At 33.4% G+C, this 288,358-nt stretch overlaps 4 protein-coding genes across 6 annotated transcripts in view; 1 reads left to right on the forward strand and 3 right to left on the reverse strand.

Moving 5' to 3' along the window:
* The first annotated feature begins 7,646 nt into the window (after positions 1–7,646).
* RhoGEF64C (Rho guanine nucleotide exchange factor at 64C) lies at positions 7,647–179,556 on the forward strand. The gene is made up of 11 exons (XM_076122406.1): positions 7,647–8,017; positions 44,642–44,681; positions 109,393–109,505; positions 168,753–170,622; positions 170,702–172,804; positions 172,888–173,165; positions 173,492–173,698; positions 173,889–174,178; positions 177,078–177,189; positions 177,797–178,060; positions 178,353–179,556. Exons 3-11 carry the CDS (start codon positions 109,434–109,436, stop codon positions 178,482–178,484), a joined length of 5,328 nt encoding a protein of 1,775 aa, XP_075978521.1. The 5' UTR covers positions 7,647–8,017; positions 44,642–44,681; positions 109,393–109,433; the 3' UTR covers positions 178,485–179,556.
* A 20,653-nt stretch (positions 179,557–200,209) lies between these two features.
* LOC142978336 (uncharacterized) lies at positions 200,210–203,893 on the reverse strand. Its single transcript, XM_076122735.1, has 5 exons — positions 203,791–203,893; positions 202,882–202,952; positions 202,080–202,597; positions 201,438–201,503; positions 200,210–200,700 (listed from the first exon to the last, which is right to left on the reverse strand). The coding sequence occupies exons 1-5, from the start codon at positions 203,802–203,804 to the stop codon at positions 200,461–200,463; spliced, it is 909 nt and encodes a 302-aa protein (XP_075978850.1). The 5' UTR covers positions 203,805–203,893; the 3' UTR covers positions 200,210–200,460.
* Positions 203,894–204,918: 1,025 nt separating this feature from the next.
* LOC142978360 (uncharacterized) lies at positions 204,919–208,170 on the reverse strand. Its single transcript, XM_076122781.1, has 5 exons — positions 208,024–208,170; positions 207,107–207,162; positions 206,158–206,669; positions 205,708–205,773; positions 204,919–205,306 (listed from the first exon to the last, which is right to left on the reverse strand). Exons 1-5 carry the CDS (start codon positions 208,035–208,037, stop codon positions 204,989–204,991), a joined length of 966 nt encoding a protein of 321 aa, XP_075978896.1. The 5' UTR covers positions 208,038–208,170; the 3' UTR covers positions 204,919–204,988.
* A 7,095-nt stretch (positions 208,171–215,265) lies between these two features.
* Positions 215,266–288,358, reverse strand: part of LOC142978431 (uncharacterized) — an 88,512-nt gene continuing 15,419 nt past the window's right edge. The window contains exons 2-25 of one of the 3 annotated variants that reach the window (XM_076122885.1): positions 252,344–252,393; positions 250,355–250,875; positions 227,877–227,945; positions 227,769–227,795; positions 226,497–226,538; positions 225,411–225,521; positions 224,804–225,007; positions 224,378–224,536; positions 223,727–223,790; positions 223,351–223,431; positions 222,400–222,461; positions 221,673–221,870; positions 221,097–221,231; positions 220,943–221,020; positions 220,522–220,759; positions 220,370–220,443; positions 220,145–220,240; positions 219,736–219,825; positions 219,129–219,458; positions 218,525–218,664; positions 217,957–218,130; positions 217,436–217,576; positions 217,140–217,241; positions 215,266–216,777 (exon numbers count right to left, since the gene is read on the reverse strand). In XM_076122885.1, the coding sequence (XP_075979000.1) occupies positions 216,723–216,777; positions 217,140–217,241; positions 217,436–217,576; positions 217,957–218,130; positions 218,525–218,664; positions 219,129–219,458; positions 219,736–219,825; positions 220,145–220,240; positions 220,370–220,443; positions 220,522–220,759; positions 220,943–221,020; positions 221,097–221,231; positions 221,673–221,870; positions 222,400–222,461; positions 223,351–223,431; positions 223,727–223,790; positions 224,378–224,536; positions 224,804–225,007; positions 225,411–225,521; positions 226,497–226,538; positions 227,769–227,795; positions 227,877–227,945; positions 250,355–250,875; positions 252,344–252,393 (3,241 nt within the window). In that variant the 3' untranslated portion in view covers positions 215,266–216,722. The remainder of the gene's footprint in view (positions 216,778–217,139; positions 217,242–217,435; positions 217,577–217,956; positions 218,131–218,524; positions 218,665–219,128; positions 219,459–219,735; positions 219,826–220,144; positions 220,241–220,369; positions 220,444–220,521; positions 220,760–220,942; positions 221,021–221,096; positions 221,232–221,672; positions 221,871–222,399; positions 222,462–223,350; positions 223,432–223,726; positions 223,791–224,377; positions 224,537–224,803; positions 225,008–225,410; positions 225,522–226,496; positions 226,539–227,768; positions 227,796–227,876; positions 227,946–250,354; positions 250,876–252,343; positions 252,394–288,358) is intronic. The other 2 variants (XM_076122886.1, XM_076122887.1) reach the window with 2 other exon arrangements.

The following is a 288,358-nucleotide window of genomic DNA, read 5'->3' on the forward strand; positions in this document are numbered from 1 at the left end:
TGCAAAGAATAATTTAGTCAATCTCAATTTTGTTCTCAGTTGAAATAAAATTTCGTGCACAGAAGGAAGATTGAAACCTAGATTTTATCATCATATCTAATTAACCCTAAATTGCTTTGACACTGCAACAAATTGTGCACGACTTGCTTTAGTTTACAGCCTTGGCCAAAAGTATTAGGCACCCTATAAATTACTGCATATTTCAAGATTACAGAGAAATAAAAGTAATTGTAATGATTAAAGTACTTTATTTCCATTAGAACATTATAAAAACACCAATACTTTGTTGAGTCACCCTTTGATTTTATGACAGCAGCATCTCTGTGGTCATACTACGTACAAGTTTCGTACAATCCCCTGTTGAAAATGCATCCCATTTTTGCACTAACGCGTTTTTTGAAGCAGTTTTTGATGTTTTCGAGTGTTCTGTTATTTTTTCTTTTTAAAATACATCACAAATGCTTAATAGGGCTTAGGTCCAGGGACTGGACAAGCCATTCCAACGGATCAATACAATTATCAGTAAACCAGCGCAATGTGGTGGCTGACTTGTGACACAAAGCATTGCCTTGATGGAATTTCACCATTTAGGTTACTGTCACAAAAAAAAAACACGAAAACGAAGGTACGAGAGCAGTTTCCAGGACATTAATGTACTTTTCACTTTTTATGCGAGTTTTGCAATTGAACATTTGGCCGACTCCATCAGCAGCCATTCAACCCCAAATCATTACACTGTCTGCGCCGTGTTTTATGCGTGGGACTACGCAATCTAGGTGATAATCTTCACCTCTGCGTTGCCTCACGAACGCCACACCTGGTGTTTAAAATACCTGTAAATTAGAAAAAAAATCACACATTACAAACCCTTATAACATTTAAGATTGCAGACTAGCATAACATTGATCGTTGTTATTGTGTTATAGACTGAATTAGTAAAACTAACCTCAAGTTGGAATTCATCACACCACAGCACATTAGACCAATCCTCCTCCGTGAAATGTTGGTCTCTCAGAGCCCACTCAAGTCGTTTTCTTTTGTCGCCTCCTGAAAGCCACGGCTGCTTCCTGGCTTTGCAACCTTTTAAGCCTTCTTCTACCAGCTTCTGTCTTGCCGTTCGAGCGCTTATCGGGTTTCCAATCTCTTCAGTAAAAGCGGCAGCGAGCTTCAAAGAAGTTATTTTTCTATATTTTACACACCCACAGATAAGTTTCCTATTCTGACGGCTAGTAGGCACTCGTTTTCTGCCTGTTCTTGGTTTATTTGTGTGAATGCTAGTCTCAGCGAATCGTTTAATAGCTGATTGCACTGAACACCACGAACATTTCACCAACTGCGCGATATCTTTCTGATTCTTACCTTGCTCATGGAAAAGTTCGAAATTAACACGATTTTTAAAACTAATTTCGTTTGTTTTTGGAATTTTCAAATAGATTTCTTCTCGCTTTAATCACAAAACCACAAATGTTCTAGCTTTAAGCTTAGACTTTCAAATGCAGACTGACAAAACATCAAAAACAAAGTTGTAAGAAATTATGATATTTGGTCATTGTTGCACCAGTTGTTAATCGACCACTAAAATTTGCCACTCCTTGTTTTTAATAGTGATTTAAGACACCAAGATCAATTTTCAATAGAATATTTATTCATTATTCAAATAGCACAAGTGTGTAGTAACTTTATTGGGGGTGCCTAATACTTCTGGCCAAGGCTGTATATGTCGGCCGGAAAATTATGTTATTTTTTGTACTTAGGGGCGATTTCTTACTACTATTGACTATTAACAATTGGCAATCTATAAAATAATATGAAAATTTGATTAGCTTCTAGTGAGTATCGTAGGAACTATTTATTCAGTACATTTTAACTGTCAAACTTTAGATTTATGATAGAACAAACTAGAGAATCGCGTTACTTTTTATACACATTTCGGATGGTAACTAACAATGTATTGTGACAAAGAAATTCTGTGTTTAGAAATCATCTTGTGTACATTATGCTGCCCCTCCGTTAGGAAAAATGCTCTGCTTCTATGTTCATTAATGCTTTTTAATAGGATCTAATTTAACAAAAATTACTTCTTTTTATGATTACGAATTTACTTTGCTTCGCTTGCTATATTACTCCGAAATTATATTTTAAAGACACGCTAAGATTGCAATAAACACGCGTCTTTAAAATCAGCCTACTTAACCGCGGCACAAAAACCGTCTCATAAATCATGGTAGATTAAAAAGTATAGTGAAAACACATCGTGAAACATTTTGTCTTCATAATTGAGCAGTAACGAGATATGTTTGAATAGGTTCGCGTGACTAGTGCCACGGCGTGGTATCGCCTTGTTATCGTCATGTTTATTATTTCATCACGTTTTCGATTCTAATGTCTCAATAATTGTGACTCATTTAACTATCATTTTTGTACGTTTTCTAAGGCTCAGCAATCAGTATGATTTCTAAAGGGAAATGACTAAATAAATACCTTTGCATAACGTATACGGTTTATGTTTTTACTCAAATTATTATGACGATATTTATGTTGGTGTAATCTTGTAAAAGTTTAGGAGATGGGTGTCGTAGATTTCTTTCATAATCTTTCATAAAATGGCTTAATGTTTCTTTGGATTTTCACAATTTCGCTATCATGAAACTTGATCTTCGTTTAGATCTATTTCTCCAATAACTTAAGAGTCGATAGTTTTGAGGAGACTGACACAATATTTAGATTTGACTTTCAGCCACTAAACTTCGATATCACTTTAATGTGTATATTAACAATAATCTCCAAATTTGTTTTTCATCAATTACATAAAGGATAATCTTTTCCTCAAACACAAATACAAGCAAGAAATGCTTCAACAAACAAATCTATAATAAAAACTAGAAAGGCAACGGTTAACCGAACTTCTGTCAACTGTCATCAAACAGTCTCTACTAAAAAGTGTTTCAGTGTTGATAAAAACACGATACGACCTATGACTCTTACTGTAACGGATTACAACAAACGTTTCACAACGGACTGCAATTGAAAAGGTTTTAACATTTTACTAGCGCAATCTAGACGTTTGCGTATAGAAATTAATTAAAACTTATTCCTATTAAAAGTTATTCTCTCCTGCTTTCAATAAGTTACTTATTTATGATTACAAAAGTCTTTGCAATGCTTTTAATATAGTTTTGAGAAGTTTTAAGATATTTTCAGATTCCCTTGATAGAGTACACCCTACGTAACTTAATATTACCCAATAATTCATATCTATGCGTATAGTAACCTCTCAATCGATGAAAGGATTTAGAAATCAGTTCAATACAGTAAATTGGACACCCCCTACTAACAAGCAAATAAATGAACAAAGTTTATTTCTTTCAAAGTATAAACAAATTTAACACTTAAATTTTGATATTTCGGATGTAGCCCGTTAAAATGGCGCGGCGAACGAACGAAAATTAGGTTTATTTTATCATCAAGTTAATAATGTCGAAAGCTAATGAAATGGCTGTGCGAATTGCCGATAAATTGTTTTTATCTTTTTGGTGTTAAAATGTACGGTTACTCTTATTAATATCGTATTGCTACTTAGTAGGTCGATGTTTCGATTCAATGTTGTAAAGTTGCACTGATTAATTTTAGATTGCATTACCTAGTTTCACAAAATAATAAAACTTTGAACCAGTAAGTCTTTCAGACTGTATTTTATTACAATCTATCAATCACCATTTCATTCACGAACAAGTTGCAATGGCAAATGTCTAAACAGTTCGTGTAGAAAACAACAGAAATAAATTACCTAATTTCATACAAGACCTTGACATTCGTTTCTCCGAAAATGGCAACATTTCATAAAAATGTCTCGTGGAACGATAGCGTTTACAAGGTCAAACTACCGTTACTGACATTACTCTTACAAATCTACATTAAATGGGTATTTATGAGTTGTCTGTTACTTTTGTATGGTGGTCAACATAGTGTCAAATATTTCAAGCTATCCAAAAATCTTAGTTGTTGCTGCTATAGTTACAAACATAATATCACGGCTGTTGTACCCGAAGATTTAGGCGATAGAGGTGTGTGAAATACACTCACGTTTAGTCATTAGCTATGTTAGTCCCGAATAATACGGGCAAGACTAGTGCTTTTTACCGGGCGCGTTACCAAACTCCGGGCCACTATTTAAAGATTCTGATATAAGTTGGAAACCCGAAGCCAAGGGAATTGAAGCCGAAAGCTCAGCAGTCAGGTACCTACACTATAGACCACGCTACAGAGGCAGTCAAAATAATACTCATTACCATCTACATTTTCTTAAGCACAAAAATATCTCAGCATGGGTTCTAATACCAGGAATGCTAACAATCTGTCATTGCAGCAAGCACCCCTTATCTCAGATAGTTTACCGACAAATAAGTTCAACTATGCACAAGCACTTTAAGAACTAGATCCTAATATCCCAGTAAAGCGACATCATCATCGCCTCCCACCGCAAAGTAGCTCTAACCACGGCTCTTTCTATAGCCACAAGAATATACATATTATATAAAATAGCTATTTAAATAGCAGAAGGCTGTAATTTTGCACTCGAACTGCGTAACATCCGCTCTAAGGTCCAGTGAGTTAAACTTATGTAGGTACAGTACTTAATGAAAGTTATGAGCTAGATGACAAGTTGTTTTAGTTGTTTTAGCTATTTATTTATGTAACGCACAGTGTCGTTTTGTTGTTTATAAAGTGACACAGGTTTCCGGTGATATGTTGGTGCAATATCTTTTTGAAGAATAATGGAGAGTTCATTTTTATTTTAACCCATTACTGTCCCACTGCAGGGCAAGGGTCTTCTCACAAACGAGGGGAAGGGGTTAGTCCTTGAGTCCAGCACGCTGGCCAAGTGCGAGTCAGTGCATGCCCTCAATAAAGAGAGTTCATTATATTATTTAAATGTGAAAGTATTGCACATACCTAGAATAATACAACTGTTAGCAATGTTAAATCCTTAGACTCTACGTATGTATGTATTCTTACAAAAATTGATGTCAATCAGTGGGACATATGTATTCTTTAAGAACTAGAACTTTGAAAAGCTTTTTGCTTTTCTCGCGTGCCATTCAAAATTGATGCAACTGAAGTGTTTCTGTATCCGCTAGTTAATTTAGTTTATTTATAAGAACGTATAAGACGGAGTGAAACAACACTGTAAGTTTGGTCGAACATAAAACTGGAAAATGTATATACATATTTACTAATAAGAATGCGATTTTACCGAAAAATTACTATGTTTATTACGCCTTTACAGTTAAATTACTAAACCAATATAGATGAGAATTGGTAGAGCAATTATATTAAAGAATACAGGCCAATTCCTATACTCAATATTTCCATGTGACCGAAGTCACTTGCTGAATGTTTCTTCACATTATTTTCCTCTCGTTGGAACATTCATTAAGGCTATATTAGCACCTGGGTGACGTAGCGGGAGTGAGTCACAAGCTAACTGTAGGCAAAACAAGTCGCAACTAGTTTAAGACCAATTGTCATGGAATTAGGACACCGGCGCGCCACAGATGATATGACATATACATAAATATGTTTAAATAAGTGTATTGAAACAGAACGATACTCTACATAATAATATATTCTTTTAAGAATGATAATAACGAATGTGTAGGATGTCTCAATCATACGCACATAAATATGTTCAAATGAGTATTTTGTAATAAAACGGTAGTCTATATTCTTACAAGAAATGAAAATATATATGATATTTTAATAAAACGGATATCGAAGATTATTATGGCGAAATATTGCCGATAATTGCGAAAGATGCATGTAGGTTCTAAATATTATCAAGTCATTTAGTAGGTACATTAAGGAATATTACTCACCCTGCAAAGGTTGGTCTGTAAGGATATATCTTTATATAGCCAAAAGATGGATGGTAGGTATATGTATCAAGATTTAAACTACACGCAAAAACAGTTGTAGATTATCTTACGATGTTTATCTTTATAGTCAAACTCACACAGTACATATAGTAGCTGTTATAGGTCAAAGGTGCCTTGGTTTTGAACCCAATCGTCTTGCGTGGGCGGGCAATGGTATACAAGTAGGTTGACTACTTGGCAATCAGTGCTCAAAAACTATCATTAGGATCGAAACCATAGAAATATCATGTAGATGTTAGGCAGTGTTACTTAGTCAAATAACTTGTAAGTTATTAATTACCAGAGGTAGGTACATACATAGATAGATAAGATAGTCATCTCATCTCAGCGATTAATTTCTAAGAGTCTATAGCCAGTTGCGCTCACCGGTCGGTAAACAACCTGTGGGTTAAGCAAACCTTAGCGCGGTCATTCCATAGATGGGTGACCGCTCAGTGGTATTTAAACTAGGCGTCTCCGTGCTTCGGAGGGCACGTAAAATGTCGGTCCCGGGTGTTGTCAATTAAGATAACAGTCGTTCAGCCACATCAAAGTGCTTCGGCTTGAACTGCTTAGGTGCTAAGTTGAACACTAAATTATACGACAAGAAGAAGAAGCGTTTCATGAGGAAAAAATATAATATTTAACACTACTTCTGGAAATTGTTACAGCTTCATTAGTTGGTAGACATTTCACCGAAACTTATTTAAATACGCATATTCTAGTTAATTACCTTGTTAACAAGAATAACTGATGTTAAACTTAGTTTAAACTTCAACACACAATGAATAAGCTCTTTTCTTTTAAGTAAAACATATTTGGGGTTTTTTGTCATGTTGATTGACTCATGCGTATGAATGCTTAAGTAAGAAATAAGTATAACTTAGAAAGTTGGCACATGCCAGCTTATCTACACTACGATAGGAGTTTGATAAATGTTAGTGAGCATTTTGATTGATTCATTTCCCACTACGGTTAGTTATCGCAACAAAAGACATCAACGCCCATAGGCTTAAACTCTACAATCAATTCAATAGAGTCATACGTCATATTGTGACACCCCAATGTAGATTGTCAATGTTCACTCGATTTCATCAGCGTTTCACCACATATCGATATGTGCTGTTTCATAGAATTATGACAATAATCGATTTGTTATCGATAGAAAGTTCACGTTCAATCGTTCGGTCACGTTCGCTTGTAAAATGTTATCATCAATGCTATTATTAGGTTCAATACTAGTTTTGAAAGCCTAGCCTTTGTTCAGATCAAGAGCAATACAACCAGTTTGACTTGGTTTTGCGACCTGCTGTGCATCTGTCTGCAGTTCCGGGTTCGACTCTTAATCCCAACATTTTATGATACCACCACTATTATATGTCTCTTTTGTTCCCAAATTAGTTATTTGTAAAATAATGTGTCACACGTGAACGTTACAGTTAATTAGAGTGTGCGATTCAGTTGTACAAATGTTTGTTGAATGAGACTCCGTTTGTTTACATTCGTTTAGCGAGACATGCGTGCAAAACTTCGGGGCAACTCTCGACGAAGCTCATAAAGAATGATTGGTACAAAAATCGACATAGTAAAGTAAATGGGTTTGTTATTGCGGCGTCACATCGTTTTCAACAGTTGCCATGCAACAAGATATCTGCAAGGAAACCACTGAGGTTGCGAAACGCGCGGCCCGCGGCGCGAAGGTGAAGGAGGCGCGCCAGTCGCTATCGCGAGAGAGTGGCGGGCGCACGACTTACTGCGTGTGCGCCAGCGACACACGGCCCCCGCACGCCGCGCCGCACCGCGCCACACCGCACCGCACGCGCAACAGTGCACACCCTGCACCAACAACATCTACAGAAATACCCACATTACAGTGATATTGTGAATTAAACTTTTGTGCTAGTGTTTGTGTTCGACTGTTCACTACGGATTTCCAGTGAGTGCCGACGGAGATTGTGAGAATTTTTCTCGTTATTTGACACACATATGACGTGAATAACGGTGCGGGGATCCGACGCTCGATCGACTCGCTAAAATCGAATAAGTGTTAGTGTATCTTAAAAGCAGTGTGCCGGAATTTTAACGGACTTGCCTAAGCAGAGGTAAGAACGGATGTTTACAGTTATGCTTATTGTATAACTTTAACGGTGGCGGAGAAAGCTATCTTATAAGATTCATGTTCATTAAAAAATTAAAAATCATCTTTAGCCAATCATTAGGCATCAAGCTTCGCTGTCACCGATGCGATGATGGAAAGTTGTTTAACGTAAATAAATATTCGATTGATTGCCAGCCGGCTTCGGTTTTATGACTATTTAACGAATTTGAGAATTCTAAATTTGCTTCAAATAAAATATTCATACATAATGAGAACAAGTTTCTATACAAGACAAGTCACACCTCGAGTAAAAAGTAGCATTATAAATTCAAAAACATTCATAATTCATAGAAGTTATGAATATTCAAACGTAACATTTGGACTTTTTTGAAGGCAACGAAAATGTGAGGGAAACTTGTAGGAGCGTTTGCGTCCAGAATAAACAATGGTTTACCGGGTGAAAAGGTATCTGACTCATCTTACGTGCGACACTGTGTCCGGGCCTTCTGTTTAGAATAAATTTACCTTCGAAACGAGCTTTGTACTGCTCTTTAGTAAACAGTCGAGGTGAAGTGATTTGTTTATATCTGTTTAATTATTCTTTGCGTAAGTCGTCTGATTGATGTGTGGACGTATGTTTTGACGGCACTTTCGCGCAATATGATGTTTTGATTTGTGGAGGTCCGTTTGTCAAAAAAATACTTGTGAAATAGGCTGTTTCTTTGAAACACGGCAATTCATATTAAGTGACGGGTAATTATTTGTAGCAAAATCTTTAAATACGCTAGGAAGCAAATAATAGGACTGGAAGATGTTAAGTCTAAATTCACCAATTCAAAAGCAACGATTCAAATCCGTAGCTCCAAATCTAGCCTAGATAATAAAATAAGATCACAAAACAATAAAAATATAACAATTTTTATGATATTATGACCGTATGACCAAAAGCTTGCAAAAGTGCGCAATACCTGTGGTAAATGACGACATCGGAATCACGAAACGAGTTGCAACCGAGTATTACTTATCGCTAAGATCACTTAACTTGACGAAACAACAAAAATATCAGTATTTATAACAAAATATCACAATAACATGTATTTATTGCTTTTGTTTCCATCGGAGTGTAATAAAAATAATATTTAACGTTTAGAATGTAGAACGCTTGCTGTAAATTATAGAAACTCATTCAACCATTAAGATACATGGCGGTGCAAACTTTCTAAAGATATATTTGCTAACGTTTACGAATGTCTAACATTGATAGTTTTATAGACTAGATGTATATCTTTCTTATCTAATCTTAACATTATTCAAGCTTTCTGAAAGCCTATAAGATGGTTCCTTTAATGACAAAATTAGGAACGGTTAGGGTCAGTTTTACAGTTGGAAAATAGATCTAGTAACTAAATGACAGCAAATGTATGAAAAATCTGTCATAATTCCATCTTATAAGTTATCTGATATTAATATATAAGTGTCAAAGCCGGGTGTTAGGATAGTATGTTTACGTTAGACTTGCGTTTTTATTTTTCGAGAGTAATATTTAGAGTTATAAAGAAAACAATTATAAACAATCGTGTTTACAACTTTTTACTCTTCACTATCCAAAAAGGATCTTAAAAAAAAAGGTTCTATTTGGATTAGCTACGCGTCTTTCCCCGTATCACTTTAAAAAACAACATTGAACATTCTTATCTATGGCTATAAACAAGCAACACTATCATAACACGGCTGCATGTTTATGAAAGTGCAAACATAGGACGGTTGTAAAGCTACCCACTGATAAGGCTTCGTGTCTTGAACGTATACTTGAGCTTGTCTGACCTTGGTTTTAGACTTTTTTTAACCTTTGTTTAAAGTAAACTTCAAGCTTTATATCTGAAGTATTTTTATGAACTGTTGATATTCACAATCTTTGAAATATTTGGTATGTGTTCGTGTTAAAAATGTGTTGTTTGGTAAGTTGTCTATCTTTTAGATTTTAGATGAAATCTAGTGACCTCTAAAATATGATTAGAATACTAACGACTTGCATATAAAGGTAATAAAGTACGGTCTATGCAGAACAAGTTTGCAAATAATAAACTATAAAAATATTTAATTAAAATCCTTTTATGTTTCATAAACAACCTCGCGATTTATTTCAACGAATGTAACCTTTTAACTTATGATCGCAAAAGGTCAAGAGCATCCGTCTATGAGATTTAACAAGACCGATTTAAAATGCCAAATACACTTGAAATAATAAGCTTTGAATTACATTTAGCACGATAAAAAAATCTTATTAGTAATCAGTATTTTAAATATACATGTACCAGTGTTTCACATTATAAATTCAAAACTGTTTCGGACCAAAAACCTGTAAAGACCGGTCTAAACCAGATTACATTTTGTTTTGAAATAGTTGCTAAAATGTGTCTCTAAAAGGTTATTTGAAAGCTATTTCATATGTGGCATTTATTGCTACAAAAGAAAAAAGTGTAGTTCTTAACGAAGCCATTTTGAAAAAAGATAAACGCTTGTCTGGGTCACCTTTTTATATGTTAGTCACTAGCATCATTTCGCAACTTTACACGTTGAAAGATTTTCAGTAATATAAGGAGAAAAAGATTTTCAGTTGTGTCAATATGCTAAACTTTCTTTCGCCCGCGACCTCGTCCGGGTTTCCCGGGGTAAAAATAATACTATGTATTCATATTATTTATTGTAAAATTATTGGTAAACCTATCGTCAAAGTTGTTCAAGTCGCTTGAAGGTTTTTGACGCGGCTTGGCGATAACATATTACCCTTTTTATAAATTCTGGTTATAAACTACCTAAGTGCAAAATGTTATCATCATCCAAATTCATTCAATAGTTTTTGCATGAAAGAGTAACGTATATAATTATACATCTACTCATAAAAACATCAGGATATTAACGTTTTTTCTATTTACCTAAATACATAATGCTTTAAACAACATGCGTTGCATGCTAACCAATCAATTAGTCCAACATTTCATGTCACTAAGTTCAGTAGCATGTTCGCTACTTCACATGTCCGTATGTCACTGTCTTAATAGTTTCCGTTTCCCGTTTTCCGCTATTGTACCTACATAACTTCACATCTGTTGTACTCGAAGGCGTAGGCAGAGGTGTATGGAATACACCCACGGTTTATTATTGGTTCTATGAAATAGGGGTCGACTATTGTGATAGGGGGCGAGACTATAGCCATAAACCGGGCACGTTACTAAACCTTAGGCTACATGTAAGAGTAGTCACTGTCTATTGTAAAATAAAAATCCCTTGCCGCTTCTGTTTGTATTTCGCCATAAACTCTAAATCTTTTAAACAAATTAGATGAGTAATTTGCTCGACCCCGGAAAAGAACTTGAAACCTCACGATCAACAGACATATACTGTGCTTTACAGAACACACATATAGACTAATAATAATACTTTCCGGTTTTATTGGAACGCAATTTATTAAGTTAATAGGTAAATTATTAGCTCTCGTGAATAGTGATATATTGTCTTCAGTATTGCGAGCGATAGTTTCGTTCTACTTGTGACATTTGCATGTTAGTTACATGTTATTGTGTTATTTAAATACATACGTGTTGGCTGTCGGTGGACGATTGATTTCTTTTTGCGTTGTTCGAAATTGTGTTTGTTTAATGTCATTGAAATTGCTTTTACGTTGAAAAAATAAGCGGTTTGTTTGATTTACATGCATATAAATGTCAAGCCTCGTTATACCTGAAGATGTAGGCACAAGTGTATGGAATATTGCTTCTGAAAACTAAAAAATCGTATGAATTTCAGAAAAGTATGATTATGGAATAGTTTTTTGGTTTTAAAACTAAGAAGTTTAGGATTTTGGTAATGTTATACATTGCTCAAAATACAGCAAGAGATACAGAAGAAAAGTATGAAAAATCAATAAGTACGTATACAATATTTAGAGAGATTCAAGGTCTAATTCCTTCTTCGATCGTGTTCCCTTGTTCCAGTACGATAAAATAAGTTCATAAGAATCGAAGTGAAACAGACTTCAATTCAATAGTTTTGTAATCCACTTTTACTGTTATCTCGTAAACGTTTCAATACTTTCGCAACGAATTTTATAGTTTTTTTCTTGAAATATCAGTGGCACATTGAAAACTCGTAGTGAGGGAAAGTAGACTCAGTTTGGGCATTTACTCACAACCAGTCTGTATAGACCTTATATAATGTTCAATTATGTTTTTAGCACCTATACTTTATACGTACATATTATAATGCCATCAAAAACATTCTGTAAAAACTTCAAGTCTCGCCGTAAAAAGTTGTGAGATCTATATAATACCAAGTCGATTAATCTATTTAGTCTCTACTTAAAGGACCTTCTGTCTTAAGTTATTACGTATGTTATTATCATGCCAATTTAAAAAAAATACCTTTAAAACAAATAGATCGACTTGGGCATCTCACTTCTTTTTGTAGAGCGAACATAAGTCCAATTTGTATGGAAAGACGTTTTTTTTCATAATTCAACATATTTTCCTATGGGAATGTTGTTAAGTTTCATGGGCTAAACACCCTAACCCACCCTTTACCCCCTCCTGTTATGCCTTATATAGTAGGTACCTATTTACACCTATTTATTTTATTTTCTACAGTAATAATAATTCATTAACTGCAAATGTAACCTTGTAATCTTATACATTTATATGGGATTACAAAGTTATTGTTGCAGTTGCTGTATTTAGAAAACTGGACCGAAATTAGAAAATATTAAATTTTTCCCATGATTAAGACACTAAACCCTATTTGTGTTCTAAATTTTAAGCTTCTAAGTCTGCTAGAAGTACCTTAGACTTTTGATGATCGGTGAGTCAGTGAGTCAGTGAGTCAGTGAATCAGTGAGTGACAAAATTCAAAATTTCAACAAGTTGTCATTCTTAAACGACTGGTTCAAATTGACTGAAATTTTAAATATACCGTGTTTATACAATGACTGATTAGTTGCTGAAAATCCAGGCTTCTTGTTTTATCCACAACGAAATTATAGGGGTGTCAAAAATAGCCCGAATTGCTTCGAGAAAAGGATGTTACGGCCATGCCGCTTTTTTTTGCTCGACTTGCGGGGGCACTTCCGTGCCCCCAGATATATACGTATGTATATATAGGTATGATGTATTTTACTTCTTACAAATATTATAAATGCGAAAGTTTGGATGCACGATTTACTCAATCTCGTGAAAACTACTGAACGGATTTTGATGATATTTGGAACACGAGTAGTTTTTGACCTAGATATGTACAGCATGTATAATGGAACAAAACGTGTAAGGTACTTTGTTCCCCGGGAAATCTTTTCACACGGGTGAACTCGCGGAAAAACTAGTTGGTATGTATTTTTAAGTATATTTCGATGATCTCATAATGCAATTATTTCAACAAAATAAGACACATGAGGTCATCAAAAGAGATTCACGTGCATGGAAAATAAATAATCGTTAAGTCACGATCTTAAGATTACATATACCTAATACGGTCTGAAAATCACGGATACATTATCTCGTTTGAGATGTCAACTAATTCTACAAAATAAAAGTATTTAAGTTTTAAAAAGATAAAACAAAAGAATGTTATTTGCCAAATTTAAACCGAATAGATAGAAGAAAGATAGAAGATGAATTATTTAAAACTAGAATGATTTCCTTTTCTTTTTCTTAAAAGGAGCTCTTGTTACGGGGATTAAAAAATAAATGAAATAAAATTTTAAAAATTAGTTGATAATATGTTTTGTATTAATATTATTTAAATGTTGTTAATTTCTGTTATTCTCAATACATTTAGCAAAAGCGCAAATCTGAGTAGGTATATAATCTGTTTCGGACGTGAAAAGAAATCAACGTAGGAATAAAAAAGGTCGGCTTTTTAAAACCTTCGCATATCAACGTGACAAGAAAATGCAAAACAATGAAAAGTTGCCTTGTGCCAATTACCCCGCCCTTACGCACAGTGGGCGGCTGACCAGACCGCCTTGCAGCCTGCTCTAGATACGAACATCACAACAACCACTTAGCTTTATTGATATTCTTAAACGATATGCAACTGGACATGAACATTTGAATTTAACTGCATTTTTAAACATATTTTTAATAGGTTTCCAATAATACTGTGATGCGAGGTACACTTCTTTTTAAATTATATTGATTATTTCACTTGCCATCTTGTAATCAAATCTTGCAATGTAGAAAACAGAGCCTAATTATTTATATTATGCTGGCGCCTGGAATTTGACGTTGACAGGTGCAAAGCTAAAATTATGCAGTTACACTTTTCTAACATCGATATGGCGTAATCTCTGTTTACGCTTAGTTAAACAAAGACGTGATAAATTTACTACGAAAACTAATTAACATTAAAGTTTCATTAACACTGATTATCCTCTATATCGCGATCATTTCTAGTTTAGCGCTATCATAAATCAATCAGACCCACTTTTCAACCCAATTAATTGTACGCTACAGTAAACAGTGAGTAATATGGACGTCTACTTAGCGCAGTCAAGGTCCCGAGACAACAGGACCTGACAAGTCGTGAGCTCTATAAAAGTTAAAAATCCGTTCGGTGCGGGCAGCGGCCGTCGTGCCGACCTCGTCACAACCTCGCCGACACCGCATTCACCGCTCCCATTGGCGCGAATGCAGCAATCGCCTCCAAATATAGATTTTTTTATATTCCGTGTCACGATAGTTTCGGCACTACTTTTTAAAATATCGAATAAAACGAAACGGGTCTTAAGTAGTGCAATGCGAATCTAAAATTGCTGGCCGATGGAACAAATGGTTCGATTGTTTCGGTTATCTTAAGCGTTCCGTTTACAAAATTTGAATTTAAATGAAGAATATTTCCAAACGAATGAGTTTTTCGGTTCCATTTAATTTTGAATGTTAAACGGTTTGTAGAAACAGTAATGGTGGCTCTTAGTAGGTTATCTGTGGAATAGCTTTGCAACTGTGAAAATATTTGACCGCATACCGCGTTATCTAAACATAGCTTAAGTTAAACAATACGTTTATGTTGAATACGTGCACACGAATTGTGATTGCAAGTTGTATGCAAGTTGCAAGATGTAACACTTACATAATTCAAGTCCATAGATAATAGAGACGTAATGATAGAGCTGCTAAATTGTCATTGTGTCTATGATCGTTAAAAATATACTCTATTGTTTGTTTTGACAAAGGCCCTAAACATGTGAATCGCCTTGAGCTCAGCTGTTATCAGCATAATTACATCGAATTGTTATAATAAATGAACAGTTTTAATGTCAAGACATTTAAGTTGGTAAACAACGCTTCATAGAAATTGATTGTAATAACAGTTGATGGTCTTGTTTGTATGAGTTACAAGCGTAATAAAATCTATGTTTATGATCTTTCTCAATCATATCTCTGTGTTATTCTACCTCGGGTTTTTCTTTAGAATAAGTGATGTCGAGCTTTCATGTACGAGTATATTGCATCTCAAGTTTTCCTTGAAAATAATTTGAAAACCTTAAAGCGGCCGTGTATTTGGATATTCTTAATGTATGTTGTTTTACCAAGAAGGTTCGCACTTAATTAAAGTCTAATTTAATACATTTGATGGAATATTTATCTCGCATAAAGTTTCAATCAAAAGGCTGTTGTGGTCAACTTTGAGGAAAATCCAGCGTGTTAGTTGTTTTATTGCGATTGCGCATCGAGGAAAGTCCAATGGCCTTGCTGTTTTTATACATTTACCATTGTGATGTAAAACTGTATATTTCTTTATTTTTTGTTTTACTGTCAGATAGTATGATAACGTGATTGTGACGTGTTATTCATGATCTTGACTATATGTATTTTTATATGACGATATTTTAAAAGATTAACTTTAGCGCAACTATAAAAAGACATTGGTAACTAATACATAGAAGAAGTGATTTAATATTTCGTTTTGAGAATAAGAAAATTTAATTTGCATGATAGAGACAGTGACTGATAGAAAAAATCGGCGTTTATTAAGAAACTCATAATATATACAAATATTTAAGTAAACATGCCCCAGTTGTTTTCAATTTCACATTTAACTAGTTAACAGATTAGCTAGAATCGACAGAATTGGTAATCAATGTAGGCGTATAATTTATTTGAAAATAACTTCACGAGTTAGTCAACTCACTTATTATAATATAAAACCTTGGAAATTATATAAGAACTTCCAAATATGTATTTCATTTTAATAAAATTTCGATAAAAATAACAAAGACACAATGTCGCAGTGTAGTATTGAATATGTATGTCTCCTTCATTCAAGGAGTTTGGTAAAAGCCCTTCGTATAATGCAAGCTCTTCTTTAGGATTGATTGATATAATATAGGATTGAAAAATACCACATGTTGATAGTCTTTTAGTAGGAGTGTATAACATAATAAGCTCTTTTTTACTGCCTCTGTGGCGCCTTCTCGTCGTATGTGCCTGCCAAGTGAGAGATCTTGGTCTATTCTGTGTTTTTTGGTTAAGAATTTCTCTCTTTTAAAATTGTTTTGAGAATTGTACATAACACGCTGACATGGTTTATCGTTGCCACCACTTTCTTGCACAAATCTGCACCAACATAAACATTGCATAACAATTTCCATTAAAAATCGATAACAGCTTTTCCTGTAGATAATTACAATATAAAATAACAAGATGATTGAGGTTTAATTTGAACATAAGACGAGAATTTCAATCGTTCAAAACCGGAATGCGTTTGACGGGACATTTCCTATATGTTACTCGTATAGGCCCGAGATTGGTTTGCTGTTTTTCCTAATGAACTTGTCAATCTATTTAACTGCCTGACTAGAGACTGGTTTATGCAATAATGACGTGTACAGTTTTGTTTAATATAATCAATGTATTGGCCGTTTTGTGCTGTTTACCTTGAGTTTTAAAAAGAAAATGCATTTCTTGTCGTTTTACAAACGTATATAAGGAGGGTAACTTCATCGTGAAAATTATTTGTGATGCCATATAAAAATTTAATAATTATCTATCATTACTACTAAAAATTACAATTAAAACATATATGAATATAAATTATGATAAAATTATTATACAATAGACGATCAATAGAATAAAGAGAACTACAGTTTGATTCTTAACTTCAATTATTAACATCAATAAATCATAAAATAACCATTGATCACGGAAACAATAAACTTACAATCATAATCCTTTGTTCTTCTTTTATTCAAGAAACCTTTCTTTCCTTTGTCTAAGAAAACAATTGAATTAATAGTTATCATCTCAAAATGACAGCGACTCAATCAAAAGGAATTTTCTTGCGTCGCCGCGTCGTTTTTAAATTGCGTATGGTCGCGTCGGGTCCGTATAAGATTCACACGATCAATCACTTTCTTACTCTCTCTTACTTGAGTTTTCTAGTGAAAATCTCCAAGTTTATATGCTTTTATGTACGAGCTATTTAAATGTTTTATTGTGATTCGATTGAAACGTGTACTTGACAATAAAATTTAATTTTAGAGAGGTATTTCTTATTTTGTACAAGTAAAGAGGTATTGTAAGATTAATCGAAAGTTGTAAACTCTACTCACAATTTAGTAGAAAGAACGACTATATTAAAAAAAACTAACATAGGTACATTCAGCATATTCAAGGCCTTACCCCTTTCTCAATTTAGAAGGATATCTTTATCCAACAGTTGGACACTGATGGATTGAAAAACATCTGGAAGAAGTTATAAGTATAAAAATGGCGACGCAAAATTTTAAAGGAAGTTTCGACAAATAATAATGTAACTAATATGTGGTATTTAATGCGTCCGTTTTTTGTTCACCTTGTACACTTCCTAGGTATAGTTTTGACGTTTGCCACTAATTAAAATTGGCTTCTATTGACTCAAATTATATTTTTATAACCTAAATGTTTTTGCAGCCATTATGCGTGAGCATCTTATAAACTTTTTGCAGTCCTTTATTATGGCTTAAATACATAAAAGCCCTATTATAGTCATTACATTTTTTTACCATGCGTATTGTGGATCTCAATTGACATTTAGTATACGTCAAATTGATAGTCACTTTTTAGTACATTACTGCTTTGACATAACGTGTTAATCACTATAATCTAAGAAAGTAAACAATGTATATCATAGTGGCTTTCAAATAGTTATCAACTGAGATACACAATAGTCACCATCTGTTTCTTTTATTGCAACATATTTCTAGTTTATTTGTGCTATTATGTTATCAATACAAGGTAGCAGTTTGTCCGACTTTTTGTTTAACAAGAAACTAAGGTCGGCAAACATTCTCACTTGAACTTTATAGAAATTACCACTTCTTTAGCGTCAGTCAAGTCAGAGGTTAAGTTTGTCACTGTCAGGCTTTCAATGGCCTTAGAACAAACTTCAATAACTGTTTACTTTAAACAAAGACATTTCATAATCCTTATACAATTTTAGTCTTTTATACACCTATCCTTGACTTTTGATCGGTCAGTCAGGTTGCCATTAATATTCTACCTACGTTATACCCCGCATGAAGACTTTTCGAACATGTTCTTTCTCGATAAATGTCTTATGTCACGTGACGTCATGTGCTCCAAATTGACCTTTTCTGAGGTTTAAAGGCTTTACAGTGATGTCATTTAGGCTAACGGAGTGAGGCTTTACTGTGCATACGAAATGTATAATAATAATAGTGAGTCATGGTTTGTTTTGAAGGTTTAATGTTGATGTTGTCGCCGAGATCACTTCTACGTACGTTTTAAGGGTAATTGTACCTTAATTGTAACATAATTTGGTTGAATTTAGGTTGTAATGTACTTAGTAATTACAAAGTGTGTCGCTAAACTGCTCCCATTTTACAATTGCTTAGCAAGAGAGCTTTCAACTTTGTGAATTTATCTTTTTACTTGTTTCGTTAAGAAGAAAAATGTAAAATGTAAACATGTTCACAAAATTGAGATTTTCATCATTTATTGAAAATAACATCTGATAAGTTTTATGCTGCGACATTTCATGAACCATAAGTATAATTTTCATGGATTCCAGACTATTCTGATTACATTATAACGCGATATATGGCCGCATTATTTTGTTAAATTTATAGTTGACATAAATCGAATAACTGTTTCCCTTTTATATTGGGCGTTCCGCAGACTATTTAGTATAAAACTTTATGTCAAAACCGGCTTGCGGTTTGTTCGTCAACATAATTCCATATTAATGCAAGTAAATGGCAACATTGGTCGTGACTAAACGAACGTGATGCAACGACAATGTTTTATTATATTTATCTTATTATATTCAGTTTTGTAATAAAATAACGTGTTACGGCGACAATCGAAGAAATTGAGTAAGAGTTATGTCGTCTGAAGTTTTGCAAGAGATAAGCATTTTTCGAATTGCATTTTTAAGTTACGAAAGGTAACACATTTAACCCTAAATCCTAAAATGCGTGTTCGCGTTAATCCCGTATCCTATTATATAATGCAACGTGAAGGTCTAAAATTTATGAACTCTATATCCTGCTATTGGGTACGTCTATTCAGTCTACCACGTTACCGTTTGCTAGCTTCTAGCTTCGATTATTTATCGGAACATTTAAATCTCTTCTTAATCTGATTAAAAATGTTTATGCGGAGGTTTCCATAATATATGTTTTACTTATATCCAATAAAACACAGAATAAAACTCATACAGGTATAATAAAAACCATTATGTGCTCACAAACGTACCGCCGAAGAATGTATAATTCCATTCTTACAATACTCATCGCTCTGTCTGAACTCACTTTAGCACTACGTCTAACAACTTCAAAGAAACCAAACAATGGTGTTTTAAGCCGTGTCGCCGAATTTCAATGCACAATTTCGAAAGTGACCGTAATTTGTATGGAAATTTGTCGCCTTACGTGATGTCCCAAAGACCTTGTTACAAGTATTAACATTTGTGTTTTAAAATGTACTTGGGGAGAAGTTTTTGCGAAGTTTTATCCCTTAATTGATTATCACCGGTTAATTTTGCATGTAATGTTTTCATGGGTTTTGCCTACTTTCTCCTTATAAGTTGTCTCGTCATGTCTGTAATCTTTAAGCAGGCGATAGACGTGCCTACGTAGATTGTTCTACTAATAACGATGTTGGTACTGGCAACTTGACTGCCTCTTTCCGTTGTGTTATCAATATTATACGCATGTTTAGAGTGAGGTTTAGAATAAGGCAATACTACAATTTGGCATGCATAACACTATTTCGTCTATCTTAATCCATTTAGATTAGTCACATCTAGATATTGGGACTCTTTCTCTAATTAATGATAGACGGTTGTCTATGTAGCCTAGTTAATATCGTCGTTTAAAACATCCCTTATATGGTAAGAAGGAGTTCATGCGTTAGTCCATCTTTCCCTTCGTTAGCATACAAACTGTGTACAGAAGACATGGGAAACAATAGTAGCTAACATGCAAGTATTCAAAGCTGAGAACTTTTCATGGTATAGAGTTTTTTCTTCATAAGATTGACGAGCTTCCTAGACAATGAAGTATCAATAATGGCTAATCTTCTAAAATGTACTAGTGTGCCTTATGTTTATAGGCTAATAACATTGTAAAGTTAGCGACTACTTATCTGTTTTTTAACGCATTACTGTCCCACTGCTGGACAAGGCTCCTCCCAAACTAGGGTGGGATAAGGCCTTGAGTCCACCACGCTGGCCAAGTGCGGGTTGCGGACTTTGCATTCCTTCAAGAAATGTGTTTAAAAATGTTGTCTTAATAATGCTTTCCTTCACCGTTAGAGCAAGTGGTCATTATTTAAACTACTTTTTGATATTTTAATGGTCAAATAAAAAGTCTTTCATACGATTTTCCATTCGAATCTGACCTATAAATGTCGGTCATTAAATAACAACAAAAGCAAGCGTTTCAAGGTAATGAGAACAAATGTGTACTTAATGTATTCAGTTGTTAGTCAAAGTGGTACATGCACGTTTGTCACTCAGTCAACGATTTAAAGTGCCACTTCGAAAGTAAAAGCGACTATTTGCCGAGTGTTTTCATTTCGTTACGTTTTTAGTTCAGATTGGTTTACTTTCGAGAGGAATATAAGTTGCAATGGAGTGTTTACTTCAACAGCAGTTTTCGATACGTTATATCGTACTAGCATATTAATCTGATTTTGGTCCTTCTAAAAGACAGTTAATTATTATTGTTACTCAGATAAGCTTTTGTAATTAAAAATATTTTATGAAGTCTAGTGACTCAACATTCACAGTTAAGTTCAGTTCGTTTTCGAGTATAACTTGAACGATACACGTAGTTTTATTTAGTTTGGTAGCAAGTTTGTCGACTAATTATATTGTCTGCCAATAAACACAGTAAGACATTATCTTTAAACATTTATGAAACTGTCAATAATGATAACGCAAAGGAAGAAAAAGACGTGACCAAAACTTCACTTCGGCACCGCACGCATAATTAGAAACACGCACGCATTCACGTCGCGTTTTGTTTCAATCGTAACGCGAATTTCCATTTAATATTCTGTTTGCATACACCGTCCCAAAACCTATCGTGAAGCCGGAACGAATAATGAGCATTTTTCTTTTACTTGCTGTCTTTGGCCGCTTTGATTTGAAGTTTCTTAGGATACCGCTAATATGATTATTTAGATTCGGAGAATCCTGAACATCGACTTGTCATCTTTTTAGATAACTAATTTTATCATAGCAATCAGAATTCTCTGTACGATGCTACGATACTCTAAAATATTTTTTCTTTGGTCACTAACGTAAGTAATTTTTAAATATGTGTGAAGTTTAAGTTATTAAATCATGCTTTTTTTCCATAGGGTTAGGCAGAAATGGGTACCAAAGAACGCCTCTTGGTACGATCCTTACAAATCTAACTTGCCTCATTCACATCCATACATCATGAGAAGTACCTATTGATAAATCGAAATTAATTCTGCAAAATTTTCTTTACAAGAAAGATTCAAAACAAAATAATCAACAATTTCTAATACAAACATTTCAAGTTCAAATCCAAAGTAATTTGCTTAAGCACCGCCTACACTATAAACTCGGTACATTCATCATAAAGAATGACATTTTTGGTCATACCCTGACCTAGTACGAAATAAGAGCAACCGGTTTTATTCAAAGTGACATGTGCACACTCTGATTTAATTTTAAACTCAAGTTAAGGACTTTATTGTTTAAGTAGGTAAGTAGGTTAAGTCCTATAATGCAATTTTCATAACTGTTCTTTGTTGCTTATGGTATACGGTTCAAGTGTTCGATAGTTGAAAGGAATCTTATGATATCCGGTATATAATGATACAATAAAATTACGCCTTTTTTCCAGGGATAAGGCAGTGACCAAAATGCGACATTTGCTACGATCCCTACAAATTTTCCTTGCTTCTTTCTCATCAATATCACTGCCAGTTATAAGTACTTATTGCCGTATGACAATGTGTCGTTTTTTTAAATTTAAGTCATCAATGAACAAAAGTGTCCCAATGTAGAATACATTTTGCCGACCAAATTTTATGATTTCTACCTCACTTAGTCGCCGAGAAAACATTCTAAGTCTCCAGTTGTCTCGTTTCTCTGGTAAGACGAGGCAAAAGTACTCATACACATTTCACAGTTATCTAGCTAATGCAATGACTTGGCCCTTTGCCTGTGACTTCTAAACAGATAACCTATTTCCCTGGTTGAGTGTACACATCACCTACTTTCACAGATTGCACCTGCGGCATTAATCCTCATTTTCTGACACAACTGTTTAGATAAACTACATTCGTACTACGCAATTTGTATAGGGAGATATTAGAATATAGTTTGGTATACCGAGTCCTTTTAGGTGTATGTAATTGCTGAATTCACAAATCACATTGCATACAAAGTACTGACTAGCCTTTGCTTTCCGCTCTTGCTACAAAGTCTACTACTAGACTACTACTAAGAATTTAAAGAAAAGAACTCGAGTTCTTTCGATTATTACGTACACAGATTATTAAATAAAATAATTATGAATGACAAACATATTAACTCAACCAATGTAATAAGTAATTCCGAGTCATGCAGTAAGAATAATATTCCTATTGTATCACATTGTTTTCCGTTCCCAGGCCGTAATTAATTGTTATTATACCTTTGAACTTTTGACTAACCAGAGAAACCACGCAGTCTCGTTCTTTACGAAAATCTCATAATCAGACAAGTTTTCATTCAAATTAATATACGTATAATAAATCTTTTGAAGAAAGTTACTAAACCAATATTCCACGCCCATTCATTTCACTTTTTGACACCGAAATTACATAAACGAAAAATTCCCATATCGAAACATTTTGCTAATAGTCACAAAAATTATAGTGTGGTTCGTACATAATTGGTTGTAATCGTCAAAAAACATGTATCGTAGAAAGCCATATTCAATTATTACTTGCCTTTCGACTTTTACTGTGTCGTAACTGTCGTTGTGGTATCGCGATAAATCGCCTATCGGCATATTGAATAGGACATAATACTGACCCGTGCGGTTATATCGTTTTTAAGTCTGTCTATACGTGTAATCTAAAATAGAAAAGCAGGCAATAACTCAAACGTCACGCTACATTAAGTGATGCTCTCTATATTTATTTCTGCAGCAAACTTTGGGACACAGTCGGTATGGAGTTCAAAACTTACTTATTATGAGAAGGTATCATCGATCATATTTCGATCTTATACTACAAGAAGGATGTTGCTTTTTAATGGTGATAGGTTTTTAAATTAAACCGGTTCCTTTTATATAAACAATCTCCTCAGCTAAATAAAAATAGTACAGGTTATTATGCAATGTATGAATTGTTTTTTTTCACGGAACTAAAATCTAGACTAACTGTGTGGTAGTGGCCACGCCCACTGTCAAATGTGAGAAATAAATTGCAAGTGTAGACTATGTACGTTGTATCATTCGTTATGTATTTATTATGTAGTGTTACTTTCATTACATTACGTTATTGTTTGTAAAGTGACGGTACCACAATAAATCTTTAATGATTCATTTCTCTTTGTTTCCTGAAGTAAATCAATTTACTATTATATACCTGTTACATGATAAACAAACAAAATTTCGATGTTCCCTAGCTTGATCGTGCTCTACCGAATTGATTTGTTGAATGCTTTTTCCGAAAAGGGTGTAATTATTTTCTTATATGTATATTTTTCTCCTTTAGTGATTATCCCGTCATGTGATTGGGTCTGCTTTCTTACCTTTTATTTTCTCTATCATGTACATAGTCATATCTATACTAATATTATAAAGCTGAAGAGTTTGTTTGTTTGTTTATTTGTTTGTTTGTTTGTTTAAACGCGCTAATCTCAGGAACTACTGGTCCGATTTGAAAAAATATTTCACTGTTAGATAGTCCATTTATCGAGGAAGGCTATAGGCTATATATCATCACGTTACGACCATTAGGAGCGGAGTAGTAACGAAAAATGTTACAAAAACGGGGAAAATTATGACCCATTCTCTCTTACATGACGCAAGCGAAGTTGCGCGGGTCAGCTAGTTATGTTATATAGCAAAAAAAGGATGAATCAGGCAGAAGTAAATGTTAATTTGCTATACTACAATGTATCTAAGGGTTTGTTTTTATACTGTTTCATGGGCATCGGGCAACCCTCAGTAAAAAGACAATTAATAAATTGTAATTATTGCTTGTACATGTACCATGTTGAATAATGTAAGTCTCCCTCGGAAAATGGTCAGAATAAGAAACCATGACTTATTTTTTATAGTACTGGCTAGTTCGTATTTGTAATTTAATTGTAATTAAATCTTCTTGCTTTAGAAAAAGTTCCCCTTACACATTTGTTGTGAAATGTAAAGTAAAGAAAAAAATACATTGCAATGAAATTTTACTGTGGTTTCACCACAAAAAAGGGTTTGAAAGCTAATCTCAAATTATACCTAAAGCATATTTTCATCAATGAATGTCAGTAGGTACCTAATTACAAAGTAGCCAGTCATACGTATATCCTTTATAATTAAACCATTCAAATATAATCAAATCAAATACAATTCAATTTAAATAATTTTAATTTATAACTAGATTAATTACATAAAAAACCTACTTGGAACAGTTATTATGCTTGTACTAGGTTTAATACTAGTTACATACGTACAATAAATCGGTCACAAATTCAATAACAACACTAACCTATTGTATTGTCTGCCTACAGATTCATATCCCGATTCCAAACAATTTGATTGTACGGTGCGGTACAACAAAAACTGGTATCTGGTACACTAACTAGTGTATTGTATTGTACAAAACACTTGTGCAACTGTTTGATTGATATATTTGAACAGGTTGTTGGTTAAATTGAACCTTATGACGTTGGAATACGAGTTAAGAGATAGCGTGAATAAGAGCGATGGAAATTGGTGTGGTGATAGGGCTGTGAAATTTAGGATTGTTTTGTTAAAGGTTTTAGGGAGTGTTAAATAAATTTAAGTTTTTTTTGGTTCATTTGCTAACTGATGCTTGTAAAATATGTTTAAGATGCGGTTATAGAGATAATACAATGTGTAGTGTATGTGACGGGGATTTTGAAAGGTAAATAGTGCAATAATTCAATGGAGTCCAATCTAATAGGCGAAATAAATAAATTTAATCAAATTTCCTATAAAGTTTTGACACAGCTTAAGTTAATTTAATAAATAAAAACAAAAAGTGTAGCTGTATACCAAGACGATTTTCAATTACCTTTTTCTTTAAGTTAACATTTTTATTGGATAATATTTCACAAGTAGTGAACCCTGAATCGTAGTGTACTTGTCAATCACAATGACACGTATTGTTCGAAGTAGGCTGACCTAAGGGTGACAAATCAACATTGGGCTATGCTGCGCTATGGCTGCGCTGTGCTATGTTTGGTCAACTCGCTTGTCTAATATTTTAATGAGGATACAAACAAACCAAGCTGTGCTACGCTGTGTGAGGCTGCGCTCTGTTTAATACAACCTCAAGCACAAACATAGCACAGCGCAGCATAGCTCGATGTTGATTTGTCACCCTTACTGTCATGTATTTTTGTATTTGGCTTGTCAATTAAACCAATATAAGAGGCAGTGGATACAGGTTCTTTGGTGAATAAGAGATTTGGGTAGTACAGTAGTCATGGATTTATTTCTTTTTATATATTCCGAGTTTTCGGTTTCTCATTCTTAGCGTAAGTTAAACAGTTGGAGAATCTTCTCTTCTTTTTGAGTGTTTTGAGCGGTTTCTTCTTCTAAGCACAAAAAACAGATACATCAAAGAGGTTTTAAGCACTTTTGGCATAGCTTAAGAAAATAAAAGAGTAACGGGACTTAAAAACAGAGAAAACTAAAAAAACTGTGATGTGATTTGACTACAGCTTGATTTGTTACCTGTGTTAAAATAAATACCGTGGCCACAATCACAACTCCGTAATAATTGCTCCAGTTTTGTCATTAACGACAGTTTTAACAGCAGTTTAAAATAACTACCGCGTTATAACTACAACATATCAAACTATTTATCGCTCTATAAACCTGTGATTTACGGCCACGTAAATGACATGTAATCAGTATGTAGGTTAACTAGTGTAAAAAAACGTGTACCACTTTTAATACACGAATACATAGTGACAAGTCGAAACCATACATCATAAGAGAAATGTTTTCTACTGTTACAGGAAGACATAATCATACTCATTCATCTATTCGTAAATACGCATGTACTTATTCACCTACATACGTACTCGAGAAAACGTCGCGTGCACACAGCAGATTTCTTCGAACATTCAAGGAGAGACATTCGCGCCAAGAAACCAATGCCCATTGGATATGCCTGACGTATATGGTTTTTGCCAAGTGCCAGTAATTCAGCTAATGTGGTGTCTACTTTAATGACTTTAGGAAATGCGTTTACGGCAAATAAGATGCGTTTGGCTGAGGAAAATGAAGTTTTTGCGATTGACACCCTTTTTTAATTAACTGATACGAAAGTGGTCGCTAATTAAGGAATTCTAACTTGTTTTTCTATAGTTCGAGACAGTGATGTTTGTTCCACAGACAATCCGTTTAGCTTTTCGAAATGAAAGCGCGCTGTACAAGTAGTTAAAACCTGTCATGAAAATATCAGTTTATTGTTATGAAGTATCAACTCCTCAAACAGAGTGAAAAGGTTACACGATCATGCAACCAAAGCGGTTCACTTCGCAAACTCTAGCTAATAGCGCAATTAAACTATCCAAAACTCGAACGAAATTGCATTCTCGAAAACTAAAAAGCGAATATAACCGTTCTGGGTGTTAGACAATTAACTTTATAATGGTTGTTCAGCCCATGGGAACAGCAGAGACATTAGAAGTCGTTGTTTGTATTGCGCAAGCGATAATCACCATGACACAATTCCAGATTGTTATCACCATTACACCACTGTACACTGAACTTTGCGAATGGCAGTTTCGCAAACATGTTTTCAAAGTGTTCATAGGTCAAGTTATACTGGTAGTTGTTTTGATATCGCTGCCTTTATTACACTTTACAGCTAACTTGGCGTTATTTTCTTGTAAATTGTTGTGATTGAGTCGTAGTGACAAAGTGGGCGGTACTCTGTAGCTGTTGTTTTTACTTCAGTTTGCTTTAAACTTTGTCGTCAATTCTTATGAAAGCAAAACAAGAGATATTTATAGATACGGAAAACCGGTAATAAGCAAAATATATTACGTACGTATTTAATTCATCCGCCCGAGAAATATGGTGCCGTTACACTCCGTGTTAAACGTGTATTTTTTCTCTCAGGCAATAATAGAGGTTAATTACCAAAAATAAAAACAAGTCCGGATATAAATACTGGTCAAAAACATAAGCCATCATAAAATGAAACAGATTGTAGTGACCTACAAAGTGTGGTAACAGTTCTCATAATGAGTTACTTTATGGTCCCTGCAGGAATGTACTGAGAAATTCGTTAATATGGAAAACTAGTTTCATATGTACCGTAGGACGAGAAAAACCGGTATAACGGATTACATCGCGGTATCATTACTATGTATTAAAGTATTTTAAGGATGACATCAGGTTTCTGAACATAATTAAATGTTTTTTACTATTAATGAATGCTAAGTTGAACATAAATAAAAAGAAGTGAAGATAATGACAAAATTGTTACAATTTATCTAAAATACGTTGTTTATATAAAAGATAGAATGGAATAACACATTATACATTTAGAGGCAATTTGGAAATCACAGATGATACCTTGTTTATTTTTAGTCACACATCATTTCAGAAGCCGTGTCAATTTATAATGTTGTATAATATCGCGAAATTGATCTACGTCATCCAAAAAACTATAATATATGCATAGAGGTTACAGGTCACTACAATCATGAGACACGATGTTCTTGAACTAATTATGTATCAAAGTTTCAACAATATCAGCCAGCATGCAAATCAGTTATCGTTTTCCTACCAACCGTTGTGCAAAATTCACCTAATGACTTTTAAACTTGCGAAACAGATCTCAATACAGCAACACAACAGTATTGCAGCAAGCGTTGATAGATTTCGCTAGATAATTTTCATATGAACAAATACTGGTTTTGCATATGCCAACATACAAGGAAATATAGAAAATGAAGACGAGTATCACGATTTTGAGTGATGATATCATATTAAGTTCTTCAACAAGGACATAAGACTTGTGTATTAAATGGCAAAATCATTAAGATTGACGAAATTCTTATTTATAAACTGTTAAATTGTACTCAGAGTCTAGAAAATGAAGAATTCCAAGTGTTGCTTAAGTAATTTTATTGTAAAACATTTTGGCGCTCGAATGAACAGCGAGTTACAACGTCGTTGTTTATTTTGATTTCGTTTTTGCTATTGAAATTTTCTTACAGAGAATGTGAACATTGATCGTTATCGCTGTGTAGTTGCGCAACGCGTGCATTGTCACACAACTTTATGAAAATTTCTTTTTTATTGCGTATTATGCAGTTGGTAACTGAAATAAAGCTAGAAGAATAGATTCATGAACAAAAGAGAAGGTACAATAATACCAACCTCAAAAGCAAATGATACAGAAAATTTAATTAAGAAAGCATCGCAGTAATCAGAAACAAATACGGACCGAACAAAGTTGTGGATGTAGCGAGCCAAGGAAATAGATGCTTAATTAACTGAAGCATAAAGACCATTAATAATGCAGCTAAAAGAGAAACTATAGTAAAAAAGTATCGAGGTCTCCCCGTGATGGAATCTAGACCTGCTGGTCGCTCATTCAGATGTGACTGATTATACCGTTAGCTCTCCATCTACGACTGTATATTGATGGACAAAACGTTTAAACGTCATGGTTACTTGAGAAATTACATACATATTGTGTATTTGACACTGCTGACATGAATTCAGTGTTTGGAAAGTCAACGATGGTGATCTATGATTTTGGATGTAGTACGGTTCGGTGGAGTTGAAAATTTGATTCGTAAGATATAAATTAGGGGCATGTCAATGCTGGGTAAGCGAAGTCACAAAATAAACTATCAGAAAAATAATAAATTGAATCCGCGATAAATTACTAAATGAACACATTCAACATCTTTGTCCTACTTTAAAAAATGACAGCAATATCACACATAAATTGATTATTTAAAAAAATAGGTTTCTAGTCCAAAATAAATTAGTTTTCAAAAGCTTAGCTTGGTTACCTGTTGTTGCAATTAAATTAAACAAATACATTACCAAGAACGATGAAACACCAATTTATATTGTAATTGAAGATAAAAAAGTGTCAAAGCGAATAACAAAAGCAGCAGAAAGTCCAGCGGTATTAAACAATTTCGTTATACAAACGTTTTAACGAATCAGCGAACCAGAGATAGCTTTTTCCAAACTTTGTATCACATTTAAATATTTAAAAACGAGCCTTATTCTTTTCGCCATAAAGTCCATGACAAATGCAAATCTATGTTTTTTCTCGGACTGGACGCCAGATGTTTTCGAAATGCCTCTCGGAGTGGAAAATTGTTAGATTTCGTGTTAGGTCGTTGCCCGTTCGGTGTGACCGATCAGTGATTACTTTGATATCCAAGTGCAATCTTAAACTGAAACTGTAAATGCCGTTAGTTACGTTAAACCGAAGTCATTATTCATAATAATGTTAAACCACGGTAGTTGTCCGTAAAAGTGGAGTTGTACTCGGGGTAATTAAAATTATCTTTGTAGCGTGCTATGACGCAAGCGCTTTGTCTAAACTTGTTGCAAAGTCAAGGATTTGGTTATGTTTAGTTAAATCGGTCACTTCCATATTCTCGAAATGTTTGCGGAATTACTCTTTTCCTTCAGATTGTATCTCATCCGGTGTGATTTACAGATTTCATAACGCGTTAAGCCTGAGTTATATCCATGCTTGGCCTAGTTTTAAGCGATAAAACTCGGATTTCTGTTTGCTTTATTTTCCTCTTGGCAGTATGTTAGAGCAATGTCACTCGTTTATTGTTAGGCTGTCGGGGTCGTATTGATATCGCCCGCATTGTGCGACGTAGTGCCTGTAACGATCACTGCAAAAATACATAGTTCTGCTATCTTGTTACACGTGCCATGGTAATACATAACAACACATTTTTCATACTATTTTTTCTGCAACTGCAACAACATTAACCTACATTTCAGTCTATGATCATTGGATTTCAAATTTTGGTTTCGACATTTGTGTCAATTCATCAACTATACTAAAAGTAGTCCTCGTTCGAACTCATATCGTTTCCATCTATAGTCAAAATGGAAGACGATTACCTTTTTAATATTCATTCGTTACTGTTATGAGTTTTTATGGCGTTTCCGAACGGCCACTGAACGGTTCTCTGGTATGATGGCCAAGATTTAAGAATGATTCACATTTTGCCGTGCATATTGGACTGGACCGGTAAAATCTATGCCTCTATTTTATACAAAATATGAAATAGAATGATATCATTCGTTTGAATAATGCATTTATCCGGAACGTAAGAGCCTAATAGTTTACGTGATGTCATGTTTAAAGGAAGAGGAAGTTCATGTTTCGTTATGAAGCAAAGTCAAGGTAAATAAGAACTTGACATTTTGGAAACGGATTTTAAAAACATATTATCTCAAATATCAAAAAGAGGTAAAGATATTTAAGAAAAACGTATACAAGGATGGCCCGCAGCAAATAAACCTTTTTAAGTTATTTATAATAAGAACATATTGATCCTGATTATTTTTCTAAGAATGTTCAAATGCAATGGAAAGCTGAATCTATGTTTAGACAATATAGAAACTATAGAAAGCCGTTTGATTGATATCTAGTGTTAAAAAAGCAAGCTTTCTAGCATAGCTGTAAGGCAAGGCCTACGGGTTTAGCTGCCTAGGCAGGGCACAATAAGATCATGTGATAATGCCTTAGATCCGGTGTCAATGTCAGCTGTTGTTTATCTATGCACGATTGTTTTTTTTTTTATTGATTGCTAATGCAAAATTATAAATAGATTGCTTTTGAATGTTCGATGTTAGAAACTGCATGTTGGTAACTCTATACTTACTTAGTTGTTATATACAAGTTACGTTTAATATAAATACTGTTGTAGTTGTTAGCTTATTTTTATTGGTAGTGACATTTCGTTTTTTGTTGAAATGTCATCAAACTGTCGTAAAAATTATATGAAACAGAGAGGACAAATTGAGGTTGACTTCAATAATATTCTTCTTTTTAGCCTTTTATAGTTACCTACTTATTTATTTACCTGATTCTGTACCAGTTGTTTTTATTTTGTTCACTCATTTATATTCGAATATATTATACCCAGTTTTAATTTAAATTCACGAATCTACAAAGGCTCAGTTACAAGAAACCAATTTATTTTCGAATTTAAATTGGCTTAAAAGATTTAAGTGGCATTTAATTAAGTAAATGTGTTTTTAAATTAACGGCCGTTAGTTCCAAAAAATTAAACCTGTTCACTGTTAGTGTTTGTCCTAGACAGTTTTTGTTATAAATGACAATGTTATCCAACTGTAATCTCTTTTTACGATATCCTAATCCCGTTCAGCCTGACCTCTCAAGACCTTAAACGTGATGTTGAACTAACGATTCCTTTTTATACAAACCGTTTGAATTTCGTATTTACTCAAATTCTAGTTTTAAAATTAAACCCGCTTTTGCAAGTACTCAACACCGTCACGCCTCAGCGAATACCATAACGAGATCTCGGTAAACTCGGCTCGATAGAAATTGTCTCGGTGATATCGAGTCTAGAATCGAGATGACGCTCATTACCGCGATGTCCCTGCGCTTATCTGCGTATGTGCTCATTTGCATGTGCATTTGCATAAATGTCTTATGTTTATGTAATAGTGACATCGCTTCATTAGATTTTCTTATTCTTACAATGTGTTGCGTTTCATTTGTAACTTTTTGTCGTGATAGCACGAATGACTTCATTCCAGTAATGAGGCTAATCATAGTTAATAATTATTTTTATAATCGTACCCTCGCATTTCTTGTGTGTATGTATGAATTTGTGTTTGAACACGCAACCTGACATGCGGTTAAACATAGTATCATTGCTTACATCCTGCTTAATGCCTACTTTAAAGTTTAGTAAATACTTGATAATTGTGAATGATCTATCTGAGTGTGCGTGTTTCGTACTATTGAATATTGATATACAATCAAGGAGTCGATTCCATTTTAATGGCAACACTTATCTGTTTTAGGTGAATTTAATTTTAGAATCAAGTTTCGTATTTCAACGATATGCAAATGTTTAGAAGTCGGCTGCAGCCTGCAGTAAGGTTGCCATATGGTGTCGATTAATTTAGCAATGCTTTCTAGAATTATACTAATAAAATACGCTCTAGTTCTGTGTGATTTTTTAAACAGCCTTGACATGAAAATTTAGATATAATAAAATTCTTGTAGAAAAAGCATCCAAACTTCAAGACCTTCAAAGCATTATACTCAGTACCATTACTTTGTTACAAAACAAGTAGGTAATGTAAGATAGCGTACACTACCATTAAGTTAAACTTACAGAAACCTTGTCTTATTTTGCAATATTAAAATATTGTCTCCACGTAACGTTGGATCGAGATCAACACGTTTGTAATTTTGTCGCAACGGTTTTGGCTTGGCGCCGCCATCGCGTAATTTGCGAAGGCCATTCTACGATGCCTTGCGATTAACATTTTGTAATACAAGGAGTATTATAAAATAATTTAGCTGAAGATTGGGTCAGTAGCATCAATTATGATGTTAAGAAATGTGAGAGGATTTCTCGTGTTATGCGATAAGACTGAATATTTCGATGTTTTTTTATCGTTTGCGCATTAGTTTATCCTATCCAATATCGCTTAAAACCAAATGTTTAGGCCTGCTTTGTTTCGCCGTAAATTCGATGTTCGATAACTATCATGTGTCTAAATCAATATTGGGTTTCATACTTTCACGAATTATAGTAGGCCTGGAGTTGAAAATAGAAAATAAAAACTATTTTCTCGAAATGTCTTGCTGCATAGAGCCTTCTTTCGAAAACAGATTACATTTAAGCACCCACTTACGATATAAGGGAACTCCTACACGATTGAAATCAAATACTAATGAGCTACATTGTTTATCCAACATCTAAACACGTGTTTCCTCCGATCAACGGTCTGAGAATAGGAAGACTCGACTTTCTCCACCATTTGCGTTTTGTTTGACTTTTTCATGTTAAATGCTTTCTTGTTAGAATATGGTCTTTGTTTCGAAGCCTTTTATGGCGGTGAAAAGGTTTATGTTACCTATTTGTGTTTGACTAGAGAGTACAAGCACTAATTTTAAAAGAGGCATTTAGAACTAAATCAGTGCCTTTGTTTTACTTTCGAACTGCAAACTGATTTTCAAATATGGTGTTCATTCGCAATTTATAAATTGAAATTGGCTTTTAAATACCAATTTTGTTTTTTTATGTGTGTAATCTAACCTCTTTTTAGATTTGCTGCATAAATGTCATGTTATGAACCAGTATTTATGATGCAAAGTGCAACAAAATTGTCACAGTTAAATATTAATTTCGCGCGTTTGATTTGACCCACATAAAAAGTTTCTTATTTTATATTTCAATTTTATATTTATGTAACGGTGACATTTGACCAATTTGACCCCTATTACTGACATTTTAGACACTCAATGTCAGTCACTTTCAAATCACCTTACATTAAAAGCCGTTTTCGGTGAGTATATTATGCTAGTATTTTTGGATCAGATAATTTCAGGTTATTTGCTTTATTACTATTAGTGTTAAGCAATATTCCTAAGAGTAAAACAAAAGGTTTTATATTTATTGTTATCTTAGAATTGATTGGGTTTTACACAATCGGTGTCAACAAAAGAATTTATAACGTGGTTCGCCTACGTCCCGTATGGGTCAAGTTATGTTGACATACTAATATATCAACGATTACATATTATGACAAATAAGTTGGGCATAATTGGCTATTGTGTAGCCCGCTTTATATTCATAGTTCTGTGGCGAGGTTCTGTAAAACTGTCGAGTATCGACTACAGGCTAGCCATCGAGTAATTTTGTATGAACATTGGATCAGCGCCTCTGACGGCGGCCGTATGAATTATTTTGCAGTACATTTTAAATGTTAAACTCTCGTTACACGATAATACCGACTGTAGAGAATCGCGCTACTGAGCTAACTACATATTTTATTAATGCTACCGTTAAAAAACCTCAAAAAGGTATTCCAAATTTTAATAATCTATGCATGAGTGATTGCTTTTAAATCATTAGATACAAAAAATGGTGGTTATAATTTGCGTATTAATAACAGTGATGTATGTTAGTTACACAACATACTTTCAATATGTAAGTACGAGGTTATGGCAATTAATAATTTTCACCTGAACCCTGACATGCGGGCGTTAATGATCGCACTAGCGTATGGGAAACTGAATGATTCGGCGAAATGCATCTTTGAGTTTCTTCTACACAACTTACTGTACAAGTTTCTATAAAGTGTTTCGAAGATCCGTTTGGAGATGGTGCGCAATATTTTCACTTAATTTTCTGATTTTACTGCGAATTTAAGAATTACTTGATGACAATGAATGACATATACTTTATCTAGCATATGCTCGTTAATGTTTATCAATTGTAAAACAGACCTCTTAAGAATCATAAAATCACGATTTATATATAAGTTTCTCGGATGCAAGAAACGCTTAAGATTATTTTAATGATAAATACGAGTAAAGTAGCACGTCTTATGTAAAATAATAAACAAAATTACATTTATTTCGCAGTGCCCTTACTTCCTCGTTAGTAGTGTCACTACAAAACTTTTAACAAGCAACATAACGAGTTGTTTGAAAGTGAAAATATGCAAGAACCTAATGATCTGTATAGTGGAGCCACTGATCACTGAGTTGACTGAGTTCCGGGGTGTCATTATATGTCAAACTAACAATTTAAGTAAAAAATACAAGTGATATAATTCATATTCGCATTTGATCGTAACTTTTTTTTTATTTGCTATTTCAGAACGTTATTTTTTTCATTCCAGCTGTCAGATGTGGTAACACTTTTAAATTTGGATTTGAATTTTCTTGTTTTTTTTTTTGGGAATTCAAATGTCAAGGTGGAACTAGTTTTGAATTAGGAATCAACACTTTTTTTAATGCTTTACAATGAATTTAGTTAATAAGTAAACTATGCCGATGCGATGCTAATTGTTTTCTCTTTCCTAAAGTTTCTAGATTTTATTTAAAAATAGCTAAAAGTTTTTTTGTAATTTAACACTGATTTTATGCGCATCAAAAACTCATTTTCTAATCTGTTAGCTACATTACTTTAAAGTTTTCTACTACGAAGACAATATAAGGCCATAAAAGATATGCAAAAGATATCGTATCATGTGGAACACCTGTTGAGCGTTAACTTAACCGCTGTATGCATATGCGCACATGCGCGCCGAACATAGTGCCACTAGAATAGAAAGCACGTGAAAACGACAACGCGGATTAAATTTGGTTAAACAGCCAATGAAAGTTGTTTCCTATTGATATTTTATTTAGAAACTTTTATTTTATTGCAGGCTATGTACGGATTTAACTAAATGGGAATTCGTTCTTTAGTAGCCATGAACAAATAAAGCCGTATTTGAAGAATAAAAAAAATCTTAAATTAAAATTTAGTCACACTTAATACCATATAAAAACAGTACATAAGTACCTACATATGTTTCTTTTTTAATATTCGTTTGCCTAAGTATGACAACGATTGCTAGATTTTATCGTTAATTTTATTTTTTTTATCAGACTTTTCGTATGGGCAGAAGATTACACAACAGAAAAAGAATGAAAACATCGTCTAATAATATAAAACAAAAATGTCATACCGTAGTAGAACATTGGCTTACTCATTTTGAGCTAAAATGTATGATTCAGTGGAAATAAAACTCAATAGCGTCTCAAATTTTACTTAAACAAATAAATTGGCCTCTACCTCTGCAAGAATGAAGACTTGACATTACTTCAAAAGCTATACAATGAAAAATAACCTCTCCAATTACATAAGAATGTGTTGCTATATTATTATTTTTAATAAATATGCTTGTATATACAGATGCGTTGAAGATAAACAAATAATACTAATTAAGCGTCCCGTCAGTCTTTGTGATTCGAAGGTGATTGCCGAAGACGTGTAAAGATGACATCCAAGGTTTCTTGTGTACTGTGTTACATTCATTATTGGCCGTCGTTAATGATATACAGTATTAAAACAAGTTTGTTAGTTCGTTTGTTTAGGATTATTGCAGATATTACTTAATCTAAATTGACTAAAATGTAGTTTATTAAAAACATGCTGCTGCCTGCGACTACGTATAGAAAGAATTTGCTGGAAAAAAGTATTTTTATTGTTAATCCAGGTTATATAAGTTATCTGTGAACCAAATGTCATTAAAATCTATTCAGCAGTTTTGGTGTACTGACAAACAACCATTCAAACATCCAAACTTTTGCATGTATAGGTATTGTAAGTAACAGAAAAAAATTCAATTAAGATCAACCATCAAACCTTCTCTGTTTGGGTTATTTTATGCACAAGCTCGAATTTATTGTCAGTTTCTAACCAAGTTGAAGTTATACGACTTTTACATTTTCACAAAAATAATTCCCAAAGCATCTTCTCAGCGAAGTGAAACCAAAACAAATCCGACTGCACCCAAGTAATTACATTAATTCGCGAGTCAATGACTACGCGTGTTATAACAATGGCCAATTATACACACGATTGTATTTCTTTACCTTATAATTAACATGACCGCCATCACAAAGATTCTTTGGGATTTTATTGATTTCCCTAATTCATTTTTTAATAATTTCCTATACATAATTGCGAAATAATGCTCAATAATTTGTCATAACGAAAACCCATAGGTACCAGTTGGCCGCTAAAAATATTGTTCAAAGTTTAAAAAAGAAAAATATTATTGATTCTTTTTTTTATGTGCCAGTGTTATATGTTTTTATTTGGCTGTGACTTTTTTATAAAACTTGTTTTTATTTAAATTAACTCACGTTCGAACTTTGAAACTAGTTTTACAGATTTTGCGGTTTGTTTATTTGGCAATGCTAAATGTGTCCTTACTTTTTTTGATATTGTTTTAAAACATATCTTTGGTAAAATTTTTATTCACTTATTTAGATGTTTTATCCACAAATAATTACTATTATAGAGCTTCAATATTTTTATTATAGCTGTATACAGTACCTACCATGTACTTATACTTTTCTCATGGCTTATTATAAGACATCTAGTGATTTTTTCCTCATCATTAAGTCTCAAGCCCGCTTCAATGAACATCAGGGTAGAATTAAAAAATGTCTGGGAAACTTTACAATCACATAGTCTATCGGACGATGACTTCAGCCATCTTGGATCTTGCTAAGGTATGATTATCCTGATTCAACGTTTAATTGTGCTTATAGCATTGGTCTCGCATGCCATCACGTGAGCTGCGATATTTTGTATGAGTATCCGAACTGAGAAGACCGCCATATTGGATTATACGTGATCTAATGTCAATAATGGCGGGAGATGAGAATGATTGAATTCTGATCTAGGATGTTGACATAGATTAAACATGTTATGATAAGAATTGCATTTGTACACGTTTGTTTGAAGACAATATTGAACTTTGAAACAAAATGTAATAGAAAACGTTTTTCTGTATGTATTTTTTGGCATCGTTGTTATACTTTATTAAACATCGTTAAACATAACTATTCTGATTTAAAGATTTGTTAGAAATATGAGACTTTGTAAAAATTGTCTTTTGTGATATTTTATATACCTACTTTAGACAAGAGTATTTTATCGACTTCTTGTCACCTTTTTAGATCAAAACCTGGCGAATTTTGTTTCAATTTACAATTTGGTTTTTAGTAGTAAACAAAAATAATTCGATTCGTTTATACTACATAAACGAATCGAATTATTTTTGTTTACTTTTTGCTATCAGTGTCTGATTGATTGAACTGAGCTCATCTTTATAAATTGATCTAACCACTGACATCACTTTAACATGTAACTATATGTATGATGCTTATTTGTGAAGTTTATGTGGTATTTTCCTTCGTAGTATCACGTTTTCAAATGAAAAAATATCTTTAAGAAACTTTGCAGATACGATATATTGTTAAAAGAGTTCATTGATTTATATTTTAATAGTATTGTCAGTAAAGAGACATTTTGAAAAGGTTGAGATATGTGCCTTTTTCAAACTAGCGTGCTCAAGTTATTTTAATCACAAAAGACTTCACTGACATAAGACTATGTTTTAAGTAAAGAGTGTCAATGAAATGGAAGGTTTTCGATACATATTAAATTTTTGATATAGAACTCCACTAATAAATTCCTAAATTGTCGCAACATCTAACCCGTGTACAATTAGAATATTTGTCACAAGTGTGTACAGGTGTTTCCCAATTCTGTTTGACATGTTGATAGTAACATGTTTTACTTACACAATACAGGTTAAGTTGGCTCTATGAATTTTAAGGAGTATTTTTTTAAGTAACGTTTTGAATTTTTGATACCAAAGTATTTTACCACTCATTGCCTTGTAGGAAGGGATTGGTAACAAAATAGTGTATGAATTATGAACTACTCTCTACTCTTACTAATATAAATGCGAAAGTTTGGATATTTGTCAGTTAATCACGCGATTGGTGAATTTTTAGATAGTCAGATCTGATAGATCAGGATTAACACATAGTATAAATATTTTCTCCCTCGAGAAATCTTTTATGCGTTGAAATACGAACTACTACTACCATTTTTTGCTCTGGAAAAAAATCTTATTGTTGAAGTCTGCAAGCTAATTAAAGAAAGACAGATTAATTAGTTGATCAGTGAAAGAGTGCATTACTTTTTTTATTTTAGGCTTAATTTACCATTTTATTACTAATTATGCTGACATTTACTACGCATAAACCACGTTGTTTGTTGCACGTGCCAACGTGCACGCATGTTTTGGAATTCTCTAGTCATCAAATGCGTGCACGCAGTTTCTATCTAAACAAATATTATTGATTGCTAGACATTGCTTGGCTGCTTAAAGCATTACAGGCTCGAATCAAATAGAAGAATCCAATTACCTGTCAACAGTAATGGATAATGCTGTTATATTTTAATTACGAAGCAACATCTGTGAATCGAGACAATTACACTGTAATGTACCTACCAACCGTTTCGTACCAACTATTGGTTATTGAGAGCAGACATTTTTTTGAGTAGCAGTATTCTTAACACATATCTCAATTGACAACTTGTGTACGTCACATCGATGGTCATTATTTCATACATTGCTGCTTTGACGTAACGTGTCAATTACTAAGATATAAGTGAAAAAAGCAATGTTCATCATAGTGGCTTTCAAATATTTTCAACTGAGATACATTGACATGATAACCCCTCAGATTTTAGTACAAGGCATGCATGAATGCTCATGAATTCTCCCTTTGCAAATTAATAAATAAGAAAATTCTTAAATTTCCCTAACACCCATTGGCTCCATGATCCAGTCATCTCTCTCTCTTCCTTACTATTCGTCCGATATGGTAGTGGGGTCAGCCTTCCTTACACTCTTCTTCCACTGTGCCCTATCCTTGACGTTATTTACCTCAACTTCATCCAGTCATCGAGTTTTTACATAGTTGCGTAGAAAGCTCTCGTTCCCATGTCACAATGGGTAGAGAGAACCGCGTTCACAGGCTTACGTAATGGCGGGGGCCTATCTACCATATAATTCTTACAATGTTAAGAAAGTGATTATATACTTGTAAAAAATGTACCTATTGATCTGTCAATCTGTTTGTTTTTTAGCGTGCGATATGATGGACCTTTTGTGTTCATAATGTTACTTGCGACTGTATTGTTTGAGGTGAATTAAGTGAACAGTATGTTATTAAGTCGTTATATTTTGCTTTGTATTCAACCATTAAGTTGTTTTACGATCTATTCAGACTTTTTAGAATCTAGTAATTGTCTTAGAATTTCTATTTTTTTTACTATATGAATATTTCTACATACATAATATCCCGCCTGTTATATCAGAAGATTTAGATAACATACACTTCTATAAAATACACCGACGTTTAACCATTAACAATATTCGTCCTATTTAATAAAGGCCGAACCTATTGCCATTTACCGGGCATGTTTACAAACTCCGGTCTGCTATCGAAAAATAATATAATATAATTTAGAAAAGACCTATACCACTTAGTCTGATCTGTGAATTGAAATCGGGACCGCATGAAAAGCAGTCGGATACACTACAGACCGAGCAACAGAAGCAATCTAAATAGTTTCTCTAAATAAGTCGACACAAAAATTTGTCAGCAACAAATACAAGCAATAATACCTGTCTTTACAAACCGAACTCGCTACTCTCTTTTTTTTAACTATCTTTACACATACTTTCTCGTTTCACGTCAAAGAACAACCGCTACAACAAAACAATACACAACTGTTGGCCGTAGGTTAACACTGTCTGACGCCAATACTAATGAGACAGATTATAAACGCATACAACGCATTGTGTGGCACATGCTTTATACTGGTTTTTAAATTTACCTCCAATTTTAAATAGTGACATTCTTATGTCTTGTTTGACAGTTGAGTTTTTTAAATATATATTTTATATTTTTTTATGTTAATGGCTGTTGAACACATTTTTAAATAAATATTAATTGATAAAATGTCAAACTCGATTTGTTTTTACACAAATGTTGTTACATACAAAATAATTATTAATATTTCCTATAAAAATGATTGATATCTTTTCTGTACAAAATTAATGATCATAGAGAAGAAGAATCTTCCTAAAAAGTAACTATTACAACGTTAATTCAAAAATGAACTTTAGTAACCTGTTACTAAAGTATTAAATAGCTTCATCATTTAGGAGTCAATATGTTCAATACAAATTGTCAAATCACCATTCCGCGTTACATCACAGCTAATTACAGAGAAATAACTGCTAAAACGCTTTTAATAGCAATAACATGTTGCGCCCATAACATTACTACAACGTGAAATTTTCAACATTAATCTTGTATAAGCGTTGCTTTAGAATTCAGCTATTTGTAAGCAATTGAAATATAATCATCGTGTTGAGACATCGTTAATGTGATTTTGACGAATGAGACTGTCATTATGATAGGGAACTCTTGATGGAGGTCTGTGACCTAGATACAAGTGGTCTTCAAAAGGGCATGTGTGGTACATCTTAATATTTTCTTCATTTCATATAACGTGAATTTTTATCGTTCTAATATTATAAATGCGAAAGATTGTGACTATGGATGTATGTTTGTTACTTTTTCACAAAGAAAACCATTTAAAGGATTTTTATAAAATTTGATAATAATAATATAACCTAGATTAACAGAAAATACTCTTTACCTCGGAAATCTGAAAATCAAAGTCGGGGCTGGAAGCTAGTAATATGAATATTTAATAATGTTATATACTTTTTGCTTCTTAAAACTTCAAACGATAAAGAATAATAGTTCTCATCAATAAATAGGTAACGAAGTTAGTACGTATAGATATTATGGCAATTACATCAAAACTAGCTATCTAGACTATAAGTACTACATATATTAATATCCCACTTACAAAAACAGTACTGTTATATTTCATGCTAATAAACCAATTATCGTTATTTTTAATTATCACCTATTAATTTTTACAACACATACATCGTTCTAATAATTAAGTATATGACAGCGTAAAGCGATAAATGCGATCTAAGATTTTTTTAATCGTGTAACAAGTTTCATAAAAAACGTATAGAGATGTTTTCCACTTATTCTGTTTGTCTTCATAATTATTGTATTGCCTCCGATTTGGCAGTTGTGTTCACAACTGCAGATCTTTTATCTTTATAGTACTGAAATATAGGCTGTAAATCACGGCTGACCGCAAAATTTCAGTGGTAAGTTTCTGACACTATATACGCGGAATTTACTTCAACGATTATTATCATGGTGATCTCAATGTGTCATGAACAACGCGATTTATATCATTTGGCGATTGAAAAGAGTGGTCAAGAGTTTCTTGCTAGCTTTTCTCCTTGGCCCTACATTCCGAACTTTCGGTAAATTCACTTTCTGTATCATTGACTTATCATAAGTGTCAGCGTTTGACTTAATTTAAAAATGAATTTGATTTAAATATTTATATCTTTACGTCAATCAGGTGATTTATCAGTTTTCTCTCAGTAAGAAGCTATATCAACAATCTAGTGCACTCGACAATTCATTACGGAGTGCGGCACTTATTAGAATTCAATAATGGCGCCCGAGTTCATTGCCGCCATACCTACGTGTCGATCAACGCCCATCCATCTGTGGCTGAACGCGTAATACCATCGCCTATTTATAAACATAATTTGAAAATACAACCTCTTGTCGCAGATTAATGACCAGCCATTTAAAAGTAAAATTTGGAACATTTGAATTTTCTTATTGGCAGAATGGATTGATTTAAATCGTCTTAATGGTATGATTTAAATAAAATATGAATTTAAATGTAGATTAATTACGATGGTGGTGAATTTGCATGAACTTTTCATTACAATTTATAATTTTAATATAATTTACATTACTCGTTGAACATTTTCTAGCTTTGGCTAAAGATAATTGTTTTTTATTTGGTACTTAAAAGTGGCCCATTATTAATATTAGAGTATAGGATTTATTAGAAACATGAGTAACTGTAGTAAAGTACTTTCCTTTAACTCAATTACAAGTTATTTTCCATAAATTAAACTGGTAAATGGTTCTTTCATCAGATTGAATCTAATTAAAAATATCTATTAAAATTATATCCTGTTCAAAAAGATAACGTTTACGATTATTGGAAATGAAACTTGTTAAGATTTCATTTTGTAAGTTCCAGAACGAAATTTAAAAATCAAGTTTGTTGTTGCGCAACTTAACCATATGTTGTGTACCAAGAGTACCAACATAGCGATACCATCTGTCATAGTCATGTTGGCAGCACGCAAGCTAAAGGAATGATTATCGCATGTTCTTTGAAACGTCAGGTATTTAACTCGATAGTTTAGTACCTATTCAAGATTATTAGATAAGTAAACTGATTGTCAGTTTCGATATGTTTTCTACAGCTTATTTTAAAACTATCCCGTTATATACTGTTCGTTTATGGTCCCATTTAGCAGTTCAAAAACCTCAGAATACCAAATAAAAAATTTTCCTTAAAAGGCAAAAATCCTCAATGAGTGGACCACTAGATGTTAAGCTCCCACGACATTCAATTGCATCACTGCGACAGCTCAAGATTATCTAGACAGATTTGTGGATACACAACTTAATGTTCACCTGATGCTTGACCAGTTTTATTTATTACATAGCGGTATTTCAACACAATGAGGACCTACACCAAAATGTTCTACGTGACTAGATTCCAAACGTCCGTTATTATATTTTTTCGGGCTTTTCTACAACTAATCTTTGCTAGATATGAAGATCACGAATTTAAAATATATCTTGTTTTGCAAACAACGTCCCACGAGGACATTCTTTATTCTTGTTTAAAGTAAGTGCTCTTTTGAGTCCATTAAATCACGAATGACACTAAAATAGGAGAAATAAAAGCGAAGGTGTAATGTAGAGCAAATAAGAACAAAACAATCTTGACAGATGGGATGACCGGGCAAAAACTAAAGTGTCAAGGCGCGTCTAGTAAAGACGCAAGTCTGGTATCATTTTATTGCTGCATTCGTGTGCCACACCCACACATAGGAACAGGTTCGACAAATACGCGCGCATCATTTGTTTCGTCAACATGGCCGCCGGACCTCTTACTTTCGTTATTTTCACTTTCGTTCGAAGTAATACGTTGTATAGATAATGTTATTATTAAGTTACTTAATCTCGTTTTAAACTTCCGTATGTGGGCGGGTTTGTTTGTCTTACTAATTGCCGTTTAAACTTTTTATTGGAATGTTTTCTAAAAGCTTTTGTTTTATTTGCAGATTGTCGTGCGCGGGGAGAGGAGTTTGACACTTATTTCAGGTAACATTTTACATTATGGTCCTAAATATGACTCAGACCATTTATCATGGTTATTTACGTTACTATATTATAACAAAAAAATATTGATTTTATCCTCACGATTAGTAATTAAGCATAAAATTGTATTTAAATGTTGGAGGTCCTTATTTGTTTGTTCAACCGGTTGTACCTAAATTTAGCAAAGAAACCGAGAATAAGATACGCCTGAGGAATCAATTCTTCATATTGACGTAGCGAATAAGTATCCGAGTATACGTGTATCTGCAAAAAACTATAAACTGTTTGCGATTTCATCGAAATGTCAAGAGCATTAATATTCATAAAAAGCGAAGCGAATGGACGTCGCATTAGCGATACCGAAGTCTAACGTTGCTTAAAATGCAAAATTAATTTCTTGAAAGGTCACAACTGTACGACCATTGATGTGGAAAATTTCCGCAAATGAAATACGTAAAGTTCTTGCCTGTTTACAACTAATATGGTGTTTTTTGCACTAAGTAGTATTAATTAATCAATGTAATTATAAGTAGCTGTTTTGTAAAATATTATTTAATCGTTCGTCTTTAACACGGCTGCTTGAGTTTGTTTTTCAATGTTTTTTACAAACAAAAAAATACAGGTCTAGTAATTTGGGTTAACTTTTGTTTGATAAACTTAAGAGTGTTTGAATTTCATTAAAATCTGTGCTACATTAGGCCAGTTACCATGGAATTATGCACTCTGCATAAGCTAATACACTCGCACCGAACAATACCTTTTTGTAGGAAAATGGGTATAAAACCCGAATTTTATGTAAAAATAATATTTGACATTCATTTCGGTTCTATTTTTGGACGTATGTGGGTAAGTAGAATAAAACGAGGTGTTAATTTACTAATAATATAATTCATGAATAATTCAAGACGCGTTTTTGACATCGCATTATTAATAGAAAGTTTATTTATCCCAAATTATCTACATACTAATTAGTAAGAAAAACATTAATAGAAAATGGGAAAACCAAGTAAAAATCATGTAAAAAATAATGTTACAATAAATATTAGCTACTTATTTTCCAATAAAAAAGAGTGAGTCCCTTACAAGCCGGATTTTTACAAGCCAGAATTAATTAATTTTCGACAATCAGAAGGTGCGGTGACTCTACTTGCTAAAAAGTCGGAAAATTAATTAATCATACCTTAGACCGTGCCGTGGAGTGTCACTATTTAACCTAATAGACAAAGTTAGATACAATTTTGTTGTTAAAGTATACAACACAACATAATGCGCTCATATTCTTTGAAGTATCATATGGTTCAGGTATACAGAGCTCATTATCAATATTATACTACTAACAAATGCAATCTGAGAAAAAAGTGCATTGACCCCGATTGTTACCATATAATACTGTTACTTACTGTACAAACGTTTTCTTGTGACTAGTACCTATATCAAGCTGTTTGTGTAACTGGGTGGTAGGATGATAGGTTAAGTTTTATAAAAGGTTAAAGTTTTCTAGGATAGTGAGCGAGCGCCAACAATAATCTCTACGATTATTTCCTTGTTTCTAAAAAGGATTCATTAAAAAAATAACTTCAAATATATAGTGTTGCATGAATATTGAAAGAGACCTAATGCGTTATTTGTATCAGAAGCGTTCATTTCTCTTTTATTCCATCCATAAAAGTAATATTATCCCCTAGAACAGCTTATACATCAATCATTTTCGTCTTCGCTGTATTAAAGTTCTAACTAGTCTTGTTATCAGATAGAGCTGCTAGCATACCTATTATTACCTATAGTGTTTAATTCGACCGAACATTCTAATCCAAAACCTCATAGCACGTATAAGAACTATCATCTCTTAGAACCAAAGCACATAACAATCAGTAATCTCTATCACAATAGGCACCCAAACCGCTTCAAACCGGTTCACCAGTGAAATTGGAAATGTACAGCCATATACCACCTGGCACTTTCGCCAACATAACAATAACACCTGATAACGTGTTATAAATGTTATACAACACAAGTTCTCGGTCATATGACGACCCTGTTGAGAGAAATTCGATGATTTACATAACACTGGGTGTGTGGAATAAATTAAATCATTTCGTACGATACGACGGCTGTTTCTCTTGAAGGGATTGACAGTCTTAAAGTGTTAAGTGTTAGGCCTTTCGTACGATGATCGGCGCGACGCGTGTACCAGTCTCAATGGATTTGTATGATGATAGTCGCTTGAACACTAAACTCATTGACTTGTGTAGATTTGTGTGTAGGTACGAAAGGCCTTATGCGTAGAGGCTATCCTTTTTTCTTTAGTGGGTATTTTTTTAGACTAAAAGCTTCTGTTGAGAATGCCTTAAATACATACTTTAGTTGATGGTTTAGACTCTTCAAAGGTTTATCGGTTGGCGATTTGCAAATTAAACTTGAAAGTTTGTTATCTGATCAACTAAAAAAAGGGTATAAATATCCTACACTTTGATCGCATATATTAATTATCTCTTATCTAGTTTTATGTTCTATCTAAAAGAAGTATCTAATACGTGAAAGTAAAGCTAAGATAACTTGCGAGGTGGTTATTATGTTAGTAGTACTGCACTGAACAAGCTTTTAGTACTCAACATCGAATAATGCAACCCGGTTGCTAAACGGCTATCAATTTCCTACTTGTTGATTTGTTACTTGCTTATAGTACCGACATCGAAAATAGATTTTAATGAGTCATCATTTTTAACTTGTACGTTGACTCTTGTTTTATATTATACAAAAATTACCTTATGAATTAAGTTACCTTTTGAGTATCATTCTGAATGAAACACACCATTATGATTCAAGCTATTTCATTTGTATTATCGGTTTCCGTACAACAACTACTAAAGTCTATTTAGTTAAAAATAGAATTCGAGTTCAATACAACCAGCTACCACAGATTTTCTTTCTCTTTTCTCCCAATAACAAAATGTAATAACAACCTGTTGATCTCGTTAACCTAAATAGCACTTTATCCAATTGACATAAAGTATATTATTCAATACTAATTCGACTCGTAAGGTTGTGTAATCCGACGTGTGGTTCGGAGGTATGCCGTTGATTCTGTTCTCGGTTTTCATACAACTGTACCTACTGTATTTATTGATTGCTTTTATTCAATGTGTTTTTAATATGTCAGTTACGAAACAGTCGTAATGTTAGTCATGAATTTTGTTTTTTAAAAAGAAGCTTCGGACTTATCGATGTTCTTTTTTAAAATTACGCAACCGATTGAAGTGTTTTCTTCTTTTTGCTTATAAGGTTTTTATACAGCCAGTAACATGCGTAAAAATATTAATTTATTCGCTGAGGAATCTGTCAAATTGACATTTGACGTGTGGATAAACGTCAGTTTCTTTATAATCTCGCAATGGGAAAGCACTTATAAGTAAAAAAACATGTTGCCCATTAATAAACTCCCACGCATATCCTGGAAGGATAAAAGAGTATTATGTAAATCCAAATATCAAATCATTGCTTACCGGTTGTTTTTGTTTCCCGGAACAATACAGTAATACAAATAGTAAAATAATATATATTATCTGCATAATTAAAGCGTCATAAGTTATTTGTCTCATCCGTTGTTTGACAGGTATTGAGGAAATAAGAGTCTGCATTCTTTCTTTCGTTACATAACACTTTCTCACGATGCACGGCGGTATCGTCATGCAAAGAATATATTAATACACGAACGCCCTCTGTAGTGTTAATTATATCATAGAGATCGCGTATGCCATTCTAATTAGGCTTATTATAAACAGGAACGGTAATAGCTGGTGCCGTTTTAGGCTCGGAAGTGGTATTGTTTCCTATTATGATTGTGATTTAAATTTATTTTGTAACAATTATAATAACATTATACAAACTATAAATGTATGTTTTATGTTGACTAAGTACAGCCAAAAAATTGCTTAAGGTCTTAATATTATTGTCAAAACCTTTATGATTATTTTTTATAAATGCCTAAACATAAATGTTGCAAAATAGCAATGCGAATAAGTAGGTACAAATTTTGTAGCTATTTACATACCCACTTACTTAATCTAGACGCAAAAAAATGTATAAAAAAGCACATTTAGTTGAATTATGCCTAAAAAGACAAAGAGGTTGTATAACAGGTTTGACAATTGATAAAAACGTTGTTTTTTGTTACCCTGGTGGCATTGGCATGGTTTTTTCAGAGCTGGTTGGTTACATGAGAAAAGGTCTGAGGTCAATGCTGTGCAGGTTTCACTCAACGTATTAAACACCATATAATGACGGCTGTCCAAAACCAAAACCTAGCAAGGGACATTTTTACTCAAACACCTTTTCTTTAACCAATATTTCTAAAATTTTTTGCTGCGTCTTTTCCAAAAACACCTGTATTTCTATCTTATATAGAATCAAAGTTATGAACATGCTTAAACCTAGCAAGTGCCATTCGTACTCGGAGGTTACAAAATCAAAAAGCTAGTAAGTAACATTTCCAAGTTCAAAATCCTATCAAGTACTATACATGCTAGGTTTTTGAATTTGCGAATTGAACTTACTAGGCTTTTGAATTTGGAATTGGTATTTTACTAGGTTTTTAATCTTGGAAACGTCCCGTACTTTGTTTAAAAAACTACTGAGGTATATAGCAATAGTAAAAGCAAAAAAATAGTAAGTCACCATGCGGACCGGTGCGAATGTAAATAATGTTGTTTATTTTATTCTTAAATACAATACAAAATATTTGTTTGTCTGTCTGTTTGTCTGTCTGTCTGTCTGTCGGTCTATCTGTCTGCATATTCTTTATAGCTGACCCGTGCAACTTCGCTTGCGTCACATAAGAGAGAATGGGTCATGATTTTCCCCGTTTTTGTAACATTTTTGACTGGTACTCTGCTCCTATTGGTCGTAGCGTAATGATATATAGCCTATAACCTTTCTGGATATATGGGCTATCTAACACTGAAAGAATTTGTCAAATCGGACCAGTAGTTCCTGAGATTAGCACGTTCAAACATACAGACAACAAACTCTTCAGCTTTATAATATTAGTATAGATAGTATTATAGTATAGATAGAAACAAAAACTACTCGACGGATTTTAACGAAACTTGCTACAGTTATACTTCATACTCCTGGGCACGTCAAAATATACTATTCATCGCGCTAAATTCAGTAGGAGTAGAGAAGTGAAAGGAAATGTTGAGAAAACGGGAGAAGTTACTTGATTTTTTAAGTTTCTGTCGCGTGTGCAGCCTCAATGGTTAATGTTACAGCGAAACCAGGTATAACGGACATTTCCGACTAATAAATATAAATGCGAAATGTTTGTGAGTATGTTTGTGTGTATATATGTTTGTTACTCTTTCACACAAATACTACTGATCCGATTACGATGAAATTTGGTATGTAGGTAGCTGAAGACCCAGAATAACATATAAGCTACTTTTTATCCCGGAGTTTCCCAGGGATCGGGATTTACACGGGAATGGTTCCAAGCGGACGTTTATAGAAACCAATTGAAAAACCTAGGTAGAGATGTTACTAGGTTTTTGCTATTGGATAAACATCATACATATTTTGAAGTATCTAAAATAGTCATTAGTAAGGCACATAAAAATTGTCTAAATGCACTTGTGTTAAATTTGACTATTCCACAAAGTAAAACAATTTATAATTATTCATTAGGAAACAAGACAGGTATAAAAAAGTAATTCTAATCCAAATGGCAATAGAAAATCTTTCAGGTCTTCTCCTGTATAATTAGGTCAGATGCACTTGCTAGGTTTTGGTTTTGGACAGCCGATGAATAAAAAAGTAAAACCACGTGATATCTTCTATCTTGAAGTAGAATTAGCATTTATGATTGCCGTCACTTTTACACTTGCTTTATAAATATTTATTCAGATTATGCGTGTTAAATCAATGAATACCACCTGACAGCGTTCATTTTAAACCTCCCGTGAGAGTCAGCCTTTTATTAAAATTATTTATCGACTTAAAATGAAATCGTAAATGCTAATAACCGTTTATGAAAACATAAAGTTCGTATAGCTAATGACAAAAAATGTGATGGACTGGCCTCGAATAATAGCTCAATAAAATAAAAAAGTAACATGTGTCAGAATTTACATTTCAAAATAAGAACACTCGGCTACTTACATCTCAAACAATGGATGGAAGAAACAACAAAACAGTTTTGTAATCGGATGCGCAATCCATCATTATAATCGGCATTATTAAAATCGATGTGAGTTATCTTCTGGACCATGAGTTTAAAAACAAATTTTGGACCTTAACACTTTTGATATAAAAACCAAATTAGATGTTCTACAAAATGCATTACTGCATCTGTGTGGACTCGCAATTTGGCGAGGCGCTTAAGATGATGAAAACACGATACGTGAGTTCGCTGAGAAGCGAGGCCTGAATAATTTCCTCATTATTAACTTAATGGTGGATCTTGAAATTGGCCCGAGTTTCGCGCCCCGAGTAATAGCAGGTCTTCTACTGGCTTTAATAGAATAACCGAGGTTGATAGTTTGAAAGCTAAATGACGTGCAAGTTGCACGCAATCGGAACGAGTTTTATGATTTGTGTGCCGTGTTCGTAAGGGGCTAATTACGTGATCTATTTTTATTGAATTGCCTGCAAAACACATGAGAATGTTTAAAGAAACTTTTAAAAACGTGAGTAAAATGCTTTTTATGAGAATTCCTAATTACATCATCGAAAAATTTATATACTTTTTGCTGTAACGTTAAATAATGATAAGTCATAACATGGTCTGGCAAATAAAACCTGTGTTTTATTTATTACATAGATATTGCTAGTAGTTATTTATGTACGAAGCTCAACTTTACGAGTGCTTTGAACGAATATTGAATATAAACTTGAACATAAAAGGTTCACTAATCTATTGTAAATCTACATGTAAACATATATTTTATGATCTATCCAGAAGTTTGAACATAATGTTTTTCATACAGTACGAAGACTCTACACTTTCTCGATTTTCGTTATTCTCTGCAAATTGCCAATGAATTCATCAACATTCGATTCAACTATACTTTTAAACCACTTATTACGATGTAGAGTCGACCCGTAGCAATTTGCCCATTATCTATCATATTTTTTATAGTAAGACTAGCGGACCCGACAGACGTTGTCCTGTCTATACGTTACTAATAAATTAAAAATTAATTAAAAAACATTGTCCAGCGGACAAAATTGTGAATCTAAACCATTCTCAGATCCCCTTGAACACACACAAAAAATTTCATCAAAATCGGTCCAGTCGTCTAAGAGAAGTTCAGTGACATACACACTTACAGAGGATTATATTATTATATATAAAGATAATTATCATCTTACTATGAGAGATGTGACTTCTCACGTTTACTCCATTCATTCTTGCTATGTGCAACCCTTGTTGGTTGTTCAAGTCTTCTCTGAACATACTTAGTAAAAAAAACAATTTCTAATCAACACATATCCATTTATACTAACAGGATACTACAAACACGTATCACATTAGCTCTCTCAAAAGCCACAAAAAACAAATATCCCAACTAAAAATAACCAAACAATGGCACGTAACACAAAAACATCGGTACAGGTGTTAAGTGCTTACGTGATTCGCGACAGACCTTCTACCTGTTTATCGCAACACTATTAATTACTACTGTATTTGGTAGGATCAAATAGGCCCGGTAGGACGTGAAATGTACTATTTATAACATTGTACGCTGTGGGAAAGTCCAGGCTTTATAGCATCGGTAGGCTTCAATGCATCTAAGATAGGTATGCGATTTTGTTACTATATTATAATGTCAGTCATTGTTAAATTAATAGTAATTTTTATATTTTATGAAAGCCGGCCTATGAAAGCCGGAACATTTTTTATTTTTTCTTATTTTTGCAAACAAAGTGTGAATAGCTAGAAATGGAATGGCACGTAAGTAAAGTTCTACATGAAAAATGATTCTTATGATAAGTAAAGTTTTACTTGCCAAAACAAGCCCTTTTTGTTCCCTTTACATCAGTTTGCAGTCTAGTAAACTAGAAACTAAATTTCTATATCTGAGTTTCCCGCGTACTATCTACTGTTCTCATTTACAGAAATAACTTTAGTAAGCGCTTCTAATAGACCCACAACCCTAAAGCAATGACTCAATAGAACAGGCCACAGGCAGTTCATTACCCTATCAGCCATTAAATAGAATAAGGAGATAATACATCTAGGAAGTTGCTAATAACTCCGTGGGAGGCTATTCCCAAGCCGGTACGAGTCTTCGCTTAAAGCCGGTATAAGTCTGTATAAGTTATCATTACAGGGAGAGGTCCCAAGATGCTCTGGTCTATGTAACTGTATTGCTACCAGTTGCGGAGGTCAAACGGAAATTGTTGGTAATAATCTTCTGATCTGTCGCATCGGGTTGATTCAGTTTTACCGTAATTAGAATGCCGCGCGGTAGTTAATGGTATATCAGAAGTGCATTTCTGCTTACGCTTATCTTAGCTGTTGTACGTGTTAGTTTACAACTTCCTTTCAACTGTACTTTTACTTAGTGTTTCGAAGTGTTACTGCGAGATAAAAACAACAAATCGAAAAAGTAAACATGGTTATAAAGAATATGGTTTTTTTTACACACCTTTGAAAACATACCAGTCACACTGATTATAAAAGAAGTGACCTTAATACAACATTAGGATGTACATAAAAGAACAGTACAATACCAAGGACGGAAAATCTGACAAGATGAAAAAGGCCGCTTCAGAAGAGACTACCCATTGCCCATTAAAACGTTACTTAATGGGCAATGTTATGATCAGATATTGAAGTAGCGGACGGAAATCCTTGTGTCCAGCCGACCGTGGTTCCTCACCATTGTCCACAAGCTACTATACATAGCATTGTTAGACTTTTCGTACAGAGAAATTGAAATAAAAGCGAAATCATACGTTTCGTAAAGATTGATTGTAAGCCGTAAATGGTTTGAGATCTTCCATTGTACGAAAGAAAAACCTAGAAAGCGTCAGCTGTTTCTCAAAGCCGTAAAAACTTAAGAGAGAGTTGTTGCACATGTGTTGTATACAAGTAGATAAGGCTGTCGCTTTTCTGTGGTACCTTCGTTAGATATTCTATACGAACTAAGGCCATCAACTATAAAAAATATATTTCTGCGATTAATTGCGAAACGCGTATAAAAAACCACTATATATCACTTTTATTAACCTTTCGTGCGGCCGCTACACATAAAACATAACTCATTAAGATTCTTAAAAACGAAATACGATTCAAGGATACACGTCTATTACGAACATCGGAATTATATAAGAATGGCTTAATTGCTTTCGCCAAATCACGAGTGATATAATTAATAGGTTCATACTATTTCAACTGTTACTCAACAACTATATTAGTGCTTTAGTGTATAATTTCATCGTAAGCAATGGCGTTTCAATCACGGCATAATAAAATTTCTCTTGCAAAGTAACAGTGAACTTTTTAAATTAATTTTGGTCTATCAATTTTCTAGACCGAATCGTTGATCCAGACCATTGATAATCGGAATTAAATATAATTTGCCACGATATTAGTGTTTTAGATTTTTTGGTTTTTGCTAAATCTATTTTGCAAAAACTGGTAAATCACTTTAATCTTTGCATTATGGAAAGTATTGGATCTAGAATGGTTACTTTTTTTATAGATTTGTTACAGAATCGCGCGTCACTCAAGAGCGCATAGAAAGCGTTTTGCTTCGCTCCAGTGGCTGCTCAATCGTCGTCTTAATAAATCGTTAGGACGTCGACGTGGCGACTATTTGTCACCAACATTTGAGCCAAATACCAAATATCTTCCAGTCAAATAACTTCAATAACATTTGAAACCGGATACATTATTAACTTATTGATTTATATCAGTATTGTCATATCGATTAATTTGATATTCAGAATTCACAAACAATATAGTCTGTTGACTTATTTTTTGCCAATAAACCCAAATTTATTGTTTCGATTGTGATTGTGGTTATAAAACGACTTTGTAAATCAATCGTTAAAAGAATTATTGTACCTGATATTGCTGATAAGGAACATAAAGTACCCAAGTCTTTGATAAATTAAGTTAATAGGTTTTTTAAAAGCGGCCGCTCAAAAATAAGATTCTATTCGATTTTCGTCAGCACGAACTGGCAATTTCGAGTTATCGGTATTAAGTTAAGTGTTGCTATTATCGAAACGAAGGTAAAAGCCGTTGAACATGTCGAGAAAATCAAAAAGGTTGAGAAAGTAGCGTGAAATGTGAGGCAGTTTCGCGATACGAAAATGGTAGTGATCTATCGTGACGAGATTTTCATTAATATCGACACGAAATAGACTGGGCGATATGAGAACCACTGTTTACGACAAAAGTTCTTTAAATGGACGATCAACTTGACTTGTAAGGACAAAATCTGTATTAATAAAAACGAAAGCATTTAAAATGTTCGTTAATACCTTAGCCAACTAAGTTCATGGTAAAAAACTTTGCAGATTGCTTATAAATATCATAAACGTGCAAAAACTACGAATAAAAGTAATATATGAGTTCTTTAACGACATAACAGTTCTAACTTTTAAAACTTTAGACGATACACTGAAAACAAATATGACATCACAAGATTTATAGTCATGGAAATTATCTAAACAATTTTATGGGACAATTTAGTAGACATTCGTTCAAAAATAAACGATATCAAGGTTAAATATAACATTAAAAGAAATAAAACCTTTTTGTTCGTGACTCGGGAGTTTAGGACAAATCGGTCGCAACATTTTTATCCCCGCGTTAAGAACATGCTAATAGATATCGGTAAAATTCAAGGATATATGAAAAACAAACAAACGGGAAAAAAGTAAACTGAACGGCCGTCTGCCTGGGACCACGGCGAGTGCAACCTGCGCCGAAACGTTAGGCATTTTAAGGTAAAATGCGTGTTCGCGTTAATTCCCGTATTCTATTATACATTAAACGGAACGGTTTTGGGGATTTTTGCGGTTTCTGTAAATGTAATGACTCATGTAAATACCCAATATCGGGTTATTAAGTTGGAAATAAATACAAAAAATAAAGGTATCATCACTCAAAACGATACAAAAATTAACAAATTAACTAGATGCATCTACGAAAGGATGATTGGTGGTATCTATATTTATAATTCAATTCAAACTGCAAAGTTTAAAAAACCTCTTTATAAGTTCTACTTAATAATGTTATTATAACAAGCTATAAATAGTACCGAAACTAATTGTCTATCGATAAGATCTCTGCCCTTAATATGATGCTTTCAATGCTATTGTTTTTCATACATTTGGAGGTTAAGATGAGAACAAACGATGACATTGTTACGAAGTAGATAAGAGAGAGGATTGCAACAGTTTGCGTGACCGAGCTATTTGCGACAACAACTCTAAACATTTTGTTTATAACACGGCAACGGATCGACGCTTACCGAAAAAACATTTTAAGGTGCATACCGTTATGCTTGCAGAAATTTGTTTTTTCCCCTTACTCTCAATCTGGAAAAAGGTATTTTTGCAATGTTTATTTTTCGTAAATTGTTCAAATATATACGAACGAAAAGTACTTCGTAAACGAACAACGAAAACAAACTTTAAAACGCGTAAAAAGATTTAATTTCAAAAACAATTACGCCGAATGACACTGAGACAGTCGTGACAGATAAGATGTAATTTACCTTCGAATTCCATCATAAGAAATAGGATGAAGTAAATGGAGCAAAAAATGTTATCGGACCACTGATCGATAGCAATGAAACAAAAGAAGTAATTTGACTCTGTTACCTTTCTTCCGCAAAGCGAGGTCAGGCGTGACCGATGCGAATTCCTTAAACTAAATATTCACGACCGTTGTAACTAGACCCTTATCTAGCGAAACATTATTCCACTCTGGAGATCACAAAGATTGGACATTACAACGTCCGTTTGTAAGGCACCAGTTTCCAAACCCATTATTTCAGAAGACGCTACGTTTATGAATGGTTATGAGACCATGAAGAAGTTAAACGCGTTAAATTGAGGCATCCGATGTTTCTATTGAACATTACAGCGCTTTTCCATGTTATCATACAATTATAGTTTTCCACGGTTCGGATTTCAATCAGAGTTTATGAATTATACAACGTGCTACTTAAATTATGACAGATTTGTTGTAACGATTTTATTATCCAACTATTTTTCGCAATGTACGCGTTTCGCTATTTCAAAAATTTCGTTCTAGATTTTGTTTGTCTTATCTTGTTTTGAATTTGATTAAATACATGATCTGTACCAAAATGATTGTAATGATTGTATCATTTATTTTACTGCTTTGTGCAACATTTTTGTCCTTTCCTTTTATTTTGTTGTTCGTGTGTTAGTTTAACATAATCAACCTTCATCTAATGTAATTAAGTACAGTAATTATATCAATACATACTTTTAAATGGCAACCTTGCAATATACCATTGGACATACACAATACTACACACAACGTTTACCAACAAATTCCATCTTATTTTAATAACGTTTTTTTTCTAATAATATACATATATTTAATGACAATGTTAAACAATTTGTAGAGCATTATTCGTGATCTAATAAATAAATAAAATGAAGCGGCCGCACAAGTTGCATAAATTTAAGGCCAAAAGATCCCCTAAAACATTAAAAATATACCAAAATTAATACAGCCCTCGAACACCCATAAATCAGCTCACATCCTCATTATTATTAAATTCAGTTATTCTATCTTCATGTCTCATAGGCTGCCTACTTTCCCTCGGCACATAATGGCACTATGGTCCCATTATAACCGCATTAGTCAGATACTCTACCCCAGCTAATGTCGCCTACATCGCGAAGCAAAATTAACATGGCCATTGAACATTATTTTATAGAATTGTCGGTAACTTGTGAATAATTTGTTTGAATGACTATTTTCTATGTTATAAAGTTTACGGTGTTTATTTTAATAAAATGATTGTCCCTGTTACTTCTATAGGTTTAATATTTAATTTCTTATTATATTTATTAAGGCTGACTTCTGGGTTTCATATTGGGTATTCCATTAGAGACTATTCAAGTAATGTCCATTATTTTTGTAATTATTCTGTGAGAAACCTTTAAGTTAAAAAAAATGTTCAAGTAGTTTTAGTTTTTTGCCTTAGAGAGACACACATCAAAACGATAGTGTCTTGCAAAAAGGTGAGGCGCTTAATACTTACCGGCTGTACTATATGACAAGATGTATGGATGTGAATGAAGCAAGAGAATTTGTAAGGACCGCAGAAAATGGCGTTGTTTGGTCTCCCAGCCCTGTGGGAAAAATACCCAATTTTATGTATGTGTCTATATCTGTATCTTTTAGTTGATAAATCGACCTGGGAATCGAACCTATTACCTCTTAATCACCAATAGCATACCTACACTATCATTGGAACAATCAAGTCTGAATTTATTAGATCAGTTACATACATATTAAACAGTGTTAGGCGTAAAGGCCGTGAGAAACTAATAGTTTACATTTAATATTCATACTCGTATTTAGCTAAAGGCTTAGTTTTCATTTACCATTGAAACTGGTTGGTTTTGATATTCCCATCGATTTGAGTCGCCATTGAGGTTACCATTTAAAACCCTATTATAATGCGTGTGGTAATTAAATTATGAATGACATTGAATAACAATTAATTAAGAAATGCTTTTGTTTCAGGTAATTTGAAAGGCGTTTAGCCACAAAGCGAAGAATAAACATATAATTGAAGGTATTTTTCACTGTCTTTGAAATTGGATACCAGAGTGTCTGTTCACTTAGCCTTAGCGTAGGCATTATTTTTAGTATGTTTTTAGTGTTATATCTTAATGAAAATCCTTAGTAAGGCGTCGTAGTTGGAGCGGAGAGTTAGAAAAATAAAAACATTGTAAAAATCCATTATCATGTAACCAATAACTTACTAGATATAGCTCGGAACACTAAGTATGCATCTGTCTAAAATTGATCTTGAAATAGTAGTAGGCGATCAAAAAGCCCGAAGCGTACTAGTCCTATATTAAATGACTCATAATAGAAGCACCATATAACGAAACGTTTGCGAAATATTTCTCAGCGAAAAATCACGATTCTGACATTTCAAATATCGTTACGGGCGGAGTGGAGCGTGGCATTTGCCCAGGCGCATACCGCCCGAGCCTTGCGAGGATATCTACACTAATTTAGATTCTACCTCATTTAAAACATAATATAAACCTTATCTTTAACAGTATAGACACGAATTTCAATTGGCATATTTTGTTAATAGTGACGTAGTTATGTATTTTGATTCCAATTTTATTACTACAATTTCAACAAAGTAGGCTTCAAATTGATTAATTTGATCGTGTTTGATGCGTTCAGACATGATTTAATACTTAGTTGCCGTAATTGGTGCCCAAATTCTATAGTCCGACTTAGTAGAGAGCCTTGAATGTGAGACTCGCGGCTCGCGGATTTTAAGATTTAGAGTATCAGTGACCCGCAAGCTTATTCAGCTATCGTTAGCCTATCTGAAACGGCTACCTTATTTTGAAATTACGCAAAATTCTTAGAAATAGAGATAGATAAATCGCGCACACCAAGGCTCTTTACTGAGTTGCCGGACCATGATATTTTGGATTCCATGTTTGTCAAGTCTTACACGAAACGTCTAATATCACAAGAACATTAATTTAGGCCAGGTTACTATTGTATTCACAGAAAATACCGACAACAATATGACGCATAGCAATCAAGCTTATCGTTGCAAAATCTTCGCCTAAAAGGGTACACATTCATCAGTACATTGCCTTTTAAGACTAACGAAATGTCAATCTCAACTGGACTTCAAACCAAGATATGTTTGAAGGTTTGAACGTACACTTGGTCATGTCAAATGTCAGTATGCAACGTGTTTGCATATAATCGTGATGGGTCGAAAGTTGTTTTCGAAATTCGCAAGAAATATAAAATACCTTGAAATGAAAACTATTACTTAGTTAACGACGTTGTAGCTAATTACTTTAATGTTCGACGATGAGTATTATACGTTAGAAAATTGTAGACAGCGGTCTTCTACCGTCGGTACTATCGAGTATCGAGAGATTGACATTTGAAATGTACTACATAAATAGTTCCTACGGCTCCCACTACAGGCGCTGATCAGATTTTCATACAAAATTTATCCATAGCTAGCCGGTTGTCGATGGTCGATAGTGGTAGAGAATCGCGCTACTGATTGGTATGTCACAATTTTATATTAACTTCGAAACTGTCAATGCGTCGTGACATTTTGTAAGTCATTTAAAATTGCTTTCAAGATACAAATCGAAGTAATAAAACTTTTATGATTACAAAAGTCTTGTTCGACTTGTTATTGAATAAATATAACATTATAATGTCTAGACCACAATAGATAGATATATTATGTGGGACAAGACAAAAGCAATATAATATTCTCTTAACAGCGAAGGTCACGCGATCGCTTTGAGAAAAAAACATCGCTAGTGGCGTTTTTCCCTTTCGATATCAATTAGTATAATGAGGGTACATGAACAATGTTCGGAGGTCAAACGTCATGTTGAAATCGAAACTGTAATTATAACTGTTTTAGTTCAATACATGATCAACGAGACACGCTTTGCTATGTTATTAATTTTACGAGGTTATTAATTTGTAGTGTAAAATTAAACAAACAACTGTACTGGTTAGGCAGTGATCAGTTAATGAAAAGGTTCGGATTTAATGAGATGTAATTGTAATGAGCTTAGTGTCTTAATGTTTACTAGAGAGGCAAGTTCGCAAGACGACATAAAATACCTATGGCTTTTTATATAGATCTATACATTAACCACCATGTAGCTCAATCCTAATAAAGCCAATAAATATTGTTATATATTTGAAATTTGCAACTGTATAGTTCCATCCTGATAGAATCAGAGCTTGCAACCTCTAAATAATGTTTGCATTAAATAATGTTATTACTTACTAAAATATAGGTGTACTTTAGCAAACGTATGTATGTAACGAAACCGCAAAAATAAGTCAATTTGACACCTAGCCACCTAAAATATTACATCAAATAAATAACAGTCAAATTACCAATGTAATTGTCAAAACAACAAATGTTATTTCTCCACATCTGTCAGTCGAATACTTCATTAGCGGCCACAATTAGTTTATTATTTCATTAATCATATTTCGATTGTAACCATAGATTATAAACATTGTTCCATAGAGCGCGTGCCCAATGTCACAAGTCACTATGACAAGGCGAAAGTCTAACACTTTGTTTATGGTCCTTCGAAGTTTGAATCACTTTTTGTCGTAAACTGTGAATTGTATTATCAATTGCCTGTCGCCTGCCTATTTTGTTTCGCTAATTGGGTTTGTTCATAGAAGATTATATTTTTTATTCGAATAAAAACTTTAAGCTTGATTGACTGTATTTTAAAATAGAAATATGGTTATGTGTTATGTGCAAAGTAAAAAATGTGATAGGGAACTTGGCACGTAGTTTAATAAAAGAGCTGTTGCAATTACTTAGCGATTACATAAAATTTTCGGTATATTTTTCGTAAGCTTACGTCTTAACTCAATAGTTTACAGGCGTGACTTAATATAATATTTTTCTATTATAATCTATTCACAAATGACATAATGAAATCATCCGTCAGTTTTTACTATAAAATCGAAAAACTATCAACACCTTTATCTCAAAATGACTCAATCTCAAGGCTTGTATCTAGAGATCTGACGCAAAATGAAAGTAGTAGGGCTACTTTATCATTCATCTTCTTGTCCCGCGATATTAAATGAAGATTTATAACGTTGCAACTTAATTGAATATAAACTACAAGCTCAAGTGGGAATAAAAGATGTTACTTTCGATGAAAAGCTGTTTTGAAAAGGCTCTATCAGGTTAAAGATTTATTTATCTACTATGTAATCTATCTTATCCTTCGCAATTGCTTGCTTATTTTGTTTTTCTTAATAAAAGCTGGGAAAAAATTTCTGATGCTCATTTTATGTACGTGTCATGTATTTTCCGCAGTAAAGGTTGCTGACCCCGAACAGTAATCAGCTAGGCTTTAATGATGTATCGAATTGCTGTTATATTAAAACATGTAATGTAATAATCTAATCATTGGCGTGATTACACTCTTTACTGTAATTACAGCTCAGTATTAATTCCCCCTTTCATGAATAAATGTTAACATGAATCTCGCAACGATTTCCCTCACCTTTATGCCAGATGACAACCTTTACGCACCTATGACGAAACGCTCCCACAATTAATGTCACACAATGAGTACAACATAAACCGTCGTGCCTTACTCCTATAGTTTCATCACGATCTCACGCAAAAGCGAAAGCTTACACCTAATTAATTGCTCGTCGAATAATTCGGATCTATGCTGTAACACTTTCATTCGCTTACGTTTGACAATTACGAGTCATAATCTCGTATACAAACGCTCATTGTGATCGCGGGAAAATTCTAAATCGACTTTTGTTCTCGTAAAAAATCTGTGCGCGCTTTCATCTTTTTTCACTTTTGTTTTTCCCATGGTTGTTGAATTTACGTTTTGTGTTTGTTTGTTTCTTTGTATTATCTCTGTAATAGGTTGTGCGATAATTGAGAGATATTAGTGAGAAGTCGTGTGCGATATATTATATTCTTACGTCTTTACTTATTACGCAGAGTTACTGCTGAATGGATAATTGTTGGGTCAAAAGGCAAACAAACTTACCGATCATTAAGCGAGGTAAGTGACCTCTGTTGTGAAAACGTTTACGTATTGTTGTTCATCTTTGTTGACCAATTTTGATATCACAGCACTTGTGTCGCAAAGTGTCTGGTATAATAACTGTAAACTATTGACAATATGGCCATATCTCATAGCACATAACTTTGTTTGAACAGTGGGTTTTATGTAACTATGTCTAAAGAGACCTAGACCGTTCTGTCGTAAAATATTTAGTGTCGAAGCAATGATGTTCCGTGACTAGTCATAAATAACGATAGTATAACAATACACCGATACAAATGGGCGGAATAGTTCAACAATCAATTGCAAACTAGCCCTTGAGGATTATTTTACACTAGCTGACCCGCGCAACTTCGCTTGCGTCACATAAGAGAATCATAATTTTCCCCGTTTTTGTAACATTTTTCACTGGTGCTCTGCTCCTATTGGTCGTAGCGTGATGATGTATAGCCTATAGCCTTCCTCGATAAATGGGCTATCTAACACCGAAAAAATTTTTCAAATCGGACCAGTAGTTCCCGAGATTAGCGCGTTCAAACAAACAAACAAACTCTTCAGCTTTATAATATTAGTATAGATTGTGTTATGAAGGTTTTATATTGCTATGTAACTAAAAAAAACAGTATACTAAAAAGAGACAGACACGTAATACAGATAAAAACGAAATGGACACGATTAACTAAAATGATATAATTTCGGATATTTTAATTATACATTTAATTACTGGCCTTTATGATTCTTTTTAAATTTTTAGCGCTGTACATATCATTAACATGTAATTCTATTACTATTCCCATATTCCTTCGTACGTTCGGAAACTATTGTCCAGCAGTGGGAAAGAAATGGGTTAAAATAACGTTTAGCATTTATTTTGTTGGAAAATAAAATTAGATAATCTTCTCAATTATTGGACGAATATGTTTAAAAGGTTAACTAAATACGCCTTTAATGCAATGTCACTTATTGTAAAAACTGAATATGACATTGTCCAAGGCAACAAATTCGCGTTTACTTTACCACACGTGACATACTTTATTGTCAAACGACATTGGTTTAAGCAACATTAATTATGGCTATTGTTGTTTGTGTTTAAGCGACGTAATTTCCTTACAAGCTGTTACAACATTACGTGATTTGTTGGTATCGTTAGTGTAACGTTATAGAATGTAACTATGTGTATAAGTATATGCGGTTCCTGTTGTCATGTTGGATAGGATGTAATAAACTAGCCGATTTTAAATACATGGTTTAGTCTAATTCTTGTAGTCTCATGATATCAAGTTTAGACTCGTTCTCTTAATTAGTTTTGAGAGTTAGATTTCATTTTTGATACTATTTTTATCATTTATTATACCGTTACTGTCCTACAGGATATCCTCCCGGAAAGAGGAAGGAGTTTGGCCTTCGATACACTCTACTATCTCAGGCAGTCTTTTGAAACGATACTTTAACATACAGTCTGTCAATTGTGCATTACTGTAAAAAACTAAACAATTTATAAAAAAATACATAGTAGAATAGTATGACGACAACCAAAAGTTTTATATCTATCGATCGACTATTCCAAGAAACCAAGTACCTTACTACCTACCCAACATTTATGGCTCGACTGTCCTATAGTTACTCTCTGATTCTCAAATCAATTACCACCTATAATCTTCTACAAAGCAATTACATACAAGTATGTAAGCTTCATTATAGCACAGTGCAGTAGCTTTTTGTCGTATCGTGTGTCGGTGTCGCGCTACTGACTGACAAGCTATGTCCTCATACCGAAGAGTAGAGGGAATATGCTGTGAGGAATTTAGAGACTGAGGAATAAAAGATATGTTACGTAAAACTTTATCTGTTGTTTTACTGGGCTCCGGTATATGAGAGGGGCCTTAAGTCTACTAATGGAGTGTACGCACCAAAGTTGTCTATGACTTGTTAACTTGAAGTTTGCGAGTCTTTATTTTAAAAGACTCATGTCGATGACTTGTAGACATCTTTTGAAACAAGGTCACCGAATGAAACATGTCTCAGCGGGTCAGCAATTTTAGAGTGTAAGCTCCACAAGCTAAACAAATGTAATTTCTTCCCGGTTACTGTTTAAACATTGTTTTCTTTTACCATTATATATATTTTACCATATATCTAATAGATTTTTATTTAACTTTCAGTCTAGTTTCAGTAGCCCTTCAAACCTTGTTAAGTTAAAATACAATGAATTTCGTTTATCTCCTTATTGATTCGGCCTTTAACATAATCAGGTAGTCAAAATAAAGATAATAGACTATATATCAAGTGATACAGACGCGAAAATTATGCGCATTAAACAATCAACCATTGTTTCAAGCAAGGAAACATGTGGCTCCGATAATGACTTCCGAATATTTCCGAAGGTTGCCGAAGTCTGTAATTATACCTTACTAACGACTTTACTATTACATACATACATTAACCGCGCCTGTAGCGCAATTCTATACGGTAATATCAAGTATCGAGACTTTGACATTTAAAATGTACCGCCAAAATAGTTTTTACGAATCCCGCTAGAGGCGTTGATCAGATTTTCGTGCAAAATTTCTCGATAACTAGCCGGTTGTTGGTAGTCGATAGTGGTAGAGAATCGAGCTGCTGTTATACCTGATGTGTAGCCAAAGGTATATGACATAAACCTGCATTTCACCAGCTACAATACCTTTAGCAGCTTTATACCATGCACGTTGATTGCGAGCCTAATAATAACAAAAAAAGACCCATAGAACTTTGCTCGTCCTGGGAATCTTAGCTTACCCGAGACCTCGGGATTAGCAGTCGTATACATTGTCTCCCAAACTGCAGAGGCATTTATTATAGAATTCTCAATAGAACAGTCGAGTATAAAATATATCATAACAGCTTATTCATAGTGACAGACTCTTACAACGCCTACGTGCACTGTTAAATCACTTTCCACTGTCGGCTGCTATTAACTCTAAAGCTAAAACGAGAATAACGGCTATATTAAAATGGCAGCTTACGTAACGCGATGAACGTGATCGTTTAATTATGATTAGAAAACCGAATAATTATGTTAAGCTTAATTGTTCAAGTTTTTACTGTCGTTAAGCACATTTATTGCATACAAATAAGATCAAAGAAATTCGCGAAACTGGAAATCTTCTGTATATTATTTATTGTTTCTTTGCTTACTCCTATGGGTAATTTGTATGTAATGTATGAATATATTGTGTAGAACTTAAACTATTGCACATTTCTTATTATTTTGGAAATATTATTAAGCATATATAATTGACTATTTAGTCATTACAAATAAAATGCATATACTTAATAACCATTTATAATATTAACCTATTTAACCGAATGCATACATGTATCTACAACTTAAATACATGCATGTTTTTCGAATGCAACTTTGCATTAACTAATCGTAAAAAAACCCGCTACGCCAATGTGCCATGGATATGCAATATATGACGTAATCTTAAGGTCGGAGAGAAACTGCATGTTACGTTATTTAAAAACGTTTTTTTGTTCGTCTAAAAATTGCATAAAACGCTGACAAGCAATTTGTGACATGCACGCACCGTTACACGATACTTTTAGTTGTTTGGTTTTCTCGTTAAGTGGGTTACTGTGTTGTCTTACTAGCGTGTTAATTCATGTTTCGATTAAATGGTGGTAAAAAATGTGTTCACATTATGACTTCGATTCGCTATTTCTACACGAAAACACACCGTTTTCAGGAAGGTGGACCGAGACCATAATTCCACTGGCTACAGGCGTTTGCTTAATTCATCTAGTAGTTCATTTCGTTTCCGTATTTATTTATTTTATCCCTTCTTTTTTGTAAACACCAACGGCATTTCTTTTACTGTAAAAAATAGAAAGCTGATTATTGTGCCTACATTGATAAATGAAATTCGATATAAACAAATACATAAAAAAACACGCCTTTTCCCTATAGATAGGTTGTCAGAGATTAAATAAATGTATCAGTATAAGCTAGTATCATGGTGTCTCTACATAAAGTCGGCTTAAAAATTCTATAACCGCGAATGCTGGGCTAATTGCGACGGATTCTGGCCACTGTGTCAGGCCGCTGGCGAAAGTACACGATCGGCTTAATTAACATCACTTCGGTTAATAAGAAGTTGACGGATATGAGCTTGAAAAGAAAATAATTTGTCTTTCGCTGCATTGATTGGGTTATGTAAGTGATGAAGTTTTTTGATTCGTTATAAAGTGAGTTTTACAGTTAGTAACAAGATTGGTAGTGAACTTATAGTGAAAATTAAATAAGTAGTAACAATATTAGTAGTATTTGTTAAATTGTTAGACTCTAGTTTAGTCAAAAAAAAGTTGATGTTTTAAAGCCTAGTTGCTAAATATCAAATTAGATTTTTATGAATTGCATTGTTTATTCTAGGTACTTTCAAGCCTTTTTTTTAGACTTTTTGCTGTAAGGGTAGATGGTAATTAGGTGTTATGTTTCTTACGTAATATGTTACTACTGAATATGTTCAAATCGTTTATAGTTTTTAATTAAGAGTAAAGTTACGTTGCGTAGTTTATGGCAATTTAAATAAAAATGTAATTGATTGACGATTATTAATCACAACCATACATCATTCTAATCTATCAGGAAACTGACAAATTAGCATACTAACTTTAAAACATTCCGCACATCGAAAATTTGCGACAAAAAGCTAAACAAAAACCGGTGCGAACCGCAATTGACTTGTATAATTACAGGAATGAATTCAAGAGCGATTATTTCAATCACTTATCTATGCAATGGAGTAAAACTCATTGTAATAGAACATCTATAATTGGTACAACCTTGCCGCCTCTGAGAAAATTGAACAAAGACCCGGAGGTGAAAACTGAACGGCCTTATGTACTAAATTATAACTATCATATTATATACTAACGTGTATAAAAGTAGCTTTGCATGAAAATGATCTGCGTCAGTGGATGTTCGTAGTATTGCTGATTGCGAGCTTTTGCGTTCGATTTCACAGTTTAGCAAAGTGCTGGGATTCTAATTCATATTGTAGTGTTTTCAATTTGGTAACGTGTCACATATTGTACAACCATTTGTTTATTACATGCGCCTGGCATTGTGACTGTCTTCACATGCATTACAGGCATGAAATCATATAGTGTGTACTATACTTGAATAATAATATAGGCAAATTATACTTAAATTGAAAAGCTTAAAGAAAAGGTAATGGTAATGAAAAACAACGAAAAATATAGACGATCTTATTTGTCGTTTTTATTTACGAAATTATTTTAATCAATCAATTTTACTAAAACAGTCAACTTCTATAAAAAAAGTAACAGATTTCTATATTCGCAATTATAAGCCTTACAAATAATAATTATGAATTAATTCTCATCGAACTCTATCCACACAAAGAAACTTGCATTAATTTATCAATATTCAAGCGATAAGCTCGTTCGAGTTAATCGCACGTTTTTACACATACCGTATTGATATAACATACATTCCGTACACATACTGATCTAAGATAACAGACATGATCCGTGAGAGATGATTATGAGAAGATAATTTTATGCTATTTAATAAAAGTTGTAAAGAAGGTATTGCATAGAAATCTGTCTGTCTAAGTAGGTATATTGTAAACCGTTGAATGTATTAGGTATATGTACGAGCAGCGTTGCATGCGATTGAGAGTTCGAACTTGAGGCAACACTCCAATGACTTTTAGAAGTTATGTGTGTCTTAAAGTGTTTTAACAGTGCTTCAAGGAAAACTAACTCCCCATGCATTTGGCCGTCGTGGTGCCTCATGGCCAAACCTTTACTCAATTCCGGAGGAGACCCTTGCCTAGTAAGATTAGATTTACAATCTCACTAAAGAGGTTGATTATTACTTCCAGTGTTAAATGCAGTTTAGTAGTTTTGCGTAATGTGCCAACAAATAAACGGGCGAACAATGACAAAATAATAAATACTACAAAGTAACATTGAGATATCGTTTACATAAGAATTGTCTAATAAATACCAGACGTTACTACTTCTCCGTACATTGTATAATGATCAGGAAACTAAAAATAACACGTATATTGTAAGATAATCTTTCACTGTTATTTTGCTTGAATACAACAATAAATGTTAAAGTCACTGCTTAACGAGGTCGTAAGTTCGAGACCCGGCTACAACCTACAATAAAACTTGCTAAAGATATTTTTAATTTGTTATCCTTTAATTTGTATGTTTTTGTAAATTAAAAAAGTGTTCACATTCGCTTTTGTTCTCTATCACTATTGACTGTGAACGATCGGCGAATTATCCACAAATTTGTATGAAAACATGATCTTCGGATTTGTCTGTCGTAAGACCTAATTTGAAAGAACATTATAATAATTGTCAATTACTAACTGTAGAAAATCGCAATACAGTATTTTTAAGGTATTAACAAATTCAAAAGCAACATAAAAACAGCTATTACCAAAATCCAAAGTTCTAAAGTCAAGAACAAACGAAATACACGCTTACATTCAACATAATTACTTTTAAATTTTACGTTCATTACGTTACGACCATTGAATTTGGCCTTGCATTGTATAATAAAGCCGATTTTGATGAGTACGTTAAACTGTTACGAACAAAACTACTAATTACGAATTGCTGAGGTGAAAAATCTCATTAATTCACGTTCATGGCAGTTCCTTGTATGAAAAATAGTTTATTGTGTACTTGTCTAGTTATTTTTTACTATCTAATAACTGCATTTCGTATTGTAGGGTGATAGAACCTGTTATTGTCCACAGTAAATAAATTATTCGTATAATGCTTATGCAAATATAATGATTATTACGATTAGAAATGATTAAGTAAGCATTAAAACAGAATATGATAATACTGGCTTTTATGTACGTCGCTTCGTCTACGTCACATTGTCTGTAAAAACCGGTAGCCTATGTTCTTCCAAGATACAATGGATTATTAGAATATTATGTAAATGTATCTCAACGGGCACTACCTATTTAATGTGAACGAGAAATAAACAAACATAGTCATTACCACATTATATCTATGAATTTACGAAACAGAACAGTAGCGCGATTTACTACTATTTGGTACTATCAACTAGAAAGCATTTGACATTTAAAATAACAAATAGGCATGCTAGAACTGTTGAATGTTGGTCGATATTCTGTTGTGGTAGTTAATCGGTCAAAAGTTTCCTCACTGAGCAATTATAGGTAAGCCATGTAATAAAACATTGGCATTATTGACGCACTTTATTAAGATCCAATAACAAAATTGGTACTATATTTCGCGCTATACTATTATTACGGAATAATATAGAACTATATTTACCCAAAGTGGCGCTTACACGAAAGGAGCAACAAGTCTATAAACAGAATAACTCTGTCATTAGAATAATTCGCGCTTTTACATCAATTCTATACAGTTTACTAGTTGTAGCGCGATTTCTTAGACGAGTTTCAATCGTGTAGTTTACATATAGAGAGTTAGACGTCTATAAATCTACATATAAAATTGGTTCTTTCGGAATACGCTAGGGGCGCTGCTCGAGGATTTTTTATGCCGCTCGATAGTCGATAATAGTAGAATACCTCCCTTTTGGTTTAGATTTAACATATAATTAAGCTATTATTTTGTTGCACAAATACGAAATTCATCATTATAATTTTTCATTTTGTCTAATGTAAAGATGTTTGTCTGTTTGAAGATATATATCTGTCTTTCTGTCTCTGCCCATCTGTCTAATCTATACATATTTAGCAATCACTGAATCCAACAGGCTGTAGTCTAAATGCCTTTGTTTCTTGGTCCAATTGAATTTAATATATTTATAGCTGCGCAATAGTCGATTCTTATGCTGACAATAGTTTCTCCACCCGACTTTTAACAACTAATACTAGGAAGTTAGTTGAAAAGGTGCACATGCACAAGGTTGACAGGTCCACTCTATCGAGTGCGCCGGCGCACCCAATGCAGGTATTTCTAAGAAAATCATCTTTATTAATATAGTCTTGCAAAGCTTTTTATGTAAGTACTTGTAAGGTTTAATGAGTGTATTGATAATGCTTACTTGTAATAAAATTATTTTCTGTAGTTTTTTCTTTGTTGTCGCGTTTTGGTGGTCCCGAAGACTAGTTTTGCTGTTTATAAATCTATTTCATGGTGGTAATTGATATTGATCTTTAAGTTCTTTGTTCCATTTGCAAATCGAAATGTTTTTATAATTATTAAGTTACTCTCACCAAAATGATAAAAAAAATGAATGTTTGAGACATCGAGTGTCCTTATTAGTATTTAAAAACTCTATACATAGAAAGAAGATTTAATTGAAGCTAGATTTAAAAAAAAAATTGTGCTTACAACAACATTTGTAAGAACGACTGTAAGCTAATCAACATCACTCTAATAAGTCTCTAAGACTTTTGGGAGTGAAGTAATCTTCAAAGACTAGACTAGTATGCTCAACTCAAACAGCTGAACAGGTAGTTACATTAAAAACCATTTATTAAATAAAAACATAATACAAACATTGTTCTAAATTACAAACAATAATATTTTATCCATGACCTGCGTATTTCAGGCGAGCATTAGAACAAAGACAGCTAGATTAATATCCATTTATTGTTGCTAAGCAGATTACGATCTGTCATTGTCACCTCCTTCCTCAGGCCGGAATATAGTTTATACCGGACAATGTCCTGCTTTCGAATAATGAAGAAAGTGGTCACAATTTATAGTATCGTTGTGTTATAAATATAATAATAGTCTGACTGTTTTATTGGATACTAGCTGACCCGGACTCCCGGTTTAGAAATTATTCATTGTCTTATTCTGATTTATAAACGCTTCTGTTAAGTCTTGGCGTAATTTGTGCAACTATTTTAATGTGGAAGTGCACGGAATATCATGCTTTCTTCTGTATATGAATGGATTCTCTCTAATTTTCGCGTAACTGCTCAAAATAGGTATTTTTTCTTGGATAATCATCGAAACCTATCGTTGAAAACTGAAACGTTTAACGGCTGTTTGCTTTTGATGATGATTCACAAGTATCGGTTAGTCTATTTTTCTGTCTGCCTCTTCCATGAGCAAGATCTTTTGTATAATATACTTGTATGAAAGCTTTCGGACCGTTCTAAGACCACAATAGCTAATAATCGAAGCGTTTCTAATCAAAACAATATTTTACCAAAGGTTAGACAGTCGATAAATTCAAAGTCACGGACATCGAACGAGACGCATTAGTCCAGTATTGTCTCATTAGCCACTCTCACCTTGACGATACGACACTAAGTCTAGACATGTCCGAATAAAGCTCCTTTCACACAAACAAACACGGTGAACTAACTTAGAATTTTCATTTATTTTAGTACAAAACTCAACGTGAGGTGAGCTAAAGGCAAGGGTAAGGAGTACACAAAACTAGTGTACACACTACTTTTCCACTGCCAAACTCTACCTAAGTCGGTACAGCCGTTTGGCTATGTAAGCGTAACAATCAGGCAAACACTTTTTATTAAAGTTAATACTAACAATTCCGATATATCTTATTCATAACCCTCGTTGGGAGGAGACCCTTGCCCAGTGGCACATTAACGGCTTAAAAATCTTGTTAATAAAGTATGCTACACATTAAACACATCAGCTACTTTTTCATGTGCGTGTCTAATCTGGTGAATATTTCTTCCGGTAGCTTGACTATGCAAAAAACAAGCTCTTTATTCTCTCAACTCGGCTCTATGTGAACGGCCGCTAATCAGTCGACGCTGTAAGATCTCTCACTCTATTGATATGTTAAATCTCCCGAACTGGGTCGTTCCACAGTGCATTTAGTGCGAGTAACGGAGCCATGATTGTGTAGGGCTTTCAAATTTGTTCCAAGTGATCTACTCGTGCAGTGGTTTTTACTTATATATATATATATGTGGTTTGTTGACAAGTTGCTTTTTCTAATTTGAAGAAATGAAGACAGTTGTTGCAATTGGCAAGTATGTTTTGTTTGGCCGTGAGAATAGGGTTTCGTAGGTACGATCATAAAATACAGCAAACTTGAAAATGTGTTTTGACATTTAAAAAAATTGGTTAACATGAAATAAACATTTGGCTATGTATCCGATAAGATCATATTATGGATTCGTGTGTATACAATTTAGCAAGTAGGTTTCATGGATATATGAAGATCTACTCACAGATCTTATTTGTTTAAGTAGACAATACTAATTAGTACCAATGACATTCACACCTCTGAATAATCTAGAGTAAATTATAATGATGTACAAAATGAGGCATTGTATGAAGTTTTATTTAACTTGTCAATGTCGTTCTTGATATCTTGGGAATCGAACCTAAGATATTATGATCAGTAGTCGTATACGCTACCACACGCGAAGCAGAGGTAGTCATTTATTATATTTTTAACATTTATAAACATTGAATTTATGTGCTGTTAAAATATATGATTATTATCGTAAATCTATCAGTAATTTTATAAGTGGTTTAAAATTAAACCAATTAAATCATTAGCGGTAGATTTATATACTGATATTTGAATTAACGATTGTCGTGTGCGAAAGCAATAAAGTAGGCTTTGTTTAGTTTATATAATGTGCTATCCCACTAATATTATAAATGCGAAAGTTTGTAAAAATGGATGGATGTACTCTACGTTTGGATGTACTACTCTATGTTTGTTACTCATTTGCGAAAAAACTACTGATCGGATTTGACTGGAATTTGGTACACAGACAGTTTATAATCTAGATTAACACACAGGACACTATTAACCCCGGGGAAATCTTTTGACGCGGGCGAAGTCGCGGGTATAAGCTACAAGATAAATAATACTAAAAACTATGACTTGAAAACTAACGTGTTATTTAGTAATAAATAATAATATTAAGAAACAATTTAAGCTAAATAAATATTTCAACAATGTAATATTTTTATTGCAAATTTGTAACACGCAAAAGCAATAGTACACATCAATGTTGAAAGCAAATTTAAAGTCTTTTATTTTCAGTTTAACATGATGTTTGATCACGCTGTTTGAAATAATACATTGAGCCTAAACACGACATAGTTTATAAAACTGTATCAAAGTTTGACGGTATGCATACTATTTTGCAACACTGTTACTGACAAAGTTCCATACAAGGACGGGTTATTATAAACTTTAGAACATTTGTTGGCAAGGGACCGTGATAATTAATTATACATTTTCTTTTAAACTTTATGACTTACATTTCTTGTATTTTCATTGCATTTTTTCATCGAGCTTATGATATTGATAGAGCAAAAGTCTTACGTTCGTTTCTTATTCATGAGTGCCATCCACTGGTGTCCCATAACTGAACAAAAGTGGATAATGTATCCCAATAACTAATAGATAAGGCATTATCTCTTAATTGAATATCCAACACATTATTTTGATTCAATCGGCCTTCGTTAAGAAAAAAAAAATGTAGCTTTTCACACTCTTAATTATGACACTAGGAGGTAAAGTTATAAAGCTTAGTATAACTTAGACATATCATAACATACAAAGAACGCGTGTCACCTACATACACCACTTCCTCATTCACTCAACTTATTGATATACGATAGTAATTGCATGTATTAATACATGCAATTACTATCGTATATCAATAAGTTTCTAAGAAACTGAACTTTGCAGCTTCTTGTACCGAGTGGAAGTGTTAATTGGATGAACTAGATCCAACCCGTCATGGTTTTTGTGTGCCTTCAACGCTTTCCTGTTTCGTACCGACCGTTTTAGATCCTGAAGTTTTCTGTGTTAATAATACGCAAACTGGATTTATTTAGAACAACTGAAAAAGTGGGTGACATTGTGAGTGCTTTGTTTTAATGTTAGCTACTTTTTTGTAGTTTGTTTTGACTTTATTCTACTGATCATTTAAGGCTTTTTTAATAATTTTGCGGGATAGCAAAACTGAATAAATGTTGTATTAGGAACAATATTTCTTTAGAATCTATTCGTTATACCAGGAGAGCCTTAAAAACAAAGTTTAAAGTAATATACTTAAACAAAAAAAGTAGATATACTTAGTCATAAATTGATTGTTTATATCATCAATTTTATTGATTGTTTGGCGACCTGAAAGCTAAAGAAAAGAAACAAACTCAGTTTTAAGGTCAGAAGTTCTCGAACATTGTTAACAAAATATTGGGTGAAATCAAGCAACAATGAGTTCCGTTGTAAAGGGAACCAGTGCAGTTTATTGAACCGCAGCAGTATTGTGCTTCACATTGCCACTTCCTTGCTTTCTATGGGTTACTGCCGCGGGAGATGGCCCATAGATCTTTGTGAAGTGTGGTACAAGAACGGAACATGGGCGACACTTTGTAGACAGTATAGTGTACGATTTATTGGCCTTTTCTTCGTATTAGTACTGTGGTCTTAGCTCACAGCTTTCGTTAATAACGCGCCATGTGGGATATTTCCATTAGATTTCTTTGAATGTATAATTCGTTCCCATATGGTCAGTAAAAAGCCAAAGAAAAAGTCATGATGTTATGTATGTATGTATAATTCTTGTAACATTAGGATATTGTATTTATTAGTGACTGGATAATAAAGCAGCAAGAGGTACGTTATGAATATCACGTAATATTACCTCTAAGCTAGGGAGTGCTCGTGGAATGAGAGAGAGTTCACACCATGAGTTAATTATACTTGTTAAGAGGTAAGTAACATAAACAATATTCTCAAGGATATGCCACTGTCCATGCATTTGTATTTATGTCATTTCCGATACAAAGAAAGTCAAGGTATCGATATAAAACTGGATTAGTCATCATCAGCCCAGACAGTATAATGACTTTTAGGTCGTAGCCCACTCGTCTGCTGACTAAGTGATTTAATTGGGTGCATGCGTCACATGGTTTGTGACACAAAAGTCCCTTCTTTTAAATGACAGTCCAGTATATATGTACATTGTACATACCTACACGTAAAGCTTAGGACAAAATTTTAACAGATATTTTCTAAGGTTTAGGATAGTGAAAAGTACACAGTAATAAATAAGACTAAGTTAAAGTTTGTTTTAGTAAGGCAGCAATCGAAAGACCGCATCGAAGCTCTCGCGTTAATCATACGATATAGGTAGGTATAGCGTGTGTATAAGACAATTTCTTCATTACAAATTCTCCATCAAATCTCACAATCAAAGGTAACAGTCAAAATTACCTTCATTTTGATTACAACTTCATTGTTATTCCATCACTGTTCTATTATTTCCTCCATTTGGACCACTGTTCACAAAACAAGTAATGCCCGTTATTGTACCGTACATTTAGCTTTGAGCGTTTAGAAACTGCGCCAGATCGCATGATTGCAAATAATAGCAATAGCCCTAATATTAGATGCGGTAAGATGATAACGTAGCAGTTTATTGATATTAATGTTTTCAATGGAGTTATAAATGGTGGTTCTGAATGGCCAATGTACGTTGTAATTGAATTTGCTTCGAGTTGTTAACTTTGTGGTTATGGTTTAATGGATGTTGGTATTGTGTAGAGCAGAGATATACGTAGTTGTAACTTAGTCCGAGTGTCGTCACTTTTCTAAAAGTTACAGTGTATTTTACGGTTTTAGAATAAACATGAGACTCAGCCGAAGTTCGTTTAGATGTATCGTCTTGCTAGCCTATGATCAGCATTGTACAGATGTAGGCGATGCTTTCCTCGCGTACATATTTATGTTCTTTGGTTATAACCAGAAGACTAATTTGAATGCATGCTATGTTGTATTTTTATGAGGTAAATAATAAAATTAATCTCCCTATCGATCTAATGTCTGTAAAATAAATCTAGTTTGGGATTCTGAAATGTTAAGGTAAAGCTTTCTATTCAATTTCGCGAAGATTCATGCATTCACCAAACTCAATTAGACGCTAAGACTCCTTCATCAAAATAAATTATACAAAATTACAAGTCTCTAAATATTTATACTACACTCACCGTTCACCGCAAACAAAATCTATGTAGGTGTAGTTAATCAAGCTTTAACAAAAGAAAGTGTTGTCTTGTCGGTTATTTCTTAATTTTTTACGTTAATGCCCGCTATTACTTTTACTTTCTTTGTTTTCTTTTGAGATGTTAGCGGTCAATCAACTTTTTTGGATTAGGAAAATATCACTCGCTATCTCATAAATATAGAAAAAACGTATACAGAGTACAATCAGACTCACTGTTACTGTAACTGAGTATCGTAAAGATAACATTTTAAAAGTTGTTAAGTTAAAGTTACTTTTAAAATGTTATTTTAAAAGAATTGCAAGAATTGTTCCTACGTCGCCCAAACATTCATACAAAATTTGTCGAGAGCTAGCCGGGTGTCAATAGTCTATAATACTTAGCGTAATCGCCCCTAAGTCCGTGAATCCAAACAGTCTCACAAAAGTTGTGCCATTAAAAAAATATTTATAAGGTATTCCTCTCGTTACGTGTATTTTAAAGCATCTTTGTTATGACGTCAAAGATTACTTATCTTATTGATCAGTGACTGTAACAAACTATAAATATCTCAATAAAAACTTTTACTTAACAATTTTAGAACAACAAAAACATTGTTTTAATTAAACGTTAGATAAGCGATCGATTCTTACCTTTCTTTTTACACAATTGCGTAAAAATTGTTTCTTTGTGACTAAGTGAAAGTAATTTGTCGCTAATAGCATCCGTTAAGATAATCTAGCGTTGGTTATTGAACTGATACTTTTGTATTAATAACTAAACTAAAATGATACTATAGAAACAATTGTTTTGACTTGAAAGTTGCAGTTTACCTAAAATCTGTTTGTTTTTTGATAGTCATTAGTTTTGTTAAGACGGTTTCATCTCATTGGTTATAATATAAAATATTAGCTTTTGTCCGAGTCGTCATCGTTTGCATGGGAAGATTATCCGGGATAAAGAGTACTTACCTATGTGTTAGGACAGTTGAATTAAAATATATTGAGTAATTTTGTATGAAAGAATATGTAACATCCATTTGAAGTATTGGTAAGATAGCTTCGGTCAATATCATCAATTCTTGTGCTCAATTCATTGAAGTAGCTCAATGTACTATTTACAACAAAACCTCATGTACCTAAATAAACTATCAATTACAATTTAAGTGTCAATTACAATCGATCTACTATATATTACATCTAATTACATGAAGGTAATATAATAATACCGCTAGTCGTATCCGGTGAGAAGTCATTTATACATCTATTACACGATGTAAGTACTCAATGTGACGGGATGTTCGTCGTTTAGATTACTTCTGATCATTTACTGTAGGAAATAATATCGGTTATTGATATACGATGGCCCAGTGTTCAGATGTAGGTCGATGCTTGCGATCCATGATCAATAAATGTAGTGATTTTAAAACGTAACTAGACAGCGAATGTTTCCTATTGACTATCAATAACTGACTATCGACTATCGAACAGCTATCGACAAATTTTGTACGAAAACTAGATTTGTGTCTCTAGCGAGTGCTGTAGGCATAATTTTTATGAACATTTTAAATGTTAAGCTCTCGATACTTGATAGAAGGCTGGCTGAAGAAACTCACGCTTTAGAATCATGCGCGAGAATAGAATGTGCCTTAAAGCACAATATAGCTTGTCTCATGCTTTGAATATTTCGCGCTCCAGAATCATAAGCGATGATAAAATGAACCTGACAATAAATTACACATAGACTTCAAGCTTTATATAATCTGGACTAATTTACTTGAAAGATATCGTTTTGCGATGTTATACTTTTGACAAATAGAACGCCTACTCGTATTTGTGTTAGTTTGTTCCGTGTCGAATATTACAGCGTAAGCCTTAGGCGATCTTGCATTAAGTATTTATCTAGTTTGTTAATCATTTCAACCAAATGGCATTTACTGTGGGCTGAAATTATTTCAACAACAAAATTTCAAACTTCAAAGAGCAAGATATAATAACCAAGTGTCAAAATGCCGCCATAATTTTTCAATTAACTCAAATACATTTGATTGACAACTAGACTAAAACAGCACCAATTCAATTAGACCATAATTGAGCTCGATTTCATTCATTCACTCCTACGCACTGGCACAAAAGAACGAATGAACAGAACAGCACAATGGGATACTTTCGGCAATTTGTAACTTGTCATTATGTGAATGAATGAATGAATGGGAGGTACTTTCGTTTCGTAAACGTTTCCGCTTTTTTGGTACATGTTTACAAATTGTATATGGCTGTTTTAGAGGCGTGGCAGTTCTACTTTTGATGGGTTTTTGACGATACTATTTTTAAATATTTGAAATTTTATGGCTTCTTTGAATATTTATTTTGTACCAGAAGCAGTTTTTGTAGTCACTTTGTAGTTCAAAACACATATTACGAATAGATGTATTTACGACAGCTATAGTAGTTGTCTTCATGTCATACACAAACTTATCACCACGAATAATCTAGGTTCAAGTCACTATGTTGAGATTTTAAAACTTGTTAGAGTCTTAAGTCCGCAATTTGATTGTAAAGCAACTGTATTCGTACATACAGAAGCACTCTTAGAGCAGAAATAGTTCTATAAGAGGCTTAATCCGAATTTCCAGTACTATTTCTGTCTCATAAAGTTGAACAACTATCTAACTGTAATAACCAGAGAAAACAGCGGTCAGAAACAAAGCCTTACTCTATAACAGTTGCAAATGAGTACCTAATAGTGTTGCGTTGTTTGGTCCATTATACAGATGTGGTTGCGCAAGCCTTCGTGCCGCAGCCAACAAATAAATGCTATAATTTTATAGGTACAATAGCCCCTTGCGATTTCTTATACTGTACACTATAAAAATATACATAAACTAAACTAAAGCTGTCTATTGTTTGGAAACTTTATTGATTTGTTGTCAATAGTAATGTTTCAATACACGTTTTTGTCTTTTATTCTGTTTTCTTCTTAATTTGTAGAAACTAAAAATAATTATTGTTGTCACTACTTGTTTAGTGTTGTAAAGATTGCACTTGATTTTCGACAAATCTTTCGTGATCGTCTCATGACGACTCCAGTTTTATAGTAAAAGTGCTTTTGAAATTTTACCAAACATTAAATTCTAAGTCTTACTTAGTCGTGAGTAAGTCATAGTACTTATATTCAAATACTGCAGATAGTCATGTCACATTATCGATAGAAAGTACAAAACATTCGACAGATTCCACTTATGCCTTCTCCATTGAAGGAGCTCAGGAAAAACATTATACAATGCAGGCGCAAATTTTTGTGCAAATTCTCACGCAACATCTTACGAAACACCTATTAATATTCAATACACTTCTCCTTTCCTAAAACAAACTTGCCTAAAGCGAGACCCATAGCCATATCGGCTGTACATCCCATTGAATTCTTACCATATTCTTCCCTATACGCAATCTGTGCTTGTTTTTTCCATACATCGACTTGTACATAGAACAATGGTGTAAGGTGCAAATAGCTGGTAAACAGTGAACGAGTGTTCGGTGAAAGCAATGGGAACTTAGAAATCGTTTTGTGATATCTGCGTGTAGGGTTGGCGAGCGAAAAGAAATCGAGCTACAGAATGAGTTAAGTGGTGCTGTTTTAGTTTCGTGTTATGACTTTTTGGATGTGTGCGATGTTTAAATATGTACACTGTTCTATGGATGAAAACCATAAACTAATTATAACACTGATCTGTTAGTTTTAAAGGTTATTAGATTCATACTGATTAACATTCAGAACGAAATCAAGTCGATATACGTTTTTTTTCCTGCAATTTTGGGTTCGTATAAATTTAAATTAAAAGGTAGGGATTGGCAATTCTATTTCAATATTGTGAAATTCTTACTAGTTCTACTATTGTAAGACTTGCCAAATACTTGGTCACGAATAGTCCGAATATAATTGTCAAAATTAGATATGTCATCATTGAATACAATACAAATTAGCGAAGAGTGTGCTAGATTCGTTTGGCAAATTTTCCATTGAGCAATAATCTAAAAACCTGAGCATCATTGAATATCGATTGTGATTTTATCAAGATTGCGGTCTTACTTCAGATAACCTTGTAGATATTGTTCAAGATCAATCATTAATTTGGAATAAGTTTTCGAAATATCAGTCTATGAATCTTTGCCGTTGGGTGTAGGTTATGGTTGTAAACGTAAAGAATCATTGCATGATGAGTACCATTTATACTTGGCTCTAATTTTGGCTAATATTTGCCCACAGTGTTTCTTCTATTATTTTCCTAGCACTTCTTATGACATTCGGCGTTTTAAATTACTTTACAGTTCATTAAAAAAACCCGTAAGCGACTAACTAATTAATGGCTGAATATAAATTACTTGTTCAATGTTTATTAATAAATGATTTGGTCCGAATGTGTTCGAACTCTTACACGAACTGCACTGCACTGTAATTTCCACTGTTGAGTATAAACCTCCCCCTCAGTACGCCATTTTTAAGATCCTATACTTGTCTCATACATTGCAGTCCCATACAATTCACTATGTCGTGGGGCCATCTAGTTGTAGGCTCATCTTGCGAACTTCTCCCATTCCATTAGTAATTTATTTAATTAAATCAGTGAAATACTTATTCCAATTGAAGAGACAACCCTGTATTAACAAATTCTGCTTCAACAGTTCAAAGATTGGAAATGAAGTCAGAATTTATCAAGTTCAGTGGGGCATGAAATTTCGTTAGTGTATTAGTGAGAACTCTCGGAAGAATCGTTCGACACAAATTGTAAAACGTTTGTTAATCGCTACAGTAACTACCTAGTTCGTTTGGTTAATTGAGTTTGTTTACAAAAAATATACCGTAGATACGTTTATTTACTATCATTCTGTCTTACTAACAAACGTCGTTATAGTTCTAAATAGTTACATGCTGTGTTTTGTCACTTTCAATCAATTTTGAAACTTTTTATGAGTGGAAAAGACAAATTCTGTTCTCAGAGTCAGAGTTTTTCAGTCACTCAGAGATAACCCGATGTTTATAAGTAACACAGCAAGAGGTTTTAATTCTAGAATAAAAGCGTGTAAATGTAAAATGTTGCCACTTTATTTGCGAAGATAATTTCATTTAGGTTTTTCATTTCACAACAATGAACTGAGCAGCAAGTAATAATTTGCATAAACATCTCAGCCTACATAAACTTGGACACTTAAATTTAATAGCAAAGCAAACAATAATAGAAAATGTATACTTTTTGCTATCAATATCATTGTCTATATAAGTAAATAATGCCCCATTGTCTAAAGTACTAAAATCACCGCAAAAATCACATCACATGCTCATAAATCAAGCCACAATTTCAATACAGATTCATAAAATCTGTAGCGATATAATTTTCTATGGCTTTAACACAGTTTCATAAATGACTGAGTGCACAACGGGAACTTAACGACATATTTCTAGCTCCGGTGTATATCGGTCAAGTAGCAGTACCGTGTTGACCCCTTATTCATAAACGCTTAAGTAGTGCTTGAGATAGGCAGTGTTGTCTCGTTTTGTTCTATTAAAATTAAGTGTGATTGTAGGGGACAAGATATCGAAGAAAAATAATGATGGTACCATTTATTAAACTTAATTTTAGGCGGATAGAAGTTTTTTTATAAATATGGTTAAAGCGTTAATAATTAACCTGCAGTTTTCTAAATTGTCTATTTATATTGGTATTTTAAGAAAATAAAAATTGTACTCAAAAATTATAAGCTCTGGCACTCTTTCCCTAAACCTAAATTATCAGGACATCGATGTTTGTCAAGGGTACCTTCCCCTATCACATTAAACTTTGTCTGTTAACAGCTGTTTCCTCTAACGGTATATGATAATTATCAATACACACCGGAAGCTCACATGCCCCTCCATATAAAAACTATAGTCCGACTACTTAAAATAGAGACTTGTATGCTAGGTTCGTGTCAGGCTGAGGTATACAAATTCAAAATTCTGAACATCAATGATTTGCTGCTTACGGTGGCTTGTCTGATACTGCTACTTTTTTTTGGAAATACATAGAAATATATTATTCTTTATCTAGATGAATCGTGCAATCCAAGGCTCTCTACTAAGTTGTCGGACTATATAGATACAATCTAAACCTAAACTCAGACCCTTCTTCCTTGCGTATTACTACAAACCGGTAACAAACGGTAACACTTTCTCCATTATGTTTATGATTGTGGAAACTTAACCTGAAACCAAATCCGCTTTTACGTTCATAACTTTCAGTAGAATACTTGAAGCAACCACAATATAGTATTTACATAATATTCATCCAGTTGGTTTGGTGAGCACAAACATCGTACCTAAGTAATTTCTTTCGATTCATTTTGTAAGAAAAACACTGTCGTAATTAAACTATTCAATCAACAGTTCAGTTGTTTTGAAACTTATTATCAATGTGCCAGATTCATCGAACTTAATTTCGATACTAAACCCCACTATTCAGTCATGTAGTTATTATAAGTCTGGGTAATTTTACGGTCCAGAAACTGCACTTACGTATCTTAATTTCTAACGATTAAAATATTTTTTTGGGAAAATATTAAAGAAAGAATAAATATTCAAATTGATAATTAGAACTAAACTTTTGTGAGTCTCAATCAATACTAAAAAGTTTAAAATTCGTGCCAATATCCATTCTAGTACTCGTACCTTTTTTACTTTCAATTTTACTTCGCTATAAAAATATCCGCGGTTTGCTTTCTCTTCAAGTTATGATAACGTTATCTTAGCCAGTTTATTGGCAGCTCGGTATAATGGAATATATTAGACTTGAATGTTATCTGTTAATTAGAGCCAGTTTCCTTGTGCTATTGCTACATTTTGTATTTGTAATTTAGTATGAAGTTGTGGGTGGCTTTTTGAATAAAGATTAAGGAAAATTGGTACTTTTTTTATAATTTGCTTTCGTATTTGGACCTGGTTTTTCCGTTGTGTGTGATTTCCCTAATAAAATTATTTGAAAGTTTAAAATTTGATGACCATATTGTAACTAATTTAATAATTGCCTAAAAGAGCTGTTTTTCTCCTGATGACTTTGCCTCCACAAAAGAATATTAAAACAACCAGTGCTATCATTAGACAAGAAATTTCTTTATCCAGTAGAGGGACATAGGTATAGAGGACAGAAAAAAGGAACGTACCTAAAACTCTTTTCTACCGATATCGGCAACGTTCTATAGTCTAAAACATTTTTGTCACTCATATTTGCGAGTCATAAAATTTTCCTACGGTAAAAAGAATATCTAGCATACAAATCTATCATTCGTCATAAAAAATTGCGTGCGAAAGAATAAAGAACAAAAAGACGGTACTTGTAGTAATATTATGTTAACATATCGTGAAGTGAACACATGTAACACTTAACCTTGGTAAAAGGGGATTTATATGAAGCATTATGTGCTATGGCTTTTCACATACAGGGTGGTAAAATAACTTTGTATGTACAGAGTGGATGAAAAATGGTGTTGTTTTTTTTTTGTTTGTTTTATATTTAATTTTACCTGTATTTTTGGGAAGATTTAAATTTTATATGAAATCAGCAAGTTTTTGGAAAAAAAACAAATGTTAAACTGATGAAAAAATATTCAGCGCGTTCATTCGATTGAAGCGAAGGAAATTACTGAACTTTGTGTACATGTGTACATCGATGGATAAGTATTCGATATTGTCGTATAGAATATTCGCAATTAAAAGGAACCTTTAATTGCAAGTCTCCTTCAACATACGCGATTACTATCAAAATCACAATCAACGCAATAAAATCATTCACTTAACAGTCGACCTTAGAAACCGAAAGCACATCCATCCATTGATCATCAGTTTTATCACACATCTTAAAGATCACTATCTTTGGATTCAACACGAACAGTTTAAGATGCACATAAAGTACAGTTAGTGTACATTACTAAAGGCTCATACACACCGGGCAGCCAGCTTTACCGGCCGGTTATGCCTGCAAAATGTGCGGCTTGCAGTAACAATTGGCTCAATGCTATTGTTGTGCCTAGTTGTAAGAGTCGGAACTCGGAACACATCTTATAGAAAATGCGTAGCGTACCGCTACAATCAGAATAGAGAAACATATAAAAACGTTAAAACTTTTCTGTTTCAAATCAATTAACTAATTTGCTCAAGTATGGTAGACACATATACACATTTGATGAGGGGTACGTTGATGCAAAGACCATACAAAATACTTTACGCCTGACGGATCTTCCGTCAGATTTCTGACGCTAAGAATTCGATCACTTCTAAAATGATGTTCGACGGCTTTGTGTAAGTTTTCTATTGTGAATATTCTTGGCAAAAGCCGGTTGTCCGTGACGCCAGTGCTGTGTATAGGCGCCTTAAGATCGAGATAACGTTGCTCCGGGCGGCGCGGGCGCACCGACCTACATAAGGCTTGCATAAGCGAGAGCAATGCACGCAGCATGCGCCAATATTCAAATTTTTTTGAACATTGTACCAGATTTGTATGATTTATTATCTGCAGTTTTGTTGGGTAGTTATAAAAGATTTTGTGTGAAATATATGTAGAGATAACGTTTTCTTTGTGAATTTATTTATTACATTTTCAGCACATACATACAATTATTAATACACTAGAAAGAATGCAGTGGAGTGAATTCCAATAGCCGCCAGAAATTAACGTATTTCGCAAAAAAATAAGAGTAATGTTATAGTATATGTATATTACAGCTTATAATGCTCGGTAGTCGATAGTGCCGATTGTAGGAAATCACCAGATCAATATTAAAACTGTAGTATAAAGCTACTGTAACTTTTGCAAAGAGATCAGTAATAGCTCTCAAAAAAACAGAATCTAGAATGTATTGCTATGTTCTGTGCAGACGAACTGTGATTAATTTATAGTAATCAAATCCAGACTCCAGACTACAAAACTTAATAAACTCGGAATACATCGGAAACTTATTTCAAGTATTTAATTAGCTACGTGCCCCGTTGCAGAAAGCTCGCAACCTATTACATGGGACTAACATTGTATAGGGTAAAACGAAGGCGTATCTCTTACACCTCTACCTTCACGTTAGGGGATAACAGGCGTGATGATATTAATGTAAGTATTCAAGTATGCTGTTTATTGCTGTCATGTCGAATGTAAACAAGCATAGCGAAAAGAAAATTGCTAGTTGGAATTCGGTCGTGTCGGGTGTCGATGTGCCAAATGCCAAAAGTTCAAAGTGTTTAGACGGCATTTGTACTACTTACAACGATATATGCATGTGGCATTAAATACGAGAGTTTGAGTCTATTATTTTCTTGTCTTTTTATACAAATTACTTTTTATTACAAATATAATGTAAATATTGCATTTTTATCAATTGAATTAGCTACCTTGTGATGTCTTTTTGGTTTGAAAGATAGGGTATGCGACTCCTGCACGAAGTACGGGTAGCGCAAAGTCCTATCTTATTAATAGTAGCCCGGAGTTTGGTAACACGTTTTCTAGTGCAATAAGCTCGCTCCTCAATTACATAGGACTAATATTGTAAAAGGCAAACGTATTTCATACACTGCTGCTTTAATTTTTAGGTAAAACAGGCGTAATATATAAAAATATAGCCATTGAACAGCTAGAGAACTTTTATGCCTAATTACTGTCTGCTTAACCCGTTTACAAACATTAACTACATACTGTGTGTCAATACATGAGCTACTACTTATTTACCAAATGATTTATATTTAACGGGATACTAAAAGGTAGCAAAACCGTATCTTATTGATTAATAGTCATATCTAATGCGATAAACACCTTGTTTGTACAGTTATGTATGTCTGTTTGTTTGTAACCGATATAACTATTAAACATTGATTAATGGTGAGAATTTTACCGTTTTATCTGCGCTACATCTCTTTGTAAACATTTGGTAAAGGATATGAGATATGATTTATTATTTCCTTCCATATTCGCATATATATCGTTTAGTGGAATATACTTATTACTTAATCCTGTTTATTATAAAATATGATTTTTGATTTCGGTAAATCTCTAAAGGTATGTTGTATTTGTTTCTTTAGCCTGTTTTAGAGTCCCACCGCTGAACAAAGGTCTCGTCTCTTTCTTTCCAAATCACCCTATCAGCGACAAGTTATAAGGCAACGTATAATTATACCTATACTATGTAATGTCTTAACTTTCATAGCAGAGACAGAAAACTAATAAGCAAAAATATTTGTTAATGTGTCTTGATTGGAAAGTCTATTTCGTAGAAAGATTTACAATATCCTTCCTGTAGACATCGTTTTATTAAAGTTAATTTCCAACGCATCTCACATTTTGATTTATGACCTTCGATAGTTATGTAGGCTTGTTCAGACTTTTATAGTGCAATATTACAGTCATATCGGCGCCACACTGCAGCCTACAGACACGACACATAAATCATGACAAGTATGTCACAACGATATAAAAAGAAAATATTTTTATTCAACCGAATATATTCCTCTTGTATTTTATATCTCCCTCATTGCGTGGATCCCCACAGTTATAAAACGTACTATTTTTGTATTGACATCGCGTGAGAGACAGTGTGTCGTTAGCATATTATTATCTCGAATTTTCTTTTTTAGACAATGCAATTGTGAAAACTCCGACAAACCTTATTTACATGACAATAAGAAACATAATCGTTCAACATTAGAATTTCCAACGGGAACAGTCTTTTGTTATGTACTTGTCAATGGTAATAAGGTCTTCGTGTTTTTTTTAGACGTTGTAAGTATTCGGTAAACAGCCGTTGAGACCGCGGGGACATTAAAACGAAGTACTCGAATGTTTTGCACAAATGTTTTGTTTTTTATCAATTTGTTAACCGATATACAAGTCAATGTACTTAAGGAAGTCGTTGAACTGTTTCGGGTCGTGTTTTGATAACAAATGCGGAATAAATTACCATAATGTTATGTGTATCTTATATTGGGTACTTATGTTAAGACACCGCACCTCCGTCGTAAATGTGGGTAAACGGATCGTGCCTAAAGTTCAGGTATACAGTGCCGGCAGGCTAAATTGTAGGTATGTATGATTAACTTATAGTAGATACTAGTTTTAAAGCCTGGAAGTACGACAATTCTATCAATTCTGTTACCTAATATAAATAAACTCTTATTGCATTGTTATGGTTTAATTTAGTAGTCGATTCAGTAAGTACGTTTAGATCTTAAAACAAGACAGTAAAGCTACTAAGTTATAGTGTAATTTTGATAATGTTACATAGCCTTCCTTACTAAATAGGCTATTTAACACAAATTATTTCTTCAATATGGAACTAATAGGTCTTGAGATTAGCGCGTTCAAAACAAATAAACTCTTCACTCTTCAGCTTATAGAGAGAAAAAAATAGTAAAAACCGTATTGGTTGATCCGTGAGCGTTGCATAAGCAAATTTAATAGTAGTTGTAAATTTATTCAGGAGTTGTAATAGACGATAAAAACATGTTATTGCGATAAGATTTAGCGATTGAATTATCGTTGATGTAAGAGTTTACTGGGTGTAAACTGTTATGGCTGCTTGATTGAAAGCAGTTTATCATCAATAGTCACCTGTTATTGCACTTTACTGAGTAATTTTCTGGAATATTTACTTATTTTGTATCGAATGACATTAAAATCTTAGTTAGTAATGCATTTAAAATACGCATGGGCACTGATTACGGGGATTATAAGCGTTAAAATCTTGCTAGTCAGTAGCAGCTTTGCTGTCGATAGTGTTAGAAAATCGCCACTTACAAATAACTGTGTTCAAAAAAGCTTTTTTTTTGTAAAATGTGTTTACATAGTGTTTTCTTAAAGGCCTTTGTTATCGAACTTAAATTCTCTCCACAACTAAATTCCCAATTTGGCAATCGAACTTAGGACATCACTACCATCTTCATCACTCGAGTCAAACGACATGATTACATCAAATCCTTTCGCTATAATCCCACACTATAATCAGTTACTACAGACGAACATCTGTCCAAAAGAAAAAGTTGCACATCACGTAACACATATAATAATGGGTATTGTCTACATTGTGATATAAACGTACAATTATGTATTTGTTTAGTTGAATGACAGCCTGATGCTGACGGCGGTGTACGAATTTGAACGATTACTGTAATAGACGGTGATTGAACTCTGATTTGTAAGCTATAGGTATGGTAGCATAGGATTTAGTATTAGAGATTTTCTTGAATGGATTTAATGTGTTGCGTTTTATAAAATACTGGTATTAATGTGTATTATTTTATTGTTGCAGGTAAATATACGATACCTTATTAGAAGTGGAATTGAAGTTGGAAGAGGAGGGATGCTGCAAGGATAACAGGTTACTTTCTATTTTAACGAGTAGCTTAGTTAACATTTTTTGAGATCTGCTCGTTGAAATAAATAAATAATGCTTTATTAGACTATTAAAAGTAATATAAAAATATTTAGTGTAGTACATACTCAACTAAATATGTATTTAAAAATTGTCATATAATTCTTTGACAACTTTCTCTCTTATTTTGAGAGGAGACCTCTAACCAGCAGCAGATATCAATTACTTAAATATATTTAGTTTTTAGTTTAACATTTTATCCGCAACACAATAAACTCAGCGTAAACTAGCTAAATGCACACAAACCACAATTCGCATTAAATTAAATACAAATGTAAACAAGACGTCTGCCGTGCTCCAATTGGCAAGTGGGGTGAGGAACAATACGGACACATACAGACACATTCAAAATGTTGGCCATTATACTTGGCCATCCACTGCATCGTATGCAGAAATGTGTTAAAACATTACAAGCATTCGCTTTGTTAACTAATTAAATAATTTTAGGTTTGTTTAAATGCTTTTGTGTGGGGAAATATTGAAAAGTAATTGTAAACAAGGTCTTTAAGTGTGAAATTTTTATTACGTTTTGCAAACTCTGGTCACAACAAGTGATATGTAACCTATGTACTTATTAATTGTATATGTTGATTGAACTACTGAAATTAATTTTATTGTGTACTTTAGTTTTACTCTATAGTAATGCCTTTTTTAATGAGGTGTGTATTTGTATATTTTCCGTTCTCATTATTTTCGTATCTATTAAACTCAACGAAATTTAGCGCAATGACTTATGTACCTCGCAAATTACATTGGTATATAAGTGTAAAATTGTGTTAAATATACAAACATACATAAAATCACGCCTTTTCGTCAATAGGAGTAGTCAAAGACCAAAGAAATATTAAATATAAAGCATCAAGATCTGTTTTGCTCTCGACATTTTGTTCAAAAATACGTTTTCACTGCAAAAAAGTTATATCTCTACAAAAAATATACCAAAATAGTGTTTTTAAAATCCAGGAAACGCCACCGTAGTTAATTCTTGATCAATAACAATAACAATGTTATGCTTCAGTTTTTTGTTTTTAATTCGAGAACAACCGTTTACGTCGTTGTAAAAACTAGACAAACAGTTCCTAGTATTATTAACAACCTTCATGGATCAAGTCGTTTTGGACGCATCGGTTCGTTGGTCACGGGCTATAAAGTTATTAAATAGATTTTAATTATCGTAACATGTTTACTCCTATTTAATAATGTTATTTTTAGTCATACAAACTTACATTTGGTTGGGAGAATATCGTGTTAATGAATTACTTACTAGTTAGTGATTGCATGAAAAATTAAAATGTCTTTTGGTTTAATCAACTCTTAATAGGAGGCAGTAAATGACCAAATAATACAATAGATTTTTATTTGAAACTGAAGTATTAGATGTGAATTTAAAAAAAATATCGGAAATAAATGAAACAGTGTCTTTACGTTCAAACATAATTATAGTTTCAGCAGGTTTACAGTAAAAAAAAACTGTTGTAAGTAATCAATTGTACAAAATTACGTTTGCAATTCAAATTTCCTGTACACTTTTTTAACATAAAACGTACGTGTTTGTGTGTATCTGTATGTATAATTATGCAAATGTATGTTAGTGATACTGTTAGGGCAATCTATTTGAAGGCTTATCGTATAAGGAACGTAACGACGTTACTTCAGACGGGCACATTAATTACAAACGGTGGAGTACTAAGTATTGAGCTATTTAAGCTTGGGATATAAGTTGTAAGATATTAGCGAATGTTCTTTGAAGTTGTATTGGGGACTGTAAAAGCATGGTAGTGAGAGTTATTTTGACTAACAAACGAATTACGAAGGCTGAAGAATTGCACTACAAAATGTAATTTTATTATTTTTAATTTCATAAACGATGTTTTTAATACTGTAAGTAATCATCAAGTTTAAAACTTTAGGATATTATTAGACTTTAACTTTTTATATATTGTTCCATTTCTGCACGTTTGTTTATGATTGAAGAGATTATGTAATAGTTAACAGCTTGACAGCTGATGTAAATACATTCGTAATGCCGGCTATTACACCCACTATATAATAAATTTATATACAAATCGTCATATCAAATCCCCCTATTCGCTTTTAACTTGTACCACATGAGCGTTTTTGCGTGGCACCACCACTCGCGTACAGTTACCCGCCGCTAATGGTCCCGCTTTGCGTCTATGGATTACGAACACTAACCTATTACCGTTTAGAAGAAACACCTCGTGTTCTACGTAAGAAATATCGGTTCTTATAGAGAAACTAGGGCACTGAGATTATGATTACTTAGATTAAAGGGCCGCATTACAAACCTAAATCATTTAGGCATGTATAAATTGTAGTTGTGAAACTTACGGAATAATAAACGAGTTCGTGAAAAACAATTAAAAATTGGACACCGCCTCTAGTAAGTAAAAGAAGTAACTAATTTACTGAGGATGTTTAAATGTTCTGACATTTACTTTTGACTCTATCGAATATTTGACATGTCGACAAAACGCTGTCGATAATAATACAGCGAAAGTTCATGATCGCTACTGGTAAAATGAGAGTGACATTCAAAATGTGAAAATGATGATCCGAAATTCGAAAAGCTATGTACGATAAAATAATTGCGAAGAAACATTTTGTATCCAATTGTGCTCTTCTGAAATATTTTTAAAATGTCGTTTTATTGCCCGCTTATCTCTGTAAGTGTAGCCTGAGGCTATGGCCAGTGGAAAGTGTTCGAAAAAAGATGATTACTACGAAATATTTTGTTGCATTCATGATTTTGAATGTAATACTTCAAGATATGGAATGAAAGGTGAAAAACGAGTTTTTTTAATAGTTGAGGTGTGGCTGTTATGCCGTTATTATGTTACGATGACTCAATTTATTACAGTGTTTTGAACTCTAATCATATTTCTATTAAGAGAAAGACGTAAGCAGCATTTTACAATTTAAAAGAAATTTTAATTAAATTACTTACGTCAAGCAAAATTGAGTACAAAACCATAATTTCCTTTTTATCTCTCAATTAATTTACGACGCGTAACATTTTTATTTCGTCCAAAAAATAATATTAATGTGGAATAAATTAATAATTATTGGTCCGAGTATTTTAATGGCGGAGAAAGGATTCGGGTTAATGTTTGGACCCGTTATTACTGGTTAATCGCTGATCGATTGAAGTCTGATATTCGAATAAAAAACGTAACGATGTTAATAAATAATCGATGTGCTATTGTTTATCGATTTAGGCTGTGTGTTTGATTGATTGTAGTTGAAACGAGAGCGAAGTTTTTATGTGCTACTTGCATATAATTAATGGTTTGGTTTTGTTCTAGTATTGTCTAACATTTCTATGAGTGGGGTTTCCCTTACAAGCTGCTTTTCTATATTGTGTATCGAGATAAATAAGTGCCCAACCTTTTCGACAGAAAAAAAAACCCTGTGCAAATGAAAGCCTTCATTTTTCATTTCTTAATCTGATTGAAATTAGTGTCAAATTTAGTAATACCCCAAGATATTTCTTACACAGATGGATGGTTGACTTTTTCAATACTTTTGTTTCTTATATGTTTGTTAAAATTAATGCTCGTTAAGCCGCGTCCACACTAAGCGAGCAGCCTCGCGAGGCGATATCTCGGTCTTGTTCATTTCGATTTTAAAGAAAAGAGACTGAGATATTGCCTCGCGAGGCTGCACGCTTAGTCTGGACGCGGCTTTATAGTTTTAGTATGAAGCCTGCACAATGCGTAAAATCATTAGTCATTTTCATGACTATTTTAAATGATCATTACAAAATAGTATTCATAGTGTAATTATTTTGACTTACGCTCTTCGTACTGTAATTATTTTTACTTGCGTATTTAGACGTAGGGCGTATTTAGTATATTAGTATGCAATATTCGAATATTCTCTTTCAATTTTACCACAAAAATAACTCAGATTATGATAGCAATATCAGACATTTACACCCAACTAAACGGTTTTTACCAACGCGTCAGGAAGTCGTGGATTCTATTCCTACAGCCAACAAATTGTGCGAATAATTAAAGAAGTTACTAGAAGAAATCTTTCCAAAAAGTTCTCTGTACATTTTCTTGGTATCCCAAACTTTACATAATTAGTTGTAGACGTAAAAGCACCGTGTGTGAACGTTTCACTCTACTTACGACAAGAATTAATAGTTGCGTCACTCATTGTGTCAGGTTGCGTAAATTTACGCATCCGATTTGAATGAACACTTTGATGTACGGCGTAATTTATTAGAGTTAGGATACTTTTATGAGTCGCGATTATCTGTGTGGAGTAGTGGTTGCAGTTTGTGATTATTGTTTGTATGTTTGTAAAAGACTTTGCGGTTCAATTTTTTTTTTAATGCGGGCGTTGTCATAAAATAAGCAGAAAATTAAGACAGATTAAGTGATTAGTTACTGTCACAAAATGCCGCATAGATTGCTCGTCGATAATAATAAAAAATGGTTTTTATAATTTTACGACATAAAGACAAAATAAAGCTCGTGCCTAATTAACGATTCTCTACCGCTATCGACTTTAGTCACCCTGCTAGCTATAATTTTGTATGAAAATCTGATCAGCGCCTCTAGCGGGCGCCGTTGAAACTATTTTTGTAATACATTTTAAATGTCAAACTCTCGATACTTGATAGTACCGACTGTAAAAAATCGCGCTACAGATCTAACACTTTTCTATTCCGAGTTGAACTTATGAAACACATTGTAAACTTGTACATAACTAATGTAATAAATAATTCTGCACAGTTATGTGCTAACTACAATAAAATCTGTTGCATCGCGATCGTTATTCCGGTTGCTCATCTACACTATCGTATACGATTGCTTCCTTTAACTCGTTGCAAAATAGAGTGATGTAGATGTTTCCTGTATTATTTTGCTTTTGAAATTAGACTGTTACAGATTAGAATTCATTTGCTAATTAATTCCTACTTGTGAAATACGTAGCAATGTATAATAAGTACATACATTCTAGTTCAGAATAATCTTTTGTCTGTCTATATGTGTGAAAGTGTAGAGTAATAAATTAATGTATTGGTAAATGTAAAAAAAAACTGAATATATTTAAGAAATTTCGCTTACATGTGGTTGATAACAAGGGTTAATACATGATATTTACTACATAATTTTTAAATCAAGGAATCGTTTTAGTTCCTTTCAGCGATATCGCGGGCAAAATAATCTATTAAAATAATGTTTTGAAGAGTAGGATATTTACAACTAACTAAATTACTTTCGGTTAACACAAATTAATATTTTTAAAAAGCTTCATAAATAAAGAAGCTCTTACAACAAATATATCCACGTAATATAAACCTATTAAATACCGAAATAAATGTGGGAAACACGGCCTAATGTCGTAAAAGTTGTTCAAAATACGTGATTATAATAACATATGTGTTTGTTACGGTGCGCGTGCGCAGTGCTTGCGTAAAATGGGAACATGTCTCTATTAGCACGTCGGATTTTGACATGCTATTTCAAAACGCTATCTTTGACATCGGAGATTCGTATTCGTACTGTAGATACAAATTTAAGGTTTGTGAGTACTTGAAAACAACACGTGAGATGCAATTGATATATTTTTTCTTAAAATTGTTACGTGTTTTATTTTTATGATAAATATGGTTAATTTGTATCAGAAAATCGTTTATTTGAATGCTATTAACACCTCAAGCTATCTACTGTACTTTTCTGTATACCATAGATAGATTCCGTTTCCTAGACTTAAATACTTTTGTATTTTTCTAGGTTTATTATCTATACTAATATTATAAAGCTGAAGAGTTTGTTTGTTTGTTTGATTGTTTGTTTGAACGCGCTAATCTCGGAAACTACTGGTCCGATTTGAAAAATTATTTCATTGTTAGATAGCCCATTTATCGAGAAAGGCTATAGGCTACATATTATCACGCTACGACCAATAGGAGCAGAGTACCAGTGAAAAATGTTACAAAAACGGGGAAAACTATGATTCCCTTATGTGACGCAAACGAAGTTGCGCGGGTCAGCTAGTGTAATTATAATTTAACTTACACATTTCGATAAAATAATCGAACAGTTCTTATATTTTCTTAATTTATGTCAACTGACGAAGGTACATTTACATTTTGATTTCTTGTATGATTGAGGCAATTAAACTCCGACAATGAACGACATCATTGACAAAATTGTATTGACATTGACAATATTATATTGACATGAATTCGTGATAAACAGGTCAATTGCGGCTCTCGGCGATTGCTTTAACCATGAATGATTTCGAGTAATGATATTGTAACCGATAATTTCAACTTATAATATCATATCTGATGGTCAAGCGAATCTATAACATTAACTCACGCTTCGCTGTTTTATAATGACTCTATGTTATTAAACTCTGTGCTACTAAAATAAACATTCCCACAAAGATATATTGACGGCTTCCGTGGCGCAGTGGTTAAGGTGGTCGCCACGTAACTACCAGCCCGCCTAGAGGTTCGATTCACATACGGGACAAATATTTGTGCTATCCACAAATAGTTCTTTCGGGTCTGGTTGTACCAAGTGTCCGTTGTTTTTACTTTTGTAAAAGTTCCCGCGAAACAAGAGCAATAATTTAAACAGCGAGAGTTGTATTTTAAGAAAATATGAATATTAGACAAAGTTAAATGCTTTTTACCCGACCCGGCAATCGAACCCGAGACGTTGTGAGTTGAGCAATAGGCGCAGATAACTGCATTTTAAATATCTTTTCACTGCCAGACGGAGGTTCGTCTCCAGTCAGCCAGTCGCCTAAAAACTGGACAAGCGTTCTAAATTTAAACTACCAGTATTACCACTATGAAGTTCCATGGTTAAGTTACGGTTAAATTCTATTTTTAAATGAGTCAACATTATTACTGGCTGTCACTATGATTGCTATTATTAATAGTTATCGATTGCCAGTTTATTTCTGATCTGTCGCTACTTGCCTTTAAAAAGAATAAATAATTCTTTTTTTCGTATTGGCGGTATCTTTATACGCTCTTAAAAGCATTATTTGATTTTGAAATATTAATGATTAGTTTTTCGAAGCTGATTTAAGCCATAGTCCATAAAAGACTATTTATAAATGGAGCAGAATAAGTTTGTAAGGATCGTACAAGTGGCGTTCTTTGGTGTGTGCCACCCCCCTATGAGAAAAGGCTATGATATTGTGTTTGTATGTATGTAAGTTCGTAGCAATCCGAGCAAGTTGTATTCTTTGGCCTCAGTCTAACGTTTTAGTAACAAGGGTTAATTATATATGTAAATATTTATTTAAATTGAATAGATAATGTTCTAGACGCTAGATAACACTTTAGATTCTTATCACAAATGTCCTAGATTCGTACCTGATTTTATGTCCATATGTTCATGCAAAAATGTTGGTTGCCTACTCATAAAAAGTTATAGGTTACATTGCTCGTAAACCCATATACGGATTTTATATTTCGTGTTTTCACCCGCATGAAAGTGAATGGAATATAAACTAGCAACTTTGAACACTGATTTTAAATTCTTGGCTTGTGACGTAAATACCAAGTTTCTGGATGGAATGTTGGTTTATTTTAAAATTGCAAAAGTCTAGCGACTTAACAGATATGCCCTAAAATTAAATAGGACTCGGCTTGTATTTCTCATAAATCTGAGTGCAGTTCTTTTCAGCAGTTTGGATTAGTTGTAGAAGATTATCTTCTTCTTACTTTTTATCTTATAATCTACTAGAGGCCGGCCTCGAATTAAAAGGCTGATTTACGAAGATAAAATGCAATTTCTGCACTTAAACCTTCCTATTGAACTAACCTATGTCTCATAGTTTTAAAGATTTTAGCATACATAGAGACAAAGTGCGAAAAGCGACTTTGTTTTGTGAATGTGATTGGCTTTTGCCAGTTACACTACTGTACAATACTTAGAAAACGTTCCATTATCTTCTAGACTAGTACAATGAGTATCGATACGGTACATATTTCACTTTAGACTAGCCAAGCAAACAACAAAAGGTTTCGGGTCGTGGTCGGCACGACTGTTTATTTTTTTCACAAACACGATCAACCTCGAAACGGCTGTATTTAAATTAACCAGTTTGCGCAACTGAAAGGCGCTTTTTGACAAACATTCGTGGCGTGAAATTGTTTAACATAATAATATTTTCATACGTTTTCCAATACACGTCATGGAATAGAATCTTTTGAGGAAAATTGACGTGTAATATGTGTGGAAAATGTATAGAATAGATGTTTTTTAGGTTTTTTTCCGATTTGAAACGAATTGGATCGGTTGCTATGATATATTTTAGTCATGATTGTTCTTCTACGTCACACTTTGAAGCTTACCTAAAACATAAAATCGCGTTGGTCTTGTCTGAGAATATAATTTAGTATGTACTACTAGCTTGAAGTAGCGTTAAGACTAAAGACTACTAATTATTTACAACTTCTTTTAAGCGGCAACTCTAAGCAGAGTTAAAGTAGTTAGAGTTCTTTTATGTGTCCGGATGCTTGTCATACATAGTTATATATAATAGACAGAACCACGCAGATCTTCGCGAAAAAAGCCTTAAAGTTGAATGGGACATAAAAAGATAAAAAACTGTCTCAGCATGAATGAAGCACAGATATTATCTAGATTGTCACGAAAACATAATCTAATGATAATCAGTACATTCACATCGCTTCCCACTAACTTGGTGAAACGTTACGCACGAACATGTCGCGGTGCTGGTGGGAGTTTCCGGAATTAAATAGAAATTGATTCTGTATCTGCACAGTTTCCATCTATGCGTTTATGTGAGTACGTACATGGATGCGCCTTGTTGTGGGGCTTGGTCTATGTTAAAAGCTTCAATCCTACTATCCTAATAATATTATATTTTGCGAAATTTGTCAGAATGTACGTGTGTATATTTTTGACGCCATACCTATTTAACAGATTTTGATGAAATTTTGCATAGTAGTAGCGATTTTAATGTTTACCTCACAAGATATTAGTAGAGCAAGAGTTAGTAGTGTATTCATATTTTTCTTTTCAACACTGTTCTTTCAGGATACTTGTAAACCGTGTCCTACCACGGTATATATGAATGCAGACCTATTGAATTAGTGTAACTATTCTATCCTATCTAACTTGCTGTTTATTTATTTATAACATTACTGTAACTTCACGTATAGTATATACCCGATAACGATGAAATCACGGACACATTCAATAATTCAATCATCTAATAAAATGACTGCACCTCATAATTTTCAATCACAACTTCACACGGGTGAAAAGAGTCTCACCCATTACTTACTAATATAAAAACGGTATCTTATAACGCTTTTCGCTTACTGCAAAACTTTGCAACGACAAACCACATATCAATTGCAAGCGATACAATCGCAGCATCTCTTGATAGAAATAAATCATTAATATAAAATTATATACTGATACCTTTTATTTATGGTCAAATTGAATCTGTACATTCAATCGGCGATAGCATCTCGTTGGATATTAATTTGTGGAAGGATTAAATGAAGGAAGTAGATGTTTGTTTATCTTTCGCTCGCTTGAAATGATTTATATTATTTTCTGGGTACCGGTTGTTTAAACTATTGGTATACGGAATTTATTATATGGACTTTAATAGAACGGTTTTGTATTACTTATACGATAATTTGTTCGTCAAATTCAATTCAAAGCAAATATGCCTCAGTTCGGCCGTGAAAGGAGATATACATTGTTATAAGAACGGATTTTCGAAGTATCAAAGTAAAAAACATGATTACAAACCAATAGTCTTCGGTGAAATCTTGACAATAGTGAAATGAAATGAATATATGTATTAGTCAAAAAATAATCAACATAAAAATATGAGACAATGAAATAAAAGAAAAATATACTTTAGTATCCACAGGATTACGTAAACCAAATAACGTTATGAAATTGAATACATTCTTGTTATTGAACTCCGAAAGCCTTGCAATTTTTTCAACTTACGTAAAGAGATTTTTATCAGAATACGTATATGTATTGTTTATTTTACGACGCAAAACATACGACCCTTAAAATATGAACGAAAAAAATACTAGTATTATCGTAAACCGATCTTATCATAGGCCGACAGTAAAATATGCTTAGTGCCTATATCATGAGATAGGGTTAAGCTAGGAGAAGGATATCATCCCGATAGTACTTATTAAAGGGATACGCATTTTAGGTTTTAATCTGATATGTTGTAATTTTGGTTTGATATTGAAATTTTTATAGTGAATACTTGTTCATAATTTGAAGTATTTTGATGAGGCGACTTCTATTAAAAAAAATCGAGCCTTTTAATATACATTGTCTTATACTTTTAATTCTACTATTGCATGATAATTTGCTCGGTCTAGAAAATTTTTCATACGACTTAATCGATCATAATTAATATCTACCAAAAGAAGAACCAAATAGTCTTGTATAATAGTGTTTCTAACAAAACTGATCAATTTAAATTCATCGAAACTACGTGTCCCGCTTTATAAAGTCGACAGTGTACCTGTCCAAGACTTCCCTATGATAAACGAGTAGCTCTAATCACATAAAAACGTTAATATTCTTTGATGTCTTTTGCAGTAGTTAGCCGCTGTCTCTCCATGGGACAAATGTCTTTCATTTAGCGAAAAAAGTAATTGACGATCAAGCTGTCCCTTACTTGGGTTCGTTCACCTCGTTTAGATGTTGTCACAGATATGTCTGGTTGATTGACTATCGGCTGCTTGATTATGGTGTACATTATACGATGGTTCATTATAGGGAAGTGCAGTAAGCTACTTCGTTCGACCATGTTCTTATATCTTATAGTATTATAAAATTTTAATATCTTAAATTCTCTATTTCACGAGTTGTTTAATGTTGTCAATGAATTTCTTTTTTAACAATTTACAGAGTTAAAAAAAATACAAATATTGCTATAGTATTGATCCCTGAAAGCGTACCCTGCCTTACATTAGAAATAAATATGCCAAAAATATTTAGGACTCATTACAAAAAAATAATTATTATATTTAATTAGATAGTTTATCATAAATAAAAACATTTCTTTGACAACTAACTAACAATAAATAATTTTAACCAATGTTACAATAAATCGTTCATTCAAGTTCACTTCCCTGGCGGACTACAAATATTGCCTAATACGTAATGCGTCAACACGTCAAACGCATTACCATGTTCCACGCCCGTTTCTATAGAAAGCGGCACCTGTTGTACGTAGACTATTAATGCAGTATTTAGAAAATTATCTCTACACCCTTCTGACCTAGTCGAGTACGGAATATTGATAGTTTATTGAGTTTTGTATGGATTTGAATTGTAAGTGACAGGTTTAGTAGGTTTTGATGTTTGATGAAAGTTTCTTGTATCCGTGTATTTTTTTAGGATGTACTATTTTTGTCTTTATATCGTCCAGTAAAAATATGATATTAGCGTAATTTATTATTTTGATTTAATTAATTTTGTGCATTATTAGTTGTATTTTTGTTATCGGGTTTCTTTGGGTTTATGTTGTTCGTATTAATAAACGGTTGTCAGCTGGGGATCACGATTATAAGAACCTATTTGAAACATCGACTTATTGACTTCTTGGAGCGGTTAAGTGAATTTAATTTAAATCAAGTTGATTGGCTTGAATTGCTTTGCTTTTCTGTTCCGTTTCTAGTTATGGTTAGTTTGTGTAGGTGCTAACAACATTACGAGTTACAAAATAGGGCATTTCGCTGCTCTCTCGTATTATTCCTATGACACAATCAGATGTTGATAATTCTGTCATTTTGTTTGAACTCCTCCGTGGCGCAGTGGTTTAGGTCGCCACGCCGATACCACTGCAACGGGAGGTCGTGGGTTCGATTCCCACACGGAGCAATTATTTGTGCGATCCACAAATAATTGTTTCGGGTCTGGTTGTGCTTTGTGTCCGTTGTTTGTATGTTTGTAAAAGTCCCCGCGACACAAGAGCAATTCTTAGTGCGGGAGTTGTCTTTAAAAAAAAAAAAAAAAAACTTTATTCGATTTCTAGGTCCGGTAGTAGTTAAATGTTTAAACAAAGTGCGGGTCAATATTTGTTTGCCGCGTTCGTCCACTACTTGATGTGTTTGTTTTACTTTCGTTCACTTCATACTTCCTGCATTCTTGATTTCTTTGTAAATGTTAATTTTGAAACGAATTTTTGTTTATAAGAACTTTTGATTAGTCATTTTTGATTGGGCAATTTGTAACTTCAGATACAAAGTTTCTGTTTAAAGGCTCCATGTATGTAACTAAAAGACTAAACAGCAAATTGAGTGTTGTACGAGTATATTTAAAGAAAGTAGTACAAAATATAAAATGATTCAATAAATTGTAAAAGATATTTAAAGGACAACAGTAAAAATTTTACGATTTTACATTGAAACTGTACCTTTATAAAGTTCTCTACATACTTTATTCAGATCGTGCGGAATAAATTTATATTCTTTGAGTTAGCCGACATTTTATTGAAAACTTTCATGTAATGATATAAAGTATAATTTTAAATGAACATGTGCCAACGGCGTCGGCGATAAGGCTGTAAAAGTTTTGCAAAACATATGTTTCAATTTACGACGCTATTATGTTTTAAATTAACCTACCATAAGATTATTTTATGTTAGAATAGAAGCCAGTTTAAGGAGTAATAATGTCTACAAATTGTCGTTTACAGATCATTTGCAATTAGTCGCAGTTTTCCAATGGCTTTCATATAAGGGTACGGTCACACACTGTTAACAGGATTACTACTCAGCTAAGTCATTTCTACGGAATACTGGCGAATTACGACCCACATTATGTCAATGTTATTAAGTATTATGACTTTCTTTAGACATATAAGTGATGCCTTACCTATTGCCTACCTTAAATTGTTAGTACTTTTGTCAGATTAATGAAAGTTTGTATTAAAATCCTAAAGTGGTAATACTAAAAACCATGACACCATGACCATATGTCCTCAAATCAGAATTATCTCGATCATTTATATTGGGCTCATATTTATTTCTAACTGAATAAGGTGTTGAGAAACTAATATAGCGTGCAAGTATTGGCGTATATTGGCCCAACATGCTCCCACACCTAATTCTAAGGTAGGAGAAATCGTGAATGATCATCTTCGTGTAGTCAATGTAAGCTTAGTACCTTATATTTTAGCAGTCACGAACACCGAGAGGTTAAGTTATTAGTATATTGGAGCTTCATGTTTAACGAGCATGACTTTCTATCTGAGTTTGTTTGAACTGCAATTTAGTAAAGGGATGAGATTTGTTCTCATTCATGACGGACTTGCCATGTAAATGTAGTTTATATGTATTTTGATGAGAAAAAAATAGTAAATTGTTTTTTTTTCTATTCTTCGGGTCAAACTCGTCAATCCGCTACTGCGATTTTTCTATTACATGACTAGATTCCGAGACTGTAGAGATACATTTTCTTTTCGATCTTTTTTTTTCACTGTAGACTAGTTGACACTATCTAATCAATAACTTGTACTTTGAGTAGAGAGTGAATTTACCGTCAGTTGGAAAGGTAGGGCCAAAGAGTGGCCAGGAGTTTCTTGCCAGCTTTTCTGACAAGAAACCCCTGGCCACTCTTTTTAATCGCCAAATTTCACTATAAATATGACGTCACAAACACAATAAACGATGTCCATTGAATCGCTCGCTTGTGCACTATAAACTTAATACCGCATGTTAGGCGCGATCTTTTGTGCATTTCACTGGTGGGCGCGCCCCCTCTGATTGGCCAACATCGACCATAATAGGACATACGGATGGGTAATTTGTCTAACTTGTTGTCCGATACGAATTAAAGTATCGATGACCTGGCGTGTTGTGACGCAATATTTAGAACTTTAGTTAAGTGACTAACTTTTATAAGCATTGTTTAACTATTTAAAATCCTTTCCATCCATTATTCTATTTTGAGTCTCCCTAATTTTTATTGCCTTTACTATTCTATAAGCCTTCTGTGCATTGTATAATAGAAACTTTGCAATTGTGTTGTGAGTACTCATAAGTTAGCAACTTTTTAGCTCTGAAAGAAATATCTATAAAAAATACCATTGTCAAAACGACCACTAATAAAATTATTACACACGTTCGTGAAACATCTGGCGTCACGCACTACCAGGCTGTATATTTTAACGAATTGGCCGTGTTCGGTGCGCGTGCGCCGATACCGCACGATAAAACAATGTAGGCTGCAAGAAAGTACGCTCTTGTTAGCAGACCTACGCATGTCACACTTTTAGCTATTTTATACATTTTATTGGTACTACAACCTTTTAAGAGTTCCGTATCGAAAAAGTAAAAACGGAACCTGATTATAGAAGCTACGCCGTCTGTTTGTCACAGGCTGCATCTCATGAACCGTGACAGTCAGGTAGTTAAAATTTTCATTGATGATGTATTTCTGATGCCACTTTAACGTAACTTTATACTGTTTGTTTACTTAAATAACTATCTAATGGGTCTCCCATACAACAAACATGGAATTTCCGTCTTTACCCATGTTACCCACGTTAGTACCCATAATAAGATCAGACATAACCTAAATTAATTCCGAATTTTATTCACGAAATAATCACTAAAATCAGCATAAAAATGCAATTATAACCCAGCATTTATTCAAAGGTTAAATAACTGAGAGTTCAAAACCTGTTGAACACTATTGTCCACATAATTGAGTAAAACATGCCTGACTGCATAAAGGTCTAGGAAGCTATTCAAACGTTTACGAGCGCCTACCAAAGGCTTCAGTGAAGCATGTCTATCACAAAACATTGTGCTACAAGTTCACGCATAACTTAACACGATTCTATTCAAGTTTAGGTCACTACGTAATATAGTCCGGCAACTAAGCCTTGAGCCTTGACGAGATAGAGGCAAACCAAAAATTACGCCTTTTTCCCTTAAGTTTAGGCAGAAACCATGCAGAGCATGAGAGGCAGAGAGAGGCAGAGACATTTGGATCATCACTTGGAACATCCTAAATGAATTTCCTTATCCTGTTCTCCTTCATACATCTTGTCATACAGGATAGATGCGCAATTTATCTAGATATATATTAATGGCTGTGTTGTTCCAAAATAATGTAATTTTATTTTAAACTGGACCAAAGCAACATAAGATTGCGTGATACTGATGTTTTGAATTCTAATGTCTCCGTTATCCGCGAACTAAGCGAACAAGGCTCTCTACTAAGTTTTAGGACTATTGCTTCGACTATTCAATAGTTTAGGTCAACACATAATAGTACCTCGTCAATTCGATAAGGTCATGTTCTACAAAACAGTCATTTTGCAATACTTGCAGTTAATAGGAATATGGATTCTGTTTTGATATTGTAAACGCCTACTGGTGACCGTGTATGGAATATGAAGCTGGTAGTGGGATTCCCAAATGTGTGGTGGTGATCTCAGTGTGAACGAAATTGAATCGTTTAATGGTTTTATGGTACTGTAAAATATCAGTAAATGTCACAATTCAACTTGAACCTACAGTTTTTATATTTCAAGTGTGCTTTGAAGAAACATATTGGTATAAAAGCAACATTGGATTGGACAGGCAGTTAGTCTTTGTTATGTAAATGTGTGGTATCTGTGGTATTATGAATTATTATTTTGAAGTTCTGAAACTGAAATATGTTTTTGCAACAGATTTTGATTAAATACGTTTTTAATAGTTACTAGGTAAATACCAAACTTGTCTTATGCATACACTTAATAAACTCTAATATCGGAATTAGGTACTTAAACTACTACAAAAAACTGCCAGCCTACAAAATGGTGTTAAACGGCAAAATTACGGTGTTCCCATTGACACGATCTTCTGTGTACCGTGAACAAAACAATAAATGTAAAACTTATGTTTGAATGTGTATTTTTTGCGAGAATTTCCCATAATTTACGACGACAATCATGTTGAGTTTGTTTTGATTTGCGTGGATAAGCTAGGGCTACTACTTACTACGTGCTTTGGCACAGAATGTAGCAAATATAAAGCTTAAACATTAGTTGTGAACTTTCGAAAAGCAACACAATATCTATATTTACTTTCTGGAGCAATACTAAATTACAAGATTAATCACGTCATGTTTACCGAAATTTATATACAAACTGTATTACTTATTAAATCTTTATCAATTAGTAACTTATTTTTATCGGTTTGTGGAAAATATTATATTTAAATATGAAGCAATAAATTATGATTGTTGTTGTTGTTTCATAATCATTTTTATCATTTTTACTTCATGTTTTGTCCCAAGCACTAATTGTTCCGCTTCAACCCGTTTGTTCCGTCGCCCTAATTTTTATTATAATATCTGCTTCCCAAGGAAAATATTACCTACGCGTTTACACATTCTTGACCATTTTATGTATCAGCCCTACACCGAACCCATTACCAAGTGTGTCACCAGTCCGACAATTTTCTCCTCTGTGTTATGATTGTGCTAAAATTGTACACTTTTGGTTTCTTGATAATGACTCATATTAGTGCTTTCACTGCTCATCTTTATGTCATTGGGCCAATGCTTTGAGGTCAAAATTATATCATTATCGTCCAATTGCGGTGAGTGCTCTATTGTTGACTCTTTCCTTCGTTTTAAATTCAATAGGGAAACATAGTTTATTTGTGTTTTCTCACGGTAAGAGATTAGTAGAAAACATGTGTATGTACCGATTTGATACTCATAAGTCATGAAAGAAAAAAAATTTACAGTTTTCCATTCTTTTGAGATCACAAGCTCTTGTAGAAAAATATCGTAAAGGATTTTAATACTTAAGTTAAAATTATAAGAGTTAGTTTCCTAGCTAATAGATAGGTGTTTGATAACCTACCTTATTTATAAAAAACGAATTAAAATGTTCTGAACATTCCATTTGATTAGCAAGTTTATATTAATTTTGAAGTGACAAAAGTAGGTCTCAATCTACTGATTTAAAATTGTCTCTTGTCTTAAAAAATAAACAAAAAAAACCTGACTATATGGTATTAACAGGAAATAAAAATAAAGCTGTAATGTCAAAATGATACATCAAAGTAAACAATAACAGTTTATTACGTGTTTATTAATAATAATATGTTATTATAACATCCTTCGAAGTACAGGGAAGAAATTACAAGTCAGGTAGCCTTTAATTATTGTAAAAAAGTCAAGCGAGTTCAGCCAAGTGTAAACGTTGGGCTTAAGGTTCCGTGGTAAGGTTTTTTACATTAGTACAAAGTACATAGTACTACTGAGCAGTGATAGCCGAGTGGTATAAGTTGACACCTCCCACGCTAGTGGTCGCAGGTTCGAACCCGAGGCAACACACCAATGACTTTTCGAAGTTATGTGTGTATTAGAAATAATTATCAGATGCTCCAACGGTGAAAGAAAACATCGTGAGGAAACCTTGCATGCCTAAAAATTTGTATAAAACATTTATTGAGGGCATGCAAAGTCCCCAACCCGCACTTGGCCAGCGTGGTGGACTCAAGGCCTAACCCCTCCCTCATTACGGGAGGAGACCCTTGCCCAGCAGTGGGACATTAATGGGTTAAATTTATTAAATTTATTACATAGTACTACATAGTCAATACTTAAAATATTTTTTGATGTATGTAAATAGTGTCTTTCACTACATTTCTTAAAAAAATATCAGCTCGTTTTTTACAATACATCGTGCCTGACAAACCACTTGGTGTAGCATGGCAGAGGTATTTGACATACACCATACATAAATTTTGCGTTGATTTGAGATTGATTATATTATTATATTTTTACTCGTTTCTTAATTTATTGTGTGTACGAATTTGATGTGCCAATTATAAATGGCTATCTTGAAAATCAAGCAAGTATTTAATAAACTAATTTTTTTTAAGTGCTTACGTATCTCTAACAGTATAATAACAGTCTAGAAAGGCAGTCGCAAGGTGAATTCTAACACTCGGAAGCAGACAGCCTGATTATTTCTGACCTTTAACAAATTATGTCATGACTTCATGAGGTGTATTAAATAGATGCATTTTTGCACGCTCTATCGAACGTTGCTATGTAATCTTAATAGTATATTTGATTAGAAGAATGTAGTTATTATTGGTCGTGTTAGAAATTTGTTTTATTTGAAGGTTGGTTTGAAACAAGTAATGATTGTTTTATGTTGAACGTATTTATTACTCAAATCGAGTGACATTTTTATGGATACAAAACACTTAGAAGCTACTAGGGCACTTAATAGTGATTGACAGGGAATACATGAAGATAGAGGATGGACCTACGGATTTGAATTTGGTAGAGACCCTTGACAAACAATATGATATACTACAGGTTCAAAAGTTTTGGTTAATGCATCCATTAATCTAATAAAATCATAAATAGGCCATAGCATTTAGCCTTCGTCCCTTTACCTGTCTTCAATGAATTATTTGCATTTATTGGTATATAGGTACCTTTACCCGCACGTATTTAGCTGAACTTACATATTAAACAATGTGCCTCTGCGTCCAGCTAAATATGTAGTACTAAAATATACCACTAGTAATAAATCCATCTAGTTACTGTCTACATTTTCATACAGCATCATAAACAAAGGGATAACTGTTCCACAGTAGGCTGTACTAATTCTTAGTGTAATACGGACATGGTGTAGTGTTGTGTTTACGACTACGGTTTCCGGGACTTTCTCTTGTATACGCTTTAGTATCTGTTTAAATTGTTAAGTACAGTGGTATTATTTCTTTGTTTTGTTTGTATATTTGCACTTGGGTTGAGAAAATGTTCCCATAGGTCATCTTAATAGAGTTTGAACACTAAAGTTATTATTATACTAATGCTCGAGGCTTTACTAGAGCAATGACCAAGAGAGTCGAAAAGTCGCTAAGATTTTGGCATAAGTTAAAGTTTCTAATTTAGTATACAAGAATCTACCATTGTCATATAATAAAGTACAATTTAAAGGAAAGTCTACAATCCACCCTTGAAATAACATGAAAATCCTCGCACAGTAGAGGAACAGTAAAGTTTAAATTCTATTTAATACATAATCTGGTAACATCTTAACTTATTTCTGATCAGAACCCAAGAACTTGGTCAAAACACACTCCTACATCAATTTTCAAAAGGTTGTTACAATGTATTTAATCTACCAGTAAGTAACAACACTAGTTACTAGTACTCATTACCGCGACCCGTGTGGGAATTGTCTCCGCGAGGTCGTAGACCCCGAGTGCAGTGACGCGCCGTCATACGGATGCGCCTGCGCACTGCACAATCGTGCTCCTACTCTTTTTTGTAGCGCGTTTATTGAACTTTGTAGATCAAAGGTAGCTTTTTAAATGTAAAAAATTAAATCATTTTTTTATTGTTGTTCCTTTGTGACGTTGCGAAGTTGAAATTATATGGAAGTGTCTACTTCATTCGCGGCCGCTGGTATGCTTAAGTCGCTGCTGGGTTAAAAGAAATAGAACAAAACCAATATAGCCCATAAAATAAATTAAGTATACCTACAGATTTGCATAACATTAGTAAATATAATTGTTACAAATTACAATGTTTCGTTATTATTACAATTAACTATTTTTCATTATTCTTCACGCATTTATAAAACCCGTCTTCAAAAGCGAGGAGAATCTGTCAAAAACGTCATAAATTTCCCAAGAACAGACTAGCCCTCTGTCAACAGTTACGAATATCCGAAAAAGATACAATGCCAATGCAATGCAATCAATTGATACAGACCACTTGGCCCATTTCAAGCCTTAAGGTCAATAACACCTACCCATCGTGTTTAATCATGTAGGGACATGACTCACATTTCCTCTTTATAAAGGTAGTGCCAATTTACCGCTGTACACTGCAATACAGGGAATTAAAATGTCTCCTTGAAAACAGGCTTTAGCTCGTAGGTCAAATCTGTTTGCTTTGTTAAATGTACATTAACTGCAGTTTTTCCATCTTTATGTACTCTAGAGGTTAACTCGGAGTAATTCACTTGAATTAAGTTGTAGAGTAGTAACGTTGATGTTTGTATGACCAACTGAATTTGTTTGTAAACAAAGTAAAGGTTAGTTATATGTAACCTAGCCTAGCGCAAGCATGGGAGTTACTAGATAATGGTCTACCTAATTCTATAAAAGAAGGCGTGATTTTATGTATTACTGTCATGAAACCTTATGATTGTTCTGTACATAAATGTGTTGAGATGACAATTATCTTGTCTCACATTAATCTGTGATACTATGCATATAATTAGTTAAAGGTTTATCATAGAGTCTTATTGCTCGTTGTTGTCAATGATCTAATCATTAATAATAATGTACTGTAAAATATGATGAAAGTTGCATAAACAAACAAAGTTTTCAAACAAGTGTCATCTGTCAAGTGGAAAAGAAAAACATTTTCCGAGTTTTCTAAGTAAAGGCTGTGTTGTTACAGAGCGATGTCGCGGTGGAAGGGTATCCTGAGGTAGCCGGCAGATGGCAGCAGTCAGTGCGGCGATGTTCCGACCTGGGGGCGGTCTCGACCCCTCCTGCTATGCTACGCAACGGGTAAGTTACTTAGTAGTTCGACTAGTCATTAACAGATGGCGTTGAAACAATTGGTCTAGTTTTCTTTTGTTTTTGGGCCCGTTTCACTATCTCATTATGAGTACTAGTTCAATTAACAAATGCTATTTTTTCAATCTTTGGCTCACTTAATCCATTAGGAAAGTATAGTTAAGTTCCGCAAAATCAGCACTTCGAAATAGTTATCAGTAAAATTGTATCCCCTTAAAGATTTACCAATGCTATTTTTAGGACCAGCTTCTAAGCAGTCTGATAGTTATCTAGAAGCATTAAATCCAGGCCTTAGTGTCACAGTTAAGTAATCAGTTAATAATGCGGTTTAGTAATAAAAGTCGGATGTTTTTAACCCTGAAGTGTTAAAAGCAATAGTTGTCTTGAAGCATTGACAAGTGAACAGACATAAGTAGAACATCGTTGTACAAGCATGCATTTATAAGTATCTAATAATTGGCATAAACCACTCATACTGCGACTTCTTTGAGTATTGAGAAATAATGTTTCGTTTTCTATAATTGAGGAAGCAAAACCACTTGTATCTTATGTTATACATAATATTCAATAACTTTTCCTAATAGCTTGAGATCGATGCAGTAGGTTTGTGTTCTAGTTTAAGTCTTTTTCCCATAAAATTTCATGTCATCATCCTTTTGTAGATACCTACAAATAAAAGGATAATATATTATCTTCATAATCCAATGATTATTTCTAGTACTTCGGTTAGGAAAATTTAAAATTCTATTTTCATTAAAATATTTTACTGACTTAAATAATTATAAAAGGGAAAAGCTTCAAAATAGCCCATTACTCCTTTTACCACACTCGCATATCTAATTCAAAAAGGTTGTAAAAACACATCCTTATTCGGACATCAAAAAACATTGTCTAATCGTTCATATACGCATATTTTCTTCTACAAACACGTTGCTCCCACGTTTTTGCATACAGTATTGTTTTCACAAGCCATTCCTCGTGGTATTAGCTGACGTAACCGTACAAAAGTCAACATCGCTAAAATGATGCTCCCAACCGTTATTGTGAATACATCCTTTGTTTTTCAAGCGGCCAGCTTCATTAATTTATGAATTTTGAAATTGAAGTCATTCAATGTTTAAACTCTTCATAATTTTTTTGTAACCATAAAGTAACTGCAAAATTTGCGGCCAGTTGGCTATCCGTAAGTGGTAAAACTGGCGCTTAGTTTATACAAACAAGCCAATCAATTTTCGATTATAGACCATAATTTATGGTATACCTATTCGGCCAGACGCTAGGTCGATTGATATTGATCTAGAACAGCGACCGCCCATGACCGAATATTTATATCTCGTGAACAAATTAGACACTTTTTAGGTCAGTCTAGCTATCAAAACAAATCTATTTCTTGTGAAATTGTTACTTAATTGTTTATATTTGAAAATCGTATGATTGCGTCAAATCGTAACAACTAAAGTGAGAGAGAGACTGCCAGCAATTTTGCCATCAATGTCCTTGAACCAGATACCAACCGTTAGAACAACATAAATACATAATTGCTGGTATTTTCTGCAATAAAAACAAATGGAAATTCAAATGGCTCTACGAATTGAGAACGGCGTTTTGATATTCGAAAAATATTTTTGAATTCCAAACGTCAATTGAACGTTAAAATTGTAGAAATTTCGAACGTTTTGCATTCAGAACTTTTACTTTTAAATATCGTGCGATATTTGAAATTGCCCTAGGAAGACATACACAGATCAAATAGGCGATGTCTCGAAAAATATTCAGGTGCGTAGTACTCGTAACCGGCGGTCCAGTATGACAAGATTTATGGCTGTGTATGGAACCAGGGAAGTTTGAAGGGATCGTACCAAGTGGCGTTCTATGGTCTCTGCCTACTGGCTGTATTTATTTGAAATTGTGAACATTTTAGCGTTCCAAGTATATAATTGTTCGTACAGGTTTTGCGTACGCTCAGAGCAGACAAATATGGCGAATGTTTGTCTCTTCATAATGGACATGTAATGAGCTGTTTGAGAAACAAATGCCACCGTTACCTCTCGGTCAAGTACTGTTAACTAGTATCCCTTAACTATTTGCATCTTAAGTATGTGCAAATGTTTAAGGGTCGCCTATTGCTAAAGAAACGTTTACGGTATTTTGTCTTAAGATGACTGTTGTTTCTATATTTGATTTAATAAACAGTTACATTTGCCATTAATTTATTGACTTAGAATTGAAATAATATAACATGAACATAGATTAAAGTCTCAAATCAAATTGAGGCTATTTTAAGATGTTTACAAATGTTTCCGCGTGTAGTTTGATTACATGTAGATATATTAATTTCAATGAAATTAAATAATAATATGTGAAAGTTAACTCGTGCACAAATTCAAAGTCAAAGTTATGTGTTTATATCCTTAAATGTTGTATTATAATTATTTCGAATCCAACACTTATAACATAATATTAATACTGTATGAATAAAGGTTCATATACCTATATATTTAAATAGCGACTATTAGTGGCAAAAATCCTTTCATTGCTGATACCTATAAATTTTGTGTTGAAAGCTGGCTAAATAAAAAGTAACTATCTTGTTCGATTTGCAATTTTCATATTAAACTCCATGACAACAAAATGAAAAGTTTAGAACCCATTACATACATTAATCGTAACATTTTCTTAGGAAAGCATAGTGTTATTATTGTTCATTATTTTGAAAACAGTAACAAAAGCCTTCATTTACTAAGTTCAGTATAAATAGCCTTCGTAGTTAATGAGTATTGAAATTTTCCCTGTAAGTAATAGACTAGTGTTTCTACTTCGGAAGAACATTAGTTCTAGTACATTAGCTTGAAACTGATACGGGGAAGTAAAAGTGAGTAAACTTAGTTCATATTACATGTTAGATATTCTGTAATACCTTAGTTGTGGGCTTTCATATTTTGTTGGAAGTAATAAATGACAAGAAATTGTTTGGTACTGTCCTATTTTTGAGTCACTTTTTTGATTCAAGCATTTCTCGATGGTGTAAAATGTTTTAAGTTTGCTTCTATTTTCACGTTATATAAAAATCTTAATACATGGTCGTACTTATATTAAGTAATACTCAAATAAAATGAGCTTTTATAGTTTACTTGAGGTTTGCTTAATGTGTGAAAGTAACATCTCAATGCGGTCGTAATTGGTAATAAATTGATTTTAGTTTTAGCGTAAAAGCAATTGATTATATTGATTTATTTTATACTTACTATTTTTGTACATACAAGGCTAAAAAATATTGTTCTTACAAAACCAATAGACACCTAGTGAAATTCTTAGCGAAAGTAAAGCAATCCTTTCTACGCAAAGTAACAGTGTCATAAATAAAACAGTTCTTTGACAACTCCATTGTGATCTTACGCAGTTTAGATGAAGATAGATCTAGTTGATACAGAGTTATACCGTGCGAACATCAACTGAGAATTATTGAATGAAAAGTGAAAATGTCGGGTAAAATTGTAAGAAAAACATCTCGTTCACTTTCTTGTCGGATTTAGACTTTTCCTTTCTTTCAAGTGTTGAGCAATTTTTTATTAGGAATGTGCGGATTGGTAGAGCATCATTATGTAATTGACGAAACTAAAATTTACTAACTTTAGAATAGAAAATTCTTTAGGAAGTGTTGTGAAAACTTACTGCAAAATTTATGGACACGTATACGTAATAATATTTAGTAAAACATAAAATAAATAAAGACTTGAAATAAATAGTACTAAAGCAGATAGCTAACATTTCATGCACACTTTCATGCCCGTTACACCCAAGGGCATACACTAAGGTGTAAAAAATTCACCCACGTTTGTCTAGTTCCTACATTCGTATGTGTATGACTACCTAACCCACAAATAGAATGCGAGTCCAATGATTCTATATGGAAAAGTTTTTAATTAAAATCCGAAAAATGCAATCAAAAAATAGTTTTCATTTAAAACGCTGCGTTTGCATTAGAGTTACGTAGTTTTATTTCAGAACGTTTTTTTTTATTAAATATTTGAATTCGTTCGAAATATTTACATTCAAATGAAGCCTGTAGTGTAACGGATATTTTGTGAAGATTAAATTTATTGAAGGATTCGTCAAATGGACAGTGTATTTAATTTTTTTGGCTTTCCTATTAAATAAACGTTTTATTGAAAACTGATACAGTTTATTCGTGAAATTGACAATATTTTTTGTTAATCGGACTAGTCAATTGATTTTTTATTAATACTTTTGAGGACATTGATTTTATTCATAATACGTTTTATTTTATAATTAATTGTAATTTAATTTTCTTCAAATTATATACGTATGTACGCAAACGTATGTTATTCGTTCGTATTTTTGCGAATCATGCGTTTATTGGCATAAGACACGATTGACAGACATTGATCAAGCTTTTGCTATAAGTACTATGAAGCATATTACTGGGAAACAGTATAGTACTACAAAACATTTTATTCTCGACTTTCTTCATCATCACTCAATAAACGTAACAACACTTCTACAGTAAACACTAACGAACTGTTCGCTATCGAACATTATTGGCCACCTAGCTAGGATCAGATGAGTATCTAAGTAAAATAAATACCATAGCCAGTGGTTACGACACGCATGGGAAATGATCGCGGCATCTATCTAATAACTATACTTGTTTATACACTAAATATTATCTGCGATATAAACTTCCAGGTTATAGCGCTATTTATTTAAGAAGACAAACTTTTAAAAGCAGATAAATCAGATAATCATCCGGAAAATGAAAATGGTTTTGAAAACATTTACATAGATAGTTTTCTGCGTCTTATCCTTAATAATTTTTCAAACGTATTCTAAAATAAATGGCATCATAACATGACGAGACTGTGACTGTTGTCTAGTTTTTAAATTCCTGTTTTATTCGGCGACCCGGTAATCATCATGTAACTGACTGATGACAGCGCGAGAAACAATGTGTATTATATCTGAATTACTAACACTCAAATGGTCCTTATTACTCTGGATTGCTAAACTAACAGACTTATTAATTTTCCGTTGAAAATTTGCATAAAGTTTTCAACATAGTATTCGCAATGCGTATCTGGTTATAGCGAGATGCTACCGCATCGAACTCGTTGGAATGTATATCGCCCTACATAACTACATGCAACAAGAATACGATTACCTATACGACCTTACTTTCGATTAGCTCTCAATAACGTTTCTCAAAGCGGTTTATTATACCATCACGACTTGTCTACATCAAAATGAGGTCAGAGGTACAAAGGATTCTCGATTGCCAACCGCTATTACTACACTTCAAATTTAGGAACGTCCCGGATCTTTTGTCCTTTTCTCACGACATAGTAACCCTCGGACCTCTCATTCATTCGTCTAAGAGAGCAATACTCGTATTTATTTGTCATTGAAATTGATTTTTGGAGCGCGAATCAATGTAATATCTTTTGAATTCATTCCTTAATGATAAGTAGGCAGTAATGAAAGATCTTTGCTTTGGTATCTTGATAGGCTTCGGTTGAAATGATTGGATCTTGTATTTTGTATTTAATACTTTTCAAAGAAATTAGGATTGTAATGAATACTTAGAATACGTCCTTCATTAAGTATGGTACTCAATACACGGATGAATTGATGTGAATGAAGCTGTATGAATGGGCACATTGAGTGAAATCACCTACTAAAAAATTGGAGACTGTTAAAATTATTACTAATTAGATGTCTAGACTTTACACTCGTATAATTAATTCGCAATATAGAACGAGATGGATACAAAGTGAGATGTTAAGCGTTCCAAAAAACGTTTATCTACTACAATAATACTTCTTTTAAAAGTAACTAATTTATTAAAAGTACAAAATTGCAGTACTTTTGTTACACGCTTTACTAGTGTGACTTACTCAAATGGATAAAAGTAACCGAAATATACTGTCGACCACTTTTCTAGTTTAAGTCACGTTAAAGGTAGAACGCGGCAATTTTATAGAACTGTTCTATGCAAAAGCGATCCGATCTCACATTCTTTTCACCCGTCGAGTTGAATCAATATGTAAATAGTAGTGGACATAGGTCATTCTGTAAATTAACAGCATACTTGCATAACTAACTGGTATGCAGCGCGGAATCCACTTTCCTGCAGGAATGTAGCTTACAACTACTAAGACACGTTTAACTGAAATCTGATATATCCATTCATTAGTAGCTGCTGTTTTTGATTAACTATCTTTGACAATGGATAGATCAAATATTGCAATTAAATTAATATTTAATAAGTTATTTTTACTTTAATCGGAATGTCAGTGTCTGTGTGCTAGGAATTAATATTTTTAAGGTTCAACGTACTTATGCGGAAATATGTAACTGAGTCAGTCTTCTTTGTACGATTGCTGCAGACAGAGATGTATGAAATCTGCTCGCGTTTTGTCGTTTACATTGGTTCTGCTTGGTTCAAAGGGCCTATTGCCAAAGGACACTTTTCTAAACTCCGAGTTACTTACCAAAACTAGAGCTTTGACCAACCCAGGAATAAAACCCGAGACTGTGAAAGGAGCAGTCATGTAAACTACCGTTAAACTACGGGTATTACTCAGTATTTTGCGCCTTCAAATAGCTAGCATTCACCCAACCGTAAAGGATTATCGCACCCTAAATATCGATTACTTATACCATATGTTACCACTAATTACTTTCAATTATCTAGTTCATTTCATACGTTCACTGTTAAATACTGTGGAACAATTATCTTTAACTAGTGGCTGCCCGTGACTTCGTTCGCGTGGACTTTTATTTACCAATTCTCACATTTTTTTTTATTGCTGCTCTACTCCTATTAATCATAGCGTAATGTTATGTAGCCTTAAAGCTTTTCTCAATAAATGAGCTATTCAACACAAGTTTAATATACAATTCGAATCAGTAGTTCCTGAGATTATTGTGTATGACAAACATATCAGCGTTGTATGATGAAGTGTAGATTGGGCGTTATTTCTAACCGGTCCAGTGACTAACAGTTTAATTGGTATAGTGTTATAACCATTATGTCAGTTGTCAGTTTTTTTGCGGTTCAGTTAGTTGATAGCGATTTAGTTAAAGTTTTATTGCACAGTGGCGCGATTCTGTACAGTCGGTACTGTCGAGTATCGAAAGTTTGACATTTAGAATGTACTGCCAAAATATTTCCTACGACGCCCGTCAGAGGCGCTGATCAGATTTTCATAAAAAAAATTGATGACAGGTCGGTTGTCGGTAGTCGATAGTAGGAGAGAATCGAGCTACTGGTATACCGTGCAAAGGTATTGTTTGAACGTCCGTCAAATTGGGTACCTTATGAAAACGAGTTAATACGACTGTTTGAAACGCCACGCTTAATCTATGTACGTACATGACTGCACAAATTCGCGTCGATTGCCTTCATAAGAAGTGAAGAAATTAAAAAAAATGTTCTGATCATTATCCTTTTTAACTATGTTTTAATAAATAAAAGAAAAAAAAAATATAAATACAAAATTGTGATTCAGAAAATATGTTACGTTACGTTACCCATAAATATATAAGTATTTAAATGCTATACTAAAATAAAAAATATCCTCAGAATTTTCATTCCTATCCGTTATTTTATTACTTGTAAAGCCTTCCAATATTACCAATCGTTGGAATCAATCTTTTAAATGGAAAAATAAAACGGATTCTCCCTAGTCTGCTCTAGCCTTAATAGTTTTTGCAACCAATAGGAAATCGGTTTATTGAATCAAATCACCGGAATATTTTGTGTTCGTTTAGAATTTTAATTGGTGGATGTTGACTGTCGTGTTTGTATTTCTATTCGAGTAAATACATATTTCGAATAACTTCTAATAAAATTTTTGTTTGACACTGTTATTTATTTGGTTGTAATAGATTGAAAATTTTAACTTTCATTTGAATTTCGTTTTTATAGTTCGCTGAGGTAATTTGGATTTTTTTTTTTTTTTTTTTTTTTTTTGTTAGCCCTTTATGTGTCCCACTGCTGGGCAAAGGCCATTTGGATTTGGTATACGAAAATAAAAAAAGGCATGTGTACTGTTTAATATAGGGTAATTTCGTCAAACCGTAGCGCAATACTCTTTAGTCGGTACTGTCGAGTATCATGAGTTTGACATTTAAAATGTACTACCAAAATAGTTCTTACGGAGCCCGCGAGACGCAGTGATCAAATTTTCGTGCAAAATTTCCCGATAGCCTGCTGGTTGTCGGTAGTTGATAGTAGTAGAGAATCGAGTAGTACAGTAGTCTTATAATAACATCATAAATTGTTCAAAATTATAATGATTACTTGTCCCTTACCTTCCTGGAATTACTCCACAAAGCTCCTTAAGATCTACCGCTCCTTACCCGTTCACGTGTTCATTATTATGCTACCGTAGTCATAGCCGGGTGGTATAAGTTGCCACCTCCCACGCAAGTGGTCAACGGTTCGAACCCGAGGCAAAACGTCAATGACTTTAAGAAGTTCTGTGTGTATTAGAAATAATCATCGCTTGCTCTAACGGTAAAGGAAAACCTCGAGGTGAAACCTAAAACCTAGGAGATGTTTAACACATTTATTGAGGGCATACAAAGTTCCCAATCCGCGCATGGTTAGCGTAACAAAAGGCCTAAACCTTCTCTCATTTGGAAGGAGACCCTTGCTTAACAGTTGGCAAAGAAGAGTTAAAAAAAACTTTTTATTCAAAGAAGTTTTGCGAAAACACTTTAAGGACATATAAGACATCTCTTACGTAAAAATACTTAAGTCCATTGCACTTATCACTACAATCTAAATTATAAGGAAACGAGTACTTCCAAAACAAAACACAACGTAACGTACTTAACAACAACCTGTAGATAAACATCAAAATCAACATTATTGATAGTGTGTACACGCCTTACAAATTATGCAGCGTTAAGGTGCGTGTACACATATAAGACATTTACTTGTACGTGAAGATTGAGCGCCGTTATAGTATGTTATTTGATAAGCAGGTTGCGAATTGACTGTAATCATAATTAAAGCTTTATTTAAAAGTAAACCATTTTTCCGAACCTCTGTTCGCATGAAATGCGATGTGATATCGCAACGTGATATGGAAAGCGTGTTACCAACTTGTGAATTTGTGAACTTGTAATTAGTGAACTATGGGTTGAATAAAACGTTAAGCAATCTTGAGAATGTAGATTTCGAAAGATAAAATAAAAAAGTACACTTAAATGTGACAAAAAATTGTAACAAAATTACACCTTACATTGGAGAAATAACACTTTTCTATATCCTATAGTTCACTACGGTTTTGTTAATGAAATATTTGTCGTAAACTGTTAAAACGCAGTGATTAAAGATTGACACAACAGTATGTGTACATTTAAATACAACTACAAAAGCGCGCGCGCATTATGTAACATCGTGAAAGGCAGCAGGTGCGCGATGCCCAATCGCTTTCCAATTTCAAGTGTTGATCACTGTACCGATTGTCGTCCAAACTGGTTCCGAAGGGACGCCACCTGCCGCACTAAACTATGCAAAACACATGTTCTGCATTTGAATTTTAACGTTTTTTTAGAATCTTTTGCTTTGATGTAAAATTTTGATGGCCAGTACATACTTTAAAAAAGTAATATTGTTTCTGTGTTCATAAGTCCCTTCAGAATGCAAGCTGTCCAAGTTCTGTTCGTATTTTTTTATAATTATGACTAATATGCGATGAGCCATTTTAGGCAACGTGCCTGTTATAGCTAGGTTACTAGAACTCTATCAAGGCTTAGATAACGTTTAACTCGAATAAAAAAATATTTGTGAAATACAATTAATATTAGGCATTTGTCCAACTCCGTGCATAGCAAAGCTTCCTATGAAATAAATCAAAATACATAGATATTATAAAAAATAACAATAAATGAGAATTCAATAAAATGTTTGCATCAAAAAGGTCATACTGGGATAGGTCCTAAAATAACCGTTCTTCAAAGAAAATGCTACTCAATGATGTTACTATGAACTATAGTTATAGTGGTAGTTCATAACTTCATTTAGTAACATTTCCTCCATACATCTAGTATCTACACGTCAAATGTACAACATAGCGGTATATATTACGAGCTACCGATAGAAGTGTCAATCATCAAGCTGTGTGGTCTCACACCGTGAGTTATAACCTGATACCAGTTACATGAAGATGAGGTAACGGACAGTACGTTGATTGATCTGTAAGTCCATGAAAGACTTAAGAACTTACTATTAAATATAATACTTTTCCACTGGAAAGAAAGTGCACTAATTCTACCTGACGCCACCTTATACTATGGCCATATATGATGCCACTAGAAAGGTAATTTTCATAGAAAGATTCCAAGTCTAAGGATTGATGTTTCGGGCTAGGCCGTGGGGATTTCTTGTAATGTAATTGCTATTAGCAGCCCAGTTTTAGTGAAATATGTAGAATATCCGTAAAAAACTAAAATCCTACTCAGAAAGGTAGGTAGTTTATGTGTAATAACTTCATCGTTTTGTGAAAGAAATCGTAAAGCCTGAATTATACCACCACAAACCATAAAAAGTCAAACTTAAAGAAACAATCCGACATGCAAAACAACAAACAAAACATACAATCCGTGCCCTCACAACAATAGCTCTAATTTTCTGAAAGATAAACACTAATTACGACGCCCACTTTTTCTGAGACGAATCAATTTAGCCAAGATTAATTACATGGTATGAAACCGGCTCATCCCAAGCTCTTATTATTGTTGATGATAAGTGTGTTCCGTATCTATACTATATACTATTATATTATATTAATATTATAAAGCTGAAGAGTTTGTTTGTTTGTTTGTTAGAACGCGCTAATCTCAGGAACTACCGGTCCGAATCGAAAAATTATTTCAGTGGTAGATAGCCCATTAATTGAGGAAGGCTATAGGCTATATATCATCACGCTACGACCAATAGGAGCAGAGTACCAGTAAAAAAAAATACAAAAACGGGGAAAATTTTGACCCATTATCTCTTATGTGACGCAAGCGAAGTTGCGCGGGTCAGCTAGTCACATAGATAAAGGGAAAATGGATTTCATTTGTGTCTAATTAGTGTGATGAAAGGACAGTTTCCGGAAATGAATGATATTTTCTACGTTTGTTTATTCTTTTGCGTATGAATTTGCGGTAGGGTTGAAGAGTTTTGTTTGTACTTGTATGAAATATGTTGAATCGGTCTGTCTATAGAACTAAGTATTTGTTTTTTACGCCATATATATTTCTGAACCGAAAGGTATCAAGCAGAAAATAAATGTTATCAATTTGTCTAACAATATGTAAACAATATGTCCTAATTATTCAAGGAGAAAAAGTTCTCAGGCTTTTTAAAGCTAATGATATTTTGGTATCGACACAACTCGTAAATTCGATAAACTCTATTCAAAAATCTTTATTATACAATACTACAGTCCCACATAAGAAATCTGGCCTGATGGACTTACACTACTATCATGTCCTAAAGCTTATTTCGGTATTCAACTTAGCTTTAAAGACTCATGATGTAATATTCCTATCTTCTGCAATTAAAATAATATATTACGCAGGATGATATAATTACAAAGCGGTATTTATTTACCCGTCAAGGTACTTTCCAAACAACGTAGACAGACAAGTCTAAGCTTTGAAGCAACACTGGCCACAAACCACTGCCAAAGAAAAAGTAATACACATACTTTCATAAACTAGTTCTAAAGTACGTCACACACGGTAAAGATACTATAATATTATATCTTAAGATTAAATATCGCTCACCATACATTTTATATAAACTGGTCGTGGTCGAGTAGACTCCTGCTCTCTCTGTACGTTTTTCTCGCGATAACTCAAAGATGCTGAAAGAATTTTCTTGCTGTTTCTATCAAAAGACAGAGTGATTCGTGAAATGTATATTTGTGGATTTTATCATGTAAACGGGCTATAGCGTGTTCATGAGTTTGATGATTAATACAAATATCGAAGTTATTCTACACTGTCATCGGCGCCCGCTTTTGAGAAGAACAAATTTCATTCATACAAAAAAATATAAATATATTATAGTATCCTTGTCGTATGTGACGAGCTTTAACACAAATTGACACGGTCCTTTGTTTTCAGTTCATAAGTAAACTTACTAAATATTAACGGAGAAACATTTGGCCAAGTTTGCGTAATAAATACTTCGGCATTTTGTGTGAAAAGCCAATTTTCTTTGAGTCTCTGTGTCATAGTTTCTTCACTGAGTTACTTAACGTTTAAGACAAAAGGTTAAGTCATTATGGCTTTACTTACTTTTTTGAACGTTCGCTATTTGTTTGAACTTTGGAAAAATTGTTTTGTTGGTAAACAAAGTTTTGTTTCGCAATGATTATTATGCAATGAAATCTTCATAACTATATTTGTAAGAGGGTCTTTGTACTTTTAGATACTGTCTTTGTAGCTTATTTTGTACAGTTCAGGGTTGATAATGACTGTATTATAGAGCATTCAATGTTTTCCTCCCACTATATTATATTAGGTGCGTTTGAAAGCGATTGATAACTAAGTTCTGATTATTAAAGCGATTGATATCAAATAATATTTTTAAAAAAATGCAGCAATCCGTTGCGTGATGAACGGAAGTTACGCATCAAATTGTATTAAATCAAATAAAATTCTGCCCCTAACGCTCTTCTTACATAAAGATTATCAAAAAAAGAAAGAAATCAATTTAGGAGATTCAGCGAAAGACTATTAGTAGCTATTCGGTATATTATTTAAATAAACATCGTTAAAGACATAACAGGTGATGTAAGATGAATGTTAGGCCTTAAGGCTTTAAAAGAAACATTCATAATATCACGACTGTTATACCCAAAGGTGCAGGCAATACGTGTATGACATACACCCGCGTTTTGCCAGTTGCTATGTTAGGATATTACATGGATAGGGGGCGAGCCTATTGTCCTATACCAGTATCTTGATTCTCTACCACTATCGACTACCGACAACCGGCTAGCTATCGAATTTTGTCATTTAGATTGTACTGCCAAAAAAGTTTCTACGACGCCCGCCAGAGGCGCTGATCAGATTTTTATACAAAATTTCTCGATGACAAGTCGGTTGTCAATAGTTGATAGTAATTGAGAAATGAGCTACTGGCCCATTAAAAAAGAACAATTATACTTTGCCTAACGAACTCGAGACCTCACGATCACCAGTCAGATACACTACCGACAGCGCTATAGAGACTATTCATTCAGTTTTCATTATTCAGTATATTATTTAAATAAACATCATTATAGACATAACAGGTGATGTTAGATGAATGTTAGGCCTTAAGGCTTTTATAATTGTTTAGTTAAATCTGTGAAGCATTTGCCATCAGGTGGGCTGACCGGTGTATGATAGAGCCTCCAGCGATGTTTCGTATGTAACAGCTGAGAGTGAAATTGTGTTCAGTTATGCCATATGATGACGGTATTGGATTGTTTTGCTTTTATTATTGGTTTTTATTTAATTAACGATTGATTTTTAATTGATATAATGAGCTTGAAAGATTTTTTTAAATTATGTGTCAAAAAAAATAACTTCAAATTTGAAAGTCAAACATCTCGATGTACGTATATCGTGTATAGTTTGTAGGTATTGTAGCAAGCAACGTTCTTTGGTCTCTGCTTATCTCTTTCGGAAAATGGAGTGTTTATGTATATCCATCTAAATTATTTGTCACACATAAGAGCTTAGTTTTATTTCAGAGAACTTTTTAAGTAAAAGTAGAGAATAATCTGTCTAGCTTTAAATAGATGATAGATCGCTGAAAAAGGTGTCAATGCCAAAACGTGATAAGCGTGCGAAATATCATTGTAAGCTAATTTGTACGAAACATTTACGCGGCTAATTATAATCCACTGTAAGGACTTTGTTTAACAGAACTCAAACGAGTTAAGCTTTCTATAGCCGTTAATGCCCGTTATCTGTTCAACAAATCAATGCGTGTTCAATGATACCTATTAAAACCTTCCTAGACCATAACCTTTAACACCTACCACACAAACCAATATCAACCTTAATGAGTAAGACTCAAGGTGGATTTTCGTTTATAAGTGTTTTGGTAAAATGGTAATTTGTATGTGCAAATGGGAATAGCTGTAATGACTTCCGAAACGGCAATTATATTTATAGTACTAGGTAAAGTTAATTCAATATTTACAATTTGTACTGAGACTGTTTAGTTAATAGGACCTTTAGTAATGGTTACGATTTATTATAATAGTTTAATTTATTTGTAGGGCTGTTTGTTGGGAACCTTTGCTAGGTAATATTTTAATTACTGGTGTTCTTGCTTGCGAACGATTAAACTTACGGTAGAAAATCTATTTTCTTTTCTACTTGACGATTCTTTATCCACCCGAAACTTTTCTTTATCTAGAAATGAATTTAGAACGAATAAAAATGACGTTTGTGTTTTACGTGTTGCAATTTATTTTATCTTTTCAACTCCAATTTTTCTTAAGCGTCTAGAGGAGATTCGTGACCATGGGAAATGTAGAAGTTAAATAAAGCAACTGATCTTACTATTCCCATTGACATCAAAATAAAAATAAAAACCTTAAAAACGTATACATTCATAGATTTATTACTCTGTCAGTCACACCTTTAGAAACTCCTTGATCATATCAAAGCACTTTATAACACCGCTACGGTAGTCTATCTGACGTGTTCCAACCTTAGCTTGCGTCAACAGCCACTGTAAGGGTCAGAGAGGTCAGCCGAGGTAGCTCTGTACACATTAGTGAAACTAATAGCCAGACCACCTGAGATGTATGAAAACTGTTCGAACGGTGAAAGTGAATATAACCAATATGAATTTGTTATACAAATGTTTATTGAGGAAATTGTGAAGTTAATAGTCTAAGTGAGAAATGTGGCTATTTTTATTTGGTGATAGACCAAAACAAATGGTAAATGTTTACCAATGTCGTTCAGTTAGCTATCCTTATATCCTCTGATTTAACTTTGTAAAAATAAATTCAAAAATATCTTAAACGTCAAAAATATCAGTCACAAAGTTCATTTAATTGTAGTTATAAATCGTGTAGTGCCAAATCGCGTATTCTTTCTTACTTGGTTTGAGCTGAGCAGAAATTCGTGTAGTTTGGACAGCATTTCAAGCGTTGAACGTAGGACGCTTCTAGAAGAAATTTGCGCGAAGCCCGTGCTCCACTCGTGGTGGGCTTATCTTTATAGTGACTAATACAAGAAGAAAGTGTTGTCGTAGTGACTACATATTACGTATGTTACAAAGTTGACACTCGACACTCATAAACATAAACTATAAAACTACACTCGTAGATGGAATTTTAATTTTACGATCAATGTCAATAAGTAATACAAATTATTTTACACTGCTTTCCCATATTTATTTATTTTGCACAACATCGTAACTCACACAACTGAGTACACACCTATTTTGGACTGTACTGCTTTGTTTTAAGGTTGAAAATTGATTGATTTTGGTTATGTACAAGTTATGAAACCGCAATAAACCGGTTTCGTGATGGATTTAAATACGAAATTGACGATTATAGCATCCGTCATGAGCGAGCGACGAAAGTATAATCATTTCCGGAACAGTATGGTGAAAATAATGAAGTTTGGTTTTGGACAAAATTACCCTATTATTATAGAAATGTGTAGTAAAGCACGCAATGGGTTCAAACCACATTCAGTCCGAATGAAATTAGAAAGGCCGAAGGGCTTTGACAGAAAATGTGGTTTACCGTTGCTTTGTTGTTCTCTCGACATTTTGATTTATAAATAACCAATATAGATTACCAAGTTAATTACTTAACTTTCAAAATAGACCACTTTGTGCAATTTCTATATCTTCAAGGAATTTCTTCCTATATTTAATAGTTAAACGATAATTCTTAAAAAAACACTAGGTGAATTTTGTTAACTTTTAAAAATCCGTCACTTTCCTTTGTATATTGCATGGCTATACATGCCTCAGAATTCGTAAAAAAGCTTAGATTATAAACGATTGCTGATTATCGAAATAACAAAACTTAATCCTTTGACCAGCACATAATACTAAACGTCTATTTACATACGTCAAAACGTAATTTTGTCTGCCGTAGGTTACCTGCCTTATTATTTACATATTAGGCAAGGTTTTATCTTACTTATATGTCCAAGTAATTACATGTTTGACAGCCAACACGTTTCAATAATCGAAATAATTATGATTGACCAATGAGATTAGTAGTAGTCGAACTTGTCATAGAATTTGTCTGTCTGCTCGCGACAAATACAAAAACGACTTAACAGGTTTTGATGCGGATTCTATCAGATGACTGAGTACCTAATTCATGAGGAACGTATATGAATAATGCTTGAAGGTTTAAAATAAACTAAATAATTATGATTATAATATTGTAGCCGTAGAAATAAATTATAACGATGCAATCGTGATATAGTTCAACAACGTCAATGTGAGCACAATGTAGGCTGCATTCACAGGTACATACATAAAACAAAATCATGCCTTATTCCCAAATGAATAGGTAGAGACCTAAGATCGAAGACCGATTATCCCATGAGACAAAGTAACGATCCTACAAGCTCCAGTCTAACTAACTAGTCAACACTAAACTAATAATCTAGATATCCGTTATCAATAGAAACCTAACACTTCAAACCATTAAAACGCAGTTCGTACAGCTTATAATTTCGAAATCACTTTTCTCTGTACCATTCAAGCGAATTTCGACCTTATTCGTATGTACTTCACGTTGGATTGCACTATCGACAATACCCGCATACCTAATGCGAGTAAAAGTTGGTAAGCCTTAGTAAGTATAAGTCATAGCAACTAGATTCTGCTAAGACTAGATTAGTCTACAACTTGGGCGGCTTTAGCGGCTTGGAGTTTTTGCTACAATGTTTGAGTTTAGTATGAGGAATATCGTTTGTTTTCCAAGGATTAGGATAGTAATTTGTATTTGTAGTCCCCATTGGATTAGTTTAGCTATTTTATGGAGATAAACAAGGCTTTACGTGATCTATTACGCTGTAGTTTTGGAGTTAATATAAACATTTTGAAGTTTTGAATTTCTTGAAAAGGTATAATGCACTTAAAAGAGGGTTCTTAAAAACCTGATTGTGAGACCTTAAAAAGCTGGTTAAAGAAGAAGTTAAATAGAGTCTATTTCCCATGACTAGATAGGGAGAACGTTAGAAAAACAAGTTATTATCTATCATACAATATTCGGTCACGACTCTTGCCCACCTATCTGGATGCATCTGAATGCCCATATTTCATTTTAGCCGAGTGCTCTCTTATTTTGGTCTAAACTATTTATGAACCCAAATCAAATTATTATTATAGCCTGGTTTATCGATAAACCTTTGACCGCTATGAAATATGTCTCCACGAAAAGTCAAATTAAGGTTAACCAATGAAGTGAACCCGATAAATATCTTATGATTTATTGACTTCTGAAATTATTAAAAACACTTCATATAATTACTCTTTCACCTGTCACTTAATGATTGATTATTTTTATCAAAGAGCTGGTAATCAGCCTACATTAAAATTGTAGAGAAAAAGCAAGTAGCGTATTATACAAACACTACACCTTACGTTCGCGGCTCCACGAGCGGACGAAGTTTTAGGGCAGATTTATCAGAAAGCCTATATTTGATATCGGGTGGTCTTGCATTATACGAACGCCTAATTTTATCAACATTGGTACAGTGATTTACTCGTAACAGCGTAACAGACAGATAGACAAACTTTGAGATTAATACTTTTAGACTAGAATGGGTCTATGCAAATGCCCGCGACTCATATTTACAGCTAATCATTTAAATTGTGTTTATGCCGTGAATAATATATTTAATTCTCTATTCTATCTCCGTAATGTGTGTGTTTGTAAAGTTTTCCTCAATTTGTACAGCAATCGCATTTAAATAAATGAACAAGGATACAACTGTAATGAGTTTTTGCATCTCCATTATGTGTATCCACTTGACATTATTACAAGGCGCCAATCATTATAAATAAATAGCAAAATAATATATTATTTTACCACTTTAGCCTTCTGGGTCAGTTGATAGATGATTTGTCCAATGCCACAACTGTCACTAAAGACCTTGTCGAAAAAGTCTATCGGTTCGCGAATTGCACGATTCAGTGACGATTTACGATCCTTAGTACTGGCAATTATCATGATTGCTTTCACCTGACTTAAAGAGGTCTAGGACATTATAGGTACTTAATATTCCGGGAAATGAAATGCAGATGCTTGTATATTATACAAAGTTACGTTATGTTCAGATGAGAAAAACTTGGCGAGCCGTTAAAATGCTCAGTGAACTCATTCCAGCGATATGCTAAAGAGTTGTCGTTAGTAGTGTCCCGTTGCGACACCGCAATGCATTTTACACCTTCACCGCAAGTCTGCTTTCAGTACAACGCCATCTATCGATCAACGACGTCATTACTTATACTTAGAAAATAAATAGCAGCCAAAGAAGGCTTGATTTATTATCGTGAAGCTAAATTAAACAATTTTTATGTAAATATTATTAGTTTTTAGGCCTGTTATTTTAATAATATTATATGCGAGACGGTTATTTAAAATTATAATTAAAGTGTTCGCTTATCAGGGACATATCTCTACGATTATCTACAAAAAATATGACTCCCGTGGCATCACGTAAGCTTGTAGAATTTTAATTATTCGGCTTGTAGGCCAAAGTCATGTAAGGTTTATTTTTTGCATCAAAATATACATTTTAACAATGTTTTAAATACGTTTGTCTGGATTTCAGTCTACATTTAACCGCTTAAGGATGTATTTTTAAAACGTGTAAATGTCAAAATAAATGTAGCTGAAGTTTTTCTTTGTATACAATTTAAAGTGGGTCACACCTTTACGTTAATGAGGTAGGGTGTATGTCTAAAGTTTAAATTGTCGAGAGCCGCCAATTAAGGTGGGCAGGTCGGCTAAAAAAAGATAAATGTTTTACATACAAGTTTGTTATTATCAACTATAATCGTAAAATAAAGTGTAGGCTTGTGAATTTTGATTGCTGGGATAAGTGGTAAATAATATCTCTATAGACTGGTTGGCTCGTTAGTAAAGTGAACTACAGGGCAGCTTCATCAACTACTTACATTCTGTGATAGACTTTTAGCTAGAACAGATCATCAACTAGTTCTAAAAGCCTCATATAAAATGCCTATGTGTGTATAAAGTGTCTATCACCGAAGACAACAGTCGTTTAGTTCATAATATGGCACACAATCAACTTAAAAATGATTTCTGGTTGACTATTAATAATAAAAATAAATTATAAACAACATGTACAATGTAGGAACATGTAGGAATGAGACTTAAATTGTAAGATTAGGACTAGCTATAACATCAGGAATCGTGTTCAAGAAGAAATGATTCAGTGCAGCAGTAGAGCGATTTTCTACCGCTATCAACAATCAACCATCTGATCGTAAAAAAAATATCAGTGTCTTCTGCTAGAACTGTTTTTTAAGTAAGTAATTTAAAATTATAGCAAACGCTCGTTAATCAATGGACTGTAGAAAACAATGCTACTGTAAAACAAAACAATAAATAAAAACTAACAAGCAGGAATACAAAATCATAAACCAAATTACGACTGCGGAACTAAAACCTAATTGCTTTATTACTCGTGGTACTCACATTGCAGTTGTTTTGAACATATAGTAGCAATACTTATTAGTTATCACATTACATATGACTGAGCAAAAAATATACATTTTAATGCCACAGAATGCGGATAAAAAGATCGTGACCAAAGTGTTATTTGAAATTTCTATGCGATTCAACATATGAGGAAGTTGTTTTTATAGACTGTAATTATAACTATTTGGTTATTTGTTTTATTGAAGTATAAAAATGATCATTACTGTTAAATTATAGTGGTAATGGGACATTACATGTTCAATATGGTATATTGAAGATCCTTGTTGTTTGATTTGTAAACATGAAAACGATTGTCTGGTTTGCACATATAATTGGCTTTGCAACTAGATAATTCTGAAACCAACTCTAAGTCCGAAAAATTGGTCAAGATTTTTACTACAGATAGGTACTAAAGACAATGCTAAATACTACATATATGGTAATACGTTTAAAAATTACGAATTGATTGTTATTTTTATATGAAATAATGTTATAGGGAAGAAAGCATTTTAATTAAGACTATTAGCTAATTTAAATATTAAACTTCAAGGCTTTCTGACTTTTAATAATAAATTAAAAGTATAATAATATTGTCTTGGACAAAAAGAAACGATATTCAGGCCTTACAACAAAGCCTTATTATACAAAATATCAAGGTAACAGATTGGCGACAAATAAACATTGAACAGAGACATTCGACGATAATATTTTATCAATTGGTACAAAGTTTAGCCATTAATTAATACAACAGCTGACTGGACAAGCGTGGTAGGTATTTGTACTATTTATAGGAGACTAGAAACAGTGAAACTGACTTCGAAAGCGAATGGGTGAAGCCTAGAACTGATGTTAAGTGATAGTACTGTGTTTCTATGTAATGATTTGGATTGTGCAACTGCGGTATGATGTATGATGTAGAGGTCTAGGTTTTGATGACGGGTTAGGTAGCGTATTTAATTTGGAAATTCTCAAAAGTATCCCGGTGTCCCGTACTCGGTATATTACAATAGATTTGCTATATAGAGCTGCCCTTGTGACGCGGTCGGTAGAGAGTGCTACTGCCGCATAAGAGGTCTTGGGTTCCAAATCCGGGTCAGACCAAAGAGTCTTTTCTGAGATTTTCTGTTTATTTCTGAGAGCATGTCTGTCGTATTTCTCATCAATCATATTTCAAAATTTTTTTTCTCATATATTTCGTTATGTATTTACTCTTTACTACTTATTCCAACACAAAAAAAACTAAAACAACACAATTATTAGGTACCCAGGTTAACGGAATTCCATTAATTGAAACGTTTTAATTCAATTAGCCCTTTTAATTAGATTGTAACAATTGGAATTCGTCGTGTCCATTGTTTTTGGAAACTTTTGGGGAAGTCGGAATGATTCGATTGGAGGCTGATAACTTAATAATGACGAACAGTTGCCTTGTCCTATGAATCTTTGATTGTGTTTCTTTTGTACATACTGTTTAAAATGTAATTTGAACAATTCTAGATATAACGATGAAGTAACTATTAGAAAGGTATTCTTATTTTATGTAACAAAACGTTGTAAAAAGTTCCATTCCCTAAACAAGGCACACGGGGTTTGAGTTTTGAACAAAATAGGTTTGTTTGGTTTTAAACTATCTTCCTGTTAAATTTCATCTAAATCGGTTCAGTGGTAAAAGGCCTGAAACTTATGAGACAGACGGGTTTTTACATTTGTAAGATGTTATATAATATGTCTGTGTTTAGTTTCTGCAATAAGATAAATTATAATGAATAAATATAAGTCAATGACTATGAACTACCTAATAGTTCAACTGAAAGTTACATAGAAACACCAATAATTTTAATAATGCAAAGATTATAGAAAACTCATCATAAACTTTCACTGCATAATAAAACCTCCTTGACTAGAACAAACGTAATTAGCCAGTATTAAATGGTTGTTAACTAGAGATTATACTACGCAGTGTTGCTATGTTAATATTGCAATTACCGCGAAAGGCTTTCTTTTTATTTATTGAATTTCTGTATGATTATAGAAATCAGTAATTAAGTATAATTAAACTTCTTCATAATTGGTTATGGATAGACATATATGTATTCTGAGATACGATTACTTTAATGTACTATAATTCAACGTCTGGTATAAGCATGTTTTATTAAGCAGTCGAATGCGTAAAAATTTTAAAAGAAATAAAAGAAAAATAGCATCTATAAAGTAAAACAAAGGCAGACAGACGGCTAGTTTTAAAAACATAACGTAAGCGAGGTTAAAAGCCATATAATGCACTTCAGACTAGCCAGTTAAGACATTAACATGGACCACAAAATACAGAAACATTCACAGACTCACGTATATCAATGGAATTGCCGTCACAAATCCTCATTACTCCGCAAGCAACTGTCTAATACTCTCGAATAATAAAGAAAAATATACTTAATATTCAACCACCCTACCTCTCATATCAGCGCTCGCTTCAAACAAAAGAACTCCAGCGAGTCAGTCTGTTTATTTAATCTTATCTCGAAAACCACTTCACCAATTTCGATGGGGATTCCACTATTCAAAGCCATGTCCCCTGAATAAAGATTGGCTGCAATAAAACTCTACGCTATATCTTCCAGATATTTTGGTGGAACGTAAAATTGAGGGAAGTCAGATCGCTGTCGCGATAATTCTCCCGACCAACCCGGGTTGCTTCGCTAAAGGAGTATAAAAATCCACGGACAATCTCAGTGGAAAATTTATGGGAACAATAAAATGCGGGATGTTTCCGCGCTACAAGTAAGAACCGACGGAATTGTTTGAGCCACCGTTCTTGTAGTTCTTCACAAATATATCTTCTATTACAATGCCTTAGTGTTGAACTTTGTTGAGATTAAAACGTTCCATTTCAATGCTTCCTCCTGTCAAAATTGGTGCAACTTTGTACGTGATTTCATCAGCCGGACTGTGAGGTTTTCATGGCACACTTTATTAAAAAATGTTGCTTTACGAGATGGTTTTGTTATACTCGGGTGCTTCAAGTAGCTTTTAATATTTGTTGAAATAAAAATATTTTTAATGTCAGAGATGAAACTACACTAATACTTAATATCTTTACCGCAGGTAGGTACGATAAATTAATTCTGTTTTATTTATTTTTATATTCTGACTCTGACGTTCGCTAATGTGCCATTGTGGCAAATGCATAATTTTAATGCGCAATGAACTTTTTAACCTTAACATAAATAATAACAAAAATAATAAGACGAAGTTATTTTAAAGTAAAAGAATTATGTATGAAAACATTAATTAACGTTCCATTATATTAAAATTACTTTAATTTAAAACAAAAAGTAGAAGTCTTTTTTCTTCAAATCTATGGCTACAGTGTTACAACATGTCAAAAATAATGACTTGTCTAATGAGATACAATGTTAGACAGTTTTCCTTGAATGTTAAGTCGCAGTTTTATTATAAATGCTAATGTTGGTGTCAGGGTCTCACTGAGACGTACACTGCTTTTATATGGCAGATTTTATTATATCATTTTAATAATTATTGTCTTTGTTGATAACATTTTGTTGAAAACGTGGAGATTATATTTATGGAACTATACATACATTGCAAAGCTTGGTCTCATTTAGAGTGTCTCAATGGTTTACCATCGCGATATTTATGGCAGTGCCTTAGTTAAATAGACAAAAGAACACCCACTGAATGAATGATATAATAGCAAATCAAAAGCTACTTTAGATATATTACAAATTATTAAAAATTGCCCAAAAGTCTCGCAAAGTAAACACATTTATAATAATCACACCTATAATAACATCGATTCGTCCATATTTTCTAATCTTATCCCTCCTAAGCAAAAGAGATGCAATATTTATTCATGCATAAACAATTAAACAAATACTACAACACACGTACGTTTATTGCACGCGTTAATTATTGTCAAATCTGCAACACCTGGTTCCTTCGCACGGCGGAATTTCCTCGCTCGCCATTTTACTTCCTCTGTTGAATTGTTTTCTTTAGAATTAATAATGTCAACGTTTTTGTAAGACATTTTCTCCTCATTTAATTATACAGATTAAGATCTGGCAACACTTTTTTTTACTATGCTATAGACTTAAAGTTAAGAAGAAGGTTTTATGTTTTTATTTTTTTTATTTAAAATCAATTCGTAAATTCGCAATTTGAAAATATAATTATATTTTTTTTATTAATTTATAAGTAGGTCTTGATCATTGTCATCCGATACGGGATTAACGTATTCCATTTTCGGACGTAAAATTTTTAATTACACAGTTCCACGTAAATTGAAATGTAATGTAACGTTAAAATTACAATGAGGGTCTTTATTTGGCAAATAAAGGCTCGCTGTCCAACTGCAGGTGATGACAGGCGGGCAACAGAAAATAGTTGAAATTTCAGCTAAATTTTTCGAGATAAAATTGTTTGTACGAAGCTTAACCGGTGGCTGTCCTTTAGCCGCTTATTTGCGTTTTGGAACATTCTCAGTGCCCGAATTATATTCGTGAAAATATCATTGTGTGTTCAACTAATACGGTGGGTTTTTCGCTTGACAGTTTACACTTTTCGCTCCTACAAACAGTAGCTCCATTTTCTACTACTATCGACAACCGGCTAGCTATTGAGAAACTTTACATGAAAATCTGTTAAGCGCCTCTACCGGGCTCTGTAAGAACTATTTTGGCAGTACATATTTTGAAATGTCAAACTTGCGACACTCGACAGTACCGACTGTAGAGAATTGCGCTGTTTATAATCTGTACGAATGAAGGTGTGAACGGAAGACGCCATTATGAATGAGACCGGTAGTGAATGTTCAATGTTCATTGATGAAAGATGAGCCGTTTTGTTTTTTACATAAATACTTTGATCGTTAGTATAATAGGTCTGATAGTAATGTAGGAAAGAAAGTTTACGCGCACATTGTCTTACAGTTTCATTTGATTGATGTGGGAATGGATTCTACAAAGTATTTGGTTGAGTACAATAGGTTAAAATACCGAAATAATTTGATCGATGGTTCCGATAATTATACAGATAATTGACGACGCGTGTATCGTAGTAACTTAGTAGTAGACACAAAAACTAAATCCATACATCACCAGCGCGATTTTTTGCAGTCTTTACTGTCGCATATTGAAAGTTTGGCATTTAAAATGTACTGCCAAAACAGTAACTACGGCTCCCGTTAGATGCGCTGATCTGATTTTCATAAACAATTTTTCGATGACCAGACTCTATACTAATAGAGGAAAGGGCTACAGATTGCATCCGTCTGATTTCTCACATGTAAAGTATCGAAACAATTTGATCAGAGTACACAAACATTAAACCGAACAACAATCTCATTGAAACTAAAGATTATCAACTTTGTTCAAATTCCGAACAAGAAGTACGCATTAATCTTTACACACTGATAACGTACTATTCATCCGCTGTGTTGAGCGAAATTTAATAAGTGATGTAGCCAAGTTAAACTTACTTGGTAACTGAGACCGGGTACAACACTAAAGGCGGGCATTATACTACGCTACATTCAGTACATTTTGGTGCAACATAGCATAAAATTAAAAAAAAATAGAACTAGAATGGAATTGTTTTAGAATCAAATCTGTCTGAATTCGAATTTGTAAATTAAATAGTGAATGTGATTATACATTCCTCAAATAAAAGAAAAAAATAACTTTTTTTTCTATTGGCAAGTGATAATGAAGTGGCCAGATTACCATAAAAAAATCTAGGAACGAATTTTTAAAAGTTTTGACGTTTCTTAGAAAAAATAACACTAGCATCAAGCTGTGAAATTAGTTCAAGATAACTACCGTAAAATACCCTTAGTAATCGTAATTTTTGTACAATTTGTATCAAAATAACACAGAAATGCGTCTACTATTACCTAATCAGACAAAGACTGTCAAAATTGCCAGATAGTTGACGTAGACTATTCAGAAAAAAAAAATTGGTAGAGAAATATGTTATACGCGTACATACATTACGGTGAATTATTTTATTTGTTTAGATAGAAATATGTTGTAGCAATATAAAGTTGGTAAGTAGAAACAAGCCGTTATAAAGCCCGTAAACAAGTCTTAATGTAACTTAACTCCTCTTTGTAGGTGAAGACGTGTTAATAATGCTTCTTGTGAAATTGTTCAAGGAATTGTTCTTACAATTTATGAGAGTACTTTTTTATTTTGTTCTTAAAGTACGTTTTATTTGGTGTTGAGTACCTTATGAAATGTATTGTAGAGTTAAATAAGTTTATAATAATATAACACTTCTTGGCTTCTTTATATGAATTAGTTTCTGGTTATGAGGTGATTTAAAAAAGAAGAAGCGTTGCTTACTCGGGTCTGTAACTTATCATGCAATTTTTTTTTTCAAATTAAGTTACGTAGTTTTTTGGTGATGAAAATAGATAGATTTTCGCATGTATAATATTAAAGTATGGAGTGCATCATTTTACTTATTTTTTTTTACATTACATCGTTGCTAGAGATCTGAAATTAGTATAATCTAAGTGAGAAGACAATGAATATCATAGTGGCTTTCAGATAGTCGCCAACTGAGATACATGAAGTCCTCATATCTACTAGTTAATTGGTAAAGATACTCAGATGCTTATTACTATTGATTACAAAACAGTCCAAACATTCTCCCACGTGAGATCGCTCTGCAGTCTGCGTACATTTTTACGATCACAACGAAACTGAGTTTTTATAGCGACTGTGCAATCGTATATGCAGATGTCTTAACGACCGCCCTTAATGCTGGGTCGCTTTAGTGGTTTCTGCCAAAATTGGAAGCTTGGGTAATCAGAGCTATATCCGCGTGTGATATTTTATTGTATTGGTGCCGCATAAGCAAGTTTTACTTGGGGTGTACGTAATGCTAAAATTAAAGTGGATTATATTATAACTGGATTATTGTTTTAAAGAGTAGATACCTTTGTTGTTAATCCATTCTAAATAAAAACCTTGAAATATCTTTTCATCCTTTCAGTCACAAAAAGACTACAGAGTACTTTGTAGAAACGATTAAAATACATTCATGTGTACACTTATCAGTGTTTAATCAAAACATAAACTTGCAAATTGCTGTGAGTTGAAAGGACTTATTAGTACTGATAATTTAAATTCGGGACAGTGCATTGATTAAAAATATTTTTTTAACTTGCAACACTAAAATCACCCTCTATTCCCTTTACAAAATAAAAACACGATTTTATATCAGCAGTTCTCACAAGGATAGCTTTCTTAATGTTAGTGCAATTTCACGAGAGATGGCGCGATAGCAGCGAATAGAAATTAGTAGCGGGATCACGTTGTTGCCAGATAAGCTGCACTGTCCAATGTTATCTCTAATTAAAAATAAACTGTCATTTATAGGTGCACCGTGCGCACTTTGTTCACGATCGTTTGGCTAAGGTATGTACACATTGCTGGCTCGGAAGCGAGATAGTCTTTAGCCGTGCTTTATTTCACTGCAATGTCTGTGCTCTTAATAACTTCAGGCTACGTTTTACGACTTGGTGAAGAACTGGAAATGATCAACATTTAGTTTTTAATCGCTGTCGATATTTTATATTCATAGTTTACTTTTATAATTTCCTCCCTCTTTCCGAGAGACCCTTGCCCAGCTGTAGGACTTTAGTGTGGTACATTTATTTATTTGTTTAATTAAGTAGGCTGTACTACCAAACCGTTGGCTATCTCAAAAACTAAATTAAATGTTAGTTTAAAATCAGTGTATAACTTAAAATGAACTTGCTATTAAGTTCTCGCAAGTCATCGTGATTCCAAAGGCCAAAGATGGATTGTGACATTACCGGTTTTACGCTCAACATATACGAAACTTGATATTATACATATTAGGTAGAATATAATTAGCTACTAAAATTATATTTTGTTAACATAATATATAGCAAAGTGGAACATATTAGTAAAGAAGTTTTTAAAATATGTTTTCAAAACGAGAAAAACTATTATCATATTTTTTTTAACACATGTTCCCCGTCTTTTAAATCTAAGAATTTTGGATAACAAAGTACAAAAACAAGTTAAAGGTCGTAGTTTGAAACTACTAGCTTTAAAGTGTTATTGTTATTTAAAGTTTAGGGATAAGTTTCGATAAAAAATATATCCGGAATGTCTGCTATCTAGAATTACAGTAAACTTATGAAAATCGCTGTCAAAATTCTACCTGGTAAGCTATCTGTTACTTACCCGGAAGTAGTAAAACTGAGCCTAAGTTTGCTTTTACAAATCTCATACAGTCTCTTTTGGTTAATTTTAAACAATTCTTACAAAGTTCATTAACCTTTGTAGTGGACTATGACTACAAATTAATTTGTTCTTTTTTTAAACGTTCACGTGTCGTCTCCCAAGCACGTGTATCTACAGTCTACACCTGGCCTTAAACGAAAGTGCTTTGGGACGGATGCCTTTAAACACGTAGTACATACTCGACCTTTGTTTTAAAAATAAAAAAGTTGCTCGAGTTATTATAATATTATGAGTTTTGTTGAAGTTTCAGTAGTTGCGAAATAAGATGATGAATTATTGAGTAGTTAGATATTTCGTATTAAAAATGATCTGTAGTAATATTACTCAGATTTTCTGTTTGGAAATCCCTGGTAGTAAATTGAGATTAAGTGTCTTCAAGGTAAATTACATACAGTATTGGATATCTGAATCACAATAGACAGAAGAAACTATCAAAATCGACGTCTGTTTCCGATGATACGAAAATTATTGTCAACAAATGTGAAAATGCAAAAAAACACTATTTTGTCGTTCACGTTATGAAAAATATGTTAATTGTGCTAAAACAGTAACAGAAAATCCAAAATCATCAGTTAAACAAAATAAGTACATTAATACGTTCTGTTGTTCAAGTAATAAAAAGTATCTGTATCTGTCTCTTATGCTAAATCAGTAACCTAAAATCATAATTTATAAAGGTAGCAAAATTCTCCATGCATTACCAGATATTAACAAGTTAAGTAAAGTGTTAAAATGGAAAGGGAAAATTGTTATTCTATTGAATGTACATGGGCAAAGTCGTGAGCAGAACATAGAGTGAAATAATATCTTGTTGTATAATATTGTTTCCTATTAAATAATGGTGTAATGTTTCGTAATTGCAGCTGAAGATGGGACTAACCCATTATGTGTTGCTTCCTATCTCTTATACGTGAACGGTAACCGGTCTTGAAGTAAACAAATTGTTACCGGGGTTTACCATTTCAGAATATTGTTTTACATAATTAAGAGTTACACATAATTTATATTATAGTATAATAATAATATTCGATACCAGCTTTTGTTAAAGATATGTTTTGCGGTTAAAAACTATGCTACTATATATTAAAATAGGAGAGGCTGCAAAATACCACTAAATACAATCTCTACTTACATGTAAGTACAAAAAAATAAACAATATCAGTGATTTAGTATGTTTTTTAGAAACAGTTGATGTTCTAGAATAAAAATATTATTTAAATCTACATAACAAATTCAAAACGGAAACTATTCGTCCTTGCGCAAAACGATTTGCGTCAAAAATCCTAAAGCAATTTATTCAGCTATGCACGTTTTGTAAACGCACGATTTTACGCCAAACATGACGTGTGACGTCTTCGATAAGTCGTATTAGTTCCGTTATTGCGACAAATCGTTCCCGTATGGCGTGATTTATTTACATTTTACAGACCTAGATCAGCTACCGTATACACCAGTAGCTCAATTCTCTATTACTATCGACTACCGACAACCGACCTGTCATCGAGAATTTTTTGTATGAAAATCTGATCAGCGCCTCTGACGGGCGTCGTAGAAACTTTTTTGACAGTACATTCTAAATGTCAAAATGTCGATAGCTAGCCGGTTGTCGGTAGTCGATAGTGGTAGAGAATTGAGGTACAGAACCACAGAAGCAGCGTTATATAAAACTAGCTGACTCGCGCAACTTCGCTTGCGTCACATAAGAGAAGATAATTTTCCCCGTTTTTGTAACATTTTTCACTGGTACTCTGCTCCTATTGGTCGTAGCGTGATGATATATAGCCTATAGCCTTCCTCGATAAATGGGCTACCTAACACTGAAAGAATTTTTCAAATCGGACCAGTAGTTCCCGAGATTAGCGCGTTCAAACAAACAAACAAACTCTTCAGCTTTATAATATTAGTATAGATTAGTGAAATAAAGAAATAATGCCATAATACTATTATTAAAACGACAAAACTTCGTATTCAAAGTAATCAAAAAGGTCAACGACCTTCACCTTCAATCGAAGAGCATTATCACTCAATTTAAAAAGGTAATAACCACCTTCCCATGTTAATGACTTAAGTGCTTTTTACATTTAACGTTTGGAAAGAGTTCCGTTTGCAATGAACAATGAAGTTTTGTTTTTATTGCCAATTTCTTTTGGAACAAACGGTGGTAACCGGTTGTAGTGAACCCTAAACAGCGTTAGTTAATTGATGATTAGTGATAAATGTTTTGTTTGAAAGATGTAAGATACTAGATAAATAAATTATATTTTTGTGTGAATAACATAACCATATTGTCAACGAATAATAAATACATTCATTAATTAAAAATAGAGCAAGCCAAGAAGGAATGATACGCCTCGCAGGAACTTTTAGGGCTTTACTGATATAACTACTCCATACTTTAATGCAAATCCGAAAATTGGTATATAGGTTACGCTTTTACAACTCAATCATTGTACTTATTTTGCTAAATTTCAGTATGAAAATAATTGACAACTAATAAACATGGGCATTTTTTTTTTTAAATTATGACTTGTCCCTTTTTTAATACAAATAAATCTCATCACCTTTAGAACAATGATTAGCGTTTTTTAAAGTCACAAGCAAAGGTCTTTATATTAGGTCGGGTGAAAAGTCTTTTCGTAGTATGTATGAACATGTAATAACTTTTTTTCTCTGCACAAAAAAGCTAGATATTTGGATAGCTTACAAGCTCACTGAAAGAAACCTAATGAACCGTGTAATCATTTGTAATTCTTGAAGCCAAAGAGATTTAGCGAAAAGACTTTTTCCCCAACCTAATACAATTTCACTTTTCTCTCAACATCTACATCCGCCTAACACAAGTTAACACAACATAGTTCACACTACACAGTAACAATAAACATAGAATAAATTGTCACCGCGTAGTCGCCCTTAATCTCTTTATAGAAAGCCAGTACTGCACACTCGTTTCACATATAACATGTGAATCCATTCGAAAGCAGAGTAAGAATGTGAACTAGGTTTTTCTTGACCAACTGGTGGCCGCACCTGAGTTGTAATATGACTTAACATTACTTAATAAGATATCTCTTAAGCAATTCGTATTACTTGTGCATTATCTCTATAGTAATATTGTGTGGCAGTCATTTTGTCTGTTTTTATTTAGTGAGACTTTTATGGGTAAACTACTCAACCGATTTTGCTGATAATTGGTTACTCTATAGAAACTTTATTAGGATGCCAAATTCTACCAAGAGTGATGGCGACAGGGGCAAGTTATCGATGTCATACAATTTAACTAACTTAGGGCCTGTAGTGAGGATTTTTGAGCAGACAAGCTTCTGTCTGTTACTTCGTTGGCGAGATAAGATATCTAAGATCCAGTTATTATATTAGATTATATAACAATGTATAACTATCCTACATATGTAGCAAATTTCATTAAAATCCGATCACTAGTTTTGCATTAAATAATTGCAAACGTACAAACATCCAACCTAACTTTTGCATTGATAAAATTTATATGATAAGCGAGATTATCTAATATGGGTAGGCAATTATCTCATAAACCAAAGATCATCAATTAATCAATCAATTTATTGTATATCGTGGCAATTGTATAATCGAAAAGTGAACTTATTACAACTTATTTATTCATACACTCGTAATAAAAGATACATTGACTCGAAGGAGAAAATAAAATGGAAAGTATAGGAAGTCGTTGATGAGATAGTAACGGAAGACTTGCATCTTTGTTTACTCATCTCTTTACTAGTTTATATCGACAAGAATATTGAATTATAAACTTCGATTTCTTAGTTTAGACTCATTTGCACTAGTTTTCGTTATTTAGCTAGACAAAACGGGTAAACTGATTGTCGAGTCTCTTCTCGTAATAAAAGAGACTATGTGCCTTGAGTCGCGGTGCTTGCAATTGCGAAATGTTGATTGGTCGAATCTGGACTGTCGTACTGTGGACGGGATCTTAACACCAGTAATTTAGTTAAAGGGCTTAAACAATCAGTAGATAGCAACGTATGACAAATGTGACCACCAAAAGATGTAACAGATCCTACACCGAGAACTTCTAAAAGAAACGTTTAAGAAGTATTGAATCAAGAATAGAGATGAAATTGGCAATTCTCTTATTGATAAATAGTGTCACAATGTCTTAAGAATATTTAAATATTCGCAAACGTTTAATTTTAAAATTCACAGAAGTTTAAATGTAAATCCTTCATGTTTTATCACAAAGCATTTACTTACTAACATTTTTTATCTTCAATGCATGTTCAACCATAAACGCATACCTTTCACCAACACGAAACCGAAATACTTTTGTTGGGCTGTCGTTGTGAATAAATAAGCGAATAATCTTGGCGTTAACTTGCATGAATAACTTGAATAGTTGTTGCTGGACACGCAAACCTTTGCTTAATATTAATCATAGCGCTATCCGCGATACGTCCACGCGACTGTGTGACGTCATCAAGGCCTTTAACACTACTCAAATCGCCTTGTTATCTTTTCGCTAGTAAATCTTGGGGAGGATTTTGATTTGTTACTTACTAGGCTTGACAGTTGACTTTATTAATGAGTTAACTTGCGTGGAACACGCTATGAGTGTTGTTTAATGTTATTAATTGATTTTTTGTCATCTTTTTATTTTCATGCTTAACGTTAAAAAATAATATTTTGTAACTTAGCATTGCCATCAAATCTTCATGTTTAGCAGCAGTCGGTTACCCTACCAACCGCGCTACAGAGGCAGTCAGTTTAGTTAAAAATAATGTCTAGTAATTACCTAGTGCGATAATCAAACCTGCCAACAGCCACAAAAACATTTCCATGTAAAGTGTACGCACTGTCAAGAGACTTTGACACTTAAAATGTTGAAATTCAATAGGTTCAACGACGACCGCTAGAGGCGCTGCTGATCAGATTTTCATACAAACGGGCTACAAATGTGCTATATCAATTACAAAGTATTCCAAAAGATTGTCTTCTATCAGATAAACGACGAGTATTTCGTAGCGATGCAATGTTATTTGTGTTGTTATTTGTCACGGAAGCAAATTACCGTTTAAGCGTTCATGAATGAAGAATGTTTACACAGAATGCTACTACTTAGATACGCATCGCGTGCAGGAATGTGTTCTGTAAATAAATTGAACGCAATCATTCAGTATGGACGCATTACGTTTCATAAATCACACTACTAGAAATTCTTATGTCAATTGTTTGAAGAATCTTAAAAATGCTTATGGACTATTGAATGACAAATTACACTTCGATAAAAACAATACGATGGCTTCATGTATGTAAATGAGTTTTAAAAACATTTGAGGAATGCTTATGATCAATATAATTTAAGGACTTAATGGAGAAGAAGAAAATTGATCAGTATATGGGAGTTCAATTTTACATATACACTCAGCGGCAGAAAAAGTGGCCCAAAGCAAAACTACGATAAAACTTTTTAGAATATCAATATATGGTTACTATTTTGGCTATAACTATTAGTTAAACAGTTTATACACAAGTTTAGTTACAATTTACACTAAATAGTCGTAATTCTTAATCAAAAATGGGAAAAATTAAAAAATACAGCTTTTGTCGAAATCGCTTACTGAAAGTTTTTGCAAAAACCTAATTCTGCACCAAAGAAAAAATCTAGTTTATACCGCGTGTTAACTTTTCTAGCATTTATGGTGACCTGCATGCATTCTGGCATGCTTTGGAGGATGTTTTAATTACTTCTTGAAGAACTTTATCCCACACTCTGACTAGAGCGGTTCTTCGCTCACCAAGTGATTCTGGTGGGTTGGGCAGTGCGCATACACTGTTTTTTAGCATGAGCCAGACATGTTCTATGGGGTTGATGTCTGGACTGTGAGCAGGCTAAGCCAGTTTTTGAATCCCGATATCAGCAAGGTGCGATTCCACAACTCGGGCGCTATGAGCGCGCGCATTAAACTGCATTAGAGTTAATCCTCCCGACCAATGAAATCCATAAGTGGTACAACATGGTCTTGGAAGATTTCTTCAATGTACCCGGCTGTTGTTAGGCGCTGATCTACGATGACAAGCTCCGTACGTGCCTCCAAACATACACCTCTCCATACCATAACAGTACCTTTGTAACTGACCGTCTGAAGTGTTGTGTTGGGAAAAAACCGTCCTTAATGGCGTCTTTACACTCTCTCACGACCATTTGGTGCTCTTAATGCTACTCAGCACTCATCGGTTAACAAGAACTTGCTCCATTGGTCGATAGCCAATTCACATGTTTACGAGCAAATCGTAATCGCGCAACTCGATGGTGTCTCTCGAGTTCTGGTACTCGGGTTGGTCTTCCTGCCTGTAAATTACGTTCTTTTATCCTTCGCCTCATGTTCCGTTCACTAAGAATGACTCCGCGTGCCGCTTGAAGCCTCTAGTGAATCTCAAACGCTGTCAGAAAGCGGTTTCTCAGCACCTCGAGGTTAACAAATCGGTCATCTCTTGCGGATGTACATCGTGTTCGTCCAATTCCTGGTCGCCGCGTGTAGAGACCAGTCTCACGATACCTCCTAATCGCATACCTTAAAGTGGTACGCGATACATTGAAAAATACAGCCACCTCTCAATGGTAATGGCCCTGATCGGACAACAAGACCACCTAAGCCACTTGTTCAGCAGTAAGTGGCATCTTCAAATCTTTTCTAAAATCTAAATAGACCAGTAATCAATAAAAATCATAAAGAAAATCGTTTCCGTGCAGCAATATTACAAAATACAGAATTCAACTGACCTCTCGAATCAACACTGAATTCAGTTCTAACACACATTGTTAGAAAAAGTCATCCGTCACTTAAATTAATCTGAAATTCAACACTTCATAACACTAAACAGATCACTTTGCAACTACTTACAACAATATATCTTTCATATATTACTTAATTTGTTTACAAATTCACGATAAGCGCTTGGGCCACTTTTTCTGCCGCTGAGTGTATTATCCCCTTACAGAAATTAACGCCGAACGCCAATGATTTTTAAGGAGTGTGTAGAGATTAGGCTGTAATTATTTAGACAGCAATCATCAAGTAAAGAACGGTCATTCGCTGAGTATCTAAGCGACTCTGTCAGAAAAATCTTACGTAACCAAAATCATTAATGAAACTTTCAATAAGAGCAATATTTTCCAAACATCCTAATATCCAATCCCAACACATAAATAAATACGGCTATATTTAATTAAATAGTATTAAATCAATCCGTTTACAGAACACGTTGCGTAAAGAGTTTATATTTTAATTCCTGTTTCAAAGGGCATTTTAAATCACAAATAACGATGTACAAAGGCAGCGAAGTGATCGTATAAAACGTAAGCCCTCGTATTGGCCTCGATGTAATTAAGGGGCCCCCTAGTCCCATGGGAGCACAGATAATTGTGAGCCCTTGATAACCTGTACGGTTCAATTCACCTGATTTAAAAGGGCTTTTGATGATACATGATGGATTTATTTTTTGTCGTTTACTATAAATGGTAAGATTTCGTTTTCTATTTTTGACACATTTGTGCCTTTTGGGACTGAAATAGCTGATTTGCCGTAAATATTAATGTCAGTCAATAGTTCGTCTATTTTCGTCAATAGACCATCTTCCGAATTCCGTGTTTTAAAGACATCAATCTTAAAGACAATGGAGGTTCCAATTCAAGTCTCAGTGCTTATGTGTATGTGAAAAAAATGTTAGATGCATATTCATATTTATCAGATCCGCAAGGAAGTTCCGATTATTGCAAATTCTAAAATATTTTAACAAAGTTTATTTACATCAATTTAATACATATCGTGATATATAGTAATTATTACGTTAGTTAAGCGTTTCGGATATTTAAATAAGTTCTTCAATAATTTCGATCTCATACCAATTATACGGCTTGTTATTTTTATATTCATATTTATCAAATCAACCGAAACGTATTTCCGTAATAAAACAATTTGAATCAACAAATATATTTGATTGATTCATTTGATTCAACTCGTACTACAGGTTATTGATAGTAAAAGTAGAATATCCGTGTAATTAAATTAATAATAAATATGGGTGAGATTAAATTGGGCAATAAAACTTTCTGCTTTTGTAACGTAAATTACAAATCGTTTGGCGTATGATTTCGTTTTGATATAGAATACATTATAATAGTATTTTTCGTTTCGTCATTGATTCTAGTTCATTTGATTTTTTAATTGGACTTAATTTTTTTATTTGTTATTGAAAACGCTAGCTAGCCCCTTTTTATACAACACTATAGTGCTTTTAAATTGCATTATTCAATTAGATAATTCGTCTATAGTGCACAACTCATTAATGAACATTGAACAACAATCGTACATCTAAAACGCTTTGTCACTAGGAAATTGGTAGAACTCTGAGCAAAGGAATTTTCCCAGTCGACCAAACAACAAAAAGCTCCTTTAGTACTACCACTTTAGTACAAACAGCTCCTTGGAGGAAATGTGTGGTCTATTCTTTACTTTAACCATTGTCTAAACGTTTTATTATGCCTATCTGATAAATAAACAGAACAGTCTTACAGTTTCGAATTTCCCCGTGGAACTATTTCCGCGCTCGTATAGTCCTGACACAAAAATACCCCACTGCAATACTTTGAAACTTATTAAATCGAGAACATTCGAGAATATACTTTAAACAATACTTATAGCGGGTAGTTTATGAAAAACGAAGGAACGCGCAGATGTTATTGAGCACAACTTCTATATTGTGAAGTGGAACTTATGAGTTTCCAGCCAGCACTATGATATTGGAAGAATTCATGCTTCTACTTATTATTGTAAATGGAAAAGTAGTTTATTGTTAGCTGTTATTGTTAACTCGTTTACTCAACTTTGTATAAAGTTCTATAAGAAAAAGCAGCATAGTAGAACAAAAACTTTGTTAAATTTAAAAAAAACAATTGTTAAGCATCATTAATAAAATTGTCACCTTGCTTTTCATCTCGAGGCTCGATAAGCTAGTTCTCGGATATTGTTTTAGATACCTTATCGTGCAAAAATAATAATATTTAATATTGTACAAAAAAAATAAATTGGCAAATCATATACTTATATTTCATTCTGATTCGTAATACTCAGTATTCACATTTTCCACCATCAATGCATTATAATAAGGTATAGATTCCGAGAAGACAGCAATAACATTAATTTGTAACATTTGTATGAAGATGTGTATTTCTAAAGACGTTTTACTTGAAGACATACATACTGAATTGATCGTATTACTGAGTAAAGGAAGACGGAAAATGTCGCGTTTATTTTTGATGTTAATTTATCAAAAAGTATTTTATGTTTGTCTCCTTGGGGTTTGACTGCTATGGTGATGTATGAAATTCGCATTTTATTTAAACGTTCAAAGGAGCGATATCTCATCGACAATCTATTTGTCTTCGAAAAAATCTGTATGAAAATTTGATAAGCGCCCCTAGCCGGCGCCATAGGAACTATTTTTGCAGTACATCCTAAATGTCAGACTCCCTATACTCGATAGTACCGACTGTAAAAAGAACTTCTGAATTTTTTGACTAGCAAAAGAGAATATTCATTAGGCTCTCTTTATAACTAAAATGAGTGACATTCTCTGACGTAAGGAGGCGTTAAAATATCACCTAATAAGTACACATTTCCACTTCAAAATTTACTAATGATGTTTATTCTATTTTACATACCTATTTCATAATATTATGAGGGTGTGAAAACTAAAGTATCTGTAAATTCTTAAACATAATGCACTAAACTGACTAAAAATAAAGCAACGTATTGTTGAAACAACGTAATCCAACGCTAATAATGTGCATACATTGTGAAGTACAATAATAACATATAAGATTTATATTACGACTTTTGTCTCTCGTATTACCTTTATTGTACAAGTTACAGCGAGTTTATATAACTTTGTACTAGACGTTATTGTGATTGTTTGTAGCTACAGTATTATTGACGTTTGTCTTTGTATGACATCTAGCTTTGAATTAAAATACCAGTGGTGCTAAAAAACGGTAATGCAATATGTGGAAGCATGTAATAGATTACAATTATTCTTATATAAATGAACCTCATACACAACTTAGACATACAGTCTTAAGAAGAGGTGCCATTGGTGCTCTGGTGATAGCCAGTTGGGCCCATCGGTGGCTGAACGATCAGAGACTTAAAAGATCCGTGGGATAGGTCTTCAATAGATGGGTGTCCACTTAGTCATATTCGAACTGATCGTCTCCGTGCTTTAAGGACTCGTCAAAAGCCGATCAACTTGTAGATCAGGATGAAAATTATCATAAATTAATTTGATTGAGTATTCACTGATTTGTCTTTTGAAAGCAACTTAAAGAAGGGACAAAATGTACATTGACGTAATTGTTTGCAAATGTTGTCCTTCAAAGACACACGTTTCGATATTTAATAATATTAAAAAGGACACGTATATAAATGGAAAAAAACCCAATACATGATTGTATAAGGATTCTTTTACCTTTATGTATTTAACCTTCTATTTACTCATGAGCTGACCTCACTTTCAACCGAATGACGCTGCATAATTAGCACAAAAAATATAGATATTAAAATTTAATTTGTATTTTTTCTACTACCTATGATGATGAGAGAAGCGAAGACTTTCAAATGTTTGGTATTGGGTCTGTTGCCAGGATCATGTAAAATGTTATTGGGTTTCCCAATCTGGGATTTCAGTTATTGTAGGTAACTAGCTTTTTTTTCTAAGAAACCTCTTCTTGTGATACATACTCGTCGTTTACGCGTAAGTAACCTTTGCGCTCTTGTTGTTTCTTAACAATACATTTGAGTGTTTAATTTATAAACAATAATATTAAATTTTAGTGTAAACTATCTACTATTCAATTTAAGCAATATAATTCATCTGAGTTCAGAATCAAGCATTTTCATTTTATGTGAGCAAAATTGTTTTTGGAAATCATTATGATTTGGTACTGGGTCTGGAATTTCGTTATCAAATTATACAGAGGGTCCGTTGTAAAAATAATTTATTTAGGACATTTGTCACGTTTCGTTACGCGGGATTGATTCCAAAGATAAATGTGACGAAATCGCCAATTTGTGATCATTCGGAGCGGAAATGTTTACGTGAAACGGGACTTGTGATATAGGAAATAATCAATTGTAGCAAAGATTCGAATTAGATAGGACTTCGTACGAATGCTCGTGTCTCGCTTTTTGTGAAGTAATATGCAGTTCTCAAATGACACCACTATTGGTTTGTTATTTATTTTAACTTTAATGATGTGTATTTAAATATGTAACTTTAAATATGTTTCTTTCAGATAGTTTTATCTAAGCACATAATTTAAATATCTATAACTGAATGCATTATTTCTTCTGACTTTAACTATTGTTGATACGGAATTGTAGGCCGCTTACTTTGGCTATTATTGATCATTTGTGTCGCAGATAAGATACTATTGTGCGAAATTAACACTTTGCAATCAGTTCTAATATTTATTTTTTGTTTGTTTCAGGTATGTTGGTGTTAATATAACAATATGTATGCGTAGACGAGAGAAATGGTAATAAGTAAATCCCAAAAATAACGATAGATGCGACGTAGATTCCTATGACATACTAATTCCGCAATTGGCACATTGCAATCCAAATTCGTTTATTCTTGCAAATATCTTTCAAAAGGTCAATAAAATTCATTTTTATTTTCATTCAAGATTTCTAAATCTCGGCAACAATTTCGTATCTTACGTTAAAAAATCATGTAATTGCTACTTATATGAAGTAAGTGTCATTACACGAACTCAAGATCTCTTAAGCATTGTTTAAAGTAAATGAGCTTATTTGAACCTCTTCATTCGATATTAATGGAACGACTCTTTAGTTTAAAAACCTTTTATTTTCAAGCTAAGAGATAATGTTGTTACCGTAACTAGATTTGGATAAGGTTTTAACACGTTAATATTTTAAGAGAAAAATGTGATTATTTTTATGTCGGTTTTATCAAATTTTGCTGATGAAAAAAAAGCTTTTATTTTCGTAATTAATAACTTATTATTACATTAAAACCTTCCGACAGAGTACAAAAATAAACACAAAATAAAGAACACAGAATACAATATTTACATCGAAAATTAATATTCCTATATACTTCACTTAAAAAATAGAGCTTATATACACAATGCTATCACAATGGTGGTCTTCAGATCTACTACAATTTAGTAAATTTTACTTCCTAAAAGCCCCTTTCTTAGAAATCCCAAAGTTACTGTTGACTCATTTCTGTTCTCTTAAAAATAATATAAGCATAGAGACAAAAACTCCGAGAGTACTTAAAGTATATTGCCAATTAATAGATAGATACAGAAGCAAAACAGTTTTCCAACTGCCCTTTCGACAGGCTGTCTGATTTGTTCACTTCTAATCCAATTCAATAGCATATACCACTTATTTATATTTAAAATTAAAAACGTATAACAGTGAACACGAGTGAACATTAATCAATGACAGTGCTCCACTAATTTGATTAGCGTAGTTGCCTCGGATTAATTTGATTTTATTAATAGTTGATTGTTTGATTAATTTATAGGCTATCGATCCTGTATAGTGTTAGTGTTAAAAAGTAAATAGAACAGAGGTTAAACATATTATTAAATGGGTTGATTTTGAAACAACTTTTACACACTAAATAACAGACTGGGCTTTGTTTCTGCAGCTTTCCCTCTTTTAAAGTTAGAAGATCACGATCTTTTTGTGCTGATTCGATTTCGATGACTTGAACTCACGTCTCTGATTGCGTGTAATCTAGAAGACTTCTTATTCGCTATTACCTTAAAAACCTTATGAATCATTGGGACATGGCTGTGAGGCGTATTTTATTTCCGTATTTCTAAGCGGCTTAGGCTTTATATTTTACGACCCACATTCACTACCCGTACATACTGTTTATATCTTTTAGACTTAGCAATAAAAATGCTTTTAATGCGAACGCTACGTAAGCCAATAAATAAAAAACAGCGACTTTAAGTACCTCCATCGGTGGACGTATTCGTAACACGCTTTACACCGCCATCAATGTCTAAATACGAAAGTTAAGAAGTAAACATAAAAAGAAATTCGTTACTTACAAATAGCAGCTCAAATTTTTATGCGAAACGTAAAAAAATCGACGAAAAGTAGGCACCTAAGAAACAGTTCGAAAAATGTCAGTCGAATAAAAATCCACTCGGAAAGTTACGACTTTCGGGGGCGTAAAAATAGGCCGATTTTACACCTCACAAGGACCTATAGTCGATTTTATATGTTCGCATAAAAACGGCATTCAATAAAAATTTTAACAGCCCGTGACAAGAAATCGTTGGAATCATCTTAACCGCGTGTCTGTGTTACAGGCGGTCGCGATCGCGTGACCAACTCACGTTATGTGGCCTCGTAGTTTTAGTTTATGTGTGAAGTTTAACTGTGTGGAATGTTTTGTTTTTAAATTATTTTTCACGTGTGCGCTTTGGAATTTTCTATTCGGTTTAAGTACTCGTATTGGTTTATCAGCAAAGAGGTATGAATATAATTACTGGACGTAGAATTAAAAATTAAAACTATTTATTTTTCATTATATTTGTTAAAAACGAAGCTTATTCGAATTTTAGTTTGAGTTAGTTTGTATTTTTAAAACACTAGACACAGCAATAAAAATATTGAAGTCGCAATTACATAAACTGTTTTTGATTTGATTTGATTTGACACCAACATATTATGTATGTATTGCATAGGCCTTGCGAGGCAGCTCATCTAGAACATTGAAGGCAATGGCCTATGTCTTGTACCACACGCAAATCCGGTAAACTTGCAACGTCTCATTCGCATACGCAACAAAAGTTCCGTTTAGTCGTCCAATAATATCGCTTTATGTGCTCCTACAACTATTCACCGCACTTGGACCCCGTTGGCGATGCCCATATTGTTTTCAAATCAACGGGATTTTATTGCTTACTTCCGAGTTATTGTTTTGCTTCCTCCGTTTCTATCGCTTGATGTTATAAGACCAATATATGAATTGATTAAATGTATCTGTAGTGCAAGCTGTAGTGGATACTATACTCATGTTATGTTTTAGGGAAGCAAAGCTCTACCAAAATTTTGTTTTCTACCATCTATTTGTGACAGTTTTTTTTTCTGAACATCCCTTCATTATTCCAAGTGAGAGCTTTACTTTTTAAAAGCCTATACCAATTTTTTTTTCATCATATATATAAAATTTCGACGCCAGAATGTTAGTTACCGTACTCCTCTGAAGCGGCTTGACCGATTCTCATGAAGTTTTGTGAGCATATTGAGTAGGTCTGAGAATCGGCCAACATCTATTTTACATACCCCTGAGTGACACTATTTTTTTATTTATATGGCAGAACAACGTTTGCCTGATCAGCAAATAATTTTATAAACGTTAGCTACATAGACTTATAAGTGAACCACCAAATAGGTACGTATATATTATAGGTACTCGATGTTTTCCTCGGCCGTCCCCACTTCGTCCATTTGTTGATGAGTTGCGTACTCAATAAGATTTTCTGATATTTTTGTGGCTCGCAAATAATGGAAAATACCGCACGTTTTTGCCGCCCAAATTGTATTACAAGTAAGAAAGTAATTATATTAACGCCGAGTTGTCTATAATTTGATTTTAAACATGGGGATTTTTTGTTTCTATAATGAGATTTATTTAGGGTAAAACATGAGATACCAATATTGTATGTATGAACAAAATTATAAGGCAACGTCCCTATAAAAATATGACTTATGAGTCTTTCACAAGTTGATAGTTATAACTCCATTTTCCATCGCGTTTATTAAATAATCTATTATTATAAATTACTTTATGATCTTTATGAAACTACTAATACTAGACGACTTCAAGAAATGGGAGTTTTGTTTTGAATTATTATTCAGATATTTGTTAAACGTTTGGCAATTCTAGTCATTGCCTAGTACAGTCTTTGTTGTTACTAAGACTCAATTTTATCCTACAATCACGTGTTGTAGAAACTATAAAAATCAGTTTTACAAGAATTATATCAAATTCACAAAAGTAATTTAATATCCATATAGCTTATCATAAGACTTCATTTTCAATTCCCTACGAATCACGGGCCGGAAAGGTTTCCTGACAGTTACAAATAAAATCGTTTATCGAACAAAACAGAAAACTACTAAAGGAAAAACTTATATATCCCTTTTCTATTACACAGATATACATCGATATTAATATCAAAGAGCTGAAGATAATTTGTGTGTTTGTTTGTATACCTAAATCTCGAGAACTAGATGTTTGATTTTAAAAATTCCTTTTGTGTATAATAGCTATATTAATAAGGAATGCGCTAAGTTTTCTACCATCACGCTACGACTTTCAGGAGCCGAGTAATGACACTAAATGTAAGTGAAACTGCGGGTAAACCTAGTTTAGTAATACAATGAATGGTATGAACGATACGACTGAAATGGAATAATGTACGTGACTGGAAAGTTTCTTATTTATCGCAGGACTTAGCGGGTCTCACTTATATTGTTATTTAAATATAAGGTCCTAGTACTAACAGCGGATATTCATTCGCTTTAATAAAATCAAATCAAATTACTTTTGAAAGTGACGGAATGGAACCTTTTTAGTCTTGTCTATTTTAGTATCCTACACTTAGTTCACATCCTTTATTTATCACGGGCTATAATGGCCCAGATTTCTACCAGTTAGTTATTTGTAATAAGCCAATAATTTATAGTTCTAATTTCATATGAAACATTATACGTTTAAAAAAATTATAGATAGTAGGTAATTCGCCTGATATTTGAAAATAGAAAATCCAGTTTAAAAATAAAACTCGCTAATGGCTTTCGAAAAGTAAACACGAAAAAGTATTTACCCGACATAGAACCACAGATGATAAAAGTTTCATGAATTTTCCGAATACAACAATATTGGTACACATTAGTAAGAATAAATTGAAAGTATTTGTGTACACAGATTAACAAAACATTCGGAAAAGCTAATGGAAATACTGGTTAGTTTGGCGCGGTTTAATAAAATATATTTTATCGGCATTCGAAACAAAATTGAAAAATGGTCATGCGAATTTCAGTTGTATTGTTTGTTGTTACAGTTCATATTGCAATGAGTTATGAGAGTATCGATATGATAAACTATGTGGGTGCTTTTACACAAAACGAGTGGAGTCCACTCATGCAAGCTTGCTGACTTTTTGTTGTACAAAACCGCGTTGGTCGAGATAGCATGAACATACTCATATCAACTGTGTTTCCGATGACCACCAAAGATGTAAATGTTATGATAAGAATAGTAAAAAGGCATTTTTACTATAAATCATTTTACTATTCAAATGGAACATTTTTAGGAATTGTACAAAGTGTTCTGAGGGGCTATATCAGTTGACAACTAGTGTACGTCACATTGATGGTCACTATTCAGTACATTGCTGCTTTGACATAACGGGTTAATCACTATAATCTAAAGGAGAAAACAATGTACAGCATAGTGGCCTTCAAATAGTTGTCAACTGAGATACCTGATAGCCCCCCTGGTGTCTGCTTACTCTAAAGTAACCTAAGCGAGATGTTGTTTGTATGTACAATAGAACAGGTAATAAATAGTATTGTGTTTCGAAAGGTCGGAAATTGATCTTGATCTTTCATAATTTCAATTAATTGTTATCGTGATGACCTTCTTTTGGATCGTAAATAGAAAAGCAAGGATATAAGGAACTTGTAAACAATGATTGATTGAAATCAGGTGATAGGCACTTAACTACAGATATGAGAATTTTTTTAGTTGATTATTATCTGAGCAACTAATCTGTCTGTTTAAGGCTGTATATTCGTATAATCGTATTAAAATAGAACTTAAAAGTTTTATTCTAGTATTGGTGTAACCAAACATTTTAACACAAGAACGTGTAGAAACGTGTTTAGGAATCAAACTGAACATAGACGCAGTACAGAGAACTCTCGATTACGCGTGTATTAATCCTAACCGTTGCGCTCTGCATTTTTTCCGAGTGGACATAAATATTGTTCCTTATGATGTAGTGAAATTGTTCAATTTGTCTGAAGATTGCTGTGATCTAGGTGTATTTAAATGTATCTTTTTGGGAGTCAAAAAAGTCACAGAAAATATATTAAAACCTTTTCATAACCAATTATCGAAATTGATTTAGAATCATAACTTTAGAAATCATCTTACATTTGCATTGCCACACATGGTGTATATTCCCCATAAAACTATCGCAAAAAGAATAACGTAAGTCCCCAATCAATTAATATCATAAAACAACTTATCTTCCCTCGTATGGGAAACAGGATTACGTACAGAAATTCGCTGAATTAATTTTATTTCCTCTTCTCCTTCGGGATATAATATCAACATATTATTTTAGGACAGTCTGTTTTGGGTCCACTTAATACACTCTATAGACTATTAAAACAGTGGGATATTTGCGATATTCATTCACACCGTGAACGAAAATATATGTATAGATAAAATAGGGTTTACATGAAACTAATTTAGATTTTATTTTAGACCTAGGATAAGACTTAGCCGTATCTAATTCTGGGTCTTGTTATTTCTAGTTCTACATACACTATGTCTGATATGTTATAAAAGATTCGTAAAATTAATCTGGCAGGGTAATATGAGATTTCAAATTAAAAATAGGAATGTGTTAACTGGCATCCTTTGAAGTTTAACTACTAACAAGTCAAAGATTCACAAGTCAACAGCCCATAAAAAACGCAAAGAAATCAAACCATAAGCAGTTGCCTGAATACGTATTCATCTTTTTTAAAGCATCTTTTTCATTAACAAGAATCATTTTACACCCTTTGCATAATACAAATGTCACGCTTTCAACTCACTAGAACAAATTCAAATGGCAAAAGTCTCTACACTTCTCCTGCTCTCTACGTTCACTCTTATTTTCAATAAAATCTTCACACTTGGACTCAATGACCTAGATTTACAAACATACATAAATACAGGGTGGTTCTCGATCATTACACGGCATCGGAGCTGTGGCCTCCATTAAAATATTTCGCGTTAATCTCCTGTGGCGCGACCTACAGATCGGATGCGATGAAACCCTAGAGTACTGGGAATGTTATGCGGTTACTGTCAACGTCTGTGCGTTTTTATTTAACAAGAATTTAATTATTTTTTCGTACTTCATTTACTTTTGATTGAAGCTCTATTTATTATTATGGTGATAACAACCTGAAAGGTTTGAGTACTTTTTAACAAATTTGAAGATTATATCCAGCGTTAAAATTATTTGAGCAGCGCTGTACTAAACCTAAGGTAAGGCCTATTTCTACAAAATTCAAAATGTAGTTGATTTGAGTAGAAAATAGGAATTCGAAGCATAATATAATGTATATTTGGGTGGTTATCAGTAAAAAATCTCATCATCATTTCTTATCCCAAAACCTTACAAATTATTTATATTCCCCTAAAATAATATATTTCGGTGACACTAACCCTCTAAAGATATGGCTTCGGAAAAAATATGTCAGAGTTGCAACTCGATACGAGTGGTACAACCGGCTCGGTTAACGTTATCTATAGGGTTACGGTAACGTGATGCCGGGAAATCGCGTTTGAAAGTAAAGGGAATGGGGCTGGAAACGTAGCTTTGTTTATTTATAGACTCTCTAGGTTTGCGTTTCGATTGCACATTGTCTGTGGGACATTGTCGCCGTTTTTTTGTTTGCGGTCAACGGCGCGATTAAGTGATATGGGAGTTTAAAAGCTGGTGGGAGAATTACTGTTTATTAATAGAGAGATTATACTTAGTTTCTTTGTCTAGATTTTATGCATTTGTCTCTTTTATTCGTTATGTGAGTAAATGAAACAGCATGACGAATACGCAAACACGTAACTAGATAAAATCGTGTTAAATTAAATGAAGATTTTTGATACAGTGAAAAATAATTGGATAGTTAGTTAATATTTTAATATTTAAAAGGAGTAGGTTTAAAAGCGTAATTACTTGTTTACTAAAATAATACAAACTTTATTGAAAACTAAATTTATTTGTTAATTGTTGAAATAATTACTTTTGTTGTTTTTGACGTGAGTTCCAACGTAAAAAAGTATTTTTCTGTTGTTAAAATAAAAGTGTTTTAATATTTTTTATCTGACCGCTAAAGATAGTAATTGTAATTATTAAAATAGATTTTGTAAAATTAAGCATTTATTCAATTAATTAGTTTGCTAAGTTTTTGACTGCTTAGTTATTCAGTATTCATCATTGGCCATTGATCACTGATTTCAATTCTCTCCCTCTAGTGTCTTTCTCTCCGTTTACCTAATCTTTGAAAAGAGAAAAGAAACAGCACTAAAATATAAACTCTACTGCTTAAGCCCATAAAAATCTCACAATACTTCACCGTCAAAAAAAAAATTCAGAAAAACTTGTGTGAAAAAATACATACTCCTATAAGGATCGTATCGTGTAACCTTTGAACAAAATTAACGAAGTGCCGGGATACTCTACAGAGAGTGAAATTGAGTATCGAGAGTTAGACATACAAAATGTACTGTAAAATAGTTCCTATGGCGTCCGCTAGACGAGCTGTACTGAAATTTTCATAAAAATATTCTCGATAGCTACACGGTCCAGTTGTCGATATTCTTTAGTGGTAGAGAATCGCTCTACAGTTCCTTGTCGTCAAGTTTTCAACAAAAACACCGATACATTTTCTTTCACGAGATAGAACTTAGTCATAGTTTCATTAGAATAGGTTAGATACACTTAATTGATATTCGTAAACTTTGTAAAGATATTCTTTAACAAAGACTTGGACTGTTTTCTTTAAATTGTGAGTTATGCTAGTTTAGTATTCGTCCTTGTAATGTTTCTGGGTAGACTAACTTGTCTGAAGTTTAGAATAATCTTTTCTTTATAGTAGTTATACCAGCATTTGTTCTTGTAAAACTGTGATGTAAAAAAAACCTGTGTGCTTTTCCGGATTTTAACCATTCTCGCAAATTTTCTTTGTATGGTGGGCCATAAAAGCGTAATAGACTACAAGACTATTACGCTTATATGGCCCACCACAGAGTTACTTTAGCATCCATTATTAGGTTACTCATCTTTGCATACTTAAATTTGAGAGAGTTCTGATGAGATTTCAATTACATCGATACTTATAAGTAAAATTTTCTAGATTAAGATAGATTGTATATGTAAATGTTTGATCAGAACAATTCACAAATATATCGATTCTCAGAAGTATGAAGAACAAGTTACTTCCCATGTTTTCTTTATAATGGCTCAATAACTAATAATACCAATGTTCTTTAACTCAATACATATAAAACGAAATCGAATTCAAAAGCCTAGCAACGTGTAACAAAAGGTATCGCAAGAATTTTCCAGTCTCCTAATTAGGTACACTGTTTTTCCTTATAAAAAATACTTTTACAAGTATTTTTATGTAGCATTTCGTGGGAAGCCCATTAACAAATTTGTTTTATATACCTACTTATAAAATTATAAAGAATTCTAGACATAAGGAGTTTTTGTATAACCTTTAGTTTTTTTAAATGTCAGTTATAATTAAGATGTTAGATAAGCTTAATGAACAGGAAAAACAAAGATCTTTTAGAAATATTAAATTATTAAACCTGAAAACATTCTACCTACAACTATTGAAAAGAAATACAATATTTTAATAACAGTAGTTGAACAAAAGCTCTATCCAGCTAATTAGGTCTATTACCTAGGAACGAAAAATAACATTGTTTTAACGAAACTATTGTTTCACGTTCAAAATTATAATATCATATAAACTTTACCGTAATTAAAAAATATTTGATCTAAAACAGAATTAAAACAACTATTATTCGAATCTAAATGTCAAAGGTTAGACTTTGACATTTGAGCGATACAATCTCGATAATATCGAGCTTCGTGACTCGCTACCGTTCGACATTAACGAGTTAATTCTTAGATTATGATGAATGTAATACAATCCACCCACTAGTGTTAGGTCTCTCTTAATAACTAGGTTACATTGTAAGGCCGGGGTGTCGGCTGTCTACAGTCATACGATCACTACAGTTTTGAATTACAAACCACTTGTATAATAGTATATTTAATATGGCTTCGTTTGTAGCTATATTTTAGGAAAGAAAAATCTTTCAAGTGGGGGTAGTGATACCCGGCGATTCTGTATGACAAGATGGACGGATGTTAATAAGGGAAGGAAAGTTGGTAAGGATCGTACCAAGTGGCGTTCTCTGATCTTTGATTAAACCTATGGGAAGAAAGCGTGATTAAATTTCTTTGATGAAAATAACGTCAGAACTTAAAAAAGTCTAAGTACTTATTTAGATTTATAAAGGTACCTACGCACTGTTTTAATGTTAAGTCTTATTAATAATAATTTAAATACTAGTCAATATATTTACACCTACTTATTGAATTCTACTTCAAAACTCAAAAAAAAATGTCTCATCTAATTTAAAACTTTTCTTGTTATTCCAATTCAGTAATAAAAGTCAACTGAACTATAGAAATATAAGTAAATATAAAACGAAACGTAACTTTAATAATTATTTAATAAAACTTATAATCTACCAGTAGAAAAATACGTGGAATCTTAGAAAAAGACACTAACATTCCAGCCGTCCTTTTTGACTTTACTTAACCTATAAAATTATTAAAGTCAAATTATTAGCATTCATTCTGCTACAATTATTATTGTCAAGTCAAAAGTAAACTTGTTATTAGTTTGTAATTTGATTCTTATTGATATCAATGAAATGAATTTTTCGAAGAAATATTCTTTCCAAAGTTAGAACGTTTTTCTTAGCAATAAGAAAAACGTAAAAAAATAAAGATAGAAGTAAATTTAAAATAATAAATAAATGTTTTAGAACAAGTTACTCACGCACGGTCATCTGATTCCTAACTACGCAAAGCTTTTACCATGGCAAACACACAAAAGATACTTAATTATATACTTGTAAATACATACAATAAAATATTAAGTTAATAAAAATTTACAGAATAAAATGTATCTTTTTTAAGTCCCCAATAATCGGTATTCTAAAAACCAATGGTTTATTAGAAAATTTAGTTTGGGAAAATTTAGTTACTAATCTTGATCAGAGTAATAATCAAATGTGCTATTGAACCGAGCTTATTATGTATAATAATATGCAGATTTGGACCTCTATGTATCTAATTAAAGCTAAATCGAACTATTATAATATGGAAATTATGAAGCAATTTGGTAATTCGTATTAGCAGTTTCGTGATACTATTTAAAAGTAAACCTTTCCTGAATTATTAGCGTGATATAAATGTTGCAAGTATAGTTCCAACGGCGCGCGCTTGAGGCGCTGATCAGGTTTTCATACATATTTCTCGATAGTTAGCCGGTTGTCGGTAGTCAATAGTGTTAGAGAATGAAACAATATTATAAGGTTCTAACTTCTACGTGTAAAATTTGACAATAGCATATACGCGGTATTATCCAATGCTAAATACGCTGATTTGCACTATCCCCGACTATATGACATTACTATGCTGCCAGTCCAAACAAAATAATTTTCATACTACCAAAAAATCTTTAAAACACTAGTTAATACAGCTACCAAAGTCATAGAAAGTCTAACAAATGGTTGCAGCATTGTTATACGTACAATAAGTAAGAGATCGTGACTGTGCGTTGCTCAAGCGCAGCGCGGGCGCAGCTTTACATCTGGCGCCTGTAAAATGACGCTGACGAAACAAAAACCAATATGCTTTTAAAGCTACGGCTTTTACTCGCGATTTTGATAATGAAAACTATTTCGTGGGTTAAAGAGTACCCTATATCGCTACTTCGGGGAAGAAAGGGCGTAAAAGCCACTTTTGGCCAAAATGAGTTAATAATGCAACTTTGTTTAGTTTTCGACGCTCTATCGATCTGTATATTTAAAATTTCAATATTCCCAAAAAAATGGCTTTTACCCCCATGATTTTTTTCTCACCAAAACCATTTTTATTAAAAAAAATTGACGTATATGACATTATTTAATTATTTCAAATTAATAAGGGCGTATCACCATAGTATGAAAGAATATTTGGTCGTAAATACAATATTTATTACGTATAAATTAACTAAAATTGATAAAATAGTATAAAATAATGGTATGTTTATAATTTATTCTACTAGGTAGGTATTGGTGTATTAAATAAATAAATTTAGTTGAGATGCAAATCAGTTTTATTCATTCATAAATCAAATCAAATTGACAATAATTAGTAATCTTCTTTTTTTTCTATTTCCTTTTCTGTTTTTTGTTTCGTTTTCTTACTTTTTATTAGATGATAGTAATGATTTATCACAGTTAACTTAAAATTTAAATTAATGAAAATAATCAAAGTTCAATTCAATTAAATCTTTTCTTTTGTTTCACTATTCATGAATCGTGTGCATTTAACTTAACAGGTAGGTAACCTAATTCGTTATAATAAATTTTGTAATATAGAACTATGAAAAATCAGATAATAATAATTATTATGCTATTATTTTGAGCTTCTATGCTACTTAATTTCAATATTCACCACATTAAATCTTACAAAATTATAATAATTGTAGGTTTACTCACGATAATTGTTATAAGTGGTGCAGTCATTACGACCTTTTCACTGTCTAAAGATGGTTTATACGACACGATGTATGTTAGCATTATAGATATTTGTGGATTTACATCCTATAGTACGTATTTATAGACGGTGTAAAAGCCATTTTTATTAAAATTTTGGGTCGTAAATCCATCCTATCTTCTAAACCATAAGGTCTACTTAAAATTAAGCTTCTTGATATTAAAGAGCACTTAAATGCAAGTCAATATCACCAATTCATTCGAATTTAACTCTATTGGAAAAAAAGTTATTTTCCAAAATTAAAAAAAAAAATCGTTTTTTCGCTCCCCTGTAAAGTTGCTATTTTGGCTTTTACGCCCTTTCTTCCCCGAAGTAGCGATATATTTAGGTTATAAAAACTACATAAATCCATCCTTTACTTTTTGTTTGGAAATTTGCGTTGGCAATCCAAACTCAAACATAACGTTCAATGGGCCGACTTGATTGTATCCTTGGGCGAGACATACGCATTTATTTTCAATAAGAAAACGTGTGAATATCTTCTGGTATAAGAGAGTAATAAATAAAGTACATTTAACTGTTGCTAGAGGTTAAATAACATGATGACTAATTGATTTATTTGATTGCTTTCCTGTAAGATGTTACTTAGTGTGTCAGTCATAAAAAGATAAGTGGGTGATTATGACTGGGTGGTCGTATTAGTAGGTTTATGAAAACATTGATTAAAATCAATTGAAGTCGTCATGCTATTTCTAAGCAGCGTTTCACCCGTGTTTATGGTGATTACTATGTTCAATCAGGTCGTAACGTTATGTTACATAGCCTATAGGCTTCTTTATAAACATGGGCAATAAAATAATATGATCAACAAGTAATTATTTAAAATTCTGAACGGTAATTTCGGAGTGCTACACGTTCAAACAAACAAAAACTACTATTTTTCAAAAAAAAAAAAATCACAGCAATCCTTTTGGCGTATAAAATGTTGCTCTTTATGTCAAAAAAGAATAAATTGTCTTTAAAGCCTGCACTTTTAATAGTATCCTAAAAGCGTCATTTTAGCGACGCACCTTGCACAAACACCTCACGACTTTGTTCCTTATTCAGTTGAAATGTAACGCAATTTAAAAACATAATTCACTTCAAAGCTACGCAATAACATTAACAATGCATGAAGAGCAAATTGAATTAACTTAAAACTGTCAGTTGTTCTATAAGACATTTATTGTAAATTAAAATGAATATGAACTGGAAACTCTCGATTAATTTACGTCAGATATTGACACCAGCTAAAGAGTTTCAATACAGTAAATTATACAAAACGCAACGCTAGCATCTTAAATGTTTCAGTAGTAAGAGATTGTTCAAATTTACTAAGAATACATTTTTATACCGCCTGTAAAACGCTATTAATTGTCCGGCGGTTGCAAACTCAACTGTAACCGCGCGGCTAACTGCTCGTGCGTAAGGGGGCTTAACCACGGAAAATAGTCAGAAGATCTCTCCCCCTGAGTAAGGAAAATCTTGTCTATAATAAATTAAAATTTTCACTTAAACATACTTTATAAATAAATTTCGAACTTTATACGCGTGTTAACAGAATACCCATAAATTATATTAGTATTTAACCTAGTGAAGATAATCGCAATATATTAATTTAATACGCTAGGCATCTAACATGATTAGTGGTAAATAATATTAAAACCACAGTGATGAAATATATTATATTTAGTACAAATTTAGGGTGACTTTAATAGCGTAAAGCACCTTCGTAATAAACTAATTTATTTTGTTATTCGTTGATGTAAGGTCAAAATAATATTATGCGTCATGATTTTAATGAACAACAACGTTTTAACAACATAAGAGATCTAATAATAAATATTAATTAACACTAATGTTAATATGCCATTAACAAGTTTTAAAATTAGACTCTAATAATGAAAATACTATCAGCTAAGAAAAAAAAGTGCTGAACTTCTTAAAGGAATACTAAATACTCTTGATTTAATTATGTTTTAATTTGAAATTAAAAGGCGAATGAACGTTTGGCACCGAAAGGACGATTGTGATAATAATGTGAACTAATAGTGATAATGTTAACAATCTATACTAATATTATAAAGCTGAAGAGTTTGTTTGCTTGATTGTTTGTCTGTTTGTTTGAACGCGCTAATCTCATGAACTACTGGTCCGATTCGAAAAATTCTTTCAGTGTTAGATAGCCCATTTATCGAGGAAGGCTATAGGCCTATATAACATCACGCTACGGTCATTAGGAGCGGAGTAGCAACGAAAAATGTTACAAAAACGGGAACAATTTTGACTCATTCTCTTAGGTGACGCAAGCGAAGTTGCGCGGGTCAGCTAGTGTTCATATAAAGAAGTACTTAAAAAAGTGCGTTGCGTTGTTTTATAACACTTTCTTTTTTTGGTGGTACTCGAGCAAGTTTTAAAACTTTAGAAACATTTCAGTGCTTTCCTTCAAAATATAAATTTGTATGCTTATAATGAATATATATTAAAAGCTGTATATATGCAAATGTAAGTGGTTGGAAAACAATGTAAAATAACGTAGTCTTGATCAGATGCATGGGCAGAGCCTATGATAAGAAGACACTGTATAAGAAAACTAGCCAATAACATACTATCAGTTTTAAGTCCCAAAATTGAATCCTTATCCATTCTAACGAGAGATATCGATTATTCAAATCTGTATCTAGCTATTGTTACATTAAATTGAAAAGCTCTGCGTATTCAGTAGTATTCTCTAACAATACACCTTGTTTACGTACTGGTGTGCCGGTAAGCCTTCTGATATAGCCTGTATTACGTATTGATAGATGTTGATTGATATGTTTGTTTCAGACTTTAGTTTGTAGATGTATTTTGGAGCAATTCAAATGTGAATGAAGATTATTTAATTCTTAGGAGCAAATATGCATTTTTATTTTACAAGATCTATGAATGAGGATAAAGTAGAATCGTTGAGAAAATAGAGCGTTTTTTGGTCTCTGTCTTTGCCTTGCTCTTCTCGGAGCTACTTTATGGGTTTAGGGTTTGATATTTTATGATCATTCGTTTAGAAAAAATAAGTGAATTCTTCTGTTTTTCTTTCTTTCTGTTTTTTTGCCATTCAATTGGTTTAAGAAAAAGAAAATATCAAGCGTTTAAAACAATACGTTTCATATTTATTCATTCTTAAAAGATTCTTAAATAACACGAAGTATAACAATACATTTACTCTACACAAATTCAACACAGCCTCTCAACTCACACTGCCACGCTCACGGAACTATATTCTACACTACCTGTATTGACAAATCAAAAGCTGAGGGTAGCCGTAATCAAACTGTCCGGGACATTGTCCCGGTCGAACACACAAAGCGTATGTCGCTTGCGTCCCCGACTCGTAATTAGGGGACAATCCGGTTTGGGAACTAAAGCATGGACACCAAAATAATGTACCGCTTTGACTTGTCAATCTGTTCTTTGGGGTTTTGAAGTCTCGTAGGGAAATGGAAATGTCAGTTTATGGGACTAGTTTTAATTATGTTTATGAAATAGGGTGGCACCTTTGTAGTACTAGTGGTTAGGCCAGCATATGGGTCTTAAGTAAGTATCAACGTTGATCTTAAAGAAATTTTTTATTAGATATTTTTGATGATATAGAGTGAGCGAAAAGAACAGAGAAATTGATTGTTTTGGGCGTCTTGTATTTGTCTTATATTAGTACGAGTTAAAAACTAGATCTTGTATAATTTATCTTTTTATGGGTTGGTTTAGGATTTAAATATTATCTTAATATCTCAATTAAGTAGGTGTGGTTTGTGGGTAGGTGTAGATTATATTCTTCGGCTTTCTATAATAGTTCATTTATAGATCCTAGACAAATAAATTTAATCTTTAAGAGGGTCAAATTTTTTAGAGAAGAGCCTTTTTACTGCGCCATTTACATCAATTCCATGAAATTATCTTTAACTTGAACAGTTAAAAGGTTAAGAGACGAAATTCAATACTCTTTAAGGAGCTATTATGTTAAAGAGAATTCGATTAACATGTTGATAAATTTACATTAAAAGCCTTGGTGCAAGACACTTTATTTTATTATCATAATACTTGTTTTTATTCAAACATATTTATTTTAGTTCATGTCTAATGTAATAGTTTGATGTAATGGCTAAATGGCTTTTTCCAATAATTTACCATGAACAGATGTCAACAAAATTATTTAGACTACTATCCTCAAAATCAGTTCTATGATTGAAATTAGCCAAAATAAGGTTGTATCAGAAATAAATAAAAGAACTCTAAATGTCGTCTATATAATGACTAGCTGACCCGCGCAACTTCGCTTGCGTCACATAAGAGAGAATGGGTCAAAATTTTCCCCGTTTTCGAAACATTTTTTACTGGCACTCTGCTCCTATTGGTAGTAGCGTGATGATATATAGCCTATAACCTTCCTCGATAAATGGGCTATCTAAAACTGAAAGAATTTTTCAAATCGGATCAGTAGTTCCTGAGATTAGCGCGTTCAAACAAACAAACAAACAAACAAACAAACAATCAAACAAACAAACAAACTCTTCCGCTTTATAATATTAGTATAGATATACCGGGTAGATGTACGAATGGTATCTAGCTCTCAACTCTCAACGGCTATCAGACAATGTCTATTGATCTTCACATGGTAACTGCAAAGCACTGAATAAATTATACGGCTTACATACACGAGTCATGAGCAAATCCTTCACGCCTGTTTAAATTGTGGCTATTGAAAAGGCTTCAACTGAAACGAAATAATTTGTCAAAATATTCAACCAATTCTAGGTATAAATGAGGATCATGTTTGTTTTATGCGACGTCTCGAACAATTTCACATTTAGCTGTGGTTTTTATTGTTCATCAAATTGACTTTATGAATACCTAAATGCTGGAAATTTGAAGATTCAGTACCATACGTTTTTACCGAAGTTATGTTTCGAGTTTTCAGATATCAAAATTTAGAAACTTTCTTAAGTCAACATCTCTTTGCGCTTTGATTTAATAAAGCAAAATAATTTTGTAAATTCTGTTCAAGTTTTATTATTCCATGAATGAATGGGAATGAAAATAGACTTTGTTTTATCGAAATTATATCTAAGATTGTGGAAATTCTTGTGAGAAATAAGCATAAATTTATTTAGCAAGATGAATTTGGTAACTGTCTCGCACCTACTTAGTTCTATTTCTAAGTAGCGTGGGTTGAATGTTAGCTACAATCTCAGCTGCTGTGAACAGATGTTTCCGTATCCTTCGTCGGACAAACAGACAACAAATCTATTAGTATTTGAGTATTATCTTTAAGTTTGGTAATAATATTATAAGGCTTTGTTTATTCCGTAACTATGACAAACAGAGCTGGATTCAATTAAGATGATTTTGTATAAAACGTTCAAACTGTGTATAAATATACATGGTACGACGTTTCTATTTATTTAAAAAGAGTTGTTTTATAGTAAGTAACTCCGAGTTTTAATAGTCTCTCACATTTTCTGTATCCGTTTCTTAATAAATAATCACAATAGCCTTTAATCCGACCCAACAATCAAACCTAATCTTTCTTACTCGTGACAAACGTTACACAAATACAGCAAAACAAACATTTAAATTAACACAGGTAATAAACATTACAGGCGAAACTTTCAACTACAAAATTCTCAACAGTGCAATAAGCCTATTCCCCGAATCCCATAAACATAAACAACGTAAACAAATCCCAAAACAATGTTAACAAGAAGGGCACAAAACAAAACGGCCAATCAAAGCGTCACAGCGGATTCGTCTAGCGAAACTTTAAGTGGGCCAATTAACCTTCTAGAACTGAGTCATTTAAACGAGTAATGTACAACTCACATTAGCAACTTGCCGGCCACTAAAAATTGACTGAATTGCCTACGCTGTATACATTAATATGATAAAGACGAAGTAATTAGCACGATTCTCTACAGCAGGTACTAACGAGAGTTTGACATTTAAAATGTACTGAAAAGATAGTTCCTACGGCTACCACTAGAGGCGCTGATCTGATACTCATACAAAATTTGTCGACTGTGATACAGAATCGCGCCGCTTGGTCGACTGGTGGAACAAACTTCGTTACTGTGTATCAAATATAGCATTTTATCAGTCAGGTGCCTGATATTTATCAGTACCATTTCTTATTGCATGTCAAGACATTTAAATTCAAGACAACGCGTGTGGTAGGCGAATTTTAATAGGTCTAAGAAAAAATGTTAACACTGTTTATTACAGTAATACCTAAGTTAATCTTAGCAACAAATTGTCAACAATAAAGCTACAAATATGTTGAACATTTGCAAGTTTCAAATGAATACATTTGCCAGTTGAATGGCTGCGCTTTTTGCTAATTACTATTTTGATTCTTTAGTTAGAGGATAATTAGTACATTAGGTGAATGACTCTGTCGCATAAAGGTCGAAGTGCTTGTTATTTCATCTGAACGAAGTTTTTTTACATAATTATCATTTGAATATTACTTTTAAACTTTTTGTCTTTAAGTAATGGATCGGTTTTATTTTTATTTGGTTTAGTTAATAAGTTTATATGACACTATTATGTGAAACAAAAAGAGGCTGTTTTAAAGGCTTTAATAAAGTATGTCCATGTAGTAATGTCCATTTTAAGGCTATAAATAGGCATTCCTCTTCTTTTAAAATTAAATGACGATGAAAACACTCAACAATATTAAACAAAGTAAAACCGTCCGTACGAAAGTTTTCAAACTCAAAATCAGTTTGCAACGGTATAAAAATAAAAAGATATACTCCATCAAGACGCCCTGAAAATAGCTTGCAAAAGAAAAAATGTGATGGCCCCATCTATAACAGGCTTTAACTGTCAAGTATCGATTCGACTTTGTAAATAGGCTAAAATATTTGCATGAAAAAGCTCTTTAGCTCTAGTAAGTTAGTAAACAAAATGCCTTTAGATGAACACAATATTTATGAGCAAAAGTTTCACAAAAAACACAGAGAGACTTGTTCGTGGCTTTAACAACTATGTGTTGAGATTACTATGAATACATTTTCTGAAGTATTTCAAGACTTGTGAACAATTCGCGATTTTGCTTTTCAAGAGCAGATTATAGGGATTTTATTTAAAATATTTGTCTAAGATAGATATTTTGTTTCGCTTTGAATTTTCACTATAGTATTTGTTTGAGAATTCAATTCTTAAATACTTTAATAAAATAAATTATCTTCAAAGGTCTGACCGTATATTTCCAATGTGGTCTATTTCGTTTCGCAATAATGTATTTACTGGCAATTAAATTAATACAATTATATAACGGGCTTACTTAAGCAATCAAGATTAATTACGATCGTTATTGTTTGCGTTCTATATGCGTTTCAGATAACAAACTAGATTACCGTCAATTAAAATTGAAGCTCCTAAAATTTTTACTTACTTTACTAAAGTATTTTTTTCTCTTTTTTCTTTACAGATATACGATACACCAGAGAATACCCGGCCGAAGAAATGGTCATCGAAGTTGAAACTAAACACGTCAGGAAGCTCGAAGACTTCAGAAAAATCTCCAGAGAGTCCATACATGTATGGAACAATCAGTGGGCCAGGAGGATCAGCGCTATCTAAATCAATGAAGTATGCTGAGACCTGGTTGTACGGGTCGGTTCGGACCCAGACCCCGCCCGTACGACCCAGTATTTTCTCCGCGTACCCCGAGGTCCCTGGTCCTGTTCTCATAAGCACTCCTCAAAAACCCACACCTCACAACTATGCTGTCATACTATGTTCCTGTCCTGAGTACCTGAACGGTACAAAGAAAACCAGCTCAACCAAAGTCAGTATTTGTAAGAAATGCAAGGGATCTCGTTTGCCATTAACTATAGCGGAAAGCCCACAGATGTTAGTGGGAGGTACGGTTAGAGGTCACCAAGTAAGTCGTGAAACTGGTTTGTTGAGAGCTGGAACAGTTAGAGTGCCTGGTACTAAGGCGCGGCCTACGATACTTAAGTCGAATGGAGACACTGACCCATATGATTTGATGAGAAGGAGCAGGTTGGCTCCCCCACATGAAGCTCGTATTGGTAGTCAGTTTTCAACGACTAGATTACGAGCTAAAAGTATAAGCCCTTGTAGAGTTAAGACTAAGAAGCCAAGCCCAGAAACTCTACAACCGAAAAACAGAAGCAAGTCTGTCAGTCGAGTTAATGAAATATGGGTTGAAGAGGAAGCTAACAATTCGAGTGACTCGAAGAAATCTATTTTGTCTTGTGACATAAATCCTTATGATTTAGTGAAATCTAACGGCAATTCCAAATCCTTAGTAGAAATTGAGTTTGATGATGACTTTGGAAATGTCTTTCAAGAATCTCTGAAAAATAACAACTTGAAACCGTCAAGTAAATCCAAAACAGACTCGAGCGTCAAGGCCATCAGTGGGCAGAGAATAAGAGTATCTGATGAGTCTAAGTCTGTAGAAGACACCTCAATATATGACCCCGTCGATTATGATCTCAAATCCTATGAATTAAAATCTCAGGAGAATTCATCAACCTTATCATTACCAAATATTAAAAATGAAAATAAGAAATCAGCCTCTATAAGTAAAAACACGAGTAAGAAAATATTGAGTATATCAACATCAAATCGAGCAAAGCAAAAAAGTGTTTCACCTAAAAGACCTCCTCGACGAATTAGAAATACAAAAACGGACGATGACAGTGAGAGCGACAATCAACGTTTGACTGAAAGAAACTCTAACAGAAAAACTGCGAATGACAACTCACGTAATTCTAAACATAAAAATCACCACACGGACACAATAAAGTCAATATTGAAGAAGCCAAGAAATTATGACTCAAATGATTCTAATTCAAAATTAAATTCACCTGACGAGTCATATGAACGGAAACGGGTTAATTCCTCATTGTTTTATCTTCCTAAACCTAAAGATAAAGGTGCGGTTGCTTCTCAAAATATATTGCAAAGAAAACGAGTGCAGTTTTTGGTAGAAAGTGAAGAGACTAAAGTGATATACACTGCGGAATTTAACCTTGAGCAACCTCCTAGTAAAGATGCGCCTGTTGAGGTAAATGTTGACACTGAAGAAGACGTGGTAGCGGAAGGTGACATCGTAAGCCATAGTTTGGATGAGTCTAGTGAGAAGTTAGAGGAACTCCTAAGCCAGACCACACAATTGACGTTGAGTCCACAACATGATGCTGAAGTTTATGATCATGTACATATTAATACGTTTGAACCTGTAATCGAACAAGATACAGAGTTAGTAACGGAAACGGTTCAACAAACAACATCTGTTGAGGTTGTCAACAGTATCAACAAAGAAGGTAATAATTATTCGCATTTTAAAATTAGTACCGTGTCTATTTCTTGTGCAACTTCTTATTTAATGTCTTTTTTTTGCAGATAACAACATCCCGAAGGTGCCAGTGCTTCGTCGCTCGGAATCTGAACGTATTGCACCAACGTTGTTTGTGGAACCACCGAAGTTTTTAGACACAATGGCGTTGCGACCTAAAAGCAAACACGGTCATACGAGCCAAGTTTTCCTGACGTCAGTCGTAGAAAACGAAGTTTGCAATCAGCACCAATATGTACCTAATCAACCGCAGGAAGTGCCACAGGAAACTAAACCAGCGTTTAATGATAATATGGAATCTGGGAATCTAAGCGATAGCAGCGATATAACTCGGAATATTCTAAATAATCTACGTCGGGGCATCTCTGAATCTCCCGAACCTCCGCCCAGGATGAAATCAAAAGAACGTACAAAATCAAAGAAACATAATTATGTCAAAACTCGGTTCGTCCGTAACAATTCGACTAGTTCAACCAGCGATGAATGGTCTGATGCAAATGACTACGAACAGAAAACCATTTTGAGGGTTAAGCAGTTTGACTCAGACACTGATGAACCGAAAACACAGTCCGGTGTTATGAGATCTTCAGAAAATGAGCCTCGGAAGACGTCTATACAAATTAACGGTAACGAATGCTATTCAACTATGAATGTTAGTAGCGACACACCTATTTATTTATCATCAGTTGTCGTAAATGATGACTATGGGAACACGTGCAATACTTATCAGACCGGTACTACGGTTACAATCAGTGTAGGCACTCCTCAGAAGGAAATCAAAAAATCTAAAAGTCAAATCTACATCGGAGCTGTTCTCTCACAAGAAAGTGAGAAGAAGTTAGAAGCTAATACTTACGAGGAATATTACGCGGATAGAAATAACGATTCCCGAGATCAGAACTCTTCAAGAGACTTATCTTCAATACTTAACGATCCCGTAGAAGCTGTTAAACGAAACCTAATTCCGCACGTGTGTGGGAAAAAAGACGATCAAACTTTGAATAATGGAGCAGACTTACAACCGAAGAACGGCAATTTCGTTACTAAGCTCTTCGATGATCCTTTCTTTGCCCATTTAGCAGACGGCTTAGACTCAGACTTGGTTAAAAAACTTATAGAAAACTCTTTGATAAAACTCCAAGAAACTAAGAACTCAGAAGGGACAGACAGCAGTGAAATCACAATAGAAAAACTAATTGAAAGCTCATTGAAAAATTTGAAAGAAGAGAGTGCTAAAGAAGTAAGCAAGAAAGAAGAAATGAAACCAAAGAATGAGAATAGTGCCAAAGACGTAGAGTCGAAGAAGCAAAACTCTATCGACTCCTCCGTCTGCGCAGAGAATGAAGATAATAGCTGCTCTGCTCCCTATGAAAGTATGGAGTACGAGAGCGGTGCTATGGGAGTTTTTTCTGATCTCGAGCCAATGTCGGACTGCTATAATGCTTCGGCGAGTGAATTATCTACTGAAGACGATACGAATTCAACGAGATCGAAATTTTACCAGATGCTGGTTGACGCTGCGTTGTGTGAAATAGAAATTGCCAACAATACTGACGATGACCATCATTACGAATCAATCAGATTGAATAGTGATCCGATTTACGAAGAGATTGGAGACATGCCACCGCCATTACCCGTAAACCCACCGCCAAATTCACTGTTAATATTAGATGATGACAAACGTAGCGGATCACGTTCAATATTTGAAGGTGCGTCTAAGTATGACATTTTGTCTTACTTGGTTGATGCTAAAGAGAGAGGTATTGATGATGAAGAAACCTACATCACCAGTTACGCAACGCAGAACGAATCATCGAATGCAGAAGAATCAAAAGAAAAAACTATTAACAGAGAAATCATTGATACACACCTAAGTAGTAATACTAGCCAGTTATCAAATGCTTCAGATTCTAGTGAAGATAACTCGCTAATAATAAATCATGAAAGTCTAGAAAAAGCTGTGGTGTGTAAAAAGACATCAGCTGAAATTGAAAGAAATGACTCCGGTGTTGGTTCAGAGACGAGTAAGTCTTCAAGAAGTAGACTTCAAGGTAAAACGTCTCCTTGTAATACGATAAGCGACAAAGATACCCCAATACATCTTTGCGAGGATTGCGATACTGCAGTTGAAACCCAATTGACAGAACAAGGTAAGTCACTCACATATTTATACACCATCTTTTCTATATTATTAACAATGATTACTAATGTCTATCTGATACTTGTGTTTTAGGTTCAATATACGCGCCATTAGTGTGCAGAAAATGTGCCAAGAAAAGAGCAGAGAGGAAAGAAATCATTACAGAAATAGTGGAAACAGAAGAGAAGTACGGTCGAGATCTTCAAATAATACTTGAAGAATTCTACAAACCGATGTTGGTAGCTGGCCTACTGACGCAAGAGCAACTTAGTGCTATTTTCTTGAATGTTGAAGAACTAATTGAGAACAATCAAGTACTGTCTGAGAAATTGAGAGACGGACTTGAAATTGCTGTGGACCAAGGCGATGAGGTAGTTGATATTTTATCTTGAATAACAAAATTAGCTTTGAATTAATTTACAAGATTACTATCTTAGTAGTCCAATTCTCTACAGTTAGTACTGTCAAACTCTCGAGTTTGACATTTAAAACGTACTGCCAAAATTGTTTCTACGGAGCCCACTAGAGGCGCTGATCAGATTCTCGTGCAAAACTTCTCCATAGCTGGTAGTCGGTAATCGACAGCTACAGTAACCTACCACACCTATCTACAGTAAAAGTCTAGCGTAAAGTCATTTTAAAATTTATTGATATTTTTTTTTCACTTACGTATAGTAATGTTAAATTTGTTTTCCAGGACTTGCTGACCGTGAATGTTGGGAAGATCCTGCTGGAGTGTTCAGGCATGCTGACGGCATTCCAGTCATACTGCGTGAAGCAAGCTGGTGCCGCCCTCCTGCTGGCTGGTCTCGAGAAGGAGAAGGAACTCCTGAGGATATTCTTACGCGTCTCGCAGATGGAAAACGCCGTCTTGAGGAGAATGAATCTAAACTCATTTCTCATGGTAACTAGCACATATTTTGTACATACACAGATTTTATGAATACATTATCCATTTAAGATATCAGGCGAACCTATTATTGGTCAAACTTTTTTATTCAGGACACTATTAACCACATTGAAATGTTTACTAGTACCTACGTATTAAATTTATTTTTAAAACAGTTCATAATTATAAAATCAAATAATTTCAGGTGCCAGTACAACGCGTGACAAAATATCCCCTCCTTCTCTCCCGGCTTTACCGTGCGACTGCCGCCTGTGCGACCGAACGAGAAGACGTCAAGGCCGCCCAGCGCTGCGTGGAGTCCAGGCTTGAAGAGATCAACGCAGCTGCCGCCGCCGCTGCAGCTGCAGCCAGAGATGTACCGCTGTGGCGAAGACTGGCTGCAGCAAGAAGAACTGCTCATGATCTCCACGTGGCTGATATTAAACTGAGGAAGATGGCTGTTGATGTCCTAGACTGGAATCATGATGACGCCAGGTTAGTAATACTTTTTCAAAGTCGAGGAATGAAAAAAAACTGCTTGTTCGTGTATTAAAAGCTAAGTAACTAATTGATTGAACAATGGATATACTTTTTCATAAACATTAACATTAACTTCAATATAATTTAATATATTTCGCTAAATTGTAGCCTCGGCACATTCCGTCCTATTGGTAGATGGTACAAATGTTCCCATTAGTAGATCCATGGCGGGACGCAGGTCCGCTTGATGGTCTAAGTTGTGAACTTTGATTAAATTTTAGATTCGTCTTTTTGTGGATATTCTTGTCTGTAATAGGAAAAAGGTTGGAAAATGGATTTATAATTGCAGATATTATTAGGCAAGTAAATTGCTAAAGACATAATTATAAGACATTTGTGTCGCTACTTATGCTCCCTTCTCAAACAGTTCGTTTTCATAAAATATTATAAAGTACCATAACAAATACTTTTTCTAAGTACATGTTATTGCTACTTTAATATCGTACAATAAGCTGTAACCCTTTAAACGTTTAGCAAACAACGAATAAAGCTTTTCAATTTCAAAACAGTATCCTTAAAGTGAAGAGCCCTCATAACTCACAAATAAAAATAATAATTCCAACTTAAAATCTTTCATATTTTCTGTGATCACCACTTAACTCTTATTACTTGGACCGTAAAGTTGATAATCGCCGCTTTAGTGGCAGTAACAGCGGCGAGAGCTATTCAACAGGGCTTTTTACGACTTGAGACCTACACAAATACAAGTAATTATACTTGTAAAAAGGATATAACGTTTTTAACTCATTGTACTATAATGTTAGTTTAAAAATATGTTATTTGACGATAAAAGTGTACAGTTTCCGGAGTCAAAGCTGCAAATTAAAGCGTGAAGCCTGGAGTTTACGATATCTAAACATTTGCCAAGTGGATTATTGGAAGGGTTTTATAAGCCACGCAGAGCCGTGTTTTATGTGATCTAAAATGTTTATAGGGGAACGCGATTGCGCGATTCAGTTGGCTGTTTCGGAATGTGGAATTTCAGAACATTGTCGGTGGTTTTGCCGATACAATTAATCAATCAGATTTATTTTTGTTTTTGTAGAAATTCATAGTTGTAATTATTTCTGTAAAACGGATTGACAGATAAGAATTAACAATTAAGATACAAAAATACTCACATCGGATTAATTTGTTTGCAATATCGTTTTCGATCTCTAACATAAAATACAAATCTTGTACAAGCCATTTTTTTTTTTAGATAAAATCCTTCAAATCATTATCACCCTCGCCTTTCTTCCAACTATGTTGGAGTCGGCTTCCAGTCTCAACGGATGCAGTATTTTTCAAATCCATGCCACAAAATAAACCAGCATCTAGAATAAGCTGCTCTAAAAACTCTATAATAATGAAATCTATCCCAAAGTCGATAGATATAAAAAAGCGACTGCAGGCGCTATAAGAAATCACTTAAGTAAAGCAACCTTTTTGCAATATTGTTGCCTGCGAGTTACAAACTACTGAACGTATTTTAATGGTACCTGCATTGTAACCTTACGACTTGGGTTACCTCCGCCCTTACTTTGTGTTTTATTTATAAAGGTACTACAGATTTAGGAATTGTATTCCGTTCTGTTGATATACGATACATTGTTTGGTTTGATATTTTTGGCTCTTTTTTCCAGTTTCGGAACAGTGTTTAGAGAGTTTTGTAAAGGCAATTATTTTCGGGACTACTGATGGATCTAGGATTTCGGTTTTAGATAAGGCACATACTGTTAAAACTTTGAGCTTCAACTGTTTTAAAGTGATACAAGCCATTTGATTTTAGCACAAGCTATATTACGATATGTAGCGCGATGATCTACAGTCGGATCTATTAAGTATCGAAAGTTTGTCATTTAAAATAAGCTGCAAAAGTAGTTGCCACGGCGCTCGCCTGAGGCGCTGGTCAGATTTTCATAAAATTTGTCGATAACCAGCCGGTTGTTGCTACCCGATAATAGTAGGAAATTGCCTCTCGACATTTTGTAACGTTTTTTAAACCCTGACTCTATCAGTCTACTGGTTGTAATATCAAAATGTCTTTCAACACTATAAAGATTTTATTGTCTCAATAAAATAAGTAAGCCACATAACAAACATATATAGCTAATTGAAGTAAGACGAATGCCGGAAATATATTTCATTTCAGTAATACACCCTAGACTGAAATTAATGTTTAAGCTAGCTTGGAATTTATCACGACGCTTGCGAACTCGAAATACGATGTTATGACGTCATGTGTAGTGATACAGTGCTGCCAACACTAAATTAAAGTTATACCTATAACAAATATAATAATTATTTTATAATTTTTAATTTCTTAGATTGCTTTGCTTTGCTAGTGCCTAGGCGTGTTTGTCTGCTAAATGCGTGAACGGTTTTATAATAAAAGGAATTATTCTAGCAAGCGGTTTAGTCACCTTTTGGAATTATATCCTCAAGGTGGTATAAACCAATTTAAAAAAGAAAATGTTTGAAATGTTTGTTATCTGTCGTGATTAGAATTAGTCAAGAAAATGGACAATGTTTTATGATACAGATCGTCACAATACCGATCGCCGTCGTTACGGCATTATCAATAAATAAAGCTTAGCATAATGATAGAAATATATAAAATTCTCCTGAACTTCCGTAAACATCTCAATCCTCAAGTACTTTTATTCTGATTAGGACTACATATTCCACGAGCGACTGAACGTTTAATAAGGCGAGATTTTTATTCAGCCATAACAGGGCCGAGACTCAAGTGACGCGAAGCCCAATCGACCTTATTCCCTCAAATTGACGTACCTTCTACAAATAAAATGACGACAAATCCTTCCAGTGTGTGTTGTTGATGAAATTTGAGCTTTGTGTTCTTTGTTTTAAGGTTCGCAATGGAGGGTAAGCTGCTGTTCACCCAGCCCAACGACAACAACTGGCGGAAAGGGCGCACTATCAAGTTGACGCCAATCAACGCTCTTTTGGTAACTAACGGAAAGGTGAGTTCTGTTTTTCGTGTTGCGTGTGGGTTCCGTATGGTTGGACTAGTCTCAATAGTTATTGGATTTGGTTATTCGATTTTAGAATTGAATTCAACTAAATCGAGAGGCATGAGCCGTACGCATGCGATTTGAAGTAATGGATTTAGAGCAGTTTTATTTGCTAGAAGAAATAGGTTCTGTAATTTTAAAACTTCACTATACAATGCAAATGTAGTTTAACTTTGCTTACATTACACTAAACGGTGTTTGGGGACGAATTGTTGCTCTGTTGTGCAAAGGTATGAAAGTACCCGGTGTAGCAGTTTAACAATGTTGGAAACCTCGGTTCTTCATAAGTGTTGTTGTATTAGTAACACAAATTACCTTACGATTACATAATTGAAGATTGTTGTGTTAGCGAAAATAATATTAAATTAAAGTTAGTCGTTAAAATTTGTCGCTCTTTACTATTCTACAAGTGGATATGAACCTTATTAAAAATAACCAAATATTTTTTATAAAATACGATCATCCTCTTTTTCAAGATCAAATCAGGCAATATAAGCAGGTATGTTTAAACCATACTAATTTCTACCTCTATACCAATATATTTGTTTGTCCCTAGCCAACGATCACCCACAAAACGAACGAGATCCGAGAAACAAGGGAGGCGAGAGACAGGGAGGCCCGGGAGAAGGAAGGAGAGGCACTCTTCGCACGCAGTGGAGTGAGAGAGGCAGCTCTCCTGCTTGTGAGGGAGAAGGCTGGCCGGTACACCTTGCAGAGGGAGCCACTGTTCCTAGACCGCTGTGTGGTCGCCGCGGACCATGAGCCTGAACATTTCTTCGAAGTTCACGAAATTACTACTAAAGACTCGTATATTTTTAAGGTGGGTTCGATTGTCAGTTGGTATTCATTTAATGAATAGTGGTCAATAAAAAAAAAACTAAATCGTTTAAAATTTATAAACGCTACTCTTTTTCTGACTTTTATACTGCACCATCTTTTACCAAAACTTTTTCTGATATGATCTTTAATTTAAAGTGTTAACTATATTCACAATTTATTAACAGTTTTGAGTTATTACTCTTTGAGTTATTTGAGTTATTACAATTTTAAATATTATCTCATGCATGAATTCATATAAGTTAAATCACATGTATTTTGTTTATATTTTGCAGGCGGAAGAAAACACTCGCACGCGCACCTGGTACCGCCAGTTGCAGTACCACGCGCAAGGCGCAGGTGCATGGCGCAAACGACGCAACGCGCTAGCGAACATCATGATCAACCCCATGCTGACCAGGAACTGACGTCACGGGGTGAACGACCTTACTGGCTAGCGATAAAGTACTCTTGAAATTAGTAAAAAAAATTGCCAGTTCGACGCAGTGGTTTTTTATTTTTCGGTGGTTTAAATTTCGAATTGACTGATAAAACGAACTGGCCGCAAATTAACGCATTTAGTTTAAATTAAGGTATGGTTTTTCATGACAATGGTCTTTTTGGAGGTTTTAAATTCAATTTCGAGGTGTTATCGGTATAGGCTCTTGTGTGACGGTTGACGTTTTGGTGTATCGCTTGTGACCATACAAAATTTACTAATATTGTAATAAATTATTTTGAATGCGACAAATTGAAGCTACGGTGGTGCCATCTGCCGCAAGGCTTTGGCACTTGTCTTATGAATTAACCCTTTAAGTGCAGATGCATTAAGCGTCGAAGTATTTTTGTGGTTTGGTGGTAGCTACGCTCATAAAGGGTTAAAGAATAATTTTATTTTAAAAACATTGGTGAAATAAGTGCATTTTTAAATAAAATTTTATTTTTACTAGATTTAACATTAAACATTCCTGGTATTTGTTTGTTTTTATTATATTTTTTGTTTAATTGTAAATATTTCCAGAACAGTTTGCCACTAGTTATAATTAGCTTTACACCAAAATTTAGATGTTTTAACATTTTATGTGCCCTATAACGATTGTAAGCATCTATTATATTAACAAAACCATAACATAAGACATATTGTATATAGATTAACTTTAATAGCTGTGATATCCTGTCAACAAAAAAATAAAATTATAAAATGACAAAAAAAAGCTTTGTAATCATTCAGACATCATGTAATTATTTTATTTTTAACATTAACAATTGTTCAAAAATAACATAAATAATTTCCTGACTAGTCTTAAGGGATACTTTGTGTAATAATAAATGATATTTAAGAATAAAATATACTATATTGTGTTGTATTTATTGTATGTAATAGGATAGTTAGATGTAGATTTGCTATAATAGATGTTAGACAAATCTGTTTCGCCTTGGGAATATATTGTATCTGTTATTTTATTAGAGAAGACAGGAAATAAATAAATTAATGAATAATTTCGTTTTTCATTTTCTTGTAACAAAGCCTTAGAAACCGTGATAATAAATCCCATGACGTATCTCAGTCAGATACATTTACCAGGAATATGATACATTTAGTATGCGACCACGACCACGGTAACAATATCAAAAGAATGACATGTCAAATGTACTGTAGAATTAGTTCCCACGCCTTCCACTAGAGGCGCTGATCGGATTTTTATACAAAATTTGTTGATAGCTAGCCCGTTGTCAATAATAGTAGATAATCGTTTCCCCGTGCTACAGCAAACTAAGGTAATATTTCCGTATAATTCTAGATTATAATTTTTCGTCTAACCTATATTCTTAGTTGGTAAGACTTTCATATATTAAACTACTATTCATAGTAACCAAATCTCCTTTATTTATAGGCACGTCTGCAAACACAATATTAGGTCTGATATGAAAGTTCGTGTACTAAATGTTATACAGCACACAGGCTCATTTCCTGAGCTCAGAGCAAATAACGATATAATTATAACATCTTTCGCCTTTCACGAGCCTCCTTACACCCAACGATGCCTTGACGAGTCCTAATGGAGAATTTATTGGTTCGGGTTTTCTCATTTCAGTACGTACGAGGTTCATTTTCTGTATCAATTCTTGTTGGAAAATTACCGTGATATATTTTGGTTAAATTACTTTTGAAGGTACATGTAGGTAAAATGTACGTGTAAGTTACTTTTGACGCAGCGAAAGTGAGTCTCAAAACTTCATTGATAAATAAAATGTTTGATTATTGGAATTTATGGTTTCTAAAGAAGTGAAAACTAAATAGATCGACAATGAAGTTTAATTCTCAGCTACAACTTAATATGCTTTTTTAAATCTGGTCACCTCAAAAATATGACTCCATTCCGGACCGCAGTCGTATCCGTCAACGTTCCGTGAAATCAAAAGATCTTTCTTATTTAGCGTGCACGTTGCTTTTGGCAAATGTGAATAGCTGTGATAAACTCCGAGTGTAGGCGATGTTATTATTAATATCTGGGACAGACAGACACACAGCGCAATAACGATTGACACGGTTTCATCAATATTATCATTATTCGCTGCGTCTTTTGAGATGACTTTCGGTTCACTTGCTCTATGGGAATTGTTATCCTGTAGGGTAGAGGAAAAAGGCTCCAATATTTTGGAATTGATAGAGTTTATTAATAATATTGAGGGTAGTTTGGTAAGAGGATTGTGGGTGATCTCAATTTAACAAGACTTTTATTTTGGTTGTCAAAGCCAGTGTATATTGAAGCGGTTGACAATTATAATGTGTGTTTTGGAACTAGAAATGGTAGAAAATTCTCAGTAGAAGAGATTTTGTAAACTGTAAAGTGTGTGTCATAAAAAAGTTACCTGTTGTTAGTTTTTCGCAGCAATATTCGCGAAATATTTTGTGATCGAAGCAACAAAATACAATACACTAAGTATTGGAGATATTTTCTTTTTGTCTACTTATAAAGTGAAGTGAATGTATTTAGTAAAATCACCATTTATCTTCGCAACAAAGTTTGAAAAATGACAGTCTCTAAGACACCTTCCCCAACTTCCAAACTATCTCCACGTTCCCGTACTAAATTTACAATGACATTAAACTTCCTATTACTTGCTGTACAGTTTCAACAGTGATCTATTTAATAATTATTATGCTTAACTTATTCTACAAATTTTGTTAACCGAAACCACAATACTTTACACCCACCAAAATTTCGAAACACCCTTATTACCTGCTTATAAAAGCTATTTTTCTTTGTCAATTTGGAAGTGTTATAGTAAAATAAAGTTGGTCTAAGTTGAAGGAAGAGACAAGTCTGAAATTACACGTTTGAAACTTTATTAGTTAGAGTGTGCAGATCGGAGTTTTAATCAGACGACTCACCGAAGTCTATTGACTTTTCTACATTATTTTAATTGACCTAGTTCATAGTGAGGTGATAATAGTTGCTGGAAAGAAGGCGAGTTCTTTGTTATATCATTGTAGATATTTTTGTAAAACTATGATATAAGATGTTATAATATTACTACTATAGTGTCTATACTCAACAGTGGGTAGAAGAGGGCAAAATATATAGATAGATTAGATTGTATTAGTGTACGTTTCAAACTGATTTATTATTTCGTATACTCATGTTCACTATAAATTATTTTTTAGATTTGGAATTTGCTGTTTGGAGTCATGTTTTTCTGATACACAAAGATAACAAATGTATTTTTTCATCGCAAAACTCGGGCTTCCGTTCAACCAATAACAAATTCTATTCCACAATATAAACCGAAAACAATTCTAACTTTCTATTATTCTAATGCGAATAAAATCAATAAATAAAGACTTTGAAGACGCATTCTGTACTTTAAAATAACAGTCGATAAAGCATTGATGGTAAATTAATTCAGTACCTCGATTCTGTACCACTATCGACTACCGACAACCGGCTAGCTATCGAAATTTTGACATTTAGAATGTACTGCCAAAATGTTTCCTACTACATCCGCCAGAGGCGCTGATCAGATTTTCATACAAAATTTCTCGATGACAGCTCGTTAGTCGATACTCGATAGTTGTACAGAATCGAGGTACAGTTAACTTCTTGTAAGTTTTCTTCGATTTTAAGATAATAGTCGAAAACAATAAAGAAGATTTTTGTATTATCTAATATCTAAGTGTAAAATTGTTAAAGACTTTAACAGGTGCGTAGTACTCGTACGCGAAGTAGAATGTGAATGAGGCAAGGGAAGTTTGCAAGGATCGTACCAAGTGACGTTCTTTAGTAGAGACCAAAGAACTATTTGAGAAAAATCGCATTATATTTTATACGTACGTATATATTTGCACTTTATTTTACCCATTTCATTTGGTATAGAATAATGTTTCTGTAATTTGGCCTGCCAGTAATTATTTTGTGTATCACTTAATTTGCATAAAACATCATTGTTACAGAAAACAGGCACGAAGGACAAAGCTTTATAAAAAGGTAAGTTCAAACAGTGTTATTCATCTGTTAATTAAACATTGCTCCGGAGAGCTGACGATGAGTAAATTACTTAACGCGCTACAAATAGTTGAGTAAAACCCTGCTTAGTTGTTTGAAACATAAAAATTAACGCAGCACAAAGGTTTTCCAAGAAAATGGTGTTTATTGATATTTGTATATTTTTCGTTTTAACGGGCTATCTATGCTACTACTACTACTACTATCAAATGAAAACGAAATGCGGTCACGCAAGATTTTTTTGACGTCCTGGCCATTAGCGTTGGTCGTTTTCGCGAGCTGGATCATCGTGATCGATTTAAACTAAAATTATCCTATTAAGATTGCAATATTTAATATATTTAGTAGCAGTTCCTCAATCTGAAAGTATAAAGTTACGCAATTGTTGTTGCCTAAATTAATTGTAGTCAAAACTAGATTTGAGAACATCAGTTTTATGAAATTACGTCTTTGTTTTGTGTTAACGTTTAAGACCTTCTATGCTCATAAACCAGCGATAACATAAAGGTTTTGCATTGCAGCTGTGACATTAATAAATTCCAATCCAGGTTACAATTTCAAAAAATCATTTTAAAATCACAAGTAAGCCCATACAATCCTCCTTTATCTCCTCTTCACTTATAACTGTTGAAATTGGACGTGTCTAGCGAACCGTCATTCCAGAACATTCGGTGAAGTGGAAGACGCAAGGATTAACTTTCCAAGTGTAGCGTTAATTGCACTTGGATGGCTTCCACGCTTAACGGGTATTTAACGTGATCCGCGAATATACCAGGGATTTTTATTCATATAGGCTTTAGTTAGTCAATTATGAGTGGGAATTGAGATGAGAACTAGCGGTAGCTAAAAAAAGTTAATAAACAATGTATGGTCCTCAAAGACTTTATCAAAGGGATATTTTTTCTAAGTTAATACTGAAGGGTTATGTAACACTTTAGGACTGGACATACAGCCTTTTACTTCTATATTGATACATAGCAATAATTTTGACAATATTGATACTATATAATAATGTCAGGGTTTCCATTTTTTCAGTTATGCATTATAAAAGCTAGCCAGCGTAGCTACTTGCTTATGTAGAAGACCAAAGAACGCTTTTTTTCGTTTCCTCCTACCCCCGTGAGGAACCGACATGATCAAGTATTATTATAAAAGATAAAACCTATCTCGAAATTATATAAAAAATATTTAATAATCACAAAATATAAACCAAACAAGCTTTGTTGACCGTCAAAAGAGTGAGCAACAAAGTTTATAATTTCATAATACGTATTTAACCTGTCAACTTGACCCGTAAAACCAATTTTCGTCAACCAAAAAGTTTCATACGACCACCTATTTGCCTTCGTAATTAAATTTTTGCGGCCCATCGGGATGCTGCGGAGCATTTATTAATTTTTATCGTGTTTTTTAGGGAAATTTCGATATCCATTAGACATTTTATCGTGACTCTCTCAGTGGTCTAGTATATACTTATGTGGATTACGTCTTGGGTGGGAATCAGCTATTGAGATTTCGTAAATGTTATAAAAATATTGTATGTAATGTGTCCAAACATGACAAAAGGCTCGTCCCCGTATTCATCGAATCAAATGTATGTACTTTCATGCCTGACTTCCTAATCAAAGAAACGGTTACGGAACGTTTTATATTCATCCTAGTTTTATATAAAACATCGCAACTCAAACGTAGCTCTTTAACCTTACACTGCCACAAGTCATCCAATATACAGTTAACAGCTACAATACTAGGAAATTCTTGTACATCTGCAAATAGAACACGTAACACAATAAACGCCGCTAGTTTTTCACACAACAAAAATGAGCGGCAAGGAATCCGGGCATAAACGCGCGAAACATGTTCATTACACGAAATGCAGTGGTATAAAACAAACTGTCTGGCCGGTAACAAATTGTGAGGGCTAACGACTACATCCCTTAAAGGATAGGGTTGAGGCTCTATCACACTGACATTGATATTTGAAGGGTTAAATGTAGATCGGTTTTATTTCAGTTATTCTGTAGCGCGATTTTCTACAGTTGGAACCATCGAGTATCGAGAGTTAGACATTTAAAATTTACAGCCATAGTAGTTTTTATGACGTCCGCTAGAGGTGCTGATCTTTAACTCGATTCATTACCACTATCGACTACCGACAACTGGCTTGTAATCGAGAAATTTTGTATGAAAATGTGATATATAAGAAATACTTTTCAACAGGTTTTGGAATGACCGATGAGTTTCTAGTCGAGTATCGGGAATTTTAAATTTAAAACGTACAGCAAAAATAGTTCTTACGGCGCCCGCTAGAGGCGCTGATCAAGATTTCTCGTTACTCATCGGTTCTCGATAGTCCATAGTTGAACAAAATAGCTACTGAATATCCATAGGAACAAAAAGTAAGGGGAAATAGCATCATAGAATAATTAACAGGGTTTTATCTTGCCTTCATTTAAAATTCTAGCTGTTACAAAGCTAATACTATTTGCACTAAAACACGGTCAAAGCCTGTGTGCTAAAGCCTTAACAGATACGTTTAATTAATGTCTTGTGTGAGCTTATCTTACTGGGCCGCTAACCGACGAAATTCAAGATGGTAGTCCATTAGCCATAGATTATGTCAGCAGCGCAAAGGTACGATCCTATTCTGCCTATCTTGATATAGGAATGCGCAGTCAGGGAAAGTTAGCCTGGATTAAATAGTAATTATTGCTCTTTTTTGGTGGGCGTGCGAATTAAGAAATTGAAATATATTTTTGCAAGATGTATTTTTTGGTAAAATAGGCCTTTATTTGTCAGTCTGATGGTAGTTGATTATAATGACGTTTGAAGTTATATCACTGTAAATATGTTTTCTTACAGTATTTTTATTAACCTAAAACTACAGAATTAATAAATTCAAAAAGTTATGCTTAACATATCATGTAGTAGCTTCAAGAAATTGCAATAGGTCATCCAAGATGATATAGTCTGTCAAAATTATTTACGTCATAATCTCTAAGATTATTCAATTATAAAAAAGTTTTTTACGGGCATAGAAATTAGAGTTAAAATATCCATTACATAAGACAAAAGAAAAGATACCTTTTCTTCAAAATATTTAATCGTAGAAAGTCAAGTATATTACTAAAAACTACCTAACCAAACAATAATTTTAGTAAGCTCATTGTAACCGTAGCGTCTCAAGACGTAGATCCCGCATTAATTATTTAAAATATTCCGTTAATCCCGGAACAAACACTTCAATTAATAGGCGAGTGACTTTACCGGATTAGACGCGGAACTCACGAAACCGGGGATTTCTAGGGATTACCAAGAAGCCGGAGACAACATTATGGTATTACCACTGTAAGGCGATTACTAAATCCCAGTAACAATAGATTCGTTTAAACGATATTGATATTTCAATGCAAGTTATTTTAGGAAAAGGCACGATGTTTTGAGAGTTTTGTGTTTGTCAAAAGGTCAATTTTCTACCACTAATGACTGTCGATAACTCATTTGCTATCGACAAATTTTGTATGAAAAAGTTGTCAGCGCCCCTAGCATATTTTGTGAGAACTATATTTTCTAGTAATCATCAATGTCAAACGGCCGCACTCGAGTGTATGAAATACAAATGCAAAAGAAAAAATGTCCTACAAATGCAATACATTTCGCTTATTACCAATTATATTGTGTTATGATATAGAGTAAATGATTTTTTTTGGATGTCGAAAAACTATATTACATCCATAGTAACGCTTCAATGTTATATGTAACAAATAAAAGCCATCTATAAATCTTCGTCGCAACATCATTTAAACTATCAAGCATATTTTTTTACTCACTCATGTTAAAAATAATATTGAATTCAAGCCATCCATAGCATGTAACAAAAACTACTAGCACTTCTAAAATTGGCAACTGCAACTTAAATAAATCAATTTCAACCAGTCTGTAGACATTAATTGTATAAATTATAATTTGATTTAGTACAAAAATACCAGCATCTGTTGAAATAACTGTTTGTACCCAATTAGTTAGGACATCTGTGCCTTTAAAAACACAATGAAAGTTCTAGAAGTAATTTTGAATTGTTTTATTTTCTAGTGTAATTTTAAGGCAAAATGTTTTTGTTTGTTGCTCGTCTCATTTAGTGAGAATAGGTTTTACAGATAGTTTGGAAGAAAATGGCCTGTGCCTCTAAAAATCTATTGTTATTTGTCTAGAAGATTTAAGTAAAATTATAAATGTAGAATTGTATTTATTTGTACTGTGTTTATGTTAAAATAGACGAAAATGTTTTAAATATCGGAGACTTGAATATTGAAAATCAAATTATTTTATTTAATCAGCAGCGTGTTTCTGCACAGGCAGTACTATCAAGTATCGATAGTTTGACATTTAAAATGTACTACAAAAATGTTTCTTGGGACGCCCGCAAGAGGCACTGATCAAATTTTCATACAAAACTTGTTGGAAGCTAGCGCTAATCGCCTATCAGTAGCGCGATACTTTGCAGTCTGCACTGTCGAGTATCGCAATTGACATTTAAAATGTACTCCAAAAATAGTTTCTACGACGCCCGTAAGAGTCCCGTAAGAGATCAGACTTTCATACAAAATTACTTGATAACTAGCTGGTTGTCGATAGTCATAGACAGCTATACTGGGCACATGTCAGATAATATAATCAAAGAAAATCTCAAACAAAACTCGTCACCAAAATTACGAACACACAGATGTTACAAAATACCATCGTCATACGATACCAGAAATATTATTTTAGCCAAACTTCTTACTAGTAGCCAAGCCAATCAGTAATCAGCATACAAAGAAAACGCTACAGTACTTCGTAATCCACAGTCAAACGAGTCTCATTTCGCTCAACAGAGCGTTGGCGGCAAATGAACTCAACCTTTTTAGGGCCGTCAAAAGGGTAAGTGCGAAATGAGCACTACATACCGACTTTGTTATAGATATACTGGATGGGACATAGTTTTTTATCGACAATTTAATATTCTTTATTTTTTGTGTCATCGCATTTGCAAAGGTACATTGTATCACGTCACGTTCATCGCTTACATAGGACTGCTTTAAAATATTTTCTTTTGTTTTATGAGTATTTAACAAAATACTGTTACGTTGTCCAGGTCAAATTAGCTGGTAAGCTTGAGAAATTGTGCTCTCCTATGAAGGTAGTTGAGAGGCTTTAAATAATGGGTAATGTTAGGAAGTTAAACAAGACCTAACACAATCATGCACCATTGCCTTCGATTTACTTTAAAATCCACATAGAAATTATATCATCACGAAAGGTCAATTATTATCGTTATATCGCTCGTGTTTATGCCAGTCAAGGTACGTATCGCAATCTGACTTTCCAAACTCAATCAGTAGTGCAGACAGTAGATTTAATAGAGTTCCCTCCAACTCGTGGACGATGATTGCGGCTTATAATATACATGTATTATTCTGAAACAGGTACGATAGAGAGAGGCTCAAAAGCATAGTTTTTAGTGGATTTATTTTATACTAGCTGACCCGCGCAACTTCGCTTGTGTCACATAAGAGAGAATAGGTCAAAATTGTCCCCAATTTTATAACATTTTTTATTGATACTCTGCTTGATATATAGATATCGTCACGCTGCGACCAGTAGGAGCAGAATACCAATAAAAATGCCTATAGCCTTCCTCGATAAATGGACTATCTAATAAGAATTTTTCAAATCGGACCAGTAGTTCCTGAGATTAGCGCGTTCAAACAAACAAACTCTTCAGCTTTATAATATTAGTAGGTATAGATTACTATAGACTATGCGATGATACTTTTGAATATGATTGTATAACTAAATTTAAAACGTTCTGTATAACCTAACCAAAAGAACATGATTTTTTTTCTCAATACTTTAAGTTAAATTTGGCGCAAAAGTAATTGGTTTATCAATTTTCTTTGTGGGCAAGGTCGAGAGCAGAAGTTACTTGTGTTGTGTGTAAAAGAAAAATATGTATTGTATCTAGTAAGTACGTAAAAGGGCTCTAATCTCTTCCAGTTTCAAGAGTTCTATTACAACAGTTTATACGTATTAGCAAGGGCGCCTAACGGCGTCGTGTTGCGAATGTTACAATCAAAGGCCACGCCAGACCGGCGAGTTTGTCGCCTCATCCGTCATTCGAGTGAATTCATTTGTTCGACTCGTTCAACGTGTTGCCAAGATGGATCGACCGTTTACATTTGATAGAACTGTTTGTGATAATGGCCTAGCTAAGTTAGCTACCTTAGATTATTCGTATTACTAGAAATCTGCTGTATATAACATATATAACAAAATAATATACAAGTAGGGACTTGTAAACGATCACAGCCTTTAGGGCCAGAATACAGTCGCTTTTCTAGGGAAAAAAGTGACTGTATCCTGGCCCTAAAATATTCTACTTATGAGTCATGGTCTTGTATCCCACTAACTATTTCTAGTAAAAATGTACTGCTACGCAAGTTATGATCACCCTCAGACGAGTTTTTAAATAATTTTCCGCAACGTGTACTAAAACAATGTTAGCAATACGCTTCTACGCGTATTTACTAGTTCTTCCTGTGTTGATAGCAACAGATAGGTATATACTTACTATAAATTGAATAGCTAGCCTACAGTCAGGCCGACTTAAGAATTTTCTTATTATAATTTCTCGATCCTTACATTCAAGTCTTAAAATCTTATATTAACTTTTAACACGGAAACACAAAGAATAGATTATGTAAAGTCAAGAAAGAGGATATTTTGGGTCATAGGATTCTCACCCACTTTGGTCCCGTCACACCCAAAAAGCATTTTGGCTTGTGCATTCAACGTATAAAGGGGCTAATCTGAATATTGGTTTTCACAACCCACGGTAAGGTGCCTACCGAGATAGGCTTTTACTATCGGAACATCCAAATGGATTCTCATTTGCAGATTGTGTTACAAAATTTTGCTGCTGTTTAACTTTGGTTTTACGAAAATTACTTTGATAAAGAAAATAGGGAATTGTAGAACAAAGTGTATTAATTTGTATTTTAAAATAATACGACTTAAAGTCTGTATGTGTATGTTCTTGGATGTGAAGGATGTTTTGTATTCATAGGAATGATTGTAATTAATTTAGGATATTATTCTGTGTTCCCCACATCATAATCGATGTATGTTTTATGTAATCGTGCATACTACTGCATATTATACAACAAGTTAAGGTCCTAGCAATTTTATAAGGAATGGGAAACCTTTGCATTTATCATTATACACTTCAATAAGGAAGAGCATTATTAGACTCTACATAAGGTCTTATCGCAACTAATGAAACATCACAATAAAGATGTAGCTATTCTTGACTTTTTATTTGACAGTAAACTGTAGCTTAACCTATAATATAACCAATTGCAAGTAAAAGATTGATTGTTAACTTCCAGAATTTGCCAACTGATCGCAATAAAATGTATGAAAATAATGGATATGTGCTCATTAAATATTTATGGTACATAAGGCATAATAACAAAAATAAGTGGAAATTCCTGATTAAACATTTAAGCCTTAATTGGAAACGAGAGCCGACTATGAATAATCGTAGGGTTTGTGTCACATTGACAAATTGTTTGTTGCTAACTTTAAGTCGCTGAGTGAATGTGCAAACTATTTGCGTCAGCAACCATCTATAATGCAATTACGAAAATTCTACTCTACTTTGGTATGGAGATATTATTTGAAATTAGTAGTTTAAAATTCATGATAGACATTGATCCGACTAATTATCTTATATTTATAAGTAGGTCGAAATATAATAATATATATATATATAATAATATAATATCAAATACTATATTTTTTTCATTAGCTCTTTATGTGTCCCATTGCTAGGCAAAGGCCTCCCCTCTTTTCTTCCAAACCTGTCTCTCCAATGCCATATTAAGCAACGATGGTTCCGCAAACGCCGTTGGATCATCATTCCCAACCCGCGCTTGGCCAGCGTGGTAGACTCAAGGCCTGTCCCCTCACTCATTCCGGGAGGAGAAAATAGAGCAGATTTTCAGAACAAATTTCGCACTGAGAGTACGTACCCTTAATTTAAATAAAGCGTAAATGTAAATTTGTATAATGTTAACATATTTTATTAACGCGATGAAGATTATTGTTTTATCAACATTAAAGTGATTTGACGTCATTATTAAATATAGCTTTAATTAAGAAAATATTTTAAATAACTTTTCATTTTATAGGCCAGCCTTTTTGTTCAGTATTAAATAATTTGTTCCAGTGGGAAAGTTAATTATAGTTCTAAGTAAAATTACATTAAATTGAGAATAAGGGTTTGTTTTTTACCGTAATTCAAAAGCGAAAAAACTGAAAAATACTAAAAATATTTAAAACGAACTAACGCATTATTATAAAATGAAAAAAGTACCCAGATAACCCAAGACAAAGCGACAGTTGTTTATGATTTTTATTTTTTTATTAATACGAATGGTCCTCCGAGCCGAAATCTGCAGGACCGATGACTTAATTGCTATCCGAGGCACGGAGATCTACAATCTCAACTTGCTGATTCCGAACGACGCGGACTTTTTTGGCCCGAACCAAGATCCAAACCCGAGACCTCTGCGCGGTAGACTTGTACACTACCCACCCTGTCACAGAGGCAGTCATCAAACTTTTCACTAAAGTGAATAAATTTATTGTCTTATAGACTTCACTCTGAACAAATACTCTAGACGTCAATTCTCCAATCGGTGAACAGTACTGTGAGCACAGTATTCTATAGAATAAAGAAACTAAATGTGGTTGTATGTGGAATTTGTACAAACAGTTTGTCCAGTCGAGTGAGTGATTAGCGCCGGGCCACGGGACGCCACGGGTGCGCTTTAATTAAATAGGTCTATCGACCGAACCGAACTTAATTGTGTTGCTTTCAAGTTATTTTTGTAACCCATTAGATCCTTTTGGAGATCTAAATGGAAGCATTGTGAGCAAATTAATGATGCACTGTCTATTTTAGTGGCATGGCAATGACCGCGACATAACTCTATAATTAGGGTCGAATATTGAATAGTTATAACAGTTATTTTATGCACTAGAGGCGATAAGTGAGTTTTCTGAATAAGGGCCTAGCCGATGTGACGACAAAATCAAGGGACTTATTACTTGGCAACGAATCTTATATTGGTAATCGTAAGACGTCGTCTGACCGATGTGTCGACGCAAAGCAGTGATGTGGTTTCGGCCTAAAAATAAATATTCATATTAAATTACAATGTACTTTTACGACATCAACCTAAAAGAAAACTTCACGATGATTTTGAAAACTAAACGAAAGATTTGAATTCATAATATAAACTCTCAAAATATTCCAATACAGCATCCACTGTCAAAACCTGAAACATCTAAAATGGCGCAAGAAGGTAAAATGCTAAAGCAAATAAGGCAGCAAAATTTTAAAATAACATTTTCTGAATTTATCCCATAAAATTGTCCGTGAAATTGCCCGTTGGAGCTTGAAGGCGGCTAAACGTTATGCTTCATGTATCATGTATCTCACAAGCTCAGATTGTAAAGGATATTAGGGAAGAAAATAAATATTTCAGTGTCTAGAATGAATGACGGTGAAAGTTGAAAGCGTTATGAAGCTAAGCGAATAAATGTTTCGTCGTGTCTTTAATAGTAACAATAAATTTAACTTGTTACTTGCCCAGTGCTGGGCATAGGTTTCCTCCTGTGATGAGGAAGGGGTCAAGGGTCTGGCGTTATGGCCAAGTAGCTCGAACATTCCCTTTAAACAGTTAAGATCACTTTAATTGACAAAGAACCGTGCTGGTTTGGAAGATTAATGACACTATGTACAAGAAATTGTCAAAAAAAATCTACAACAAAGTTCTTTGGCGAGGCGAAGACTTTAACTAATGTAAATTGTCTTGCTAAAATTAGCTCGTTTAATGTGTCTGTTATTTGTATTTCGCTATAACATTAAACAAACATTGTGAAGATTCAAAGATTTGTTCCTAAAACATTTACAAAAACAGTAGGCACATGCTGTGTGAGATTTACCTATCACTTTTTACCAGCTTAGTTAAACGAGGAGAGGCCCGTTACTTTTGAGGATACAATGTTGAAGGCTTTCAGGGATTAATATTGTGTTTATTTAAGATGAGAGCTTACTATATGTCTGTTTTCACTTAGGTATCTAAAATAGTATATACAAACTTGCATTCGTGTCTGCGTACTAACATCTAAATATCCAGTCCGTACTTTTTTCTTCGCATTGTAAAACTCGTTGATTAATCTCTTTCATCCACTCTTTGGTATTGTTTTAAAACATAATAATTATAGAAAAATTCCTTAAGCATAATATTACCGAGCAGAAACCTTCTCAAAGGAACAAACAAACTGGGTTAAGACGAGATTTGCAAATCTCGAATAAGAAGCCATTTGGATCCGGTGTAATGCGAGCAGTGGGCACGGATATTTATCTTTTGTTCCTGACGTATATTGTTAAGGTATTTGTTTGGGAAAACTATCATCTTTACAGTGTTTTTATAGCGGTATTATTATTTGCTGTAGCACTATTTTCTACAAACCTAAACATCGATTATCGAGAGTTTGACATTTATAATTATGTAACGTACCTTTGTAATAAAAATGCATGCTGTGTTTACCTGTAATTAGATATACAGTAGGCTAATTTAAGGATAAATTATATTATGTGCTCCTTTTTAGGTATAATTACTGTTATATCTGTTGGTGAACCGAAATATATAAAAATAATGTACTGCCAAAATAGTTTCTACGACGCCCGCTAGAGGCGCTTACCTTATTGTTATACAATTTTTTTCGATAGCTGGCCGGTTGTCGGTAGTCGAGAATCGAGTTACTGAACATCATAATTAACCGGCGAGAATCGTATTCAAACTTAATTGTTTATTGATACCAATACATCGTACATGCACTCACTCTTACTCGCTCTCTTAGTCACTAACATTGTGTAAACACAAAAAAATGCGTTTGCAACTTGCTTGAGGCAGTCTAGTAAAAAAGGCAAAACATGGACGCGTAAAGACAACTGACATGTTGTAATAGACTTTCATTGAATATGTAAGGAAACCTCGTGGTGGAAAACATATTATGTATATTATCCTCGCTTTACCAACTAACAGTCTAACTTGTTTAAATCCTTAGAAGATTTAAATACTTATCATGTGATAGTGTCAAAGGAATGTAAGACTACCATTTCGAAAGTTTTTTTGACACACTGTGACGATAAAAATGCTTTGCATAGTTCTAAATTCAATACAATCAACTAAAGTTTCTACTTGCAAAGTAAAATCTTCTGAATATGTCACGTCGTTTCAATTCCTAGCAATTTTAGTGGAAAAACGATGTATTTTTAATTTTAATAAAGCCGTAATGCGCTAGTTAGTCGGGAACACGAGTATCTGGCTACAAATAGAACAGGGTGAGCTGTGGCTTATTCACAAATCCTGCTGACTGCAGGGACCGTTGTAATTACGATGAACGATATTGAAACGATATAAAGACGATTCTTGTTATGGCGTACCAATACGTCATAACAAGAATCAGATCAAGAATCAAGAATAGTGCTTTAAATAAAGACTTAAATAATGTTCAGTCAAATAAGAAGTAAATCTAAATTAGAATAAAAAACATCCTATTGTATGTCTTAATTGATAGCAGGATATTCCATGGACATTAAACTGGTATTTAAACATTATTGTCAATAATCCAATCTGATACAATCATGTTGGCTGTAATTTTAGCTTACGACAAATAAATTAAGACCCCCTTAGTGTTCTGATGTACGAAATATTCTATAATTTTATTTCTACTCTCAAGACTTTAAATAACTTAATAAGGAAGCCTGAGCAAATACGTAAATACTAATTTATGCGTATAAAATAAACCGTTATATATTATCGTAAATCTAAATAACAACATAGCGAGCCAGCACCGCAATGCACCACGACGGATTATCAGGCTCGACTTTTTTCAATTAACAAGCCAAATGAGCCTCGCTAAGAATTATAATCTGAATACTAAACAATTGTTAGCTTTTAAAATTACAGCCACATAGCCTTTTACTCTAAATTCTCTTTTACTCTAGTTTTAAATCACTTTTTAATTTTATTAAACTTATTTTTTACTGGGTCGGAGTCGTACATGATTTAACATGCATTTTAATTCTGTATGCAAAGATTGAGTTCGGTTAACGAGATTTTATATTTGCGCAATAGTAACGTAAAACTGTTATTGGTGTAAAATAAGGTTATCTATAATTTTCAAATACAAGTCCCGTTTCATTATAATGTATGCATATAAGTCACGAGAGCTTATAATTGTCATTTGGACAATATTCATCATGCTTTCTGGTATACTGATTAGTAAGAATTAAAAATTTAAAAATCCGTACAACATGAAAAATGTGTAGTTGTGTAAAGTCTGGTAATAATTTTGTGTCAATTTATTTCGAGTGTTTGTATGTTTGTAAAAGTCCACGCTACACATATACAGTTCTTAGTGTGGAAGTGTTTAAAACAAAACAACAAACAATGCAAAAGTTTCAAAGATATTTCCATCGTGTTTCCTACCTGAAAGTCACAACCACTTACAAGAATAACAAAAGGCGAAATTTTTCCACTGACAAACTGCAAGCTGTTAACAAAGACAGTGCAAGTACAGACTAATTAATTATATCCAGATGTTTCTCGGTACAACTTTTCAACTGTTTGGAAACGTTTGCCGTTTGTGTTTCGGATAATTGACTGTGTTGCTGTCGCTGTCTGTACAACTATTGTGTTCATCTATTATTTATTTCTTGTCGTATTCTTAAAAGAGTCTTGACTTCAGTAGGTCGATTCTCTACCACTTTCGACTACCGACAACCGGCTAGCTATCGGAAAATTTTACATGACAATCGGTTCAGCGCCTCTAGCGGGCGTTGTAAAAATTATTTTGGCAGTACATTTTAAACGTCAAACTCTCGATACTCGGCGGTTCCAATAGTAGAGAAGCGTGCTACAGGAAAAGGCAAATAAGAATTACAAAATAGACATTTGTAAGTGCATACATTTGTCACATTATATTTTAGAATTGGTTATGTTATAGCATTTAACCAAGACTTGTAAATAGAGGTCATGTCGTATTTAGCTGATAACATTTATTTTAAATAAAAATAACAACAAGTTGGTATATAATTAAACAAAAAACTTCGAAATGAAAAGACTAAATCTTTTATATACGCACATTAACTGAAGCGAACTAGTTTAAAATAGGAAGTAATATCGAAAACAAAACGGTACTTTTAAGTGTTTGTAATAAATTCAGTCGGGATGCGGCTGCTGCATTACAAACGAAATTTTCTCCTTGCACAAAATGGCGGCATGCATTTTATTAGTCCTATTCTCGTTTCCTTTGTAATGAATAAGTGGGTATTAAATAGAGCGTGCATTCGTAAATTATGTTCGCGTAAGATCGGAATGGTCGAGATTTTAATGTCTGATTTTGGGCCTTTTTGTCGATTTTCTAAGGTCGTTGCAATCCAGCATCGAAATTTTGACATTTGAAATGTATAGCAAAAATAGTTCTTACGACGTCCGCTCGAGGCGCTGATCAAATGCCTAGATGGAGAGTCATGCTACGGGTACTTTAATGAAGACATATTTTAACGTTACCAGAAGTCAGAAACTTAAATGTCCGACAACCTTTCTTACTGACAGATATTGAGTTATAAACCCTAGTAACTGTTGTGGAGGTCCGATAAGTAGTCGCTCCATGTAAAAAAATAGTATTTAACTTCGTGCGGTGAGACTGGAAGCCGACTCCAAAATAGTTGGTAAAGAATTTAGACGTTTGTTAGTCACTTTCTAATCTTCAGATTTATATGAACGCTGAGCCAGTGGGTTTGCGTCACAACCAGCGTAAATGTTTAATTATGTGGTTAATTCCCAATGAGATATTTGTTCTTCGCTATTGACTATAATCATAGGTTATCTATCGCTAGTCACCTTTACGACATTAGATTTTTTATCTAAAACGTCGAAGGTTATTTAATTTATAGAACATTTAATATAATAACTGTATTGGTTTATTTACTACGAAATATTTTTTTATTGCCTTTTGATTGGTACTAAAATAACTTGAAAAAACTGTCAAGTTTAATTAATGTCAATGTGAGCTATTAAAGCAAGTGAAAATTGATCATACCAAGTTGCATGACTAATAATTTATAATATAACTTAGATTCACGATAATCATAGCTACAATTTTGCCAAATCAGCAAAAATATAACGCGACGTAATCCAAAAGTAGTGTAAAATTTTGAATACACTATTAGTTATACAATTTTAGTCACAAAAAGTACCTAAGTTCAAGTAAATTAAGAAGCTTTTTCTATCTCTTAGCAACGACGACACCTCGTTAGTGACACATAAAAGTCTAGAAAAAGTCAATAGAAATTCTTGCAAATTAAGGAATAATTTGCTTAAGTCGTTGAAATGGAAAAAGAAATAGGCCTCATTTGAAGAATGACTACTCGATACGCACTTAAATTCGATCTCAAATATTGTACTCATTGAACTATTTAGTGAAAATATTTGACTTAATCTACTTTCAAAATGAACACGACCCGCCGTAAGCTACGTTTAGAGGTTGAATATTATAAAAATAGGTTTTAGAATTGACGGCAAAAAATTCTGTTTGTGTGGCAAGGATCTTGCTTATTGTTTAAAGTTGAATCAGTTATCTAAAGCCGCACAGTAGTCGAAATTCGACTAAATTAAATTGAAATTATAAGTTATTAAGTATCAAAATTTGTGACATTAAGTGAGTAAGACCTCAGTAAACATATAAGTATTCTATATCTGTGTCATTGCTCTATGTATATAGACTAATGTTAATGCGTGGTAGTGTATGTAATGTTTTATTTATTGTTTAAATGTACTTTATAAGCATTATTATTAAAAAATATCTTACATCATATCCTCCTACACATAAACTATAGGTGTGCCAAATTTCATACTTCTGCGTCCATACGTTCTTATGATCCCAACAAAATTAATGTACGTTTAACATAGCTAGTACGAAAGTGCGAAAGTTTCGGCAGTGTACACGCGCCCTTAAGTTTGCTCAATCTGAGTTTGAGTGACATTTAGTGATTGAAGAAAATTGTATTTGAATGTTGTATTTGTAACATTGGATATACATTGTGTATAGCGTTTTAATGGAGTGGAGATTTCACGGTGCCTGCCCCTTGGGGGTTGACAGAGATAAATGGAACCCGCCTTTTGGCGTTTTAGGGTTCTTCGGGAAGAACGTTAAAACGCGTTTACGAGTTTGGACTTTGTTTAGCGAGAAACTCACTTCGCTATTGTTCCCATGATAAATTTAAATGCTCCTACAATTGCTTCTTATTAACTTTTTAAGAATATTGCGACGGAGAGCGGAAAAAGTGGCCTTACGTCATTTGGGGCGTGAAATTTTATTTTTATTACTCGATTTGAAGGAGGGAATAAGACTTTATTTTGTCTAGTTGATCCATCATCAAGAGAACGATATGAATTTGCATTGATATGACGTTTGATAACTTATTAAGACAAGTGTTTTTTTTATAGTAATGGATATTTTTACATATATCAGTTCGATAAAAAAAAGTTAGTTCCTATTTAAAGCTCTACAAGGAAATATTAAACGGAACCAAACAGTCCCAAAAAGGATAATTCACCTTTCAACAAATAAATAATCTTCCAGTTTGTTTTGATCCAAATACGACAAAAAATATTTTGTAATTATGTGAATAATAAATCAAAGGAAAACGATTTTTATATTTGATGACAGTTTTACATTAATTTTGCGACAAAAAATATAAAATGATGCCTTAATAAAAAAAAAAAGAATTAGGACAAAAAAGCTATTTAATTATTGTGTAAACCTTTTGATATAAAATAATGCTATATCATAAAGTCCTTAAATGTTATAAAACAATGTTCGCCACGTCTGTCTGCCTGTAGCCGTTGCGGGCCGCTAGCACGATTATAAAATTCGAATAAACAGGCTAAGCATTTCATGACAGAATATGCATTTCATAAAAATGCGTTTCTATTATTATTTTAATTAAATATTCTTTATAAAACACACCATATGACAAGATGTGAGTAAGGCAAAGGAAGCCTGTAAGGATAGTACCAAGTGGCGTTCTTTGGTGTCTGCCTACCCCTATGGGAAAAAGGCGTGATATTATTTATGCAGTATAACATGTATTTTAAAACGAATTCAAGCGCCTAAAATGTTCCTTCTAATAAAGTACCTATGTCTTACAAATTACCTGCTTGAAAAATGTCCTAAAAACTCGCATACCTGACTATACAAACTACACAATGAAACCCTATTGACGGTTTGCACAAAAATGGCAGTCCGATTGTGGAAAAACCAGTTCGATTTTCCACCAACAAACTTTTCCGAAACAAACATTCTTATTAGCTGAAAAGGCTTGTGTAATGAAAAACGGTAGACCCTGTCTTATAATAACAGTCACCGGTTTCTTTGCCCAAATATTTCATGGACAATACTCCTATTTTATTGTTTGAAGGCTTTACTGCGAACGAATTGAAGCCCCGATTTATAACGGTCCAATAGAATTATCGGTCGGATAGTCTTTAATTATTTTATTATCTATTATTGTTTAAGTGTGTCCTTTTCTACGTAGATAATGGCAATATCTCAGAAAAAATACATTTAAAACAAATTACAATGTTTGGTCATATCAATAATAATTTTAGTGTCATTGCATTCATTTCTCAAACCGGTAGCACAATTTTCTACTGTCAGTGGCAACGGGTATTGAGACTTTGACATGTAAAATGTACTGAACACATAGTCCATACGGCACCCGCTAGGGGCGCTGGTTAAGTTTTTTGACAATATTTTTTGAAAGCTAGTCGGTTGTCGATAGTAGCAGGGATGCACCTGTCAAGTTTGATACTTTGGCACTTAATTAGAAGTAATTGTGTAAATATTAATTGTTATACAACTCTAACGCATCAAATACCTAATTTTGTGCATTCTGAATATAGTAGCCAGCCCCTGAAAGGAAGACCGAAAAATGCGAGTCGATGAAACATTGCATTTTCATTTTATTAACGCGAAGTTGGTTGCAATATAAATTAATAAGCCGAACTGTGACCGAAAAGTTTTTTCATAACCCGGACGTATAAAATGACGTTCGCTTAAACTGTACTGAATTCTATTTATGTAAGAACTTTGTACATACAATAAATGGGACAAAAACGAAATAGCCAAAATCTAACAGTTTTACAATTTTCGTTGATTTAGGTAAACGTTACTTGGTGTGATATTGGGTAAAATATATATTATAAACATATGATTTTGATATTTTTTTTTCTGTTTAAATATTTTTTATAATTATTGTCATCTGTATCCATTAGTAATAAAGAATAAAGGACGAACTCTTCAACTGAAAATTGTTAAAATGTACATTGTGCAGAAAAGAGCTTTAGAAGTTGGGGTAAGCTCAATGGTTGAACAATAATAATGTTATTCTAAGAATCAAATAGGAAATAAAGTGTAATGGTAAAATAATACAACAACATTTTGTATGCATAAATATTTAATCAGAAATACATGTTTATCGGTAAGGTATCACCCAAAGTGTATTTTTTTTTAGATACAACTTCCGCATTAAGCGGTAGCTGCTCTTGTGTCGCGGAGACTTTTATAAACATACTAAAAACTAACACAAAGTACAACCAGGCTCGAAACAATTATTTGTAGATTACACAAATAATTGTTCCGTGTGTGCTCCCCACACAGTAGCAGCGGCGTGGTGCCCTATACCACTGCGCTACGGAGGCAGTCAATTAAATCATTGTACGTGATTAAGACGGTGCTTCGTTAATACATCCTGAATTTCTTTGTGAGCATTCAACCTATGTTCTAGAGGAAGCTCTCTCAGTTGTTTAGCGACAAGTCTCCCAATAATGTCGCATTCATCTTCAGCCGCAGTTTGTGTTGTTGGTTTTAAATCTTTACGAATCGAGTCGGTTAATTGGCGAATAGCACTCGCTACATAATTTTTAGGGCACTGCTCGTTCTTGAATATTGACTGCAAAAGAAAGTTTAATAGGTGTAAAAATTGCCTTAAGAAAACTTTTTCCTGTACGTTAGTTCGGTTTTCCTAATTAATCAGTTTGAATGTTATCGTAAGAGTAAAAATTATAAAACAAAACATGTATAAAAAAATGAAGAAAATTGTAAATTAATTTCAAAATGATAGGATACACTAACTGCTATTTAATAGTAATTAATAATAGTCATAGTTTAATAGTCAGAAAATATATGATGCCATCAAAAACATTCTGTAAAATTCCCAAGTCTCGCCGTAAAAAGTTGTGAGATCGATATAATACCAAGTCGATTAATCTTTTTAGTCTCTACTTAAAAGACCTTCTGTCTTAAGTTATTACGTATGTTATTATCATGCCAATTAAAAAAAAATACGTTTAAAACAAATAGACTAGCTTCTAAGTCTGCTAGAAGTACCTTAGACTTTTGATGATCGGTGAGTCAGTGAGTCAGTGAATCAGTGAGTGCCAAAATTCAGAAACTTTAACAAGTTGTCATTCTTAAACTACTGGTTCGAATTGACTGAAATTTTAAAAATACCGTGTTTATACAATTACTGATTAGTTGCTGTAAATCCAGGCTTCTTGTTTTATCCACAACGAAATTATAGGGGTGTCAAAAATAGCCCGAATTGCTTCGAGAAAAGGATGGTACGGCCGTGCCGCTTTTTTTTGCTCGACTTGCGGGGGCACTTCCGTGCCCCCAGAAAATAATCACCTGGCAAACATAATTTATGATGTGCGGACAAGTTGGATGATAAAGCTTTATTTCCTGTATTGTGACCTGAAAACAAGTACATGTGATATTAGTACAGCTTTCTATTGCGGGCTTCAATTTAGTAACCATCGGGACCTGAAGAAAGCGAAAAAATTATGATTGACTAGGCGCCGCCCGCGACTTCGTCCGCGTGGAAACCTTTGCCGATCCCGTAAATCCCGATCCCTCGGGAACTCCGGGATAAAAAGTAGCCTATGTGTTATTCTGGGTCTTCAGCTACCTATAATAATATGTTAAACTTCAATCGGTTCAGTAGTATTTGCGTGAAAGAGTAACAAACATATCCATACATACCTACATACATTCTCACAAACTTTCGCTTATAATATAAGTAGGATTATTTTAACAATTCTTCATTTATTTTCTTTATTTAGATCTAGGTGTAAATGTATGAATGTATTAATAACTTTGTGAATCTATTGACATCGTAAAAAGTTTACTAGATTAACGTAGACATGTCAGTTCATCACACACAGATAGTTAGGGAATTCTTATTAAGTAGAGCTACCACGGCGATAAAGGGCGAATCGAGTATTTTAAAAGTAAAAAACTCTAAAATATCGACTACGATGAAATACGTACCACGAAAGTTTTTTTCGAAAGAGCATAAATTGCTTCCGTTTCATTTACCAAATTTATCCTAACAGAAACCTCGTCAGGATTTCCCTCAAATTTAGCTCTATCAATTTCTTTGCAATTTACAAATAAATATATATCCTTGTCTCTCTGTTCTAGGGCAATTTGAATCCATTCGTTTATTAAAATATCCGAAAAGTGGAAATTAACGGTTCCAGAACCGTAGAAAAGAGTTATTCTTGTGACATCACTAGAAGCGGGCGTAAAACATAGACTCATATAAGACTCGCTATTGGCTTTCAAAGAGAAGGCACACCATGGTTTTGAACGATCACTGATCTTAAACGTAGTTGAAATGATGAATTGGTCAGAAAAAGATACTTCGTCTAGATTATTAACAAAAGGTTGGAACTTGTTGTGAAAACTAGTCTCGAAATAAGAGGCTTCAGTGCCTTCCCATGCACCATTGACAACTTTGTTACGAATTGAACTTGTGTTTGGCATCAGATCATATACTTCTGTTTCTGAAACAATAAAGAAAATAGCTCCTGAATAAAAATATAACGGCGTAAAGTGAAAATTAGACTAAATGTTTCAATTGAGAAGCTATCTGGATGATAAATAGTATTATTTAACCCATTAATGTCTCACACCGCTGAGCATTGGTCTCCTCCCAAGCGAGGGAGGGGTAAGCTTACGCTTTATCCACACACAGTATTAGTAAAACATACTTTTGATAATTTTGTATAATTTAAGAGTCTAGTGCTTATAATATTGAAGAATATATACTTTGGAATTTTCTTCTTACCGGAGCCCGGTATTTTGTGACCTTCAGCTGGAGCACTGCATACAGCCAGCGCTCCTATGAGAATGATATATCTGAAACAATAAAAAATTTATTTAAACAATTCGTAATGATATATTATCACTTTTTTAGAATTCAAATGAATGCGGTTCGAAAATAACCGAAGAGGTCTTGTATTTACTTATCGGTTACTACGAATTGTCATTCTATTAGACTGTAAGTTAAATAAATTATTTATTTATTTGCGATAACATTATCAACTACATGTAACCGAGAGGTTACGTTACGTTTATCTTAAAGTGAAGTAATTACAATTTGTTTTTTGTGTTCACTATCGCATAAGCCTCTCCAATATAATACGATGTATAAAAAGTATAAAATTAATTTAGAAGAGAATAAATCGTATAGTCGGTGGATTACTAACTGGATACTGAAATAGCACTATATCACTTAACTAGCTGACCCGCGCAACTTCGCTTGCGTCACATAAGAGAGAATGAATGAAATTTTCCCCGTTTTTGTAACATTTTTCACTCGTACTCTGCTCCTATTGGTCGTAGCGTGATGATATATAGCCTATAGCCTTCCTCGATAAATAGGCTATCTAACAATGAAAAAATTTTCAAATGGAACCAATAGTTCCTGAGATTAGCGCAAACAAACTCTTCAGCTTTATAATATTAGTATAGATTTTGAATGTTGAGTAAAGGTACTAAGCACCCGAATAAAAGTCATAGTGAAATAACAATTCTCAAAAGAAATAAATAAGTCTTAATTTTTTAAGGTTACACGAAATGACTTCTTTTTTTGAAATACTGCTACAACGGTACCTACTACTGCAATAATTATTATATTATGCACATATTATTCCCAATCAAGGTGACTAAAAAGAAGAAAGAATTGAGTACTTACATATTAAACTCCATGTTTGACGTTTCACAGTACTAAAGCTCGTTCGCGTCTCGTATCGTGGCAACGAATGGTCATGAACTGACTACATTTATCTAATGACCATGATATTGTGATAACTACATTAATATCAATGTTTTTTACTTATAACTTTGATGGCTTCAGTGACACGGTCGGTAGTGTATATACGATTGCTACGTGGGGGTCTCGGGTTTGAATTCCGGATCCAACTGATAATCAGTTTCTGAGTTTTTCTGACAATAGGGATGATGACTAATCTTGTTTTTTTAGTCCATCTAGTAGATTGTGAAAAATAATTACACATATTATATGTGCCATTTTTGTGCATAATCAAGTTATTACCGCGATACATTGAATTGAAAAGTTGCATGACGTCACGTTAGAGTATAACATGTACAACGCCGTGACGCCATTAGCCCCCTCCATAGTTATGGAGGGGGCTAATGACGTCACGGTGACATTATGCTTTTAAAGTACGTCACTTTATTGGTCTTTAATAAAAAATAATACGTGTCTAATATTTTTAAATTATCTGACTGGCGGACTAATTATAATTTATTTTCTATTACCTTGGAAACATCCCTATTCTGATCTAATTGCCTGGAGTTAAGAAGTTATCGTCGTAAATGTTTCTACCTGGAAGAGAGGGTCCAGTGCTGGACCTCTCACTGGTCGTGCCAGTTATCAGTGTGATAATACAGAGCCTTTGTGTTGTGCACACACTTGGATAGTGTAATAACAAAGTCCTGCACATAGGCCGGTGTCAACGAAACTCGTGTCTGTGGCCTCTCTTCTCTTCGCAGAAGAAAAATTTAGAATCATTGATTCCATAGTTAAATTATATATTTAGTAATTTACTTGCAAAGCGTTTACTTTTGGGCTAATATAATATACAATCCTATATATATATATCCTAGGGGTATATTTCCCTGGGATTGATATATTACTTCTAAAAATATGTATGATTTAAAGTTTTCTTTTAGAATAGTTTGGCGTGTCCATGCACATTCATGGGTGAATATCAAAATGTACAAGATTAGCTCTCAAAATATGTTTTATAAAGGCATAAAAAATATACAACATTTCGTATGCAAAAGTATATTCAAAATAGATTCACAGTGTTAAAATCTTTTGTTATAAAACTATTTCTGTTTATAAAATATTTTCGTTATAAAATAAATCATTTTACGTGATTAAGACGGTGCTTCGTTAATACATCCTGAATTTCTTTGTGAGCATTCAACCTATGTTCTAGGGGAAGCTCTCTCAGTTGTTTAGCGACAAGTCTCCCAATAATGTCGCATTCATCATCAGCCGCAGTTTGTGTTGTTGGTTTTAAATCTTTACGAAATAAGTCTGTTAATTCATGAATAGCTTTCTCTACATCATTATCTTCGCCTTTTTGAGGTGATTCTGTAGTTGTCGATGTTTTACGGACATTTTCTGTAGTCGATGTTGTACTAGTAGCATTCACAGTATTCTGTCGACTTTTTAATGGCTGAAAAGTTAAAGTAAACGTCAAAATGGCGAGACATTTTAATTACATTTAAATAACTCTCATCAGTAGCAATATTTGATAGAATCGTTATTATGGCATCCCTTAATAATTGATAATGTATAAATATAATCTATCAAATTAGAGTGATGTAAGGATAAAATACAAGCGCTTTAAAATCTTGTGATTTATCTTCATCTTGTAGTTGAGAAACTGTTGTGTGTTTCTCATCTACTATCTGAAACTGACTAGCTATCGAGACATTTTGTATGAAAATCTGATTAGCGCCTCAACTGGGCTCTGTAGGAACTATTTTTGCAATAGATTTTAAATGTCAATCTCTCAATGCTCGATAGTACCGACTGTACAGAATTTCGATACTGCTCAATGTAAAAAATATTCACCTTGCAAACCTTTCCTATAGTCTCTTCATATATGTAATAATAAATCTTGATTTCCTGTATGGTTACCTAGAAATGATAAAAATACATGTTATTCCGATAGATTAATTATAAGTCGTTTTTTATCTGTACTGTAAAAACAGTAACAATCGTATCAGCCTAGCCTTTCTTCCACCAGTCTTACCGGATGCAGCTGAATACCACGTATTTTAGAATGTGCAACTTTTTGTCGGGCCTCCACAACCCAGTTACCAGGGTTATAACACGATACCGTTCGGTAAGACTGGTGTGCAGACATTCAAGCTTCTGACAACTTTTAACAACTGTCGACATCAGCCACACACTCTTTACAGCATGCTCTTGAGAGAAATCATGTTGTATCGACCTAAGCAACGTGAGATAAGGATAAGAAGAAAAACCTGTACACAACGGTGAAAGAAATGAAACGCTTACCCCGAAATTCTCTTTTGAAATAGCGTATTTTCCTTCAGACAATAATTCCAGCTCAAAAAATGGGTAAGGAGATCCTTGAAATTTAGATACACCAATTTCTTTACAATTTATTGTTAAAGATGCTTCGTCGGTGAAGTTTAGTCCTACTGCAACTTGAGTCCATTCGTTTTCCAAAATGTCCGAATAATAGAAGTGAGCGATTCCAGAACCGTAGTACAAAGATATCTTTGTGACGTCACTTGTAGCGGGCGCGAAACAAAGAGTCATATGAGGCAAGCTTTGTCTTTTAAAAGAAAATAGACACCAGTGTTTGCCATGATCAGTGATTTTAAACGTTGATGTGATTATAAATTGATTGGAAAACGAATATTTATAACGATTATTTCTAAAAGGTAAAAACTTGTTGTTAGGGCCAGTTTCAAAATAAAATGCCCGGTCGCTGTCTTCTACGCCACCGACAATTTTATCTTGAATCACACTTGTGTTTGGCAGGAGACTATGTTCTACCGTTTCTGCAACATAAACAATATTTTGCCTGAAATATAATACGTATAATATACACCTTATCATAAATATACTAACTTGCTTTAAAAAATCTATAGTGTATATCTTATACCTTATATTACATATTAACACACTTGTTATACCCGAAGGATTAGGCAGAGATAACAAAAACACCCAAGTTTGCCGTCAACTATGTAGTCCCAAGTAATAGGGGGCAAGCCTTTTGCCATATCACCAGGCACAAAGTCTACTCTTAAAAATATTCTAATATCAATTAAAAAGACCAATAGAACTTTACCGGGGAATCGAACCCGCCTCGTCTTAAACAACAGTCCGATAACTACAGAATACACCAGAGAGGTAGCCGGTTATAAAACTTCAAATAATTCAAACATTGTTTTCTTTGGAGTCAAGTTAGCTTTTGAGTACTTAATAAATGTATTACCAACATACGCTGAAGCACTATGCAGTCCCAGTATTACTAAAATGAGGATGGTATATCTGAAACAACACATATTAATCCATGTTTAAATAGGCCATACAAACTTGTCAATCAAGGCGAAGCCTGGATCATGACACTACTTTAAATTTAAATTGATGTATATTTGACAGACTCAGTGGCGCAGTGGTTACGGTCATCACGCCGCTACCATTGTGACGGGTTCGATTCCCACACGGAACAACTAATAATTGTTTCGGGTTTGATTGTGTTTGTGTCCGTTGTTTGTATGTTTGTAAAAGTCCCCACGACACAAGAACAATTCTTAGGGCGGGAGTTGTTTTATAAAAGAAAAAAAAAGTTACTTTACTATATGCAAGAATTTATTTAAACTATCCAAATATGAGAACAATATACAGAACACCTTATTATATCACTCTTATAGCTCGGCATAACGAACAAGCACAAGCCTGACAGCTTTAGGTGCCTTTTAAGGCACGGTCGCCTACAATCTTTATTACCTAACAACGAAAATCATTGAAAACTACACAACTATATAATATAACATTAGCCAGCTACGTTATTTATCTTTTGATATTAAGTAAGTAATAATTTTTTTTTTCTCATGAATTGATAGGAGAGGCCTATAATTGGGTTGACTAGTATTGAACCAATTCTGATAGCGGAATTTATAAGTCGAATAATTATTGAAACACAACTCAATTATAAGTGCTTTAAACGATCGCGGAATAGAGATCTTGGCTTGAAAAGATCACGTAAGATCATAAATACACCCATAGTCAATAAATGAAAAGTAAAATTGAATAAAAATACGGTAACATAACTTTTTGTAGGTATTTACTTTAAGAATACATTTGAATAATATTAAACTAAAAAAAAATACTGAAAAGAAAATCACTTACAAATTGGACCACATGTTGACTTTTAGTAAAAATTAACTAACGATTAGCGTGTCGTAACCTGCCAGCTACTGGCCGCGGACTGTTTACAATATGACATATGACAATGATATTGCTGATAACTTTACGAATATAATTAAATATTAAGATTAGAGGAATTTAATTAATTTAGGAAACATATAACCGAGATTTATACAAATATTTTCGCTCCATGTGTGTTATAGCAGCGGTGAAGATGCCTAAGCACCGCGCCGCAAACTTAGGTATTCGAAATTATCAACATTATTTAACTTAAACTAGGATGAAAATAACTCTATTCTACAAAATATGATACCAATGTGTCAATACCTTAGTTATTCTAAAGCCAAACTTTCATCATCAGACTTAACAGACACTGTGATACTAAAAGCTAAAGACTAACCCCCGGTTTCTGAGGTACATTTAGCGGTAGTTTATCTATTCAATAGCGTTTAAACTCATATTACAAAAACGGTATCAAATAGATAAACTACCGCTAAATGAACTCAGAAACCGGGGGTAAGCAACACTTCACTTTATTGACGTCATATGAAACTATTAGTCTATATTGCGAGTCAAATCTAACTTCAAAACAATATAAATTTTGTTTCCAAAAACGGAAAGAATCGGAAACAATACTGTCTTGAATAAGTTCGACGAAAAATCTCTTACAGATCCCATTCAGTGAACCGATTTAAACAGCCCCACATCCACATTTCAAGCTTCGAAAGTATAACTTTAAAATATTTAGTAGCGTTTCGTAGCCACTGAATATTTCAATCCAAATTGATTTCAGCTATTCCGACTGCTTGTAATAAATTCTTTCGTGTTCGATTTGAAGTCTGCCTTGAGTTTCCATCTAGGCCTTATAGATTTAGTGTACGTTGTGGTGGAGGCGTAAAAAGCAGTTCAACGTTCCCGCTAGCGGTAGAGCATCTGTTGGGAAGACGGTTTTCTGACGATACCATTCGGCGGCGGATATTAGGACATCGCTCAATGCTGTCGCACGCCACCCTGATATACCGACTCGAATGAAGTACGGAATATCATAGTTCCTTATAGAATATTCTGCGTGGTGCAAGTTTTGAGATATATGATGTGTCTTACGCGTGTTCGAGAAATATTGGCGAGGAAATAAAATGCATATAGTTGATAGTTTGAAGAATTTTGGCCAGTTGTATCAAATTTCGGGACGTATTGGTGTAAAATAAGGATAGAGAATTGATCGGTGAACTTCATTACATTACATTTTACTTGCCTTACCCTACCTTACAGCTATTGTAGTTAATTACTACACAACTTTTATTCTAATATTTCCTTTAAAATAGTCTTTATTACTGTAAATGTCATCAGTGACTCGTAACTTTCATAACGTGAGCGAACAATAGCACCAAATAACTCAATGGAGCGATAACACTAAAACCATTTTCCAGAAAACCATTTTATCCACTAAATTTCGCGTTCTACATCCCTCATTCACGTCAAAGTTCCATTGAAGCCTTCATCGAAAGTAACCGGAGAATAACTCGGTAAATTTCTAAGACCTGACATCTCTAACCTTACCCTTATCCAGCCGGATTAATATATCTTCAGCAGCCATTGACCTTCGCCAGAAAAGCAAACTCAATTTGCTCGAAAACGAAAAAGAATATAAACTAGATAAAATATTGAAACTATAATTCCCAAAAGGCAGTTACAGTCAGTTTGATAAATAAAACATAGAACTTAAACATTATGCAGTACGAATCGTATACGTAATAAATTTGACTACAATATCGGTATATGCAAATAAACGTATCCAAAAATCACAAGAGGAAAATAAAAGGAAAGGAGAAACAAAAAATATATGATAATCAAATGTACTGAAGACGAAGTTATATCAAACGCTGGAAGAGTTGATTCGGTCGTTCTTGAGATATCAGTTCCACTATATTTATCCAGATTATTCATTGCTTTCCAAAATATATAGGAGCTTAAACGATTCGATCAAGTTTCGATACCGGGTTTTGGGTTTTGATATTGAAATAATATTTCATAACATTATACTTATTTTTATAAGATAAAATATTTTTACGATTCTGGAGATGAGGAACCAAATCAATCTTAGCAAGTTTTACAATCAGCTGCAATATTTAAATGAAATTTGTACCGTACCGTACCTACTCCGTTATTTTAGTCTGACTCTGTAGTTCGGGTGAACAAATAAGGTATTCTAACTTTTAATTTTCAATCGCGATTAAGACCCGTTACATTATAATATTATGAAATTTGTACCTCCAAGGATTTCCAAACTTACCTCACTAAAGACCCAAGATGTAAAAGTGCCAAAAGCAATTAATGAGTAGCAAGCGATGGGTCATAGTAATAAGAAAACGGTGGCAAAAATAATAGAGTTATCGGCATCCATCCTGTGTGGACAGATCATTAAGACCGGACGGCTCTGACTGACGACGGCAGTTAGTAACACGTCACCACGCTAAAATGCCGCATGGATATTCAGTGACATGGAATAGTTTTGGTATTTTTTGTGAAACAGTAGTTTGGACTTTCATACTACTGTATAAGAAATGTATTGTGTAATATTATTTTGTCGTAATCTGTATAGTTTTTAGTGCTTGTTGTTGGCGCAGAATTATTATAATTAAAACGTAATGTCCAGAATAATATAAGGTGGTAGGTCTATTGAATAAGATAAAGCCTATAAATGTAATTATTAATTCCAATTATATTTTAATACTAGCTGACCCGACAAACGTTGTTTTGCCATAAAAAGTTCAGTGACATACACACTTACAGAAGAATTATATATACATATAAAGATACAGCAATTTTTACATAATTAATGCAAGTTGACTATCTTTTCTGATTTAAGAAATCATATTTGCGGTACAGTTTAAATGTCAAACTCTCGATACTTAAATGTACTGATTGTACAGAATCGCACTACTTTCAGTTACGTCTAGTTACTCGAAGACTTGAACAGTATCATAACACTACCGTAGTAGTAGGAAATGTCCCGACTGATACTGTTCAAGTTTAGTCCCCGTTGTTGTCTACTAAGATAACAGTCGTTAAGCCGTATCAAAGGCCTTTCGGGCAGCTTGAAAATCTTTGACACTAGGTTGGCCACTAACCATACGATAAGAAAAGAAGAAATTTGGTAAATACAACGAAACATCAATAGTGTGCTAGCAGCAACATTTTAGCCGCCTAGTATCGAGTGCTAATGGGTTTAGAGGGTTAGTCCCTTGTAATTTCTGTGCTAATGTTTAGGCTATTAAAGCTAGAGCTTTACCTATGAATGGGTCACCTTTCAATCCACGCAAATAGGTCTCAACCAATTGTACTACAGGCACGGAGGATATTTTGATGTGGCTAATTGATTACTGAGGAAACTGTCAATCGGGATCTTTGAGTGTATTTCCCACTATTCAAGAATACGATTTACATACTTTTATTATGTAATTGATGTCACTTTCTTTGAACATTCAGATCGTTAACGATTTTAAAACTGTCGCGATTTGTCCATATAATATAATAATGTAACGAGTCTTAATCGCGATTGAAAATTAAAGGTATTTAGATCGTGACAGACTAGTAGCATTGTGGATTCTTTCGTTAAAAGATTAAAGTTTCATCAAATATTGAAAAAAATGTCTTTGCTTTGATTTCAACAAGTGATTTTTTCATTTTTGTCGAAGATTGTTTAGCTCATTTCTAAGCAAAAGATTAAAAACAAGAAAATTCTGTGCTCAACTTACCCTTCGATAATTTAACACAACGATAACGCATAACAACAACACATAAAGTTTTACTCTCGTAATACTAACCTCAACAGAGTGAGAACAATATATCATTTAAAAAGAATGTAATAAATAAAAACAGTGCTCAAATAAAACAAGCTGTTGGTGTGAACGATGAATTTTCTTCTGACAGTGCAAGAGAAATAGTCCGACAAATGTACTGGCGTATTAATTTATTGTAGTTCGCTCACTTCTCATTGTGGTTTTTTATCTTTTTATTCCGTCCCTGTTTATGTGATGCGGTATTTTAAGCTCTCCTCTCTACATTTTGTTTTTGTAGTATATTTTATAACAATTTTGTAATTTGGTTCTTTTGTACTGGATATTTTCTCTCATTCGAATAAAACCAAAAGCCTGGCAATAATTTTCACCGATTTATACAGCTCATGCATTCTTTTAGAATCCGTTTTGATTAGACAGTCGATGGTTATCAAAAGGATTGCCAAAAAGATGCACTAAAGAGACTTAAGCACTTTCTGCTATTTCCACAAACTTCTGATTTTCTTTAGTCTTATTAGGTATTTGATATTTACAAAACATCGTTATTAAACAATTCATTGTTTAAGTTTTTTTTTTAAAGAGTCTTCTTTCGCAAGGTCAATCAGATAGCAAAGCAAAATAGTATGCACCATTAGGTCTAAGTTCTCGAGGACAAGTCCTCACTTAATAACTTAGCTAAGCAATTAACAGCTTTCTGTACGATCACAACTCAGCATGGATGCCAACAAAACTCAACACACTACACTATCACGAGAACAGACAGTTAGCAACTTCATATTTATGTTTTCTACTGCAATAATACAGAACGGGGGATATTGCGCTAAGGAGATTGGTGGTTGGAATACGGCCAAATCTGAGGTCGCGAGCCCTTACTTTTTAAACTCGATCACAAATTATCGTAATGTTGTGAGGTGGTCGATTTTATGTTATAGCCAGTTTTGAAGTTCGTCTTAACATGTCTTTTTGGAGTACCGTGCTATGGAGGATGAATAAAAATTGGTCCCGTTTTTTTCAATTAAGATAACATTCGTTAAGCCATCCCAAAGGGCTTAAACTAACCATACGATTAATCTAAACCAAATAGTAAGGTTGTTAAAACGGTTATTTTTTAGAAACCAGTATGAGCAGCATCTAAACGAATGTACGAGTTATGCCGTGTACCAGTTTTTTTTAATACAAATGCGAGTCGTTTCTTTTCTATAATAAATGCTTCATTACTTACGAACTGTTCGTCCAAAATTTCATAAAATCGCGCCTTAGCCAAAAGTAAACGTGCAAGTACCGTATAATTTAACTTCAGTGCAAAAACTTTCGAGAACAAATAGTACTAGGCAAGGAGTGCAATCTAGTCGACCTGTAGATTTTCAGCTTCAGAAGGCATATTAACTGTTCAGTTATTTTTTATTATCCGCCGCCATTACTTACTGACTTGCATTGTAATGTCTCTACTGTTAACGACATTTTGCTGTAGATATTGTTTTTGCAACTTGATATTTGTAGGTTATATATTATTTATTATACATATAATAGATTGGGTTTTAAGAATACGAACTATAGAACAGAACTTTTTTAAAGAAAAAAACAGTTGTTGAACTCTCGGTACATTTGTACAGCGTTACGTTACCTCGTGAACTTACTACTACTATTACATTCTTTGCCTAAGGTAGATTTAGCTGCTACAACTTAGCATTATCAAAAGAGTAATCGTATTCGTAAAAATGTACGGCACACTAAAAAAATTGGTAACAATGTGAGTGTAGTGACAAATACAGATTAAGTTACTTTAAAAACAAAACACTCATGCACTCAAAACATTCGCGGATGAAATCAATATTGGCACCAAAAATTGGTTTCGAAATTCACATACAGTACATATCTGGTTCAAAAATTGCAACTGAAACCAATATCAATCGTTGGATGTAACCTATCTGCGGTTTCGACATGATTGTTCCGTGTTTCCATGTCGGTTTTCCATTGTTCAGCTCGCTACAGCTGTACTGAGTTTCTAGAATGAATTGTTTGAAGGAAACAATTTAATAAAGAACGATATGGAAATTCTTTTTAGGTGCTACCAAGTCGGACTAAGTGACACACTATTGAGTTCCTGTTTTATGACCTGCTGATATTCGATAGATTTCAAATGTAGGAAACAATATGTCAGTCTGGCTGTTACCTGGTAGTTATTCAGAGAAAAACACTAATATGCAGTGGCGTGAAGAGTACCTAACCTTTGTTCAACTGCCTCTATAAAGTAACTTTTCAGAAAAAACCATAAGCTACGAAAGTTTACGTTCGTAAAAATGTACCTGGTTCATAATCTGATATAACTTCACATCTACAAAAGGAATCTGACTTTTTAAACGAATAACTCGCAAAGGTACAAAAACAAGATTAAATCAGAAAGCGTACGACAAACCTTGGCAAACAAGAGGACCTTTGTGCAATCGAAGAAATTTCTCAGTCTTTTAAAAATGAGTGCTTAGCAAATTTGAGACGCGGGGCTCATAGATGCCGAGGTTATTACAATCTTGTGGTGAATGCACTGTAGGTAACTCCGGCCAAGTCGCATTATGCCGCTCATTCCAACCGCTCTTATTGCAAATGAGCTCTGTGGCACTTCTCGAGAAATGCATCGGCGTGAGTGTGGAAATGGGAGCGGGATTGGAGACCTAATTTCAAAATGAGATTATTGTAATATTGCTTTTCAAGTGTCTGCATAGACTTGATCGTTGGTGGAGATTTTTGATCATACTAGAACAACTTTGAATCATAGAACAAGCTTGGTACTTGTAGACTTTTTCTACTAGGAGAAAAGTCGCAACGAATCGTGGCTCGCAAATATCTATGCGATGGCGATCGAAGACATCAATGCATAACGTCTACAAGGACCGCATTAATTTTAAATTCAAGCGTTATTCGAATGCAATACGCCTTAAAATTGGTAATCACGAATTTAAGGGTGCTACCGTACTTATCAATTCATTAATTCAACTTTGAATAGTAATCACTATGTTTAGGTGTCTTTATCCAATCTTTCAAATTTGTAGTGACGCAATGGTATTAAGTCTCTTTTTGGTAGCTTGCTGCAAAGACTGTAGCAATAAAACCCACACAAATAGTTGCATAACAATTGAAGCAACTTTGTAAGGTTTTGGCATTTGTAGAATATGGTTTAAATCTGCACTAGATTTTCGGGTAGCTGTAGGTGTAATTATCTGGATTATGGAGAATCTAGACTGCTACTGGCAGCTGGTCTTTGCTTTCTAAAGTCATATTATGTAAGATTATTGGGATAAATAGTTAGCAATGATAACAAAACGGCTATTTAAAAAAACCTAGATCGAATCTCTTTACAGCATGCTTTTGAGAACGAAAACATTGGGATAAGGTTAAGACCAAGAGTTAGCAATGAAAAGGCAACACATTATTCAAATTCAATTTTACTTTTGATTGTTATTCTTTTTCTTTATGAAACGTTGACATGTTATGGCACAGATTTTATTGAAAACTAAACATTAATAAAACATATATATATTTTTTAATTTCACTTATTTTAATACGAATATTCTTATTTCTTCGTAACCAAAATAACTTTCTTTTTCTTTTCATTCAATTTCAAAATTCCATGTTAAAGGAATGAACCACGCGCCAACATTTTTAACTTAATAATACTTGTGACTGTTTTTTTAAATATCTAATATTTACTTTTAGACTACTTTGGTGTATTTCAGGAAATTACAAATTAATAATCTATAACTTTTGTGAATAAATGGAGTATTTACAGCTGTCTTCCTAAATTCTAAAATTAATTTCATAAATGCGTAATTATTTTTGTCCGACATGTTTTAATAAAATACTTATAAAGATCATTAATCCTAAGAATTAGAAAAGCCTATCTAAAGTCGTATCCACATTTGCGTCTCGTAAACAAAAAAATCAAATCCGAATTTCATACAGAATAATATATCGATAGCTAGTCAGTTGAGAATAGACGATAGTGGTAGAGATTGATTATGGTACAGTATGGAGTAACTTGTAGTTTAACTAAATTTGACAAGCTTAACTTTTAAAGCTTGAAATAGTAAACATTATGAAGTTAAAAAATAATCGTATATTCTAAGTAACAATAACATCTTGAGTTGATTACTTTTGAAACTGAGTTTAACCATGGATTATTTAACCACGCAAGTGTGGACACGACATAACTATTTACATTGTATGTTTTACTTAAATATTTGAATGAAACAGAGAGATAAAAATAAATTAGGAATATTTTCTATAGGCCTGTGAATTGTGACTATAGCCCAAATAATACAATTTTAATTTAATTATAATGAAAAGTCGAGAGGAAACCTTTTAAGTCTGAGAGCGTTTTGAACAGTTCTCGAAGGCATGTGTGAAGTTCTTTTAGTAGAAACACAAAATATCGATGCATAATAACATCGTTTTGATGTACATTGATGTTTTATTTTGTCAACATCGAAACGAAATAGTTTCAAAACATCGATGTATCTTTTGCATTCTATTTCCTGGTTAAGTTTGTTTTATTTTTATTATAAAACTAGCTGACCCACGCATCTTCGCTTGCGTCACCTAAGAGAATGGGTCAAAATTTTCCCCGTTTTTGTAACATTTTGCGTTGCTACTCCGCTCTTAATGACCGTAGCGTGATGTTATATAGCCAATAGCCTTCCACGATAAATGGGCTATCTAACACTGAAAGAGTTTTTCAAATCGGACCAGTAGTTCCTGAGATTAGCGCGTTCAAACAAACAAACAAACAAACAAACAAACAAACAAACTCTTCAGCTTTATTATATTAGTATAGATGAGGTATTTAATAGTGATTTAAGTTAGTACTTCCGGTAGTTTCTCTCTGTGTCAATAAATATAATGTAATGTTCGGTTGTGATGGTGACGCGTTCGTCTTCGTCTCCTGTAAAAGAAAGATTTGAAAGTATTTAGTAAAAGTAAAGAAATAGCCAGTAGCTCCAAGTATACACTAATATTCAGCTGCATCCTGTGAGACTGGAAGCCGTCTCCAACATAGTTTGGAAGAAAGGCTACGCTGATATACAGTAAAAGTAAACAATTGTTATCAATTTTATAGTTTTCAGTTTTGAGTATTCTCATGCTGATTTTACACGGGTTACCAATAGCAGTATTTAAATTGATGGTTTCATACAAAAAGCGCGTATGAATAAAACTGTGTATAAACATTTTGCTCAAGACTGTACGTTTACTTTGCCGCATTGAAAACTTTTTTTTTACATTATCTTACATATAATGTATGCTTACCTAATATAATTATTATTATAATATCTCTGAGTATTTATCTGACGTGGATAATGTGGTAGTATCCCCACACATAACACTATTAACTCCTGGTCACAGGTGAATCTGAAACAAATTATAAATTAATATCATTGAATGATTTTAGCATTAAAATGATAGTATAAAATATATTAATAGGTATGATATATCCAAGTAGATATACTTGAATATTATTACATATAACATTGATCATTATTTTAATAATGCGTGGTAAATGCAGTTATTATTATAAATTTTACATAAAAATGTACATTACTTACGTTTCAGCACTTAAAAGCATGTTGTTTCTAAGTGAGGACCCCGTTCCAGTATCATTTGGTGACGCACTGAGCCAATCGTGACAGTTTCTTCCATCAAATTGACCAGTCATTGTACCACCGTGCCATAGTTTTCTTTTATGCCTAGAAATGTTTTACACAAAATTAAAATCGTAGTCATGAAAATTTGAAAAATACGAACATATTATGCATACAACGTTTAACATAGCAAAAGATTTGATATTGCCGTCTTTAAAGTTTAGAGTCAGATTTAAAAATAAAAAATTATTTCTATAATTGTACAATTGATGTTATTTAGTTTAGTTACCGTCTGCGACTTCGTCCTCGTGGAACATTTCAGGGGGTAAAAAGTACCCCATGTGCTAATCTTTCTTAGTAGTAATAAACTATTCACGTATTAAAATCTATGACAGCGTAAAAGAGTATTAGCAGAATCATACATCCATCCTAAATACTAGAATTTTTTGTAAAAATAGTCTTTTTACAATTTTATTTTTACTTACGGTGTTGTATCTCTCAGTACGTTTATATTACTGAAAGTGTAGATATTCGATTTGAACACAGCGCCAGAACCATTAAACATGCTTTCCCATGAGTCAAACAGTTGGTCCCCTAAAGCGTTCACCACGGGTAGATCCCAATTTGGCCTCGTAATCAGGTGCTTGAGATCTTCGGCCCTGAACAAAAAAACTACGATTAACAAAGAACATAAATAAATAAATACCTATTATAATTATTGTACTCGAATTCCTAAATTCATCGGATCTTTCAAAACGGGATCGATACCGTATTTACATTGCTAAGAAATAGTGTAAACATCGGATATCATTTTTACAAAATTAAAAAACGATCTGTGAGCCAAATACCACTTTATTAGCAGCACGCAACAATAATCAACAATATTCATAATTAAAAATACCTCAAAATAATCAAGTAAAATCAAACCTCTTTTCAACGAAGAAATATCATGAAAATAATTCTATCTAGTAAAAATATTGAGGGTAATAACACAATTTGAGAACCTCCAACTTTTGAAATCGGCTAAAAACGATAGAGGCTGAGATAACTTACCTATGTGCTCTAAAAGCTTTGAAGTACTTTCGATATTGTTTACCAAATCGTATGCTCTGATCGCGGCACATCTGATCAGCATCTTCCTTCTTATTTTTTATTTTTCCCGGGTACCGATCGTTGAGAGCCACTAAACGGATCTGTAGCAAAAGATAATAAAATATAACAATATTTTACATTATAACTTAGTTATTTAAAACAGCAATGTAAAACGGTTTGGACCATTATGACGTATAAAAAAGGGCAAAGAAATAAAAATATGAAAATTTCAACTGTCTATCACGTTTGATAAGACAGTTTGTACCGATAGATAGAGTCTTATCAGTAGAAACCCGTTTTTACCTTTTTGGTAACGGAACTCTACAAGCTGACGAAAAGGAAGAGTTAGTGTAGACACACACGTCATGTCGAACCTTCAAATTCAAATCCAAGGATTGTGTCCCACTGCTTGACTGTGTATCTCTTCCAGAACCAGCCTAATGTTGTTTTTTTTTTAACCCATTACTGTCCCACTGCAGGGCAAGGGTCTCCTCCCAAACGAGGGGGAGGGTTTAGGCCTGGAGTCCACCACGCTAGTAATACTGTTAAGTTAAAAAAAACTTACACTTCTCCGTCGAGGACGTGGCGAAATCATCGTTGTTGTCGTACTAGTCGTAGTCGGTCTGGGACGGGGCGTAGTAGTCGTAGTCGTGGTCGTACTGGTCGTAGTCGGTTTTAGTGTAGTAGTAGTCGTTGTAGTTGTACTGGTCGTAGTCGGCTTTGGTGTAGTAGTAGTCGTTGTGGTCGTACTAGTCGTAGTCGGTTTGGGTGTAGTAGTCGTAGTCGTGGTCGTAGTTGTAGTCGGTTTGGGTGTAGTAGTCGTAGTCGTGGTCGTACTAGTCGTAGTTGGTTTTGGGGTTGTTGTCGTACTGGTAGTCTTTGTAGCTGGTGGTATCTGTTGAACAAAACCGAATAGTTATTATATTTTTCAATTGAATAAATTACTACGGTTGAATGAGCATTATCAATATATTATAATGACTATCTAACTTAGTAGTCAGCCAGTAGTGATTTTCTGCAGAAAGCTGGCGAATATTTGATATTTCAGATGACTTAAGGAAAATAGTTCTTGTTAAATCCGCTAGGGGCGCTAATCAGTTTTCCACACAATATTTGACGACACATTTATCGATAATAATAGGAAATTATTTTACATAATGATTAATACTTACAGTTTCAATGTTATGTTGATTCGACCATGTAGGCGGTTTTACTGGATCTGTAGATGCACGAATTGCTTGTGATGGAGGCCAAGAACTCAACTGCGAAAAAAATTTAAATTATTTGTTGAAAGTCTTTTTTTTGCAAGTTGGACGAAATTTGGTAGAATTTTTCGATTATCTGCTGACACTTTGTCTACCGGATAGGTTATTCGATACTTATCCCTAAGCTGTAAAACGAAGTCTAAATATTATCACAGATTTTTATTCGATCGGACGCGGCTACTAATATTTTGATTCATTTCTAATCAAAAATGTTCTAATTACGTATCACCACCACCACCAAATTTTGGCGAACGAATTGATCATCAGCCTACTAACACAAGAGATTGATGTTTTATATCTAATATGACTTTCTTACCATAACATTGCTCCATTCGGTTCGATTGACTTTGATTAACAGTATCTGTTCTTGGACAACATATACTAGTGTCCCCACTGCCATTCTTTGGGTTGCCTGTAAAATAATAATTGATTTATATGATGAAAGTTGAAACTGTTCTATCTTTAGTATGTCTCTAAAAAGTCAGAATAGAAATAAATATTTGATACATTTTTGATAAATAATACAAATATAAAATATTACCCTCATTAGAGCCTTCACAGTTCTATACACAAAAGTGTTGACAGGATAGAAGAAATCTTCATCATCCGATTCCTCTGAAATAGACACATCAATATAAAAATACGTTGACACTTAACGATCTAATAAATAATTCAATAAAAAATATTACATACCTGGTATTTCGTGAAAATCTCTAAAATATGAGTCTCCTTTCTCTCCTTTTGGTCCCAATTCAGCTATACCGGGAGGTCCCATATCTCCTTTTTCGCCTCTAAGCCCTTCAAGCCCTCGAGGACCTCGGACGCCGTGAGGACCTTGAGGTCCAGTGAAACCACGTTCCCCTTTTGAACCCTTTTCTCCCGGCTTCCCCTCTGGACCTGGGTTACCCATGTCACCTTTTACTCCTTTAACCTATCATTATTAAAATACTTCTTAGTTAATATTTAAATAAATTGTTTGTCTTTTTTTTCATCTTTTTTAGACAACAACATATCTCGAGTATAACGGCAGATAAATATTTTCAATAAAAACCTTTAAAAAGTTAAAAGAACAGTTAAAAAATTATCTTGCCAAAGGAATTCAATATAAACTTACTAATATCACTGGAGCTGTATCGCCTTTCTCTCCCTTCATACCATCAGTGCCATTCAACCCTGGAGGTCCCATAGGTCCCTGAAAAATCATTCACTGTCTTTAAACAAACGCGTAATCTAATGAAACAATATGGGCTGTTAACTGATGTTCTTACCTCAATTCCTGGAAGACCACGGTCTCCATGATGACCTCTATGACCTTTGGGACCCAGGTCTCCTTTTTCGCCCTTTTTTCCCGTAATACCTTGTGGACCTTCCAAACCTTGATCGCCCTTTTCTCCTCTATCACCCTGGAATTTCAAAGATAATGATATCGTATAGTGAAATGGTGTGGAAACGCTTGTCGAAACATGTTTTAAGTTTGCTTATGCACATAATTATAGCATCATTTATAATATAATAAACTCGTTGTACTTTAAGAACAAAGTAATATTTTCGAAGAAACTAACCCAATTCAAATCTTGTTAAAATTATTTAAAATTTTGTGTATGAGTTAACACTTATGTTTAGCAAAAAATTCCTACGTGTGAGGTAAAGGTTAACACAGTTTTTTAATAAATGCTTAGTTACCAACTCGCAGTTCGTCTTCGCAGTTCTCATCCCAGAATGAGAAAGAGGTCTTAAGGCCCGACCTTTCTCACATACTGTTATAAGACCTGTGCCCTGTAGTGGGGCAATAATGGGTTATATCTTTTCTTTTATAAATAGTCTTGATACTGATCCATACAAACCTTCAATCTAGCTATTTCATGTGCAGGCACGGTGCCAGCTGGTCCCGGTTCTCCTCTTAAACCTCTCTCGCCTTGAGGTCCTTGTGGTCCAATATCACCTTTGTCCCCTTTATCTCCCTTCAACCCATCTAAACCATCTTCTCCATCCAATCCTGGTTCTCCTTTGACCCCTTCAGGTCCAATTTCGCCTCTTTCACCCTAAAATGTAAAGGTAGATGAAAAATTATGTGGCACCTTAGGCTTACTACGTGAATATTCGGTTCGGTATTAATTGGTCTAGCTGAGCGGCAAACCAGAATATGTGTAGATGAATACTAGGGAAAAATGTCGCTCGACTACGACCGATATTGCCGAAGCAAATGTACCGTACTTGAATTTTTCTTTATTATTTATAAAAAGTAGATAGTTGAAAAAAAAATTGCCTATGAATCTAAGTAAAGTATTTTATGTGCCACAATGGTTGTAAATACGTGGCGGTGTATCAATTTCCGGATCGGGCAAAATGTTATTGAGTTTTCCTGCCTGGAAATTTTTCATCAGTAGCCTTATACATGGTAATATACCAAGTTACTTGAAAATAAATTTTGGTCTAATAAAATACTTACGCTCGAAATTCTTTTGTCTGTCACTGCCAAATTGCGGAATTTTCTTGTAATTTTTGTTTAATATAACGTATGGATATAATTAATTGCTATGATAGCTATATCTTTTGACTTATTAAAGGTACCTGTTTACCCGGAACTCCTTGATCGCCTTTCAAGCCACGGAGCTTTTCTATTATTTGTTTCCCTGTAAAAAAATATACCAGTTAACGCAGTATAAAAAGCTGATTTAATAATTTTAGTCTGCACGAGGTTGTAAACTATACAGTTTGGTTATATTTTTTGCTAAAAATTAAGAATATAGGCTAAAATATTTATCATTTGTAATCGTCGTCATAATTTTAAACAATTACTTTACTTGTCTTGTTTTTAACCACTTACAACCACAAAGAATGTGGTCAAAGGAATTCTGATACGTTTTGTTCATCCGACAATACCAGACATACACTGATATAACAGACGAAAAAATCTTACGAAATACACAAACATTCTATCGCAACAAATTCTCCACAACAGAAAAGGACAGCAACAAAAATATACCCCAGTTCATACAATAATAGAACAGCGTCGGATCAAAGCCAATAGAGCCGATAGTAGCAAAAAATGTTTAGGGATTCAATCTACTTACGTTATTACATTTACGTGACCAGAATGCTTTGTTTGATATTGAAATTTATTCAGGTTATATACGTCTCGAACTAGAATGGAAAGGTCTAAATAAACAGTAAATTGTTGGTATGTGAGGAGATTTTTGTATTATTGAAATATTTGGTCTGTTTGCCTGAATGGCGCTTTTCGTAGTGTTTTAGACTGCCAATCTTAGGTCTTGGATTCAATTTCCGGGTCGGGATATTTATTTGATATTTTCTAATTTATATTAGAATCTCTAAGCCATAAGTTAATAGCCATAAGTTTGATAACGTGCCCAGTAAATGTCAATAGGCTCGGCCTTCATAATATCGGATTAATGATGTAAAATACCGTAAAGCACGTGTATTTCGTGCACCTCTGCAGACTGCATCTTCAGGTCTATAACGGCGTCTATTACGTATATATGAAAAATTTATTTGTCTTACTTTCTTTTGGTGGTATGTCTTCGTATAGAAGTGATGTTAAAGACGCTGGCAGTCCCGCCTCACCTGGAGCGCCTTTATCACCTGAAGTACAAAACGAATACGTTTATATCTATTCAATAGTATTTTATATGACAATCAGGTATCTTAAGAGATCTTTAAACGTTTTATTCATTTGGTTTTTTTATATTACGAACTAAGTACTAGCTTGTGCTTGCGTTTTTATCTGTGTGAAAAGATTCTGACAGGTAATCAGTATTCTATTTATTAACCGAGGTAATAAAATATGTATGTACCAAATTACGTCAAAATTTATTGAATTATTTTTGGATTTTTCGTAGCAAACATTCTTCCAAATATAGGTAGTATAGATTAATACCTTTTTCTCCTCTTTCACCAGGCATCCCATCTTCACCAGGATCACCGTATTCCCCTGGTAGACCCTGCATGACAAGATTGTAGTACAAAAATTAAATGTATGTGCGCCCGATTTACTGATGTAAAGTAAATCGGCCGACTTTAGTCGATAAAAATTAGTTTTGTAGAGATTGTAGCGCGATTCTCCGCAGTTGGTACTATAGAGTGTCGAGAGTTTAAAATTTAAAATGTACTTAAGTTAAAAATACATTTCCTACGACTGCCGCTAGAGGCGCTGCGGAAGCTGGTTATCGATAGTCAATAATAGTAGATAATCGCGCTAATGTATTTTTTACATTGAATCTTTTTTGACATAAAAAAAAAATTATTAGTTCGGGGAAAAAGTCTTTTCGCATTATTATTATAGTATGTATGTATGAACTTGTTATAAAATCTCTTTGGCTTCAAGAATCACAAATGATTACACGGTTCATTAGGTTTCTTCCAGTGAGCTCGTGACGTACCCAAATATCGTGCTTTTTTGTATATAGAAAATATTTTATTACAAGTTAATACATAGGTACTATATTTCGAAAAGACTTCCCCGACCTACAATGTTGAACGGAAATATTTTTTTTGGTACATTTGAAAAGTATAATCAAGGGCTACTAACGTCATCACCTCTTTCTCCTCTTTCGCCTCTTGGCCCGTCTTTACCGTTTACCCCAGGCTCCCCTCGAGGACCGACATCTCCACGAAGACCTCGTTCCCCCTTTTCCCCTTTCAGACCATCTATTCCTAGGATCATAGCTTCTATTTCTTCTTTTGTTTCCTGTTAAAAACAATTGACAAATTCTTAGACTCTGATAAGGATACAGATATTAATATAATAGTCCATTCAAATGGTACATTTTTAGCTCTTAGCTTGCGTTTTTCAGGGGACGCATTTTTTTGTGTGCCTGTAGAAACTGTTCAAGTTTGCGGGATCCTTACGTTTGTTCCCTGGTCCGGAGTATTTTTTTTAAGATACACTTAATGTGTAAGGAGATAAATATTATTCTTTTAAAATAAAATTGACGGTTAAAGTTATTGTATTTACCACATATCTCGGACCTCTAGGACCCTCTGGACCCGTCGGTCCTATTGGTCCAACAGGCCCTTGTTTTCCTTGTTTTCCTTCTTTTCCTTCTTCTCCTTTTTCCCCCTTTTGGCCAATCGGTCCTAGTGGACCTATTTCTCCTTTTTTGCCCGGTTCTCCCTTTGGACCTAAGGCTCCTCTTTCACCGATTGGTCCTGGTTCACCCTACAATATTTGAAATATATTTTAGTTAATATTCCAAATTATTGCTCGTTATACTTAGATATTATAAATAGATTTTCAATTTAATAATCTATACTAATATTATAAAGCTGAAGAGTTTGTTTGTTTGTTTGTTTGAACGCGCTAATCTCAGGAACTACTGGTCCGATTTGAAAAAATATTTTAGTGTTAGATAGTCCATTTATCGAGGAAGGTTATAGGCTATATATCATCACGCTTCTACCAATAGGAACAGAGTACCAGTGAATAATGTTACAAAAACGGGGAAAATTTTGACCCATTCACTCTTATGTGACGCAAGCGAAGTTGCGCGGGTCAGCTAGTCTTTTATAATAATTAACTTCATTAGATTTTTTTCAAAAATAACTATATCATTTCAATTTACCTTTTGTCCATCCTTGCCGTCTTTACCTGGTGGCCCTATTTCACCTTGTGCACCTCTAAACTCTGGTCTTTTTAACAACGCGGCAAATGTTTCTTCTTTACAGTGACATTCCTAAAATAAATCACGTTTGGTATACATTACGATTTCATTATAATTACGTTGATTATTATTAAGAAATGTCTCTCAGTGGTTGGTTGTTTGAATCTTGTAGAGACCTAATCTACCGATGTAGGATCTGAAACAAGTATGTACTAAATAGAATAATTACGGGCGTTTTTTGGTATAACAAAATATATGTGGTGGAGTTTCGTTTTCATAAAGATATATTTAGAACCGTTTACTTCATATTCAACCTACTCTGCAGTGAAAAAGCTGTCCAGCCTTCCGATTTTTTTAAAACAACCTTCTGTTTAACAGTATTCTCGTCGGATTCACGTTAAAATGTTTTTTCGTCGCATTTTAGTTTATGCTTAAGAACACTTTGTAGTGGGTGTTACTGCTGTGTGTCGATACACTTAGCACAATCTAGAACTCTGACTAGGTTAGATGGTAGTTTGCAATTAAAAAATCTCTCAAACTACTATTACTCTCAGACATGTATTTTTAGGATGAAGGTGATTTATTTTTGCTATCGTTGTCTATGTAGCTATTTGGTGTCAACAGAAATACGAGTTTTAATTTCTGACTTACTAAATGCCAATGCTATTAATAAAATGAAGTCTGATGGAGACACGCTGGTAATACACATACAATCAGTAATGGATGGAATTTTTAGTTCTCGTTTTGGTCAATCATTTATTTTTGTAATGTGAAGTCGCGCTTTGTCGTTCAATACGTTGTAGTAATTAAACTATGTTGGTGTAGTATTATGGATATTTTTTTAGAAATCAAGAATGTTTTAGGTATTTCAATAGCCTATCGCTTCGTATCTTTGCTTCTATAAGTACCAGAGGAAGACACAATCAAATGATTTTAACAATTGTTTTTCAAATACGTCTACAATTAACCATCTATATATTATTCAAGGTTATTAGGTAGCTGAGCCTAACTTTAAATGTTATTTCAGCTGAGAAATGAAGTACTCACGTCCTCGTTGAGACCGTCCGACGACCGGTTAAAAACTCCAAACTGTCGAAAGTATTGTTCGAAAATGAGAAAAAATAGCCAACAGAATAAAAATCAAATAAATTATTTACAAATTTACGTACAACACTGCAGTAAGCTTTTTAGCTGGAAGCCTGTTATCGGAATATTATTTAGGAAGCTGAAAATTGTTAGAAATTCGTTATTCCATGAAACATCTGGAACATGATACACGTTACTTAAAGCACATTGTTATTGATTGTTAGTAAGAACATAAAACAATATTACAATTAGTAATTAGCAGAATAGATTTTGTCGTAGTCATTTTACCTTTATTCGTTGAACTCTAAGTAATTTTCATTGCTACATGAGATTATGAATTATTACAATATGACGCATAAAGGGGAGCTATAACAGCTGTAAATTGTTTTAATGTCGCAGGCTGTTAAATGCTATGAGGACCAATATGCCAGTCTTTTTTTTTTCTCTCTACTTTGGTATTAAGGTGTTAAAATGTAATTATTTTAACACCCTTTGCTTATTCAATAAAAAAAATCAGGAGTCGGATTTGCTTTCTGAACCAGAGAAGGTATTTTATATGTTGTAAACGGTCCCAATATCAAGTCTACAAAGTATTTAGCTCGATTTTATAGTCATGCTTACGTTATAAGCTGCTGTCAAAATTTCCAGCTGTTTACTCTCTACTCACTGAGCAGCAGTTGTGTAATGTAAGCATGATCATAAAATCTACTGTAAATAAATATCAAGCGAGACATTTACTTTATTAGAATAGACCTAGAAAATAAATTGCTTATGTTAATACAGATTGCAGCAAAATTGGTTTATTTAAGACGGCAAAAAAATAATATTAATTGAAACACAATTCTTCTGTTTGTTTCCTAATTTTAGTGTCTATAGATTTTTTTATTAAATACAGTATATGAACAGATTGTTAATGGGTCAACAAAATTATGTTTTAATGTAAAATAAACCAATTTTGTTAAAAAAAAAGTTTATAATATTCCCGGAAATAAGCATCATGTTAAACAGAATTTAATAGCCAGACCAAATGGTGTTCCCGAAATTTGGAAAAATCTTTTTTGTCAGTCATCCCACATCAATTGGAAGTTAAGACTACATCGATATTTAGAGTCGTAAGATTTTTATTAAAGACGTTTTGTTAAAATACATTACAAGATGTTATACATCGAGCTTTGACAAAGACAGTTGCTGAAAGCGACAAGATACTTTAATTCATTTAAATTTAATACTAACAAAATCATCATCGTCGCTCCCGAAGATCTAAATTTAACAAAAATATACATGAGTTTATTTTCATAATAATTATAGATAGAGATATTAGGAAATGGGAACCATACTTACATCTTCACATAATCGTTTCAACGTACCATCGTCAGATTTATAATATAAACGTAGATCTTGTACGACTACCTGCGAACAAAAATAATATTATTGCACTAAAATATGGCTGTGAAAAAACCATTCTGAACTAAGCAGTATTATTTCTAGTCTTTTAACAAGTAAGTGCCGTACTTTACTTACATCAAAAAAATCTTCGTATCAACATAATAATACGTATGTAAAATCACGCCTTTTTCCCATAGGGGTACGCAAAGAGCAGAGAACGCAACCCAAAACTACTTTACTTACTTAAAATAAAAATAGTGGAAAATAAATTTGTTACAGATTTTTGTAAATTTCGTTCTATTCTACTAGTGTGCAAGACAGCTTCCATTAAAAGGTTCAAAACATGACAGGAGTCAGTCACCTTTTGTGAGAGGATGTTGCGGGATTTTTAATGAAACTGACGTAGGAAAATGTTCGCGTGGGATCGACATGGGCCGAGACTTTATGAGATTGAATACTTTTTAGCGAACATTTTTACTAGGAATTTTTGGGCGAAGTTACGGGAATTCTCATATTTGCATGTTGAAGAATGTAAACTATCTAGCGGGCTTAATTGGTTACTCCTTAAATAACTAACAGCATCGCTATGAACAAATTTTTCACTTCATGTCTTTGTGGACACATACTACCATCATAGGCGCTTAGAGCCAGTTGCGCTCAGCAGTCGTTATAGGATCTGTGGGTTAAGCAACCTTTGGCGCAGCCATTCCACAGATGGGTGTCCGTATAGTGGTATTTGATCCGTCTCCTTGCGTCGGAGGACACATTAAAAGGCGATCCCGGTTGTTATATAATAAATAAGACTTAATATTGCAATAAACGAAATCTCAAACTAAACAATCAGGTCATACGTCAAAAAACAGTTCACCACGTAATAAATTGAACTCATCTCAGTAGCAATAAAAAGACTAGCAGTCAAGATTGCAAACTGCAAGCACATTACTCTTAAGTTCTTCCTTGATCTGGTGTCAGAGCACGCTTCAACTTAAGACCTCAATTTTTCTCAGCATTTGAATTATTAACTTCTAGCAAAATAGTGCAAAACGTCTCTACCGCTCAGAGAAGGCGACTAGTTTTTACGACCACTAAAACTGAATGTAAAACAGTAATGTTGTAACATTTCGTATTCGTTCATCCCGACTCTTATGCTTTACGATACTACTGAAGTATTGCTGAGGTGATTCGGGTGGCAATCTCAACTAGAAAGGTTCAAAAATACAAAGTTTGTTGAATCAAGCCAAAACTTTACTGTTTATAACGATGCCTAGAATACGAATCCAGGATAGGGCAAAGTATTTTGTAGTCTTTTTTTATTTCGGTATAATACTTTTAAAAGTATCCTTGCTAACGTGGCCTGATGTTTCGAAAGGCGCCATAACGTGTGTATATTTCAAACTGTTTTGCCTACACCATCGGGTATAAATGGTCATGTTATAAAAAATATTTATATCGAGTAAAAACCACCATGAATTTATTATTTTCGGTTGAAAATGAAAGTTTTAACCGTCTGCGCGGTTTGAACTTGCGAAATGAAATTCACCTCAGAGTTTAATCTTTGGTGAAAGCATAAACATTTGCCGTGAGACCAAATGATATAGAGATGCACTTTGAAGAGAATATTTGAACAAACTATTCATTTCAGTTCTGCACAGATTAGTTTGCATGAGCACTGATTACTGCTATTTGAATGTTTCAAGCTTGAGTATGAGTTTGTTTATACTGTATATTACTAAGAATTCATCTAGGTACTATTAAGTATTTAATTAAATGTTATTTCGTAAGAAAAAACAAGCAAAACCCCGCAAAAGTATAACATATGTAAGTGTTTTTTTATGATGAGTTTACTTTATAATTCTATCATAAAAATAAAAATGAAATTGTTATAGCGGTTTCCGGCTACAGTGGTCAGTCTCATTGAAACTGGCTAACGGTGCAGGACTTGGTTTATAGTGTCCAAGATGCATACAGGTACACTCTCTATTCCCTTACTGTTATAACCTAATGGGATGGATAACTGACACGACCAGTGAGAGATCAGTAATGCAGTATGCGAACATGACATCTCGCACAAAAAAGACCACAATTACAATCTGAACAGACTTATTCTCAAACAATTCTGTTCTTTTGAATAGATTCAACGCTTTTCAAATTACAAGACCTCAACAAGAAATATACAAAGGATAATAAATGTTCCAAAAGATAAATAGCCGAAACCGAAATACGAACAAATCATGGAACGCTTAAATACTAAAATCTGTTCCTTTCCACAAACATTCAAATAACGATCTAGATTTTCTTGAAATCCTTTATTTAGTTCTCCAATTAATCTTAAGTCGTATTTAATGTGTTTTCTAAGCATAACTTGAGCTTTTTACCTGATTTTATTCAAGTGAATCTGGTTCTAAGTAGCCGGTGAAGATAAGTTCATGTGAAATTGCGTTGTTTGGTTTATGATAAGTCGTTTCCAATAACTATGAATTATGTTTGTGTATCTCTCTAGCCGTAGGTAATATTTATTGTAATAACTAGAACTCAATTTTAAAAGAGTTGATAAACGTATTAATAATACGTAAGAAGCGTAATACAATGTCAGAAATCATCATTATCGATATTCAAAGACTGTTAAAAAAATATACAGACATCAAATTTTGGATTCTTCTATGCGATTCCTAAGTGAGTACTTAACATTTTCGATTTTTTTTATTTAAGTGGTACTTCAAAAATAATATTTACGGCGCCTGCAATATTCAGATTTTCAAGCTAGAATTTCTCGTTGGCCGGTTGTCGATCGTCGATAGTTGTAGAGATTCGCGTTACTTAAAAAGCTAATTAAAGCACCCCATCTACATACTAAATAAGTAACCTCATCACCACAAACTTGTGCACATCCACGTTTATAGTCACAGCTTGTAGGCGACATAGCTAACGCTGTCTAAATACATTAGCTGCAAACTCAAGGCGCTCAGAACAGTTTCGCCGCAGTTTGATTCCGAACGGATTCTGTAGCGCACCTCACTTTAGGAGGGATGTTACCGGATGCGGATGAAGGAAGACAAGTGTGCACACTTGTTTGTTAAATTATATTTCCATATTTGTAATATGAGTGTTATTATACTATAAACTACAATATTCTTTGAAACGTGAAGAATAATAATGTTTTATTTTTCGTATAAAACTTAAACGTATCTCCTTGATCAGTTTGATGGTTTTGAGTGGTCGAATGGAGTTTACAAGTATATAAAATGAGTTTAGCAGTGCTTTTTCTGCTTATGCTATCTTATACCTCATTATATTTGTACTTGTATACAGTCACTCTATTTCCATTATTAAATATTTTGTCATGAACCAATAGTGGTTTTGGCTTGTCTTATTACATTTTTGTTTGTAGCCACACCAATCATTCAATTCGTTTCGGCAACTAGAAATTCATATCATCAATGTTCGACAATGTATTGGTGTAATAACATTCTTAGGTATAACCTAACATAACTGTGGGTATAGTTTTTAGTGTGCTACAAATCATTAGTAAATACACCTTAAAATGATACATCCAAAATACTTTCCTAATTCCGTGTTTTGGAGGAAGCGGATCCGAAGCAGCTGTGAAGTTATGACGCGGCGGATATTGCCTAACCGAACGTCGGGGTACTGTGGCTCATTCATCTTTCTATATCTTTTAGCTCGCTTTCAAAACTTTGTATCGTTGAAACGGAAAGTGCAGAGGTGTGTCAATGTACGTATGTAACTTACACATGTGTGGGTAAAACCCTTTTAGAGGTTGAGGATTTAGAACGTCTAGCTTTTGCGAGCCGGCGTGTGAAATTGTTCAGATAAAATCTAGTTTAGTCACGCTTTTATAGATATTTTAGGTTCTTATCTCTACGTGTGTATTTTTATGTTATTGAAAGGGATGTAATAAAAAAATGGAGTTCAGAGTTCAAGGATAATCTGTAATAAGTTTAGTCATAAAATAAAAGCTATAAATTTTGATTGAGCTTCAGAGATGAACCTATTACTGACAGCTTAATACAGATAAAGTTTCTAACTAAGATATAACATCGATTCATAAAACACTTACGTTATACATATTATATTATCTAACAAAGCTAAAAATGTTGAAAGTATGCTTTCTTAAAAATGTTCATTCCATCTGAAATCTTTTGACCCAACAAGCGTACAAATTGCTATCAGTTAATATGTATATCCCAAAGAAAGAAGACTTTACTTAAACAAAATTAGATGACCATCCATCTATAAACTGTGTGGGTCAAAAGACCTTAATAATCATAAGCCAAAAGGATTCCTAGTTTTTGATCTTTACATAATTATACCATGTATTCTTGTCTTCTAACAATTTTTTTATCTACATAACATCAAATACATAGATTAATCAATAAGCTTGCCCCCTATTACATGAGACTAACATTGTCGATTACAAAACGTGGGTTTACTTCACACCTTTCTCCCTCCTTTTAGTATCACAAGCGTTATGCATATATGTATATTATCCTTTTAAGTTATTATTATAACCAATTTATCCTTCTCCGATACGTTATTAATGTAAAACAGACGTGCGCGCCATAGTATTAGATTACATAAAACAATTACTGTTATTGATGAACCGTTGCTCAAATAAGTTTTGAAGGCGTCAGAACTGATCAATAATGTTGTATGAAGGTTTACGTTTCATAGTTACTTTGTTTAATTATATGTTTTCAAAGGCTTGAATATTGATAGTTTTTGAAAATAGTATTGGCAATTATTGTAGTGTAGATTGGCAGAAACTTAAATTAAATTGGTTTTATAAGGGCACTTTTATCATGCGAATTAGTTTACTGTACTAATAAGGCACTTATAATTGTCTAAATGTTGAGTATTTATTATATTTTAACACTTTTTCATTTAAATATTTTATCTACGGTAATGTTCACGAACTTAAAAACAATACTACGTATCTTAATTCATGCTTCACGTCGCAAAACAAAATGTCAAATATTTAGGCGGTAACCGACGGAATCTTGCAAATACCGGAAAACAACCCATGGGGGAAAACGGTACAATTTTTTTGCATTTCCATTGTTAGAAAAAATGGTTATACGGGTACCTGAAAATATCTAAAACCCCAGCTAATTTGTAAGAGGGCCCCCACGACCGTAAATTTCACGCGTGGAGTTGTAAACTTTTACAAAAAGTACGCTCATATATTTAAGATATACATCACCGTTGGCTGACGTTTGAATACCTTGTTTCTCAAGTGTTGCTATTTCTCCTTCTAGCTGTAGTGAATCCGGGAAAATTATATTTTCTTGTTTTCAACAATGGCGGCATTAAAAATTGTTCTAAACGCACTCAGACTAAAATTTACGCAGTAACTTAAAAAAAATACAGATTTTTAGACGAACCAATCTGTTCTAAAAAATATTCATAATAATTTAATTACACACAAATACAGCTTAATTACGTAACATCTGAGACATTATTTAAGTGTAATAAATAACGCAATGTCTCACATTCATTTCACCTTTGCTCATGGTTTCAACTTAAGGTTTTATATTATTTCTATTTCTTTTATCTACATTTAAATTGAATAAATTATGAACCTACATACAACTACTATTTTAAAACGTCACTTATATCTCACGATTGCAAAAGAAGTTTCTTAACACCTTGCACATTGTTTTAGAACTGTTCCTAGTAAGAGAATAACAAGAAGCAAGTTTCCATGAAAATATAATTGTTAATTATGTTGTCTACAACAATTTTAGAAGTAGAACATTAAAGCTCGTTATTTACGTGGAAATAGTTTAGGTAACAGAACAACGTCGGTTTATTTTTGTTGACAGCAACACTATTTCATACACGGTCTCTTAACTCGGCTTGGTGTTAACAATGAACTAGTATAAACTGAAACCGACACCTAAAAAAAATAAAATAAGACTTGATAATTACATCAAAATTAGATAGGGTCTATTATATCATAACATTATTATTAACCATGCAGTCCATCTATGTAATGAACTCAAAAACTACCGAACAGATTTTAGGTAGCGATTTTTATCAAAAGACAAAATAGTTTAGGTTAATAAAATTACCTATATTATAAAAGAGATTATTCTTGAAGATAAACAGGATCTCAGAAACGTAAATAAATCTATACTAATATTATAAAGCTGAAGAGTTTGTTTGTTTGATTGTTTGTTTGTTTGAACGCGCTAATCTCAAGAACTACTGATCCGATTTGAAAAATTATTTCAGTGTAAGATAACCTACTTATTGAGGAAGGCTATAGGCTATATATTATTACGCTACGACCAATAGGAGCAGAGCACCAGTAAAAAATGTTACAAAAACGGGGAAAATTTTAAGCCATTCTCTCTTCTGTGACGCAAGCGAAGTTGCGCGGGTCAGCTAGTTTAATATAAACTTTGGAAATAAAATCTTTGCGGAGAACTTGAAAAAAAATGACGGTTTTCATTCAAATATCAAAGTTTGCTATTAACAACTGCTGTGTAAACATGAATTTAGTCAATCTTGCATTTTCACTCTACTGAGCAAGTCAAACTTTACTTTGTATGCCCAGTCTAGTGTTATAGTCTCCATGTGATGTCAACCGATGTCTAGCCTAGATGAATGGTGTGGCTTCTATACACCGCAGCTTAGTTTATTTCGCTACAACTGAGCACTGTGTATCATTTAAGCCTTTGTACTTGACAATATAAATATTTCTCTCCTTTAAAGATCTGTATCTAGCGGTTTTGAGGTTTGGCAATTTCTTCGTTAGAGTTCAGACGTTTGTAATTTGGTTTGACTTTCATGAAGTTTCGGGTCGTTTTCTAGTGGATACTGCACTATAAATTAGACAGCATGCCAAATATTATACATGTATCTAGTTGTCATTATGTACCTAGTTCTAACCATAGTACAAAGCCTGCTTAGTTTGGTGTCAGACAACGGTGGAAGATTTTTAATAAAGTTAAGTGTTTGGACTCAGGATGTCGTCGAATTATAAGTACTTAATAATTTGTTTACTAACAAAATATTTCGTCAATTTTAAACGTAATTGGGTTAGGAATTCAGAACGATTTTTTGAATATTTTAGTAAAAGAAAACTACATTCAACGACCCCTTTTAAAATCAAAGAAAAAAACGAACTTGTTATAAAATAATTGTAAACTATCAATTCAACCTATCCTGGGCAAGTACATAACTTCTTACAGTGATTGACAATCAATGGGTTTTAGTGACCATAGAAGGAACAGACATATAAAATACTAGTCCATAAATACATATGTGTACTGAGCTTTCAATTGATATTTACTAGTATTTCTTAAGAGTATATAAGAAGCTTGTTTTCTTTGGATTTATGTGACGACATCTATGTTCCTATGCTGGTTCATGCAATCAGGGATTGATGAAAATAATATATTCAGTGTGATAAAAAATCGTTTTTGACGAAGCGAGCAACAAGCTTTTTTGAAACGGTCAAAATTATACGACTATTTATAAACGCTTTGTACGAACCTTACTACATAAAATATAATATATGATATTTAATATTTTATCGGCTGTTTATTATGATAACTTTATTGGAATACAGAGTGTTTTGTATGATTACTAATGTGCCTCTTTACTTTACCTATTGACTTTCATTAAATTATATGAATTTCCACACCCACTAAATATTTTTCCAGCTAAACTGACACTTTTTTTTTCATTTAATAATAGTGGAAATAAGAATGCCATAATTGAAGCTATACTCTTTTAAGTCAGTTCTTTGGAATTGCGTTAGTTCAAGTGAAACAGACACAATATTACGACCGTTGTTGATCATGTAAAAGTCACCTTAACAAAATTCTTTTTTACTAGAGCATTGCCTTAAAACCTTATTTACGAATCTAAAGAACATTGTAATATAGACTAATAATAATGTGTCATATCCAAGGAGCATTTAAATTAGCATCGCTCGTAAAATACCTGATAAATTTTAATGTATAACGAAATGTAATAAAATTAAAGAGATAAAGATCAGAACAAGATCTGATAAGGCGTTATGTATTTAAAATATGGCCGTATTATTCTTATTTTCATAAATATGTAACTACATGACTAGCTGAGTCACACAGTACGGCTTAGTTTACGTATAAACATAGATTTTCGCCCCTAGAAAACTTCCCCGTGTCTAAGTTGTTGGAATTTACAGCTTTCTAACACATTTGGCGATTCATTATTATTTATATAGATAATAATAGAACTAAAGTTGTCAGGTTACCACTTTTATTACTATATTAAATTAATAAAAAGCAAAAATAATATATTTATACAGTTTTGAGGATCGTAAATTATGTTTGTAGAACCACAGAGCAAGGTACATATTTTAAGATTATACTTAAGTTATAATAATATTAGCTGATAATTTTACGGCTGTTTTATTACGCAAGTTGCAAAAAATGGCTTAAAATAGACGATTTTTGATAACAGTATTATTTTAAGTCTATTACAGATGTCAAAGTGTATATTTTTAGTTCATTATCACGAAATCGAAAATCTATTTTAAGATATATTAACAGTTTCTTACAAAAGTCTTATTTATTTTCAGCAAATCAAAATAACTTCTAGTTTTAATCTAGTTTCCCTTCGCAGCTGAAACTTTTTTCCACCAGTTATAATTTTAACCCTACAAAGCAAAGCTATTCATAAAATAAATTGAAAATCAAATACAGATTAAAACTTGTTATTGTAATTCTTTGTGCAACTACTAAAGCAAAATGTTTTCTTTGGTTTCAACAAAAGGAAAAGTTCTAGCTTCGAGTATTTTAAAATTATTTTAATAGAAACTCTTGCGAATAATATTATTATATTGAGAATGAAAAGGTTGTGTTGCAAAACGATAACATTTTTTCCCACACTTAAAAATGTTCAAGAGGAGTTTAAAAGTAATATGACGTCACGTCGCTTTATAAGTTTTCTGACATCCTACTCATAACTTACTGTAATAAGCTTTAACAAGTCATCTTTCATGCATTTAGAAAAGGACTTCTGGATCCTTTAGGTAAGGTGTTACATGTAGTCTACATATAACACCATACCATATGTATTTAACGTATCTGACTATGAATTTTCTATGATTGTATTGTATCGTTTACTGCTTGTCATAAGCAAAACCAAGCTTCGTTTTAAACACACTACTGCAAACAGATAGACAAGCTTTTTCGGTTCAACAGCCCGGTCTTCATCCCAGTTATATTTCTTTTATAGTTGCTTTAGACGGCTTGTATAGATACCATACTCATGCTTCTATGAGGTCTCTTACTGCGTGTGGTCGTGAATATAATTAGCATTGCTCCCACGGCCTCCACCTACGGCGTAGAATTTCAATTTCCGTAAATGGTCATCGGTTCTTATTAAAATTGTAAGAGGCTACAAAATTGGTCTATCAACTCTATGAGTCACTTTTGTAGTGTATAAATTAAGAAATTTGTATTTTGACAACGAAACGATGAATGTTATTAATGTTTTTTTTTTCAACAAATCCGGCAATATTTAATTTTGTTCCATGTGGGAATCAAACCCACGACCTCTCAATGCGCTGGTAGTGGCGTGGTGACCCCCTAATCTGCGCCACGGAGATCATTAAATTATCCAGTCTTGGCCTTGGCAACTTTAGTTTTTTAAAAGGAGCAAAGCCTAAGCTTATATTAAAAGTTTCTGTATTGTCATATCCTTAATATCACACTCAGATGATGTATCTTCGACCTTGACTTGCCCAATGACCCTTGTCAAAGTGATCTTAATTTTATACCCCAAACTGTCGCAGACGTCGTATTAATATGCACACCACGAGTTTCTATAGTTTATATAAGCGCTTACTCGATAACAAACGTAGAATTAATGAGAAAATTTAGCCGAACCTACGTGATGCCGGCGGTCTGATAAAATATTCATACATTTCGCAACGCCACTACGGCAAATGTGTTCGGAATTAGTGTTAAGTGTACAGAAAATATTTTTTTCTCATTACTTTTATATGGTCTAAGCTCTCGTTCTTTCCGGAAGAAGATAATCTAGCAGTAGGCAATTGATGGGACTCTTGAGATTTATTCTTTAACCCTTTTCCTACAATTTTTTTAATCCTTACTTTTGAGTTAATAATTATTTCGCCAGATATAATAGAATTTCAAATTGTAATTAACAGGTTAATAGAACGACTATACAATCAGTACACTCCTCACAGTCCGTAAACGCTCACCAATTCAACAAAGACATACTACTAAACTAGTTTATAATTTACACTAAGAAACCAAGAGCTACTTCAAAATATACTCTTTAATTATCTTTTTTTAATAAATTTAAATATCTTTCAGAATTTCAACGAATTCCGATTGACGAAAGTTCAAACAATCTAAGGGAAATACCGTGACTATTCTAAAACATTTTACTATAGGCCGAAATCATATTTCCACAAAAGAATAGCGAAATAGAGCAACACATGAAAACCTAACCTCAATTTAATAGTTATTTGAATAGTGAAAATAGTGAAATGCGACTCAGACTGGTAGTAACTCAGCGTGAAATATGAGGGACGTGCAAGATTATGATAAGGCTTTAACCCAGTAAATCATTGGATTTTCCGCTTGAGAATTGAGGCAAATTTAAGGAGGATCCAGTCTGAATACGCGTGTGGAGGTGCGCCGTCGAAGCTCAAATTGTTACGTGATTTGAAACTTCAATGTATGTTTCATTTTGTACATTTTCATTGATGGATTATTTTGTTAGTGTAACTATTTGAGTTATCAAAATTTTGGTGAACTTCCTACTATGACTGTTATTATAAAACGTGGGTTTAATGATAATGTGCTTACGTTTGCAATGTGTAACTTAATTTTATGGTAATAGTTCATTTCTTAGAAATAGTTCCAGGAGACGTTCGGACTAATATTTCAAGTTTCTTTCTCAAAAGTGGTCTCTTTATTTATTTATGATAGTTACAAAAGTAATTCACTAGCTAATCATACTTCTTATGTATTTCATATAAACATATAAGGAATTATGTCTCGCGTAAATAGACGTATTTTTGGAGTTTCGTACCCGAAGCGTAAAAATGGACTATTACTGGGACTCCCATTAACTAGGATAGTTCGACATTTTTTTTTTTATTTACTTTAATCTATCATTATACAAAAATGTGTTTCAAATTCACTACACAGTGTTGAAATACTCTATCAACAAAGCAATAAACAAAATCACACAGCAATAACTCAAACTAAATACATGTAATTAATAACAACAATTAAGACAGGAAGCGGCGTCTGGGCACTCCAAAAAAATTGGGACAAAGATGTTTTCCGTCTTAATTGTTCCATGATTTACGACACAGTGATCAAAGTAATACGTTTTTTTACACAACGTATTATTATAAGAATACTATTTATAACTCTTTGTAATGTCCTTCCGACCGATATTCGGCTACGGCGGTTAGTTTTATTGAACTTAACCAACTGCGTGAGACTTCGTTTATTTGTGTGATCAAACGTGTGCGCGGATACACTTGTACATGTTGTATTCTATCACTCTTATATTCGTCGTATTCTGTCTAATCAGCAGATTCTAGTTTTGCCTGACACGTTCAACAACAGTTTGATCTCTTGAAGTAAAAGCATCTTTTACTTGAGCACAGGATGCTTCTACGTACTCTCTTAGGCACGGGAAACTAAAACTCCAATTCCTATACCATTTTAACCATCACTGACAAATAAAAAATAGCTCCGGCTCAACTTCTTGGAACGACAACCAAATTCATTACTATTGTGCCATCGAGATACCGAATATAACTCTTAATAAAGTATCGGTACATCAAAGAGCAGTCTCATATTTTCGTCCCATAAATTCTAGTTTGTTACATCAAATTCTGAATTGGGTCACGTTACCCAAATGCTTAAAAGAAGTACGTGTGTTTTGCACCGCCCATGGTAATTTAGTTTGTCTGTTATTATGATTTATGTACGCTGTTGCGAATTGCAGGCTTTTGTTCCAGGATTTACTTATATTTTACACATTTTGGTACTCTCGAATTGAAAAAAGACTGGTCTATATGAGCAAGTAGAAATCACGGGACAATGATAAATAGAAATATTACAGTGATAGTGGATTCAAATTTCAATATTAAAAAGTCAATTAGTCAAAATCTTACCACAAAATAAACTAACATGAAGCAGTAAGTTTAGTAACAATAAATTATTGTAATGACGATAACTGTTAAGAATATTCAGATTTCTTTAGCCTGGTTAAGTATCTCAATGCTGGGCAAAAGCCTTCCCCTTTCCTTTTAAATATAAGTTTAGAATAAATACCATCAAATTCGAAACCACAGAACTTTATTCAAAGTGGATTAACAAACAAACACAAGTACATCATTATAAATACTAAAGCTGAAAACATTATCCTCGCAAACATTTGCAGCATTCAAAACAAAATAACGAAGAATATGTTTATTATAGTTGAAGATTATTATGATTCATGTGCTTGTGGAAATTGGAAGTGTACAAATGTGTTTAGTCTCAGACATCGTTATATGATGTCGTTATAATACGCGACTTCTTTCGTAGATTAATGTTGACTTTTAAAATAGTTGGTGGCAATTTATAGGGTGTTTATTAACATATTTAGTTCGAGATATTTCAATGCTTTTGTTGAATTGTTGAGTGAAATGAAACATTTGTGTTTATGGTATATTTTTGGATATTGTTTTGCTTCAATGGGTGTAGGGATTGGTGATAAATACGCAAATTGTTTAGTTTTTAGATAACAAAACTGGAAGAAAAATATTGTGATGAAACCTTGTGTGCCTAAAAGTTTTCCAACACATTTTTTGTGGGTATGCAAGGTCACCTACGCGCACTTCGCTAGCATGGTGGACTCAAGACCTAACTCCTCCCTCGTTCGGAAGGAGATCCTTGACCAGTAGTGTGACAGTCACGGTTTGAGACAAAAAGACCGTATATCTCAAAGGTCCTAAAAGCTACAAATCTCAAAATCAACACACACTCCGTAGAATATTATAAACATGTAGTTCAACGATTTTTTCTTAAGAATTGATCAAACGGTATTTAATAAAACAAAACGTTTTACAACATAATTTCAAAACAGCTAATCGTTATCTTATTCCGTATAGAATCAATTGGTGTTCTTCTTGTTTAAAGTTTTTCAAAAGAAAGTTGGAAACAAAAACGAAGTGGACCTCACGAAGAAACCCACTCAAATTCTTCTCAAAGAGTCCCAAACCACGGTTTGGTCTCTTACTTTTGTGGTTTGGTGCAAGTCATGAGACTTAGATATTGTATTATTACGTAATAGCTGATCATTTTAACAAGCCACTTATTTGCATAGTGAAGTAGACGTGGAAATAATTACAGTCAAAGACTTACTCCAGGTAGATTAAAACAACGAGGTGCTATCGGTAGTTTATGATGTTAATTTTTAATCAAAAGTTGTATTACTTTGCATAACAAAAGGTACAGGTTACTTTTTAATAATTGTTATGCCTAGAATATACGTACGTAACAAACCAAATGATAATATATATTTTATATTCATTGCTATAAATTCAACGATTAAACGCGCTAAGCATCAAGACAACGACATGTACATAATATCTAACCACGATTCTTCCAACTAAATTAAATATTGTTTTACACACGGAAAACACCCGCTGCTTTCTTACCCCTTGAACCAAACACAAACAGTTCAAAGTTTGTAGCTATGTGCTCATTGTTCAGACAGGTAGTCCAAGTTTTTCTGTGTCTCAGTACGTGAGCGCTTCGCTCCAATTTGTTAAGTTCAAGATGTTGGCCATTAGACATTCAACAAACGCCTTAGTTTACAGTCATGTGCTCAGATGGATTTACTTAAGTTTTTGTTGGAGTTTAAGCACTAGAGTACATTTATGTCCTAGAGGAAATTGAGACAACCAAAACTACTAAAAACATACCAACAGAATTGAGACCATCCCTCTTTTCGATGTAGTTAAAAAGTGATAACGCAGAGAATGTAGGCTTTACATTTTATAGGTTTTATTAAAAAAATATTGATATCGTAATCGAGCACAATTTCAGATGTGTGTGTCGGATTGTTTGACGTTTCAGCACAGCTTACGCCAACAATATGTGTGAACGGGTATCTGTTTAGAGTCTGGTTGTTATTTTTTTTATATAAGTTTTAATTTATAAGTACATAAGTAATAGTATGTGTATCAGTTATTTGGATACCATAGTACAAGATGCGCTTAGTTTGTAATCTGATGAACGTGTTTGAATTGTCCAATGATAATTATTTATTAGGATAAGTTCAAAGTTATCAATCCCATTAGATTATTGAATATAAATCGTTCAAACAAGTCAGTGATATTATTTACTCATGTTATTCAAGTGATATTCAACAGTGTTTCGTGCCCCTGTCACGTGCATACAAAACTATTTCAAACTTGAATCGCTTATCTGAATGACGATACATTTTACTACTATTCAATAACTTGAAAATTCGAGTTTATTTTAGATGTAAAACAATTTTGGTTGTGTGCTGATGTTATTTGAAAATGTTTGGGTTTTTTATTTTTCATTTCTAAATTTTTTATTACAAATTAAAGGTTTGGTATCTACAAATGAATTGAGTGAAGTTTTGAAATCTTTTTTTTTTTACAATTGGAATATTGTACTGCTAATATATTTTTCTTATTTTGAATGGGTTTTATCCAAACAGAAGTACTTGTAATTTATCAAGACCTTATTACGTCACATACATGAAATACTTATAGAGAAACTGGCGGACCCGACAGACGTTGTCCTGTCTAATAAATTAAAAATTAATTAAAAAAACATTGTCCAGCGGACAAAATTGTGAATCTAAACCATTCTCAGATCTCCTTGAACACACACAAAAAATTTCATCAAAATCGGTCCAGTCATTTAAGAGAAGTTCAGTGACATACACACTTACAGAAGAATTATATATATAAAGATATAAAAAATGCCTTGAGCTTATCCTCCTTCTTGAAGTTAGTAAAAACAAAAAAGAAGATAGTTCCATTCAAATACTCGTCCTACAACTGACATCAAATAACACATTTCAATTACTACCTTAGAGTCATTCGGGGTAACTGTTCGCAGTGGGTAAGTGAGCGCAGGGCCTATATCTCTGATCGGGGTGAGGGGGCGGGGGTGACTGTTTTGGTCAATCGTAGCTGCAAGCAACGCGAACTAGTCGCGACATGTCAGTGCGCCGCACCACACTTTGTTGTTTATTTATTTGCAAAAAACTGTTTTAGGCCATTTGATTGTGACTTTCTTATTGTTTGGAAAACATTCTGACACGCAAGATTGTAGAGCAACACCAGGAACGTCATGTTTTTTTAATTAAATGGTTATTGTTGTTGAAATTTGTAAGCGTAATATAAAGTTATATTCATTACTTTGGACTCAGCGGTTCTTATATTCAATTTTGGGGTCTGCGGGAAAGTGTGCGCGGGTAAGTGGGCGCACGCGCACACTTGCCCGGATTCATAAAGATAATAATAAATTCATATAATTTTAGTACCAAATAAACTCTTATTTACTTATTTGTTTTAGTGTAGCGCCATGTTTCGAAATTATATTAGAAAAAAACCTGAACTTGCGACTGTTACAAGAAATCGCTAAAGCAAAAGCTCTAATTGAACAGGGTAAAAGTAAAGCAATTGGTATAAGCGAGTCATGTCTTCGCAAAAGACTTAAATTAAACGTAGCTGCATCTTCATTAGGTCGGTTTAAGCCAGAAACAGTACAAATTATTTAATTTGATTATTTAATTTTTTATATTTATACCTAGAATGTTCAAGTAGTTTTATTGGTTTTGTGTTTGGATTTTCTGAAAAGGAGATGTTTGGTTCTGGTTAATTTTCATTAAATTTACTTCAAAGGCTAGATAATTTTGGTGAAATAATTTAATTAATATAATTAATTTCGGTCAAATTAACCAATGCGTTCACTTACCCCAAGTGCGTCTATTTACCCCATAGCTGTGCGCACACTTACCCACAACACGGGTCAAGTGTTCGCATTCCGACTTTCAGTTGTTTTTGTCTGTTTGAATGAAAACTAATATACTTACAGATTTAGTTTGTCTTCCAAATTGTAGTCTAATAAATGTTTATTTTGATATGTTACTTTTATTTTACTGATTACACTGTTCTAATTCACAATGTGGTCCCAAAGGTGAAAGTGCGCACACTTGACCCGAATGACTCTACATCAAACTGAAAAAAGCACAATACAAACCATTACAGTAGTAAAAGAAATACAAAGAAAAGGCACAATACATTATTATCAATAACGAACATAGAATGAGCATGTTAACTTTTACGCTTATTGAGTCCCGTTTGTGAATGCATCTGACAGTGTAGGGGCAAAGAAAATAAATGGCTACGGTAACTAGCTTGTTATGTTACTTCGCGTTATATTGCCGTGAAATTGACAAATAATGATGTATTTTGATTGAAGATGTTAAAATGTTGGGTGTTTTTGTTCGTTTCGTGTATTTTTGTAAGTGCTACGCTTGAAAAGCATTGAAGTCCCATAATGGTTTTTTGTTTAAATTAATTTAATGGAAAATGCGTAACATGTCGTGTGACGCGATTTTTTATGAATATAAAAAATGTGAACAACTATTTTTCGCAAATACAAAAATTTTATACTTATTTTTCGCATTTATCAAAACAGCGACCAGTAGCTCCATTTTTTACAGTCTGTATTTAAAATGTACTGCAAAAATGATTTTTACGACGCCCGCTAGAGGTGCTTATCAGGTTTTTTTATACAGATTTCGTCGATAACTAGCCAATTGTCGATAGACTCGTTAGTCGATAGTAGTAGAGAATCACTCTTCTGCCAACCTAGTAGCAGAGAATAGACATTCTGTAAAATGTATCAAAGAATACGATACAAAAACTATTTCAAGACTCAACCAAACCAAATTCTATTCAACCAAGTAAATTTTAAAAACAAACAGACGCTTTATAAAATAAAGAAAGAAAGATAAAAATCCGTCTTGGTGTTGAGTGATATGGGTAACTGATCCAGTGAATCGCCGCGGCCCAGATTGTGTGTAATATTGTCCCATTGAGCACAAGCCACAAATAAAAGGCGGATCTTAGGGAAAGGAAAATTGGATTTTCTTTGAGACAACCCGCGCTATAAAATTGAAACTGTCTTATACGGTTTATGTATTTAATTGTGTTGTAGTTCACTTGAGGGTGACTTGGTCTATCCGAATTTGTTGTGAATAAACAGTGACTTAGTATTAATCCTTGATGTCAAAGGAATGTTTGAAGTATTGATGTATTCTGGTATATTTGACGTTTAGTAAAATAAAAATCTCTATTTTATACGATACAAAATCATTATTTATGTCTTTAAGGGATGTTTGTACTTAAAAATACTACTGCATTCGTTGTTTTAACTTTTGATTAAGAATATATCATGTGGTAGAATTTTAAACTATTTTAAAGTTTTAAAACCTTCTTAAACAAAGACATCTACATGCAAACATTTTAAATTAAAACAATTATTTCTGAGTACTATCAAAATGTCCGAAAATTATTACTCAACCCACTTTCACTTTGTAAAATTCTTCTATAAATCTAATATCAAATCATAAAAATGTATTTCTGTTCAGAAAGTTTTCTTACATTAAACGTACACAAAAGTTTTCTAAAATGAATAGTATGTGCAAAATGAATTTTTAAAATTGCCCGTTTACGGCGTTATTTGAAATGACATATTTATCTCGTCGTGTCAGCCCCACTGAAACTCGGAAGCCTTTAAAGCCGCTAATATGGAAGGAGTGAAGAGCGGGGCGTTTTAATAGAAGAGTTCTAACATTACACTTTTTACTAGAAATATGTTAGTACAGCTATGAGCTCTTGTGGCAAAATATTAGTGTAAAATTTTCTTATAACTAAATTCGTCAAAATGTTTTTTTTTTACAATATTATAGTATGGAAATGCCTCACGCTACGGCGCAGGTTACACTGGCCGTGGCCGAAGGTTCGCTGAATCAGCGATCGTCTCTCATATTTTGATTTCTCGCGTTAATTCTCGTATTCTATTAATACAAGAATTAACGCGAACATAATGAACACGCAACGCGAAAGTCCAAAGGTTATGTTTTTCTTAAAAAAAAATACAAGTTCGTTTACAACGAAACATGTAACTTATTTAACTTTTAAAAGGAAGGAACGTTTTAGGAACAAAGGTTGGTATTTATAAAGATTTATTATACACTAGATTAGCTTCGGGTTTATATACGAAGCATATTTTTCCGAAAATAAAAACAGTATTTGTGCTAACTCTTCTATTGACAGTTTTTATAGCTTTTGGTCCATAAAAACATTAAAATACTGCAGCTTTTATAACTCCAAATACTTTATGACTGCGTAAAATTAAACTCGTAACATTTTAAAATTTGATTTAAACATCTAATAGCAGAAAATCCCTCTGAACATTTTGAAACTAATGCACTATTCTTTGAATTTTGAGAAACTTTTTCACTTGAATTGCATATCAAGGTCAATGAAAAAACTGAAACCGAGAAAAAATCTATTTCTGAATTTGTATGTTATTTCTAGATTTGCAATCGCAGATGTTTTTTTTTTGTATTTAATACTTAATTTAGATATCTATACTAATATTATAAAGCTGAAGAGTTTGTTTGTTTGTTTGTTTGTTTGTTTGAACGCGCTAATCTCAGAAACTACTGGTCCGATTTGAAAAATTCTTTCAGTGTTAGATAGCCCATTTATCGAGGAAGGCTATAGGCTATATATCATCACGCTACGACTAAAAGGAGCAGAGTACCAGTAAAAAATGATACAAAAACGGGGAAAAATTTCGCCCATTGACTAATGTTACGCAAGCAAAGTTGCGCGGGTCAGCTAGTTTTTTCATAAAATACGGTAAGCTCTAAGCCTGAACAATTACATTCCTTATGTACTCAAAGCCACATATTTTTTTTGACATTAATAAAACTTGCTTATCACATATCTAATTGGCCTGAATTATCCAATGACACGCAGAACGGTGATTGCCTTAACTATTGCACTAAACGTGAAATCAAATACAACTACACGTGGTTCCAAAATATCATCATCCTCAGCCTAGCCTTTCTTCCAACTATGTTGGAGTCGGCTTCCAGTCTTACTGAATGCAGCTGAGTACCAGTATTTTACATTATTCCAAAACATCATCTTTCAAAAATCTTTCATCCACACATGCTTACAATTTAAGGACCAATTACATTTGGAGTATAAACTCGTAAATTGGACTAAATCGTACAATTTGTATAACAAATAATTCAGGAACATGTGTTACGGGGGATGAGCAGCTTAATTAAGAAATAACGCTTGATTTAATATCTAGATTCTGGCCATGTAAGGTTTACAAATGAAAGTCGGATTAGGAGAAATGTACAGAGTGTTTTAGTAATAATTTGACTGCAGTACACTAATGTATCGTGGTTTGGAAAGTTATGTGGCCATTGTAATAACACAAACCGATTCAGTCTATTCCTGTTAGGAAACATACTTTCAGCTTTTACAATGAAACGTATATTTTTTTAGTAAAAACTTTTTGTACGATTTTTTTGACAAAATGGGTCAAATTACAAAGTTAAACCGTGTCAGTGAGATAGTGTGAACCATGGATGAAAATAAATAATAATATGTCAAGTATATTTTTTATAAACGATTGTATTTATCATATTCGATGGTAATAGAACGGGTGAATGTAGTTTTGTGTTTTACTAATACATACCTTAATTTAATTATAAAGAAGTATTTTTTTACGAAATCGAGAGTTTGCTAACGTGCTAACAAAGCGTAGTTAAAAATAAACACATTACTTTTATCGCGAAGTTTAAATTATTTTATAACCGTTCAAATGGCGGGACAAAGGCGATAAAGTGCGAAATTTTCCTACTAATGTCCATCATAAAAAGATAAAAAGGGTTGTTTGCGATTTCAAAGTTAGTTGTTAGAACTGTTCGCGCGATTTTGTATTTGTTGTTTTAATATCTTTGTAGCGCCGTTTTGGTATATAATAATGAGATTTTATTTTGATTTCTGTACCTCGAATATCTTACACCTATCTGGATATTTAGCTCCTACCAACCCATTCCTAACGGCCAAGGATTGCGACCAATGAGTTTGGGTGAGATAATGGAACAATATGGGTATTTTTTTATTATCAATCTTTGAGAATAGCGGTGGGAGTTGAAGTTCCCCTCACTCAAATTATAAATGGAAAATTATAAATTGGCTATTAACCTAATTATAAAATCGAAATCAAAATGTTTACTTTCACGTCATATTTATTCGTTTTCTAAATCTATTGTAATCAAGGCGAAACATTAATATAGGTATTTAAAAATGTGGTAATATTATGATCTGTAATTATTCCACACCAAAGACTTTGTTGACATCACATGCTATAAGTTGATCTTATTCCACAAATCTCTATATTCATATATCATAATTATCTTCAGTTCCAACTTTCCCGACTAGCGATAATTGTTATTTATGTACTGTAATTATTACAGTTACTGTTACTCCGCATTGCAAATGAAGCTATATATTTATAATACTTACCAGTATAATCTTCTTATAGTAATAAAAAACAGTATCTTAACTAATGAACTTTTGTATGACCTTTGTAAATAATAATTATCATAATTTAGTGCTACTATCGATTATCGCTAATCGGATAGCTGTTGAGAGATTTTGTATGATAGTCTTATTGGCGCCTCTAGAAGACGCGGTGGGCACTACTTTTGCAGTATATTTTAAGTGTTAAACTCTAAATAACCGATAGTACCGACTACAGAGAATCGCGCTACTTGGTTGTCTTAGGGTGTGTTTGAATTAGCAATATTTACAACTATCTTATACAAACAATTTCTAAAAAAGTTGGAACACCTTGTATTTCTAACCAACCTTAGGTCTACTAAGCACTACAAATTCAAAGCTCTAACAAAAATATCTAGTACTTATGAAGTCAGTTTCCCGCAGTGACCTCACCTTGCTTCCACTCAGACTCTTGTCCCGTTTGTTCTAAAAAGCCACTCATAGTCAACCATGCATTCGTCCACATTTCACACAAGGTATCCCTCTACAACATTCACTGTAGGGGTCCTAAAGACCTTCCAAAAATATCCTGCATAGCAGTACAAGAAAATTATGCGTGATAATAAAACGGAACCGAGGTAGACATGCGGTTTACGTTAAATTTACCTACGTAACATTCACGGGTTAAGGCTTGTGTTTTGTTAAAATGGAGAGCGGAAAAACAACCCAATGCGCAAAACTTAACTACAGCTAGTTTATGTTTTGTAAATATGCTATGTAATTTTTATTATAAATTTCAGTAATGATTTTTATACCGGGTATATTTTTATTTAATGTATACTTGCTAGACTTTGTAAGTCGACGTAGACGCGCGCAAGAGTTAAAAATATCAAAGCGCTACGCAAACCTTCTTCATACTTCATATCGCAGTGTGGGAATAAACTTAAATAAAGAACCAAGGCAAGTGCATCTTTAATCTCAAAACGGTTGTGCATTTATAGGGCGCGATAGTTTAAACACATTAGGATATACGGAGGACGAGGCAAATATTTCAATCAAATTCAATTCGTATACTGGCGCAAGGATTTTTTAAATATCCGCTCCGCTTACTTAGCGCTTTGTTCCGCTAAAACTTCAGAGACACGTAAATACTCAAAATTAACCACGTATAATTTCCTCGAGAATGTTTCTCTGCGGCGATGGTTTCAGTTCAAAAATGTCAAATGTTAGAACTACTTCCCCTTTATTGCTGTCAAGTTGGTTAGATGCGGTTGGTTTTACTGCCTAATGCGCCTTCGAGGTTATAATATTAGTTTTCATATGACAACGGCTTTGAAGTTTTGAAATCTAAATGCGTAGTAGATTTTTATGTTTCTTAGGATTGAGTTCTGGTTGCTTGTGTTGTGTATTTTTGTGTCTCTCTGGATATTATTTTGTATAAAAAAAATCAAGAATTGTGTTTTAAATACACAATAAAAATATGCAAGAAGGAAAAAAACATACAGCAGTATATTTATTGGTCTTGTTTGGTTTACTCAAGTCATAAAACTAAAGCCTTGCTCACTCACTTTTCTATGGGGCTCGTGACCATTTAAAATGTACCGTTAAAAGGCACATGAATTGTGTATATCGGAGAACAGAAATACCGAGTAAATGTTTGTAAGGTAAGGAAAAATAAATCATATTCAGGTAAAAACTGATAAAGTACGGAAACGGTCTTGCCACTGCAATATCAGCATGCAAATATTAAAATAGAAATAAACAAAAATTAACTTTTTGAAATACTTACATCAAATTTAGCGTCAGCCCTTGCTAAATTTATTTTCATATCCTGCTTCAATTCAACACTTTTTGGCGGAGTTGTTATAAATTTCTGCGGCCTTCCTATTTGTGAGCAATTAATTCTTAAAAATGCTGCATTGTCTTTAACGTCCACTGCAATTTTCACCCACTTATTTTCATAATACTCGGATAATTCAAATTGGACTTCTGCTTCATTGATTTTCCAGATTATTCTTGTAGTGTTTATAGCTATTACTTGGAAGCAAAGACTGAGGATGGTAATATCATCATCTAGTTCATCATCATACGATGTCAGTGAGAAGAGACACCAGCGCTTTTTTTGATCGGTCGTTTTGAACGCACCGGTTACTAAATATTGACTAGATAGTATTGTTTCTTCATCTAGAGTTAGATCTTTTTCTATTTCGTTTTTAGTATTTAAAGCGTATGCTGTGAAGCCGTCCATGCCCGTTACACTACTGCCTTCGTCTTCTTCTAACAATGGTAGTAAGTTGACATTTACTGTGTCTGAAACAATAACAAAAAGTTAGTGTTAGAATATAAGCACTTTTTTCTCACAGCAAACCTAGAATCCTAATACTTGACGAAGTAAAGAAATAAAGAGATAACAATACTTAAATTATTTGTCCCCCCCTATAAAATGGTGTGGAGAAATTGGAAACGGGGTTTTCTTAGTTATACAGCCCAGCCCGGTCCTTTTCTTAAGCACAAAAGATTCACTACTCAAAGTGGTCATCCATCTAAAGAATAGCCGTGACATAAGCCGATGAACCCACTAATAGTTCACCCGGGAAATAAGCAACTTGCTACGTCATCTGTTGTCAATAAAAAATATGTATATTCTCTTCTAGCGCGATAAAATTGAACTGGTCTACGGTAGGTTAAGTAAACCAAAAATGTCCTTTTAAGCTTTTAAATTCAAATATAAATGCAAATGTTCTATACATAATGGAAGTTTGTTTATTTTAAAGTATAAACATCTTAGTTAACACGAATTTCTTATCTATACCTATTTGTCAAAGTGAAGGCAAACAAATAGCAGAATTAGTAACACCCCATCCACCACTCGTGCCTCGTTCAGACGTAGGGAAGAATAAAGTTGTTGTATACTTGAATAAGCACTTGCCCGTGACTTTATCCAAGTGTTGAGTGAGTGCATGAGTGTCTAACAAAATCTATTTGGTAGTTTTTGCGTAAATGTTGGTGTCGTGGGTTCGATTCACATGTGGAACAAATATTTGAGCGATCTACAAATAGTTGTTTCAGATTTAGCTGCATTTTGTGTCCGCTTTGTATATTTGTAAAAGTCTACACAACAAAAAGTGAATTCTTTTAGTCCGACAATTTGGTAGAGAGCCTTGTATGTAAGGTTCGCGATTGGCGACGGTACCTATACAAAATTTTGTCTTTAGAGTATCTGTGACTCGCAGGCTTCTATGAACTACACAGAATAATTAATCTGAGCACATACTGTAACGTAATTTTTAACAAAAACGAACACTAAACTAGACTGGCTTATAAGTAGATAGAACTAAACGCAGCACAAAGACGCGCCTATATTACCGAACTACTGTTTCTACTTATCTAGATCGAGCTGTAATGGTGACGGTCACGGTAGCCGCGTTGCCAATTGCTATAAAATATGGCTTCTTAGTTAGAATTAAGTATTTTTTACGTTTTAGTTTAATTCCCTTGCCGGCCCTTATCGGTGAATCGACATAGTCGGGCATACATTATTTCGTTTAAAGAAACACACAACATTGGTCTAAGCTCATTTCTCTTAGGAATAACTATTTAACACCTCCACTTAAGGTCTATGTTTAGAGTATGTCATTGTAATATTTACGTTTCTCTTTTTTCTATTCAGTAAAAGACTTGGCCTTGACTGGTCTTTCTTTGGTTTCTACTTGCCTCTATAGAAACAATTCGTGATTTTGTTTGTGTGTATATGTATAAAAAATGTGTAGTTACTTACCATCTATAAACTCAGCGTGATTGAAGGCAAATGAAACCAAAATGATGTACCTGAAACAAAATATATTTTCATAAATAATTTTATACAAAATCATAAAATACACTTCCATATCTCACTTTAGATTGGTGATTGGATTTAACTCGAGTCACATTACTAAAGATGAATAATCTGCAAAATGATACTGTAGGAATTTATTAGTATCTGCTCTAACAACCTGCCTTAAATATCAGCGCAGTCAATTCCAAATGGACAGGAATATACGGGATATTTCTTTTCAAACTTGAATATATTGATGATGAATCTACATCAGTCCAAGTACTCTGTCTAAAGTTTCCATTCAAACTGTTAACCTTTTACTACGACAGTTGACACTTAGTAAAGCTCCTAATCCCTAAAGGAATGAAAAATGGGGGATGAAAACTTGTGAAATTGGAATAGTTTGCGGTTCCAAAGCGATTGCTCTCGTACAGTCGGCGTCATTTCATTCTTCATGTTGTTTCAAAGTTAAATATACTCAATTTTACCGTTTCACTTCGAAGGTAATTTGTTTGAATAAGTAATATTATTTTACAGTGACTTTTGTGATTATACATAATATTTTTGTGTAAGAAATGTTAGTTAATTTCAATTGCTAAGATAACAAAAGTTTTTGGACCAAAAATTCCATTGCTCGTATCAAATGATAATTATGCCCAATGTGAAAATTATATTTTGAAACATGACATATTTTTTTTAATGATTGGCTTATTCTATAATTTCATCACTCCTTAACTAGAAAACCCAATTCTTTTTCATTACACGTTATCAAAATACCTCATCAAATTAATAAAGAACACATATAATTCATTCCGCCTGTACATTATATTACTCGGTATTATATAACAGCTATAAATACACGTCACGGTACAAGCTGACGTGGCCACATGCCCTGGTGTGTCACGCAAAGGGTTTCGGGCTTTGCTCCAAGACAAATGTGTTTATTTCAACTCTAAGTACTAGAATGTCTCCTTACTTTGTAAACAGCCGTGGACAGTACTTATAAAGGATAGGGGAGATAAATAAGCGGTAGGAAGTTTTGTTTTTGCTGTACTTAGTGTGCCATGTTTGGTGTTGAGGATTAGGCTTTGTGTCAAACGATGTAGCGATGTAGCATCGTACGGTTTATCATTTTGAATGTTTCGTAAAATATAATATTTGGTACGTTTAAGAATAATTCTGATCTTGTTTTGTTGAATCCGAATTTACCAATAACTCGATTTTTGCAAAAATGACGATTACGTTGTTTTTCATTAGGACGGCAGAATTTGTGTCGTGAAATTTGAGTGTGTCTAGATATAGATGTTTTCGTTTCGTTATTCGTCATTTCCACGATCGGATCCGTGCGTAATTTATTGATTTGGTAATATATTTATTTTCTGGTCTAAAAATAAACTTAATAATATTAGAATTCTAAAAATATTAATCCAGCCTTGACCAACGAGTAGGTACAATTCGAGGATCACACAATTGATGTTTTGTTCTGCGTGAAAACTGCCCACGCTATCCGAAGCGAGTAGAGTGACGATTGTAGTGTATTGTCACTCGACATTAAAACTAAAACTTCAAATAAGTTAATTTCAACTACCACCTCCGCAAAATAAATAACAGAATAAAATATCAGTAGGCATAAAATCATTCATCAAAATTACCGTTCATCAACGTAACTCGAATGTAATCTAATTGTTTATTTTAAAATGGCGTTCAAACGAATCGGCTCTTCAAACAAAAATAGAAGGAAATTAACTTGGTAACGTAAACTTTGTTATTTTGATGGTCCTTTGCCGTAATGACTCGGTTCGAATTGGGAATAATAATAATATTTGGGTAGGTATGTTAATTTCGATATGAAGTATACCGCTACGGTTGTAGACTGATTTACATTGATGTACGATTTAGATTATGTAACGTTGAATACTATCGTTGGATTATGTCGCTTGTAAAGTTTATTTATTCCGTTGCATGCTTCGTCTAGTCATTACAACATTATAAAAGATTCTGATAATCCTTGTGTTGGACAAATATCTTACGATGTTAGTCTCAGCTGTTCTGGACACTTGTGATTGTTGATAAGGGCCACCCACAAATCCTGACAACTGTTCCAATTCCTAGAATATTGATAACTATCTGCGTTCGGAAGATTTAAAGGTGGCTTGTGGTATATCAAAATGTATTTAATAGGCAATGATCAAAAATAAACAACACCTAGTCACTTTTAGTGCAATTCTCTACCACTATCGACTATCAATAACCGGGTAGCTATCGAGAATTTTACGAAGATCGAATCAACGTTCTTAACGGACTCCGTAGGAACTATTTATACAATACATTTCAAATGTCGAGAACTCTCGATGCTCGTTAGTACTAACTGAAAAGAATCGCGTTACACAATCGTAACTTTTCATAAAACCAGAAACTTTTTACTTTTATCTCATATTAATCACGCACAAGTTCGTATACAGCATGTATATTTTGTAGTAGTTACAAAGTACTTGGTGAGTACGGGATAGTGTAGACTAGAAGAAAAAGAACAACTTGTACAAAGTGTGTCGACAGCGAGCTTTACCTTGCTCTACTTGAAGCAAAATAATGTAAGGATAATTACTCTTACTTGACTAAGACTATAGTAGTAAACACTTTTTAGTTTAGAGTTAGGAGTGTCTAAGCCTTGTAAACTAGACTTATCAAACAAGAGGAAGATAAACTTTTGTGCGATCCTGTATCTAAATGTACTATAATATAGGAAGATTTCGCAGTTGACAACTATTTGAAAGCCACTATATTGTCCATTGTTCTCTTCCTTAGAATAAAGTGGTTAACATGTTACGTTAAAGCAGCAATACACTGAATAGTGGCCATCAATTTAACGTTCACTAGTTGTCAACTGCAATACGCATACAGACTGTGGTCCTTACTTTTAACTGAAAAAAAAATAGGTCTAATGTAAGAATTTTACAGTTCTTAAAATGTATTTGTGTCAGTAAAACTATGCAAAATAACTATTTATCGACGGTAGCAAAGCAGAAAAATATTGATTTTGCTCTTTGAAGTATTCAATGATTTATGAATACATTTCAAAGGTAAGTGTTGAAAATATTATTTTCCGTAAAAATAGCAAACAATTTTACTTTTAAACTGGTAGAACCATAAAAATGTTTTTATATTATGTCAATTAAAAACATACGTTTGTCTAAAGTATCCCAAAAATCTAAATGTTTTTGGAATCCGTTATTACTTAGTCTCACAAATAAAGGAATGTAAAGTTATGAAACGTTTGAGTCCAACAAGAACTCAAATAATTGCCACTTTTAAAGTGTGATTTAGTTAATTTGTAAAAACTATAGCCATTTTGTACAAGCTGCCTTCCAATAAAACAACCAAATAATCTAAGATCATGATCAATTCAAATCAAACACAAAGTATCGTTACAATATCGGTACAGAATACATAATTACATGAATAGGGTAATAGCAAAATCACTGGCGTTTCTAATTACTCCCCCTTTCAATTAAGACGTGTTACGAATGTCAAAATTACTAACACCGTCAAATATCTTATCTTCGTCAAGTCTTCGTTAAGTCGTTACCGTTCAATTTACTTAGCTGTGTGATATTATCATATTTCTTTCCACAGTCTACATTTCTACAAGCCAAACAATTTACCTACTGCAAATTTCAACTTTAAATTCATTGATACTTTTTACTCTGTGGCATCCTCTTGTCAGTCAATCACACACATGCTTATCTTCATACAAGTGTATGTATCCATGTATATATTTTACTTGTACATGAAATTGCTTTCATGTTAAATTAAATTAGATATTCGTATGAGGTTTGATGAAGGCTTCGCTGGTGGCGCAGGTATTAATTAAGCTGTGTTTAAGTATTTGTATAGATGACGACACATACGGTGTTCATTTCGTTTCGCGTGCCTTCATAATTAATACAATCGTACGGGCGTTTATTATCGCGGTGTTTTGGAAACGTGCACCATTCAAACGGTTTGTTTATAATTGTGATCGCATTTCATCTTCGGGGAAACAAAGGATTACTTACTGTTGAATGGAATATATGTCGTATTGAGTCGTGGGAATTGTCTGTATTTTATGACCAACATTGTTACTCTATTGGTTGCAATAATTTTATGATCTATGACATGCAAATTGTACGCATACGCATGTTTTATTCAGAAGTTAAGAAACGTTTTATATTAATGCGTGTTGCAGTATCCATATTTGATTGATCTCGTGTCATCCTATTAAAACTTGAAGACTGATCATAAAGTAAAAACTCAACGTTCAATCTGCCGAGCGAAAGCAAAAGAATCGAAAATCCTGACACGAATTCTTTTAAAAATAAATCTGAAAACGAAGCTTCAGAATTGAGAATTTTATTTTCATTCAAATTAACTTTAAATTCAGGCACAAAAAAGATCATTAAGGCTTCCAAAAACAAACTAGAGCATCCGTAACGAGGATTAAATCAGCGCTCACCTGAATTTTTATTAAGATCACAACTCGGTATAAATATTTACAAACGGTGAAATTTATTGGTTCAACAATCAAAGAGTTTAAATACCAAAGTTAGGGGAATAATTTGGGGCTGTTGTTTTTCAGAAAGTTGGTAGTCGTTAACTGAGTGAAAATGTTTTGATATTTTGTTGAGAACAGGTAAACAATTGAGAGTAAATTGACCTAAATATTGTAGATAAACTTATTCTAGATAGTTTCGCATCACCCACGTTTAGAAATAAACTTTAGAAAAACATGTTATTGTTAGATAATTAAATGCACAATCTGGTCTCAATTATCAGAACAGTTTGTTTATGCTTTCTTTATTAATATCTACTGCTCCTATTTCTTCTAATCATATTAACTAAAACTCGACACCCAACATCTATTTATTTATTCCTACCCTATACTTTCGCAGTGTTTGGTAAAGGTCATCCCCAAATTCTTCTATCGATCTCGATCTTAAGCCATTTTGCTGCTAACCATCCAGACTATTATATATTTCTTTAAATTTTCGTATTTTTAGCAATAACAACACCACAATCGTAATTCCCAAGTTACAAACGTCAATCAACCGTCTACTGCGTCTATAACTGGATAAAACCTTCAAAACTAACACAAAGTTGAAAGCATCGTGAAGCTAGGTCACACCACGCTTGCAGGTACACCTCTGATGTTTCATTCATAAAGCCTCGCCGGCTACATTTGTAACTATTTCACACAAAAAAGATTCTATCTCTAGGTTAGTATTTTGAGTGTATTTGCATGGCACGTCAAGTGAAGAATTTCAGTTGAAGTTTGCTGTTTTGCTACCGTTACGGTCGTTAAACTTACTGAAGTATAATCAAATTTGATAAAGACATTGGCTATAAAATACTACCAATATGAATAACAAAAATAATCTTTGCTTATATTTTTGTTAAGCTGTGACGCAGAAATTCAGATGTGTAATTTCTTTTAGATGAGATCAGTGCAGATCAGATACAGTGTAGTTATATCCTTATTTTTCATCGGATTAAGCTGTGGATATGAGATAACTTAGTAACACAAATATTACCAAAGTAATTGCGTCTAAAATATGTGTGATAACTGGGTGCTTTTTCATAAGATACTTAATTTTTTCTCCAAATTAAGTAATACACTTTACGAGCAGAACTTTGAAGCTCACTAACGCACTAAAGCATGAGCTGTTCGCGACGATACTTCCTGAAGACTGTACCATAAAAGCGGCCAATAAAACATCGTACACGTGCGAAGTACATCCACGCACAACTTACAGTTCTCATTTACGACGGTGACTTTACGCGTTGCCAATTTCGTGTCACTATCGTATATACCTAATACCGTGTTTTATTCTGGTTCCGAGTGGCGGCGCGGCCAGATCATTTGTAACTAGGTCACTTTTATTCGCGACCCAGAATAGTTTTCCGCTGTCAGCATTCGCCAGAGTACTAGAAACCAACGACTTTGTGCGACACGAATGAATGAATGGATTTTTATTTTTAGAAGGCCTTTCAGTTTATTCTAACTAGTGCTTTATGGACTTGCGCGTAGGAAACAACTCAATTGCATGAATGTGGCGCGGTTTTTTTGCTTTTTCGTGTCGTTATTTTATGGGTGACGGGAAACCGTGTAAGTTACAATACGATGGAAAAACTGTGCTAGTTGCATAATCCCGTAATGAATTCATTATTGGCGAACACGCCTCTTGCAATGTTATTTATGGAAGTTAATATTTTCTGTATGAAGGAAAAATATTTTTCATTATGACACGTTGCTTAGTCAAGTGTCCATCAACATTCAAATTCCTTTAGAATCTATTTGGGGAAGTTTTTGATGCACCTGCACCTAAAAGCTTTTCTCACGATATTTTCTTTTATGTCTCAAACTCTTGAGCAGGTGATGGTTCATTCATGTCATAATGCACTTGTTTGAGAAGAATAAAGTTATATTTCTAAGACTTTAGCCAGAAATACCAACGTGCACTCCATAATATAAAACTATACCACATATTTTATATTATCACGCCTTTTATATACTCATGGGTGTAAATTGAGGTGCATCAAAAATATCCAACGCGATTCTTCTTTTACGTTGCCAGACTTCCAATTACAGCTGTACCGCATTTTCTACACTCGGTACTATCGTTTTGCCTTCGAAATGAATATCTGACATTTTAACATTTCTCGATACTGATCAAATTATTTTAAGAAAATAAGTCTTGATGTCATTTTAGAAGGTATTGGATCTAATAGTAGTACGCAATCGCATGTATGAGCCGAATTGAAAAGCCATCATAATTTTCTATTCAGAATTAAACAGACTACATACTATGATTATATCCTCAAAACGCATAACAGATCATTAATATCCCTCAATTTGAATTACAATCTAAAGCTAGAACACACGGTGCATTCGCTTCATTAGCTTCAGCGAAGTTACAAAACACAATTTACTATCTCGACTGTTTAGCAACAGCCTTAGCAAAGGAGGTTCTAAAGGATTACGTTATTATTCTATGACTTAGAACGTTATACGGAATGAGCTCAGTAAGGGTTGCTGCACACATATTGTGGTTGACAACTAGTTTACGAGAAATTGATAGTCAATATTTAATACATTGATGCTTTGACGTCGCGTGTCACACTATAATCTTAGATAGGAAACAATGTACAACACAGTGACTTTCAAATATTTGTCAACTGAAATACATGATAACCAGGGTCGGCAATTTAGTAAAGAAGAAGGTATCACTGCATTAGTTCGACATTCTTCGGCTTGTTCCTTTGGATCGAAGTAAAAACGATGATGGCGTTGGCAATTATCAGCGAGTACACAAACTGTACTGCGACGGGGATTGTTTCGATAATATTACACGCAGAAGTCGGCCTTCCACGATTTTGGGTAACTATTCAATGGCGACTTATCGCAGTTTTATTCTAACGCCACCCCAAATATGTGTGCATCGAGCTTTATGAACGTGTGTGAGTGCAGGAGGTTTAAAGCGCTAATAAGCTTTTGTGAGCTTCACAGTATTTAAATACGGAGTCAGGTTTTATTTTATCATTGTAGGTATATAGCAAAGTAGTAGTACAACAAAGATTTTAATTAATAAGATTCATTGAAAAAAAATGTTCTGAAGATTATTCGTAGAACGCACTTAATTAGTTTTGTTGCCGTTCGCTAGAGGCACTGTTAGATTTTTCATGGAAAAATCGACTCTAGTTTCTTATTAAATGATAAAAAAACTCTCTTTTGTTAAAACAAAACGTTTGCGTAACGTCTGTAATTGCAAAAAAATCAACAAACAATTTTCTAATAATATAAGTCCTTCCCCCCTCTCCATTTAAATTATCCTATCGGCTGCAAGTTCCGACAAGCCCTTCTCAAATGCATCCAGGTGATTCAGCCATCTGCGTTTAAATCCCTCGCGTCTATAATTCCATAGTCTATAAAAAAGAAAACTTTCTTCAAGTTTAATGGAGTGTTACATCTACATGTAGTACTTAATCAACCAAGTTGTTCCTGGTCACGCCTCCTAATTTTGCCATCTTAAGAATGTGGTGACCATCCACTTGACCATCACCGTCTCATTACAGGAGTAATATCTGCACTCAGTCAATTTTCTCGGAAATTATTCATAGCATTGCTGACTATCGTATTCTATGTTAAAGTTATAAATACATTGCTAGAAGAAGCCAGCAGACGGTTGTCATTTTCAAAGATCTTTGACAGTCATTACCAGCAGTGAGAACCTTCAATGTCTGATAACGAGAGAGTTAGGGAAGGTTGGAAGAAAGGTTAGGCTAATTACAAAAAGAAGACAGCACTATGAACAGTAATTCAAACTATAAGGCTATCTCTTTCTCTCAGTAAGAATTGTAGCGTTCCGAACGTCAGAATACAGCTCCAGGACATGACGCTTCAAAATACTAACATTAGTATTCACAGCGAGTTTCAGGCATAAATTAAACGCCAGATGAATAACACTCTCTCTCCTTTTATTATTAACCGAGCTATCTTGGATGCAATCAGGTCCATGTAATGACAGCCTCTGTCAGCGACGCGACAAATTTAATCGAATGGAAATCAGGTGTTTTTCATAATCAGGCACTCAATAATTATTGACTACTTACTATAATATACTTTAAACCTATAAACATAAGATTGAATTTAGAGTGGACAGTACAGATATAGGACGACAGGCCCGCATTTGGGACTGTATAAAACACGTGTAAAGTATCCAAATATGGATGACTTTTGTGAACAGTAGCTTTCACTAAAAGTTGTGTTTTATGTTCACGTTTCATAAATATTCATGATTTAATGTAGAAGGTAATGTTGAATTTAACAAAACATTAAGAATATGGCGCTTGATTAAGGTGATTTCGTCAAGTTGAAATTAATTAATTTTCATATAAGGATTCGCGCTTGGAATAAAATTACGTGTGATCGTGTAAGACGAGAAATTATTGAACAAAAAGGTACTAAAATTACAAGCGGTATATGACACAACATGCTGAAAGCTACATAGATCCAAAAATAGTGCCCAGTGTTAACTAAACCGTAACTATGTTACTGTAAAAGCCCGGACTGTGGTAAATCCTAAGATTTTCCGGTAAAACCCAAAATTTACCAACTCTCAATGGTAAAAGTCCGAACGATTCTTTTATTTCGAACTTTTACCCCTATTCACTTGGTAAATCTTAGGATATACCTCAAGGGCAGGTAAATGTAGCTAATATAAAATAATTTAATAGTTATAAAGGAAGGAGTTTTCGGCAAACCGACATGGACAGGTTAGGTTAGAAGGCCACCTCAGCCTTCGTGGTTATTTTTTTTTAAACCACCCAGAAGGAGGAGCCCCGCGAAGCGGGGCTCCGGCGACATCTTCAAACTCTCATTATAATTATGTTACGGCCTATAATTATATCCCTAGCAATATGATTATATTATGGCTCAAACACATTATAATATGACTTCATCAACTTTTACTGTGTCATTATGTAAATCCTAAGATTTGCCAATTAAATGGTGGTAAAAGTTCGAAATAAAAGAACGTTCGGACTTTTACCATTGAGAGTTGGTAAATCTTAGGTTTTACCGGAAAATCTCAGGATTTACCACAGTTCGGGCTTTTACAGTAACAACTATAAGCCAAGAAGAAAAACGTAACCATTTTTTTAACTCTGAAGATCTGATCCAAATCAGCCATAAAATAGATACTAATAGGAACATCAAATAACTAAACCAAGTCTCACAACAAAGCTCATCGTCAATGAGATATATACGTGAGTAAATTACTCAAAGGATTTACATAAAGGTTATAATAGTGATTCACACAGCTATTATAATGTAACGCGATCTTAATGTGATGTAACGAAATAATTGTCTTAATTGTGATCGTAACGCCGACGCGTTCTATTGTGTTGATACTCTAATGTTTTAATGAAGGCGAAGGAATACATGTATCGGGAATATTGTAATCAAGTATCATGTTTCAAAATAACCTAATGCTTTAGGAAATTAAGGTAAATATTTTATCTCCGTTTTGTGACTAAACGAGTGCTTTTGAATTAATATGTTAATGTACGAGAATAAATATATAATAATGGATATCGTTTATCTAGCACTGAATTTTTTTGAAGAATGACTTGTTCAAATATGGTCTGGTTGACCTTACTGCGAAGTAAATAGCCTTAATAAATACACAACAATAGAAAAACAGAAACCGTAAACACTTTGATGAACTCGCACTCAACCTTACCAAAAACAAGATACAAATTAATTTTCTCCGTGAGTTTTCATCTCGCACACAACAAAATTACTTGATGCCACATCTCATAGCTTCACGTATTTTATTAATTACCAAGTACGTCCCTGTGACACCTATCACGAGTGAGCTATTTAATTCTCCGACTTGGAAGTACATTATTAAATATAACAGCATTTTATAACAAGCACTTTACGCTTTTTAGAGGTATAAGGAGTTCCGACAAGGAGTTACTGCTATAAATGGTAATATAGGCTTTTAAGTGGCAACTCCAGCGTAATTACGTCATTGATTGACAGTTTGTATGAACAGGGTTGCCAGTTTGTAATATTTCCCGTTGGTTGACATAATTGGCTGTATAATTCAACATTTTATAAGATAATTTTAAATGAAGTTTACATAATTGCGACATAATCGAGTGACACTTACTCAATTGCTTTGGTAAGCTATTTATATGCTTTAGTGTATATTATATGCCAATCAGTATTCTAGATGGTTAAAAAGAAACTGTTTGTTTTTGATGCGACCGCACTTTCTCTCATTCACGCAAACTGATAAAACTAGCCGTATTATAATTTATTTATGAATAAAAATTTGAAGGCACCTTTAAACAAAACATGAAAACAAAAGTAGCAAAATCTAAGTGGTCATTGGCATATATAAAATAATATTTTTCCATACTCCTTTTACCCATACATGCAACTTTTGCATTGCAACACCACAAGTCTATCTTATCATAATAATGTCCCAAATATATACAATGTGAAAACCATACAATTTCTTACATATTTATTATCCTTCTAACTGAACAGCCCTACTAAGAAAACGTAAAGTATGAAGGCAATAATGTAATGAGCTAGAAATAATTTTTATAATTGCATGAACTGGCGCCGTTGGTGACGATGTAATATTATGATGAATGAATAACTTATAACCCTAGAGAACTTTTTTAATTGTATGTTGTATATACCCTGCTGTCATTTGCGTGGTTACTGGCCATTTATAACCTATTTTCCGCACGCGGCTTTGTCTGCGTGGAATTCCGCCTTCTTTGGGGTGGAGTTTCAAAAAAATCTCTTGCTGCTTCTCTTCACTTTCTGACCAATCTTCATACCAATTTCAACTTTCTATGCTCAGTAGTTTATGCTGTGCGTTGTCCATCGGTCAGTAACGGAAAAGTTTTATAGGTATTGATATATGATTGTTTTAAAAGTGAAATGAAGCTTGAATGCATCGTAGTCCCTTTGGTAACCTGTAAACCATAGTACCATTTTTGAAACTCAGTACGAGTAACGAGCGTTCGACATTTGAAATGCCTTGAAAAAATTGGTCCTTGTGCAATACGCTAGAGGACGCTGATCTGTAGCGCGATTCGGTTCCGATTCGATTCCGTACAGTCGGTACTGTCGAGTATCGAAATTTTGACATTTAGAATGTACTACCAAAATATTTCCTATGACGCCCGTAAGAGGCGCTGATCAGATTTTCATACAAAATTTATCGATGACAGGTCGGTTGTCGGTAGTCGATAGTAGTAGAGAATCGAGCTACCGAGACTGTAATGAGAACTCGCATCTCGAGTAAAATAATGAATCTTAGAGTACCTTTTGTTAAACTTACTAGATCGATAAGTTTTCAGGAAATTCCGTGGCCTATTTATTATATAGGAAATACCAAGAAATAAGCTATACCTAAATATATTGTTAATAGACATGTTACATCAATAATTCAAATTGGATTTACCTAGTTAATAACAACAATAGTTAGAACTTATCAAGGAAAAATAACGGGAATATGGTAAACTCAAAAAAACTAATCGCTAAATGTGTTGCTAAGCGCAAAACTGAAGAACGGTCTATATGACAACAGAAAGGTTTTTCAATGGAAACGGAAGAAAAATGCAATTAAAATTCGGGAGGATCTGCGCAAGTTAGCTGCTTAAATATATTTTTTTATAAAATATTTGTTATTATTTGATATTTTATAAAAGCTGGTAAGAATAATCTCTACGTCACTACTTATCGTATTGCAAACTTATAATCGCAATATCGAATATCATACGAAGACAGGAATTGCCGTAGCTTGAATAATTTTCCCGACACCTTGTCATCTACGCGAAGATTATATTCTGTTCTCGGCGATTTAATCTTATGGTCATTGCCCTGTAGCTCAATTTCGTTTTACTATCTACTACCGACAACCAGCTTGTAATCGAGGAATTGTGTATAAAATTATGATCAGCCTCCTAACGGGCGTCGTAGTAACTATTTTGGCAGTACATTCTAAAATTCTAATCAAAGTTTCGATACTCGACAATACCAACTGTACAAAATCGCGCTACGGTTCGTCTTATTACAGTTTTAAAGGAGTACTAAATAATTATTTCTCAGAATAGTCTCTATTTTCATTTGCTGAATTGATTTTGGTACGTTTGGTTAAATCAATTCAGCCGTCTGCCGTAAAAAGTGACTGACAGTTGGATAGTTTAGAGAGAGCCGAAAAAATAAAATTATTAAAACAGGCTACTCACGATTTACCTCACTATCTTCATTTTAGAACTAGATTTCCCAAATATTATTTTGTAGTACTTACTAATTAAATACCTATTTTTCATCCATATTTGATGGATATGGATTCGAGCGATAAAAAAAACTACAATCTCAAAAGTAGCGTAGTCACATAAATATAAAATGAATCATTCATGTCACTAGTCGATCGTAATTTTACATGAAGAGCAATTTACTTGACGCTTACGGGATTCGCAATAAAATTCTCTCAACGCGTATGATTGCGACAGTTGTAAACAAGTCTAAGATCAAATTAAAACCGAAAGTATTAGAGCAAGTGCGAAATTATGTTGCGAAGACACGACACCGGCCCTTTTATACTCGTAATAATGTTAGTCACAACCGGAGTGGAACTTCGTAGCTAAAACGAGGAGAGAATTTAAAAAGAAATACGATGACTTCGATACATTCGAAGCGATATGATTAGCAAAACTAATCAGTTCAATCTTTTACCTGGCTAGTTTTCTAATGCAAGCATTGTGGGTATTATTTAAATAACGCCAATCATAGGGTTAATTTTACACTCGAAAATCATAAACTAAAAAGGTAGAATTTCTCATTACATATTGAAATAAACTGTAACATTTTTGTTTTAATAAAAGTAGAATCGTAATTGCTAATCGGAATAAAACCATAAAATACGATATAATAACATCGCATTTGTATCGTATTCAATCGTTACTAGAATCGTAATTTGTATTTTGTATAAGACAAGCTCAAAATGAGATTCTATAATGCTTTTAAAGACAATAAAAACACAATGTACAAGCAAAAAAACAGCACAGTCCTTTACAAATCGTTCGTTTTAAACCAGTGTCCGTGTATCACTTCATTGCATCGTCGCATTTTACGTTGGCCATACCGTGAGTCCGACTGTGATATATCTAGTACGTGTGTCCAGAGGGATAGTAAATGGTTTTCTTGATAAACTGCAATTCGTACCGTCGTTTGTCACTGAACTTACACATTCTAAACGCGAAGGCGTATTAAGTTTTGAACGAACGAAGATTGATATCTGCTTGAATGCCTTTGAGTAATGGAGTCGTAAATACTTGAATTTGTATGTATGAGATATCAGATACGACGTAAAGATAATAATTCTATGCGTGGTTTGTAAACTTATATCGGTACTGTTTGATGAAGAACTGTCTTTATAATACACGTATCGATCATAATGCCTTTTCTCCTAAATGTTTTAAGAATGATTATCAATGCTTATGATCTGCTGCGCGATTTCCTGCCAAGTAATGACATGAATAACACGCCAGCTGCGCTGATCTGCAACCATCAAAACGTTTTTCATACAAAATGTTTCGTTAGACTGTACTAGATTTTTAACAGTCGAATGTGCTACGCGGAGAGGTAATCAGTTAATCACCTCTCGGGTAATTTCTATTAACAATACAATTTCTAAGTAAACATCAGCACAGCAGCTGTTTGAAGAACACATAAGCTTAAAACCATTCTTCAAGGAACTATTGAAACTACGAACGGAACAGTAGACATAAAACATGAAACTTCTTTATGCGGAAACGAAATGCACTTTAAACTATAAGGATATCGGAAAAACATTAGTCTTGGGTGGAAGGAGAGATATGACAATGGAGCCTTTCAGTGCTTTCTTTATAGTGATTCCGTTACGGTAGTGTAGGTTATCTTCATGCAATAGAACGTTTATACAGTCATTATATAGCGTGCAACAACATTTTATAACATAAGCTGATGTTAACATACCTAGTCTATTATTCCTCAGTGTTTTTATTCCAAATAAATATTCAAAATAAAATATAATTATGTCCAATCATTGGCTAAATGATTATTTTTTAAGATTACTCTTTTTCTTACTTTAGTGGAATGGCCTTATATTTTTATAAATTCATTTTTTATTAGTTGTCGACATAAACAATAAAAGATCAGAAAGCCGTATTCCCATTAATATCTAATATCTAAATTAGATAGTAAAGTATGGTAATCTTATCATACCTAGCGTGTTCCGCAAGAACTATCTTTTTCAAGTTACCGTTACTGTTACGATAGCACCTAAAAGTGTTGAAATGTGTGTTGAAAAACGACATACGTTCTTAAAGAAAATATGCCTGACCATCTAGAAAACGATGTTTGCAACACTTTACACTTGATGAGAAAATAAACACCTGTATGATTTATCAACATACGAGTCGAAGACATTTATTTGATTACTAAGCGAGATATAACGAGCGCTTAGCACTACCTTGTTAGTACTTGAACCATAATTATTTGCACGATACTATAGACCAACAACTTAGTAGGGAGTTTAAGCATGCAAGGTTTATCTAAATTATAATTAATAAATCTATGTTAACCAAAGAAAGTCGAGTGGTATAAGTTGGCTCCTACTTCTGAGGCAACATAAAAATGTTTTTTCGAAGTTATGTGTGTTCTTATTAGAAATAATAGTAACTTTCTCTACTATTGAAAGAAAAGATTGTGAACCTTGCATGCCTAAAAATTGTTTAACCTTTCTTGGGATGTAACTTAAACTCCCTAACTTGGCTTATGCTTCATTAGGGGACAGAAACTAGTAAAGAAATCTGTGTATGTCCACAATAAAGAAGCTAGCTGTAGCAGCTGAGCTTTGAGCTTCAATACCTTCGCCAGACTGCTGCGAAGTGTGCATGCGGGGTTCTCTACTAAGTTGTTGAACTAGTGTAAGTAAATGATCGCGGGAAATATGGTAATCATATGCTTGTGGATAAAGTGTTGCGGTGTTAACTGGTTCTAGATGATTTAGAAATTGTAGTAGATTAGTATGATTATGAAGATTCCAGGGAAATTGCTGTCAAGTGTTTCCGCGACTACTATAAAAATTATAGACAATGATACTAACAGACAAACCAGGGAAAGGCTGTTTAACAAAACGTAAAAGAACAAGCATAGCGTTTTTTTGCATTGACTGATGAAAAAGGATAATAGCCTGATTTCCTTTTTCCTTCTGCGTTTTGCTGTTCATAATTTCTCAGAGATTGCCCGGAGTTGGGTTGGGGTCTGCTCAGGTCTTGTGTCTGATCTCTTACTGCTTGCGTCGGTATAGTAGTCCCACTGGGCTATGAGATTAAAGGAATATTGAGTGTACCTGTGTATTGTGCACTTGGACACTTTAAAAGTCCTGTACATTGGCTGGCTGTTATGAAAATGGGCGCCATAGCCGAATATTGGCCAGGAGGATATTATTAAACAAAACTATACGGTAAAAGATTACTCACGAATATTAAATAATATCGTACTAGTACTACCTACTTACAAACATAGTGCCTTGCAATTAAAGTTCGACTTTACCTGCTAGTTAGCGGTAATCACACCGATTTTAGTCGCATGTCGTCATTGTAAATAGCAATTCTTCAAATTGTAGACTGTTACATGATTACTGTTTGTCGAACAACGTTACAATTGTAAAGAAGTTGCATGTTTTCAATATTCGTGTGTAGTTTTTAACTTAACCTAGAGATTAAACCCTTTGAATGCTTATTTAATTAATGAGCATTTGTTTTCGTCTCATATTTTATAAATCTTTGTTTGTTTCCTTGTTTTTACTGTAATATGAGTACCTATGCCAGTAGCGCGATTCTCTACCACTATCAACTTTCGACAACCGCCTAGCTATCGAAAAATTTTGTATGTTAGTGATAAATATGATCAGCGTCTGTAGCGGGCACCGTAGGAACTATTTAAACAGTACATTTTAAATTTCAAAATATCGATACTAGATTGTGCCGACTGTTGGGAATCACGCTACAGGGACTTAATGAGTATTATAAATATACCATTACATCCATCGTTGGCAATACATAGAACTGTAACTCATATATGCAGATGGAGTAAAAATGATATTGAATTATGTTATTTCAGGAAAATAAAGTCGTTACGAAAAATATCTTTGATGGGTATGACATTAAGATAACGGCATTGTTCCTATAACAACAGTAATTGTTATATATGTTAAAAGCTTGAACTACCCACACTTATTCACATCACACAAAATACATTTTTAGCTCAAATTCGTTTACAAGAAAGTTAATATTGTATTAGATTTAGAATATAATTAGTTTATAACTCTTTATCACTAAATTAAATATACTATATTATTAATTTCTAATTTTTGTTATTTTCTTATAGTAGTAAAAGTAACACTGCATAATATTTCGACAAATTTCCCGTTTTCACAGAAAATTTAAAGCGTGGGAACGTTTATTAGCCACGAGTATGTGAAAATTATTAATTAAAACCAGTTAAGAAAATTTGGACCAACTTTATGCTTTTACATGTCTTCTTTATTCCCATAAAATATTGGAATATATTCTTAAATCTGGTTTTTTAAAAAATGTAGGCCGTTGTTAACATGAAAATTAAGTGATTAGTACTTATTGCCCATCTAAACAACATTAATACTAACTTCATTTACTACCTCCTGGCTGCGGCTTCGTACTAGTGAAGCGATTTTTCCGAGATAAAAAGTATCCTAATATTCATCAAGGTTTATAAGCTATTATGTTTGTACGAGAGAGTAACGAACGTTCACGGTCATATGGTTTTTATTTAATTACTAGCTGACCCGCGCAACTTCGCTTGCGTCACATAAGAGAGAATGGATCAAAATTCTCCCCGTTTTGGTAACATTTTCTATTGGTACTCTGCTCCTATTGGTCGTAGCGTGATGATATATAGCCTATAGCATTCCTCGATACATGGGCTATCTAACACTGAAATAATTTTCAAATCGGTCCAGTAGATCTTGAGATTAGCGCGTTCAAACAAACAAAAAACAATCAAACAAACAAACAAACAATCAAACAAACAAACAAACAAACAAACAATCAAACAATCAAACAATCAAACAATCAAACAATCAAACAATCAAACAATCAAACAATCAAACAATCAAACAATCAAACAAACAAACAAACAAACTCTTCAGCTTTATAATATTAGTATAGATTGGGATGAGGATGTTATTATTAGTTAAATATATTTTCTCATTGAAGTCCTCCTTATTAATTTATAGTCCCACACTGGTTAAGGAAGTTACCTAAAATGTTTCGGTCATTTCAGAAATTATTCTCTACGGTCTAGAAAAAATTCTGTTACAAAAGTAGATTCAAAATCATATCAATATAAAAACCGAAAGTGATAAGAATGTCCATAAATATGTCATAATTCTAAAACCAGTTTATATTCAATACCACAGATTAATTTTATTACTTGCAATTATCATAACACGATGCTTTTATAGGAAACTTTAAAATATCTACAAATTATTGGAATTTTGTGTCAAATTGAAGTCATTTTAACGTTTCATTTTATTGTCACGCTATATTTAACTCATAATGTAAAAAGTGGACGCACCGGTCACGAAAGGTCAAACTAGATTTTTGACTTTATACTCTAGCTTCGGGAACTGAGCTATTCTCATCTCAACGGTCTTTTACAAAAAGATTATCTCTAATTCTAACTAACTTAACTAATATTTTAGGAACTATTTTTAAGTACATTTTAATTATCAAACTCTATAAACGATAGTACCTACCGATGTAGAAATTCGTATGATATTTAATCGATCGATATTTAAAAAAATATTTAGTACGCGTCTGTGAGGTTAATGTTAAATTCCTACACAAACGTTGAAAAATATGTGGTTCTACCCCTGTTTGTTTCAATTGCAAACAATTGCCTGTGCAAGTGAACTACGATAATATTAAGATTTAGTTGAAATATCTTATCATAATCGCTATTTAATAACAAATTGAAGACTTAGACATTGAATGCAAATAGTTACTACATAGTGCAGTACCACTAGTATCTAATAAGTTGATCTCCGTAACTCCGTATCTCAGTAACACGATACGAAAGTTCAAAGTTCACAAAGAGATAAACACGATCTACTGAATGGATTCAACGAGTATACCAAAGTCATTGAATTCATTCACTACACTGTAATCGAAACCAAAGCGCTTGGAATCTATATAACTTCAATTATATCGTAAAGGAACATCATTTGAGAGGATAACAATTTGTAAAAGCATTTTCTTAGCTGGTGGTCTTGTATGACAATGTATGTATGGAGGTGAATGAAGCCATGGATATTTGTAGGGATCGTTGTTAGTAGCGTTACTTGGTCTTGGCCAACACCTTTGAGAACAAGGTATGGTTGTAGGTACGTATTTTTTGATACAATATATTTCGCGGATCACTACTGTTTTTAAATGTAAAATCATCAAAATACCTGTCGTTATAATTTGAATATGATCACACAGAATTTTTTTTCATTCAAATCAGTTGCAGTCGCTAGTCTTTGCAGTCGCTAGTTTTTGCAGTGGCTAGTTTTTGCAGTTTTCATAAATACCATTTACAAAATGTAGTAGTTTGACAACTTTGCATATATTATTATTAATCTTTATAGTTATTAGAAATTCAATTTGTTTTAGAAATAAAGTAGCTGTATTAAATAGACAAGAGTCAGCAACACAAGCCTGTAGGTCACTTTTGTTGCATACAAGGCCCGCTCTCTTCTAAGTTTCTTGACTATAGCGAATACGCTTATAACTATTATTAAATAATTTAAACAAGAAACTAAATACAAACTACATTTGCAGATAAATGTATTATATAATCAGCAAAAGACATATTCGTTAGATACTACTCAATACTAGTAAACAAACATTTCGACCGAAACTTCTAGCTAAAATCTAGTTCCCGATAACATTTGACTATAATGACATGATCTTTAATCAGAATGTCTGCGTCTATTTATAGTTCACAATAAATTAAATGCCTTAGGCCTGACCTATGGAAAGAATTATGAGATACGCATACCTGTAACAAAAACTGGGACCGTTAATTTGAAAACGGGTCGTCTTTTTTTGTTTACCCTCAGTTAAGAGTACAATCAGCTTCATAAGGCGCTTTACAACTTTTTATGTTCAAAACGTCTTTATTACCAAATTTTAATAAATTCATGATCAAAATCAAGTACACTTGCTTGAATTTAATCATTTCAATCAACGTCAGATGTTTTCTCGATTAAATAATATGCAATACTACAAATATGGGGTGTCGAAAGATTGAATATCTTCAGCGACTTTTTGGAGCTGACTGTACCTACAAAATGTTTGCTGTTGGGTGATGCTTAATACCTTGTAATAGAGTCCAAAATTGAATGATAAATATTTGTATTCTAGCGTTAGTTTTGACACGGGTAAGGAAGGGCCGAGTTCAATCTTAGGTATTTCGATATTTTGCAAGGAAGTATTTTAGGTGCGGTTCTTTTGAATTAGACACATTTGTGACAGTATTTAAAAGCCTAATGATTGATTACCATACCAATAATAAAATTAGCTAAATAATAACGAAGACCGTTTGTCGTAAGCACGAAATTTTGTTTATGAATTGATAACTGATGGGAATTTACCGTTAATGTGAGTTATTGTTACCTAATAGATAAAAAATAAAGAACTATTGTGGTACAACATTATTCTCTTTGCAAAAGTACGATCAGGGGCCCCTGAAATAAAAAATATTCTACATAATAATCTATGCAGTAGCGTTTAACTACTTACCTTATTAAAGCATCGAACAAATGTCAAACACATGACATAAACTCGATATGATAATATCGAGTGATCAATGTCGCTTAAAACCTTCTTCTCTAAATAAAACCATCAATTACACCCGAGTTCTCAAATCTTAATAAGATAGGTGTATTATGCAACAACCCAGCTCAAGATAAGAAGGACGTAAGTCCACTCTCCACTCATTATACAAAGATTACTCGTGACACGATAGCTTACGTCCTAATCCTATGAAATACAAATCTTGAAGAAGGTCAGACACATGAGATTTGTCGCTAAATTAATTTCGAATGCATTTTCTTGTGTTTTCATTTTATTGAACCTGTGGTTTTGTTACAGATTCTCGGGCTAATTGGCGGAACGAAAAGAACCTTTAAAAATTAAGACGTAAGTAGGTTTAATTATAATTTTATTTACCTTCCTAATTAAAATAAAATAAGTTTATTTCCAATCCATTCAAATTCCTATAGCATACAGTGAAGCTAAAAATGCATTTTCCCTTTTCGAAGAGTAAAAAAAAAATTAATGTTTATAACAGTATTTTTTTTTGACTTAGTTGATAACGATTAATACTTATTTATGTAGAGTAATTCAAAACGTAAAACGTTCAAATTGGTGGCAATACGATACAATCGAAACTAGGGGAATTCCCGCAATGACGGCACATGCACGCGGAAAACTCGATTCAGTAGTATTTGTGTGAAATAGCAACAAACATCCATCCATACATACATACACAAATTTCGCATTTAAAATATTAGTAGAATCAAGATGCAGAACCCTAACTCCATATCTCGTTAACATGACGATAAACAATAAATATAAACAAAACAACATTGTTCTTATCGGCATTATATTCATCTGTACATAAGTTAATATATGTAGGTATTTATTATAATAGATGTCAGAAGGTCGGTACAGTTCCGCCGCGATTGTCTGTTAATCGAAGTATCAACACCTAATTACGATATCGTTTTATTATTATTTTGTTTTAATGAGATTTTTCCACTGATTGGCGATTTCCAATCAATATTGACATAAAAGTGTTGGTCATATCAAATTTTAGGGCAACTTGAAATGATTTGGTCAGTTTTTTTTTTATCTTTGAAATGTTTATTCCCCGGTCATTTGTGTAAACCTAAATGAAGTTTATTAATTCACAATCCTCTTCTCATAGTAATCTTAATTTAATGTAATAAATAACAATTCCTGCTCTACGAAATACTCTTGTGTGGCAGGGATTATTATAAACATACAAACTCTGGACACATAGTAGAACCAGACGACGAGTAGAGAATCGAACCCACTACCTCCCACCGCAATACTACACAATACTACGCCATAGAGGTCGTCAAACTGAAGATTATTTTTACTTTATTTTCAATTTGTAGGGTGTTTTAAAGAATATTTTAATGTTTCTGACCTTTTAAACTATACGATATACTTGATAAGCCTTGGTCACTTGAAATGCTATGTTTTGGAATTCCCCACGACCTATCACTACAGTTACTGGCGAATTTAACTGTAAACAGAAAATTATGAGATGTTGCAATTAATGCAAAACATTTTCCTTTTAGTTAACTTACTGTAAGAGATGTTCAGAGATGTATCATAAGTACATGTGAGAAACGGAACGTAAGATGAGTGTGAAAGGAACGAAAGTTAGGAAAGCACTTTTTTTCCTAACTTTCGTTCCTTTCGATTATAACGAATATAATATTATACTCTTTAAAATATAGCTTGATTAGAATGGCAGATGTCAAACTGTTTTGACTAGGGTTGTAGAAGTATTGATCAAAATCGATAGCGAAAAAATCGAATCTAAAATAATTATATTCGATTCAATTATTTTTGAATTAGCTTTTTACGAATTGTTGTTGTGAATCTTATTATTTAAGAAAATTCGTATAGGACGACCAGCCCCACTTTTAACACCGCAGGGAGCCCTCTCCTAGTTTAGTATTAATTAGGATCAATTAAATAAAACAATGAAAACAGTTAAAAAAAATAATTTATTCAGTTAATGGTGCAATTCTGATGATAGGGATGAGGATGATAGTAATATAGGATGCGCAGCTAATGGTGCGCATCCTAAATCAGTATCATTCTCATCGGTATCATCAGAATCGCTGGAACAATCTTGGAGATTAATTATTAATTCTTGGTCACAAATAGTATCAAAGTGTACTTCGCGATTAACGATTAATCAGTTGATTTACTCTTATCTATTGTGTCTCCTCACTAAAATTTTTGCAACATGACGTAGCCTTGTAGAGAGGTTGAAAATTATTAGGTTTATTTTTAAGACTAAAGAAAATAGTACTGATTTTTAGTTTAAAGGCTGATTGTACTGAATTATTCTGATTTCTTGTTGAGGATTTGTATTTAAAAAATAGTTATAATGCTAGACAAGACAGATTTTTCGTGTTTCAATTTGTAATACTCGTGAGACGTCACTACAAAGTTGTGTCATCTGTTTTGCTTAGAACTGTCATTTTAATCAAGCTATATTTTAAAGAGTATAAATTCTAATAATTTAAATAGAGCAAAGATGAATTTATTCCGTGACTTCTACGTGCCTCTGTGGTGCGGACGGTAGGTAATGTCTCCGACTGCTAATAAAGAGGTGCCGTGTTCGTTTCCCAAGTCGGGCATTTTTTCTAGTTTTTATAAGATTATTCTCAATAGTAGTTGGAATTTGGTAACATGCCTGGTGTATGGCTGTAAGCTCGCCCCCTATTGGATGAGACTAACATTATTAATGGCGAAACACGGGTACACACATTTAATATTTTATACACCTTTGTTTACACCTTCAAGTGATATAATGAATGCATGTGCCTCTGCGTGGAATCATCGTGGGACGTAAATATATTTCCTAATTTATTCATACAAATCCTCAATAAAACTAAGTCCGTTAATTGAATCTAATTAACATTCATATACAAGGCAACATGTCAATGTCGCCGTTGTATGCAATTCTATGCAACTCTATACAATAGACACGCACACTGTACCTATGCATATTTACACGAACACATCACAATATATGACGTTTAATCTATGTCAGACCGGCTCCACATGTTGGTCCCAATGCCCGTACCAACGTTGGACTGCAAACTCGATGAGGCGTACACACGTTTGCTAATAAACTAGTTCTGTAGCTCGATTCTCTAATGTTATCGACTACCGACAACCGACCTGTCATCGATAGTAGTAGAGAATCGAGCTACTGTAGCGCAATTCTGTAAATTCGGTACTGTCGAGTATCGAAATTTTGACATTTAGAATGTACTGCCAAAATATTTCCTACGACACCCGTCGGAGGCGCTCATTAGATTTTCATACAAAATTTCTCGATGACAGGTCAGTTGTCGGTAGTCGATAGTAGTAGAGAACCGAGCTACTGTCCCGTCAAATCGCGAGCGTTGGCGCAGATTTCTTTGATGAAACCGACGGGAGCCGGCCAACTACCAACGCTCGAACATGGTCCCAACTTGGGACCAATGACATTTTCTAGATCTACACGTTGATAGAATAGCGTTGGGGCCTACATTGGGGCCAACGTGTGGAGCCGGCGCGGCGTCACGGTATAATTCAAGCTTACAGTCGCAAGCTTTACGAGCTCGCATATCTAGGCGTCAACTCAAGCAAACTTCGCTTCGTAAGGTTTCGTTTGATATGCAAACAAAATATACTTACTTCTTGCTACTTTACGTACTGTTGTAAGAACATAGTTTATAGAAGCGTACAGAGTTTCAAACAATGATGTTCACTTTCTTTTTAAAAATCTTTAATGGGGATTGGATTTAGCAGTAGGTCGGCGTTGTTTTTGGTGATATTTGTGATTGAAAAGTATTTCTTGAAAAAATAATTAGGCTTACTAGGTTAATTTTTATTTAATTTAACTCGGCTATGCCGCAATAACGGTGTTGTTAATGAGATACTGTTTGTGAGAATCTACTAAAATTACAATCTAATTAAAATACCTAAATGCATTTGACTATTGTTGAAGAATGTGTTCCTAATAACTAGTTAGTTAGGTTTATGACGATAACTGGCGTTGTGCATATGAGTCTTAGATTGTAACCACAATGTATAACCAAAGCTTCGATTTGAAACCTGTGTCAAAAATCGCGCATAAAGTTATACATGCGCGGTGACCACCTGAAAACTATGTTTGTTTACATAGCTTATGTATTAATCTTAAGTCTATCTAGGATTGGGCAATCTACGGCTATTCAAGAGGCACGGCAGTTATGTCAACCAGCATAGTTGCTCATGGCAGCAACGGCTTATCATTCTCTTCGGGTCACGAACTCGGAATTGTTTATAAAATGCATCGAAACTAAACAACACGGAACACCGCATGCTGAGATCCCTAGATACCTGTTTTGCGTACTGTGGTCATGCATGCTTTGTATTTGCAAGAACAGTTTATGATATAGTATAGTTTTATGTATAATAGAATACGGGAATTAACGCGAACACGCATTTTACGTTAAAATGCCTAACGTTTCGGCGCAGGTTGCACTCGCCGTGGTCCCAGGCAGACTGCCTGCAAGTCTAATTCGTCGTTGTCGTCGTTAATTCCCGTATTCTATTATACATTAAACATGCAACGCGAGAGTTTAAAAGTTATGATAGTATAGTTTTGAATACAGAATAACTTTAAATGTCTTCTTTTTTAAATAGCATATATTTTGTTACTTAGCACATTTTTCAATTCTGTCACAGTTGAATCAAAAGCTAAAAATTGTCTGAAAAAAAATCGGGAGATGAGAATAGAACTTTCATTGGCTTACCAAATTAATGGTTAATATCAAACGGAAACAACATACATTCGAATTGAGAACCTCCTCCTTTTTGAAATCGGTTTACAACAAAAAATGTTCTTCAGCATAATTTTTAAACTATTCCAAAATACCCAAACTAAAGTATGAATATTTAACAAAAACTGTTTTGTCAGAAACCCGTATCTAAATAATTTTATGTATCAGTTTTATAAATAACGAATAAATACATACATATTACTGAGACATTATTAATTTAGACCACCCAAAGATATGAACACAATGTCAAGGCGATCTTATTATTAGAACTTTTGATAATGTATCTCTTGTTATTTATCTTAACGCACGGACGTCGGACATAGCGTATAATAGTAGAATAGACAAGTATCTATATGAAACTGCTTACCGCATAGTATATTTTTGTTGTTTTGATGTGTCATCTATCAATTTATAAGAAAGTATCTATAAATAAGAAAGTAACTTAATTATATAAGTAGGTATTTTACGGCTATTTATTTTCACCAAATTCATGTAATTTGGTCTAGCAGCTACAGTTTATATTTCCAGGAAAAAGTATAGGTTCTTTTGACAACGAAATGCAAATTCTTCTACTTTTAGGATAAAAATTAATAAACTTATTTATTTTTTGGGCATAAACCATCACTATGGAAGCTAAAATCATGGAGATATGGTGAATTTCTTTCACAAAATATTGCACAATGAACATATTAGCAGTTATTTCTTAATATTAATTTAATTATTACACACGGTAGACTTCCAAACACAAACAAATAGTAGACATTATTAGAAACTATACTTTAAAGTCTAAAGCGTCTGTCAAAACAACGACTTTGTAATTGATTAATGATCGTAACTTTGTTCTAAAGGTTAACAGGAATATAAATAACCTAATATCGGTGTAAGAATTATTACTACACTCAAAAGTAAATTAATAGAATGAGTTGACCGATAAATAAACGAAAGAAAAAGAGGTAGGTATACCTAATACTTGTTAATGTAGTTTTACTACATTGATGTAATTTAACTCATAACGTCACAGTTTAAAAGGCTCTGCTGTTATCAAACTGTGGCCAGCTAAGAGGTAGTTTTTATGTCGCTGTACTTATATTTGACGAACCATTGAACTTTGGCAATGGCTGAATGACGATCGAAAGAGATCAGTTTTATTAATGTCATAACGTTGTAGGGTGAAGTTGCAATTGGACACTAATTGTGTAATGATGCAAAATCCTAGCTATTATATTTGAAGTAGATTCGTGGCAATTAACCCTTTAATTGATGATGAGGGAAAAACACGACAATGCTGGCTGTCACTATATTTTTTTTACAAAAAGTTCCGAATAGCAAGAAACTTACAGCATACAAGTGCAAATATTAAAAATGTACCAATGTCGGTGATCCCTTACAAGACAAAAGTCGTAAATCCTTGCTATTTAACAACACATGTAACCTTTTTAAGATGTACACCGCTTCTTCACCTTTACAAGGACGGGACTATCCTGTTTCTAATCAGATGTCCAAATCATTGTTTTATTAAGGAGGTGACCTTTTAAACAATCGAATGTTTTTCAAGATATGCGAAGCAAATTGTGTCCGATTCGTGCTTTAGTTATAAGATTTATTGACTGTGATAACACGGTGACGTTGCTTTGTGTTCATTTGGTTTACAAATAAGTTTGTGTTGTTTTAAAAATTTGTTCTAGATTAAATTGTAGAATTGCTTGAGATTGCTACTCCTATTCACAAAGATCAATGCTAGTTTTCTTTTTGTTGATAATTTTCTTCATAGGATCGTGTCTTTTATCTTTATTTCCATGTTATTTACGAATGAAAGTATAGGTTGTGTTAGTTTTTGATTCAGAAAATTTACTTGACATCGATGCCTCAGGAAAAGTAGACAAATAGACATATTGCAATGTGTATATTATATTTATTATTTTTTTAAACGTGACGTCTTACCGCTGCACAAGGTTCTCTTTCCAAGCTAGGGGGGAATTAATATTGATCACTACATTAGCAAAGTAATCTTTTCTCGACGTTCAATAGTCGTGGATATGCTTATAGTGGTACATTTCGTTGTTGGACGCAATAATTCAACATACCTATCAAATGTACAATCCAATTCAATTCCCATTCATGGAAAAATACACAACATCTCTACTGTAGTTAATAACCTTAGTATTATTAATTAAACAATAAATCGTGTATCTGATCTAAAAATATCAATAACACGAAAAAGAATATATCAATATATTCTAAATTAATATTGCTCTTATGGTCTAAGGCATAAGGTATATATTTATATGTTGTTATAGAACCGGCTGTTATAAATCGCGTCGGCCTTTTATTAACACGTTTTTTAACTGTTACTATGAGAGGTTCCGCCTATAAATCTGTTAGTTTTACTTTTAATAACATAGTTTATCATTAATAGATTAATTACAGCACGTGTAATTCTAATGCCCTTTTACTATACATAATTAATTTTAAGATCAATCGCGATGTCTAATGGAACGGTCACGTGTGAAGTACTTGTAACGGGCGACCTATTACAAAATGTTGTGTGAATGTAAATGAAGTAAAATTGTATGGAGTAAGTGGCGATATTAAATGTTGGTCTGCAATTGCTTTCAACGAAAAACATTTAATTTAATTTTTCCAAGGTCTACTCGAAAGGAAGCTGAATACAGCAAAGATGATTTTACGTGACAATATACAGTTCTATTTATAAAATAATTTTAGGAGATAATGCATTGGATAATATTAACACATGAGTGCAATGTTTATTAATATTTAATAGAAGAGAAGTTTCACAGACAAGTGCAAATGGTAAAAAGACACTTTCACACATGATTGATAAATTAACACTTCACAAAAGACAATTTCGTAAGAGTAACTGACAATGCGACAACGATATTGTCGTCTAACCTTACATTATAAAATCAATTGTATTCAATAATCTGGGAAAAATTATCCTGAAGCCTACCCCAAATTCAGACTTTCTAGCCGAATTCTTAATCCTAATCATGTTTAGATACAACTACGAAATATAGTAGCTGTTATCTCGAGTCAAAATATTCATAAATCAACGCCAATCTTTCATTTAAAAGATGCACTATAAATCGCTCTAAAAACTGCGCTTATAAATAGGTTATTATCAACAATTTATGTATTATCTCCAATAAAAAACTGCGCTGATTATCAACAATTTTTCACTACAAACTACTCAGCAAAAGCTTCAGTCTTCTCTTGATAAACTAGTCTTTTAAACCAATATATACAGCTACAGTTTCTATTACACTCCACAGGAAATTCTGCAAAAACATTTACGAACAGCATATTTTAGATCTGTTATTCTTCCGATCGGAGCCGGGGCTGTCTATCCCGCATTTTATAGTTTGCAAAAACCAATATAGGTCGTGTACATTAAAATCTATTTTATAGAGTTTAATACACACCCTGTTTATTTTACTAAGAACGTCTGCTAGCTGTCTATGTACTTTACCGCGAATAAAGATTGACGGAATGAGTATTTTAAATTGCTATAAAAACATATAGATGGTGTTTTTTTTTTTGTTCTTACATGATTTTAATGTGTGTTGTTTTTATAGCTTTTAACGTTATTTGGGAAGTTCAACACTGTTTTTTAGTACTAAGTAAAGACAGCTGTTTCCGGAGAACTGTAATAATAATTGAAATTGGTATAAAACTTAGTTATAATATTGGACATAAGCCAGGTCTGTAGAGGTGTTTGTCGCCATAAAATTCAATACTAACGCTTTTTACAGCAATACTGCAAATATTAACAACAATCTTAGTTGACGCAAAAATAAAATACATAGATTAACAAAAAACCGTAGCAATCGGTGACTAAGCTCAAAAACAACTGCATTTAGACAAATTTAATAAAACGTTAGAAAACAGTTAGTTTTTTATGATAAACCAAAAAAACGAGATTGATAAAGTTCGTGTAACCAGTGGTCAAGCTTTGCAGTTTCTACGATAACATCGATTCTAAAAAAATATCCTTTATAAAAGTATAATAATAACAATTTATTTCAAAATACATGAGTGACATCTAGCTACAATTTGTTATCTCCAATAAACATTTTGTAACAAAAACGATGCAGTCTCTCATTGTTAGATCCAATATGTTTTATTTTCTTTAGAGATCTTCTATCGTATTTATATGAAAAATTTCCAAAATATTGTTCATTTTATTGTACAATGTTAAGATTGATAGAAACCGATTGTAAAAGGTCATTGACTTGTCAGATGATCGACTAACATCTGGACAGCAATAAGATACCAAAGATTTAATATGATGATAAGAAAAATAAGAATATTATCGCGATTGACATCTTATAAGTTTTTTTTGCTTTCTGTAACAAATATTGCTTCTGATCTACAAATTAAAATATTTCTTTTTATATTAAACTTCATATACAGAACTCAAGGCTGCAAATTGCATGAAAATAAAATGAGCAAGTATAGAATGAAATTTATTTAATTTAAATTTCTTTTCTAACCTGGACTTGAGTTTAAGGACCTTAGATTGAGATTTCTGGGTCAATATAAAATATTATATTTTTTAAGGTATATTATTTTGCCAACAATCGTTAATATAATATTATGCGTAAGTGATAGGAGCAAACGGATCAACCGTTGTCCACCCTTATTTTTGAAAGTAACCTAAAATAAAATTACCATGAAATAAGTATAATTTGTAACATAATTGGACAGATAAATTTTCGATTTACTATCAATCATTAATGGGAATCTGTACTAATGATCTTAGAATATCTTGCATACGGAATTACTACATAAGATTTAGTTATAAAATCTAATATACCAATCGTTTATGAAATAAGTAATTACAACCTGTCACGATTTCACGTAAAGATTATTACACAGCAATTACCTTACTTAGTTAGCAATCTCTTAAGTTATAGGACTAAAACAGTAATTACTACGGGCAAAACAAGCGTTCGAAATACTTTATGCAAGTCTTGTATAATACAATTTGTACGAATTAGCATTAGCTTATTACTTAATACATTATTTCCCAAATCGTAAGTGCGATTTCATCTTTAATCGCTTTCAAGACATACCTAGTTTAATTACGACTTATAGATTACTTTTATACTAATCCATAGAAGCGTATGTACACGCACAACTAAACTAAATTATTTTATTTTTTTTATATGTTTGTAACTGTCGGGATAAGGTTTCTATTGGATCAATGGAATTAAAATACCCGTGGGAATAGAATCAACGGGATAAAATTGTACTATACTCGAACGAAGGTGGTATAAAATAAATATAATAGAATATAATCTTCGTAATATATCGAAGTTTCCTTATAGATCGCGTTAGCGCCTGTGATTACATAAAATAAGCAATTTGTAAAAGATGTTAGTCAAGAACAAGTCGAAGTATCAACACGACAACTCATTGAGAATACTAATAATAAACTAACGTGTTAATAAATATTCATTTATTCACAAAGGAACAGTATACGATCTATTAAATAACATAGATATTACTGTTTTTCAAGAATTTGGCGCCATCTCACTTCCATAAAAGAGCGTTATGCGAATAGCAAATATAATTTAAAATCAGGAAAATCCCAATATATTGCCAGTTGACACAAATGATCAGAGCATTTCGTGACATATCCGATTATACTTTGGATTCCCGCCAAGTTTTCAATAATATAAAAAAAATGTGTTTTATTTTGCATTCGCTTCACGTAACTGTGTGTGTCATCGCAGAAATAGCTTAGATTGAAATTATATAGAAGTGTTCGTCTAGTGATAGTTTGATTTGAGTCTGCCACCTAAAGAAACAACAAGCCAATCTTTTTTTGTCAGTACTCATACGTTGCTAACGCTCGTTCTTATATTGTAGCGTTTTCCGAATCGTAGTCAGAAAACGGTTTTATGAGTGACCAACAAAATTCGGTTCTAGTTGCACTGCTGACATAATAGTAACATCTACTAAAACGTAATTGTCCTTAAGTATTACTCGAAGTCAGAACAATAAAGATAGGTACATCGAACCAACCTTTCATAACCTCCGAGGCAAACTTGTATAATAAAACGTCTCTTATTTAGAGGGCCGATCAACCGTTCTGATCTCAAATGTTATCGAGATCGGATTCAGATCGAATAAGCCTTGCATTACCGTACACAACGCACGATACTCTTACCTCTTGTATTTTACCTTTGCGAATTCATTTCGATCGTCCTGTATAAGCCTTACTTTGTTCCGAATCCAATTTCTGAAATAGCCTACAGGGGGAGGTATAAATGTTGAATTTATTCCCGAAAGTGAGAGTTCACGATTGCGACTTAAATTCCTGGTAGATGAAATAGGGGAAAGCGTTTTGTTACTGTCAACATTGTAGCAGTTTAAATGTAATCGTAGCTTTAAAACTTTCGCGTTGCATGTTAGTTATAAAATGAAAAAAACGCATTTTATTTTAAGTTTTAAAAAATACAATTCTTTGCAAAACGATGCAAAGCTGCATTCGATACCTACCTACCTACCATAAGTTGGTGAACTATCTACACAATATATAAAAAACTTTAATTTTGTAAGAGCTAATTTCAAAACACATTTAAATAAAAATAAATAATTACATACAGGTAAAATTACGATTGTAAATAAAAAAACAGGAAGCACCCTACACATTCCGAAACTAACCAACACGCAAAGGTCCAAATGCAAACCAAATGATCAAAAAAATCACAGACAAAAATAAAAAAGGTATCGTGTTAAGTTTGACAGTATAATTTGCAAGTAAGGCTTCGCTAACAAGCCGAGAGTTATTTATAAGAAACCTGGACCTCTGAGTGATTGATGACTCACTGAATGCAGAAACAGTTGGCATCGGTTCAAATAACTCGACCAAAAGGATGTAGAATTATATGACTGCCTGGAAGATTTTATTTATTGTATTAACTTTACATAACGAGACTGATTTTCGAAAAATGTGTCATGTAATTAATAAATGAATATTGGTCTATAGTTCGTAGATTTGTGAAGTGATGTCCGTGCTTGTTCCAGGGGTATTTTGGCAAATTCGGGAAAACAGGAGAAACAGTTTAATAAACCAAAAGAGTTTAACTATTTAATTTTACGTGTACAATAATTGGACTGTAAGGCGAGAAAATCCCTGTCCTCTTATTATACTTTTATGTTGACGTAACGAAATAAGGACAGTAAAGCTATTTACTATTTACTCAAAAGTTTTCTAACTCTAAGCTGCTATTGGGATTTGTATGACCTCACAAAAATTTCTATGACACTTGGTTCCGAAATCAAAGTCTTGGGATGTTATACCGCTCAGACTATACAGGAAACTTAAAATAATAGTTAGGTTGTTAGAAGGGACTTTTTGCAGTTGCATCAGCATGCAGAAGTGTATACTATGTGCATAAAAACATAATGCTAAGTCTACGATGGAACGAGGTACTCATGCAATATGTCTACAGTGAGTAAAGATAGTATAATTTTGTCATTAGTAGCGAGCATTGTACTGCAAAAACTGTTTACATTGATGTAATGATAGGTAAATTATATTTGTTTCTTCATTGCTAAGCAGTTATAGTTAAGAAATTAAGAACATTACTTTAAATAGTATGTTCTCTACCATTGTCCCACGCTAGGTTGGGTCGGCACAACATGTTTTCCTCTTCCACTCATCCCTTTCAGCCGTCAACTCTGTATTCACCCCCTTCTTGTTCATATCCTCTTTCACGCAATCCATCTATCTCTTTTTTGGACTTTCGTCTAAAATCACGGCCATTGAGCGGCCACACACATACATATTATGTCCGTATTCGAGCTAAATTTACTCCACCAAATCACATTAAAATTGAAGATTAGACGATAATATGCGGCGCAAATTAAAATTAAAAGCATGCGAGGAAGCACGTCATTCTTCCTGTCTTTAAAGGAACCATCTTTCAATTTTACATTAAAACTTATTGTAGGGACGAGTGTAGTCGGAGACAAAATAATCTGTCGCCAACAATCAGCTAGCAAGTTGTAGTGAGTGTTGCAAAAGGTTGTCAGATATAATTTATTACAAATTCTATTTACGTGGACCTTCATAATTCATTACTTATTTATCGTTTACATAGTAACTCGTATCAACGGATTCTTATCAAAGCAACTTCAAGTTACTGGTAATTATTCATGTATTACGTATTTATCTATAACTTCATGTTTAGTTCAATTAACTTCACTTGTTGAATTCATTGCTGTCAATATAAATTTTCAAAGGTTGCCGCGTACAGACCACTCGCGGCTAAAACCTAATCGGCTGTAGTGCGATAACAAATTAGTGCACAATTTGTAATTCTAGACGGTGAGTACTCTATAACAAATTTTGCTTATTATTCGTAACTGTCTCTTTGTAGTACTCAGTTAAGAAGTTTATTTACAATCAGCCTAGCCTTGCTGCTAAATACGAGTATGTTGTCATTATCTTCAAATCACTTAAGTTGTTGGCCTGTACTATTTTTATTACAGAGATTTTTTTTTACCAAAACACCGTTTTACTGCAATTTGAGACGTCGTTGTAATGACGAAGACACCCAAAGGGCACTAAAACGGTTCTTATGTCAACAGAAGACTGCCCGACTGTGAAGTGATAAAAGGTTATATATTTACTTTTATATATCTCCAATCAAGTGACAGGACCAAGCAAACCAAGTAAATATCCAAGGCAGCATGGAAGCATGCTTTGCAGCTAGTTGCTGGTATGTATACTGCGGTGTGCAGGCACCCACAAAATGCATGAGAACAGTTAAAAGTAGCTCTCGTTGACTTATAGTACTGTTCTCAAGAACTCCACATGCATCTTACCAACGGCTATCGAATACAAACATTATGTAAATGTGTATAATGTTTTCTCTAAATGTCTTCTAGCTTTGCCCGTTATATCCTGAATCATAAATGAGTTGTGATGCAATTTTAAGTAGAAACGGAGACGACACAAATAGCGGTGCATTCTTAAATATTCGAAACGAGTTTAGACTTGGAGTTACTGCGGTAAATTAAATACTATTGTGAACGGAATGTTCTTCTTTTTAGCGTCTTTAGAATAAAATGTTAAAGTTGTTGAGATGATTTGAACGTTTCTGTCGTATCTTTACGACTGTAGTAATTGAAATTGCTATAAAATAGTTTTGATCTCCCTAGACATAACCAACCATTGCATTAGTTCTTTTTAAAATATGTTATTAATATATGACAAGCAAATTGAGTTATAAGACACATTAAAACCATGGGGCCATCCCTTGTAAAGAAAGTTGTAGTTGTAAACCATTATATTTATAAAAGGAATAGGTATGGATATTACACTACTATCCTATCAAAGAGCATAATCACTACATAGTATAAAACAAAGTCGCCCATTTTGTCTGTAGTCCCTTCGTATGCATAAAACTTTAAAACTACGCAACGGATTTTGATGCGGTTTTCACTAATAGAAAGAGTATTTTCTCCGACAGGTTTTTATATATAACTGAAATACATTGAAACTATATTAGCTGAGTTATAGCGATTTATGTCCAAGAAGTCAGAAAAAAAATCTAATTGAAGATTGCATTTGTGCGTGCGCCGCTTATACCGTTGGATACAAGTAAGAACAATGTATAGCAAAAACATTGGTCTTTATTAGTTCTACAAAAAAGTCCGCGATGACATATATCCAGCTTTTTTATTTAAGTCACAAAAACTACTTTTCTGTATTAAAAAACATTTAATTCGTTGGGTGATGTTTAACTGGTGATATAACCAATAATACATATATCCTTATCAAAATAAGTAAGTTCATCATCACGAGCATTTAATTTAGATTATTTTTGCAGTTTACAGTGTGTTATTTAGACATATAGTTTAGGAGATATCACGATATTAGTATTGCGGCACGGTACGGGCCGGCCGCGGCGGCGGGGGCAGCGTCCCTATAAGGTACTACGACTTTGATCTATACATATAAGACAAAAAAAAATCTGTACATTACTTAAATATTTTTTCCAAAAACTGATAGGGGGGGCGATCAAAGAAGAGTCACAGAAACCAAAAAACATTTTAATATTTTAAACGCGGTTAAGGGAAAGAGAAGTTATTGTGAATTGAAAATTAGTATCCAATATGTGTTGGTGCGTTGACTGTATTTGTCGAAGTAGCGGGATACACGCAAACGAAGTTGCGCGGGTCAGCTAGTTGGATATAAACGCCTGATTATAACATATAAATAAAAATATCGTGAAATTAATATACAAAAAAGTCAGTGCTAATGCATATAAAGTCAAAGTAATTTTAAATACGAGAAATAAATGTCAAAACAACTAAAAAGTCGCATAAATATAAAACTAGTAGTTGACATGAACTTAATATGCAATCCATTAGCATTTCAACTGAGTCTTCGTATTACTGCTGATCCGTCTTGATATGGAAGATACTACTTTAGTAGTATAAACAAAAAATATTTATAAATAACGTTACATATAGATGTGTTTAGCCTTTTGAATACGTATTATGCATTTTATTCGCCGTAGATAAAGTTTAACTGTTTTGTTTCTATCTATATTAAGTCTATTTAGTTCTAGAAAAAAATTGATTTGGTTGTGAGACGAGCTTCGCTCTTACAAAAAGGTAACAGTAGAAAGCTATGGAAGCCTTTGCCCAGTGGTGG

Source organism: Anticarsia gemmatalis, chromosome 14, assembly GCF_050436995.1.
Source record: "Anticarsia gemmatalis isolate Benzon Research Colony breed Stoneville strain chromosome 14, ilAntGemm2 primary, whole genome shotgun sequence".
Lineage (NCBI taxonomy): Eukaryota > Metazoa > Arthropoda > Insecta > Lepidoptera > Erebidae > Anticarsia > Anticarsia gemmatalis.

What these genes read in the sequence shown, in the direction of transcription:
- RhoGEF64C (XM_076122406.1), top strand. Translation starts at nt 109,434, where the DNA reads ATGGCAGCAGTCAGTGCGGCGATGTTCCGACCTGGGGGCGGTCTCGAC. An exon ending in CAACAGTATCAACAAAGAAG is followed by an intron (nt 170,623 to 170,701) that starts GTAATAATTATT and finishes TTTTTTTTGCAG; the next exon opens with ATAACAACATCCCGAAGGTG. An exon ending in AAGACTCGTATATTTTTAAG is followed by an intron (nt 178,061 to 178,352) that starts GTGGGTTCGATT and finishes TATATTTTGCAG; the next exon opens with GCGGAAGAAAACACTCGCAC.
- LOC142978336 (XM_076122735.1), bottom strand. An exon ending in TCACAAAATACCGGGCTCCG is followed by an intron (nt 202,598 to 202,881) that starts GTAAGAAGAAAA and finishes TTATTGTTTCAG; the next exon opens with AAACAGAAGTATATGATCTG. An exon ending in TCATAAATTATGTTTGCCAG is followed by an intron (nt 200,701 to 201,437) that starts GTGATTATTTTC and finishes TTTCTTTTGCAG; the next exon opens with TCAATATTCAAGAACGAGCA.
- LOC142978360 (XM_076122781.1), bottom strand. An exon ending in TAGTGCTTCAGCGTATGTTG is followed by an intron (nt 206,670 to 207,106) that starts GTAATACATTTA and finishes TTTATGTTGCAG; the next exon opens with AAACGGTAGAACATAGTCTC. An exon ending in CTATAGGAAAGGTTTGCAAG is followed by an intron (nt 205,307 to 205,707) that starts GTGAATATTTTT and finishes TTAACTTTTCAG; the next exon opens with CCATTAAAAAGTCGACAGAA.